Source organism: Anomaloglossus baeobatrachus, chromosome 4, assembly GCF_048569485.1.
Source record: "Anomaloglossus baeobatrachus isolate aAnoBae1 chromosome 4, aAnoBae1.hap1, whole genome shotgun sequence".
Classification (NCBI taxonomy): domain Eukaryota; kingdom Metazoa; phylum Chordata; class Amphibia; order Anura; family Aromobatidae; genus Anomaloglossus; species Anomaloglossus baeobatrachus.
In genome coordinates this window covers 611,970,597-612,258,954 of record NC_134356.1, presented here as the reverse complement: position 1 = coordinate 612,258,954, position 288,358 = coordinate 611,970,597, and the positions used below count along the sequence as shown (strand labels likewise).

General features: G+C 48.5%; 1 long non-coding RNA gene across 2 annotated transcripts; it reads left to right on the top strand.

Annotated features, from left to right (window-relative positions):
- The first annotated feature begins 69,053 nt into the window (after positions 1-69,053).
- LOC142301893 (uncharacterized) lies at positions 69,054-208,190 on the top strand. 2 transcript variants are annotated; one of them, XR_012752907.1, is made up of 3 exons: positions 69,054-69,279; positions 70,955-71,088; positions 206,894-208,190. It is a non-coding gene; the product is annotated as an uncharacterized LOC142301893 (long non-coding RNA). The 2 variants fall into 2 exon arrangements; XR_012752908.1 differs by lacking the exon at positions 206,894-208,190 and adding an exon at positions 71,792-72,208.
- Positions 208,191-288,358: the final 80,168 nt, after the last annotated feature.

Genomic DNA, 288,358 nt, shown 5'->3' with positions numbered 1-288,358 from the left:
GCATATACATTACAGGAGGGGCTGGGGCATATACTTCACAGGAGGCGCTGGTGACATACACATCCTTGGAGAAGGCAAAAAAGATTTTGTATCCGGTATCCGCAAATAAAAATCACACATTTATTGAATTGGTTTAATCATGATAAAATCAAGCAAAGACAGCATGGACAAACCGCTCTACCATTTTGGACAAAGCCCTTGGTAAAGACCAAGGGCTTTGCCCGAAACCTGTAGACCGGTCTGTCCATGCTGTCTATGTTTGATTTTATCATGTTTTAAGCAGATTCAATAAAAGGTGTTATTTTAATTTGCGGATGCCAGATACAAATCTTTTTTGGCTTTATCCATGAATCCAGGAACCAACCTGTAGTTCAGAGCACCCCAGCTGCATTGTACTGAGCAATTAGTCAGAGCTGTCTGATCTTCACTTGTTGAAAATTTACATCACTGTAGAGGCTGGGGCATAGACATCACAGGAGAGGTTGGGGCATAGACATCACAGGAGACATGGGGACAACAGTATATACAGCACTGCAGAGCCTGGAGCATATATATCACAGGAGTGGCTGGGGGCATAAACATCACAGAAAGGGCTGGGGGCATATATTACATGAGTTGCTGGGGGAATATACATCAAATGAGGGGGCTGGGGGCATATACATCACATGTGGTCCTGGGAGTATATGTGATGTGCCAACCGGGGCCTGGGGTGACTTGTTATCGGTACGCGGTTCTGCTGCTGCTGAGATGCCACAGTGGCTAGGCCCGGTTCCGTGACCCCGGTGGTGTCGTTTAATAAAGATATAGGGGATAATGATTGATTCGTGGCGCCACTTGTGGTATGCGGCAAGTTAGGTGCCGCCGCTGCGGGATGGGACCTTTGGGGCAGATGGTGACGCAGCTGAGATGGTATAGCTCTCCACAGGTAGAGCTGGGATTCAACGTGATGGGCTCCAGCCGATCCCGGGTAGTTCAGATGTCTAGTCCGCTGCACCTTTCAAAAGTGTACCCTTTTCTGGCTGACTCTTGCGCTTGCTTCTCCCTCTTGCGTTGCGCCTTCGCTCACTGAACCCTGTATCAGTGCCCGTGAACCCTGTGGGGTGGCGGGAAGCTCTATCCCGTTGGTCCTTGAGCGAATTCGTGTGCGGTGGTAGCTTCGGTGCGTGCAGTCACCTCAGCCGCTGGTTTTGCTAGTTGAGCCCGTAGGTTATACTCGCCTAGCCTAGGGACCAGTCCCCGTATTGCAGCCAAGCCCTTCAACCTGAAGATTATATGTGGAACAAGGCCACGGGATGTTGTTGCACTTCCCGTGGTCTCTAGGACTCGTTCAGTCGGTGCCCGGGGTGAGCGGTACCTGCTCCAGGCCGCGGGTCTTAACTCCTCCACTGCTCCTCTGACTGAACTCAAACACTTCACACTATGTTCCCACTTGTACTGTTGTGTTCCCACACCTAAGACTCCACCCCCCCAGCCTGGCTTCGGGTATAATCACGCACTTGCCATGTCTGATAAGGTGTTTCTGAGCCTGGGTGTCACGCTTCTTCTTTATAAACTGGTGTTGACCTCCTCCTTACCAAGGATGGAATACTACACCTCTGGCTGAGATGCAGTACCTCTGTGGCGACTGAAGCCTCAGGGGCACCACATATGCATCACAGGAGGGGCTGAGACCTCTATACATCACAGGAGGGTCTGGTGCTTGTACATCAATGGAGAAGCTGGGACAAACACATGGCAGGAGTCGCTAGGTCATATACATTGCAGGAGATGCTCGGGCATATACATCACAGGAGACACTGGGGGCATATACATCACAGGAGACGCTGGGGGCATATACATCACAGGAGACGCTGGGGGCATATACATCACAGGAGGGGCTGGGGTATATACATCACAGGAGGGGCTGGGGCATATACATCACAGGAGGGGCTGGGGCATATATATCACAGGAGTCGCTGGGGCATATACATCACAGGAGATGCTGGGGCAAACACATGTTAGTAAACGCTGGGGAATATACATTGCAGGAGATGCTCTGGCATATACATCACAGCAGACGCTAGGGGCATATACATCACAGTAGGGGCTGGAGCACATACATCACAGGAGATGCTGGGGCACAGACATCATTGGGAGGTATACTCATCACTGAGAGGCAAAGACAAGGCTCTGCAGCATAAACAGCACTGGAGGGCATGGACAGCACTGGGGGGCACAGACAGCATCGGGGGGGGCACAAACATCACTAGGGGGCATATACAGCATTTGGGGGCATGGACATCACTGCGGGAGCCCAGACATCACTAGGAGGCACGGACATAACTAGGATGCATAGACATCACTGATAGAGAATGGACAATGCTGAAAGGCATGGACAGTATTGTGGGTGCATTTAGAGTCTTGCGGTGCATGTACAGCGCCTGGGAGGCACGGAGAGCACTGGGGATATAGACAATGCTAGGGGGGTAAAGACAGTGCTAAGGGGGTACAGAGAGCGCTATGGGGGCACACAACACTAGGGGGATACCCAGCACTGGGGAGGTGGCACGCAGCACTGGAGGACATACAGCACCTGTACACACTTACATCACTGGGAATAATGACACTGCTGCTCCTCTTCTTCTGTGGGACGGGAGCGCATCACGTGCTAATGTGTCGCCCTGGGCAAGCCAGGGGTCACAGGTCACAACACCACCACACCCCACACTCCAGGTAGGCACATCACAGCTAACCAGAAATCCTTGTTGCCTTCCTCCAGAGGCTGATGATTCACACCAGGGGGTGGGCCAGGCGGTTGGCTCCGCCCACCAAGGAGATCACAGCTCTGGAGGCAGGAAGTACCAGGCAGATAGCCCCGGGCAGGGCAAGAGTGAAGTCTAGCTGAGGGCTAGAAAGGAGTAAACAACAGAGAAGTGAAAGTGAAGGAAGGAAAAGTGGAAAAGGAGGAGAGCAAGAAGTGGTGACAGAGCAGAGAGTGTGCAAAGCCTGAGGGCCCAGCTTTGTGTAGGACCAGAACAGCAAGGTCAGCGACGGCGGTGACTGTCCGGAGGGGGACCGTTTGGAAGTTCCTGGAAGGACCCCGTTGGCTGTGTGCCCGGTGGTCTGGAGCAGTGTTCCGAAGGACAGTCAGCACCAGGGCAGGGGCCTCTCGGACCCCGGCAAGGCTAGGAGTCGCCAAATTTGCCGAATCCGTCAGTGAAGGGGACGTAGATCCCCCAGCAACCAAGTCCCGATTGAAGGCAACAGCCCAACCTGAAGCAGAGAGACACCGCCACCGCCAAGGCACCAGTTTCTCAGGGCCAGCGCCTGCGGGCAAAGTGTAGAGCTCCTCCGGCCCAGATTGCAGTCGGGGAGCGGGTAACCGGAGGGAATCCACCGCTACCATCAGTCAAACATAGGTGCAAGGAAGAGGGACATCACCGTCACCTACCGGGAGTGCAGGTGCAGCTGTCTGTGGGACCGTCCTACCAGCCGTTTGGTTTACCGTACAAACTGTGTCCGTGTCTCAGGCTGAGTGAGTACCACAGTGCCGCAAGGCACAGCGCTGCCCCCCGCGTCCCTGCGCCCACCAGGCCCCGCACCTCGCAACCCATCACCGGGCCCCGGGATCACCAACCCCTACCCACGGAGGGGCAACACAACACCTGGCTGCTCCCCATCACCATCCCCGGGATCCCCATCCAGAGCAGCGGTGGTGCAATCACCACAACCGTGGGTGGCATCACGAACTATAACAATTCCCACACCCAACAAACCCCTTTCACTCACGGGCGAGGAGTGTCGCTCGAGAAACCCTGGGATCCGGCCCACCGCTCGAGCCACCACTGAGCAGCTGCCGGACCCGAGCAGAAGGGGTGAGCGCGGTGTGCTGACACCCTCCTCCCCGCCCGCGACAACTTGGCGTCACGAACAGGATCTTACCGCTCTGCCGTCTGGTAGAGGTGCGCCTTGTTACCGCCGGAGGTATCCGGCAGAAAAATTGCAGAAGCCGCCATCTTTGGCGCGAAAAGTTCCCGCTCGAGCGTCTTCTCGAGCAGTAGAGGCGCGAAGGCCAAGACCCCGCCCCGAGAGAGGAGGGGCCGGAAAGAGCTAAGGGGGGACGCGATGGCGGCCGGCCGCATGTAGCTGCGGCTATAAAAGCAGGGACGCCAGGACTCTGCAAACATACCGTTCCTGGAAGCAAAAAGAGAAGCCATCATGTGGATGCCGTCCCGCGACACCGTAGCCCCCGCGCCTGGAACCGCGGCGTGGGTGGAGATCCGAACCGCGCAGCTCTACCAAAGGCTGCAGGTCAGGATGCAGCTCCTCATGGAGGAGTGGGAGGCCGACATGGCGGACGTTGTAGCCACCGTGCGGAGACGCGAGGAGGAGGCGGAGAAAGGGAGGGTGAGTGACCCACGTCCCGATGCCCTTGAAGGGCCGGTCATCGCGGCTGTGGGGCCCGGTCCAAGCCCTCTCCCCCCGCTGCCTCCCTCGCCACCCGTCCCGGAGGCTGTGACCCCGCCACTAGGCCTGCTACCACCGCAACCGGTAGCAGTACCCAGCGTCCCCGCCCAAGCGGGCCGACCTGTAACCGGAGCCCGCGGCACACCGGAGGTGTTACCGTGGAAGACGCCGAAAGTAGAACCGGAGGCATCCCGTGAAAAACTCCCCGAGCAGAAGCCGATGACCCGTTCCGAGCCGAAGGCCCGGCAGCGGAAAGCCCCTATGCCCATCCCCCACACCTCGGCTGAGGTAGCGCCGGGTTGTTGCTGCAAGGCAGCGCCCAAGGCCAAGACACCGCGGGACATGCCACCCGTAGTCCTGACAGTGGGTAATGTCCAGGATGTCCCGCGGGGCCCGACCCGTGCGCCGGCGCTGGCAGCAGCGCCATACTGGGATAGGGAGCCGGTACCGCTGGGCCTGGAGATCGCCGAGAGGGAGCGGAAGAAGGCCGAACTGGTGGCCAGAGCGATCCGGGAGAAGGAGCACCTCCGGCAGGCAACCTCCCGTGCCCGAGGACCGTTGTACGTGGGGCAGGTGAGGCGGTTTGATGTCCGCCGGGGCTACGGGTTCATCTACGAGCCGGGCCTGGAGGCTGAAATTTTTGTAGCCCGGCGGGATGTGAATGCCCACCTGCCCGAGGAGCATCCTGGCCGTAATCTGATGCCGGGTGATATCGTCCAGTACACTCGGTTCTTTGGGGAGCGAGGGTGGTTTGCGCTGGACGCTAGACTGAAGGGCAGCCCAGAGGCCCCAGCAAGCACCGCGCCCCCTCCCTTGGAAGGAGCACTGGAGCCTGGAAGTCCGGAGTAGGGCAGCGGATGCCCGCAGCACCGTCCCCGTTGGGACCACCACTTTGTTTGTTGTTTGAAAAGTTGAAAGTTTGAAAGTTCTGCCAATGAAGAAAATGATTACCGAACAGTAACCTGATTTGTTTGTTGATTTGCAACCGGCTGGAGCCGGCACCGTTGTCCCCGTGGGGACCGTTTAAAAATGCATGGGAACTATCCATGGACAAGCCCGTGAACTTGCAGGGCAACCACAAACGTTAGTGGCTTGTAAATATGTTGGTTACCGTTACCGTTTTCCGCAATGCCGCCTCCGGAGAGGCAGGTTGGAGGGAGGGCCCTGAGCAGAGCAGGCCAGGGCCCAGCCACCAAAGGAACCGGTGGCTACCCTCTGGAGGGAAGGACAGATCCCGCTCGGGTACCGTGTGCTGGACTGTGGGTCAAGGGGTGCTGCCTGGGTTTTAGGGGCAGCATCAGGGCCAGGTTACTTGGGTGGGAGAGAGCGGAAACCGTAACCGTAAACCGTTGCAACGTTAGAAGTAAATGTGCCTCCCGTCTTGGGAAGAAGTTATTAAAAATGTTATTTATGTTTGCTTAACCCTGTTACCCCTTTTTCAGAAAAATAAAACCGGTGTAGGACGGCAGCCCGCGGACGGTCTGCATTTTGCTAAGGGGGAATGTGTCGCCCTGGGCAAGCCAGGGGTCACAGGTCACAACACCACCACACCCCACACTCCAGGTAGGCACATCACAGCTAACCAGAAATCCTTGTTGCCTTCCTCCAGAGGCTGATGATTCACACCAGGGGGTGGGCCAGGCGGTTGGCTCCGCCCACCAAGGAGATCACAGCTCTGGAGGCAGGAAGTACCAGGCAGATAGCCCCGGGCAGGGCAAGAGTGAAGTCTAGCTGAGGGCTAGAAAGGAGTAAACAACAGAGAAGTGAAAGTGAAGGAAGGAAAAGTGGAAAAGGAGGAGAGCAAGAAGTGGTGACAGAGCAGAGAGTGTGCAAAGCCTGAGGGCCCAGGTTTGTGTAGGGCCAGAACAGCAAGGTCAGCGACGGCGGTGACTGTCCGGAGGGGGACCGTTTGGAAGTTCCTGGAAGGACCCCGTTGGCTGTGTGCCCGGTGGTCTGGAGCAGTGTTCCGAAGGACAGTCAGCACCAGGGCAGGGGCCTCTCGGACCCCGGCAAGGCTAGGAGTCGCCAAATTTGCCGAATCCGTCAGTGAAGGGGACGTAGATCCCCCAGCAACCAAGTCCCGATTGAAGGCAACAGCCCAACCTGAAGCAGAGAGACACCGCCACCGCCAAGGCACCAGTTTCTCAGGGCCAGCGCCTGCGGGCAAAGTGTAGAGCTCCTCCGGCCCAGATTGCAGTCGGGGAGCGGGTAACCGGAGGGAATCCACCGCTACCATCAGTCAAACATAGGTGCAAGGAAGAGGGACATCACCGTCACCTACCGGGAGTGCAGGTGCAGCCGTCTGTGGGACCGTCCTACCAGCCGTTTGGTTTACCGTACAAACTGTGTCCGTGTCTCAGGCTGAGTGAGTACCACAGTGCCGCAAGGCACAGCGCTGCCCCCCCGCGTCCCTGCGCCCACCAGGCCCCGCACCTCGCAACCCATCACCGGGCCCCGGGATCACCAACCCCTACCCACGGAGGGGCAACACAACACCTGGCTGCTCCCCATCACCATCCCCGGGATCCCCATCCAGAGCAGCGGTGGTGCAATCACCACAACCGTGGGTGGCATCACGAACTATAACAATTCCCACACCCAACAAACCCCTTTCACTCACGGGCGAGGAGTGTCGCTTGAGAAACCCTGGGATCCGGCCCACCGCTCGAGCCACCACTGAGCAGCTGCCGGACCCGAGCAGAAGGGGTGAGCGCGGTGTGCTGACACCCTCCTCCCCGCCCGCGACACTAAGGCTATGTGCGCACGTGTGCGCTCTGCACCGCACCTAAAAGGTGCGCTTCAAAGCGCAGCTGAAAAGCTCCGTTCTGAAGCGCATGGTGCCGGCGGAGAACATGCGCTCTGCATGCTGCCTCTCCCTATAGACAGCATGCAAACCGCACGGAAGAAGTGACATGTCACTTCTTAGAACGCAGCGATTCGGGCAGCAGCCGAATCGCTGCGTTCTAATATGCATCTAATATGACACCCACTGCCCCTGATGAAGCTAACATAGCAACACGCGTTGGGCCAGGTTCTCCACCTCTATTTTCAGATAGGGAATCACCATGATAGGGATTTTCTGCCTATGAGGCATTGCAGTTGCTGCTCTGACTATTTGGTCACAATGCTGCTTGAAAGATAGAATGTCTGTCTCAATGTATACCTATTTATAAGATGGTTATATCTCTGATTCAGTATCTGTATTGTTATACATTTTGAACTATCTATGGTGATTCTGGTACAATATTTATCTTTGAGAGGACTTATTCTGGATTGGGTCTCATTATTATTGTCCTTGGTGTTTTTTAATATGTCCACACTGTGTTGTATTTTGTATGTGTGTTTTTAAACTTTTTGATACACAAATAAAAATCGTATTATAATCTAATTCTGGAGTGAGTGCCTTTTGGTCAAGCGCTTTTCTTGTGATTGATGCGTTCTAATATGCCACGTGCGCACGGCTCCTGCACAATCTCCATAGACTGTGCAGGGGATGCAGGACGCATGCAGTTACGCTGCGCTACAGATCGCAGCGTAACTGCATGTAATACGCACACGTGCGCACATAGCCTTACTCTGCCACAAATTACGTTCTTAGCATGCTGCCACGGGCCAGTGTGAGGGACAATGATATGCGCATGCAATGTTCAGAAATGAATAGTGTGGCTGAGCTAAGAAGTACAGGTCAAACATAACAAAGAACATTTTTGATTTTGTTCAAAATTCTCAAAGCACATATGAAGAATTTGGCGCAAAAAAATGACATTGAAACCACATGACAAAGACTAAAGGCCACTTTACACGCTGCGACATCGCTCAAGCGATCTCGTTGGGGTCACAGAATTTGTGACTCACATCCGGTTGCTTTAGCGATGTCTTTGCGTGTGACACCTATGAGCGATTTTGAATTGTCGCAAAAACGGTCAAAATCGCTCATCGGTGACATGCCCCCCTATTCTCGAATATCGCTGCTGCTCGGTGTACGAAGTAGTTCGTTGCTCCTGCGGCAGCACACATCGCTATGTGTGACACCGCAGGAACGAGGAACCTCACCTTACTGGCAGCCGCCCGCAATGAGGAAGGAAGGAGGTGGGCGGCATGTTACGTACCGCTCATCTCCGCCCCTCCGCTTCTATTGGGTGGCGGTTCGGTGACGCTGCTGTGACATCGCTGTGACGCTGAACGAGCCGCCCCCTTAGAAAGCGGTCACAGCGGCGTCGCTAGGCAGCGTCAGCGCGATGTTGTGCGCCACGGGCAGCGATTTGCCTGTGTCGCACAACCGATTGGGGCGGGTACGCACGATATCGCAGCGTGTAAAGCAGCCTTAATAATTAGAGATGAGCGGAGCTGGGTATACTGGGGTTTGCTTTAATTCAAAGTTTGTTTCGGGAGCCATAGTTGAGCTGAACTTGTTCAATGACCGCAAACCCCATATAAGTCAATTGACCCCCGAGCTAACGAACTATAAGGAAATTCAATGATTGGGAAGTTTGGCTCTCCACCAACATACAGCCAGCCATAAACAGGGAAATACCAGACAAAGCCTGTAGACAACAGAGGAGCTGTTACTGGAAGATAGTGGCATCGTTTTGTAGAGTAATTTTATTTCAAATATTATGATATAGTAGAAGCAGAATTTATCAATTCCTTCTACTTGTGTTTTGTAAAACTGTAGCAGAACAATAGGAGATTATGCGCCATTTATTATTCATACGCCGACTTTCCCTCTGGGTAGCTTCTCCATCATGTCCTTGATTCTGGCCCAGTAAAGTTTTACTACTTGTCTGTTTGTTTTAGGAATAGTTTGTTTATGCAGAGAGAATTTCTAAGAACTCTCTGCAGTTTGACTGGTGACTTCAGGATGGTTTCCGCAGAATATGGCGGCATTAATGTGTGTGAAACACGATAGCATTGAATAAAATATTAAACACAGCTGCCGTGCGGTTTTACCTTGCAGAACCGTTCACTTGTTAATACCAGACACCCTGTCATTCACACATATTAAAGGGCCTAGAAGAAAGCTGTATTTCCTGTAATGTTGGCAAATCAGGTTGTAGGCCTCCATTGTGTTTGTTATCTTACCCAGCTGTCTGCCCTGCCAGTTGCTCCAATATACAAACCAGTGTCTCTGTGGCAGCAGCTGGAACGAGGCCCCACCACAATAAACAAGGGAAGCTAGAAGGAGAAAAGGCCGGCTTTGTAGAAAAAAAACCCTCCTTTTCTGTAACAATCTTCAATCATTGCTTCTAGCTTTCAATGCTGGTTAGAAAAAGTGAAATAACTTGAAATATATTACATTATTTATGTGTACTGATTCGGAGTTACTGCCTCTATCATATTTCAGAGCTGCATTCACAATTCTGCTAAGAAGCAAAACCCTTGAAGGAGTGGTCCGAAATTCATATTCATTTAATTCCTTCAGTAAATTGCGATTTATTTATTGCGATAATGCAATCTTTAGTTAAAATTTCCTACTGCTCCATCGCTACTCTAACTGCTTTTGTTTATTTTTTACTAACTTCCTGTTTAATGACGCTTCATTTGTGAGCCCCCAGTGCATGCTGGGATACTTAAACTATACATCTTCAGGATGTCACTACCGCAGCCTCTGTCCACATCTTGAAACAAAGCGTCATCAGTGATTCAACAATGTCCATTTCAGTGGCCGGGATGGTCCCTGCTCTACTGAACATGTGCCTTTTTACTAACTTCCTGTTTAACACTAGAAGTCCCAGAGAGGGGTCATTTAACATTTTTACCTTTGGAACCCAGAGACAGGTCGAATGACCTGAAGGATTTTAGCTAACATCCTACAATCACCGTCTTTTGTTCTGTAATTAAGGCCATTACTGTCGCACCACGGGAGGTTGTTGTTTTCCATTGAGTTTAGCCATTTAGTTTCTAGTTAGTTCTATTCAGTTTGGACTAAGGGTTATTTGACCCTCTTTCGGGACTTCAGGGGGAGCTCGAAATTTCTGGGACTTCTAGTGTTAATGACGCTTCATTTGTGAACCCCCAGTGCATGCTGGGATACTTAAACGATACATCATTGGGATGTCACTGTGTTCCAGAGGTGTCTTGTCAGAACTATGGTCCCAACTGGTCCTCTCCTGATGTGAGTGTGATGCGCCTATTTCTACCTCCAAGTGAAACTCGCCCCCCAGGTGGCTGGCTTCAGTGACCGGGGAAGTCCCATGCATTGTGATGGCCACCCCCCTGCCTATCCTGAGCCATCCCACCCTGTGTAAAGGCTCCTAAGCTGTATGTAGAGTGTGAATGTGGAACAAACACCGGTGAATAACACCCCCCCCTTACCTAGATGGATACCGTACCTTAATTGAGTTGCAATACCCTGTGGCGACCAGAGACTGAGGGGCGCCACATTATCCGTACTGAACTCATGTCCTATAACCATGAAGCTCTTGCCCATGTACCATTGTAGCTACCTGCACTTATTTAAAGGGGTTTTTCAATAATAAAATTTTTGAGTTCCCAGGCTTTCCAAGGATAAAAATATCAAAATTAACTGAATTCATTAAGTGCTGCTGTGACGCCCTGGACTAGCCAGGTAGTCACAGGTAGGCCCTTGCATAACACCAGTCCCACACAGGTAACACCAGCCAAACACATAAACCCTAGTCACCTCCCTCAGTGCTTAATGGGCACACCAGGGGGGCGGAGCCAGGCAGTTGGCACGCCCACCAAGGAGTTCAGAGGGCCTGAGGCAGGAAACAGTTCAGATGAGTTTGAGAGTGAAATCAATGACAGGAGTGAAGTAGAGAGCAGCAGGCCTGTGGTGACAGGTCTGCAGCGGGAACTGACAGGTGCCAGGGTCAAAGCCATAGGAGGCATACGGTGGCCTAGCCTGCAGGAGCCGGGAAGATGGCCAGGTGGAACCGCGGTGGACCGGGACAGGGTAGTGCGCCGCCGGTACCGACCCGGGGAACCGACTGGAAACCTGAGCACACAGGGGGGTACTCAGACCCTGATACGAGGTCCAGAAGCCACTGGACTGAGTTAATTTACTGATTGAGGTCTGGACTATAGGTCCTTTCTGACCCAAGTCCCGATTGAAGACAACAGCCCACCGAGGGGGATAGAAAGCCACCGCACAGGCAGAGAGATCCCATGGGCCATCGTCTACAGGCAAACGGGCTTTCCCGACACATACCGCTGGGGAGCGGACTCCCGTTGCTGAAGCGAAGGCAGTCTACATACATACTACACGGTGCAGAAGAAAGGCAAAGACCACCAAACCGGGTGTGGGACCAGACGCAGCCGGCTGCGGGCACCGACCACCATCATCTTGGTTTACCAGAGACTCTTGTGCATCAATCATAGTGAGTACAACTGTGCCTTCGGGCCGCGCACCGCCAAGCACCAACATACCATCCCAATCGGGTCCTGGGGCCATCACCCCTACCCACGGAGGGGTTAAAACCTTTGCTGCGCAACATCTCCCCCGGGTGCCTAGTAAACAGCAGCGGTGGTGTCCACATTCACCACAGCCCATGGGTGGCATCATGAACTTAACTAAAAACCACGGCCCCGGCTGTAAACCTAACCCCTTCAAAGTGCCAGCTCCTTTCAGAGCGAAGTGACCCCGGGTCCGGAGGTGCTCGAGCCACCCACCGACGAGCCCGGATCCGAGCGGCTCGGCTGCAGCCGAGCGCGGGGCGGTACACTGCCTCTCCGCCTGTGCCCAAAGTCTTTGTTAATAGACTGTAGTGGTGACATAACAACTATAAGGCTGGGGTCACATTAGCGTATGGCTAGATCAACGGATGAATGATGCTAATGACCCTCGTCTCTCACTCTGCTACGAGCGTGAGTCAAATGCCATGATACTGTGACCCGATCTTGTGATTGGAGCACAGCTGTGGAGGAGAGGGAGGGACTAATCTCCTCCATTGTCACGTGTGCGTATATTGCACTGTAATCCAGTGACATCCGAGTCCATTGTTTCTCTCGCACCCATACACTTGTATGGGTGCGAGTGACACAGCTCTCGCAGAGAATCGCAGTATGCTGCAATTTATTTTCTCAGTCCAAGTAGGGCTCAGGAAAGACTCGCAGATGTGAGCTGCAGTATTGTCTTACATGGGGTCAAGTGTAATACAAGATTTTCTTGCATTGCACTCGTGCGAGTCATACGCCAGTGTGACTCTACCCTAGCATGGGATATCTGCCCCAATTACTGGGATCAGCTGTGATGCAGATATAGACTGCACAATCCCTGAGAGCTAAGTCAGTGATTGTCTGCAGCAGTGATGTAGGGTAGACATGATGTCACCACTGCAGGCGACTAAGGCTATGTCCGCACTTTGCTTTTTACCTGCTTTTTTGCTGCTTTTTCAACTGCAGCATTTTAATGCCAAAATGGATGTGTTCTGCTTTTCAAGCATAGTCTATGGCAGGGGTCTCAAACTCGGCTGGGTGTATGGGCCGCACAGAGGAAAAAAATAATTTGGGGGGCCGCATTCTTTGCAGGACAAAGTGACATTTTTATTGGTACCATATATTTTTTTTTACACACCTTTGGATGACTGATTTTCAACATTTTTCACTTGTTTATTATAACAAATGTGCACATTCTTTGGTTAAATCTAAAAAAAAAAAAAAAAAAAAAAATTATGTTAAAAAAAAGTCATGCCTTATTTTGTTTTTTTTTTTTACGTTTTATCCCTTTCTTGTAACTAATAGTGTTACAATTATCACTATATAGAAATTTTGGCCAACATCTTTTAGTAATGTTCCCTATCCTATGGTAATGTGCCCACCTTGTCCTCATCCTATAGTAATGACCCCAGCCTTGTCCCTATTCTATAGTAATGTCCCCATCCAATAGTATTATGCCCATCTTTGTAATGTCCCCATCTTTTAGTAATGTCCCCATCCTATAGTCATGTGCCCACCTTGTCCCCATCCTATAGTCATGTGCCCACCTTGTCCCTATTCTATAGTCATGTGCCCACCTTGTCCCTATTCTATAGTCATGTGCTCACCTTGTCCCTATCCTATAGACATGTGCCCACCTTGTCCCTATCCTATAGACATGTGCCCACCTTGTCCCTATTCTATAGTAATGTCCCCATCCTGTAGTAATGGGGGGGGCAGTGGAGGCGGGTGAAAGGTGATAATTTACCAATCGCTCTCGGCTTCCACCCACAGATTCCTGAGTGAAGCTGAGGGGGCGGTCTCTGGCCCCAGATCCACAGTGATTGGACAGATCGGTCACAAGGCCGGTCTCTCCAATCAGAGCTGGGGGCGGGTGAAACAGAGGTCACCCAGCTCCAGCCAATGATCGGTGCTACAGCTGCACTGATCAGGGCTGGATTTCAATGTTACAGCCATTTTCAATAGCTGAAACATTACTGTGGCTGTGATTGGCTGACGAACGCCGCACAGCCAATCACAGCCTCCGTAGGTCCGGGGAGGAGACACCACCCCTCCTGAGGTCCCCTCCTCCCCGAATCTAAGGTATTTGCTATTTGCAATGCAAACAGCGATCGCAGCCACCGGGGCTGCGATTTCGCCATGACGTACTGGGTATGTCATGGATCCTTAAGTACCAGGGAGCCATAACATACCCAGTACGTCATTGGTCGCTAAAGGGTTAATGTGCCGTCCTTCACATACACAAAAAATAAAAAAACACCATTCTTCTCACCTGTCCCGCGTTCCCTCGGCTCCTCATCTCTGCTTCTTGCTGTCTGCAGGCCCATGCCCCCGGTGACTATCGTGGCCGGTGCAGGGACCGCAGCCCCTGGCAGCGATTTATGTCAGATCAGATGGTTGTTTTGCCGGCGCTGCGCGCGAACAGTCCTTGCCTCTGCGAGCACAGCGCCGGCAAAACACTCATCTAACAAAGTGCAGACAGTGGATGCGGCCCCTGCACCGGCCTCGATAGTGACTAGGGGCACGACAGCCTGACGGGCTGCATGCGGCCCGCGGGCCGCGTGTTTGAGACCCCTGGTCTATGGGAATTTGGGTTTCTTGTCCGCACTATGCTGTTCAAAATGCTGCCTTTTTGTGGCAGAAATTTGGGCAAAAACTCTGCTTTGCAGTTCAAAACGTAAATGGCAAAAACAATTGACATGTTGCTTCTTTAAAAAGCAGGTAAAGCAGGTAAAAAGCAAAGTGCGGACACAGCCTAAGGCTAGTTTCACACTTGCGTTGAACGGCATCTGTTGCATTGCGTTGTGTGACGGATGCAACGGATGTGTTGCATATAGTGGCACAACGGATGCAACGGATGGTGCAAAACAACGCAATTCGTTTTTGTTTTTTTACAGTTTTACCGTCGGCAGACTATTGTGAACGATCAGCTGATCGCTAACAGTAGTCCGCCGCCGGGTGATCAGCTGATCACTAACAGTAGCCGGCCACCGGGTGATCAGCCGTTCACTCACAGTAGCCGGCCGCCGGGTGATCAGCCGATCACTCACAGTAGCCGGCCGCCGGGTGATCAGCCGATCACTCACAGTAGCCGGCCGCCGGGTGATCAGCCGATCACTCACAGTAGCCGGCCGCCGGGTGATCAGCTGATCGTTCGGTCGCCGACAATGTGTGCGGGGGGCGGGAGCGGGGGGCGGAATGCGGTGGGTGGAGCCGAGCAGGGCCATGGCTGAGGACGTCAGTGCCGCGGGGACTGCATCGCTGGGGGACAGGTGAGTGAGTGTGAGAGTGTGTGTGTGTGTGTGTGCGATTGTGTGTGTGTATACATACGGAGTGCGGGGAGGGGGCGGAGACGAGCAGGGAAGTGTCGGGCTCCTGGCACACGTAACCAGGGTTCCTTGGTTCCCCTATGTGTACCCTGGTTACGGGTGGAGGGAGCCAGAGAGAGCATGCGCAGTGAAATCCAAAGGATTCCGCTGCTCAAAAAAAGTTACATGCTGCGTTCCTTCCGCCCGACGCAGCGTCAAAATAACGACGCTGCGTCGTCCGGCGGATGCAACGCTGACACTTGTGTTACAGTGCATCATCCATCCAAGTCTATGGAGAATAGCACAGTGCGTTAACGGACTGCGCTATTCTCCATAGTGACGGACTCCGCTGAACGCAAGTGTGAAGCTAGCCTTACAAAGATCTTGGGCAGCAGCAGCAGGGATCAACAGTGGGTTTGTTCAGTTTATATTAATATTTTTAACCTTGGCAATCCTGGGAACAAAATAAAGTTATGCATGAAACCCCCATTTAGAGTACGTTCACACAGAGATGTTTTGCATCAAAAAGTGCTTCAAATATATTTGCTACAAGCTTCCTTTTGATTCAAAGTTCCCTTTTTTCTCCTAGTTTTGTGTGTGCGTAAGGAAAAGCTTCATGTCACGTCTTTGATGCTTATTCTGCTTGTAAACATGATTTTGCTTTGGTTTTTAATCTAATTTTTGATGCATTCTATCTTGATATTTTTTTGCAGCAGAAAGAGCGCCCTATTGCTTGCTACATCATGTGAAAATTGTTTTGAGAATTTGGTTCAAAAAACGTCAACAAATACCATAAGACAAAAAAAGAAATTGACTTAAAATGCAAATCATTAATCTGGTCTCTTAGTTCACGTGCAGACATTGAGTATTTGGTGAGTTTTTTTACCTCCGTATTTGGTGAGCTTTTTACCTCAGTATTTAGTGAGTTTTTACCTAATTATTTGATGAGTTTTTACCTAATTATTTGGTGAGATTTTTACCTCAGTATGTCGTGAGGTTTTTACCACAGTAAGGCCCGTTTCATATGTCAGTGAAAAGCACTGACGTTTTTCACTGGCGTGTAAAACACGCACATGTCCCTGCGTGTGCCGTGAATCACGGCACACGTGGGTTGTCTAAGTGCAATCCGGGCTCCGTTCTCCGTGGCCCGTGATTGCACTTAGAGATTCACTCACCTGCGCCTGCTCCCGCTGTCCATGGTCCTGATCGCTCCCGCGACGCAGCATCCGGCCGGCGGTGACCCCCGCAGCAGCTGCTTCCGGGTCGGCTGTGTCGCGCATAATGAATATGCGCGACAGTAATCAGCCGGCTTAGAAGCAGCAGGGAGGACGGGCTGCAGAGGACATCGCTGGACGCCGGGTGAGTTAAAATGTTTATTATTTTAAATGCATGTTTTTTTCTGGCACGTGTTTCACGGACCACACCACTGCGTGGTCCGTGGAACGTCAGTGATGCCAGAAAAAAATGGACATGTCTCCGTGCAGCAATCACGCACACGCGGGTACGCCGCACGGAGACACGTGCAGTGAAAAATCACTGATGTGTGAGCAGACCCATTCATTATAATGGGTCTGCGTATGTCAGTGATTCTGGTACGTTTAAAAAAAAGCACAAACGTACCAGAATCACTGACGTGTGAAAGGGGCCTAAAAGGTAAGTTTTTACTTCAGTATTTGGTGAGGTTTTTACCCCAGTATGTGGTGAGTTTTTTACCCCAGTATTTGGTGAGTTTTTTACCCCAGTATTTGGCGAGTTTTTACCCCAGTATTTGGTGAGTTTTCACCCCAGTATTTGGTGAGTTTTTACCCCAGAATTTGGTGAGTTTTTACCTCAGTATGTGGTGTGGTTTTTACCTCAGTATTTGGGAAGTTTTTTACCTAAGTATTGTTGAGGTTTTGACCTCATTATTTGGGGAGCTTTTCCCTAATTTTTTCGTGAGATTTTTACCTCCAGTATTTGGTGAGTTTTTACCTCAGTTTGTGGTTTTTTTTACCTTAGTATTTGGTGAGTATTTACTTCAGTATTTGGTGAGGTTTTTTGCCTCATTATTTGGTGAGATTTTACCTCAGTATTTGTTAGGCTGGAATCACATTTGCGAGTGTAAAATCGGTCCGATTCTCATGCTAGAAAGTAGGAGGATTTCTTCTCACATTTCATCAGTGTGCTGTCAGTGTGCAATCAGTCAGTTTTTCTCCTCAGCAGCTGCTACTCATGTACTGTTATGAAGAAAAAACAAAAAGCAGCACCAAATGTGCACTACAGCACTAAACATTCCAAACTGTACTTATTTTAAAAATTTTGAGATTTTTGGCAAAAAATTGCAATTTCTTGAGCTGCTTCGCCACGTCACGGCAAATCTCATTTGAAGCAGTCCTACACTAAAATATTTTTATAAAATGTGCCATACGGCCTCACATATGAATAGTAGAACTGCTCTTAGCAGCACTCACCTGGTCTATTTCAATCCCGTACCCATGACTGAGTCATGCTTGCTTTGCACCCCAATTTGGGATGTATTCCATCTGTCTAGATTTTGGCGGTTGGTGACTGTTCACATTAAGTCATCAGGCTTTGTCCACAGGCTATTTACTTCATGCAGCATTTGCTTGGACCTGTCCCGCCCACAGCCATGACTCAGTCATGGGTACGGGATTGAAATAGACCAGGTGAGTGCTGCTAAGAGCAGTTCTACTATTCATATGTGAGGCCATATGGCACATTTTATAAAAATATTTTAGTGTAGGACTGCTTCAAATGAGATTTGCCGTGACGTGGCGAAGCAGCTCAAGAAATTGCAATTTTTTGCCAAAAATCTCAAAATGTTTTAAAATAAGTACAGTTTGGAATGTTTAGTGCTGTAGTGCACATTTGGTGCTGCTTTTTGTTTTTTCTTCATTGAATTGGTCGGTGGTTGACCTCCACCTTGCTTTGCACCCCAATTTGGGATGTATTCCATCTGTCTAGATTTTGGTGGTTGGTGACTGTTCACATTAAGTCATCAGGCTTTGTCCACAGGCTATTTACTTCATGCAGCATTTGCTTGGACCTGTCCCGCCCACAGCCATGACTCAGTCATGGGTACGGGATTGAAATAGACCAGGTGAGTGCTGCTAAGAGCAGTTCTACTATTCATATGTGAGGCCGTATGGCACATTTTATAAAAATATTTTAGTGTAGGACTGCTTCAAATGAGATTTGCCGTGACGTGGCGAAGCAGCTCAAGAAATTGCAATTTTTTGCCAAAAATCTCAAAATTTTTTAAAATAAGTACAGTTTGGAATGTTTAGTTCTGTAGTGCACATTTGGTGCTGCTTTTTGTTTTTTCTTCATGTACTGTTATGTACAGGAGCATTTACAGTGTTCTCTGCTACATGCTTGAAATGTATTGAGAAAAACGGATGTCACTAGGATGGTCCATGTGCCATCCGTTTTTTCCCACGCACCCATAGACTTGCATTGAAGAGACTCGCACGAGAAACTCACCAAATCGCAGCATACTGCGATTTTTTTTTTCTCAGTACGATTTGGACTGAGAAAAAAATAGCAGATCGGAGCTGCCTCATTGATTAACATTGGTCCGAGTGCAATGCAATTTTCTCGTATTGCACTCTTGCGAGTTAATCGCAAGTGTGACTCCAGCCTAAGTCAAAATTAGGAGTGGGTAAAAAAGATGCAGAAGTGGTGCCCGTGTCTCTATTATACTTTTCCTCTGACAAGTCCCCTGATTGTTTACTGAGGTAAAAAAATTACAAAAAACTCAACGTGTGCACATGGCCTAAGGCACTGTGCGCACTAGAAAAATGATTTTTCTCAAGAAATTTCTTGACAGTCTGAAAGATTAGCGTACTTGCTTTCAAAATAACGCACCAATAACTCACCGAAAAACGCATGCATTTTTACCGCGTTTTTTTCCGAGGTTGGTCCCTGCGGTTTTTTTTACCATTATCTAAGACAGCCATGGATCCCCCCTTGGGGAGGAGGGGCGACATGACCAAGGGGGAGTTAGGGAGTGATGGGGTTAATAGGGACAGTTTGCTTGGCAGGCCTAATATGGCATTAAGGGGTGGTTTTAGCTTGGGAGGAAGAGGAGGAGTAGGGAAAGGGTTAGTCTGGGAGAGGAGGGGGTTACCTCCTCTTCTTCTTCCGGACGCCAAGAGATCAGCAGCACGAGTCACCATGGCTGATCTCCAGGAACTTCAGCGCCTGATTACAGCAGCCATTGCAGCGCACGGGCCCCTGGCAGTGCAGACCCACATCAGGGCTGCCGGGGTTAACCCGTCGGCGCTTGCCCCTCGCTCCCCCAGCCGTGGTGTGCGCCAGTCGCGGCCCCCCCGCAGGTATTCCCCGGGTGCGGGGGGGCGAGGAGGAGATGCCAGAGCCCCTCCAGGGACCCTCCGCAGCGGGCCGAGCAGCAGCGCAGTCCGGCTGCTGCTCCCAGCAGCAGCGGGAGGAATCTGCGTTCCAGCCGCGGTGGTCGGGAGGTGGGAGTGGCCAGCGTGGGGCCTACTTCCGGTCCCGGCCTCCGGGCTGGATTTTCAGTGACAGCAGCGGCTCCAGGTCGGGAGCGCGCTCGGCGAGGGATGGAGGCCAGCAGTTCCCCCTGCAGTCGGCGGGGGGGCCGAGGGGCTGCAGGCAGCGGTAGGTCCAGCGCCAGGGGGAGGTCTGTGGTGCCTGACCCTGGCGCGGCAGTGAGCAGGGGTGACGGCGTGAGCCATGCGGCGACCGCCCGGTCACTCAGGACCGCTGTGCAGCCCCCGGATGTGGCGGTGTCCCGTGGGAGCGGGAGGACCCAGCGGCAGGAGGCCTGCAGCGGCCCAGGAGGGCCAGAGGCGGCGACGGCTGGGATCCAGAGCCGGGCGTCCATCAGTCCGCGTCCAGAGTCCCCTGGCAGTCGTCGAGGGGGTGGGCGCGGGCGCAAGAGGTCGAGGCCTGGGGTGCCGGCGCGGGGGACAGGACGGTCTCCTGGGCTGTCGCCCCAGGGCAAGAGACGGAGCGGGGACGGCACTGCCCACGCGGCGGCCCGGTTTGGCGGCCGTGGTGGGGGGGGTGCCGCGGCGGCGCCCCCCGGATGTCGGATGGAAGAAGATGTCAGCGGCGAGGATGAGGAGGTCGTGCTGTCGGAAGAGTCGGATGGTCGGCAGACGGAGGACAGCGAGGCTGCGGTATCGGGGGATGCTGAGCCGCGGTTGGGTGAGACGGCAGCGGGGGCGGCAGGGGCTGCGCTGGCGGGGAGTGTCGAGGGCGGCTGTGGACACGGCAGCGCCCGGCGGTGTAGCAGTGTGGAGCCAGCTGTTGGGACTGTTGCAGGGGTTGGCGGCGGTTGCCGGGGCTGGGGGGGGGGGGGCGGCGCAGGCGCCGGCGGCGGCGTGGGTGGGGACGACAGGTCGGGGGGCGGCGGCGGTGGGAGGGGGGGACGGAGCGGGCGCGGCGGAAGGGGGGGGCGCAGGGGGGAGTGCGGCGGAGGGGGCAAAGGAAAAAGAAAAGGAGAAGGAGGATGAGGTGGTGCACCTAGATGATAGGGCTAAAAGCGAAGTTTATGTTTGTTTTGAGGGCCCGCTGGGGGCTCATTTAAAGAAGGAGGTGCGGGAAAAAATTTGGAAAGGGGAATATGTGGAGATTTTTTCTCTGCTTCCCCTGGAGAAATTTAATTTGGATAGGGTTAAGCCGAGCGACTCCAAAAAGGAGAAGGACGAGGAGGAAAAGCGCCGTTATAGGCTTATTCCTCGGACTTTTGCAAACTGGTTGCAAGCGTTTGCGATTTTGGCGAGCGTGGTCGGGGAAAAGGAGTCAGAGCATTGTTCGGCCTTGTTTGGTTACATGGATGCGATAGGGGAGGTTTATCGGGTTTATGGCGGGCTGGCGTGGCTGCGTTACGACGAGCAATTCCGGCAGCGGAAGGCGTTGCGGCCGGATATGCGATGGGACCATAAGGATATTTCCTTATGGATGCGACTGATGTCGGCACCGACTCAGCCCTTTCGGGGGGGTGCCGGGGGACCGGGGGCCGGGTCCTCGGCAAGTCAGAAAAAAGGTTTCTGTTGGCAATATAATGAGGGGCAGTGCAGGTTTGGAGCGGCATGCCGGTTTAAGCATGAATGCTCAGGTTGTGGGGGAGAACATAGCTTGTCCAAGTGCTTTAAAAAGGGGAAAGGAAAAGCGGGTGACGGGGTTGGAAAAAGGGATGACGCCGGTGAAAGTAGAAGCGATGGTCCCCTTTTTAAATAGGTATCCGGACGGCGAGGCAGCGGCGTTGTTATGGTTTGGTTTTTCTGACGGTTTCCGTATCCCGTCGGCTGTTAGTCCATCGCCCCCCGCCGTACCATAATTTACGTTCTGCTCGGGATCATGCGGATGTGGTGGATGAGAAGCTGAGAAAGGAGGTGGTTTTGGGCAGAATGGGCGGTCCTTATGACGCCCCGCCGTGTTCGAAGTTGGTGGTTTCGCCGTTGGGAGTTGTGCCGAAGAAAGAGCTGAACAAATTTCGGCTTATCAATCATTTGTCTTACCCAGAGGGGTTATCGGGGAATGATGGCATTGCACCGGAGTTAGCGGCGGTATATTATGTGTCGTTCGACAAGGCGTTGGACCTGGTCAGGGCTGCGGGTCGGGGTGCGTTGATGGCAAAGGCTGATGTGGAAGCGGCGTTTCGGTTGTTACCGGTTCATCCAGATAGTCAGCATTTGTTAGGTTGCTGGTGGGATGGCAGTTATTATGTTGATCGCTGTTTGCCAATGGGTTGTTCAATTTCGTGTTCGTATTTTGAGGCGTTTAGTTCGTTTGTAGAGTGGGTGGTTCGGGATGTGTCTGGGCTTACGTCCATTATTCACTATTTGGACGATTTTCTTTGTGTTGGGCCGGCGGGTTCAATGGTTTGTGCGGGGTTGTTATTTGCGTTGCAGAAAGTCGCAGACAGCTTCGGAATTCCCTTGGCCCCCGATAAGACGGAAGGCCCGGCGCCTGTGATGCGTTTTTTGGGGATTGAGATTGATTCTATTGCCATGGAATGTAGGTTGCCGGAGGAGAAGGTTCGTGATTTGAGGGCCGCGGTGGCAGGGGTGAAGGCGGCAAAGAAGGTGCGGCTTAAGGTGGTGCAGTCCTTGCTTGGGAAATTGAATTTCGCTTGCAGGATTATGCCGATGGGGAGAGTTTTTGCGAGACGTTTGGCAACGGCGACGGCAGGTGTGCGGTCGCCGACACATTTCGTGCGAATCACGAAGGCGATCAAGGACGATCTTTTGGTATGGGATCAATTTTTGCAGTGTTTCAATGGCCGGGCCCTGGTGATGGAGAAGGTGGCGTCTAACGGGGCGTTACAGCTGTTCACCGATGCGGCTGGGTCGGCAGGGTTTGGGGCCGTGTTTCGAGGTCACTGGTGTGTGGGTCGGTGGCCACAGGCGTGGCGGGAGAGCGGTTTGGTCAGGAATTTGGCTCTGTTGGAGCTATTTCCTATCGTGGTAGCAGTGGAGCTGTGGGGGTCGCGTTTTGCCGGGAGGAAGGTTTGCTTCCATTGTGATAACCAGGCGGTGGTGTTTGCTATTAACAACTTGTCGGCTAAGTCGGAGCCAGTGGTGGTGTTTTTGCGGCATTTAGTGTTGAGATGTCTGCAGCTGAATGTACAGGTGGTGGCAAAGCACGTTCCGGGAGTTGACAATGAGGTGGCTGACGCTTTGTCTCGTTTTCAGTTCAGCAGGTTTCGGGCGCTACTGCCTTGGGCGGACGAAGTCGGAGTGGAGTGTCCCGTGGATTTATGGAATCTGGTGAGGCGGTGATTTCAGAATTGATTCGGAATTCGGTGACTGAGGTGACTTGGTGCCAATATGCTAAGGTGTGGGCTGAATGGGAGGAGTTGCTGGGTCGGATGTTTGATGGGGTAAGCGTGGATTACTTGGTGGCATTACTGGTGTTAGTGAGTGTGGATTTCTCGGCCGGGCGATCGGCGTCGGCCGTGGCACATTGGGTGGCGGCGGTGGCGTTTTGGTTAAAAATGAGAGGGGAACAAGATGTTTCGCAGGATTTTCGGGTTCGACGGGCCTTGCGGGGGTTCCGCCGCGGTGTGCGGGAGAGGGACAAGAGGCGTCCCGTATCGTTTGGTTTGTTGAGGCGGTTGGTGGGGGGCCTGAGCGGCATTTGTGAGTCGGTTTACGAGACTGTTTTGTTTACAACAGCTTTCGGTCTTGCTTTTTATGTGGCTTTCCGGATCGGTGAGTTGGTAAGCCCGTCCAGGGTGACAGGCGGCGGGTTGCTGCTTGAGGATGTGCGAGTGGGCGGTGATCAGGTGGAGTGCCGGATTAGTCGGTCGAAAACGGATCAGCTGGGTCGGGGTAGGTTGGTGGTGTTATACGCGGTCCCGGGGGAGGAGTTGTGCCCAGTACGTTTGGTGGAGCAATTCATGGCCGTAAGGGGGGGTTTACCGGGCCCATTTTTGCGGCACGTGGATGGGTCCTTTTTATCAAGGTTCCAGTTTGTAGCGGTTCTGCGGCGAAATTTGCGGAATGTGGGGGAGCGCCCGGAGGATTTCGGGTCGCATTCCTTTCGGATAGGGGCAGCTACGGAGGCCGCTCGTTGGAGGCTTGGAGATGAGGTGGTAAAGCGTATTGGTAGATGGGAATCTTCTTGTTTTCGGCGGTACGTGAGGCCGCAGCTGTTGTAGCATTATGGTAACTTTGGTCTAGGTACAGGTGGTTTGGCGGTTTGGGAAGTGGTTTTTATATGTAAAAAAAAAAAAAAAAAAAAGGGGGGGGGTAATGTACAAGTATTAGAGGACGGAGGTAGAATGGGTTTTTTCTGAGAGGCGTTGATGGTGCTGATGTTATTGGTTTTTAATTTCTGTTTTCGTTGTCTTTCTTTGTTGTAGGGATGTGCCTAATCTGGATTCTGGGGCATTCCTTCGTGTTCTGGGGTGCTCGGCGGGCGGCAGTTCGCCTGAATGGTCGGCAGCTAGGGCTGGATCGTGGGCAGGCGACTGTTCGGTGGATCGGCGTTCGGGGCATGGAGTGGGGCAGGGTGGTCCCAGAATTTGGTCGTTATTGTAAGGTTGACCGGCCTCCGGATGTGCTGGTATTACACGTGGGAGGTAATGATCTGGGAGTCCGGGCGTCATGGGATCTGATCCGGGATATAAAGATTGACTTACTGCGGTTGTGGAAGCAGTACCCGGGTTTGATTGTCGTGTGGTCAGACATAGTGACCAGGTTGTCATGGAGGGGAGCTCGGTCGGTGGAAAAGGTCAATAAGGCCAGGGCCCAGGTGAATCGGGTGGTTGCCAGGTTTGTGATCAGGAACGGTGGGATTGTGGTGAGGCACAGGGAGTTGGAGCCGGCAGATTGGCGGTTTCGGAGGGGTGACGGAGTGCACCTCAACGACATTGGAGTGGATTTATGGGCATTGGGCCTGCAGGATGGTGTTGAGCGAGCTTTTGGTGTGTGGCGGGTCCAGGCCACGTAAGGTGTCACGTGCTCTGTCCTGTGGCGGGGGGGGGTAGGTCTGGTCCAGAGGTTGGAAGTGACTGGTAACTGGACCGGGAGTCATTGTCTCGGTATGGTGGCTCTCGGTTCCGGGATGTGGCAGGCACGGGGTTCTGCCAAAGTGTGGGGGTGTCAATCCGTGGGTGATTGGCACCTCGTCTCTGGGTCGGTGTGTTGCGGCCAGGGGCAAGGGGAGTAGTAGTTATGGACTGGGCCTGCCCCCGGGAGGGTCATGTAATTGGCATTGTCTATTGTTATCTGTGTGTTGTTTTGGGTCGCCCGTTGGACGGCGTCCCTAAGGTGTTTAGTTTGTGAACAATACGCAATAAAAGGCTGCTGTGGCCATTTTGAACCAAGTCGCATGCAGTCCGTGTGTTTATTTATAGTATAAGGGGTTTGGTAACACAGACATCACGACCGGAGAATACTCCCTCAGCTGGTCATGGCAAAAAATGCAGGTACCTGCAGAAAAGAAGCGACATGCTCATTCTTTTTCGCAAGAAATTCTGCAGAAAAAATGTTCTTGAGAAAAAAAACGCAGCTATTTTTTTATCCATAGGTTTTGCTGGGGAATGTCTGCAGAAAGGTTACAACCATTTTCCAAAGAAATTTCTGCAGCAAAAACGCAAAAAAAACCGCGGGTAAAAACGTAGTGTGTGAACAGGGCCTAAGAGTTCACTGTGACGGCAGCAGGGACAAATGTAAGAACCATTGTCATAACGGAGGTGGTAAATGGAGCAATTCATCCCATCAGTGTCTACATATTTGATGCAAAGAGCCTGGAATCTGGGGCACAGGCCCTGAATGCCCCATTACTCCCATGGCCCCCACTGCACTCGCAGTCGGATTTCAGTATGACAGACAAAGCCTTGGATGGAAAGAGACTTTTTCTGCTGTGTTTTTCCTTTGTTTTAGTAAAGTTTGTAGCCTTATCGTCATACTCCTCATACATGACCCCCATCCTCTGCGCTCATGAATACTGATGGCACATTAGCTTGTTTTATGCAAGCAATTGTCAATTCAGCAAAAGTTTCAGTAGCTCCTTACCAGCTGCTGATTAAACACAGAGATTAAAGCTCTCTGAGAGTTTCTGTGAGTTCAGCTGGAAAAGATTATTACTGGATTATTACTTGCAGCGCTCGGCCATAGGTGGGAAAGGTTGAGAGGGAAAGGTTATTTTCATACCTTCTTTTCACCAGTGAAAGTAAAAACAGAGCAGTTCTTGTATTTTAGAATTGCTGATTTTAGAAGAGAATTCCTAGGACCTACTGTATGTAATAGGCATACCCAATTTACAAATAACAGGCATTCAGCAAGTATAACGCAAAAAAAACCCAGAGAAAAATATACAACTATATAAATCTTTATCAAAGTTAAAAATATATAAAACTATGCAGTATATAAAAAGTGAGACAAGAGTGGAAGAAGGGAAACAGACATAGAAATTGTATGTATGTAAGAAAAATAGATGAATAGGTTAAATTGAGAAAAATATACAATTAATTTATACAAATGGGTATAATTATAGGTAAAAGACTACATAGCGGCTAGTGGGGGGAATGGAAAAAAAAAATTATATATATATATATAGAACAAAAATATAGATGCCGCACTTTTGTTTTTGCTCCCATTTTTTTAAAATGCACTCAAAAATCGAAGACTTTTTCCATGTACACAAGAGGCATTTTTCTCTGAAATATTGTTCACAAATTTGTCTAAGGGCCGCTTTACACGCGGCGATTTATCGTGCGATCGCATGTGCGATCGCACCCGCCCCCATCGTTTGTGCAACACGGGCAATTTGTTGCCCGTGTCGCACAAAGTCGGTAACCCCCGTCACACGTACTTACTTTCCAAATGATCTCGCTGTGGGCGGCGAACATCCTCTTCCTGAAGGGGGAGGGACGTTCGGCGTCACAGCGACGTCACACAGCGGCCGCCCCATAGAAGCGGAGGGGCGGAGATGAGCGGGACGTAACATCCCGCCCACCTCCTTCCTTCCGCATTGCTGGCAGCCGAAGGTAAGCTGCAGTTCATCATTCCCAGGGTGTCACACGGAGCGATGTGTGCTGCCTCGGGAACGATGAACAACCGGCGCGCAGAATGACAATCGATTTTTTTGAAAATGAGCGACGTGTCAACAAGCAACAATAAGGTGAGTATTTTTGCTCGTTCACAGTCGCTCGTAGCTGTCACACGCTATGACATGTCAAACGATGCCGGATGTGCGTCACTAACGATGTGACCTCGATGACATATCGTTAGATATATTGTAGCGTCTAACGGGCCCTTAATTCTGTGTTTCTTATTGAGCACTTCTAATTTACAGAGAGAATCCATACACATCACAGGTGTGACATATCAAGATGCTGATTAGACAGCATGATTATTGCACAGGTGTGCCTTCTGTGTACATAGAAAAAAACCTTAGATCTTTGTGTTCAGTTCATGAAAAATGGGAGCGAAAAGCCAAAGTTTTGCATTTATATTTTTTTTTCTGTATATGTTTGTGTGTGTGTACATATATATATATATATATATATATATATATATATATATATATATATATATATATATATATATATATAGTATATATAAATATATATATATGTATATATATTTATATATATATATATATGTATATATATATATATATATATATATATATATATATATATACATACACACACACACACACACACACACACACACACACACACACACACAGTTGAAACCAGAAGTTTACATACACTATCTAAAAAAACACATCTGCATGTTTTTCTCACTATCTGACTTGAAATCAGGATAAACATATCCTGTTTTAGGTCAATTAAGAATCTGAATTATTTATATTTGCCAAATGCCAGAATAACAAGAGAGAGAATGTTTTAAAGCATTTTTATTAATTTTTGCAAAGTCAAAAGGTTACATACATTTCATTAGTTTTTGGTGCCATTGCCCTTAAACTGTGTGCCTTGGGTCAAACATGTTGGATATCCTTCCACAAACGTCTCACAATAGTTAGTAGGAATTTGGACCCATTCCTCCTGACAGAACTGGTGTAACTGAGCTATGTTTGTAGGACGCCTTGCTTACAACGGCCTTTTTAGCCTTGCCCAGGATTGAGATCAGGGTTTTGTGATGGCCACTGCAAAACATTGACTTTATCCTTAAGCCACTTTGTAACCAGTTTGGCAGTATGCGAGCCCGCATTCATCCCCGCACATGTCTGCTGATCTGATGTGTGTCTGTTATCCCCTTAGATCGCGCTGTCAAAATCTGACAGCGCGATCTAACGGCTCTGGTGGGGATCGCAATCACAGGTCTTATGATGACCCTTGTCACTGTAATGACTCACTTAATGTGAATGTCAGCAGAGCACTGGCATTCACAGGAACACAGCATTTCTGCCAATCAGAGTTGAAGCATCGCTCTGCTCAGCAGAAGCAATCAGATAGTCCAGGCATAAAGTCCCCTAGGAGGACTAGTAAAATCAATAGAAATGCGAAAAAATGAGTTTTAGTTTTAAAAAATATAAAAACCAAAAAGCTCAAATCACCCCTATTTTCCTCATTGAAAATAAAACAATAAATAAATATACATATTTGGTATTGCTGAGCTCAGAAATGTCAGATGTATCAAAATATAAAATCAATTAATCTGATCGGTAAAGGGCATAGTGAGAAAAAAAATTCCAAATGACATTACTTTTTTTGGCTCCTGCAACTTTGCATTAAAATGCAATAATAGGCGAGTAAAACATCACATCTACACAAAAATTGTGTAATTAAAAATGCCAGCTCAAACCCTCCACTGAGCCCCAGATTCCGAAAAATTATAATGCTACGGGTCTCGTAAAATGGCGACAAAAGTGCGTATAGCTACTGCCCTCCGGAGGCCACACAAAGCACTACACTAAAAAGTGCAAGGCCCCTCCCCTTCTGGCTATACCCCCCCGTGGTATCACGGGTTCTCCAGTTTTCAAGCTTTGTGCGAAGGAGGTCAGACATCCACGCATAGCTCCACAGATTTTAGTCAGCAGTAGCTGCTGACTATTTCGGATGGAAGAAAAGAGGGCCCATATAGGGCCCCCAGCATGCTCCCTTCTCACCCGTTGATGGTGTTGTAAGGTTGAGGTACCTATTGCTGGTACGGAGGCTGGAGCCCACATGCTGTTTTTGACTCGCCCACCCCAGGGCTATGGGACACCCGGTGCCGGGCCGGACTAGTCCGGTGGTAGTCAGTGGTGGCTGGGCCCGGCTCCGTGGCCCTGGTGGGTGTCAGTTGAATATGTGGCTTGCTTGTTAATGGTTGTGTTCGTGACGCCACCTGTGGCATGCGGCTATTAAGCCGCCGCTGCTGTGTGAGGCCTCCGGGATGATGATATAGCAGCTATGGTAGTACTGCTCCCCACAGGTGGAGCGGTGCCCCGGGACACAGTTGGTGCTTGTGAAAGTCTATGGTGCTGTGTGACTAACACGGTGCAGGGCCGACAGGCGAGGAAAGAACCAGGCACAAACAACAGTCTCTTTACCTTTTCCTCTTTTACTCTGGGAACAGTCCAGTCCTGGGAGACCGTTACAGGTGGTGATGGGGATCCGGTCGGCCTGGAAGTACTTGGGGTGATCTTTCTGGCCAGCTGAGTATGAGGCCTACTCCTGTACCTTTCTTGGTGATGATAGGACCCTGCTTCTCTGAATCCAGCAATGGCCCTCTTCGCTGCTGGGACCAATAGCACGTCCCTTCCCTCTGTAGGTGGCTGCGCAGGCCCACTCCCTGGTGCTTCTCCGCTGGGGTCCACACCGGGCCCTGATGCTGCAGCTGTACCTTGGATGTGTCTGGGCCAGGGGCTTACAGCTCCCCTGCCCTTCGGATTCGGCTACCAGGGACGGATTTTATACCCTGGCAACCACAGACTCCGATGTCCGAGTCTCTCTGCTGCCTCTCAGCTACTCCTGCTTCTCTGGGCCAAACTGCTCCAGCTCTAGGCCCCAGATTCACAGGACAGCTCACTCTGCGTCTGTTCACTTCTGCTGCTCCCTACAGACTAACTAACTCCTCCCCCAGGTCAGGCTTAAGGAAGCTCCCTGAAACTTCAGGTTCAGAGCTCCCCCTACTGGCCTGAGGGAGAAACTGCGGTGGATGTTAACTTACTGGCCAGTAGATTTCCCCATTACCTCCAGGCTCAGCATTAACCCTCAGGAGGGCAATGCCGTTGTGGCGACCAGGTCCTAGGGCGCCACACTCCCCCTTAGTTAAATTCAGTACTCCCGGACTGTAGAAACAAAACATAACATGTCATACATTTCATCCCAATATGGGAGGCACATTCTCTTTAACGTTACAATCTTAAACATTTCTATAAGAGTCCAGTGTGGCTCCCTGCCGGGTGTCCATTACACTGCTCCATGGGGGACCCGCCGCGATCAAACCCCCAACGTAGGCTCTGGGCGTGCGTCAGAGCATTGATGACCCCACTCTATGCACGCCGGACGGGTTTTTCTTCAGGGGTGTTTGAGCACACTGGTGCTAACTATGAACAATTTAGGTGTTGGCCACCCATAGTCCAGTGGCCCAATTGTCCATTTTCGCAATCAAAGAAAAAGAAAACATTTTGTACACAACATGACAGACATTTTGCATAACTATTTACACTCTAATAAGTACTCTTTACTTTATACAGTAGACTCCCTATACCTTAGAGGGGGTTGTCCCCGAGTGCTGCGCTGGGACCTACGTAGCTCTGGTGTTTGCCCCTGACTACGTGGTGCGTCTTCTATCTCAGCACTACAGGTGGGCCTAACCCCAATAGGTAAGCGTGATGGTTGCCTTTGTGGTCTAGGAGTCGCCAAGGGTATGACAGGTTCACCACTGACAGGGGGTTGATCCTCCTGTTCCACTGCTGGCGTGTCATCTCGTGCTGGAGCGGACGATTCTTTAGGTGGATCCGGAACCTTTTCTGTTTCTGGCTCGACCAACTGCGGAAACGCCAAAACTGGTACCACTATGGCATTGTTGATTCGGGTCCAAGTTTTGGGGAACTTCCCAAGGATGGTTTGAATCATCTCCCCTTCTTTCTCTTGACTTTGGGGACTTCCTTGTACTCCTTCCATTTCTCTTTGGATTCGGCACCGTTCAGGGCACGCTTTCAGGCGGTCTCGGGAAATTGCTTGACAGGTCTTGCCTTCATCTTTGCTTATGAGGCATACCTTACTATTGTCAAAGTTGGAGGGGATAATGGTGTAGGGCTCGTTTTCCCACTGATCATCCAACTTATGCGTCTTCCGCTTCTTCTTGAGGACTTGTTCTCCAGGTGCTAAGGGAGTTGCTGGGGCTGTTTGATTGTAATGCTGTTCTTGTCTCGTTCTTGCTTGAGACAGGCTCCTTTCCACGCACTCCTGGACCTTACGGTACCGCTGCTGCCGTTCTGCATCCCAATCCTCTATTTCTTGAACCGCCTCAGGCGACACAGTCCCCATCTCAAAGTCTACAGGCAACTTGCCTGGTCTGGCTCTCATCAGGTAAGCGGGGCTGCAGTTGGTCGAATTCACTGGGATGTGGTTGTACAAGTCTACCAGATCTGGCAACTTTTCTGGCCATTGGTTCCTCTCTTCCAGCGGTAGGGTCTTCAGCATATCAATAACCACATGGTTCATTTTCTCGCACAGTCCATTGGTCTGGGGGTGGTACGGTGTGGTTCGAATTTTCTTACAACCGTACATGTTACAGAACTCTTGGAACACTTCAGCCTCGAATGCAGGACCCTGATCCGTCAGTACCCTTTCCGGATAGCCGTGCGGTCGACAAAAGGATGCCTGGAACGCTCTAGCTGCCGTCCTGGCTGTCTGGTCCTTCACAGGCACTACTACCAGGAAACGAGAGTAATGGTCCACAATGGTGAGGGCGTACACATAGCCTGACCGGCTTGGTGTTAACTTCACGTGGTCCAGGGCCACCAACTCCAGGGGCTGCTTCGTGACAATTGGCTGTAGGGGAGACCTTTGGCTGGCATCATCCTTCCGCCTCAAGTTACACGGGCCACAGTCTCGGCACCATTTCTCGATCATCTTTCTCATGTGCACCCAGTAGAACCGATCACGGAGTAAGGCCTCCAACTTCTTCCACCCGAAGTGCCCTGCGTTATCATGATACGCTGCTAGGACCATTGGAGCATCCCTCTGCGGAACCACTATCTGCCAGACAAGTTCATTTGTTCGATAGTTGACATATCTCTTGCAGAGCTTGCCCTGGTAGGTGAACAGTCGTCCCCTCTCCTTCCACAGCTGCTGGGCTTCCTCTGGAGCGTCTGGGCCAAGATGGGTCTCAGCTTGCGCTAGCTTCTCTTTGACCAATCGCACGGCCGGGTCACCATTCTGTGTTTCTTCCCAATTATGGTGGAGTAATGGATTGACCGAGACCTCGTGCTGGTTTAAGCGCTTCACTCCCACAGCATGCTCACACTGTGAAACACCCTGGTGATGGAAAGCCGGTAACTCTATCTCTTCGAGTTCATCCAGGTCTTCTCCAGACTCGGGTAAGTGAGGCATTCTGGACAGCGCATCAGCATTGTTATTCTTCTTGCCAGCCCGATACTTGATGGTAAAGTCAAAGTTAGACAGCCGGGCCATCCATCGCTGTTCCATCGCACCTAACTTGGCTGTTGCCAGGTGTGTCAACGGATTGTTGTCCGTGAAGATGGTAAACTTGGCCGATGCCAGATAGTGCTTGAAGCGTTCAGTCACTGCCCACACAATAGCGAGGAACTCCAGCTTGAAGGAACTGTAGTTTTCTGGATTCCTTTCCGTGGGCCGAAGCTTCCTACTGGCGTACGCTATTACCCTCTCTCGGCATCCCTGTACCTGGGACAGAACTGCTCCCAGTCCCACGTTGCTGGCGTCTGTGTACAGTATAAACGGTTGGCTGTAGTCAGGGTAGGCCAGAATTTCTTCTCCCGTGAGAGCCCCTTTCAGCCGGACAAAGGATGTTTCCAGTTGGCTGCTCCATTCAAATGGAGGGCTCTGCTTCTTAGCCTGCTTCGGCTGGCCCACCAGGAGATCTTGAAGGGGCGCTGCTATCTTGGTGAACCCATCAATGAACCTTCGGTAGTAGCCCACCAGTCCAAGGAACTGCCGCACCTCCTTCACCGTGGTGGGTCTTGGCCAGTCCTTGATTACCGTGACTTTCTCCGGATCAGGTGCCACGCCTTCTGCGCTGACCACATGACCCAGGTACTGTACCTTTGGCTTCAAGAGGTGACATTTGGACGGCTTGATCTTCAGGCCATATTTCGACAAGGACTCAAACACTTCTGCTAAGTGCTTCAGGTGGTCCTCATAAGTCTTGGAGTAGACTATGACGTCATCCAGGTACAGCAGCACGGTTTCGAAGTTGTGGTGGCCCAAGCAGCACTCCATCAACCTTTGGAATGTCCCTGGGGCGTTGCAGAGCCCGAATGGCATACAATTGAACTCACAGAGACCCATTGGTGTCGTGAATGCAGTCTTCTCCTTGTCCGCCTCTGCCACGGGAACCTGCCAATACCCACTGGTGAGATCCAAGGTGGAGAAATAGTTAGCTGACTTTAAGGCTGTTACTGACTCTTCTATTCTGGGCAGTGGATAAGCATCTTTATGTGTAATGCGGTTAATTTGCCTGTAATCTACACACATTCTCATTGTACCATCTTTTTTCTTTACGAGCACTAGTGGAGCTGCCCAGGGGCTACAACTATCTCTGATAACCCCAGCCTCCTTCATTTCCCGTAACATTTCCTTGGCACACTGATACTGTGCGGGGGGTACAGGGCGGTATCTTTCTTTAATGGGATGATGATCACCCGTGGGGATTTGATGTTGAACCCCTTTCACCTGCCCAAAATCTAGGGGGTGTTTGCTGAAGACCCGCTCGTACTCCTGTACCACCCGGTAAACCCCATGCTTTTGGTGTGAGGGGGTGGAGTCGGTGCCCACATGTAATTTTTGGCACCAGTCTTCCGGCTGCCCCTTGGAGCCATTGTCTTCCGCCTGGTCGGACGGGATCAAGGGTTCCACTGCTTTAATGGTATTGTTGCTGACAGTGTACAATTTTGCCACAGTGGCATACCGGGGCAATTTGGCCTCCTCCTCCCCACAATTCAGGACACGGACGGGCACTCTCCCCTTGCGGACGTCCGCTACCCCTCTGGCTATCAGGACTCCAGGCCTACTGTCTGAATACATTGGTTCTACCAAGGCATGGTAATCCTGACCCTTGAGGCCTATTGCTGCCCGACACCATATCAACATTTCACTTCTTGGGGGTATTACAATGGGGAGGGGGTCACTTACCCTCACACTGCCAATTTCTCCTCCGGCCAGCTCTACCTGCTGCCTCCTCATCAGGGCTCTGATCTCCCTCTGTAGGACACGCTGCTGCCCGGAGCTGGCAGTTTCAGACGCCTGTTGTAACAAAATTATCACTTCGGCAATACAATTTTCTATCACATTTGTACCAAGAGTTAGCAGTGGGTCAGATTCTTTGCGATCAATATCTACAATTATCATCCCCTGACATGGCAATTCCACCCGCCCCACTTTAATGGTTACTTCTTTGTACCCAATCTGAGGTAAGGGCTGACCATTACTGGCCACAATTGTTAAATCATCATCTGGGCCATGGTCAATGTCTGAATCGGCCCAATATCTTTTGTACAGTTTGTGGGGGATGGTTGTTACCTGGGACCCCGTATCCAGGAGGGCATTCAAAGGGATCCCATCCAGCACAATGGGAAGGACCGGTCGTCCTCCCACATACTTGCTGCGGCTGGGGGTTGAGCCGGGCTTCCTTACACCTGGGGGTCGGCTCCTGGCCCCAGGCTCGGCCCATTTAAAGGACAGCGTCGTGCAATGTGGCCCGCCTGGTTGCAGTTGCGGCAGATCGGTTGTCCTGTTGAATCGTACCGGTCTGTGTCTCTGCCTCGGGTCGGCGGAATCCTTCTCTGTCGCATCCATGGGACGTCCTCTGGGCTGGAGGCCAACTCGATTTTCGCAGGCGAGGGGGTCATTTGTAGAGACTGCACGGTCTTGGCAAGGGCAGCCACAGTCTTGGTCAGCTCCTGGACCTGTTGTCTGAGCTCCGCAGTGGGATCCTTATCCAGGGACTGCGCCTCAGCCCCTGCAGTGGCTCGTGTTGCAGGCACCACCCTGGGGTACGTGATAGCAGGAGGCCGGAGGGGTACTGGGTCATTCGGCGTAGATTCTCTCAGTACCCTGATGGCCTGGTCCTTAAACTTGGCAAAGTCCAGAGCAGGGTTCTGCAGGACCAGGATACGCAGCTGGGTCCTGTGGGCATCTGACAGGAGCCCCTCTATGAACTGCTCAGTTAGGAGTTTGTCTTCTTCACGTACACCCTCTGGGTCCACCTGTTTAACTGCTTTCAGGGCCTCTTGCAGGTTTAGGGCATAGTCCCTTATGCTGTCTGTGGCCCGCTGCTCGCACCCAAAGAATCTCATCTTTATCTCTGCTGCGGTGCGAGTGTCAAACGTACTCTTTAGCTTGGCCAGTATCTGGGTTACTGTCCCTTTATCTGTATCAGGCCAGGACTTCGCTTCACGCTGGGCTGCGCCGGCTAGCTGTCCCATTAATATGCCCACCTTCTGGCTCTCAGTCAGCGGATACACCCGGAATAAGCTGTGCAGGCTTTCTCTGAAGTCACTCAAGGTATGGGACTCCCCGGAGTATTGCGGCAGCCATTCTGCTCCCGGTATGTATGGCATGGTGATCGGCATTACCGGCGCTACAGTGGGGGCCGGGGCGACGGCGACTGGGATTGCTTCTGCTGGTGCTGCGGCGTCTCGGGCTATGGCAGCCACCTGCCCTCCCTCTGAGTCGGACATCTTCCTCCCCCTTAGTGAACCTTACCAGGCTCCGTTCACTTTTCAAATTTTCTTCCGGGTCGCGCGGGGTTAACAGCGCTCTGCTCTGATGGCGCGCTCCCTTCGCGCTCTTTGTCAGGCACGCCCCCCCTTCTTCCTGTGCTCGGCGAGGCTAATGGCGGCGGTGGTCTGCAGCCAGTACACAGTCTTTTAAGCACAATTCCGGCAGGCGCACAGTACCCGGTGGGACCGGGCACGAAATCCTGTTCGTGACGCCAAAATTGACTCGCCCACCCCAGGGCTATGGGACACCCGGTGCCGGGCCGGACTAGTCCGGTGGTAGTCAGTGGTGGCTGGGCCCGGCTCCGTGGCCCTGGTGGGTGTCAGTTGAATATGTGGCTTGCTTGTTAATGGTTGTGTTCGTGACGCCACCTGTGGCATGCGGCTATTAAGCCGCCGCTGCTGTGTGAGGCCTCCGGGATGATGATATAGCAGCTATGGTAGTACTGCTCCCCACAGGTGGAGCGGTGCCCCGGGACACAGTTGGTGCTTGTGAAAGTCTATGGTGCTGTGTGACTAACACGGTGCAGGGCCGACAGGCGAGGAAAGAACCAGGCACAAACAACAGTCTCTTTACCTTTTCCTCTTTTACTCTGGGAACAGTCCAGTCCTGGGAGACCGTTACAGGTGGTGATGGGGATCCGGTCGGCCTGGAAGTACTTGGGGTGATCTTTCTGGCCAGCTGAGTATGAGGCCTACTCCTGTACCTTTCTTGGTGATGATAGGACCCTGCTTCTCTGAATCCAGCAATGGCCCTCTTCGCTGCTGGGACCAATAGCACGTCCCTTCCCTCTGTAGGTGGCTGCGCAGGCCCACTCCCTGGTGCTTCTCCGCTGGGGTCCACACCGGGCCCTGATGCTGCAGCTGTACCTTGGATGTGTCTGGGCCAGGGGCTTACAGCTCCCCTGCCCTTCGGATTCGGCTACCAGGGACGGATTTTATACCCTGGCAACCACAGACTCCGATGTCCGAGTCTCTCTGCTGCCTCTCAGCTACTCCTGCTTCTCTGGGCCAAACTGCTCCAGCTCTAGGCCCCAGATTCACAGGACAGCTCACTCTGCGTCTGTTCACTTCTGCTGCTCCCTACAGACTAACTAACTCCTCCCCCAGGTCAGGCTTAAGGAAGCTCCCTGAAACTTCAGGTTCAGAGCTCCCCCTACTGGCCTGAGGGAGAAACTGCGGTGGATGTTAACTTACTGGCCAGTAGATTTCCCCATTACCTCCAGGCTCAGCATTAACCCTCAGGAGGGCAATGCCGTTGTGGCGACCAGGTCCTAGGGCGCCACATTTTCCTTCCACATCCCCCTGAGGGGCTCTGAGGAAGTGGGATCCTGCCGGCCTCAAAGCTCTGACGCCGGGCTCCATCCACAGACCCATTTGAACCTGCTGGATACGGAGCTGGAGTACCGTTCAGGGACATGGCCCTGCACCATTACAGGTACTCTGTGTCCCCGTACACACAGGCACAGCACACTCCAGACTTGCTGGGTGTGCTAGTGCGCCGGGGACAGTAAAGGGTTACAGTCACTGCAGCTTTGCTGAGTGACTTTGTGTTTTGGGAACTACCGCGCCGGACGCTCCGGGAGCGGCGGCGCGGCTGGGACTTGTAGTTCGCCGGGGACTGGGCGCCGACCGCGCTTTTACGGCGGCGGCGCTTATAAATCCAGTCCCCGGCTTCTGCGGCCTAGTGCCGCTTCGTTCCCGCCCCCTCCCTGTCACTCAGGGAAGGGGACAGGCGCTGAGCAATCAGCAGCGCCGAGGGCTGGAGCCTTTTTACATGCTCCAGCCCTCTCACTGCACACTGTCGGACGCCGGATTCCCGCTCTGCCTTGGGGGCACGCCCACGGCCCGCCCCTCCTCACATGAGCTGGGGAAGAAGCCGGCAGCCATTACTGCAGTCCGAGCTCGGACTTTCGGCACCAAGGCAGGATGGTAGCGATCATACACCCGCTTATAGGCGGGCGGTAAGCGGCACACATAGTGCTGACCACGATATAACTGCAGTGTGTACATGTGTTGTTTTTAACTGCATAGGTCGCGATATGCCCGCTTGGGGAGCGACACATCAGCAGCAGGAAAGCAGGTGTGCTAAGGCACAGGCTTTCTAGGCTGCTTGTATTGCACGACTGAGGTGTTCATTTGTGTTTATGCTTATATGCTATACATTGCACTGTACAGTCGCTAGTCTTAGCTATATTCTCCTGGAATGGCTAGACTACAGCAGCAGAAAACCAAGGGTGCTGGGGCACAGGTTTTTTTCTATGCTGCTTGTATTGCATGGGCTGCAGTGTGCATTTGTATGTGCTTGTATGCTATACATAGCACTGTATGGTCACTCTTCTGGGCTATATTCCCCTAGATGACTAGTCTACAGCAGCAGAAGAGCTGGGGTGCCAGGGCACAGGCTTCTATGCTGCTTGTATTGCATGTGCTGCAGTGTTCATTTGTACTTGTGCTTGTATGCTATACATTGCACTGTAGGGTCACTCTTCTGGGCTATATTCCCCTAGATGACTAGTATACAGCAGCAGAAGAGCAGGGGTGCCAGGGCACAGGCTTCTATGCTGCTTGTATTGCTTGTGCTGCAGTGGTCTTTTGTACTTTATGCCTGTATGCTATACATTGCAATGTACGGTCACCAATCTTGGCTATATACTTCTAGATAGCTAGTCGGCAGCGGCAAAAAAGCAACACAGATTTCAGTGCTGTTTTTACTACATGGGATGCTGTTCATGACACCGTCCCATTGTGTGCATGCTCCCCTGTAGCACGTCGTCTGCCGGGGTCTCTAGCACTTCGTCTGCCGGGGCTCTACTAGTTGTGGCCAAAGAAACCTCCTGTCAACCCTGTCCATGGACAGGGACGGAGTAGTCATAATATAGAGACTTGCACCCATGGGCAATCTACTTGACCAAAAGGCAGCTCTTCAGGGCTTTGATACTGACATCGCTCTCAATCCGGATACACCGGGTGGTAACGCCATACGGAATGATCCTATACCGTCCATCAATGGAAGGTTGGATCTTTCTCCCTCAGCTCCCCCAGTGGAGATAGGAGACGAACAGGAGAAGTTCCTTTTCAGTATCTCACGCAGATATTGAGTTTTTTTCTGGCCACGCTGACTTCAGAGAAGCAGTCCAGGAACACCACGCTTACCAGATAAGCGTCTTCTCCAAACGTTTTTAGGATACACGTTATCCCTTTTCCCCTGACGTGGTCAGCGCTGGACCCAGGGTCCAAGGGTGGATTCTCCAATCTCCAGGCTTGCATATAGAGCCATAGTTGCACTGGAGATGGGGCTTCACTTAAAGATGCCATTCACAGACAGATGGACTCTGGTTGAAATCTGTCTAGGAGGCTATCGGCGTGTCGGTTGATCCGGCATCCACAGCCGTATTGGCAACCTAACCTTTTCAGCTGTTCTTGCGCAGCTGACCTTGAGCAGGGACATCTGTACCGCAGAGGCGTCCGTAACCCCGCAATGTCTGCACTGCGACTTACCCTGTTAATACTGTCCTAAAAGTACAGTCGAGGTTTCGGTCCTTCCCAAGCTCCGGCAGGTCCCAATTGTCCTCGTGCAAAAGGGCTACAAAACCTCAGACGGGCTCAGATTCCGGCCGGGCTCAATCTCGCCCAAGGAAGGCAGTCGGAGGAACCGCTACCAAGGCGGTCTCCTCAGGACTCTCAGCTCTCTCTCTCTCTCTCTCTCTCCGCATCCGCGGTTGATGGCAGACTCCCCCGCCTTTGGCGACATTTAGCTGCCACAGGTCACAGACCGGTGGGTGACGGACATTGTGCTCACGTGCACAGGACAGTGTTCTGTTCTCGTCCTCCGACTCCATTCTTCAGAACGGCCCCACCTCTCCACCGAGCAGATGCCCTGCTGCAGGCGGTGGACGCGCTAAGAGCAGAAGGAGTGGTGATCCCTGTCCCCCCTCAGGAACGAGGGCGAGGGTTTGTACTCCAATCTCTTTGTGGCTCCAAAAATGGACGGTTCCTCCCGTCCTGTTCTGGTCCTGAAACTGCTCAACGAGCATGCGAACGCCAGGCGGTTCCGGATGGGATCCCTCCGATCCGTCATTGCCTCAATGTCTCGAGGAGACTTCCTTGCCTCAACAGACATCAAAGATGCCTATCTCCACGTGCCAATTGCTACGGAGCACCAACGTTTTCTACGTTTTGTGATAGGAGACGAACATCTTCAGTTCGTAGCTCTGCCATTCAGTCTGGCGACAGCCCCACGGGTGTTCACCAAGGTCATGGCAGCAGTGGTAGCAGTCTTGCACTCTCAGGGACACCCGGTGATCCCGTACTTGGACGATTTACTCGTCAAAGCACCCTCCCTCGAGGCATGCCAACGCAGCCTGAATGTTACGCTGGAGACTCTCCAGACTTTCGGGTGGATCATCAATTGGGCAAGGTCAAATCTGTCTCCGACTCAATCACTAAAGTATCTCGGCATGGAGTTTCATACTCTATCAGCCATAGTGAAGCTTCCGCTGAACCAGCAGCGTTCACTGCAGGCAGAGGTGCAGTCTCTCCTTCAAGGCCAGTCGCACCCCTTAAGGCGCCTCATGCACTTCCTAAGGAAGATGGTGGCAGCCATCGAGGCAGTTCTCTTTGCGCAGTTTCATCTGCGCCAACGGCAATGGGACATTCTCCGCCAATGGGATGGGCAGTCAACCTCCCTGGACGGGAAGTCTCCCTTTCCCTGACGGCCGAGGACTCTCTGCAATAGTGGCTTATTCCCACCTCTTTGTCATAGCCCCCATCCTGGGCAGTGGTCACGACAGATACGAGTCTGTCAGGGTGGGGAGCAGTTTGTCTCCGCCACATGGCTCAGGGGACGTGGACTCAGCAGGAGTCCACCCTTCAGATCGATGTTCTGGAAATCGGGGCAGGGTATCTTACCCTATTAGCTTTCCAGAAGTGGCTAGAAAGAGAGCAGATCCGAATCCAGTCGGACATCTCCACAGCGGTGGCATACATCAACCACCAAGGAGGGACACGCAGTCAGCAGCCTTCCAGGAAGTCCGGCGAATCCTCATGTGGGTGGAGGACACAGCATCCACCATATCCGCAGTTCACATCCCGGGCGTAGAAAACTGGGAAGCAGACTTCCTCAGTCGCCAGGGCATGGACGCGGGGGAATGGTCCCTTCACCCGGACGTGTTTCAGGAAATCTGTTGCCGCTGGGGGGTGCCGGACGTCGACCTAATGGCGTCTCGGCACACCAACAAGGTCCCGGCATTTATGGCACGATCGCGCGATCACAGAGCTCTGGCGGCAGACGCCTTAGTGCAAGATTGGTCGCAGTTCCGGCTCACATATGTGTTTCCACCTCTGGCACTCTTGCCCAGAGTACTGCGCAAAAATCAGATCCGATTGCAGCCGCGTCATACTCGTCGCACCAGACTGGCCGAGGAGATCGTGGTACCCGGATCTGTGGCATCTCACGGTCGGCCGACCGGGGTCACTACCAGACCGACCAGACTTACTGTCTCAAGGGCCGTTTTCTCCATCGGAATTCTGCGGCCCTGAACCTGACTGTGTGGCCTTTGTGTCCTGGATCCTAGCGTCTTCAGGATTATCCCAAGGGGTCGTTGCCACCATGAGACAGGCTAGGAAGCCCACGTCTGCTAAGATCTACCACAGAACGTGGAAGATTTTCTTAATCTGGTGCTCTACTCAGGGAGTGTCTCCCTGGCCATTTGCATTGCCTACTTTTCTTTCCTTCCTACAATAGGAGTTAGAAAAGGGCTTGTCGCTAGACTCCCTCAAAGGGCAAGTCTCAGCACTATCCGTGTTTTTTCAGAAGCGTCTAGCACGTCTTTCTAAGGTGCGCACGTTCCCGCAGGGGGTTTGTCATATCGTACCCCCGTACAAGCGGCCGTTAGATCCATGGGATCTGAACAGGGTTCTAGTTGCTCTCCAGAAGCCGCCTTTCGAGCCTCTGAAGGAAGTTTCCTTTTCTCGCCTGTCACAGAAGGTGGCGTTTCTCGTTGCGATCACATCGCTTCGGCGAGTGTCTGAGCTGGCAGCTCTGTCATCCAAGGCTCCCTTCCTGGTGTTTTCACCAGGACAAGGTAGTGCTGCGCATCATTCCGGAGTTTCTCCCTAAGGTCGTATCCTCGTTTCATCTTAATCAGGATATCTCCTTACCGTCCTTTTGCACTCATCCGGTTCACCGGTATGAGAATGTTTACGTCTGCTAGATCTGGTGAGAGCACTCAGAATCTACATTTCCCGCACGGCGCCCATACGCCGTTCCGATGCCCTTGTCGCTGGTACGCGCAAGAGGTTGCAGGCTTCTAAAGCCACCCTGGCTCGATGGATCAAAGAACCAATTCTGGAAGCCTACCGTTCTGCAGGGCTTCCGGTTCTCTCAGGGCTGAAAGCCCATTCAACCAGAGCCGTGGGTGCGTCCTGGGCGCTACGACACCAGGCTTCGGCTCAACAGGTGTGCCAGGCAGCTACCTGGTCGAGTCTGCACACTTTCACCAAACATTATCGGGTGCATACCTATGCTTCGGCGGATGCCAGCTTAGGTAGAAGAGTCCTGCAGGCGGCAGTGACATCCCCGTAGGGGAGGGCTGTTTTGCAGCTCTAACATGAGGTATCTCTTTACCCACCCAGGGACAGCTTTTGGACGTCCCAATCGTCTGGGTCTCCCAATAGAGCGCTGAAGAAGAAGGGAATTTTGTTACTTACCGTAAATTCCTTTTCTTCTAGCTCTTATTGGGAGACCCAGCACCCGCCCTGTTGTCCTTCGGGATTTCTTGGTTGTTTGCGGGTACACATGTTGTTCATGTTGAACGGTTTTTCAGTTCTCCGACGTTATTCGGAGTTAATTTGTTTAAACCAGTTATTGGCTTCCTCCTTCTTGCTTTGGCACTAAAACTGGAGAACCCGTGATACCACGGGGGGGTATAGCCAGAAGGGGAGGGGCCTTGCACTTTTTAGTGTAGTGCTTTGTGTGGCCTCCGGAGGGCAGTAGCTATACCCCAATCGTCTGGGTCTCCCAATAAGAGCTAGAAGAAAAGGAATTTACGGTAACAAAATTCCCTTCTTTAGTTTTAAAAAATATAAAAACCAAAAAGCTCAAATCACCCCTATTTTCCTCATTGAAAATAAAACAATAAATAAATATACATATTTGGTATTGCTGAGCTCAGAAATGTCAGATGTATCAAAATATAAAATCAATTAATCTGATCGGTAAAGGGCATAGTGAGAAAAAAAATTCCAAATGACATTACTTTTTTTGGCTCCTGCAACTTTGCATTAAAATGCAATAATAGGCGAGTAAAACATCACATCTACACAAAAATTGTGTAATTAAAAATGCCAGCTCAAACCCTCCACTGAGCCCCAGATTCCGAAAAATTATAATGCTACGGGTCTCGTAAAATGGCGACAAAAGTGCGATTCTTTTTTTTTTTTTGTTTTCCAAACTTCTGAATTGTTTTTCACCATTTACATAAAAGTAAAACTATACATGTTTGGTATCTACGAAGGTCAGGTTTACCATATAGTGAACATGGTAAATAAAAAATAAAAATTGCGAAATTGCACTTTTTTTTGCAATTTCACCACATTTGGAATTTTTTGTTTTCCCCCTTTTCTGAGTACTCTATATAGTAATATAAATGGTTCAAAAGACCAACTCCTCCCACAAAAAAATAAGCCCACATATGGCTATATTGACGGAAAATAAAAAAGTTATGGCTCTTGGAAAAACGGGAGAAAAAAATGAAAAACAGAAAATCGCCGGCTGGTGAAGGGCTTAAAAACATGATACATAGTTGAGGCTACGATTAAGTAATCAAAAAATGTTGAACCATGGAAAGGTAATAAAAAATACCTTGCAAATAATAGATTAAAATACCAATTGGAGAAGTGAGAGAATGAAAAAGCTAGCAACCACAAAGTAAAGGCATCTTAATATACCATTAGTGTTTAAAATGCAGAATAAAGGCAATTCCACCATTGTTGCTGGGCGATCAGCAATCACCTTAAATAATTTGTGCAATTACTTTACAGGTTGTTACTTTTATAGTTATACAGTCATGGATGAAAGTATTGAAACCCTTGAAATTGTTCCCGAAAATGAAGTATTTCTCCCAGAAAATTATTGTAATTACACAGGTTTTGTTGTACACATTTATTTCTTTTGTGTATACTGTTTTTCCTAAAAGAAGACACTGACTTTTACTTATTTTTGGCCCCGAAAAAGCGCTAGGGCTTTTTTTTTGGGTAGGTTTACACCACAAAAAAAGCAGACCCCCCTTTCCCAAAAGACTCATATTTACAAGACCCCGGATGTCTGTGTTGCTCCCAGGTCCCCTTGCGATCTCCCAGCAGGTATGCTGCACGCGGTCCTCCCCTGCTTGTGGGCGACACTCACACACATCAGATCACATACACAATCACACATCAGATCACTTGCACAATCACACATCAGATTGCACACACATACTTACCACATCCGCCGATACCAATTGCTTCCGACCGGAAGGGGAAGATGCGTTCCACCGCAGGTCCTCTATGTATGGCGCCCCTGAGCTTAAGGCACCACAGGGTTTTACACCACTTTTTCAGGGGTAATATCTATCCCGGGTTAGGAGGGGGTTAGCCTTCCAGTGCCTTCACAAAACACACACAAAAAACAGCAAGGTGCTTACTCACAGGGGGCTGGACTAGGGTAGACAGGGGAGTTAGCCATCACAAAGCATGGGACTTCCCCAGTTGCTATGACAACCACTGGGGGCGGGCACCACATAGGGTAGAAGTAGGCGTAACCATCACACTTAGACAGAACCTTCCCGGGCACAGCTTGGGATAACATCTAACACTGACAACTGGAGTTAGTGTTTCTCTCTCTGTGGGCCCGTGGCTTGGAGCAGGAGGCTCGGCCCGGGTTCTAGACAGCAACCGAGGGACACTTCACGTAAAGACTTTCACGGGCACCGGCGATAACCGCCGAATATCTGGGATTGGCTGGAGCCCATCGTGGCAGAGATCGGTACTTTGGGGTAGAGCCTGAACTACCTGTGAGTAAAAGACTTGAAACTGCAGCCCCTGCCTCTGCCTCTCCTTTACCAGCGCTGTCGCCCAGCGCTTTGGCACCAACAGGGACTACTACCACCCCCGCCATCCTCCCCGAGTAATCCCACTCCACCTGTGGGGAGCGACACCATCCCGGCTGCACCCAACATCTGCCCCAGTGAGAGACCTGCAGCGGCGGCCCTCATCCCTTGTCGCATACCACAGGTGGTGTCACGATCATCTAATAGACTTTCCTAACCTTCAACTACTACCTTTATCCTCCCTGCCACCCTCCAACCCTCCTTCCGGTATGCCTTGGGGTAACGGAACCAGGCCAGGCCACCCCGTTACAATGCAGAGGATCTGCACCCCTGGCCCGGCGACAAGTAGGTTAAAACACCTGCCGCGTGGGGTGCTACATATACGTTCCACCACACTGGGTCCCACGATTCTCAACCGGTCAGAAGCAATCTGTATCGCTGCATGTGGTGAATATGTGTGTGAGATCTGATGTGTGATTGTGTATGGGATCTAATGTGTGTGTGCGATCTGACGTGTGTGGGTGTGTGTTCCACTGCAGGTCCTCCCGTTTGGCATCTGGTGAGTATGATTGCGGGGTCTTCTCTCTTCTTTCTTCTGTCTTTTGGGGTGTCTGCTTTCTATAATGAAGTGTCCTGCAGTATTCTTTAACTTTTTTGGCTGCAAAGACACTTACATTATACTAAATTGGGCTTTACACTCTACGATATCGTTAATGAATTCTCGACAGGGTCACGGTGTTTGTGACGCACATCCGGCTTTATTAACGAGATCGCAGCGTGTGACAGTTATGAGTGGCCTAAAACGATCGCAAAAGCGGACAAAATCGTCCTGAAACAAAAAAATCATTTAATGCTTATTAGCGATGTTCGTCATTCCTGCGGCAGCACCCATCGCTGTGTGTGACACCGCAGGAGCGACGAATATCTCCTTACCTGCCTCCACCGGCAATGAGGAAGGAAGGAGGTGGGCGGGATGTTACGTCCCGCTCATCTCCGCCCCTCCACTTCTATTGGACACCTGCTGTGTGATGTCGCTGTGACGCCGCACGAACCGCCCCCTTAGAAAGGAGGCGGTTCACCGGCCAGAGCGACGTCGCAGAGCAGGTATGTGCGTGTGACGCTGCCGTAGCGATAATGTTCGCTACGGCAGCGATCACCACATATTGGCCATACGACGGGGGCGGGTGCTATCGCGCTCGACATCGCTAACCGATGCTAGCGATGTCGCAGCGTGTAAAGCTCGCTTAAGGCTTATTTTCGGGTTAGTGACTCGCCCACCCCAGGGCTCTGGGACACCCGGTGGCTGGTCGGACTAGTGCTGGGGAAGTCAGCGGTGGCAGGGCCCGGCTCCGTGACCCTGGCGGGGTCAACTAAAGTGGCGGTAGTGGGGGTGATGATTAATAGTAAAGTTTGTGGAATTATATTCATGACGCCACCTGTGGATTGCGGCTATGGAGCCGCCGCTGCTGGATAGGGCCTCCGAGGCTGATGTAATGGCAGCTGGGATGGTTCTGCTCCCCACAGGTGGAGCGGTACCCCGGGGCAACTGTTGGTGCTTATGAGAGTCTATGCAATGGTGGGGACGGTGCAGGGCCAATCAGGTAGTGTAAAGAGACGACACAAACAACAGTCTCTTTACCTTCTTTTCTTTTACTTGCAACAGATTAGTCCTGGGAGACCATCACAGGTGGTAAGGGTGATCCGGTCAGCCTGGAAGTACCTCGGGTGATCTCTTTGGCCAGTCGAGTAATGAGGCCTACTCCCTGCTCTTCTCTGTTTCTACAGGACCCTGCAATCTTGGTTTAGCAGTGGCCCTCTTGCTGCTGGGACTTGTGGTACATCCCTTTTTCCCGTGTGGTAGGCTGCGTAGGCCCTCTCTGGTGCTTCTCTGCTGGAGTCCGCACCGGAACACCCTGTGATGCTGCTGGACCTTCGGGTTCTTTATGGGGCCAGGAGACCTGCAGCTCTCCTGCCCTTTGGATTTGGCTACCGGGGAAGGGTTTTACACCCTGGCAACCACAGACTCCGACTTCCGTTGTTTGTTGCGTGCTCTTCTGGGACGAACAGGTTCTGACCAGTCCTCCTCTAGCGTCTTCTCTACGTGCCTCGCTACGGCTCCTGCTTTCCTGGGTTGAGCTAACCTAGCTCCAAACCCCAGCTTACAAGACCGTACTACTCAACTCCTCTCCCCTTGAACTTCCCTCACAGACTACCTAACTCCTCCCTCAGGTCAGGGCTTAAGGAAGTGCTCCCTGGAACTCAAGGTTTAGAGCTCCCTCTGCTGGCCTGAGAGAGGAACGGTGTTGGATGTTGGTACTTACTGGCCAATAGACTTCCCCAAGTACCTTCAGGCTCAGCATTAACCCTTTGGAGGGGCAACACTCTTGTGGCAACCAGATGCCGGGGCGCCACATTAGGGCTTACATTTAAGCCAAAAATTCCTGCTAGCGCTTATTTTGAAGAAGGGGGAGCTTATTTTTTTTTTAAAAAAACCATGGTATTGGAACAACACATGAAAAAAAACCTGAGAAAAAAAGGTAAATTGGACATAATTTCACATACAACCCCAAAAATGGGCCTGACAAAATTGTTGGCACCCTCCAACTTAATATTTGGTTGCACACCCTTTGGAATAAATAACTGCAATCAGTCACTTTCCATAACCATCAAAAAGCTTCTATCACCTCTCAACTGGAATTTTGGACTTTTTTTTTTTTTTTGCAAACGGCTCCACCTCTCTCATATTTGAAGGCATCTTCTCCCAACAGCAATTTTAAGATCTCTCCACAGGTGTTCAATGGGGTTTAGACCTGGACTCATTGCTGCCACTTCAGAACTCTCCAGCGCTTTGTTTCCATCCATTTCTGGGTGCACTACATTACGAAATCCTATGGTACTCTTCCAAATTCATTATGGCTTTGTAGAGTGACATTGGGTGGTAGTCAATGGGGGCGTATTGACTCCGTATACCCCATCATGCTACATGAAATGTCTGGTCCTAGCTGGGTGTGTGGACTTCGGCCTTGTGGGCTTGGAACTCATGTAGGCCACATAGTGCCACTGGTCAGGATCGGATGACAAGTTACAAGGAGACCAACTGTTCGCTTTAAATCACAACTCTTTACTTGACAATTCATTGTCGTTCACAACTTTACACTCCAGATAGCGGGTACATATCTTCCAGAACGTTACATTTTCACTTTGTATGAACAGTCACCATTTAACTTTCCTCTGAATTGCGCCCAGTGTAACTGGGCTGGTGAGTCCCAGTGCAAACCAGCCTAGCGTTACTGTGTACACCATGACAGTTACCTTGGCTTCCTGCAGTACCATGTCCAGTCTCCTCAGGGGTACCACAATGAGCAGAGTAAAGCTTTGAACACCTAGACATCTGGAGGAACACCACTAGGTTGGTTGACTATGTCACATGCCAGTAGAGGTTAACCCGGTACCTTAACAGTTAAGAGGCCTTTCCAATAGATTCTGGCACAAGTAGAAGTCACCCGATACCTTGACGGTTAAGGGGCCTGGATGTAAGGATTCCATCATCCGGCTCCTATAGCTTGGTGCCACTCAATCTGGGGATCGGTCTCTAGCTTTACACAATATTTTAGGGGTTGCCAGTCATCATTGATCTTGGTTGTTTGTGCACCTGTGAAACACAACCTCCAGGTCCTGAGATAATTGATTATAAATGGGGTCATTTTTTTGATAGGCTATTATCAGTGTGTGATGTAAGCACTGTGTCTCCTTTTATGCCTTTGAGTACGGCAATATGCAATAAAAGTTTACTAATGATTAATTTATAAATGACTATAGAGATTTTTATAAAAGTTTTCAATTCTGGCTAAGAAATGGATATACGGAAAAGAGGACCTCTCTATTAAAGTGAATCTATCTTGACTCCAGCAATATATTACTTTCTGTAGTTTTGATAAAATAACTGTTTATTAGAAAATTATCATTAGAGGACTAGTAAACCTGCTGCCATGTAGTCCTCCATATTCATGAGCTCTGTATAACCCTGCCCGCACCACTGACGAGCAGTTTTCTGCCTATGCACAGTGTACACAGACAGCTGTCAATCAGGGGTGTGGGCGGGGTTATATGTGGCACCCCTGAGGCTTTAGTCGCCACAGATGTACTGCACCTCAGCCACAAGTGTGGTATCCCATCCTGGGTACGGAAGAGGTCATCCACCGGTATGCAGACAAAACACACAACACTCTAAATTAGCAGCTCTCCACTGGGACAGGGTTAGGGCTTGGTTACATTATTGCTATGTATAGCCACCATGATGATGGTTCCTCCCTCCCCCTAATCTGACAGGGCCTGGGGGTGGAGTCTAGTTAGTGAAGGGACACTGTAGTGTCAGAGAGTCGAGAAGGAGCAGTTGGAGGAGTGAAGATCTGTCTTCTGGAGCTGGTGCAGCTTGACCCAGGCACAAGACAGAAGGGGTCCTAGAGGGGGCCATACTTCCATGGCTTCGTTCCACATACAGCATCAGAGTGGAAGGACTTGGCAGCAGAACGGGGACTGGTCCCTAGACTAGAGGAGAAGAACCAACGTGCTCTGCTAGTAAAACCAGAGGCTGAGGACACATCTAGTACCAAAGCCAACTCCGCACACGAATCCACTGGAAGGTGACCACATAGGGCCAAGGGATAGAGCTTCAAGCCACCCGACAGGGCCCACGGACACCGGCTCAGGGCACTGTGTGCGTAGCCGTGGGACAGGCGGGAGAGAAGTTAGCGCAGGAAGACGACCAGGGAAGGAACATAAGAAAGGTGCACCGGACTTGAACTTCGAACTACCCGGGATTGGCTGGAGCCCTTCACAGTGGAACCCATCACTCCAAAGGCGGTTACTGACTAGTTGTGTTACTTTGGAACTTGCTACAGTGAATATAAACCTTGAGACTTCATCCCTGTGTCACTTCGTTATTCGCCTACGCCTCTGGCCCTGCAACTCCTGCAATCGCCTACTATGACCCTCATCTGCCCTGGGGCCCAGCTCTGCCTGTGGAGAGCTATACCAACCAAGTTGCGTCACCATCTGCCCCAGAGCTCCCCATCCTGCAGCGGCTCACCTAACTTGCCGCATACCACAGGTGACGTCACAAACTATTATTCCCTTTTCTTTAACTGACACCGCCGGGTCACTGAGCCGGACCTTGCCACCGCAGCGTCACAGAAACAGAACCGCGGCCAGGTAACGAGTAACCCCCATGGCCCCAGCACGGGTGTGTCATATACAGAGCTCAGCATGTAGATCTGCAGCTGATAAAAGATGGATTTTTATCAAACTGCAGCACTCAGTAAAGTAAATGACTCGTCTCTTGAATCGGTGTCTCTGCCCGCCTGTCCAGGGGTGGAAGAGGCGGGCCTTTTTCTCCCTTTGTTAATTTGCCTTATTTACATGACATTTTAGAGGAAAGAATGTTTCCTAACATTTTTTTTTACCTTAAAATCCATTTTATCTTCAGTTTTGTATGTTTTATTGTGACTCCATAAAAGTGACATATTACTCTTACAACATTGTTCCTAGCAGCGACCTAAAAGTCAGAGATGTGTCCAGGTGTCTTCCCCATCCTTTTTCCATCCATTTCAGCCATCCTCCTGCCCATAAGGCTACTTTCACACTTGCGTTGGACGGCTTCCGTTGCTATCCGCAGCCTTGAGGAATTACGGTAACTGTTGCAGGAAACCGTTTTATTCCTCATAGACTTCTATTAGCTACGGATAGCAACGGATGGTCTTGCGTGGCATCCGCTGCACGACGCAGCATCGTTATTTTGACGCTGCGTCGGGCGGAAGGAACGCTGCATGTAGCGTTTTTTGTGTCGTTAAAATAGCGCACCTTGACGGATTCCATTGAAATCCGCCAAGGTGTCTAATGATTGTCTATGATGGCGGATTCCGCTGCTATGCGCTAAGCGGCGGAATCCGCTGACGGATTTTGTCACGTTCTACTGTGCATGCTCAGCGTGTCCAGCAGAACGATCAAAATCGTTTAAAATCACTCCTTGTCTCTCTCCCCCCTCTCAACCGCTCTCTCATACTCACTGATCACGGGCGTGACGCTGCACAGTTGTCACAAAGCTCCGCCGGCTTTTCCTCTTTTGAAAAAGCCGGGCGCTCATAATTCCATCTTGTATTCACTGCTTCCCCGCCAACCGCCGCCTATGATTGGTTGCAGGGTTTATATCGTGCAGTACAATAAATAAATCATTTAAAAAAACACTCAATTTTGATACCAGCCAAGGTAAAGCCACACGGCTGAAGGCTGGTATTCTCAGGATGGGGAGCCCCAGGTTATGGGGAGCCCCCCAGCCTAAAAATATCAGCCAGCAGCCGCCCGGAATTGCCGCATCCATTAGATGCAACAGCCCCGGGACTCTACTCGGCTCATCCCGAATTGCCCTGGTGCGGTGGCAATCGAGGTAATAAGGAGTTAATGGCAGCAGCCCATAGCTGCCACTAAGTCCTAGGTTAATCATGGCAGGCGTCTATGAGACACATTCCATGATTAACCTGTAAGTGAAAGTAAATAAACACATACACCTGAAAAAATCCTTTATTTGGAATAAAAGACAAAAAAAACCCCTCTTTCACAACTTTATTAAAATCCCCAAATACCCCTCCAGTTCCGGCATAATCCACACGAGGTCCCGCGACGCATCCAGCTCTGCTACATGAAGCTCTGCTTCCATGAAGTGGAACACCATCGCTCCTGTGAGCTCCACGCAGCAACTGAAGTGAATTGCGCTGTCAGCGGGAACGTCACTGAGGTAATACCTGTGTGTGTGCGGTGATGATGAGTGCGGTAGTGCGTGCGTGTGCGGTGATGATGGGTGAGGTAGTGCCGCTGCTTGCGCGGTGATGATGAGTGCAGTAGTGCGTGCGTGTGTGCGGTGATGTAGGCGGTAGTGCTGGGGTGTGTGCGGTGATGATGTGGGCGGTAGTGCCAGGGTGTGTACGGTGAAGATGAGGGCGGTAGTATCGGGGTGTGTGCGGTGATGATGTGGGCGGTAGTGTCGGGGTGTGTGCGGTGATGAGGTGGGCGGTAGTGTCGGGGTGTGTGCGGTGATGATGAGGGTTGTAGTATCGGGGTGTGTGCGGTGAAGATGAGGGCTGTAGTGTCTGGGTGTGTACGGTGAAGATGAGGGCGGTAATGTCGGGGTGTGTGCGGTGAAGATGAGGGCTGTAGTGTCGGGGTGTGTGCGGTGAAGATGAGGGCTCTCTCTCGGCTAAATAAAACTTAATGCAACGCGTTATTTCACTGGAATCCGTTGCCTTTTATTATCACACTTTTTGCAAGGCATCCGTCACATGCGTTACACAACGCATTGTGACGGATGCCGTTCAACGCAAGTGTGAAAGTAGCCTAAGACCTCCTGGGAGTTTGCTGGAAAAATACTTGCGTTTCCCATTGACTTCCATTATACTCGTTACTCAAGTCGCGCCCATTTAAGCTTTCTGACCTGCTGGATTCAAGTAACGAGCACTTGAGCATTCTATTGCTCACTCATCACTAAATAATACCCCTGTTCTGGATTGTAGAGCTGAGAAGTCTCCTCTGCTTCTTCCTATGCGGCCAGTCCAGTAAATACTATACTATTACCTCGCCCACCGCGTCTTACGGGAAGTTTGTTTCACTGAATATTTGCACATTCTGTATAGATATTCATCTTAGAGAAAGGCGTAAATGCTGTGTGTAATTACATGTGATTTGTGGAAACAATAGCAGCATTTCTTGCTCACATCCCTGGTGGAGGAAGAGACAATATGACAGATTACGCAAGTAATGCTACCTCGAAACATCTGATACCCCTCATTGTGGGGAGAATATAAGCGGCACAGCCAGGTGTAGAGCGAGGCACGGGCTGTATTGCATTATTGGTAATGGTGTATTCTAGAGATTATTAAACAGGCGAGCAATGATCTCATTTCATGTCATTTATTGAGTATCTTACCCTGGAAAGCTAATGGAAATAACTCAGGATGTGGTCACCATTATCTGACACGAGAAAACACAATTTAGCAAAGTATCCTCATATGGACAACCGAATCATAGAATGTGGGGGGTATTTTAGAGATGATTTCAGCCAAGTAGGGCACAAATTCAGACACAGCAGCCCACATCTAAAGCGGGCTTTACACGCTGCGACATCGCTAATGCGGAGTCGTTGGGGTCACGGATTTTGTGACGCACATCCGGCCGCATTAGCGATGCCGTTGCGTGTGACACCGATAAGCGATTTTGCATCGTTGCAAAAACGTGCAAAATCGCTAATCGGCGACATGGGGGTCCATTCTTAAAAATCGTTACTGCAGCAGTAACGAAGTTGTTCCTCGTTCCTGCAGCAGCACACATCGCTGCGTGTGACGCCGCAGGAACGAGGAAGCTCTCCTTACATGCCTCCCGGCCGCTATGAGGAAGGAAGGAGGTGGGCGGGATGTTACGTCCCGCTCATCTCCGCCCCTCCGCTGCTATTGGGCGGCGGTTCAGTGACGCTTCAGTGACGTCGCTGTGACGCCGCACGGACCGCCCCTTAGAAAGGAGGCGGTTTGCCCGTCACAGCGACGTCGCCGGACAGGTAAGTATGTGTGACGGCTGTTGTGCGGCACGGGCAGCGATTTGCCCATGTCGCGCAACAGATGGGGGTGGGTACCCACACTAGCGATATCGGGACCGATATCGCAGTGTGTAAAGTAGCCTTAAGTCTAGATTCACACATCTGTGTGTCATGGTCTAAGCGACGAGAGCAGGTCTCCTGACTCAACCGCAACAGGTTCACAGGCATAAACACTGAAGAGCAAAAGGGTAACAATGTTTTGAACTTTTGTCTTTCAGCTTCTGTGCCGCCCCAGCAGCGGATCGAACCGCTTGGATTCGGGGGTGGTGGTAGTTCGTGGCTCGAGGGTTTCCGGACCCGGGGGCTTAGGGGCCAAACTCAAATGTAAATGGGAGTATTTACTCAACACATATACATACTGTATATACTCAATATATGTTTTACTCCTTGATAACAGCGTTGTCACAGGGTGTCATGGGGTATGTAATGACGGGACAGGTGACTCTAGGCTGGCCCTCAGACTAGAGTCTCTGCGCTGTCCCTTATCTTTGAGGTAGGTTTGATGGTAACCAGGTCCCAGGCCCCAGCATGACCCTAACTCCTGTCCGAGCCCTGATCTTAAGCCCGCTTTACACGCTGCAATGTATCTTACAATGTGTCGGCGGGGTCACGTCGTAAGTGACGCACATCCGGCATTGTAAGGTACATTGCAGTGTGTGACAGGTACGTGCGATTGAACGGTAAAACGTTCATCGCATACACATCGTACCTGTCTCTAGAATTGCACGTAAGATTGTTCATCGTACCTGGGGTAGCACACATTGCAGTGTGTGATACCCCGGGAACGATGAACAGATCTTACCTGCGTCCTGCGGCTCCCGGCCCACAATGCGGAAGGAAGGAGGTGGGTGGGATGTTTACGTCTCGCTCAGCTCCGCCCCTCCACTTCTATTGGCCGGCTGCCGCGTGACGTCGTTATGACGCCGAACGTCCCTCCCACTCCAGGAAGTGGACGTTCGCCGCCCACAGCGAGGTCGTATGGACGGGTAAGTACGTGTGACGGGGGTTACTCGTATGTGCGACACATTCAACAGATTGAACGTGCCGCACATACGATGGGGGCGTTGCAAATCGCATACGCTATCATATGCGAAATTGCAACGTGTAAAGCAGGCTTTACTCCCACACCCTCGGGACGGGCCGGAAAATGCAAAGACAAAACCCCACAAAATTACATGGACAGGAGAGAACAGAAACTTGTACACATGGCACTCAATAACAATGAAAAGGAAAAAAGGGTGGTGTGCTAATGAGGAGATCACCAAAACAATAATGGCAATAAATATTCAAAGGTTTATTGTAGGAAAAACACCAACATAGTTTAAAAACATCTAAAAACATGAAGTACAATAAACTTCAGAGATTTGCTATAATAAAGCATAAGCCTCTGAGAAGTGTCCACCTCAGAGATTTTAGACCATGTACTGCAATCAATAACACCAATGAATCATAATCATATAGCATGCAAAAAAAAAACCAAAAACATAAGTGTCAGTCCTAAAGACAAATGGCTAATACATTAATATGTAAAAATCAATATGCAAAAATGCCCAAATACATATATCAATCCAATCAACCATAGGATAGGGCATGGAAAAGCTTGTAAGATGGAATAAAGCAGGTTTACATATAAGTAAATATATACAACGCCATAATCTTTACCAGAATCACAATGATGGAAAAAGAGGCATGCAAAATAATTCCCATTAAGGCAAACAGAGCAATGGTGAAAAAACAGTCATGGAGGAGGTGGAGACCTAAAGCAAAACCCTCCCAACGCGTATCGCCATATCCAGATGGCTTCCTCAGGGAAAAACGGGGTGACACACAGGAGAGACAATATGTGTTTCGGGGAACAACATACAGGAGAATGAAGTAACGCACAACAATGGAATGCTCACACCACTCAGAAGCGCAGCAATCACCATAAACAGAAAACTCACCAAGACCGGAATCGCCGGAGCTAAAGCTGAAGCTATGAACGGCACATACAGGAAGGATGCTGTGCTTTAAATAGGGAGGAGACAGCTGCACAAACATCGCATGACAAGCATGCTGCAGGACCTCATTTACTTTTAGTTTTATCACAGCTCTTAGGGTGTATTTACACTCAATGTTTATTATACAGAAGCATTTTTAAGAACCCTCTTTTCATGATACTAACCATGGTAAACAGGCTGCCGATCTCCCAATGAGCAAGTAAAATGCTTGCTCATTGGGTGAAAGATCTTTTGTGCAACGTAAAGGAGCATCATGGCCTGAGCAAACAGAACTTGCGCTCCTGAGAACCATGGCAGCACATGTACACTGAGCGATCTATTACAGATCTCTCAGTGCGTATCGTTTACTTTGGTCTGCCTGTGTAAACAGGCTATTAAATGACCGTCAATTTTACAAAGATCACTGATCAACGATTGATTGGTGCCACCTGTCAGTCAGTGTAAAGGAGTTCTTAAGGTTCCTACATTTTTGCTAATTCCTTTGATAAAGGATATTTCAGTTTCCTAATAAATATAGGATAAAGGCTAACTAAAGTCTGCTTTCCTGGTGCATTACCCAAAGACTTAATTATCTCTTAGTATAATGAATATTGCTCACCTTTGGGTGCTGCGTTGTGCGCACAACACTAAACACTTGCATTAAAGAGAAGAACCATTGCATATACCGCCTACTATTCCCAGGATCCGGAAAATCAAACAAAACTTTGCATTGAAATGGCCTGACGAAGACCTCATCTGGAGGTGGAAACAAGTTACTCAGTGTAATTACACAAAATAGAGCATCAATTTTTCATTCCCAATATGTACTGTGCTATTTTGGGATTTGTTCAAGGTTTCTCTTTTTCTTTATGTGTTCAATACTTTTCCCCTGTGTCCCCTGTGTCATTTCCCATTATTACACTTAATTTATGGACATTATAGTTTGATTTCTTTGCCTGTGTGGATTGGATGGGATTTTACCGACATCTGGTGAGAAATCCATGTCAATAGCACCTTTAGAAATATATTTACTTAGAAAATTGGTGACATGTTCAATACTTATGTCACTAGTTGTATATACAGTACATGTAACACAAAATTACAAAAATCTTAAAATAAAATAAATTCACGATTATAAAAAAAATGGTAAACTCCATAGCAATAGTGTTTAGTATTAGCTAATAGTAATACATTCAATTCATTACAGAATTCATTATGGTCGTTGAATCCCATGGAATCTAACACTTTGGTTTGTATGTTTTTTTTACATACATAAAGGATCCCCTCCATGAACTTCTCTGATGTGATTTATCAATCTTGCAACACTTTATTCCTTTTCAGTTTATCTCCTATGTCCTCTAATTCTGACAAAAATAGGTCTAATAGTTTTCCTATAAAAAAAGTCACAAAGTCTACACATATAAAAAAAAGTTTTACTATCCTATCAAATTGAACTTAATTTAATATATTTTGTTGATATTCGTTTATTACAAAATAAACAGGATCCATATCTATATCAGTAATGAATGTTCTAACCATCTATTAACCACGAAACAGCTGTTGTGCTGATGGTGGAGTACTGTCTTTTTACATAGAGTACTGCTTTGGCCCATAGAGTCCTGCTTTGGCCCATGGAGTCCTGCTTTGGCCCATGGAGTACTGCTTTGGCCCATGGAGTACTGCTTTGGCCCATGGAGTACTGCTTTGGCCCATGGATTACTGATTTGGCCCATATAATACTGCTTTTGCCCATGGAGAGCTGTTTTTGCCCATAGAGTATTGCTTTGGCCCATTGAGTACTTCTTTGGCCTATACAGTACTTCTTTGCCCCTTAGTGTACTGCTTTTGCCCATGGAGTACTGCTTTGGCCCATCAAGTACTGTTTTGACACATGGAGTACTGCTTTGTCTATGACGTACTGTTTTGGCCCATGGAGTACTGCTTTGGTGCATCCATGGAGTACAGTTTTTACCTATGGAATACTTCTTTGGCCCATAGAGTACTTCTTTGGCCCATGGAGTAATGCTTTGGTTCATAAAGTACTGCTTTGACCCATGAAGTACCTTTTTGGCCCATGGAGTTCTGCTTTAGCCCATTGAGTACTGTTTTGGCCCATGGAGTACTGCTTTGACCCATGGAGTACTGCTTTTGCATATGAGTACTGCTTTGATCCATGGACTACTTCTTTTTTGCCTATGGAGTTCTGCTTTGGCTCATGGAGTAGTGTTTTGGCCCATTAAGTACTGCTTTGACCAATGGACTACTGCTTTTGCATATGAGCACTGCTTTGAGCCATGGAGCACTGCTTTGAGCCATGGAGTACTTCTTTGGCCTATAGAGTTCTGCTTTGACCCAAAGAGTACTGTTTTGGGTCATAGACTACTGCTTTGGCCCAAGGAGTAGTGCTTTTGCACATGAGTCCTGCTTGGCACATGGAGTACTTCTCTGGTCCATGGAGTGCTTCTTAAGTCCATGGAGTACTGCTTTGGACCATGGAGTACTGCTTTGGCCTATGGATTACTGATTTGGCCCATATAATACTGCTTTTGCCCATGGAGAGATGTTTTTGCCTATAGAGTATTGCTTTGGCCCATGGAGTACTTCTTTGGCCTATACAGTACTTCTTTGCCCCTTAGTGTACTGCTTTTGCCCATGGAGTACTGCTTTGGCCCATCAAGTACTGTTTTGGCACATGGAGTACTGATTTGTCTATGACGTACTGTTTTGGCCCATGGAGTACTGCTTTGGTGCATCCATGGAGTACAGTTTTTACCTATGGAATACTTCTTTGGCCCATAGAGTACTTCTTTGGCCCATGGAGTAATGTTTTGGTTCATAAAGTACTGCTTTGACCCATGAAGTACCTTTTTGGCCCATGGAGTTCTGCTTTAGCCCATTGAGTACTGATTTAGCCCATGGAGTACTGCTTTGACCCATGGAGTACTGCTTTTGCATATGAGTACTGCTTTGATCCATGGAATACTTCTTTTTTGCCTATGGAGTTCTGCTTTGGCTCATGGAGTAGTGTTTTGGCCCATGAAGTACTGCTTTGACCAACGGACTACTGCTTTTGCATATGAGCACTGCTTTGAGCCATGGAGCACTGCTTTGAGCCATGGAGTACTTCTTTGGCCTATAGAGTTCTCCTTTGACCAATAGAGTACTGTTTTGGGTCATAGACTACTGCTTTGGCCCAAGGAGTAGTGCTTTTGCACATGATTCCTGCTTGGCACATGGAGTACTTCTCTGGTCCATGGAGTGCTTCTTAAGCCCATGGAGTACTGCTATGACAATGGACTACTGCTTTTGCATATGAGCACTGCTTTGAGCCATGGAGTACTTCTTTGGCCTATAGAGTGCTTCTTTAGCCCATGGAGTACTGCTTTGGTCCATTGAGTACTGCTTTGGCCCATGGTGTACTTCTTTGGTCCATGGAATGCTGATTTTGCCTGTGCACGTCTATGTATTTATTTATGGAATAAAGTTTGGATTTTAACTTAGGGGAGTGCCATATCTATTTTTACATCTGTAGATATCATATACTCAGAAAATATATATCTCATAAAAACATTAAAACAATAAACCAAATTCTCATTGGTGCAGCCATGACCCATCACATACAGTATCGGAGGTTTTGTCTAGACAGAGTGATGTCAGCATTTATTACAGGCTGCATCATACAGAAAAGTCCATTTACTAATAAGCTCTTAGAATGCATTAGAGTAAAAGCCGGTATCAATCCCGGATGCCCTGTGTGATGCGTGTACATGCCATCCTTCACAATTTATGGATTTAAAAAAAAAAAAAAAGAAAGATTTTGACTACATTAAATAATGGAAAATAGGAAATCAGCACAAACCAATAATCATAGCATTTTCCTAATGCTGGTACATTCTTGTGTTCCATTTGTGAGTTGCGGCGATGAGATCACAATAATTATACCTTTCTAATAGAGTAATGCACAGTAAGCAGAACTGTATACAAAGCCTCTGCCAAATCTCAGATGCCTCGGAGATTAAAGAACGGGAATGAATTGATCATAAATTAATTTACCTAAACATGTGAAACATGTGGACAATAAAAAATTCCACATCATCAAAATTTACTGTGTGATGTAAACTTTCTGGCAGTTCCAGACAGTGTACGCACAACGCATGATCATTTCACATACTGCCATAGCTCAGCTTATAATCAAATATCTGATCCGTTAATAGGGTATTCCCATAATATAATGGCCCCAGCAGGGCGCTGCTTATATCAAGTGAATGATACGGTGTTGTAGTTTCCTCCCCAGTCTGTTATTGGGGGCATAGTTGGCATTTGGATCTCCCCTGATGAATAAAATATGATATTCTAGTAATATACCATTACACTATTGAGAATTGTTTAGCAATTTTTGGAAAGTCCATTGCTTGGTCAGGTGGGGTGGTTAGTTTTGGTAAAAACCTAGAATTCTTGTAAGATATTCTTAAAGAGGTGGTTCAGCCCTTTTCATTATTGGACACCGGTATTATATTGCGAAACAAGGCTTCTCTCAAATACCGAGAGTTGCCGATAGTGCCTGTGAGTGGCGCTATTGCGGTCCAATCATCACCTTTTCATGACCCCCAGCTCCGTGACCTCTGGAATCTGGAGATGTCACGTCAACTTCGACATCACCGCGGCCAACACAAGTCTTCCTGAGTGACTGGGCTATGGACAGAGTTTCACTGGTCATCACAGCCCAACATCACTCCTGGTTGCGGAAGGAGAGAGCAGGGAGATGCTGCACTGTAACATTGAGCTGTGAAGAGCGGTGAAATGCTGCCCACAGCCCAATCACTCCGGAAGACTGGGGCCTGCCTCAGTTGATGTGACATCAACGGACATCAGAGGTCATGGAGCCCAGAGGTCATGCGAAGGGGATGAGCAAACCGTAATAGCACCGCTCACAGGCATTATTGGCAACACAAGGTATTCGAGAGAGATCTTGTTTCTCAACATAATATCAATGTGGCCAATAATGAAAAGGGGTGAACCACCTCTGATTTTTTTTTACCATAAGTGATTTACTGCTTGCATCTTTGCTGTGCCTCAATAACCACAATGGCCTGAACATAGGAAATCTCTTATGACCCCATATACATGACTAATGTCGATAACTGATATTGACCATTTTTGCCGAAAATCTAACGTGTTTAGAGGTGCCGGCCAACTAATGGTCGGAGATGTCTGTCGTGCATTGTTGATTTCAGACTTCTGATCGCACTATTCTCCCAAAGCTGACACATCAGATGGCGGCTTTCTCATAGAAAATGTTTATGAGAAATCCAGACACATGATCAGCCAAAGCATTGTTCACCTCACCGTCATCTAATATGTGTGGCCAGCCTTACTCAGGGGCTCTAGTTCATTACGCATTTAGACATTCTTCTGTTCAAAATGCCGGATTAATACGGAGCAGATACGTTTTTCAATGTCAGGTATGGTTGACCAGAAATTTTAATTCTGGCCATACACATCAGACAGTTTTCGGTCAAACTGGAAGACAGCCATCTATTACTTCTTCCAAATACAAAAAAACTGTTCAGTTTTGACCATGACAGATAATTGTCAGTTATTTTGGTTATATAAAATATTTTTTCAGCTTGGTGTCGCAGAAGTGCCACGGGTGATAGTCATGTGGTTTCTGGCAATCTAAGGTCACAGTGTTTGGCTAAGCAAAAGGCTCCCTGACTTTCTATTGTTCCTGCTGTCAATATTCATTGTAATAGGTAGCTTTCCAGATGGATTTCATCTCTCTCTCTTTAGGACCCAGCAGGAGCACATCTCTCACCCAGCTCCTGATCATCAGTATTTTCTTAGTGCTTAAATACTCCCTTCTTCCCTGGACTTGTCCTGGTGATATTATTCAGTTCATTATAGCTCTGTTTGCAAGCAGGTGGCTTGCTCTCATCTGTAGTATTGTTACTGAAGCTTTGCTGAACTCCTGCCTGTGTCATCTGGGGATAAGTAGTTCATGCATTTTTCCCCCGTGTGTCCTCCTTGTGTCTTCCTTTAGTGTGTAGTGTGGTTGATGAAGAGCCCATCCCACCCGTTGCCTATTTAGGTTCCAGTGTCGCGGGCGGGGAGGGGACGCTGTGCTCACCACGCTCGGGTCCGGCACTGCTGCTGCTTCGCTTGCTGCTCGGTAGGTGGCTCGAGCGGTGGGCCGGATCCCGGGGACTCGAGCGGCGCTCCTCACCCGTGAGTGAAAAGGGGAATGGTTTTGGGGATTTATTGTCCGTGACGCCACCCACGGTTGTGGTGAGGTTGTGACACCACCGCTGCTCTGGACGGGGATCCCGGAAGCGATGACAGGGAGAAGCTTAGATGTTGTTCTTCCCCTCCATGGGAAGGGGGTTGGTTGTCCCGGGGCCCGGTGAGGGAGGAATAGCAGGTGGGTTACGGGGCCTGGTGAGGTGCAGGGTCGCTGGGGCAGCGCGGTGCCGCATGGCACAGTGGTACTCACTCAGCCAATGATGAATGCAAAGTCTCCGGTAAAACAAACGGCTGGATGGACGGGTCCCACAGACGGCTGCGGTGGTTCTTCTCCCGGTAGGTTGGCGGTGACTGCCTTTCCCTGCACCTGTGTTATGTTCTCAGTTCTGGTGGCTTCCCACCAGTAACCCGCTCCCCAGCTTGGATGGATGCTGAGGGAGCCCCTTTTGCCCGCAGACTCTAGCCCTGGGAACTGTAGCCTTGGCGGTGACTGTATTTCCCTTCATGGTTTGAGCGGTTGCCTTCAATCGGGTCTTGATTGCTGGGAAACCCCGGAGGTTCCCTTCGCTAACGGATTTGACCGGTTTTATGGCGACTCCAAGCCTGGTCGGGGTTCGTAGGCCCTGCTGAATGGTGCTGGCTTCTCTTCGCTCCCCGATCCGGTACCGGCGGCCCACCGCCCATCCCCGGTCCTTACGGTTCATGTCAATCAGCCCCTCCTGCAGACGGTGACTACCGTCTGCCAACCTTGCTGTATGTGCCCGGGCCACGCACCCGGACACGGTCAGTCTGCTCCACTACCACCTCACTCTTCCACTCTCCAAACTGAACTCTACTCTCTCTTCTTTTTCCCGCCTCCAGGACTGTGAACTCCTCGGTGGGTGTGGCCAACCACCTGGCTCCACCCCCTGGTGTGGACATCAGCCCCTGGAGGGAGGCAACAAGGATTTTTGTCTGATTTTGATGTGCTTAGCCGGGGTGTGGGGTGTGTTGTTGCAGTACCTGTGACGTCCTGGCTTGTCCAGGGCGCCACATTAGCACTAGGGATACCTAGGATCAGGTATCCGGCTTGGTGCATAGGTGCGGGACCGATCTAGGGTGGTGAGAGACCCCAGGAACTAGTAGTAGGTTTGATCAGGGGTCACCATCTCCCCCTTCCCTAGACACAGGGGTCCCCTTCCCTTACCTATCGCCGCTCGTTTAGTACTTCCCTGTACCTAGCGTGACACTTGACTAAGAGACAAACATTCATTATTGTTCAAAACCAATGTCGGACATGCTAGATTTTTTAAGTCAATGTTAAGTACTGGCTGGATCATTGGCTTAAAAACCCAACTCGACCAATATAGTCATAGATGTTTTTCATCCCGTGGGCAATCATTTGGGGGTTCTGTTTTGTCCAATGTGTATGGGGGCCATAAGTTGCTTCCAAACACTTCTAGTGCTATCTAATTTACCTTGTAAACAAGAAACAGGAATTGTCTGTAAAGGAAGAGTCAGGAATCCCCAATACGCCTTGAATGGGCCTAATTCAGCTGGTTCTACTGTAAACAGCCAGAGAGGTTTTACCCAAGCAAGATATATTTTTAGTAAGTGTCTTTCTAAAGACATCAAGATGAAGCCCTTTTAGAAGTTGGGATTCAAGAGATGATTCATGGAGTGAATGAACGTATTCCCGAAGATACAATACAGACAATAATAAAAGAATTTACATAATATTACGCCTCTGAGACCCTAAAATCTAGATTTGGCACATAGAACTGTTTATGTGCTAGTTGCCAAAAAAATGTAACTTGCTGTTTAGTGCTAGACAGTATCGAAGAATAAATGGAACCTCTAAGTCACCATAATAGGACAGAAGTGAAGAAGAGCCAATTTACATAAATGCAGTTTGCCTTGTAAGAAACAAAGCTTGGGCTGCATGGCGACATTGCATCTAATGAGTTCCTATGGTGTACCACAGAGTCCCAAATGTTTCCAAATGTGTAGTATTTTCTGTCACAGGACATGTGTCTCACGTGCCATAGACTTCAAAACAAATCAGATGCAACTTTTCTGCAGTTTGTCCGTTTTTTTTTACTGAAAAATCACAGCTTTAAAATAGTTGCATAACATTAAGTCGCAGACAAGCTGCGCAGATGTCTTTGGTCATGTTACTTCTCTGAGAATTACTGTCGCTGTACACGTCTCCATGTAGCCCAAACCAAAAGAGTTGCTTAAGGGAAATTAAAACTGGAAATCAGTTTTCTCCTGAAGGCCCCAAACACATTAGATGGTTGTCGGACAATGGCTTACAGCTGTCTCTCCCGACTACAGGAATGGCACATGAGCTGGAGGCCTGTGGCCTCCCTGTGTGCAACCTGCCTAAAGAGGGAGTGACGGACCCTCCGGGATATGCTTGCCCAGGTTATGGTGGGTGGATCTATCAAGGATGTGGAGGTTGCAACCAGCTCATAGATGACCAACAGTCCCAGTTGTGGGAAACCCTCCAGCCCTTCCAGGAGTTCTCAGCTTTCTTGAATTTTCCTGTGCTTTCTATGAGAGATTATTATATCAGATTTAACCTGCTTTTTCAATTTATATTAAAATATATCTTTTTATTTATATCTCTTTAAAAATCTTCACACAAAGACAAACAAGAAGACATACACAGTGAAACCTTAAAAAGGTTGTCTAAATCACTATACTTTAGACTCTTGAGGGATGGAAGGTATAAGAAATATGTACACCTCCTTTTGGAAAATCAATCAAGACTCGAGGGGAATCAATCAATTAGAAATGTCCTTATTAATACCCTCACAAGGACTGTCCCTACCTGTCAATGGAGTACATCCTTATTTATACGATGCCCCCATTCCTCGACGGCTTACCCTTGTATGTCCCTTCTCTCTCCCTCTCAATTAATACAAAAACAAGTCTCTATAGTGATAAGGACCACCTAAATCTCCGACACCTCAATGCATCTAGTACATGTACAATGACATTAGCACCTATTATGGACTATCCCTTCATCTCATTCCTGCCTGGGCAATGGAGCACACCCTTATTTTTTGAGTGCCCCCACTCCTCGGCGGCTCACCCTAAATTTTGCCCTTCCTATCCTAGTTGAGGAAATAGCATACGGTCATGGGAAAGCTCAAAAAAGAAACACTTATTTACTTATGCTCATGTTCTTTCAAAAAGTCTTAAAGGTGCCTAGAGAATATTCAATGTCTTATATCATAATTTTAGAGGCCTGGTCTCTACAAATGAAAAAAGACCACCTCACTTTCTGGCGCCCAATGCATAAAAATACGTACAATTTGTACCCAATCTAAACTTTCCCTCCATCTTTCTCCTTCCTAGCCAATGGAGCACACCCTTAATTTTTCGGTGCCCCCACTCCTCGGCGGCTTGCCCTGAGTTTGGCCCTAATGTCGGATGGTCATGTAAAAATTTCCATTATATTCAGCAATGAGATGAATCACTTATCTGGGGATCTCCACGGTGCCTAGAGAATATTCAATTTCTTATGTCATAATTCCTTTTATGGTCTGATCTCTACGCGTTTCACTCCATACATATCACTGACGGAGCTCATCAGGAGATTTTCTCTTTTTCAAAACGGCCTAATAGCCTAAAAGCCTTGGATGTTGCAGCCTCCAGACATCAAATGGTATGACACCTGTCATACCATTTGATGTCTGGAGGCTGCAACATCCAAGGCTTTTAGGCTATTAGGCCGTTTTGAAAAAGAGAAAATCTCCTGATGAGCTCCGTCAGTGATATGTATGGAGTGAAACGCGTAGAGATCAGACCATAAAAGGAATTATGACATAAGAAATTGAATATTCTCTAGGCACCGTGGAGATCCCCAGATAAGTGATTCATCTCATTGCTGAATATAATGGAAATTTTTACATGACCATCCGACATTAGGGCCAAACTCAGGGCAAGCCGCCGAGGAGTGGGGGCACCGAAAAATTAAGGGTGTGCTCCATTGGCTAGGAAGGAGAAAGACGGAGGGAAAGTTTAGATTGGGTACAAATTGTACGTATTTTTATGCATTGGGCGCCAGAAAGTGAGGTGGTCTTTTTTCATTTGTAGAGACCAGGCCTCTAAAATTATGATATAAGACATTGAATATTCTCTAGGCACCTTTAAGACTTTTTGAAAGAACATGAGCATAAGTAAATAAGTGTTTCTTTTTTGAGCTTTCCCATGACCGTATGCTATTTCCTCAACTAGGATAGGAAGGGCAAAATTTAGGGTGAGCCGCCGAGGAGTGGGGGCACTCAAAAAATAAGGGTGTGCTCCATTGCCCAGGCAGGAATGAGATGAAGGGATAGTCCATAATAGGTGCTAATGTCATTGTACATGTACTAGATGCATTGAGGTGTCGGAGATTTAGGTGGTCCTTATCACTATAGAGACTTGTTTTTGTATTAATTGAGAGGGAGAGAGAAGGGACATACAAGGGTAAGCCGTCGAGGAATGGGGGCATCGTATAAATAAGGATGTACTCCATTGACAGGTAGGGACAGTCCTTGTGAGGGTATTAATAAGGACATTTCTAATTGATTGATTCCCCTCGAGTCTTGATTGATTTTCCAAAAGGAGGTGTACATATTTCTTATACCTTCCATCCCTCAAGAGTCTAAAGTATAGTGATTTAGACAACCTTTTTAAGGTTTCACTGTGTATGTCTTCTTGTTTGTCTTTGTGTGAAGATTTTTAAAGAGATATAAATAAAAAGATATATTTTAATATAAATTGAAAAAGCAGGTTAAATCTGATATAATAAGTGAGTTTGGTACCCGCTAAAGATATTCTTTTCTGAGAATTTCTTTCTATGAGAGAGCCAACACCATATTGCTCTGGCAGTGACTTGTCTACAGGAAGAACAAAATGATCAGCCTTAACATCCTTGACATTGTCTTTCGGGGGAGAGCCCTGAGGTTATGATACACATTAGTCTGTTGGCCAGGGCCGGATTATAGGCGGGGCAGGCGGGGCTTCAGCCCCGGGGCCCCCACCATCAGAGCTTCCAAGGGGGCCCCCACCACCAGGGCCATACTTGCCACCCGTCAGCAATTTTTTTTTTTCTTCTTCACACCCTCTCCCCCTCCGTAAAGACAGTCTAATAAATCAGCTGTGTTTTCGGGGGGGGGTGGGGGGGGTGCGCGCACCTACATTTATTTGTATCTGCGGGCGCAGGACGCTGATTGACCCCGGAAGTAGTTTGTACTTCCGGGGTCATAGGTATGCCTGCTCCCTGCTCTGCTGCGGGGTCCAATGCCGCGGCCGTCACAGCAGGACGCCGCCGCGGCCGCGGATGTCACAGCAGGACGCGGCCGCGGATGTCACAGCAGGACGCCGCCGCGGCCGCGGATGTCACAGCAGGACGCCGCCGCGGATGAGAAGACCGGCGTCGCGGCCGCGGATGAGAAGACCGGCGCCGCGGCCACATATGAGAAGACCGGCACCGTGGCCAGGAGAGGAGACTCACCGGAGCAGGAGGATGGCCGCGGCACCGGAACAGCAGCAGGAGGACGGCGGCCTATACCGGAGCAGCAGGAGGATGGCATCAGAGCAGGTAAGGGCAGAGCTGAAGAAAGATGTGTGGTGTGTGAAGCAGAGCTGTGTGTGTGTGTGAGAAACAGAGCTGTGTGTGTGTGTGTGTGAGAAACAGAAGCTGTGTGTGTGTGTGTGAGAAACAGAGCTGTGTGTGTGTGTGTGTGTGAGAAACAGAAGCTGTGTGTGTGTGTGTGTGAGAAACAGAGCTGTGTGTGTGTGTGTGTGTGTGTGTGTGTGAGAAACAGAAGCTGTGTGTGTGTGTGTGTGTGTGTGAGAAACAGAAGCTCTGTGTGTGTGTGTGTGTGTGAGAAACAGAAGCTGTGTGTGTGTGTGTGAGAAACAGAGCTGTGTGTGTGTGTGTGTGTGTGTGTGTGTGAGAAACAGAAGCTGTGTGTGTGTGTGAGAAACAGAGCTGTGTGTGTGTGTGTGTGTGTGTGTGTGTGTGTGAGAAACAGAAGCTGTGTGTGTGTGTGTGAAGCAGAGCTGTGTGTGTGTGTGTGTGAAGCAGAGCTGTGTGTGTGTGTGTGAAGCAGAGCTGTGTGTGTGTGAAACAGAGCTATGTGTGTGAAACAGAGCTGTGTGTGTGTGAAACAGAGCTGTGTGTGTGTGAAACAGAGCTGTGTGTGAAACAGAGCTGTGTGTGTGTGTGAAACAGAGCTGTGTGTGTGTGTGAAACAGAGCTGTGTGTGTGTGTGAAACAGAGCTGTGTGTGTGTGTGTGAAACAGAGCTGTGTGTGTGTGTGTGTGTGTGTGTGTGTGAAGCAGAGCTGTGTGTGTGTGAAGCAGAGCTGTGTGTGTGTGAAACAGAGCTGTGTGTGTGTGAAACAGAGCTGTGTGTGTGTGTGTGTGTGTGTGAAGCAGAGCTGTGTGTGTGTGTGTGTGTGAAGCAGAGCTGTGTGTGTGTGTGTATATGAATCAGAGCAGTCTGTGCGGCACCCCAGAGCGCTAAGCCACCCATCCCAGTAATGTGTACGCCACCAGAGCTGTTTGCCACTCCAGCAACATCTATGCCCCCTCCTGTAATGTATATATTGTAGGCCCTAGCCCCTCCTGTGATGTATATACAGCAGTGCTGTGTCAGTGTGCATGGTGTGCAGTCATGTCTGTTAGTGATGGCCATCATGCAACACAGCCACATGTCCTGGAGGAGCTGGAAAGAAGCGGGGGAGGTGAGTGATGCTGCTAGTGACTTCTCCATATTAACACCTGTAATGCGTCTGTGTCTGTATGTATGTCAGTGTATATGACTGTGCATATATTTGTCTGTTTAAATGTATTTTTGTGAATTTGTCTTCAAATATGTATATGTACATATGCCTGTATGTGTATGTGCGTGTCTGTGTGTGGATGGGGTCCACTGAGACTCAACCGGGGACCACAAAAACCTGGAGCCGGCCCTGGCTGCCTTAACATTGGGATGAATAAAAAAATATGTGAGTAACTCTACTTTCTGTGTATAAGTGACGGCTGTGAGTGATCCTGGACTGTATCTGTATTGTACTGTGTATAAGTGACGGCTGTGAGTGATCCTGGACTGTGTCTGTATTGTACTGTGTGTATAAGTGACTGCTGTGAGTGATCCTGGACTGTATCTGTATTGTAGTCCTGTAAATCTGAATGTGGCAGAACAGGAGAAGATAAATGTTCATTAAATTTATATCTAAATGCTACAGTTCGCGCTCTACTGTTATGGCTAAAAATGTTAACGTTTATGGGGCCCCCACCAGATTTTCTGCCCAGGGGCCCCCACCAACCTTAATCCGGCCCTGCTGTTGGCCCATCCGTCCAATGTCAACTGGTTAAGGCAACTTTAGTCTAACATGTACGGTAGCTTTTACTTTTCTAACACAGTGAAGAGTAGGGCTGGATGGAAGGTACTTTTCTCCCAGAAAGTGCCTTTCACACTGATAGCAAAAGGTATAGTTTGGCCTGGACCTTCCTTGATGTGCCAGGTTTTGGGGGCAACTTCTGAGTTGCTGTGCTGCAGAAATTAACACTCCATGAAGCCAGAGTGTATCAGTATAGATGTGTTAGGGATGAAGGAAGCTGGACAGTTCATACTTCAGTTGTTATCTGAAGAAAAGACTGTTTTCCTGGCATCAGCCTGCCTGTGCTTGACCTGCTCCGCTCAGCCGTCCCTGCCCTGAGAGTAGCATCTGGTGGCTACCTGCGGCCCGAGTTTATCCACACCTTTAGTGGCTCGAGCGAAGAACTAGTTGGCTGCTTAGTTATAATCCTCCCATGACAGCGTAAGCTCGGGCTCTGTGCCCCAGTGGTACCATTTATGCTTGTAACAGCGAACATACTTAAAGGGAACTTGTCACCAGGTTTTTCCCATATATACTGCAGTCACCACCAGTAAGCTCTTATGTACAGCATTCTAGAATACTGTATATAAGTCCAAAGGCCGCTCTGTATAACATAAAAAAGATCTTTTATTATACTCACCTGTGAGCGGTCCAGTCCGATGGGCGTCATTGATCTTGAGCCGACGCCTCCTCTGTTCTTGCAATCACCGTCCTCTCGCCGTGCTTCATGTGGATGATGCGTCCTATGTCATCCACACAGAGTCCCTCCATTGTGATCCTGCGCATGTGTCGCGGGCGGAGGGGTTCCGGGAATGCCGCTCGCCTGGGAATCGCTGGCGCTCGGGTCCGGTGCTTCTGCTCCTCGGTGGCTCGAGCACGAGGCCGGACCCGGGGGCTCGAGCAGCGCCTCCTTGCCCACGAGTGAAAAGGGGAGGTTTGGTGGTGGGATGTCGGTTGTGACGCCACCCACGGGGTTGTGGTGATGGTGGACACCACCGCTGCTGGTGACAGGGGTTCCCGGGAGTGATGGCAGAGAGCAGCTGAGGTGTTGGCCCCTCCGTGGGTAGGGGCTGTTGGTCCCGGGCCCCGGTTGGGGGTTAGTGAGTATGGGATAGGTGCAGGTGCTGATGCGGGGAGGCAGCGCGGAGGCGGGGCAGCGTTACGGTGCAGCGCTGTGCCAGATGGCACTGGTGTACTCACTCAGGTAGTCAATGACAGAGTCTCTGGTAAACCAAACGGCTGGATGGATGGGGCCGGCAGTCGGCTGCGGTGTCTTCCCTTTCCCCGGACGGGTTGATGGTGGCTGTCTTTCCCTGCACCTGTGTGTAAGTGTTTGACCCCTATGGATTCCCACGGGTGGTCCGCTCCCCGACTTGTACGTGTCGGGAGAGCCCGTTTTGCCCGCAGACGCTGGCCCTTGGATCTCTGGCCGTTGGCGGTGGCTCTTATCCGGACGGGTTGGGCTGTTGCCTTCTGACGGGACTTGGGTGGGAATGAACTCCTGAGGTCCAGACCGCAATCAGAGAATTTGACCGTTACGGCGGCTTCCGAGCCTAGTCGGGGTCTGAGTACCCTGCCTTGGTGCTTAGCTTCAATCCGCTCCCCGGTTCGGTACCGGCGGGCCAACGCCCGACCCCGGTCCTACAGTTCCAAAGACATCCACCTACTCCTGCAGGCAGCCACCACCATCTGCCGACCTTGCTGATGGTGCCTGGGCTCCGACCCAGACACACACAGTCTCCACTTCACTCCTCAACTCCACTACTCAACCTCTCTACACAAAAACTGACTACTTTTTCCGCCTCCAGGCCTGTGAACTCCTCGGTGGGTGGGGCCAACCGCCTGGCTCCGCCCCACCTGGTATGGACATCAGACCCTGGAGGGAGGCAACAAGGGTTTTGTTTGACGGGTGTTCCTGACCAGGGGAGGGGGGTGTGTGTGTATGTGATGTTATTCTGTGACCACTGGGGTCCAGGGCGTCACACATGCACACTTCTCTCTTGCCGGCTGAGGGCAGAGCATAGTACTCTAATGCACAAAAGATGAATGGCAATTTAAAATTTGATTAAGAGAAAAACCAACCCAGTGATTCTTGAATGTAATTTTTTACATCTAGGTGGAATCATCGGACAGAAGCAGATGTTATCAGGGGGTGGCTATTACCAACAGCATGGAGCTGGCCCCCTGACGTGTGATGTAATGTCTTCAAGGAGGAACAGAAACAGCAGCTGCTATCACACTGAATTACAGGTATTGTGAGGATAATAGAACTGCACTGTGCATATCATCTTTATAGTTTATGAGGGCAGGGACAGTAGAATAAGTTTTATCTCTCTGCAGTACCCGTTTAATACTACATCTTCAGAACGGCTGCTGAACAGCTTTTCACTCTTTTACTTCTTTAGAGCTCTGCAGATTAAATTGTTGCTATATAAGACGTTTACATGCAATCTAATTGGGGTTGTAGTTCTGCTCTCCATGCATGAAGCTGTGATGGTCCATTAGTCAGCAGTACAGACTACATAAAAAATAGAAGTGCGTAAACCTTTGTTGCCTTACAGGGATTGTGATAAGCAGCTACCAGGCTCCTCTGGCTATCCTTAGCTCCTGGTTGAACAGTGGATTGCGCATTTAGAAATAGAAAAAGTCCAACCTTTTTTTCCCAGCAGTTAAGCGTAATTAAGCTGGGCATACACATTAGATGGCTGTCAGCCGAACTATGCTTTTGCCGATTGTTCTGAATACCCGGCAGCCATCTCGGCTGAGTATTCCTGTGTTCTCCGTGAGAAAGCCGCTGAGATGTCGGTTGGCGCCTTAGCTCCGATCTTAAGTCCAAAACTGGACATGCGCAATCAACATCAGTTTTTCTGCGCCCCCTCACATATTAGGTTAATATGTATGGGGGTCTTTAGGCAGCATTATATGACACTGTTATCTTTTTGTTTTTGCCCAGGAGCCACCACCAAACATAATCCATCCTTGAATGCCTCATCTGTAACTGCAATCTCTTGAGGCTCCTGGAATCGCTCTTTGAGCATCATAGGGTTTTGCAATCTTCCTCTGTATTTCTTCGGCACAGCTGTTTGCTGCCTTGGCTTTAGATATAGTGAGCGGAGAGAAGAAGGGACTGAATTATATCGATATGACAGAGTTTGACGAGATGGGAATAAGCAGCTGGAGCTTTTCTCAGTCTAGACTGTTGGAAATCAGCATCACTGTCATCACTTGCTTTTGTGCGTAGATTCTGGCAGTGCTGGGAATAAACAGCGTGCACATTATACTGCTCTGTAGCCTTCAGTTTTTCCTTATGCCTGCATTATTATTTTTACACTGCATTAAACCTACAGCTTTTCATATTTATGACTGTAATACCGAGGCACGTTTCTTTTCTCCGTCATCTCTAGGGCAGTTGTCTAGTGTTGTTTTAGTTTACACACCATAAGCATTGGATTGAAAATGTAAAATAAATAAAGCAGTTTCAGGATTAAAAAAAACTAATATGAAACTCCTAAAAAGTCCCATAACATAAAACAATATAAACTTATTTGGGAATAGCTGTAGTACCCGGCGTTGCCCAGGATAGTAACAAAGTGTCACTCTCACTCTCCCTCTCTCTCTTTCTGTCTCCCTCTCTGTCTGTCTGTCTCCCTGCCTCTCTGTCTGTCTGTCTCTCTGTGTGTTTGTGTGCATGTGTGTCTCTGTGTGTGTGTGTGTCTCTCTGTCTCTGTGTGTCTGTCTCTGTCTGTCTCTGTTTGTCTGTCTCTGTGTACCTGTCCCTGTGTGTCTCTGTCTCTATGTGTCTCTATCTTTGTGTGTGTGTGTGTCTCTGTGTGTCTGTCACGCTCCCCGGGTTCCGGCATCGCCTGTCACTCACCGCTCCGGTCTCCGATCCTTCTGCCTGCGGCGGTCCCTCTCACTCCCCCTCCTGTGCGTCCTCCATACCTTTGTCCGCCGGTCCCGGCGTCTCCCTGCGACCCAGGACTCTCTGCCTGGCTCCCCTGCATCTCCTTCAGCTTCCTCCTTGCTTCCTGCACTGGTCCCTGGCACTCTGGCCTCGCGCATGCGCATTAGGGCGCGGGCGCGCTCACTCACCTCTTCTTAAAAGGCCAGCGTCCCAGGAACAGGAAATGGCTGATACAAGTACAGGGTATATAAGATTTCCCTTTCCATGTTGGCGGTGCCTGTTCAACGTGTTTCCATAGCTAGGTGTTCAGGTCCCTCTGTGCCTTGTCTCCAGAATAACACTGGCTCTTCTGCAGAGCCCGTCTGCCATCCTGACCTGGTCCAGGTTGCTGATTCCCCAAGAAGTGTCCTGGTGACTGTCTGCTGTGGATCCCGCCATCATCTGTCAGCCTGATCCCGTCACCGGTCCCCGATTCCACCTGGTAACTTCAGCCTGCACATCTCGTTGGATCCGAACCCCGTCTACTGTTCCTACTCGGCACCTGAACCTGGTTCCAGACATCCGTCCTGCCTACGGTTCCCTTAGGACTAAATTCATAGAAAAAACTCACCAAAAATAAAGCCAAACCATAAACTGGTCAGATAGTAGCAAAAGCACATGCAAGATGCATACAGTCCCCCCATGATAAAGGTTGAAAGATCACAGGTGCAGAATGCCTTTAAAACAACCACCCCCAGCCTATTATAACAGGAGGGGGAGGCTGCTGGCAAAAAACTGCACACAAATAAGATCTAATATAGGGCGTCAGTCACACAGATACGTGCAATGCAATGCAGAGTGTCCAGGCAAAGCCTATTGATCACGCCCTTCTATTAGATCAGGCGGGCTGCCCAGCACCTAGGTGCACTGGCACAGTGGACAGACATCCCAGGAGACCGGCTGCATCCTGCAAAACTGTGCGATAATAAATTATAAAATTGATAATAAATGTGAGGTATTGGTCATATTTTGGCAATAATATATAAGCTCGTAACCCATACGTCAAGGGTCCCCACGCTTACGAGTCCCTAACCACATCAGAAAAAGCTCATCATAGGACATTTAGTATAAATTCCGTTTGGACTAATAGACATTTTCTGTGCAGACCTCTGAAGGACTCAGACTCCGAACCCCTAGTGTTCCGGCTACCTTGCATCTAGGCCCTCTGGTGGGGTGATCGGACAGTCCCTGTATAGGGGTTAGCTCCGGGTTGCCTCTCTGGGGGAGTCCGGTGCACGGTCCCGTGAATCCACCTCCAGGACGTTACAGTGTCTCTGTCTCTGGGTGTCTCTGTATTAGTCTCTGTGTGTCTCTGTATCTGTGTGTCTCTGTATGTGTGTCTCTGTCTTTGTATCAGTCTCTGTATTAGTCTCTGTCTCTATATCAGTCTCTGTCTACACTGTGTGTAGAATTATTAGGCAAATGAGTATTTTGATCACATGATACTTTTTATACATGTTGTCCTACTCCAAGCTGTATAGGCTTGAGAGCCAACTACTAATTAAGTAAATCAGCTGATGTGCCTCTCTGTAATGAGGAGGGGTGTGGTATAATGACATCAACACCCTATATAAGGTGTGCTTAATTATTAGGCAACTTGGTTTCCTTTGGCAAAATGGGTCAGAAGAGAGATTTGACGGGCTATGAAAAGTCCAAAATTGTGAGGTGTCTTGCAGAGGTATGCAGCAGTCTTGAAATTGCCAAACTTTTGAAGCGTGATCACCAAACAATCAAGCGTTTCATGGCAAATAGCCAACAGGGTAGCAAGAAGCGTGTTGGGCAAAAAAGGAGCAAAATAACTTACCATGAATTGAGGGAAATCAAGCGTGAAGCTGCCAAGATGCCATTTTCCACCAGTTTGGCCATATTTCAGAGCTGCAACGTTACTGGAGTATCAAAAAGCACAAGGTGTGCCATACTCAGAGACATGGCCAAGGTAAGGAAGGCTGACAAATGACCACCTTTGAACAAGAAATGTGGCGCCCTGGACAAGCAAGGTCGTCACAGGTACTGCAACAACTCACCCCACACCCCGAGATAGGCACATCAGTCACACACAAATCCTTGTTGCCTCCCTCCAGGGGCTGATGTCCACACCAGGTGGGGTGGAGCCAGGCGGTTAGCCCCACCCACTGAGGAATTCACAGTCCTGGAGGCAGGAAAGGAAGCGGAGAACAGTTAGGGAGAGTGAAGGAGTAGGAGTGAAGTGGCAAGTGAGGAGCAGACTGACCGTGTCCGGGTACGTGGCCCGGGCACCGGGAGCAAGGTTGGCAGACGGTGGTGGCCGTCTGCAGGAGAGGCCGATCGACGCGGAACCGTAGGACCGGGGTCGGGCGGTGGCCCGCCGGTACCGAATCGGGGAGCGAAGAGAAGCCAGCACAAACCGGCAGGGCCTGCGGACCCCGACCAGGCTTGGAGTCGCCGTTAAACAGGTCAAATCCGTTAGCGACCGGAACCTCCGGGGTTTCCTAGCAGCAAAGACCCGACTGAAGGCAACCGTCCAAACCGAGAAAGGGAAATACAATTACCGCCACAGTTAGAATTCCCAGGGCCAGAGCCTGCAGGCAATAGGGGCTCCTCCGGCCCATATCCAAGCTGAGGGAGCGGGTTACTGGTGGGAAGCCATCGGGACCAAGATACACAACAGGTGCAGGGAAAGGCAGCCACCACCAACCTACCGGGAGTAACCACAGCAGCCGGCTGCGGGACCCGTCCATCCAGCCGTTTGTTTTACCAGAGACTCTGTATCCATCATTGGCTGAGTGAGTACCACCGTGCCGTCCGGCACCGCGCTGCCCCCGCGACCCTGCACCTCACCAACCCGGCCTCCCCCGTCACCTCACCGGGCTCCGGGACCACCAATCCCCTTACCAACGGAGGGGAAAGAAACATCTCGGCTGCTCCCTGTAATCGCTCCCAGGATCCCCAGCCAGAGCAGCGGTGGTGCCCCAACCTCACCACAAACCGTGGGTGGCGTCACGGACCAACTCCCCAAACCCCAAAAATCACCCCTTTCACTCACGGGCAAGGAGCACCGCTCGAGTCCCCGGATCCGGCCCACTGCTCGAGCCACCGAGCAGCCAGCAGCAGGCAGCAGCAGCGCCGGACCCGAGCGTTAGCGAGAGCGCAGCGGCGGTGGCCTCCTCCCCGCCCGCGACAGAAACATAAGATAAAACGTCAAGACTGGGCCAAGAAATATCTGAAGACTGATTTTTCAAAGGTTTTATGGACTGATGAAATGAGAGTGACTCTTGATGGGCCAGATGGATGGGCCAGAGGCTGGATCAGTAAAGAGCAGAGCGCTCCGCTCCAACTCAGATGCCAGCAAAGTGGAGGTGGGGTACTGGTATGGGCTGGTATCATCAAAGATGAACTTGTGGGACCTTTTCGGGTTGAGGATGGAGTGAAGTGCAACTCCCAGACCTACTGCCAATTTCTGGAAGACAACTTCTTCAAGCAGAGGTACAGGAAGAAGTCGGTATCGTTCAAGAAAAACATGATTTTCATGCAGGACAATGCTCTATCACAGGGGTGGGGAACCTCCGGCCCGCGGGCCGTATACGGCCCGTCACGACTTTTTATGCGGCCCCCAGGCACATTCCCAGGGACCGCTGTACTCTGGCAGCAGCCGCGCTTTTCCCGCCTGCCGGCCCTTTAAAACTTACTGCCTGATGCCTTGAGGGTAGATGCTAGAATGTACTGGCTCTATCCAGATCCTGACTTCCAGGACCTGACTGCAGCCCATACATTCTAGGCTTAACCCCGGCCTGTGCTAGTGTGCTCTCTGCTCTGGTGGGCGGGGTAAGCAGCACGCTGCGATATGTCACAGAAGAGCTGCAGCAGATTTACCAGCCTCCCGGACCTGCTGTCTGCGTGACTCCTCCTCCCCCTCACTGTGAGTACGCAACCCATCGCTACCCCCCCCGCTAAGTGTACTCTCTCGTGCTGTGTGTGTACCCCCCAGTGCTGTGTACCCCCCAGTGCTGTGTACCCCCTCGTGCTGTGTACCCCTAATGCTGTGTGTATCCCCTAATGCTGTGTACCCCCCAGTGCTGTGTACCCCCCAGTGCGGTATGTACCCCCTAATGCAGTGTGTACCCCCTAATGCAGTGTGTACCCCCTAATGCAGTGTGTACCCCCTACTGCAGTGTGTACCCCCTACTGCAGTGTGTACCCCCTAATGTTGAGTACACCCCTAGTACAGTGTGTACCCCTTAGTACTGTGTGTGCTCCCCTAGTAATGTCTGTACCCCTTGGGTGATGTCTATGCCCCCCCAGTGCTGTCCGCACCACCTAATGCTGTCCATGCTGCCACCAGTGCTGTCCATGCCACGGTCAGTGCTGTCTGTGCCCCCTTATGCTGTCCGTGCTCCCCAGTGCTGTGTGCCACCCCTCAGTACTATGTACCCCCCAGTGGTCTGAACTTGCTACTGCTGTCTGTACCCTCCCACTGCTTTCTATGCCTCCCAGTCTGTGCCCTCCTGTTGATGTCTATGCTCCCCCAGACTTCTCTGTGTCTCCCTAGTGATGCCACCTAGTGCTGTCTGTGCTGCCACCTAGTGCTGTCTGTGCTGCCACCTAGTGCTGTCAGTGCTGCCACCTAGTGCAGTCCGTGCTGCCACCTAGTGCAGTCCGTGCTGCCACCTAGTGCAGTCCGTGCTGCCACCTAGTGCAGTCCGTGCTGCCACCTAGTGCAGTCCGTGCTGCCACCTAGTGTAGTCCGTGCTGCCACCTAGTGTAGTCCGTGCTGCCACCTAGTGCAGTCCGTGCTGCCACCTAGTGCAGTCCGTGCTGCCACCTAGTGCAGTCCGTGCTGCCACCTAGTGCAGTCCGTGCTGCCACCTAGTGCAGTCCATGCTGCCACCTAGTGTATTCCGTGCTGTCACCTAGTGCAGTCCGTGCTGCCACCTAGTGCAGTCCGTGCTGCCACCTAGTGCAGTCCGTGCTGCCACCTAGTGCAGTCCGTGCAGCCACCTAGTGCAGTCCGTGCAGCCACCTAGTGCTGTCTGTGCCACAGCCAAGGCTGTCCATGCCCCCCTACTGATGTATATGCCCCAGCCCCCTCCTGTGATGCATATGCCCCAGCCCCTTCTGTGATGTGTACTCCCAGTGTCTCCTGTAATTTATGCACCCCAGACCCTCCTGTGATGTATATGCCCCAGCCCCTCCTGTGATCTATATGCCCCCAGCATCTCCAGACCGAGACAAACCTGGAAAAGCAGCTGTGAGAAACAAGATGATCAATATCACCGAACACACAGTCACACCAAACAGAAGCAGCTCCTGCCTCCACAGTAAGGGTGAGTTAATTAATCGTTTGACCAAATTTTTCAAGTTGATAATGTTGTGCGGCCCCCAAAGGTTAGTAGGAAATTCCAAATGGCCCCCGGCAGTAAAAAGGTTCCCCACCCCTGCTCTATCACATGCATCCAACTACTCACAGCGTGGCTGGCCAGTAAAGGTCTAAAAGATGAAAAAATAATGACATGGCCCCCTTGTTCACCTGATCTGAACCCCATAGAGAACCTATGGTCCCTCATAAAATGTAAGATCTACAGGGAGGGAAAACAGTACACCTCTCGGAACAGTGTCAGGGAGGCTGTGGTGGCTGCTGCATGCAATGCTGATCGTAAACAGATCAAGCAACTGACAGAATCTATGGATGGTAGGCTGTTGAGTGTCATCATAAAGAAAGGTGGCTATATTGGTCACCAATTTTTTGGGGTTTTGTTTTTGCATGTCAGAAATGTTTATTTCTAAATTTTGTGCAGTTATATTGGTTTACCTGGTGAAAATAAACAAGTGAGATGGGAATATATTTGGTTTTTATTAGGTTGCCTAATAATTCTGCACAGTAATAGTTACCTGCACAAACAGATATCCTCCAAAGATAGCCAAATCTATAAAAAATAACCACTACAACTTCCAAAAATATTAAGCTTTGATACGGTATTTATGAGTCTTTTGGGTTGATTGAGAACATAGTTGTTGATCAATAATAAAAAATCCTCTAAAATACAACTTGCCTAATAATTCTGCACACGGTGTATGTATGTGTCTGTGTGTGTCTCTGTATCAGTCTCTATGTCTCTGTCTCTGTTTATCTCTCTGTCTCTGTGTGTGTCTCTGTCTCTCTGTATTTCTGTGTCTCTGCCTCTTGTCTGTCTCTACCGATATATTACCTCACACATAAGCTTCTTATACTAAGAATATCCTTTGATGCCTATAGCAACCAATCACAGCTCCTGCTAATGACCTGTAGCTCCCAGCTTCATTGATTTTAATGTAAGCAGGCTTTTTAGCGAATAACTGTAAAGCGCGGGGTTAAATTTTCCCCTCAAAACATAGTCTGTGATGTTCCTTGACTCAAATGAGGTGTCTGTGCAAAATTTTGTGATTGTAAATGCAATGGTGCGGATTCCTTTCACGGACATACATAAATACACACACACACACACACACACACACACACACACGACCTTGTTTTTTGATGATTTGTACTTTTCAATGACTCTATCCATTTTAACACACAGTGAACTGGAGAAAAGTGTAGTGAAATTGCAAAAACACCCCAATCCCTACATATTTTTGGGATTTTGCTTTTACGGTGTTCATTGTGCAGTAAAGATCCCCTCACCTGTCATCAAGTGAGGCCGCACTGGGCCCACGCCATTAATGGGAGGCCGACATGATAAGTTTAAGGCGGGAATTACTTAAAATGAGGGATTTGTGGTTAGGAAGGGGTTGAAGTTATAGGGAGGGGATCTATGGGTTTGAATAGGCATTTGGGGTATAGTTTAGAGGAGGGGTGGAGTTAATGAGGGGGTTATAAGGCAATGTCCGTTAGGAAAGGCAGTTATTTTAGGCCCGGTGAGGGAACAATCGCGAACAATCTCCCACCCACCCTCCCTTCCTATTTTTCAGTTTTTTCAGGGGTTTGTTTTGCTTAATATATATAAAAAAAGAGATGTTAAGAAGTTGGTGGTGTTGTATTCTTCTATCATAGCAGTGGGGGAAGGAGGGTCCTCGAAGTTATAATTTTTGTGGCTAATGACGAATCGTGGGGGGAACCCACAAGGTTCTGGACCCTTAAGCGGATATTTTATATACTGCTGGGTGGAGGTATTCCAGTGGTAGGCCCGGATGGGCCGTGGGATGGGGACATGTGGTAAAGTGAAACCAGGTTGCTTAACTGGTGCCTTTTGAGCTGATGCTTGAACATCTAGAGGTAAAGGGTCAACCTGGCTACTTTTTTGTGTGGACTATCTGTTGGCAGGTTAGGGGCTTCGAGGGCCACTCTCCAGTTTCTGTAGTTCATATGTTTATATTTACGTTATTTGTTATAATAAAAGGCTGCTATGGCCATTTAAATCCATGTCGGTGTGCAGTCTGGTCATTTCTCAGGGGAACAAGGGGTTAGGTAAGGTTTTTCGGCCGTAATGACTCGACAATACACATTGTCATGATTCTCCAGGTCAGTGTGATTACGCCGATACCAAACATGTTTTATTTTAATATTTTACAGAAGAAGAAAATTTTAAAGTTTGTAAAAAAAAAATAAAAATTTGGTTTGTGTGGCCAGGTTCCGATACTTGTAACATTTTTATTTTTCGATTGGTATACATGTGTAAGGGCTTATCTTTTTGTGGGTCGAGAAGATGTTTTTATTGATACTTTTTTCAGATAGATAAGTAGATAGATAAGTTTTGATTGCTTCTTATATCATCCATTTCTGGTTTGTGGCAACAAAAAGCCCCTGTAAATTTGGTGCTTTTTTTTTTTTAATGATGTTTAACAATTGTATTGATTAATTTTATATTTTGATCGCTCAGACTTTTATGGATGCAGGGATATCAAATATTTTCTTTTTTCTTTTTTTAATACTTTTATTTTTAATGGGGGAAAGTGTGGGTTAATTGAATATTTATGTTTGTTTTTTTTCACTTTTTCCTGTATTTGTTTGTCCCCTCATGGTACTTAAACCTATGATCGCACAATCACCTATACTGATACTATAGTATTGCTGTATATAGTAAAATTTACAGTCCTCTTTGAGGCCTCTGCCACACTTATGTGACGAAACGTAACGTTTTTGTCACGTTTGTTCCCCGTGTGCCGTGTTTATGGCACGTACGTGTTCTCCGTGTGTTATACGTAATAACACACGGAGAACAGAAAGCTCCTCCTTACTTGTTTCTTCTGGTGCTGTCTGCGGTGCTGAATCCCAGTGTCCGGCACAGGCCATGTCCTGCTGATGCTGCTTCCGGCCCCCAGTGAAGAAGATGCGTTGCTCAAATTCACTGAGTGTCGGATGCAGTTGACAGCCGCGGCAAATACTGCAGGGCTCGTGCAGGTGAGTATGTTTTTTTTATTTTTAACCTGACACGTGTGTTTCTCCGGCCGTGTGACACCTGTCCTGCCGGAGAAAAACTGACATGTCAGCGTATGGAACTCACGGACACACGTAAGTACGGAACGGGCACACGTTCCTTTCCTAAATACTTACGTGTGTCCTGACCATTAGGATTAACTAGGTCCCCGTGTGTACGTGTTTCCGGTACGTGTAAAAAATGGCAAACACGTACCGGCAGCACGGATGTGTGATGGAGGCCTAACACAGAGTCACAGGGTGTGTTTCAACAGAGAACTGTGATGGCAGACAAAGGAGTCTTCCAAAGACCCCTGGCTGCTGGAGCAACCCATCGGCGCCGGGAGCGCTTGGAAAGGCGTGCTGCCATACGGTAAAAACCAATATCACAGATTAACAGTGAAGCAGGTTAACATCCATGGGTGGCGCTCCACTCCACCCGCAGCTGTTACAGGTAGATCCTGGCTGTGCGTCACAGCCATTATCTGCTGGGTATGGGATGAGCTCAGTCTCTGAGTCTGCTTAATATTTGAGCTTTAGATGCTTGACAAATGTTGGGTTGAGGTTCAAGAGTTGAGCTTGCATTTTCAGATTGACTGAATGTGATGCATGTTAATTTCATTTGGGAGAGGAGAACTATACTGAACAAAAATATAAACACAATACTTTTGTTTTGCTCCCATTTTTCATGTTATGAACTCTAAGATCTAAAGGCTGCTTTACACACAACGATATCGCTAGCGATCCCGTTAGCGATGTGACACGCCCAGATCGTTGTTACGATTTGCCGAGATCGCTCATAGGTCGTTTTGTAGTGGTCACGTGTACGCATCTCACAAACGACGCTACATCGTTCAGCGATATATTGTTTGACCAAGGTGGTCGTGTGGAAGTTGTTCGTCGTTGGCAGGGTGTCAAACGTAGCAATATGTCTGCTGCTTTCTAAACAATGAACAATATTTTTTGTAAAAATTTTGAAACTGAACGACGTGTCAACGATCAATGATTTTCACCCTATCTGCGATTGTTCGGAGTCGCACGTAGGGGTCACACGCAACGACGTCACTAACGATGACGGAAGTGCGTCACGAAAACCGTGACACTGACGACATATCGTCAGATAAATCGTAGCGTGTAAAGCGGCCTTTAGTCTTTTTCTATAGACACAAAAGGCCTTTTTGTCTCAAATATTGTTCACAAATTTGTCTAAATCTGTGTTAGTGAGTGCTTCTCCTTTGCCGAAATAATCCATCCACCTCACAGTTGCGGCATATCAAGATGCTGATTAGACAGTATGATTATTGCACAGGTGTGCCTTGGGCTGGCCACAATAAAAGGACACTCTAAAATGTGGAGTTTTATCACTCAGCACAATGTCAAAGATGTCGCATGTTTTGAGGGAGCGTGCAATTGGCGTGCTGACTGCTGGAATGTCCACCAGAGCTGTTGACCATCAGTGAAATGTTAATTTCTCTACCATAAGCCATCTGCAAAGGCATTTGAAAGAAATTGGAAGGACATCCAACCGACTTGACAACCAAGAACGATGTGTAACCATACAAGCCCAGGACCTCCACATCCAGCATCTTCACTACCAAGATCATCTGAGACTGGCCACCCGGAAAGCTGCTGCAACAATGGGTGGATAACCAAATAATTTCTGCACAAACTGTCAGAAACCATCTCCACAAACTGTCAGAAACCATCTCAGGGAAGCTCCTCTGCTGCTCGTCGTCCTCATTGGGATCTCCACCTGACTACAGTTCATCGTCATAACCGAGTGGAAAGGTGCTCACATTCTATGGCGTGTGGCATGTTGTAGAGATGTTCTCTTCACAGATGAAGCCCGGTTCTCAGTATGTAGGGCAGATGGCAGACTGGCAAATGGTGGTCACAGCAGATACTGACCAGTTTTCTGATCTCCTCAGGATCTCCCCAATACGGTAAAATTGCACATTTTAGAGCGGCCTTTTATTGTGGCCAGCTCAAGGCATGCCGACTTCAGAAGAATGAAGACCAAGATGGCCGAAAGAGGAGGCACTGCACCCGGAGAACAGCACCACCCCACCCATCTGACCAGTTTGCACCAGAGCGACCTTCTAGGTGAGTATTATAAAGTGTTTTTTATGTTCTACACAGTGGCCTGGGCTCTTATATACAGCATGTTAGAATGCTGTATATAAGAGCCCACTGGTGGTGGGCGCAGCTTATAGGGCCCAAATCTGGTGACAGGTTCCCTTTAAGGAAGATGGAATCCATCCATGCTCACAGATTACTGTTGGACAATTGTAAGAGATGATTTGATCTAGTAGAAGAGACGAGCAAGAAAAAGTTATCACTGAACGAGGACGGAATTTTGTAGTGAAATTTCTGTACCTGTCTATAATTCACAATAGTGTTTAGACAGGTTTTAGTTATTTAAATAGTTGCTAAGTTTTCTCTAAATATCAGAAATTTGGAATAACAAAATATTTTGCATCTTTATATTTGCAAAACTAATAATGTTTCAAAGTACTGAAACTTTTATGCAGTAACTATATATAGCAGTTATATTGTAGAAACAAGAGACAACTTAAAATTTTCATTGTCAGATTTGAATTCAGGAAGTCAAAATCATTACATTTCATAACGGAAACTGACAACTTTTGAGACTATGTAGAACAGTGATACCAATGGCGTCCAATGTCGGAGCCTCTATGCTCATAAATTCATTACACATAGCAGTATGTGACCGTCTCTGAGTCCTAAGGTTATAACCTCCACTTTTAAGAAGCAGTTACACAACACGTAATGTACTTTTGTCTGCCACATTCATTTTCTGCTGTCATACTTATCTTACGTGTATCTTTGCAGTCTTTGCAGTCAATAATGTAAATGCAGCTTCCTGTGGCTCTCCAAGTCTAGGCTGACATTTTAATCAATGTTTGGAAGTCCTATCCAAAGTGCCCTGCTGTGTAATGGATTACATTGTCATTTATAGCATTACTGACTCATTGTAAGATAAACCTTCTGAAAAGCAAATATCCAACATGTCAGATCTGTGAACGGAATATCTTCCCATGTACTGCGGCATCTTAAGTGTTACTCCCCCCTCCTTTACATCTAGATGATCTCTAATGCTAATTATCCTCCAAATGAAGTGGAAATTTACAGAACTCATCTCTTCTCAGAAGGTTGGACTTCAATAGCGTGTAACTGTCATACAGCATTATAGCGAAAATCATTAGCTAAACGCTGGAGAGTATTTACTACTGTTCGGCTGCAGGCTTCATTAAGAAGAATCGAGGATGTCGTGAAGAAATGAAATTCAGAATATAAATAACCACTTCATTATTTCCTCATCCATGAAGAGCTGTTCCAGAAGACCCTATATATTGCAGGAGCCAACATAGCATTATTTACTGACCACTTACAACAGTATTACTATACTTTTATACATTTTGGAGATAATTTTTTTTGTGTTGTCCCACAATTCTATGCACAGAAGCTAGGTGTCTTGCCTCAGGATTCATTCCAGTGACCCTGTGATGTGTGATTGGCTTCCTTCTGCATTGAGACACAGCAGGCTCAATCTCAGTCCCAGTGCTGATTACCTTTTACCCTTGTTTCATTATTTTCGGTCAGCAGGTGTTTCCATTTATCATGTAAGCTGTCCAATCACATTGCGAGTGTGGCTATTTATGCCTTCCCCTTCCTGGTCTTTTCTGCTGGCTATATTCCAATGTAGATACTGCTTGAAGTTCCATTCATACTGCCTAGGATTTATGCCAATAAGAAAGAGACCAGCTAATTTTATTTTCTGTGCTGTCTTATCCTATTCCTTTCTCCTGCCCAAGGTTAGGTTATAGAAGTCTTTCCTTTCTTACAGTGGTACTTTACTTTCTCCACTCTGCAGTCATGTTTTATGTTGTCTCATCTAGGATCTATACTATCTCTGCACGCCTACCTTCTTCAGGTTTATAGTGCTTTGCACCTCTCTCCAGTTCCTAAGGAAGTACGAGAAACACTCGACGGCCTTTCAGGCAACCAGGTCTTAGCTGTCATCTCCTAGGAGATTTGCCGTGACGTTGGCAGGGGTGGCTCAAAGAATTGATCAATTATTTGCTAAAAATCTCATTTATATTACAGTACAGTTGGAATAAATCTGTGAATTTGCACTTTTTATATGATGCATGCCATTTACAGATCGTGCTGGCTCCCCTCTCTCTCTGTTTGGTTGTAGTTATGCTACAAATGTCTGGTGGCTGGTCACCACCATGCTATGCAAGCCTGATCTTGGTTTGCAATATATTCCTCCTGTTGGTAGCTGTACACATTCAGTTGCCTCACCCTTTCCACAGGCATTGCTAATTAAGCACCATACTTGGATCTGGTCCGCCTTTATCAATGGTTCCTGTCTGGCACTGGGAGGGTCAGTTCTGATATAGTCCTGGTATGTGTAGAGCTTGCTCCACATGCTGGGACCTGGGCTGGCCTCTATCCACAATTGCCTCTTTTGCAACATAGAAGCGGTTATATATACAGGTTACAGGTATGTGTGCTCCATTATGGTTCTGCTTTTAACTTTATCTAGGAGGCCGCATGGCACATGAAATACAGAATATAGAGTAGGACCCCCCTATTGAGATTTGCCGTGACGTTGGCAGGGGTGGCTCAAAGAATTGATCAATTATTTGCTAAAAATCTCATTTATATTACAGTACAGTTGGAATAAATCTGTGAATTTGCACTTTTTATATGATGCATGCCATTTTCAGATCGTGCTGGCTCCCCTCCATCTCCTAGTTTGCAGTCATGGTTGTTCCAGCCTCCGCATGTGATATCAGGAACTGTGCAGCTATGAACCTTAATCTGTACAGGAAGCGGTTGGGCCGGGAACAGACGTTTTGAGATCTACCCTGTTTTCCCGTGTGAATCATCACGAGTGTATAATGGTAAGGTGCACCTACAATAAGATTTAAAGAGGACCTGTCACAAGGTGAAAAGTGGCTATTTTTTCCCTTATTTTAGTCCGACTACTCTTCTAAGTATATTATTTTTTGTTTTTAAAAAATCCGCCATATGGTTCCAGAGATATGAGTCTTTTAGTTCACTGCTAAATTTTATGGTGTTTACCAAGGGGCAGTGCTTACTGGATTCTCAGGGGGCGTGTCTTTAGGCTGATCTGCATTATTACCTTGTGAGCCACGCCTCCTTTGTAAAGACCATTTAAGGTGGCAGTACATAAAAGGTCCATATCTCCGGAATCATATGGCAGTTTTAAAAAAATTAAATAAAAATATTCAGAGTAGCAGCAGGAATAAAATGATAAAAACTCACCACTCTAGAGTCTTTAAAGTAAACTAATTAGGACAATTTAACAAAAAAACCAAATAATTATTTTGTAGTAATCAGATGTACTAGCATTGAGAAATGAAGAAACTTAGCCTGGCAGTGCATTGTGGGTTTGTCAATATAAAAGTGCATCGAAATAACCTTAATGTTTTTCCCTGCTAGTTTGCAAGTAGCTTTGACGATGTCTCCTCGCTAGAACATGAGATTACTACAAGAATTATTTTTATTGTTGTTCTGGGACCTATACAGCTATAACACTTGTTTCAGTCATAAACTCGTTCCAATGGGTTCATTTTAAAGGTCCTTGGAGGGATGAGGCCTAGCGCAGCTTGGTCGTCTGGAGCTATTTGAGCTTTATGGTGAGCACTGACGGACACAGACAGAAGAGGCCCCTGTGCAAGAACATTATATGGGCTCTTTTCAGTCCAATAAGTCATCATAATGCATAATTCTACCTGCTTTAGAGGTAGAAATGGGTCTTCTTACCTCTTGGGTCCCTGTGTGGTTGCACAGGCTCCATCAATGATATGTCCGCCCTTGATAGTGAGAACCTTTGAAGAGATTTCCTCTCTGAAGGCTGCAGAACATAAGCACGTTGTGGATATACCGTGTTTTACCAAAAATAAGACACAGTCTTATACTTTTTTGCCCTGAAAAAAGTGCTAGGGCTTTTATTCAGGTAAGTCATATTTTGGAGGAAACACGGTTGTAAGTTAACCCCCCCAAAAAGCAGACCCCCCTTCCCAGGAGAATCATAACTATCAGACCCTGGACATTTGCGTGGCTCCCAGGTCCTCCTGCGATTTTCAGCAGGCGTTCCCAGCAGGTATGCTCCACAGAGGTCCTGTCCTGCTTCTGGCTGACACACTCACATACATCAGATTGTACACACTCACAGACACACACACATATTGATACACACACACATCAGGTTGCACACATAATCACACATCAGATCAGACACTCATTCATCACATCCGGAGATACAGTTTGCTTTCGGTCAGCAGTGGAAAATGGGATGCAGTGCAGTGGACCGCAAGGACCTGCGGTGGAGCACATGGAGGACTTGACGGTGGAACGAATTGATGCGTTCCACCGCAGGTCTTCTATGCGTTTCACTGCACTGCATCCCAGGTTCCCTTGCCACCAGAAGCAATTGGTATCATCGGAAGTGGTGAGTGTTTGTGTGTGATCTGATGTTTGATTGTGTGTGTGATCTGATGTGTGTGGGTGTGTGTTCCACCTCAGGTCCTTGATGCGTTCCACTGCAGGTCTTCCCGTTCGGCATCTGGTGAGAATGATTACGGGGTCATCTGTCTTCTTTTTCCTTTCTTTTCGGGGTTTCTGCTTTCTTTAATGAAGTGTCCTGCAGTATTCTTTAACTTTTTTAGCTGCATGGACACTATTGAACCGGGACTAGGGCTTATTTTTTGGGGTAGGGCTTATATTTAAGCATTACACAGAAAATGTTGAAAATTCCTGCTAGGGCTTATACTTGAGGGCGGTCTTAATTTTTGGAAAAACACAGTAGTAATCCAGGTATCCTCGAAAGGAGATGGGGGATACAAGAAAGAAATCCTCTAGTACCGGATGGTTAGGGCTGTGGTGGTGTTAAACTTTACCAGAAGCGGTTCTTATTTATATTTTTTTTTTTTGAGAAAGTGGGAAGCTTTTATTTAATTTGTGTATTTGCTACACATTTTATTCCACTTTGATGTCTGCAGATTTTGAAGCAGATAAAGCGTGTGGGCTTATGCTAATGAAAATGTATGTCATGCAAAAATATGATGCATGACATTACCGAGAGGTACATTTTCATTACTAGCGGAACATAACAATTTTGTATGTGACATGTAATCATAGCCTCAATACACAAATTGGCGGAACTTGGCTATTTCATATCATGAATTTTCCCCATTTCAGACATTAAAAGTCTTTAAGGAACTAGAACAATTACCTCTTTGGTAGCTTCTGGAACACGGAGTGCGGAAGGAAGTGTTTATTTCCTGACCCATTGGACATCCCCTGCTAAATTTAGGAAGTCTAGGCTCATTAACACGGCGTAAATTCTGGGTCTAACAATGGGCATATTACTTAACATCCTTAATCGCGGGTAGTGAACGGCCTACCAGTAAATTTCTGTTGTGACACTGGTAACACAGCTGAGAAAATGTGCAGCTAAATCTGATATACAGTGAGCTTTATTTATGTGATTAACATTGGTACAAATAAAAATAACTAAAAAATTATATATATACATATATATATATATCTATCTATATATATCTATCATATACTGTGTATATGTACAGTATGCGTATATATATATATATATATATATATATATATATAAAATATATACTGTATATATATATATTTTTATATTTATTTACAGTATGTATAAACTGTGTGCACAATTATTAATTACTAGGCAAATGAGTATTTTGACCATGTCATCATTTTTATTCAGATTTTCCAACTCAAAGCTGAATAAACTTGGATGCATATTGGATGAAGTAGATCAGGTGATACATAGTGATGAGAGAGCATGCTCGGCCGAGAATCGCGGGTGCTCGGATATTACGTCTGTAAAAAAATGACCACAACGCACAGGCTTGCACCACTGCATGACGTGTGCAGGCTCACAAGGGAGAGACCTTTGAAGTTCCTGAATGGCTATCCCGGGGGATAAAATAATGTTATCGGACGTAGTGCGACCAAAAAAAACCCCTCGCCCTCTCTCCCACTGTAAATGCTCTGTTTATCGCTGGCTGTATGTGAGTGGAGACCCGAACAGGCCAGTCATTGACTTTTCATAATGCTCGTTACTTGCGTTGAGCTCGTCTGAGCATCTGATCAGCTCGAATCGACGAGTAACGAGCATTCAAGCATTTTAGTGCCCGCCCATCTCTAGTGATATGTATTTGTGTAATGATGGAGGCCTAAGAATATTAACACCCTTTAACAAAGTGTACAGAATTATTAAGCAGCTCCTCAGGCAAAATGTGACAAAAAGAGATATAGCTGACACTGAAAAGTAAAAAATTGTTAAAGGGAATCTGTCACCAGCTTTTTGCCACCTAATCTGAGAGCAGCATAATGTAGAGACAGAGACCCTGATTCCAGCGATGTGTCATTTACTGTGCTGCTCAGTGTAGTTTTGATAAAATCCTTGTATAATCAGCAGTTGATTATCATAAGAGGACTACTTCGGCAGCTGCCAGGTAGTCAAACATATTCATCAGCTTTGTTTAACCCCACCCCCACCACTGTTTACAGTGTACTCAGAACCCTGCCAATCAGTGTTGTGGGAGAGGTTATAGAGCTCCACATTCAAATAACTGCTAGATCTACAGCAGCGAAAACAGTAATTTTATCAAAATGACAGAAACAGCTCAGTAGGTGACACATCACTGGAATCAGGGTCTCTGTCTGTACATTTTGCTGCTCTCAGATGGGATGGCAAAAATCAGGTGACAAATTGCCTTTAAAAGTCCTACAGAGATGCAGTACTCATGAAATTGTTAGTGTATTGAAGTGTGACCACAGAATCATCAAAAGTTTTGTTGAGATAGTCAACAGGTCACAAAAAATGTGTTGAGAAAAAGAGCCATGCATTTACTGTCAAATATTTTTGAAGGATCAATTGTGAAGCGACCAGGAGCCCATTATCCTCCAGTGCTGTCATAATCCAGAACTGTGACCTACCTGGAGAGCCCATAAGTATGAGGTGCTCAGTGCTCAGTGACACAGCCGTGGTGAGGAAAGCCGAAACCCTACAGCCACTAAATAAGACACAGAAGGTGAGACGTCAAGACTGGGTCAAGAAATTTCTGAAGACAGATTTTTCAAAGGTTTTATTGCCCGATGAAATGAGCGTGACCTTTCACAATGCAGATGGATGGGCCGAGGTTGGATCAGTAATGTCACAGACCTCCACTTTATGCCAGAAAGGTGGAGGTGGGGTACTGCTATGGGCTGGTGTAATTGAAGATAAGCTAGTGTTTCCCTGAAAATAAGCCATAACAGGATTATCATAGCAGGACATCCACAGACAGCTGTTTCAGGGTATTTGCCCCTCATCAGTGTGGAGTAGGAAACTTGTTCTAGAATCACTGCGTTGAGAAACACGTGATGGTGCTCCACGGTGCTGGATGTTGATCTCCCTAAGGTCAACCATCTTTACCTATGTAGCCTTTTACTAGGCATTGCTCCCACTAGCCAGTTTCCTACTCCACACTGATGAGGGGCAAATACCCCGAAACAGCTGTCTGTGGATGGATACCATGTTTTGGCATAGGCGGTTTCCTTGACTGGAGACTTCCCTTCCCGTGGTTGTTCCTTCCCGGTGAAAGACCTGGCTAGTTTCCTGGCAGCATTGAGAAACATGTGATGGTGTCTCTGCGGCTTCCTTGGTTTTCATATTTCCCAGGGGGCATTGTTCTAGTGTCACTGCATTGAGAAACACGTGATGGTGTCTCCGTGGTGTGGATGTTGATTTCCCTAAGGTCAACCATTCTTACCTTAGTGATTCAGTCAGACTGCCGTATTACTGCCCAAAGTGGCCTTTAGCTTTCCTCACCACTGTGTGACAGCTGCATGGAATTACACGCTGACAAGCTCGGGTCAGAATTGCTGCTGGCCAGTCGGAGCATTTTGATTTGATCCTCGAACAGTAGTATGACTGAATTACTGATGCTGGCACAGAAGGATGTGTGGGATTATGGGCGGAGGAAGGGGTAAATATTCATTTCTAATAACCTGCGTTCCAATCACTGATGCCAGCACAGTGGGGTGGGAGGGATTAAGGGCAGGGGAAGGGGGTGAATACTCATTCTATTAACACAGTCCAAGCACTGACACTGGCACAGAGGGGTGGGTAGATTAGGAGTTGGGAAAGGGGGTGAATATTCATTTGCATTAAAGGCGATCCAATCACTGACGCCAATACAAAATATAAGACAACATGCCTTGGAAAGAAGACATAGTGCATCTTTTGGAGCCAAATATAATACAAGATCCTGTCTTACTTTCATGGATAAAATGGTAGTTGGACCTTTTCGGATTAAAGATGGATTCCAAACTCCCAAACCTACTGCCAGTATTTAGAAGACAATTTCTTCAGCAGTGATACAGGAAAAAGTGCATTTTTCAAGAAAATCCTGATTTTTTTTTTGCAGAACAATGCTCCATCGTAGCATTGAAGTCTCCACTGCTTGGATGCCAGTAAATTCCTTAAATAGGAAAGACTAAAGATCCGGCGTCTTCCTCACCTGACCTAAACCCTATTGAGAACTTGTGGGCTCTTGTTAAACTGTAGATTTACTGTAAAGGAAAAGAGTCACCTGTCTGAGCAGTGTCTGGAGGATAGGGTTGGTGCTGCCCAAAAAGTTGATCATCAGCAGATTAAGGAACAGACAGACTTCATGGATAGAAGACTTAAGACAGTTATCGAAAAGAAGAGCGGCTATATTGGTCACTGATATTTTGCTTGAAATGCCAGAAATGTATTTTCATACATATTGGGTTGTTTGGTTATTATTCTAACTTTAACAGATGAAAAAAGCAATTATTAATTATTAATTCTGCACAGAATAATAAAGTCTCTTATGAAAGAAAACCTCAATTTTACTTTCCTAAATATTCATTCTATTAACCTTTTGGATTGACCAACAGCTCTGTATCTGTTCAATAATAAAATGAATCATCGAAAATATAAATTAATTTTTAATTGTGCACACAGTATATATACACTGTACACGATACTGTCCAATACTATTAGGCAGACGTGGAAAAAATGCTGCAAAGTAAGAATGTTTTTAGAAATAGAAGTGTTAATAGTTTTCTTTTATCAGTTAACAAAATGCAAAGTGATTGAACAAAGGAGAAATCTAAATCAGATCAATATTTGGTGTGAGCAGCCATTTCTTTTAAAACAGCATCCATTCCTCTAGGTACACTTGGTTTTGGAAGGAACTCGGCAGGAAGGTTGTTCCAAACATCTTGGAGACCTAACCACAGATCTTCTGTGTATGAGGCTTGAGCATATTTCTGTCTTTTCATGTAGTTTCATGTAAATGATGTGAGATCAGGGCTCTGTGCGGCCAAATCATCACTTCCAGGACTTCTTGTTCTTATTTTACATTGAAGATATTTCTTCATGACATTGGCTGAATAGTTGGGGTGTTGTCCTGTTGCAAAATAAACTTGGAGCCAATCAGATATATATTTATATCTCTTAATAGGAGTCAATTGTCCATTGGGATGCAGATAAATAACACTACCATACACTGCTCATATAGTACCACCATACAATGTGCAGTTATAACTTACAGATCATAAATAATATCGTCACACAGAACCCAAATAATACAATGCACTAATCGTACCACCATTAGATGTTCAGTATAAGCAACCACAAAAGTGTTGTCACAGTCATGCTCTAAAGAATTGACATTGTTCCAGAAAATTAAATATCTCTTCTTGAAAATTATTGCAATTACACATTTTGTTATACACATATTTATTTCCTTTGTGTGTATTGGAACAACACAAAAAGAAAGAAAAAAAAATGAACATTAGACAAAATTTGACACAAAACTCCAAAAATGGGTCAAACTAAATTGTTGGCGCCCTCAACTTAATATTTGGTTGAACATCCTTTGGAATAAACAACTGCAATCAATTGCTTTATATAACAATCAAACAGCTTCTTACACCTCTCTCCTGGAATTTTGGACTCTTCTTTTGCAAACTGCTGCAAGTCTCTCATGTTGGAAGGCGCCTTCTCCCTACAGCAATATTACGATCTCTCCATAAGAGTTCCATGGGATTTAGATCCGGACTCTTTGCTACCACTTCAGAACTTTACAGCGCTTTTGTTTTCATCCATTTCTGGGGGCTTCTTGAAGTATGTTTGGGGTCAAGTATGTTTGCCCTGCTGGAAGACCCATGACCTAGGATGCAAACCCAGCTTTTGGACACTATTGAAACCCAAAATTCTTTGGAAATCTTCAGATTTCATTATGCCTTGCGCGCAGTCAAGTCACCCAGAGCCAGAGGCAGCAAAAAAGCCCTAAATCATCATTGAGCCTCCAGCATATTTGACTGTAGGTACTTCTTTTCTTTGTAAGCCTCCTTCCATTTTCGTTAAACAGTAGAATGATATACTGTACTGATATACTGTACTTTACCAAAAAGCTGTACCTTGGTCTCATCTGTTCATAGGATGCTTTCCTAAAAGGATTTTGGATTACTCACGAACATTTTAGAGAACTGCACTCAAGCTTTTTTATGTCTCTGTGTCAGCAGCGGGGTCCTAAGGGATCTTTTGCCATAGCATTTTATAATATTAAAATGTCCACAGATAGTTGACACTGATGCACCATGAACCTTAAGGACAGCGTGAATTTTTTGGGAACTTGACTGGGTCTACTTATCCCCCACCCGGACTATCCTGCATTGCAAACTTTCATTAATTTTTCTCTGCCGTCCATGTTCAAGGACTTTAGCTTAGTGCCATGGGTTGTAAACCTCTTGATTATGTTGCACACCATGGACAATGAAACATCAAGATCTCTGGTGATGGACTTGTAACCTTAAAATTGTTGATATTTGTCAACAATTTTGGTTCTCAAGTCCTCAGACAGTTTTCTTTTCCTTCTGTTCAACATGCTTAGTGTGACACAAACAGACACACAATGCACAGATTGAGTCACTTCTCCCCATTTTATTTGGTTTCAGGTGTGATCTTCATATTGCCCCTCACAACTGTTACTAGCCACAGGTGAGTTTGAAGCAGCATCACATGCTTCAAGCAAAGTTGTTTATCCACAATTTTGGAAAGGAGCTAACAATTTTGTCCAGACCATTTTGGGGATTTGGTTAAATTATAACCATTTTTCCTTTTTTTCTGTTTTTTTTTGTGTTATTCCAAGACATACAAATTAAATAAATGTGTATAACAAAACATGTGTAATTGCAATAACTTTCTGTGAAAAATATTTAATTTTCTGAAACAATTTCAGGGGTGCCAACACTCTTGAGCATGACTGTAATTAGATACATTCAATAAAGTATACATAGGGATCTAATAAAATGGACACTAAAGGATATATCAAATTAAAGGGAACCTGTCATCAGAAATTTCGCTATAAAGCTAAAAGTTCCCCCCTCTGCAGCTCCTGGGCTGCATTCTAGGAAGCTTCCTATAGATTTTGTGTCACCTTTTATCCCAAAATAAACACTTTATAAACTGGTACCTTTTCGTATGTAAATTTCTTAATTTTCCATGTGGGCGGGCTGTCTGATGTACGTTGCTGTTCCTCCATCATATTGACGCCTCCCCCGAACGCTGAATTTGAAAGTTCAGGACACCGCCCCTGGGTGCCCGTGGTCCAGCGCATGCGCTGTTCCACTGTAGCGGTGCCGTGCACTGTGTGCACGTGCGACCGCTGTGACGCTTTGCGCGGGCACGAGGTTATGGGCGGCGCTGTTAGTGTCATCAGTAAGTGCCGCCCATAACCTCGTGACCTCGTGCTGAGCATGATGGGAAGGAAGGGACGTCCGGGCATCATTCCTCCAGCGCTTGCGCATAACGCTGGAGGAATAGGTGAAAGTGCGGTCACGAGGTTATGGGCGGCGCTGTTAGTGTCATCAGTAAGTGCCGCCCATAACCTCGTGACCTCGTGCTGAGCATGATGGGAAGGAGGGGACGTCCGGGCATCATTCCTCCAGCGCTTGCGCATAACGCTGGAGGAATAGGTGAAAGTGCGGTCACGAGGTTATGGGCGGCACTTACTGATGACACTAACAGCGCCGCCCATAACCTCGTGCCCGCGCAAAGCGTCACAGCGGTCGCACGTGCACACAGTGCACGGCACCGCTACAGTGGAACAGCGCATGCGCTGGACCACGGGCACCCAGGGGCGGTGTCCTGAACTTTCAAATTCAGCGTTCGGGGGCGGCGTCAATATGATGGAGGAACAGCAACGTACATCAGGCAGCCCGCCCACATGGAAAATTAAGAAATTTACATACGAAAAGGTACCAGTTTATAAAGTGTTTATTTTGGGATAAAAGGTGACACAAAATCTATAGGAAGCTTCCTAGAATGCAGCCCAGGAGCTGCAGAGGGGGGAACTTTTAGCTTTATAGCGAAATTTCTGATGACAGGTTCCCTTTAAGTAGCTGGTTCGGCTGATATCTCCTTTGATTCCCCCATACACAGCCCTGCGATGGCTTCTCTTCTAGAATACATAAGGGTCAGCAGTTGAAATCATATATAGTGGATCCTTAACTCCCCGACAATCATCTCTCGGGGTTCCCTGAACCTGTCAATATTGTTGGGTTTATCTGTTTAATGTATATGGGACCTTATGACAGCTTCTCACAGCACAGATCAGAATATTTAAGTAGAGTTGTATGAATCCAGATCTTTCTATTTACATTTTTTTTAATGACAGCTATTAAATAAGTTTGACAGGTTTATAAAGCAGATGCACTGTTTTTATATATATATATATATATATATATATATATATATATATATATATATATATATATATATATATTAATTATACATAGGCAGCTAAACACTGACACTAACCAGCCCGGAACAGAAAGTGAAGAAAATAAGAGACCATAGAAATAACATATTAATAATTATTGTTCATAACTAATAATAAAAATAATTTGTAATTATAATAGTATTACGTTATAATAATTGAATACTTTACTAATCCCCATTGGTTTTACCTTTGTAACTCTACTGATTGAAGATTCTTTGCTATGAACTGTATAAGCTTACAGTGCCATACATCGCCAATTAATTAGCATTGTGTCCATGGATGTATACATTTTTTACTATATGCCTCATTATAGGTAAGAGCGATAAACTACAATTGTGGCCAAAAGTTTTGAGACTGACACAAGTTTTGAGATTGACACAACTTTTGTTTTTTACAAAGTTTGCTGCTTCAGTGTTATTAGATCTTGTCATAAGCAAGCATCATAGAACATGACTGCCCGCTGTGAGCTCCACGCAGCGACTAAAGCGAGCCGCACAATCAGCGGTGATGTCACTCAGATTAGCCATGGCCACAGCTGGAGTCCTCCACCTGTGATCGCAAAACACCTGAGTAACGTCACCGCTGATTGCGTGGCTCACTTCAGTCGCTGCGTGGAGCTCACAGCGGGCAGTCATGTTCTATGGCGCTCGTTATGAGCTTCAGATGTAGAGTTTTTGCCGCAAGTGCAGTTTTTGGCGGCGAAAGACATGCATCTTTGTTGTCACCACAAAAATGCAGCATGCGCACATAGCCTTAAGAGGGCTTTACACGCTAAGATATCGTTAATGTTTTATCGTCGGGGTCACGTCCTTAGTGATGGACATCCGGCGTCATTAACGATATCACAGCGTGTGACACTTATGTGCGACCTAAAATGATCGCAAAAGCGGCCCAAATCGTTTGCCGCGGAGAGGTCGTCCTAAAATAAAAAATCGTTTACCTCTCATTATGTCACGCTCCCCGGCTCCCCTGCCATGCTCCCCGGCTCCCCTGCCATGCTCCCCGGCTCCCCTGCCTTGCTTACCGGCTCCCCTGCCATGCTTCCCCGCTCTCAGGTCGCGCTCCGCCGCTCCCGTGCCAGGCTTCCCGGTCCCTCGCTCCACATCCTTCGTGCCCCATCGCCTGCGGTCCCCAGGCAGCCCGGTCCCCACTCCCGGCGCCCATCGGCAGCACTGAGCCAGCCCAGCACTCCTGCCTCCTGTGCACCGCTCCCTGCTCTGGCTTCTGGCACACGGGCCTCGCGCATGCGCATTAGGGCGCGCGTGCGGTCATTGACCCTCTCTTAAAGGGCCAGTGTCCTCCAACAGGATATTGAAGAATCAGGTACAGGGTATATAGGGGGATCCTTTCCAAGTGGGCGGGGCCTGTTCTTCGTGTTTGCTAAGCTAGGAGTCAGGTCTCCCTGTGTCTTGTGCCATACTTACCTATCTCTCTTGTAGAGTCGCTCCTGTCACGCCAACCGGTCCTGACGATTCCCGAACCCCGAACGGTGACTGTCTGCAACCCCGTCAGTCCCTACCATCTCCGTTCCCCGGATCCGTGTGGTGACCCTCCTCCTCGCTCCGCTGGTTCTGGACTCTGCCTAACATCATCTCGGCCTCCAAACCTGAGCTCTGTCACCCGGACTACCTTCAGAGACTCCGTAGTCCCAGGGACTTCTTCACTCCACTCCTCTGAACGGACTGTCCTTCTACCCGTAGTGCTCCGGCTACCGGGCACCTTGCCCTCGGTGAGGTGTTCAGCCCAGTGGATCCACCTTCTGGGCCTACCCGTCCACCTGGTCCTAACAGTAAGAACAGGCCATGGATCCCGCCGAAGCACTAGCGGCCCAGCTGGGCAACTTGCAGCAGGAACTCGGACGACAGCGCGAGACCCAGTCCTGCATGCTGGCCTTCATGTCCTCGGTGGATACCCGCCTGAACACGCTGCAAGCAATCGCCACGTCCCTGGCATCTCAGGCTTCTACAACATGGCCTACGGCCACAGTACCCGTGGCGGCTACCTCGGAAGCTTCTAAACGTCCCTTGAACGAGCTTCCCTGCGGATGAAGAGACATGCAGACAAGAGGCGTCTGGACCCTCCGTGTTTCTCTCCTGGAGATCTGGTCTGGCTGGCTTCCAAATACGTCCGATTGAAGCTACCATCATACAAGCTGGGTCCTCGCTACATCGGGCCGTTTAAAGTCATCAGCAAACTAAATGAGGTCTCCTGCAAGCTGCAGCTCCCGGCCACGATGAGAATACCCAACTCCTTCCACGTCTCCCTGCTCAAGCCGGTTGTCCTTGGTCCCTTCTCTGCTGCTGCCAGTTCTGCTCCTCCTCCTATTGCTGATGATGACATCTATGCGGTAAGGGATATCGTGGCCATGAAGACCGTACGGGGCCGATAGTTCTTCCTGGTGGACTGGGCGGGGTATGGTCCTGAGGATAGGTCCTGGGAACCCCGGGATAATGTGGGTACTCCCCTGATACGTGCCTTCCTGTCCCGGTTGCGGGGAGGGGGGCGTGGGGGAGGGGGTACTGTCACGCTCCCCGACTCCCCTGCCATGCTCCCCGGCTCCCCTGCCATGCTCCCCGGCTCCCCTGCCTTGCTTACCGGCTCCCCTGCCACGCTTCCCTGCTCTCAGGTCGCGCTCCGCCGCTCCCGTGCCAGGCTTCTCGGTCCCTCGCTCCACAGCCTTCGTGCCCCATCGCCTGCGGTCCCCAGGCAGCCCGGTCCCCGCTCCCGGCGCCCATTGGCAGCGCTGAGCCAGCCCAGCACTCCTGCCTCCTGTGCACCGTTCCCTGCTCTGGCTTCTGGCACCCGGGCCTCGCGCATGCGCATTAGGGCGCGCGCGCGGTCATTGACCCTCTCTTAAAGGGCCAGTGTCCTCCAACAGGATATTGAAGAATCAGGTACAGGGTATATAGGGGGATCCTTTCCAAGTGGGCGGGGCCTGTTCTTCGTGTTTGCTAAGCTAGGAGTCAGGTCTCCCTGTGTCTTGTGCCATACTTACCTATCTCTCTTGTAGAGTCGCTCCTGTCACGCCAACCGGTCCTGACGATTCCCGAACCCCGAATGGTGACTGTCTGCAACCCCGTCAGTCCCTACCATCTCCGATCCCCGGATCCGTGTGTTGACCCTCCTCCTCGCTCCGCTGGTTCTGGACTCTGCCTAACATCATCTCGGCCTCCGAACCTGAGCGCCGTCACCCGGACTACCTTCAGAGACTCCGTAGTCCCAGGGACTTCTTCACTCCACTCCTCTGGACGGACTGTCCTTCTACCCGTAGTGCTCCGGCTATCGGGCACCTTGCCCTCGGTGAGGTGTTCAGCCCAGTGGATCCACCTTCTGGGCCTACCCGTCCACCTGGTCCTAACACATTAGCGATGTTGTTCCTCGTTCCTACAGCAGCACACATCGCTGTGTGTGTCTCCGCATGAGCGAGGAACTTCTCCTTACCTGCTTCCACCGCCAATGCGGAAGGAAGGAGGTGGGCGGAATGTTACGTCCCGCTCATCTCTGCCCCTCCACTTCTATAGGATGCCTGCCTTGTGATGTCGCTGTGACGCCAAACAACCAGCCCCCTTAGAAAGGAGGCGTATCGCCGGCCAGAGCGACGTTTCAGGGCAGGTAAGCCGTGTGACGGGGGAGCGCGATTTTGTGCGCGACGAGCAGCGATATGCCCGTGTCGCACAAACGATGGGGGCGGGTACGCACGCTAGCGATATCGGTACCAATATCGCTAGCGTGTAAATCCCCCTTTAGGTTCCATGCAAATGCTGCATTTTATGCTGCATTTTTTTCACGATTTTTGGTGCAATTTGTTGCTTGAAACTACATGTCTTTCCTTCTCCCAGCAAGGTCTATGAGATTTTAGATTTGCTGTGGGCACCTTGCTTCTTTTTTGCATGCAGCTTTGGGTTGACAAAAAAACTACAGCATGTCAATTGGTGTGTTTTTGTCCTGTATTTTTCAGCCCTTCCAATCATTTATTTCACCAAAAAAAAACGCATGGAGAAGACGCACAAAATAAACCGCAGCAAAAACACATGCGTTTTTTGTTGCATTTTGTTCTTTGCCAGAAGGTGCAGTTTTGTTGTTAACAAATAAACTGCAGCGTGCGGACAGAGCCTTATTGTAAAATACACCTAGTTTATGTAAAGACTCAATATTTACAGTGTTGAGACTTATATTTCAAGACTTCTGCAGTTTGTACTGGAGGGATATCAGCGTCTTGGCCAAATCCTGACCGAGAGCAACCCAGAGAAAATAACTTTGTAGGAATCTAGAAAACTCCAAAAAATCAAGGAGGAGTGGCCCTCACTATCCAAAAAAACTTATTTTCACAACACTGTAAAAAATGCATTGCTTAAGGGTACAAGTGGGGTGTGCTGACAACGGCCGTTTCGTGTTGCTACTAACACTTCAACAGGTCTGCAGAGGATGGGGCTAAATATTCATGTGTGGGGGTTTCTCATCCATGGAGGGGGCTCGCTCACAATTTTGCTTAAGAACACTGCCATGAATAAAGAATGGTATATAACATTCTTTAAGGCTGGATGTGATATGCTAATGACCCTGTGCTGCCAGTGTGAGCGAGTGTCATGCAACTGTGATCCAATCCTGCGATCGGATCCCAGCTGCAGAGGAAAGGGAAGGAGCTGCGGAGGAGAGGGAGGGACTAATCTCCCTATCTCCACCATTGTCAGCTGATGTGATTATTGCACTGCACTCGGATGTCATCTGAGTGCAGTCTGATGTTTCACTTGCACCCATAGACTTGTATGGGTGTGAGTGACACGTCTCTCGCTGACAATCACAGCATGCTGCGACTTTTTGCTCATCCAGAATCTGGATGAGGAAAAACAGGCAGACATCTGCTCTCCCTCATTGAATAACATTAGTCCGAGTGCAGTGCGAGATTTTCTTGCATTGAACTCATGTGAGTCATGCGCTCGTGTGAGCGTACCCTAATGTAACTTCTCCCAATAATCTAGGAGCAGTTTAGTGATGAACAATACTTTTTCTAGCATGATGGAGACCATGTTACAAGGTAAAAGTGAGAGCTAAAAAAACGTAAAGTCTATGGTGGCCAATTGTGTATCTGTGGTCAATCATCAAAAAGTGGAAGGACAAACAAAAACTCAGAAATGGTGATAAACGCCAGCCCTGATTATTACACAAGAATGGGTGATCAGTCAGGATTTGGCCCAGAAGCTGATATCCCGCTATTAGGTTGAATTGCAGTTGTCTTGAAAAATAAGGGACAACACTGTAAATATTGAGTCTTTGCATAAACCTGATATATTTGTTGTAAAAGCATAAAAACTTATGAAATGATGATAATTGTACTTCAGTAACCATAGAGACATCTGCCTAAAAAGCTAAAAATACCGAAGCCGCCGATTCTGTGAAAACCCAAATTGTGTTGGTCTCAAAACTTTTGTCCATGACTCTACAATTTTCTATACAGTGAAAAAAAAACCCTGAAATGGTATACTGAAAAATACCAGCCTGTCGTATTTCAAAAGGACACTTATTTAGAATACGCTGGCATGCGTGGGCATGTGACGCCCTGGCCTATCAGGTCGTCACAGGGTATTGTGCAATCTGCCCTTCTGCACAGTACCCGCATCCTCCTTGGTTACGGATCCTGCTCCTTTGGTGTTGCTAAGAGCCAGTCAAAACCCTAGGAACACTTTGCACTACACCCACCAAACACACCATTGGGGGGCCTGAAGGGAATAGGGCCGCCCACTTGGGCGGTTGGTAAGGGGAATTGAGAAGTGTGAGTAGTGAAGTGGAGAGTGAAGAGTGAGGAATGGAAAGAGGAAGTCAGGAGCTGGGCTCCTTGTAGAATACTAGGTGGCAGACGTTGGTCTGGACCTGGTGGGAGCTGGAACCCCGGTCGCAGGGGATCGTGTCAAGGGGCACGGATCTGCCGAGATGGGCAGCCGGCGGCCTTGAGCCATCTCCGGGCAGGAGCCAGGGCACAACAGAGTACGTGGACCCTAGGCAGGGAAGTAGCTTCACGCAGCAGTAATTTACCCGACGGGAGTGAAGTCTTCAGGATTCATCCCTCACCCACTCCAAAAATCAGGGTACTAGCACACCAATGGGATAGCACTTTCCCAAACACAGTCCAGAAAATCCCGAGCGTGAACCCTGAGAGCAAGCTCACTCCGTTAGCCATACGGGTGAGCGGGACCTGACTAGTTCCACACTATAGGGTCCAAATAGTGAAGAAAAGGTCACAGGCTAACAATCAACACAAAGGGGCACAGATCCACGCGTGCTCCATCCCTGCTGCAGAGGTGCTCAGAATTCTGGTTTACAAGTTGTCGGTGTCAGTATTCTTGGACTGAGTGAGTAATCAGAAAACCCTTTCCTCCCCAACGGCACCCCTTCAGCACCATCACCGGCAAAACCCCCTACCCACGGAGGGTTTAAACCCCTTCTGTCATACCACCGCCACCGGGCGTCCCCAACAGCAGCGGTGGTACTCTATCTTACCACGCACCGTGGGTGGCGTCACAAACTTCCAATCCCCCTGTACATATAATCCCCCTTTAAAATTTGAGTGTCCGCGCGACCCCCACACCCGGGTCCAGAGACCCCTCGAGCCACCGTGGTTCCGGATCCGAGTAGCTCGGCCACTGACACGGGGGCGGTACACCTCGAAAAACCTGGCGTCACGAACAGGATCCGAGCACGACCCACTTACCTTGAAAGCCGAAAACCGCGAGTCAAGATTCCTTTTCCCGCCAATTCCGCCATCTTTTCACGCCAAAACGGTGTCTTAGTCGAGAAAGTGCGTAAGGCCTAAGCCCTGCCCTTCGTCTTGCGTGTGACGCCGTAACCGGAAGTTCCCAGAGGGCCACAGAGCATGGAAGAGTGCTGAGAAAAGACCAAGGGGGTGCGCAGAGATGTCGGCTCCAGATGATGGAAGTGTGGCGGCGCTGCCTCCGCCCGACCAGGGAAACGATGGTGCGGCAGCACCGAGACCTGAGGCGATTGTCCCCATAATGCCGATCACATTGCCGTATGTACCAGGCGCTGCCTGGCTCCCACAGTATGACGGTAAAATAGATGTGCTGCAAGGATTCAAGAAGAAAATCTGTAACGTTCTCGACATGTATTCCTTGAACGGGCGGCAGCGGGCGTTGGTAGTGCTTGAGCAGCTGACTAGTGCTGCTGAGCTGGAGGTGGAAACATGGACTGAGGCGGATCGGACATCAGTAGCCGCCATTTTCAGGGGACTGGGAGCTGCATTTGAAACCCGCACGGAAGCGGAACTGAGGATGAGATTTTACAGCTGCAAGCAACGGCCCCAAGACAGTATCCGAGATTACGCCTTAAAATTGCAAGCGGCACTGCGGACTCTGAGACTGACCAATGACATAGCAGAGCCGGAAGGGAACAAGATGCTGGTGGAGCAGTTCCTGCAAGGCCTCGGGTCAGTGAAGAACCGCAAGCAGCTCTGGCTGTGGGCCCTAGAACATCCTGCTTTGGACTTTGCTACTCTGAAGGAGCGATCAATCAAAGCCCTGCAGCCCCCAGAGGCTTCTGACTCCCCACTCCCGGCTTGGAAAGCTGATACCTCTCCGGTGCAAGTGAAGCCCTCTGCCTCGGCCCTGCCTGAGCTGGCTCCTTTAACAATGACCGGGAGCAGAGCACCCGACTTATCTACTCAAGTGCAACAGCTAACTAAAGATGTTGCCCAGATTCTGGAAGCTATACAGTTAAAGTCAAAGACCACCTCGTCACGGGAGATCCAGTTGGCCGACTGCCCAGAGGACGTCCCCTGGATGAGAAAGCGGACCTCAGCATACCGAGGATGGAGCAGTGACCGGTATGGCCCACCAGTTTGTTATAAGTGCGACAAGACCGGCGACTATGCAAGAAGCTGTCCTTTAAACGGGCAACTCCTGGGGCCAAGGGCCAATCCCCAGGAATAAATTGCCAAGGCCCAGCAGACCGGAGAGAGTGGTATGTAGGGGGACGGCCCATCGTTTCCATCACCCTGGATAGGATTCCAACTTCTGCACTTCTTGATACCGGCTCCCAGGTAACGACTATCCCCTATGTACTATATAAGAAGTTTCTGGCCTGATGATGATTTGATGCCACCAGACGATAGTTTGACTATCTATGCTGTTAACGGGTTACCTGTGACTCAAATGGGGTTCAAGAAGGTGACAATAAAGGTGGGCCATGTAGAATTAGCCAGACAAGGCCTAATAGTAGTGCAAATTCACCCTAGTGACCGGAACCCGAAGATCATTTTAGGAACAAATGTAATTGAGAATTGCATGGGAGAAGTGTTGTTATTGCTTCGACAGCTGTCTGAGACTACAGGAGCAGGGCGGCAGAGAGTCCTGCAACGCGAGATCCGAGCCCTCCTACAGCGGCAACAGGTAAATCTCTCCGGAGGTGAGATAGGTGGTGTACAGGTAATGGATATGGCCCCCTGGCTGTTAACGGTAAATGCAGATGGCATCCATGCAACAGGGCCTCCCGACAAGCCAAGTTAGCTCCCCAATGCTAATCCCCAGGGCTCGGTAGAAAAGTGGTGTCAGGAGCTACATGTGGGCACCGACTCTACACCTGCACATCATAAACAAGGGGTCTACAGGGTGGTCAAGGAGTATGAGCAGGTCTTTAGCAAGCACCCACTGGATTTTGGGCGGATTAAAGGGGTACAACATCACATATCCACTGGCACTCATCCACCTATCAAGGAGAGGTATAGACCCATACCACCTGCCCATTATCAGTGTGCCAAAGACATGCTCAGAAGCATGAAAGAAGCAGGAGTGATCCGCGATAGCTGCAGTCCCTGGGCCGCCCCGTTGGTATTGGTAAAAAAGAAAGATGGGACTATGAGGATGTGCGTAGATTACCGCCAGATTAACAAGATTACCCATAAGGACGCCTACCCTCTGCCCCGCATTGAGGAATCCTTAGCTGCCCTGAAGTCTGCTACTTATTTTTCTACCCTTGATCTCACCAGCGGATACTGGCAGGTAGCGGTTGCCAAAGAGAATCGGGAGAAGACCGCGTTCGCTACCCGATGGGCCTGTGTGAGTTCAATAGTATGCCATTTGGGCTGTGCAATGCACCCGGGACATTCCAAGGGTTGATGGAGTGCTGCTTGGGCCACTGTAACTCTTTGAAACCATCTTGCTGTATCTGGACAATGTTATTGTTTACTCTAAAACCTATGAAGCTCACTTGGAGCATCTGGCCGAGGTGTTCGACGCCCTGTCCAAGTATGGGATGAAGCTCAAGCCATCCAAGTGCCACTTGTTGAAACCGAAGGTACAGTACTTAGGGCATGTAGTGAGTGCCGAAGGTGTGGCACCGGACCCCGAGGAGATCACAGCCATCCAGAACTGGCCATGGCCCACTACTGTCAGAGAGGTGTGGCAGTTCCTGGGCCTGATGGTGTACTACCGGAGGTTCGTCAAGGGGTACACTCAGATGGCAGCTCCCTTACAGGACCTTCTGGTGGGCCAGACTGTACACAGTAAATCTGCGGGACCTCCATTCAAATGGGGCGCGGAACAAGGAGATTCTTTCAAGCGGATGAAGTCTGTCCTAACCGGGGACGAAATCTTGGCTTATCCCGATTATGACCTCCCCTTCGTGTTGTACACAGATGCCAGCAATGTGGGATTAGGAGCCGTCTTATCTCAGGTGCAGAAGGGCAAGGAAAAGGTAATCGCTTATGCCAGTCGGAAGTTAAGACCAACGGAGCGAAATCCAGAAAATTATAGCTCCTTCATGTTAGAGTTCCTGGCACTTGTCTGGGCTGTAACCGAACGGTTCAAGAACTACCTTGCTGCTGCCAAGTTCACGGTGTATACAGACAATAATCCACTGACTCACTTGGATACAGCGAAGCTGGGAGCCTTGGAGCAACGATGGGTCGCACGGTTAGCCAACTATGATTTTGTTATCAAATACAGGACTGGACGTAAGAATACCAATGCAGACGCCCTATCCAGAATGCCTCACTTGCTCGATGATGGAAGAGACGAAGACGACCTGGAAGAAGTTGAGTTATCAGTGTTCCACCAGCCTCCGCCTGAGGGATGATCCAAATTCAGTACCCCCCAGCAGGAGATGACCTGCAACCCATTGCCTCACCATGGCTGGCAAGAAGCTCAGGATCGGGACCCTGCGATCAAAGTGCTGCTGGCTAAAGCTGATGCCCGTCTTGGACCAGGCACTCCAGAAGAGGCCAAGAAGCTGTGGCAAAATCAGAGTCGGCTTTATCTGCACCAGGGTAAACTGTGCCAGAGCTTGACCAACCCCAAAACCCACGAGAGGATCTGCCGGATCGTGGTCCCCAAGTCGTACGTCCCAGTGGTGCTTGAAGCATAACATGACGGAGCCGGGCACTTTGGGTGGAAGAAGCTGGAGATGTTGCTGAGAAGCCGCTTCTACTGGATAGGAATGAGAGACTCCATAGAAGCCTGGTGTAGAAATTGCGGCCCCTGTGCCCTGAGGAGGCAAGATGGCACCAGTCAACGGGCACCACTCCAGCCGATTGTCACCAAGCAGCCCCTGGAAATTGTGGCTCTGGATCAGGTCAAGTTGGCCCCCAGCAGAAGTGGATACACGTATACGCTCACGATGGTTGACCACTGCTCACGGTTTCTGGTGGTGGTACCTGTTAAGAATTTGACTGCCAGCACTGCAGCAAGGGCATTCCATGCCCACTTCTGTAGGCCGCATGGGTATCCCGACCAAGTCCTGACGGACCAGGTTCCTACGTTTGAAGCTGAAATCTTCCAGGAGTTCTGCGGTCTGTATGGGTGCAAGAAGGTCCGCAGTACACCCTATCATGTGCAGACAAACGGGATGTGCGAGAAGATGAACCACCTGGTGATTAATCTGCTGAAGACCCTTCCCTTAGAAGAGCGGAACCAGTGGCCTGAAAAACTATCAGACCTGGTAGACATTTATAACAACATCCCAGTGGGATCTACCAAGTGTACCCCAGCATACCTGATGAGAGCCCGCCCGGGAAGACTCCAGGTGGACTTGTAGATGGAGGTTGAGTTGCCTGAAATCTACGCACCTGGAGAGGATTGGGACTCTTGTCAACAGGCCCAGTACAAACAGATTCAGAAGTGCGTCAAGGAGAGTTTGGATAAAACCCAGGAGCGGCAAGAGAGAAACTTTAACAAATGAGCTCAAGCAAACCCCTTTGCCCCTGGTGAAATTGTGTTAAAAAGAAGACAACACAAGTTGGACGATCAGTGGGAGAAAGACCCGTATGTGATACAGCCATCCAACTTTGACAACCAGAAGACCTGTTTGATCAGCAAGGATAATGGGAGGACTACGGCTACAGTATCTAGGGATCATCTGAAGAAGTGCCCAGAGCCTTTGAGAAGGGCAGAGTAACCTCAGTCCCAGCCCCCAATAGAAAGAAGAAAGAAGATGATCTATACCATTCTAGGTGATTTCCCGGAAGATTGGCCTATGCAGAATGGAGCAGAAATAGTCCCTGTGTTAACATTCCCACAACCCGTGGAAGAAACAGAGCATGAAAGGCTTACTGACACTGCACCCACTCCATCACCTAGAGTAGCACCAGTTCCCTTGCCACGCACATGTAGGGTCTTGCTAGTTACCCCCAGCACAGAGGGCGAGGGACCTGTAGGGAGCAAAGACACTTCATTAAGAGGGGATGAGGACCCGGAATTGAGGAGATCAACTCGTGTGAACTTTGGTCAACCTCCATGGAGGTACAGGGAGGAATGTTGAAAAATGTTATGCCAGTGGTTACACGATGCCATAGAACTGTTTTGTATCGGTGTTTTTGTTTATTGTTTCTCACAGTTTGTTGTTTTTATATAGATATCAGCAAATGAAAGTTTGAGTAAATAATTGAAAATGAACAAAGAAGTTACCTGATTAACAACCAAATTCCTTTTCAGTGTGTACACCCGGTACATGGACTCCGTTATATTTTATAAGTCTATATAAGTAAATATGGACCATGGTCACAGGACTGGCATGACCAACACGAACTTGTGTATTATAAATAGTTGCACCTCCTGTGCCAACCAGAGTCGTCTAAGGACAACACCCGGGACCTTAATCTGGTCACGGAACCGCGGATAGGTTTCCAGGGGGTCAGGTTGTATGGGTGGTGGGTTGTTGGGTCTGGGACGTTGGGCTTGGACTGTTGCAGGAAGGGGCTGCAACGAAGTAGGTTGAGCCTCCATTACCAATAAAACCGGTAGCGTCCCACTGTTGGACGATGAAGTCTTCTAAGTTAGTAACGTTAAAGAAAAAGTGCCTCTCCTGTGTGGGATGAACCTGTTAATAAATGTTAACAATTTTTACTTTCTCTTTTCCCTGCAGTTTAAACAAAATAAACCTCTGGTGTCCTGTAGCTCGGGGACGAGCTATGTTTAACCAAGGGGGAATGTGACGCCCTGGCCTATCAGATCATCACAGGATATTGTGCAATCTGCCCTTCTGCACAGTATCCACATCCTCCTTGGTTAAGGATCCCTGTTCTTTGGTGTTGCTAAGAGCTAACACAGTCAAAACCCTAGGAACACTTTGCACCACACCCAGACACACCATTGGGAGCCCTGAAGGGAATAGGGCCACCCACTTGGGGGGTTGGTAAGGGGAAGTGAGAAGTGTGAGTAGTGAAGTGGAGAGTGAAGAGTGAAGAGTGGAAGGAGGAGGTCAGGAGCTGGGCTCCTTGTAGAATACTAGGTGGCAGACGTTGGTCTGGACCTGGTGGGAGCTGGAACCCTGGTCTCAGGGGATCGTGTCAAGGGGCACGGATCTGCCGAGATGGGCAGCCGGCGGCCTTGAGCCATCTCCGGGCAGGAGCCAGGGCACGACGGGGTACATGGACCCTAGGCAGGGAAGTAGCTTCACGCAGCCCGGTAATTTACCCGACGGGGGTGAAGTTTTCAGGATTCATCCCTCACTCATTCCAAAATAGGGGTACTAGCGCACCGATGGGATAGGACTTTCCCAAACACAGTCCAGAAAATCCCGAGCGTAAACCCTGAGAGCAAGCTCACTCCGTTAGCCATACGGGTGAGTGGGACCCGAATAGTTCCACACTATAGGGTCCAAATAGTGAAGAAAGTGCCACGGAAAAGGTCACAGGCTAACAAGCTATACCAAGGGGCACGGATCCACGCGTGCTCCCTCCCTGCTGCAGAGGTGCTCAGAAGTCTGGTTTACAAGTTGTCGGTGTCAGTATTCTTGGACTGAGTGAGAATGCAGAAAACCCTTTCCTCCCCAACGGCACCCCTTCACCACCACCACTGGGCTCCCGGGGCAAAAAACCCTACCCACGGAGGGGTTAAACACCTTGCTGCCATACCACCGCCACCGGGCGTCCCCAACAGCGGCGGTGGTACTCTATCTTACCACGCACCGTGGGTGGCGTTACGAACTTCAAGTCCCCCTGTACATATAACCCCCCATTAAAATTCGAGTGTCCGCGCGACCCCCAGACCCGGGTCGAAGACCCCTCGAGCCACCTCGGTTTCGAGTGGCTCGGCCGCTGACATGGGGGCAGTACAGACATACCGCCTGTGCAACCGCACCGAGGCCCGGAGGTTCAAGGGGCCCTTGCTGGCCGGTTAATGAGAGCAATCTGACCTGTTGTCCGGAGCTCAAGGCTCCTGGGGACCCTTGGCCAGATTGCTCTCATCACACGCAGGGTGCCGGGCAGGCAGCAATCCTACATCTCTGCACAGTGTAGATAGCGGAACCCAGGTGTCTGTCCTCTGCTCCCTGCCCGGCACTCTCTCTGTGACACACGTGTGCGCACCCTTATGTCGTCAGCACGGCACATGCGCCTGTGTCATCTGAGAAGTTCCCGGCAGGAGAAGAAGCAGCACAGCGGCCGCCTGTGTGTAAAGAAGAAGCAGCGCTGTGGGGGCCCGTACGGAGAGATGAATGGTGACTATTTTTTTTGTAATAGCCTGCGGAGGGCACAATAATGAGAGGGAGGTGAGTGGTGACTAATATTGGGGGTGTAATGATGTAGTATATTACAGGTGTAATACATGGGGATGTAGTGATATAGTATATTACAGGTGTAGGGTTGTAGTATATTACAGGTGTAGTATATGGGCGTGTAGTGCTTTAGTATATACAGGTGTAGTATATGGGAGATGTAGTATATTACAGGTGTAGTATATGGTGGATGTAGTCATGTAGTATATTTCAGGTATAGTATATAGGGGTGTAGTGATGTAGTATATTGCAGGTGTAGTGTATGGGGGGTGTAGTGATGTAGTATATTACAGGTGTACTGATATAGTTTATTACAGGTGTAGTATATGGGGGTGTAGTGATGTAGTATATTACAGGTGTAGTGATATAGTTTATTACAGGTGTAGTATATGGGGGTGTAGTTATGTAGTATATTACAGGTGTGGTATATGTGGGGTGTAGTTATGTAGTATATTACAGGTGTAGTATATGGGGAGTTGTTGTGATGTAGTATATTACAGGTGTAGTGATATAGTTTATTACAGGTGTAGTATATGGGGGGTGTAGTTATGTAGTATATTACAGGTGTGGTATATGTGGGGTGTAGTTATGTAGTATATTACAGGTGTAGTATATGGGGAGTTGTTGTGATGTAGTATATTACAGGTGTAGTGATATAGTTTATTACAGGTGTAGTATATGGGGGGTGTAGTTATGTAGTATATTACAGGTGTGGTATATGTGGGGTGTAGTTATGTAGTATATTACAGGTGTAGTATATGGGGAGTTGTTGTGATGTGGTATATTACAGGTGTAGTACATAGGGGGTGTAGTGATGTAGTATATTACAGGTGTAGTATATGGGGGGTGTAGTTATGTAGTATATTACAGGTGTGGTATATGGGGAGTTGTTGTGATGTAGTATATTACAGGTGTAGTACATAGGGGGTGTAGTGATGTAGTATATTACAGGTGTAGTATATGGGGGTGTAGTTATGTAGTATATTACAGGTGTAGTACATAGGGGGTGTAGTGATGTAGTATATTACAGGTGTAGTATATGGGGAGTTGTTGTGATGTAGTATATTACAGGTGTAGTACATGGGGGGTGTAGTGATGTAGTATATTACAGGTGTAGTATATGGGGATGTAGTGATATATCTGCAGCTTTGTCGCCATAGAAGAAGGGGGGGACCAGGCACAATTTCTTGCACAGGGGCCCCAAGCTGTCAGTGTCTGGCCCTGGATAACAGAATACTGAATCTTTGCCCCTGGTGATAAGTAACCTAGCTATGAGTGAGGTCTGGACCTTAGCACCAACACATGAGGAGTCTGAGGACCAGCGCATGCCTCACCGTCACCGCCAATTGTCGTGTGGCATCAACCCAAGTAAAGAAATCAATGGTTACAATAGTCCTAATGATGCTTCTCCTAGAGCCTCTTCTAGTGTTATTTTTTGGCATTGTGATGCTCGGTCATTCAGCTTCCAGTACAGAGCTCCACGCTGTGTTTGTTGTGGAAGCTCTTTGTAGACCAAGTGGCAGCACATCGCTCTCATCTCCTGTTTGCTGCTCACAGTAGGGCGCTGATTGAAGACTGGAGCTTCCCTGTCTCCTAAGTGTTCTAGCACAAATATTCTTAAAACTGGTTTTCTTTTCATCAATCCCTCATTTAATTCAAAGCTGAATTCTAAATGGGAGGAATATAATTGCCCTTGGCCTCAGCTTGATACCGGGAGTCCTGAAAGAAGACTGACGGATGAAAAACGAAATAACGTCATAGAGGGAAATGTGGATATAAATGAAGGAGTAGTCCTCCAAATTTACAGGATATGCTGACTAATACCTGGGCGCTCGCCATAGCACATCATTTTGTTAAATATTCCTAAATATATTTCCTTGCTTTTGGGCTGCTCCCTCGATTTAGTAATTTTAGGAGGCACACAGAACATTTAGGCTATGTGCCCATGTTGCTTTCTTATGTGCTTATTTTCTGCCCACAAAAAAGTATGTTTTGGCAAGAAAATTGCAGCAGAAAAAAAATCATTTTTTATTGCGTTTTTTGTCTGTTTCTTTTTGTGCCTTTTTTTTAGTCATGACAATCGTGGGGGTTCCTGCGTTGTACCCCTGCAATCGCCACCAGCTGATGTTACAGCTGAGACCTGGCTCTCACTGCCCGGAGCAGTGCCCGCACCACTCCTGGCAGTTTAACCACCTAAATGCTGCGATCAGTGCAATCGCAGCATTCAGTAGGCAGGGGGAGGAATCGCTTACCTCTCCCTGGCGATCGGGTCCCTGTAATACGATCACAGGGAGCCGATTGCTGCCATAGTAACCCTAAATCATCACCATGATGACCCCGGGTTACTGAGCTACGGAGAGCCTCACACACCATGCTGTATGCACGGTGTCTGAGACGAAGTGCTGCCACATGATCTACTGTAGTGATAAAGCATTGCAGGGGATTATAGAAACGCAGAAAAAAAGTGCAGAAAATATTGACATGCTGCTTCATTTTCAGCAACAAAATCTGCAAAGAAAAAAGAAGCAGTGTGTGCACAGCAAGTCACGATTCTCATAGACTTGGCTGGGAGGCTTTTTCCTTGGTTTTATTGATTAAAATAAGCAAGGAAAAAAGCAAAAAACAAAAATGCGACATTTGCACATAGCCCTAACATTTACTCTTTACAGATTGTACCCCTAATGACCCATTATCGAAAATTACAAAGACCCCAAAGCAAAATCTGTGACTGGACCCCTACAGTGGTGTCACCAGGCATATAAAACACCAGTTGAGCTTTAAAGGGAATCTGTCAGTCTAAAATGACAGTAACAACAAGAACGCACAGTGCTTTGTAGGTAATACAAACTACAGCATTAATGTCCTAATTGCTGCCTGCGTCCTGCAGAAAGTGAAGTTAAATAATATCTGCCAGTTAGGGAGGTCAGTGCACCCTTGGTGAGGCCAAGAGGTTCAATGCACTGTTCCGCCTACTGGTTTTGCATGTTTTTGCCTCCCTTATTGATGATTGACAGCACTGAAGGAGGGTGTGTGATGCCCTGGACCCCAGGGGTCACAGGTAACAACACCTACCACATTACACACACACCCCCATCCCTTGTGAGGACACATCAGTCACCCGAGAGGGAGACCTGATGCCTCCCTCAGGGCCAGTAGGGCACACCAGGTGGGCGGAGTCAGGCAGAAAGGCACGCCTACCGAGGAGACTACTGTCCTGAGGCAGGAAATACAGAGGAGTTAAGTTTTAGTTAGAGAGTTGACAGGAGGTGTCAGGGACCCGGGTTGGAGCCTGGGATCCCCGTAACGTCAGGCAGGCAGATGGTGGTGGCCGCCTGCAGGAGTACCTGTATAGCAACCGGCGGAACCATAGGGACCGGGCCAGGGTTGGAGCCCGCCGGCCCTGAACCAGGGAGTCAACCGTTTACCGGAGCACCAGAAACCGGGTACTCAGACCCCGTCCTAGCTTGGAAGCCACTGAGTTTAGGCAAATTAACTGATTGCAGTCTGGACTTCACGGGTTCATCCTCACCCAAAGTCCCGAAAGAAGGCAAAAGCCCACCGAAACCGGGTGAGAGCCACCGCCAAGGGCCAAACATCCGACGGGCCAGCGCCTGCGGGCAACCGAGGGCTCCTCCGGCAACTCAACGCCGGGGAGCGGGCTACCACTGTCCAGGCAGGGGAGCCGAAAACTACAACAAGAGGTGCAAGGGAAAGGGGCCACCATCAGCCTCACAAGGGACACAAGCAGCCGGCTGCGGGACCCGACCATACCCGAACTTTGGTTTACCAGTGACTCTGAGTGTGAATTAATCGTGAGTACACCCGTGCCATCCGGGCAGGACACTGCACCGCAGCACGGCACCCTGCACCCCGACAACAACATTGTCGCCCAGTCCCCACCGGGCCCCGGGACACACCACCCCTACCCACGGAGGGGCTAACATCTAGGCTGCGGCCGCAACACCGATCCCGGACGAGCCCCCTTCACTCCAGCCGCAACGGTGGTGCATCCCGTCACCACGACCCGTGGGTAGTGTCACGACCTGTAGGACAACGCGGCCTCGTCCCACACCACCACCACCCCACTGCCTCTCCCCTTAACAGAGCGACGTGGCCCCCGGTCCGGAGCTGCTCGTGCCACCGACAACCCGAGCCCGGACCTTGAGCGGCTCGGCCCAAGCAGCGGAGCAGCCGAGCCCCTCTCAGGGCGGTACAGGTGCCAGCCCCAGTCTGCACAGAGACTCTCAGTGCAGGACAGACTTCGGGCAAGGTGCAGAACACTTACTTGCTGCTTCAGACTGCCATCTGTCACCCCTGCTGCCAGTCTTCGATGTGACACCAGAGTTCACTTAGCCAACCAGTTCTGTTTACTTTCATTCTTCACACCGCCAAGACAGACATGGCCTCCTTCCTCTCTATATGGAGTACTACTCTTCATGCTGCCCCTCACTATCTTGGATTGCATACTCAATACTCCGGGGTTTGTGACTCCTTCCCCTAATACCGCACACCTTTGTCCACTTCTGGGACCCAGCAGTTCTCTAGCTGTGCGACTCTTTAAGCCCGCCGGGGTGAGCCGTATTCTCCGGACCTCCAGAGGTTACCTCAGGGTTCCCTGACTGGCCCTTGCACCAAGGCCATGTCTTCTCACTTTGAACCCTACTTCACTGACTTCCTCTGGAACTCCTCTTCCCAACCATTCGCCCTCCATTTCTCACTCCTCCCTCAACTACTTTAACCCTATCTTCTCTAACACCTCTTCTAAACACGCTCTACCACTGGCTAACCTGTTAAACAATCCTAATTTTGCTACATCCTAAGGGTATTCGTTTCTAAAACACTTAAGTATGCACACATGCATTTATAATATACTGCAGTAAATACATAAATCTTAAGATATTTACATCATGGGGCACTACCCACGTATTATAGCACTGCTTTGCCTGAGCTTTATCTGCAGACAGTGCATGCTCCAGATAAATCAGTGCTGTCAATCAATAAAAAAGGAGGAGGGGACATGCAAAACTAGTGGGAGGAACACGCACTAAGCCCCGTTATTACACCCAGGGTGCACCAAGTTCCCTAAAGGCTGCTTTACACCAGACAATCTATCGTGCGATAGATCGTCGGGGTCACGGTGTTTGTGACGCACATCCGGCATCGCTGGCGATGCCGGCCTGTGTGACACTCCTAGCGACGCAGTATCGCTCACAAATCGTGAGTCGTGTACTGCTCGCTAGGTTCCATAATATCGTTTAATTTAGTTGTTCATCGTTTCCGGGGTAGCACACGCCGCTCCGTGTGACACCCCGGGAATGATGAACAGCAGCTCACCTGCGTCACGCGGCCGCCGCCGGCTATGTGAAGGAAGGAGGTGGGCGGGATGTTTATCGTCGTAGTCACGGTTTTTGTGACGCACATCCGGCATCACTGGCGATGCCGGCCTGTGTGACAATCCTAGCGACGCAGTATCGCTCACAAATCGTGAGTCGTGTACTGCTCGCTAGGTTCCATAATATCGTTTAATTTAGTTGTTCATCTCGTTTCCGGGGTAGCACACGCCGCTCCGTGTGACACCCCGGGAATGATGAACAGCAGCTCACCTGCGTCACGCGGCCGCCGCCGGCTATGTGAAGGAAGGAGGTGGGCGGGATGTTTACGTCCCACTCATCTCCGCCCCTCCGCTTCCATTGGCCGGCGGCCGTGTGACGTCGCTGTGACGCCGAACGTCCCTCCGACTCCAGGAAGTGGACGTTCGCCGCCCACAGCGTGGTCGCACGAGAGGTAAGTACGTGTGACGGGGGTTACCGACTTTGTGCGCCACGGGCAGCGATTTGCCCGTGGCGCAAAAAGGACGGGGGAGGGTACGATCGATTGTGAAGTTGCACAATCGGTCGTACCGTGTAAAGCAGCCTTAAGTTTGATTAAACTTAAGGTTCTGTAAACCCTAAGCAGCAATTAGAACAATTTTTAGGGGCTATATCCTGCAGAAGTTTATATGCTGTGTTTATATTATCAGTTGTGGCTGACAGACTCCCTTTAATAGGGTTCCCTATTATTTAAAAGGACTCTGTCAGCAGATTTCTACAATGTAATCTGAAGACAGCATGCTTGAAGTGTTAAAACAGAGAATTCAGCCCTGCATCTGTTATCTCACAGTCTTTTTTTGTTTACCTGCAATGTTAAGGTACCGTCAGCGATCCCACCAGCAACCTGACCTGGCAGGGATCGCTGCAGCGTCGCTACACGGGTTGCTGGTGAGCTGTCAAACAGGCAGATCTCACCAGCAACCAGTGACCAGCCCCCAGCCAGCAGCGACGCGTGTAAGCGATGCTGCGCTTGGTAACTAAGGTAAATATCGGGTAACCAACCCGATATTTACCTTGGTTACCAGCGCACACCACTTAACGATCTCTCCCTGCACTCCTAGCCAGAGTACACATCGGGTTAATTACCCGATTTGTAGTCTGGCTATGTGTGCAGGGAGCAGGGAGCCGGCACTGACAGCGTGAGAGCGGCGGACGCTGGTAACGAAGGTAAATATCGGGTAACCAAGGAAAGGGCTTCTTGGTTACCCGATGTTTACATTGGTTACCAGCGTCCGCAGAAGCCGGCTCCCTGCTCACTGCACATTCAGTTGTTGCTCTGTCGCTGTCACACACAGCGATGTGTGCTTCACAGCGGGAGAGCAACAACTAAAAAATGGTCCAGGACATTCAGCAACAACCAGCGACCTCACAGCAGGGGCCAGGTTGTTGTTGGATGTCACACACAGCAACATCGCTAGCAACATCGCTGTTGCGTCACAAAAGTCGTGCCTCAGCAGTGATGTTGGTTAGTGAGATGTGGTCTTTCGTTTTAGGCTCTTATCTTTATCATTAGTGGGTCTCAGCAGCTCCAGTCTGACTCTGCCCCCTTCTGTTATTAGCAGCTTCTGTCTATGGAAATGCACATTGAAAGCCTGGTATGGGCGGGGGCAGCTCTCCCAGCTCTGCTACATACAAAATCTCAAATTTTTACTGTGTCAGAACGGCTGCACCCAGTAATCTAAGCAATACATGGTTGAACTCAGGACCTCTTAGCCAACATCATGCTTCTCTTAGATAAGGTAGCAAAAATCGGCAGACAGATTCCCTATAACCACATTTTTACAACATGATCAAATAACCATAACTCACATTTCAAATCCTCTTCTGTTCTAGTGCTACAACTCTGGTGGTCTTTATCCTGCACAAAGTCATGTGCATACACCATTCATGTGACTGCTGCAGCCAATCACTGGTCATAGTGATCATGGGCCCTACATTCCAGTGTCATTCCTGAGGTCAGTGATTGGCTGCATTGGTCATGTGATCTATATATGAGATGTCATCAATGGATGACCAGATTGGGACACTGGAGCTGTCAAATTGCAATGTTAAGGTATTTTTAGAACACATTTCCTGCAGTTACAAACATTTTAGAAAACCCCTTCAATACCAGAAGGCCAGGGCCAATATTTTTCTTTTTTACAGGCAATAACAAGTTTTGTAAGTTTTGATAAATAAGACAACACATGCAGAGTCAGATCATTCTTATCTGGATTAGATGCTTCTTCTTTGCTAATTCCAGAACATCCACAGTCTGGGGTGGGTATGAGAGGTCTCAGCACAGCAGTGATAGGCCAGTAATGGGCCGGAGTGCAGAAAGCCCACACATCAGCACACTGCCGCCTGCACAGCTCGGCTACGGAAATAATAATTTAGAGTTGAAGACTTAAAATATTGAAATGAGTGAAAGTATATATATATATATATATACAGTCATATGAAAAAGTTTGGGCACCCCTATTAATGTTAAACTTTTTTCTTTATAACAATTTGGGTTTTTGCAACAGCTATTTCAGTTTCATATATCTAATAACTGATGGACTGAGTAATATTTCTGGATTGAAATGAGGTTTATTGTACTAATAGAAAATGTGCAATCCGCATTTAAACAAAATTTGACCGGTGCAAAAGTATGAGCACCTCAACATAAAAGTGACATTAATATTTTGTAGATCCTCCTTTTGCAAAAATAACAGCCTCTAGTCGCTTCCTGTAGCTTTTAATTACATAGTTACATAGTTACTTAGGTTGAAAAAAGACCTAGGTCCATCTAGTTCAACCTTCCTCCACCAGTTCTACATTTAGTCACTAAGTCATTTATAACCAACAATGTTTTGTGTAGTGAGGAAATCATCCAGCCCTTTTTTAAAAGCTGTTATAGTATCTGCCATTACTACCTCTTGTGGTAGGGCATTCCACAGTCTGACTGCTCTAACTGTAAAGAACCCTTTCCTATTTAGGTGTCGGAATCGCTTTTCTTCCACTCGCAGTGAGTGCCCCCTGGTCCTTAGTACTGTCTTTAAATAAGTCATGTACCAGTCCTTTATATTGACCACACATGTATTTATACATATAATGATATGTATATATGATATATATATAATGATATAATTTATACACATAATGAGTTCCTGGATCCTGGATGAAGGTATATTTGACCATTCCTGTTTACAAAACAATTTCAGTTCAGTTAAGTTTGATGGTCGCCGAGCATGGACAGCACGCTTCAAATCATCCCACAGATTTTCAATGATATTCAGGTCTGGGGACTGGGATGGCCATTCCAGAACATTGTAATTGTTCCTCTGCATGAATGCCTGAGTAGATTTGGAGCGGTGTTTTGGATCATTGTCTTGCTGAAATATCCATCCCCTGCGTAACTTCAACTTCGTCACTGATTCTTGCACATTATTGTCAAGAATCTGCTGATACTGAGTTGAATCCATGTGACCCTCAACTTTAACAAGATTCCCGGTGCCGGCATTGGCCATACAGCCCCAAAGCATGATGAAACCTCCACCAAATTTTACTGTGGGTAGCAAGTGCTTTTCTTGGAATGCCGTGTTTTTTTGCCTCCATGCATAACGCCTTTTTGTATGACCAAACAACTCAATCTTTGTTTCATCAGTCCACAGGACCTTCTTCCAAAATGTAACTGGCTTGTCCAAATGTGCTTTTGCATACCTCAGGCGACTCTGTTTGTGGCGTGTTTGCAGAAACGGCATCTTTCGCATCACTCTCCCATACAGCTTCTCCTTGTGCAAAGTGCGCTGTATTGTTGACTGATGCACATTGACACCATCTGCAGCAAGATGATGCTGCAGGTCTTTGGAGGTGGTCTGTGGATTGTTATTTTTCTTGGCCTGCCACTTCTGGGCTTAACAAGAACTGTACCTGTGTTCTTCCATTTCCTTACTATGTTCCTCACAGTGGAAAGTGACAGTTTAAATCTCTGAGACAACTTTTTGTATCCTTCCCCTGAACAACTATGTTGAATAATCTTTGTTTTCAGATCATTTAAGAGCTGTTTTGAGGAGCCCATGATGCCACTCTTCATAGGAGATTCAAATAGGAGAACAACTTGCAAGTGGCCACCTTAAATATCTTTTCTCATGATTGGATACACCTGCCTATGAAGTTCAAAGCTCAATGAGGTTACAAAAACAATTTAGTGCTTTAGTAAGTCAGTAAAAAGTAGTTAGGAGTGTTCAAATCAAGAAATTGATAAGGGTGCCCATACTTTTGCATCGGTCAAATTTTGTATAAATGCGGATTGCACATTTTCTGTTAGTACAATAAACCTCATTTCAATCCAGAAATATTACTCAGTCCATCAGTTATTAGATATATGAAACTGAAATAGCTGTTGCAAAAACCCAAATTGTTAAAAAGAAAAAAGGTTAACATTAATAGGGGTGCCCAAACTTTTTCATATGACTGTATACAGTGCCTACAAGTAGTATTCAACCCCCTGCAGATTTAGCAGGTTTGATAAGATGCAAATAAGTTAGAGCCTGCAAACTTCAAACAAGAGCAGGATTTATTAACAGATGCATAAATCTTACAAACCAACAAGTTATGTTGCTCAGTTAAATTTTAATAAATTTTCAACATAAAAGTGTGGGTCAATTATTATTGAACCCCTAGGTTTAATATTTTGTAGAATAACCCTTGTTTGCAATTACAGCTAATAATCGTCTTTTATAAGACCTGATCAGGCTGGCACAGGTCTCTGGAGTTATCTTGGCCCACTCCTCCATGCAGATCTTCTCCAAGTTATCTAGGTTCTTTGGGTGTCTCATGTGGACTTTAATCTTGAGCTCCTTCCACAAGTTTTCCATTGGGTTAAGGTCAGGAGACTGACTAGGCCACTGCAACACCTTGATTTTTTTCCCTCTTGAACCAGGCCTTGGTTTTCTTGGCTGTGTGCTTTGGGTCGTTGTCTTGTTGGAAGATGAAATGACGACCCATCTTAAGATCCTTGATGGAGGAGCGGATGTTCTTGGCCAAAATCTCCAGGTAGGCCGTGCTATCCATCTTCCCATGGATGCGGACCAAATGGCCAGGCCACTTGGCTGAGAAACAGCCCCACAGCACGATGCTGCCACCACCATGCTTGACTGTAGGGATGGTATTCTTGGGGTCATATGCAGTGCCATCCAGTCTCCAAACGTCACGTGTGTGGTTGGCACCAAAGATCTCGATCTTGGTCTCATCAGACCAGAGAACCTTGAACCAGTCTGTATCACAGTCCTCCAAGTGATCATGAGCAAACTATAGACAAGCCTTGACATGACGCTTTGAAAGTAAAGGTACCTTACGGGCTCATCTGGAATGGAGACCATTGCAGTAGAGTACATTACTTATGGTATTGACTGAAACCAATGTCCCCACTGCCATGAGATCTTCCCGGAGCTCCTTCCTTGTTGTCCTTGGGTTAGCCTTGACTTTTCGGACAAGCCTGGCCTCGGCACGGGTGGAAACTTTCAAAGGCTGTCCAGGCTGTGGAAAGCTAACAGTAGTTCCATAAGCCTTCCACTTCCGGTTGATGCTCCCAACAGTGAAGACAGGTAGGCCCAACTCCTTGGAAAGGGTTTTGTACCCCTTGCCAGCCTTGTGACCCTCCACGATCTTGTCTCTGATGGCCTTGGAATGCTCCTTTGTCTTTCCCATGTTGACCAAGTATGAGTGCTGTTCACAAGTTTGGGGAGGGTCTTAATTAGTCAGAAAAGGCTGGAAAAATAGATAATTAATCCAAACATGTGAAGCTAATTGTTCTTTGTGCCTGAAATACTTCTTAATACTTTAGGGGAACCAAACAGAATTCTGGTGGTTTGAGGGGTTGAATAATAAATAACCTCTGAATAAACTTTTCACAAATTAAAAAAAAAAAAAAAGAAATAACATTCTTTTTTGCTGCAGTGCATTTCACACTTCCAGGCTGATCTACAGTCCAAATGTCACAATGCCAAGTTAATTCCGAATGTGTAAACCTGCTAAATCTGCAGGGGGTTGAATACTACTTGTAGGCACTGTATATATATATATATATTTAACCTAATTGTTACAACTACATCAAAATAAACAGATTTTCCTCAATGTAAAAAAATCTGTCCCCCCCAAAAAAAAATATTGAAAAAAGTATGTAGAAAACTGTTAGTTAATTAAATAACTAAAAAAAAAATAACCACGTAAATGGCATGAAAGACCCTACAATAAAATCTATTTATAAGTTTGCCTAAGGGTGTCCTTTAAAATGGTAAAATTCTCAATCCATAGTAAGGACATGCATTCTTTATATTGTTTACCTGCCCAGGGCTTATATATGGCTGACTTTCCCTTAGGATAGGTCATCAATATCAGATCGGTGTGGATGCGACACTCGGCACTCTAACAGATCAGCTATCTGCTGCGCTCGCTATTGCTGAGTGTATACATTGTACTAGAGTGCGGCTCCTATTGAAGTGAATGTGAGCTGAGCCAAAGCATATTGACCACTACACCAGTGCAAGGAGCACGCAACTTCACCTTTCTACATTGTGTACATTGTACAGAACTGTGACAGCACAGCTCCATAAGTGTGTAGTGGCTGCTCTCTGGTACTACAGTTAAACCCCTATTGAAGTAAATAGGAGCTCAGCCAAAGCATATTGACCACCCACTACACTAGTGCAAAGAGCCGCGTCAGTCCCACGTCACTACAGCTGTCTACCTTGTATACGGTACATTGTACAGGGCTGTGACAGCACAGCTTCATATACTGTGTACTGGCAGCTCTCAGATACTACAGCGCAGCTCCTATTGAAGTGAATGTCAGCTGAACCAAAGCATATCGACCACTAAATCAGTGCATGGAGTTACGCCGCTTCAACTCTCTACATTGTATACATTGTATATGGCATCTCTACATTGTATACATTGTATATGGCATCACTGCTCCATACAGTGTGTAGTGGCCGCTTTTAGGTACTACAGTGCAGTTCCTCCTGAAGTGAATAAGAGCTGAGCAGAAGCATATCGGCCACTAAACCAGTGCAAGGAGCCACGCCACTCCAAATCTCTACATTGTATACATTGTACAGGGCTGTGACACCACAGCTCTATATACTGTGTAGTGGCCACTTTCAGGTTCTACAGCTCAGCTCCTATTTAGGTGAATGGGACCTGAGCTGAAGAATATCGACCACTACATCAGTGCACGGAGCCACGCCACTCCAGCTCTCTCCATTGTTTACATCCGGCCACAGCAGGAGCTTTAAACATGTGATAATTGTGTTTCCCATGAATCAAAGCCCCTACTGATCTAATATTAATGATTTATCCTAAGGGAACCTCATCCATATACTGTGTAAGTCCTGGAAAACCGCTTTTTTGCTATCATAATTATTGTATTATATTAACTAAAATGTATTTCTCAGTATCAGCCTTATTTGATCTGTTAGAGCCATATACAGTATATTAACTTCACATCACTATCACACGAAAATATATTTATAGATTATATTGGCTAATGCTGAGGACAGTAGTTCTTTTTTGTAAGTATTCCTTAATATTAAGTAATAAAGCATTCCTCGCATAATTTGTGTAAGCCATAAACATAATATAAGCAAATCTTCAAGTTCTGTCATCTTCAATTAGAGGAACAGAATGTAATAATGTCTAATTTAATCCAAAATCGGTATGAATCATGCTTTATGTTCTCCTAAATATAGATTAAAGCAGAAAACTAGTCAAAATCCAGCTATAATTTTTCTAGCAGAGGCATACAATGGGTTCTATGAGGCCCAGGAAAAGTCCTCAGTGCTGTGCCAGTCCGTACCACTGTCCATATGGGTGGCACTAACAGCAGTGTAGGCAGTGGATCTGTGGCGCCCTGGACAAGCCAGGTCGTCACAGAACAACACCAACACACCCCACACTCCCGGTCAGGCACACCGAAGTCAGACAAAAACCCTTGTTGCCTCCCTCCAGGGGCTGATGTTCACACCAGGGGGTGGGCCAGGCGGTTGGCCCCGCCCACCGAGGAGTTCACAGTCCTGGAAGCGGGAAAAGTAAGGAGTTGAGTTTTGGAAGAAAAAGTGGAAGGAGGGAAGTAGCAGTTGAGCAGAGAGAAGTGGTCCGGGTGTGTGGCCCGGACGGATCAGCAAGGTTGGCAGACGGTGGTGACCGTCTGCAGGAGTGGCCTATTGGAGCTTGCCGTAAGGACCGTGGACGGGCGGTGGCCTGGCGGTACCGGACCGGTACGCAAAGAAAAGCCAGCACCATCCGGCAGGGGCTTATGGACCCCGGCAAGGCTAGGAGTCGCCGTGAATTTGCCAAATTCGTTAGCGAAGGGAACCTCCTGGGTTTCCCAGCAGCCAAGTCCCGACAGAAGGCAACAGTCCAACCGAGAGAGGGAAACAAAGTCACCGCCAAGGCTAAAGTTCCCAGGGCCAGAGCCTGCGCGCAAAAAGGGCTCCTTCAGCAACCTTCAAGCTGGGGAGCGGGTTACCGGTGGGAACCCATTGGAACCGTTACATTGCACTGGTGCAGGGAAAGGCAGTCACCATCAACCTGCCTGGAGGAGAAACACCGCAGCCGTCTGTGGGACCCGTCCATCCAGCCGTTTGTTTTACCGGAGACTCTGTGTACATCATTGGCTGAGTGAGTACCACCGTGCCGTGCGGCACAGCGCTGCCCCCGCGACCCTGCACCTCGCCAGGCCCCGTAACCTGCCTGTCATCCATCCTTACCCCATCACCGGGCCCCGGGACAACCAACCCCCTACCCACGGAGGGGAGAACTAACACCCAGGCTGCTCCCTGTCATCGCTCCCGGGATCCCTGTCCAGAGCAGCGGTGGTGTCACAACCTCACCACAACCGTGGGTGGCGTCACGGACAATCTCAAATCCCCATAATCAATCCCCACCCTTTTCACTCACTGACGAGGAACGCCGCTCAAGTCCCCGGGATCCGGCCCACCGCTCGAGCCACCACCGAGCAGCAGCCGCAGCAGCAGCGGCCGGACCCGAGCAGTGGGAGAGCGCAGCGTCACCTCCTCCGCCCGCAACAGATCTCTTTTATGCCGGATGACATGCCCACCAGCCAAAAAATGTACTGTGCAACTCCTCAGATGTAGAAGTCTTCTCCCCGGTGTGTGTGCCACTAAGCCTTTTAACTGTCAGTCCTGCAAATTGACCAAATTGACCAACAGTAGGACCAGTTTGGCAGGCAATGTGGGTGCAGAGTGCCCTATTTAATTTCCCGTGACTCCATTCCCTTGTAAGTTATTGTATTGTGATATTGATTTCTGATGCAGCTGTAATGTGGCATGGATGAGGTACTGGTCGACTGCTCATCGGCACGTTACACGATTGTGGAGGTCCTGGCTGGGTGTGTGGACTTGTGCTACAGGAGTGGTATGCAACTTCCTGACATCATGATGCTGGTGACTCCGGTTTGCCAGTAGTAGATGTTGGAAAGTTCAATGAGAAAGGCCACCAATCTAAAATAAACTCTTTACTGAACTATAACTTTGTGAGTATTATATACAGTAGATATTGGGTGTATACGCTGAAGAGCAAAAGTGTAACAATGTTTTGAACTTTTGCCTTTCAGGATCCTTATCTCACCGTCCACACCAGCTTTGAACGTTTGATCCTGGTCAAATATTCAACGCCTTTGGCTGTGAAGCATCTCCATATCATCAGGCTTCCTACACCAAACTTGACAGTTCCTTCAATTTCTCGATCCGTTGGCCCCCTTTTTCTCTTGTTTCTTCCAGACCTATTTGCCCACATCAGCGCCTAGTCTATTGACTTTCGTCTCATCGCTCCAAATCACCCTTTTTCAATCCTCTACTGTCTACTTTTGTGTAAACTCGAGCCGATGTGTCTTATGTTGATATTGAAGTCAAGGCTTCTTCACCTTTTTTTGGGCCACGATTCCAGATTTCAGTAACATACATTGCATGGTGCTTGCATTGACAGCTGTGATCTCACTATTACGAAGTATATGAGCCACCTCCACTGCCGTGTTTGTTGAGCCAGAATTGATAGACCGTGTGATGAGCCGACTTGTTGACTCTGATATTTTGCCTGGACATCCACCTCTTGGCTTTTGAATGGATGGAAGGAAAGGGGTGCTTTTCATATCCATCCACACAATACCCCAAAGTATAACAGTCGAGATGACAATGCTCCCAAATACTGCCTACGCGTTTCATTCAAAAACTCATCAGGGGAGATATAAGTAAGAATACAGCCAATATGGCTCCGTGAGCACTCGAGGCTTTAGTCATCCAGCAGTTTGGCAATTGACTTGGCTGAGAGACCGCTATTGATGAGCTGGATGATGCTGTTATTCTTTTCTTAGGAAATCTTCTTCATGGCTGTTCCTTGATTTGAACTAGTGAAATTTCGCTTGGGAATCAACATAATAACACTGAGCTATTAGGGAATGTGATAACAGGTTTAAATTTGTCTTATAGAGGAACAGAAATATTTTACCACCATCAGGAGCAAAACTGTAACAATGCAGTGACATGAAAAGAATCTGCATAACTAATCATATGCTAAATAGTGGCAAGTCACATTTATGTGTGAGATAGCCAAGACGATTGTCTATAAAATGATGGTAGTCTCATGTTTGATGCAGTAGTGGATGGTGATATATAGAACCTGAAAGTCAAAGGTTTAAAATATTGTTACCCTTTTGCTCTTCAGTGTAGCTTCACAAACATTTCCTTTAAAACAGGGATCATCTTCATACATAGTCTCTTTACCTCTTCACACATAATCTCTTTACTTCCTTGGTTTCACTTGCCACTGCCTCAACAGACATTAGTTCCTTTACCACAATCTAGCTCGTTACTACAGTCCATTACTGTCCTATTCTCAACCCGCGGTTTTGTCTTCTTCCTCTTAAAAAATGAGTTTGCCAATATGGCTGGTACTCAGCTTCTTTTCTTCTGATGCCTTGGAACTCTCGCCCTGGGCAAATTCTTCGTCTCACTTCTCTGTTCTGTCCTTGTTCAGTACCTATCTGAGTTATAAACTCGGGGCTGTACTGCTAAGCATCCTATTCCAGGATCAATCTCAAGTTGATCACTCTGTCTGTCCTTTGGTCAATTCTCTCTTCCTATCCACTGTCCTGGTCTCCTTTCATGTCAGTTCTCCTCACTAGCCAGACCTTAGGTCTGCACTTACTGCATGCTGGGCCCTACCTATTCTCCTAACAGGAAACTGTCTTTGACCCTTCACTTTAGCCCCTCCTACTCTGAGCTAGACCATAGCATTAACCCTAACTCTCCCGACTGTCAGGAAAAATACAGTATATCACTAATAACGCATGTCACAGTACACCTTACATATCATAATAATGCTTGTGGCTTCAAGGTGGAATGTGGGCATTGTGTCCATGTGCTTACATAACTTTTGTATCATAATTACTTTGCAGGTCAACCAATAAATGCCAGTTTCAATGTGACCCTTGAATTGCTTGACTACTCTTTCTGCCTTACTGCGCCAATGATAAAATTTTAATTCTCTGTTTCTGGCCTGGCTTGTCTACACGTCTTCACTTAATTCACTCCACCGGCCAGCAGCTACTTCTAGGTCACAACCCATGGACGTAAACAACTACATTTGCTGTATAGGGGCAAAAGGGTAAACAAGTGGAAGTTCTTAGAATCCACTATGCTGAGTGTTTAATGCTAAGACTGTCCATGGTGGCCATTTAAACAAGATGTTTTCCTCACATGCAGTCTCACAAAATGGGAATAACATAACTTTTTTTCATTATATTTTATACACATTACAATTGTAATTGCGTATGTGATTAGTTGATTGCTTTTGGTGTTGCTTCTGTAATATGGACCGGCCCTATATTTTTATTCTCTGGACAATGCAAGGAAAATGTAGTATTACATGACAGCCATTTATATAAATAGCCAACGTGGCAAAAAGTGGATTGGGCGGATCGCCCAGATTACAATTATAGCTATAAAGTGTATGATGTTATTAAAAATTGATATGTATATGTATAGAGGGAAGATTAGCACCACCTCAGTCGAACAATATGTACAGGCTGAATGCACATGGGTAAATCATCAAGATACACTGCTGGCAGCTCCCTTTGCAATTGCCAATCAATGACATCCTAGATGTTATTAATGGAATCTTGTATAGGCCATGCAGGCTGCTCACAGTAGCATTAGAAGTATGCTGCCTTGCATCATTGTGTTAAAACGTTTTAGAGAAATGGCTGGTTTCATGATTGATCCATTTTGTAATGCAAGTAAAATTGGACATTGCATAACAAACCGAAGGCATCAAACAGTGTCTTCACAAAACATCATAAGGCGTTTGTACAACATTGGGCTATGAACCAGACGATCAACGACAGGTGTTCCGTTCACCTCATGCCGCCTGTCAGGGGGTATGTAATGACAGGACAGAGGCCTCTAGACTGGCCCTCAAACTTGAGAGCCTGTGCTGTCCCTTATCTCGCAGGTAGGCTTGATGGTAGCCACGTCCGAGCCCCCAGCGTTACCCTAACTCCTGTCCAAGCTCTGATCTTATTCCCTCTCTCCCACATCCTTGTGGCAGGCTGGAAACACAATAAAAAAACCAAAAAAATGACATAGACAAGGGAGAACAGAAACTCGTACACAAAGTACTCAAACACAAAAGAGAGACAATATGTGTACAGGGGAATAAAGAAAAAGGGAAGAAAGTAGCCGCACAACAGGGAAACATTCACACCACTCAATATTGCAACACAGATCACCATTAACAGGATTACTACCAAGACCGGGATCGCTGGAGCTTATGTTGAAGCTATTATCAGCGCGTACTCTAATAAAGTTGGGCTTTAAATAGGGAGGAGACAGCTGCACATGGCAATTAGCAACCTGAGCTCTAGGACCTGCTTACAAGTCTGCAGGAATTAACTCCTGCAGAGCTGAAGACCAGGGAACCTGAATCAGCAGACGCTCGGCTCAGGCTGAACAATAAAAAAGCCTCATGTTGCTTGTCAGACTCTGTGGTGTGAACAGTGTCTGACGACGTTGTGCCAGCAAGTGTATGCAGAGCCAAACATTGCATGACACCACCTCTCTCAGAGGCTATCAAGGTGCAGAGCAAGACAATAATAGAAGCTGAAATGGAGATTTTTCCTCATCAGCGATGAATCTCACTTTTGTCTTGGATGTAATGATAGCTGCAGATTGGTCTGGATATCATGTTGGCAATGCCATCAAGTGGCCTTTCTCAAGGAATCATCACACCAGTCCTACTCTCAGGATTATGGTATGAGGTGCCATAGGGTACGGTGGCCGAACCACTCTAGTTTTCACTTCAGGTTTAGTAACAATTTCACGTTACCTTAAAGCGCACCAATCACAAGGATTTTCCTATATAACTTAAAGCCAGTGCTATATTGGCACTACCATTCTGATTCTATACATACCTTTAGTGGTCAGCTAGGATGTATAGTTTCTGAAACACAAGCAAGTAAAGATTGTAAAAATGAGCAGCTTTTTGATTGACAGCATCTTCAGCTGCTAATAGCTAGGGTGGGACTTGATAGTGATTCCCGCCTCTCTGCCTGTTGTTTCTCCCCCTATCTATTATTTATGTTAATTCCATTATAGAAGTGTTTTACTAATGGTTGTGGCTATAAATCATGGTGGCTAAAAGGACCTATGTTGATGTCATACCCCTGTGATGGGGCCTTAGCCAATATAGCTTATACCAGGAAGCAACATTATTTTTCTGTTGGTTGAGGTCCCGCCCCCTTCTGGTCACATGGGTATGACATCAGCACCGGTCCTTGTAGTCACCATGATTTATAGCCACAAACCTCTAAAATGGAATTAGCATAAATAATAGATAGTGGGAGGATGGACAGGCTGGGGGCAGGAAATACCAAGAGTACCCACCCCAGCTATCAGCTGATCGGCAGCTGCTGCTAATCAAAAAACTGTTCATTTTAAAAACTTTACTTACTTGTGTTTCAAAACCTATACATCCGATCTCGCAACTAAAGTTATGTATAGAATCAGCATGATAGTGCCAGTATAGCACTGGCTTTAGGTTATATAGGAAAATCCTGGTGATTGGTGCGCTTTAAGTTGGTTGTGGAACCAGTGGTGCAGATACACCAAAATATCCCAGAGGCCAATTTTCAACATGACAACTCAAGGCTGCTTGTTGCTCATGCTATTGTGAGCAGCTTGCATAGCCTAATCATACCATGGCCTGCAGCATCTCTAGACTTGTCTTCCATGGAGATGTCACTGGATAGAAATTACAAAGGCAGCTGCCAGCAGCAGATCTTGATAATTTGCTGCCCAAGTCCATTCAGCGTGGCAGAACATTCCTCAGACAACCATTAATAACCTCACTGATAGCAGTTAAGGTATGTATGTGCACGAGACGCTCATACTCAATACTGAATAAATCAAGATGTCTTGAAAATTTAATTTCGATTTTTTTCATCATTTTTCCATGACTATCCATCCTGTGATTTCCATAATTCCACGACTTGTCCTTGGTGCTACAATTTCAATATTGAGGAGTATATTTATACACTGTATTCTTAGAAGAGTTCTCCTGTAATTCCGCATTAAGATAATTCCATTAGTGCGAAAAACTTGCAAAAATTCCAAAACAGCGGGATTCATCCTTGATAATGTTGTGTCAGTATTACAGGCTCCATAAATACGTAACGTCGCATAGCTCCTAATAGGATTGTCAGTCCTTTATATCGAGGCACAAGGTTGCTTTGCTTTGAAGACTGTACTGTCAGCATTTCACGGAAAATAGAGGTTAAATACTGAGCCATTACCTCGGTTCACTGTTTAAAATGAGACACTTATCTTTCAATTCTTGTCTCGGCGCTTGGAAAAAAAAAAAAAGAATCTTTCGTTGTGCCGGCTGTTATTCCCGTATTTGCTTGGGCTGCGGTCCTACTGTGCCGGTAGTTTGATTCATTACAGCTCGGCTCTGATATCATTGCCATCCTGGGGTTCGGAGCAGTGAGCAGAGTGCGAATAAAACAACATTATGCCTCCGCGTCTTCCCTACCGCGCCAGCCATTTTCTGTCCTACTCCAATACCGCAAAGTGTGTTTACGTTTGTCTTCTCTGCATTATTAAATCCCGCTTTTAATAATTAATGCCGCCATTGTACCACATGGGGTTACAAGGAATTGGGAGCAGCAATGCCGCCGAGTCTTAAACTGCCAGAAGAAGAAATGACCTGACTTTGAAATCCAAAGCATCGCAGCAGGACGAATCCGCCTGTCATAAAGCAGACAGCGGTGTGCCGTACTGTAATCTCTACCCTATTAATTCCCCAACACATAATATCTCTATAACATGTTACGGCAGAACCTGGCCTAATTACACTGTGCCGCACCACAGCTACAGGCTCACACATGGAGCCCAGCTCCAGTAATCATGTTTCATCTCCAGCAGATGCTGTGTGACACCAAGGTATTACCGGGATATGATCACCATTTAATGTGCACTGGTGCTGAGTAATTGAGGCTGCTGGGAAATCCTTTCTGATTGCTTCAGTTCACGTAGCAGCCCCAGACTTGTCTCACGAGGGACAGACCCCTAAGAATGTGCAGCCTGAAAATAATTTCACTGGAAGGTAACACTATAATATTCCCATCCCATTATTCATCCCATGGGACGGTCCAGCTTTTTCCTTTCTTATTGTCTGTGGTCAAGATCTAAATACATCTTCTTGGTTATGAAAAAAAAGTCTTTTCCGCTTCTTAAAGACATCTTCCTTCCATGTGTTATTCAAGTTAGTGATATTTACGGGTGTGAACAGAAACATGCAGAATAGATATTCCCGCCTAATGGTGCATCCACTCTTACCAACAATTCACAACTCGTAGCTACATCTAGTATATGAGGGGCTACTGATAAGTCTTTGTGATCTTTTTTTACTTCTATCGTAATGAAGTAAAGATATGAAAGCCTTATGTGTCTAATATATGTTTTCAAAATTTTGTGTTTGTTGCTTACGGCAACAGTGTTCTACGCACGCGGGAAAACAAAATGGCGGAGTCTAATGTGATATTCACAGCAACTGAGAGCAGAGGAGGGATAAAATTCTTGTTTCTGCAAGGAAAGTCCGCGCAGGATATTCATGGTGAGATGTCGCAGACATTGGGGGATCAATGCCCTTCATATTTCTCAGTTAAGAAGTAGGTTGTCAAATTTAAAACTGGCCACTTCATCCCCAATGATGAGGAACATCTTGGACGACGGAGAGTAGTTGTTGTTCTGGAGATCGTCGATGCTGTGCTCAACCTCATACTGGAGAATTGACGAATTTCAGCTAAAGCAATAGCAGACATCTTGGGGATTTCCAGTGAACGTGTTTGTGTCATTATCCATGAACATTTGAATATGAGGAAGCTATCTGCAAAGTGGGCCAAATGTTTGACAACAGAAAAGAGAAGCATGCGAGAGAAAACTTCCCAGTCCATTTGTCAGCGTTTCTAGACTAATAAGAACTTCCTGGATTGACTAGTCACGATGGATGAGACCTGGATTTATTTGTATAACCCTGAAAACAAGGAGCAGTCAAAAGAGTGGAGGCACAGTGGTTCTCCTCGTCCAAAGAAGTTCAGGGTGCAAAAATCAGCCACTAAGGTGATGGTGTCTGTGTTCTGGGATAAGGAGGGCATGCTGCTAGTGGACTACCTTCAATAGGGTTCCACCATCAATGCAAGGTATTATATTGAACTTTTGGACCAATTGAAGGCAGCCCTGAAGGCCAAAATGCACGGCAAGCTGTCCAAAGTAATTTTGTTCCTGCAAGACAACGCCTCCACTCACACTGCACAAGCCACCACGGCAAAACTGGCAGAGCTGGGCATCCACCTGGCTGACCACCCCTATTATTCACCAGATCTAGCTTCCTCCAACTATCATCTGTTTCCAAACCTGAAGAAACCTCAAGGGTACCAAATTTCACACCATTTCTGATGTCATGGCTGCTATGGATGCCTGGTTTGAGGCACAGTCAAAATCCTTCTTTTTTCTAGGCTAAGGCTACTTTCACACATCCGGTTTGAGCGGTGCGGCTCAATCCGGCTGTGAAAACTATGCAACGGATGCGGCGAAAACACCGCATCCTTTGCATAAGTTTTTACATGCGGCCCGTCTGGTTTTTTCCGGTTGCGGCATGCTACTGAGCATGCGCAGTGGAAAAAACCGCATGCGGCGAGCGGATGCGTTTTTTTCCGCATCGCGCCGCATCCGGCCTCCATAGGTATGCATTGAAAAATGCGCCGCAGTGGCCGGATGCGGCGCGATGCGGTGTTTTTTGCCGGAGCAAAAAACGTTGCAGAGAACGTTCGATCCGGCCGCGGCATCGGCTAAATCTGCCACATGCGGCAAAAACCGGACCGAACGCAAGCCCCTGCGGCACAATACGGCACTAATGTAAGTCTATGCAAAAAAAAACCGCAACCGGCGTTACAAAAGCCGGTTGCGGTTTTTCTGCAGAACGCCGTATTGTGCCGCAGAGCAAAAATCCGGATGTGTGAAAGTAGCCTTACAGAACTTGAAATACCGATGTAAGAAGTGTGTTGACATCAGTGGAGAGTAGAGGAATAAATGTAAAGTTTCATCATCCTATCTCGTTTCTTTCTGGGTAAAGCTAAAGCCTTATAAGCAGCCCTTAGAAAAATAAAGAAATTTGTATTTGTGTAATGCAATTTTTGCCAAGAACAAGAAAATAAACAAAGTTAGAGTAATTAAAGAAAGAAGCTGACACAGTGGACGGATGCCACTGGCTCTCTGAGCAGTGGCAAAACTATGATGTAAGACTGTATAATGTATGATGTAAGACACAAAACTATGATGTAAGACTGTGGCCCAGAATGAAGATAAAATATACCGTGTTTCTCCAAAAATAAGCCCTACCCTGAAAACAAGCTCTACGCAGGAATTCTTGGCATTTTTGGAGTAAGGATTAAATATAAGCCCTACCCCGAAAATAAGTGTGGCGCCCTGGACAAGCCAGGACGTCACAGGAACTGCAACAACACACCCTACACCCCGGTTAGGAACATCAAGGTCAGACACAAATCCTTGTTGCCTTCCTCCAGGGGCTGATGTCCACACCAGGTGGGGCGGAGCCAGGTGGTTGGCTCCACCCACCGAGGAGTTCACAGTCCTGGAGGCGGGAAAAGGAAGACAGTTCAGTTGAGTTGAGTGGAGTTGAGTTGTAGCGTGAGGAAGTGGTAATGGAGGAGCTGACTGGCCGTGTCCGGGTACGTGGCCCGGGCACCTGACAGCAAGGTTGGCAGACGGTGATGACCGTCTGCAGGAGAGGCCGATTGACGCGCACCGTAAGGACCGGGGACGGGCGGTGGCCCGCCGGTACCGAACCGGGGAGCGAACAGAAGCCAGCACCATCCGGCAGCACCTACGGACCCCGACCAGGCTAGGACTCGCCGTAAAACCAGTCAAATCCGTCAGCGACGGGAACCTCCGAGGTTTCCCAGCAGTAAAGACCCGACTGAAGGCAACCATCCAAACCGTGAGGGAGATAAAGCTACCACCAGAGCTAGAGCGCCCAGGGCCAGAGCCTGCGGGCAAAGGAAGGGCTCCCCTAGCCAACATACCGCTGGGGAGCGGGCTATCAGTGGGAAGCCATTGGGGCCGAGAACAGAACACCGGTGCAGGGAGAGACAGTTACCGCCAACCTACCGGGAGTGACCGCCGCAGCCGTCTATGGGATTCGTCCATCCAGCCGTTTGTTTTACCAGAGACTCCGTGTGCGTTACTGGCTGAGCAAGTACCACCGTGCCGTCTGGCACTGCGCTGCCCCGCGACCCTGCACCCAGCCAGGCCCCACAACCCACCTTCCAACCTCCATCACCGGGCCCCGGGACCACCAAACCCCCCTACCCACGGAGGGGAGAAAACATCTCAGTTGCTCCCTGTCATCGCTCCCGGGATCCCCGTACAGAGCAGAGGTGGTGTCCCAACCTCACCATGAACCGTGGGTGGCGTCACGGACAATATCCCCAAACCCCCCCTTTCACTCACGGACGAGGAACGCCGCTCGAGTCCCCGGGATCCGGCCCACCACTTGAGTCACTGACCGAGCGAGCAGCAGCAGCAGCCGGACCCGAGCAGTGGGTGAGCGCAGCGTCCCCTCCCCACCCGCGACAACTTGGCGTCACGAACAGGATCTTACCGCTCTACCGGCTGGTAGAGGTGCGCCTTGTGTCCCGCCGGAGGTGTCCAGCCAAAAATTTTCAGAAGCCGCCATCTTGGGCGCGAAGAGTTCCCGCTCGAGCGTCTTCCCGAGCAGTGGAGGCGCGAAAGCCGAAGCTCTGCCCCTGAAGAGGAGGTGCTGAGAAGACACCATGGGGGCACGGATGGCGTCTAGCCGCATGTAGCCCGCGGCTATAAAAGCAGGGACGCCAGGACCCTGCGGCCATTTTTCCGGTTCCTGGAAGAGGCCGCTGCTCAAGATGCTGAGTCCGACCGACAACACCGTAGTCCCCGCGCCCGGCACCGCAGCGTGGGTGGAAGTCCGGACCGTCCAGCTAAGCAGCCGTCTGCAGGTCCGCGTGCAGCTCCTCCTGGAGGAGTGGGAGGCCGACATGGCGGACGTGGTGGTGGCTATAAGGAGACGTGAGGTGGAGGAAGATTTGGAGGAGCGGGTAAGAGACCCACGCCCCTGTATTCTCGAGGGATCGGCCGTTGCAGCTGAGGGGCCCGGCCTGCACCCGCTCACCCTGCTGCCTCCCCGCTACCCGCATTAGTCGCTACCGCCCCGCCACTAGGCCTGCTACCCGTCCAACCGGTAGCGGTACCCTGCCAATCCGCCCAAGCGGACCGACCTGCAGCCGAGGCCCATGAGCGTCCTGAGCCGCTTCCTTGGAAGGTACCGAAAGCCGAGCCCGTCAGTGAAGCTATACTGGAGGCACCGGTGACCGTGCCTGGCCCCATACCGACCCCGGCAGCCCGTCTCGTGCAGGAGGAGACGGAGGGTCAGCGGGAGAAGATCCCTGTACCCATCCCCTATGCCTCGGCTGAGGCTGCGCCGGGTCGTAGCTGTGAAGCAGCGCCCCAGGCCGTGACACCACGGGACCTGCCACCCAGAATGCCTATAACAGGCAGTGTAAAGGAGGTCTCGCGGGGCCCGACCCGTGCGCAGGGGACCGCAGCAGCCCCTTATTGGGACAGGGAACAGACCCCGCTGGGCCAAGAAATCGCGGAGAGAGAAAAAAGAAAGGCGGAGCTGGTAGCCCGCACAATCAGAGAGAAAGAGAACCTACGCAGGGCCACTTTCCGAATGCAGGGCCCAAGGTACGAAGGGCAAGTGCGGAGATTTGTCGTCCGTAGAGGATACGGCTTCATTTATGAACCGGGCCTGGAGGCCGAGGTTTTCGTGGCTCGAAGAGATGTGAATGATCACCTGCCAGAGGACCACCCAGACCGCAACTTGCTTCCCGGTGACCTCGTCAACTACACCCGGCATTGTGGGGAGAGGGGCTGGTACGCCCTGGGTGTCCGGCTGAGAGGAGGCCAGGGGCCTCAAGCACCCACTCAGCCCCCTCCCCCGGTCGGTGGGGTGGACCTAAAGTGATGTCAGCGGTCCCCCGCCAGCAGTTGTCCCCGTTGGGACCATCAGTACCGTTGTTAAATGTTGTTGAATGATAAGATTGAGTCAACTGAACTGTAACCAGATTGACACCGTGACTGAACCGGCCGTTGCCGGCAACTAGTCCCCGTAGGGACTTTCTGCAACCGTTGCGTAAGGAACTTCTTACGGACAAGCCCGAGAACTTGCAGGGCAACCACAAACTTAGTGGAGTGTAAATATATTTGTTGGCTTTTTACCGTGACCGCCTCCGGAGAGGCAGATTGGAGGAAGGGCCCGCAGTGGAGTAGGCTGGGGCCCGGCCACCACCGTAACCGGTGGCGATCCTCCGGGGGTTCAGGGGTCCCCCATGGACGTGGGTCCCCTGAAAGAGACCGTACACGCTCAGGCAATTTGGTTCTGGACTGGGGAAAGGGGTGCTGCCCATTTGCTTAGGGGCAGCATCAGGGCCAGGTTGTTTGGGCGGAGGGAGAGCGGAAGCCGTTACCGGTTAATAAAAATTGACTACCGTTTAGTAACGTTAAAAGAAAGTGCCTCCCGTAAGGGAAGTTTATAAAGAATGCTTATGTTTTATATGTTTTACCGTTTTCTATTTTTCTAGTTGTGAAAATAAAACTGGTGATGGACGAGCAGCCCGCGGATGGTCTGCGTTTAACCAAGGGGGAATGTGGCACCCTGGACAAGCCAGGACGTCACAGGTACTGCAACAACACACCCTACACCCTGGTTAGGAACATCAAGGTCAGACACAAATCCTTGTTGCCTTCCTCCAGGGGCTGATGTCCACACCAGGTGGGGCGGAGCCAGGTGGTTGGCTACACCCACCAAGGAGTTCACAGTCCTGGAGGCGGGAAAAGGAAGACAGTTCAGTTGAGTTGAGTGGAGTTGAGTTGTAGCGTGAGGAAGTGGTAGTGGAGGAGCTGACTGGCCGTGTCCGGGTACGTGGCCCGGGCACCTGACAGCAAGGTTGGCAGACGGTGGTGACCGTCTGCAGGAGAGGCCTATTGACGCGCAACCGTAAGGACCGGGGACGGGCGGTGGCCCGCCGGTACCGAACCGGGGAGCGAACAGAAGCCAGCACCATCCGACAGGGCCTACGGACCCCGACCAGGCTAGGACTCGCCGTAAAACCGGTCAAATCCGTCAGCGACGGGAACCTCCGGGGTTTCCCAGCAGTAAAGACCTGACTGAAGGCAACCATCCAAACCGTGAGGGAGATAAAGCTACCACCAGAGCTAGAGCTCCCAGGGCCAGAGCCTGCGGGCAAAGGAAGGGCTCCCCTAGCCAACATACCGCTGGGGAGCGGGCTATCAGTGGGAAGCCATTGGGGCCGAGAACAGAACACTGGTGTAGGGAGAGACAGTTAACCTACCGGGAGTGACCGCCGCAGCCGTCTGTGGGACTCGTCCATCCAGCCGATTGTTTTACCAGAGACTCCGTGTGCGTTACTGGCTGAGCAAGTACCACCATGCCATCTGGCACTGCGCTGCCCCGCGACCCTGCACCCGGCCAGGCCCCACAACCCACCTTCCAACCTCCATCACCGGGCCCCGGGACCACCAAACCCCCCTAGCCACAGAGGGGAGAAAACATCTCAGCTGCTCCCTGTCATCGCTCCCGGGATCCCCGTACAGAGCAGCGGTGGTGTCCCAACCTCACCACGAACCGTGGGTGGCGTCACGGACAATATCCCCAATCCAAACCATCCCTTTCACTCACAGGCGAGGAACGCCGCTCGAGTCCCCGGGATCCGGCCCACCGCTCGAGCCACCGACCGAGCAGCAGCAGCAGCCGGACCCGAGCTGTGGGTGAGTGCAGCATCCCCTCCCCGCCCGCGACATAAGCCCTAGTCATGGTTCAATAATGAAGTGTCCATGGAGCTAAAAAAGTTAAAGAATACTGAAGGACACGTCATTAAAGAAAGCAGACATCCCAAAAAGAGAGAAAACAAACCCTGCAATTGTACTCACCAGACCCCGAATGAGACGCTGTGGAACGCTGGGTCCTGCATTGGAATGCATCGAGGACATGCGATGGAATGTATCGAGGACCTGGGGTGGAACATATCGAGGACCTGCAGTTGAATGCATCAAGGACCTGAGGTGGAATGCATAGAGGACCTGAGGTGGATTGCATTGATGTGTTCTACTGCAGGTCCTCGCATTCCATAGGGTCCCTGGTCCCCCTGCATACCATGGAGGCAGTATGGTTTCACTGTGAGTGCCAGATCAAAGCAGGAGAGGACCACTGTGGAACACACAAAGACCTGTTGTGAGGGTACGTTGTGGATCGCAGGAGGACCTGGGTGAGATGCAGATGTCCAGGGCTTGGTAAGTATTCTCCTGGGGGGTGTCTGCCTTTTTTGGGGGTAAACATACCCTCCAAGCTGTATTTTTCCAAAAATAAGCACTACCCCAAAAATAAGCCTTATTTTCAGGGAAACATGGTAGTTGTGGTACTTGATGGCCATAATAAATCAAAACAAGTCAGAAAAAGAACATAATACTAGAAATTTCCCTGTGAAAAGGGAAAAAAGACAATGTGGCGCTATCTGAGTGTAGTAGGTAGTTGGTATACTTGTAGTGGTAAGTGAAGAATTTTGCACTAACCTAGGAGTAGTATATACAGGCCTGAAGAGGGCTGGTTCACAGCCGAAATGCTTTGCATTATATTTTATTAATTTTAATATATAATTTTTTAAATCTAGAATAGAATTATATAACAGTGGGCATGAAGGAGATTATTTTTTGGCATGGCTCGCTAGTCGCAGTGCCAGAAGCCGCCCACTATAGAAATATGACAGGCCAGGAAAGGAGGGTAGGAACAGCACTGACAGCCCCGATAGCAGCACTGTATAGGTGCAATCAATGTGTGGATGAACGACCACCACATCAAAACCCTGTCATGGCCAGCCCAATCTCCAAACCTGAACCCCATTGAAAACCTCTGGAATGTTATCAAGAGGAAGATGGATAGTCACAAGACATCAAACAAAGAAGAACCGCTTAAATTTTTGCACCAGGTGGTGGAAAGCATGCCAAGACGCATGAAAGCTGTGATTAAAAATCATGGTTATTCCATAAAATATTTATTTCTGAACTCTCCCTGAGTTAAAAAAATTATTAGTATTGTTTTTTCTAAATGATTATGAACTTGTTTTCTTTGAATTATTTGAGGTCTGAAAGCAATGCATTGTTTTGTTATTTTGACCATTTCTCATTTTCAGAAAATAAATACAAAATTTATTGCTCGGAAATTCGGAGACGTTGTCAGTAGTTTATAGAATAAAAAAACAATTTACATTTTACTCAAAAATATACCTATAAAGAGAAAAGTCAGAACAACTGACAATTTTGCAGTGGTCTCTTAATTTTTGCCAGAGCTGTATATAAAGGGGATATAAACCAAACTCCATATGAGCCAAAATAAGACTGAGAATAATACGGTATATCATACAAGGAATAATTGCATAGTATACCAATCATGAAAAATATATAAATACATGGTAATGAAAAAAATAAGTAAAAAAAAATCAAAATTGACCCCGGTTACCAATGGGTCATAATTACAATAAACCATAAAAGAATAAATAAATACCCAAACCAGAATGGATGTGTGATCTGTATAGCAAAGACTCAAAATAGAAAATAGGGAGAGAGGAATGAGAGCCCCACACGTTACACCAACATGTTGCCTTCCTCAGGGGTTACCTTATATAGTAAACGGGGATAGTTCTTACCAGTGCCCCAGTCTGGTGACCCCTAAGTCCATGGGATGGGGGCCCTGGGTATGTACCATAGAAAGGACACAGTCCGGACAGAACCTGGATGTTCAACCAAGGCATCTCTGTTTGCTGAAGTGTGTTAGACTGGCGTAGCAGCAGATAAAACAACTGGTCCATCTTGTCAAATATACCATAGTCAGTGCTACTGCCTCAGCTACTTGTTCTAGCTCAGAGGTGGAGGAGCATTGGCTCTTTGGGGATCAGAGAAAGGTCTCCTGGTCAGCTGTGGATTTGGCAGACGTCCTCTCAGAACAGCTTATCATTGCGGTCAGAGGTAAGATCATCCTGCTTTGGCTGAGATGAGTGATGTGACATATATTCCATTACACCTTCCATTTCCTCCGGACTAATACTCTTGCCAAGAGCAAATGTGGACAATTGTGACCTGGATATGGTACTACTTTTAATTATTTATCAATTTTACTCACCTATGTAATGCAAATAATTTCCAGAACTTTATCATTACTGTCCCTATCAGTATGTCTTTGAAGTGTGGGAGAAAACCGGAGAACCCAAAGGAATTCTATACAAACATGGGGAGAACATACAAACTCCTTGCAGGTGTTGTCCTTGGGGGGATTTGAATCGAGGACACCAATGCTAACCACTGAGCTACCTGTACCTACAGTGTCGGTGGTGCTAATGCTGCTAATATAGCACCCAGGAGGGCAGGGGTTGTCAGGCATGGGATGTTTCATACTTGAGTTACTCGTCACCGGGCCGGTGTGATGATCTGGGATGTCGCGGTGGCATGCCCAGCTTCGTGCCCTGAGGTGTACACTAATAAGGAGAGAAGATGGTGGGGGTAGTAGTAAGATGAATGTCATGACACCACCTGTGGTATGCGGCCAGGGACTTAGCCGCCGCTGCTGTCGCTGTCCTCCGGGGCAGATGGTAGTAGCAGCCAAAGATGTTATCGCTCCCCACAGGTGGAGTGGGCCCCGGGGGGGATGATGAGAGGACTAGTGATGGCGTCTGAGCGCAGAGGCGCGGGGCGGCGGTGCCAGTAATCAAGAGTCAGAGTCAGTGGCTGCGGTTCCAGGTATCTTTACTCACTCTTTGTGCTATGCCACTCACACAGATAGTACTGGTCACCCGCTTTGATGGGCTCCATTGGCCCCGGATAAGTTAGGAGAAGTCACCGATGTTTGAAAGAAGAAGAAAGTCCTTTTTCAGAGTTGCCCTTCCAGCTGTGAGGCACCTGGGCCAAGCGTTCCGCTCCAAGCCCCAGGCCCCATGAAGAGAAGAGAAGAAAGAGGTTATGGTGTCTTGTCCCAGAACTGGTGTCCCGGGTACACTGACTAGTGATTGTGTGAGTGTGCTCCTACTTCTACACCAAGTGACACCCGCCACCCAGCGGGGGGCTGGCTTCAATGACCAGCGAAATCTATGACTCATGATGGCCACCCCCCTGCCTACCCTGAGCCATTCCCCCCTGGGGGAAGGCTCCTAAGCTTTATGGAAAGTGTGAATGTGGAAAACCGGTGATTAACCCCCTCCATACCTCAAGGCGAATACCGCAGCTTAAATGAGCTGCAATACGCTGTGGCGACTGAAGCCTCAGGGGCGCCACACTAGCGACTCCCACATTTTTTCTTTGTCTTAAACACTATTCCCCGAACCCAACAAAAAGCCGTAAGCAAGAATGCAACTTTGTTAGGTAGGTCCAAACATGGAAAGGAAACTGGGGCAACAGCGTGTAGTATTGTTGTTGTGCATATAGTTGTTAAATTGGGCTACAAAAACAGACATGGAAAACAACTTTTTTCTTTTTCTGTTTAAAATTCTCCCCTACACTTTGACAATAGGCTGAAAAGAAAAACGTAGTCCACGCCTAGAAATGACCATATGGAAATGTATACAGTATTGTTGTGGGGTGCACGGTTGCCAAATTGGACTAGTAAAACAGTTATGCAAAAATAACATTGAATACTATATTTTTGGGGAAAGAAAAACATACAACACCTATTTTCCAAAAAGGACATGACAAGAAATGCTAGGTAATTACAGATCCCTAAATCCAGCCCTTGCAACAGGGCGCTGTTTTGGTATTATGTCGATGGATGTAAAAATGGACTATTAAAATACAGTAATATGAATAAGTTTCGGCACCCCCATTAATGTTAACCTTTTTTCTTTATAACAATTTGGGGTTTTGCAACAGCTATTTCAGTTTCATATATCTAATAACTGATGGACTGAGTAATATTTCTGGATTGAAATGAGGTTTATTGTACTAACAGAAAATGTGCAATCCGCATTTAAACAAAATTTGACCGGTGCAAAAGTATGGGCACCCTTATCAATTTCTTGAGTTGAACACTCCTAACTACTTTTTACTGACTTACTAAAGCACTAAATTGGTTTTGTAACCTCATTGAGCTTTGAACTTCATAGGCAGGTGTATCCAATCATGAGAAAAGGTATTTAAGGTGGCCACTTGCAAGTTGTTCTCCTATTTGAATCTCCTATGAAGAGTGACATCATGGGCTCCTCAAAACAACTCTCAAATGATCTGAAAACAAAGATTATTCAACATAGATGTTCAGGGGAAGAATACAAAAAATTGTCTCAAAGATTTAAACTGTCAGTTTCCACTGTGAGGAACATAGTAAGGAAATGGAAGAACACAGGTACAGTTCTTGTTAAGCCCAAAAGTTGCAGGCCAAGAAAAATATCAGAAAGGCAGAGAAGAAGAATGGTGAGAACAGTCAAGGACAATCCACAGACCACCTCCAAAGACCTGCAGCATCATCTTGCTGCAGATGGTGTCAATGTGCATCAGTGAACAATACAGTGCACATTGCACAAGGAGAAGCTGTATGGGAGAGTGATGCGAAAGAAGCCGTTTCTGCAAGCACGCCACAAACAGAGTCGCCTGAGGTATGCAAAAGCACATTTGGACAAGCCATTTACATTTTGGAAGAAGGTCCTGTGGACTGATGAAACAAAGATTGAGTTGTTTGGTCATACAAAAAGGCGTTATGCATGGAGGCAAAAAAACCACGACATTCCAAGAAAAGCACTTGCTACCCACAGTAAAATTTGGTGGAGGTTCCATCATGCTTTGGGGCTGTGTGGCCAATGCCGGCACCGGGAATCTTGTTAAAGTTGAGGGCCGCATGGATTCAACTCAGTATAAGCAGATTCTTGACAATAATGTGCAAGAATCAGTGATGAAGTTGAAGTTACGCAGGGGATGGATATTTCAGCAAGACAATGATCCAAAACACCGCTCCAAATCTACTCAGGCATTCATGCAGGGGAACAATTACAATGTTCTGGAATGGCCATCCCAGTCCCCAGACCTGAATATCATTAAAATCTGTGGGATGATTTGAAGCAGCTGTCCATGCTCGGCGACCATCAAACTTAACTGAACTGGAATTGTTTTGTAAACAGGAATGGTCAAATATACCTTCATTCAGGATCCAGGAACTCATTAAAAGCTACAAGAAGCGACTAGAGGCTGTGATTTTTCAAAAGGAGGATCTACAAATGTCCCTTTTATGTTGAGGTGCCCATACTTTTGCACCGGTCAAATTTTGTTTAAATGCGGATTGCACATTTTCTGTTAGTACAATAAACCTCATTTCAATCCAGAAATATTACTCAGTCCATCAGTTATTAGATATATGAAACTGAAATAGCTGTTGCAAAAACCCAAATTGTTATAAAGAAAAAAGGTTAACATTAGTAGGGGTGCCCAAACTTTTTCATATGACTGTAAGTGTGCAAAAAAAACCCCTAAAATTTTGTTACACAAATTTTGTGAGGTCTGTTGTATTTAAAAACTGTCAAGAATGTAGGGAATTCTCTTTTGTAAATAAAACAATAATTCATAACTTTTGCAAAAAGAAATGCAAAAAGATGTTTATGGTTTTGTTATCAGTCTCAGTAGCCAGGAAGCACGCTTTCTCAAAAAGACTAGATTTGGTTTCAGTATTTTTGTACAGTAGGAAAAATAGGATTTAGGGGACTAAAACTGGTGTCATAATTTATAGCGTTCAAAAATGATAGAAATATTGATGTAATTAAGGTGCTGCACTGTGGTATATCACAGATAAATCAATTTGCACAGACTCTGCGGGTCCTGCAACTCCCTATCTAGTTATTCCCAGACTGAGACTACCATTTCCTTTTTCTTTTCCTTCAGCACTGCAGTAGTACACCATTGTTTTAGGTGTTTTTTTCTCTATCTCTAAGGCCTCTTTCACACGTCCGTGAAAAACCACGCACGTTTTTCACGGGAGTGTCAGAGGTGCGTTTTGCCCTCCGTGAGCCATGTTTATTGCCTACGTGTGTTCTTCGTGTGTTATCCGTGATAACACACGGAGAATGGGAACTTTCTACTCACCTGTCCCTGGCGTCGCTGTCCTTGGTGCTTATCTTCGGTCTCCGGTCCTGCCGACTCCCCGCTGCTGCTGCTTCCGGCCGCAGTGAAGTGAATATTCAATTAGCATAATGAGCGGCGGTTGGCAGCAAGTGACAGCAGCGGCAGAGACAGCAGGGCTGGAGAAGGTGAGTAAAGTTTTTTTTTTTCTCACAGATACGTGTGTTTTTTCCGGCGTGTGTCACACAGAACACATCCGTGTGGTCCGTTTGTGTTACGTGTGACCCGTTTGCGTTCTGTGTGACACCCGTGATGCCGGAGAAAACGTGGACATGTCTACGTGTGGAGCACACGGGCACACGTATGCTTCACACGTACACACGGTCCATGGTAGAATACGCACGCATTGATTTTAATGGGTCTACGTGTGCCCGTGTCTCCGGTACGTGAGAAAACTGACCATTCACGTACTGGAGGCACGGACGTGTGAAAGAGGCCTAATGATGTATTATGCATTCTAACTTCCTCACAATAGGCTTCAAAACCATAACAAGATATTGTCTTTCCGTATCTCACCTTTTATAGTGGCTATAAAAGTCTCCCCTAACTGCTCTGCTAAACCCTGTGATGGAATAGTTGCAAAGACATTATGAGGAAGCCTGTGTATCCCCATCTGTCATCATGTGAGCCCACTTCTTGGCTGATGCAATCTTTGGCCATGTGTAAAATGGCACCAGGAATTCTCTGGGAGGTCTGCACAAATCGAATTGCAGATTGTTCAAATTTGCTAGGTCTTGCGATATTTAATGAAATTTGCCTCAAAGCCAATTCATAGTGGATTGATTTGATCATATCTAGTAGGAACTCATGCTTCAGTATAGTAATTTAGCCTAAAGGCGTCAAAGGAACCTATCACATGAGAAGACACCAGTATTGTAAATGACACCTAGTCTGTAAAGTCCTTGGCATCGTTTATGCACTTTGTCCCAGGAGCTCCGTAGTATACCTCTGTTTGAAGCGATTAGTTGCTTTATTAACATCAGTATAATCCCTAGAACTCACTGATACTGTGATTTTCAGGGTATTTGACAAGTCATATCTCGTAATAGCTGAAGGGATTTATGACACTGACATCTTAAAATTACGGTATAAACACAATTATCATTAGATCAGAAACATGTTGATAAAACATGCCAGTAGCCACCAGTAGTCATGTATGGTATGTTTTTGTTCACACAGAGATGTCACCAGGTGAAATGGTATTATATATAGAAACTCTTACCATCCATTCATAATTATATTATTAGCTGTAAAACCTCAATTCTCTCTTATTTTTTTGACAGCTCCATGTGTAATCACTTTTTAGAAATCTGTGCCTTCACCTGGAAGAACCTGATCTATGGTCACCACCTTGATATTAGGCTGGCTTCACGCATCCAAGTGTCAGTTTCACGGTCATGGACATACATGCCTGTGAGGCTAGTGGTGAGAAGATAAGTTCAGGAGATATGGGACAGCTCCATGAGTAATTACTTTTTAGCCATCTTTGCCTTGCCCTGGAGGAACCTGATCTATGGTCACCACCTTGATATTAGGCTGGCTTCACGCGCCAAGTGTCAGTTTCACGGTCATGGACATACATGCCTGTGAGGCTAATGGTGAGAAGATAAGTTTAGGAGATCTGGGGCAGCTCCATATTTAATCATTTTCTAGCCATTTGTGCCTTCACCTGCCGGAACTTAATCTATGAATGTCCCCTTCATTTTAAGCAGGTTTCATGATCATGGTCATACATGCCTGTGAGGCTGGTAAGATAAGTTCAGGACACCTGGGGCAGCTCCAGAAGTCATAGTACTGTACAAACATAAACTGTGAACGTCAGACATGTGTAGTCGGGCGTACGTTTTGTGCACTTGAAGTCTCTTTATGGTTTCTACTTGTTTTTGACAACCTCAAAAAACACCGCCTTCACATAGTCTTCGAGGTTTTCTGGTTTTAGTAACACAATTTCACACAGGTTGTAGTTACACAACTATGATTTTCACTAAAAGTGATTTTTTTTTTTCATCTTATGTGACAAAGAATTTTTGTGGAAAAAAGTTCAACGGAGAGAGGAGAAAACTCACTTGTATACGGGAAGATAGGCCTTCAAAATTCCAAGAGCCCAATGCAAATCAGGGGGGCTGCTGTTCCTTCAGAAATTGGTGAGTTTGGATGGCTTTCATGTGTTTGGGAGTCTTTCATTTGAAGACTGAGATCTTCGGTTTCTTCCCCTCTCCAATTATGTTTCTCAAATGGTTTCTTCGTGTAGATGTATTTCTCATGGACTGATTGAGGGTGCCATAAATATCTGATTGTTTAGAGGTCCAGTTTATTTTTGGTGAAAGGGTGAGTTCCCAATACAGTGGAGTGTGACGGCATGGAATGGATCATAACTGATCTGAAACAAGTAGCATGTCTACACTATGTGTCACTAAAGCCACCCATTATTATATTTGGATCATGTGGACTGGATGGTTCTTTGTTTTCCTCTCATTGCACGCAGACCCTATAATCTGTGCACCTGGTGGTGAGTTAGCTGGACTTTTCTTTACTACGGAGTTATGGAGTAATCCGACGTGGAATGGACTGATGTGTACCACTTACTGTCCGAGGTTCACTTTGAGGTCGTGCAGCTCCATTCAGCCTCCAATCCATGCTTTTATTATAAGAGTATTGGGAAGAAGCCAATAAACACACTTCACACTTGGCTCCTACTCCTCTGACAGCGGAGTGAGCGGACACAGCTGGACGGCACGGACAGAACCATGGAGCCCTCTGTGATAACGTTAAGCCGTCCACATTTTATGTTGTTTTAGAAAGGATACAGTAATGTGTGATTGTAGTTTTTCTATTTCTTAGACTGATGCTACGCTTCTCCAGGGATCAGGAACTAAAGCTGGATAATTGAAACCAAGGAAAAAAATTTTGTGAAAACATACCCTGCTGTAACTAAATAAAAGCATAGTGCATATAAACATAGGGTACTTAGTAAACACTGTTTTTGATCAAAAAAAGCATAAAGCTATCCCACCAAACGTCAAGGTGTACCCAGTTGGGATAGTACCTACACTCTCTAATATTAAAACCTTACCATGGGTCTAAAATAGGCCTCAATGTGGCTGGATAATTGTATAATTGACCAGAGCGGTGATATTTTTTGCATTTTGAAAACTGATAGTTTATGGAACAAATACTGTAATTTCTTCAATGGCCGGGATACATTTCCCCATTAAACATTGTTGCGTTTGTGGTTTGTGTGTTTCCCTTGCATTCATATTAACATTTATCATTCTGTTTTGTACACAGAGCTCAGATCTCTGACCCTTTGGTTCAACATCCATACTGTACACACATTTCCTAAACGTACATAGTAGCCACATAGAGGCCACATCGATGTAAAACTCTGACAGAAGGCTTTTTCTATATACCTTCTGTTGTCCATTCTGCCTGTGAGCACCGCTATTGCTGTCCACTCATCCCCCATCACGTGACCCGGGCTGCAGTGACCTCTGATGTCTGGTGATGTCACGTCAACTTCTAGACTTGTAAGATGACTTGGCATCACCGAGGCGGGACCAAGTATCTGTGAGCGTCTGGGCTGTACACCACACTTTCACCGCACATCACAGCCCAGCATCTCTCCTGCTTGCGGCGCTCTGTGGTGAAGGAGGGAGCGTGCGTGAGGATGGGCTGTGATGTGCAATAAATCTCAGCCCATAGCCCAGTCACTCACGGAGACTGAGTCCCACCTCGGTGATGCCGGGTCAATTTCCAATTCTGATAGTTGATGTGACATCACCAGACATCAGAGGTCACTGCAGCCCGGGTCACGTGATGGGGAATGAGTGGACAGCGATAGCGCCATTCACAGGCGGAATTGACAGCAGAAGGTATTTAGAGAAAGTCTTCTGTCTCAGCTTTACATCGATGCGGCCACCATGCTTTTAGTAGACCACCTCTTTAGCTGGGAGGGATGTAACTGCATGGTGCGCAGTGGTCATACTTGGATATGTAACCTAAGGAGGGGCAAATGCTTCATCTGCCCCATATGATGAGATCAGTATTAAAAAAAGGTACATCAAAATTGTTAATTTCATATTGCGCATTTAGCCATTGTCAAATTCTACTAGGCATGGATCTTGGACCATTATAGTCTGTGCCATTAATGGGATTTGTGTTGTTAGTGTTTTTTCTGAAAGGTGAGCTGTCCAATGGGATATGGCCTGAACCACGGGTAACAATAATCCAACAGCAGCAGATGTGTACTGTATGTACTTTCTGTACTTTAGGAGCAATTAAAGATAATTTGAAAAGCCGTCAAGGAACCATGTGACTATGATAACTAGTCCGAATCAGCAGCTTCTTCCTGCTCATCTTCTTTGGAGTGGCAGGTCTTTCTCTATACAGACACATAGGAGAAGCCATTGGGAACCTGCTTCTTCACCGATCATGTAGGTAGAAAACTGTGGACAAGAAAGCGCAATAGGGTCTTACCCAGGTGATGGAAAGGGTGAAAATAAGTATTAGACTCACCTATAATGGTTGTTCCAGTCACAACCACTATGCATGCATGTAGAAATCCAAGTCCGGCAGCAGTCCCAAAATTGGCACATAACAGAGAGTAAACGGGAAACGGGTTGTAAATCCGCGCCAAGGACTCAGAGGATTCAAAGGAGATTTATGCTTCTTTTATTGGCATGCACATGTCGACGCGTTTCAGGAGTCGCAGCTCCCTTCGTCAGGACAGCAGGCAAGGAACATCAAATTAGATTTGATGTTCCTTGCCTGCTGTCCTTACGAAGGGAGCTGCGACTCCTGAAACGCGTCGACATGTGCATGCCAATAAAAGAAGCATAAATCTCCTTTGAATCCTCTGAGTCCTTGGCGCGGATTTACAATCCGTTTCCCGTTTTCTCTCTGTCTTCACCGATCATCTGAGACTCATAGTCACTGACCGGCTTTTAAAAATATGTTTTCTCTACAATGCTGCAGTGTTTCAGTGTAAGTCATACACAACGGCAATAACGCAGCCATGTCTGATTCATGCCTCCCATCATTTGGCACCATGAATCTTCTGTTGAGTTTTTTTAATGGGGTTTTCCAGTTTAGAAAACCTATTCCTATATACCCTAACTGGGAATTCTGATTTATAAGAGGGGGGCCTCTGTTCTTAAAAAGAGCATCTGTTTATCTAGAGGTCCAGTCCTGTTCTGCATTACATGGATTTGCAAAGCCATTGTATAAACCCTTATTATCCATTTGGTGGCACGGCAGGGAAATCAGTCACTTAACGGGAATCTGTCACCAGGTTTTTGCCACCTAACCTGAGAGCAGCATAATGTAGAGGCATAGATCCTAAAGCCCGCTTTACACGCTGCAATGTATCTTACAATGTGTCGGCGGGGTCACGTCGTAAGTGACGCACATCCGGCATCGTAAGGTACATTGCAGTGTGTGACAGGTACGTACGATTGCGATTGAACGGTAAAACGTTCATCGCATACACATCGTACCTTTCTCTAGAATTGCACGTCAGGTTGTTCATCGTACCCGGGGTAGCGCACATCGCAGTGTGTGACACCCTGGGTACGATGAACAGATCTTACCTGCGTCCCGCGGCTCCCGGCCCACAATACGGAAGGAAGGAGGTGGGTGGGATGTTTACGTCCCATTCAGCTCCGCCCCTCCGCTTCTATTGGCCAGCTGCCGTGTGACGTCGATGTGACGCCGAACGTCCCTCCCACTCCAGGAAGTGGATGTTCGCCGCCCACATCGAGGTCGTATGGACGGGTAAGTACGTGTGACGGGGGTTAATCGTTTGTGCGGCACATTCAACAAATTGAACGTGCCACACATACGATGGGGGCGTTGCAAATCGCATACGATATCGTATGCGAAATTGCAACGTGTAAAGCAGGCCTAATTGTAGCGATGTGACACTTATTGAGGTGATTGCTGTAGTTTTCATAAATCATGTTTTAGCAGCACGAGATTATTTATCATTCGAGGACTAGTAAACATGCTGCTAAGTAGTCCTCCATATTCATGAGCTCTGTATAACCCCGCCCTCTCCACTGATCGGATGCTTTCTGTGTACACTGTGAAAAGCTGCCAATCAGTGGTGTGGGCGGAGTTATACCGAGCTCAGCAATGAAGAAAACTGTTAGGCTATGTGCGCACGTTGCGTAAATACATGCAGTTACGCTGCGCTTTGTAGCGCAGCGTAACTGCATGCGCCCTGCGTCCCCTGCACAGTCTATGGAGATTGTGCAGGGGCCGTGCACACGTGGCGTCTTAGAGCGCAGCGCTTCGGCTGCTGCCCGAAGCGCTGCGTTTAAGAAGTGACATGTCACTTCTTCCGTGCGCTTTGCCGGCAGCTCCTGCTCTGTCTATGGCAGGAGCTGCAGGCAGAGCGCATGGAATCGGCTTTTTTTTTTTTGTATGGACATTTTCTGCAGCGATTTGAAGCGCACATGTGCTCTTCAGATCGCTGCAGAAATTTCTGCAGTGAAGTACGCAACGTGCGCACATAGCCTTAGATCTGCTGCAAACTTTTTATCAAATCTGCAGCAAGCAGCCCAGTAAGTGACGCATCGCTGGAATCAGGGTGAGGGACACTTTAAGATTAGTTTATTGCTTACCATAAGTAGGCATTGTCCAAAGATGATAACCCCTACAAAAAAAATGAAGAAATCTTATACTGTTGGTGATATAAAGTAATTGCTACAAGCGTAATATTCCTACTTGCATATTTTATGCCAATCCCATTTTCTATCAGCTGTTAGAGGCCATTATTCTACAATTCAGAGCTGAGAGCGATCTGTTGCTCTGACATACGAGACTGCTCGGCTTTACCAGCTTTCTTTAATACTTGTTATTCAATCTATTGCATTGCCCTACATGCCTTTGCGGGGAGTAACTTGGCTTTCTGTGGGGCCAAGAAAAACCAAACCCTCTTGTCTTAACATGATCTCCACTTGTGGACGTATATTGGGGTCACAGCCTCAGACACACCTCAGGCAAGAGCGCTACTAACATAACATGCGGAATAATGAATTGCTGCTTATTTGCAGGAGATTATTATGTTTTATTAACCCTTCATAATCTTGAGTACCTGTTAAAAGGTATTGCGGTAATGTTTAGATGTCGAGGCGTCTTGCAGAAACATGCTAAATGTATTTACTGAAGCTTTTCATTCCATCTCCAGCATGGCGGGGAGGCTTCCCTGAGTGTTATTTGTTTTCTGCATTGATAATGCTCCTACTTTGTGCCAGAGGCCAGTACTAAGAATAAATGTCAGACTCCTTACCAGCCAGGCAAACTCCCTAGGAGTAAAGACGGCTTACGGATAGATTTTGCTCTCACAGTTGGGAGCTGTAGATGTTGTACACAAGCTTTTCCTCTATCCTTACAGACTCGGAAGAAACAGAATACATTGAGGGAATGGCATAAGGAACGGCAGGCGAGGGTAAATCTCAAAAAGACGAAGGCCACATTCAGATGTCCATTATTTTGTGCCTATTAAAACAAAAAAGGAACAGTTTTAATGGGCATATTTAATCCATTGTTAGTCAATTTGTGGTCCCTATTTTTGGTTTTACCATCATTGCACCCCCTCATTTCTATGGATATGCTGTCATGCGTGTACGTGGCTCTGGGGGAATCTCTGGCGAATCTGGGACCAGAAGGGATAATGCCTTATTATGTACAGGTCTGCAGCTTTTGTGTAAATGTATCTGTTTTCTTTTGGTGCTGTAGGGGTTAAGGCTGTCCTTTGGAGCCTTAATCTCAGGTGCAGCTCTTTGTGATCACTATGAATAGTCACATGTCTTACCCTCTGATGTCGGTTATAGAATCTCATTCTTATACTGACAACTTTGGAAGGAGCCAGTCTCTGGAAGAAGCTGAGGAGTCATAGCAGTTGAAACTGTGGTGTTTAGCTGCATTGGAGGAGCTTGCAGTGTTTTCCTTATTGTGTCTATTTTCCCCCTGTCTGTGCCCTCCCATTGTGTTGTATTATTGTAGTGGAGAGAGTAGTGTTCTCATCGGACTTCTCACTATCCATGGTGAGTTCAGGGCAAGCGAGGGCCTAGGCACGTGATCAGCGATAAGGGTAAGGACATTAGGGAGAGCAGGAATCAGCCTCAGGTGAGTGTAGGAGGTAAACTCATTCCCCTCTCCTTGGTTCCAGGGCCCATCGTTGTATCGTGTTCCCGGTGTACCCTGTGTGTTGGGGAACTCCCCTGGGGTTCTATTATACCTGGTAGAAGCACAGTAGTCACTGCGTGACATATGCTCAATACAACTTTTGGCAATTTGTAGTCCCTATGTTCAGTGTTACCATCAGTGCACCCCTCTTAATGAATTCAGTGCATTGTACGCCAGCGTCCCTTCAGTCTTAATAAATTGTCCTCACTGTTTAATTGATTGTTTGTGATGGTTTCCAAGCTTTTCTTATGCGTTAGACAGAAGAAATGCACAGCACGGATGGCATTTGAGTGTTGTTCTTTATTCTTTTTTTTTTTAAGGACTCATTCACATGAATGGACTAATTTAATCTGCAAATCAGATGAAAATCAAACATGTCTCCAATTTTTGTGTGTGGATAATCGGTCTGCAAAAATTCTGGATATCTGAACATCCCCTTGGACTTTAAAGGCCCCTTTACACACTGAGACTTTCTAGCAATCCCACCAGCGATCCGACCTGGCCGGGATCGCTGGAAAGTCTCTACATGGTAGCTGGTGAGCTGTCAAACAGGCAGATCTCACCAGCGACTAGCACGCAGCGACTCGTGTAACGATGCTGCGCTTGGTAACCAGGGTACATATCGGGTAACCAAGAAAAGCGCTTTGCTTGGTTACCCGATATTTACCCTCGTTACCAGTGTATACCGCTTACAGGCTGCCACCGCTGACTCCCTGTACACGTAGCTAGGGTATATATCGGGTTACTAAGCAAAGCTCTTTGCTTAGTTACCATATATTTACCTTTGCTACGTGTGCAGGGTGCCAGCGCTGGCAGCCTGTAAGCGGCGGACGCTGGTAACCAGGGTAAATATTGGGTTCCAGTTCCAAAATCTGCCCTGGCTGCACTTGTTAACCATAACTCTAGGATTAGACAAACTTGTCAGCTTTTGTGGGATAATTCTGTGTGTAGCACTTGAAGAAAAGTTGTCCCTTTGATCTCATCTCATTACAAGTTGTGCCCCTCTACCCACCATTGGACTCCAGAGCTCCATCTTATCATGATGTCATGCAAAAGAAAACTTCTAGAAGCTCTGGTTCTCTATGTCTTTGAGGCTCCTGGAAACAGCGGGGGCTTTCGGACGCTCCTAGAGCATTGTCAAGTATGAGACTACATTCCCATCAGTCACCCTCTATCAGCTGCCTATGCACTGGAATTGGAACCGGAAATGTTTGAGAGCAGACTCTCCCTTGAAGGCAAGCGCTAACATTAGCTATTCTTGTATCACCATTGGGCCTATTCTGGAGAACAGCCTTTAGAAAAATCAATAGAACGTAATGTCTCCTTTCTTCCAAAAACATAGCTATGCCTGTCTATGGGTTATGTCTTATGTGTGATACTGCAAATCATACCCGTTCATTTAAAAAGATGGAAAACATCCCTTACATGGCTGTGAAAAAAACCTGATGTGTATTGAATACCTTCAATTGATAGCTGTGTCTCCAATGGAGACCCATATTCTGAATATTATACTTTACATTTTTTTCCCCAGAAATGTTAATCAAAATTTATATTAAACAGGTCATTAATTCTTAGATCCTGATATCTATACCTATGGCCATATTATAATTAAGATTAGATTTGTTTGATTTTTTTCCTGTTATCTTTTAACAAGGGCACCTCATTTCATGAACTCTTTATTTCGAGCAACAATCAACAGAGATTTTGTTAAATGAGTTCGGTTACTCATTATTATTAAAACATTTTTTCTTTGCTGATTTTTAATCTGCAATCAGAATTTTCTCATTGTGAACCACTTTTGCATAATTTTGTTTTTTTTTTCCAAGAAATTTAGCCTACATTGCTCCTTCATGAATTAAAAAAACCCTCAATAACTCAGGGTAGTACATAGGTGTGTCATAGGACAATGTTGTCCCTTTAAAAACACTAATACTTTATTAAGATACTATTAAAAAATCCCAATCAGTGTGCAAAACTCAAAAATAGCAATACAGATTAATCTACAAGTGCATCTCAATAGATTAGAATATCCTCAAAAAGTTAATTTATTTAAGTAATTCAATACAAAAAGGGAAACGCATATATTATATAGAGTCCTTACACACAGAGGTATCTATTCCTATATATTATATAGAGTCATTACACACAGAGGGATCTATCCCTATATATTATATAGAGTCATTACACACAGAGGGATCTATTCCTATATATTATATAGAGTCCTTACACACAGAGGGATCTATTCCTATATATTATATAGAGTCCTTACACACAGAGGGATCTATTCCTATATATTATATAGAGTCCTTACACACAGAGGTATCTATTCCTATATATTATATAGAGTCATTACACACAGAGGGATCTATCCCTATATATTATATAGAGTCATTACACACAGAGGGATCTATTCCTATATATTATAGAGTCATTACACACAGAGAGATCTATCCCTATATATTATATAGAGTCATTACACACAGAGGGAGCTATTTCAAGTGTTTTTTTCTGTTAATGTTGATGATTATGGCTTGCAACCAATGAAAGCCCAAAAGTCATTATCTCAGAAAATTAGAATATTATATAAGACCAACTGAAAAAATGATTTTACACTCAGAAATGTTGGCGCCTACTGAAAAGTCTGTACAGTGAATGCCTCAATACTTGGTCGGGGCTCTTTTTGCATGAATTACTGCATCAATGCGGCGTGGCATGGAGGCGATCAGCCTGTGGCACTGCTGAGGTGTTATGGAAGCCCAGGTTGCTTTGATAGCAGCCTTCAGCTCATCTGCATTGTTGGCTCTGGTGTCTCTCATCTTCCTCTTGACAATACCCTATAGATTCTCTATGGGGTTTAGGTCAGGCGAGTTTTCTGGCCAATCAAGCACAGTGATAATGTGGTTAGTAAACCAGGTATTGGTACTTTTGGCGGTATGGACAGGTGCCAAGTCATGCTGGAAAATGAAATTTCCATCTCCAAAAATCTTGTCGGCAGAAGGAAGCATGAATTGCTCTAAAATTTCCTGGTAGACCGCTACGCTGATTTTGGTCTTCATAAAACACATTGGACCTACACTAGCAGATGACATGGCTCCCCAAACCATCACTGATTGTGGAAACTTCACACTAGACCTCAAGCAGCTTGGATTGTGGCCTCTCCACTCTTCCTCCAGACTCTGGGACCGCGATTTCCAAATGAAATGCAAAATTTACTTTCATCTGAGGACAACACCTTGGACCACTGAGAACAGTCCAGCTCTTTTTCTCCTTGGCCCAGGTAAGATGCTTCTGGCATTGTCTATTTGTCATGAGTGGCTTCACACAAGGGATGTGACACTTGTAGCCCATGTCCTGGATATGTCTGTGTGTGGTGGCTCTTGAAGCACTGACTCCAGCAGCAGTCCACTCCTTGTGAGTTTCCCACAAATTTTTGAATTGCCTTTTCTTAACAATCCTATCAAGGCTGCGGTTATCCGGTTGCTTGTGCACCTTTTTCTACCACACGTTTTCCTTCCACTCAACTTTCTATTAATATGCTTGGATACCGCACTCTGTGAGCAGCCAGCTTCTTTAGCAATGACCTTTTGTCGCTTACTCTCCTTGTGGAGTGTGTCAATAACTGCCTTCTGGACATCTGTCAAGTCACCAGTCTTCCCTATGATTGTGCAGCCTACTGAACCAGACTAAGGGAGAGAGGGAGAGGTAGACTGACCCTATAGGAGTCACTTCCTCCTGTGTCCTACCTGGCAGTGGATGTCGGCACCCTAGGTTGCGGCGCCCCCGCTCACCGTAGACGTACCTTACTTAACCCTGTATATTCCTGCCAGATAGACCATGTTATAAACTTTGCAGATCACCAGCTTCTCAAAAAAGCTTCACAAGCCTCAACGCGTTTCCCCTTTTTTTTGGTTCCTCAGGAGGCCGATGAGGGAGCCAGGGTTCAGAAGCTGTCTGCCTACCAGCCTGATGGTCCCAAAGTTCATCAAGTATATCATTTTTTCATCAGCTATGTGGCCCCTGTGCTGGGAGCCAGTCTCATTTCTGATTATTATATTGGAAACTGGCTTTAGGTGTCTAGACCATTAAGCAAGTACTTTTGAGCTTGTACTATGGACCTTGCTTGATGAACTTTGGGACCGCCAAGCTGTGGAACCCTGCAAACAGTGGTCTGCATCCCATTTTGAATGGAGCAGAGGTGTACATGCTCGGCCTTTGCTCCATTCATTCTCTTTGGTACTAGTGAAAATAGTAAGCTGTGAACTCAACAGTCCCATAGACAATGACTGGCGCAAAGGACGAGCATGCACACCCCCACTCCTCTATTCAAGGTAGGACTACAATGCCCTGATTGTGGAATTGTTGAGGATAATTTGTATTTTTGTCAATAACCCTTTAACTTATATGAGAACTGTTTTGCATGTTTTTATATGGCAATACATTACTGTCAGTGGTGGTTGGAAGCAGGGACTAATGTGCACCACCCCTGTTCCTTAAGTTAATAGTCGTAGGCTATCCCTGTCCTCAGGATTATTACCTCTAAAGGTGGAGATGCCTGGGTCACATACCTGGCTATACCCCTGGATACAACTCACCACTATGTCACCCGCAAGGGAGTGAAGAAGCACGAGTGCAAGTGAAACACAGGCAAAACAGGCAAGGAAACAAACATGAAAGGACTCCAAATCTTCTCCAGTAGGCAACTTTGCTTCTGCAATACAGAGACAAGGCTCCGTCAATGTGGTCAGTATAGGGATTAACTATATCCGGCGTGGAGTGAAGCCAGAGGCAGGTAAATATAGAGGAAGGGAAAGATAACAAGCTGCAGCTGAAGGCTAAGAGAATTCTCAGCAATCACACAGGGCATGACAAGGCAATCAGAGCTGTTTCTTTAATTGGTGTATCCCCATCATGGCTCCATGATTCTATCTGCAAGTTTGGTAAGATTGACACATTTTATTGTCTGCCCAGGTTTGCACTTGCACTTTATCATCATTATGATTTTTGTTAGTGTCATATCTTGTTTCATTGGGAGACTACAGCAGCATCTGTTCTAGGTATATCCTTATTTTTATTGACATGTATTAAAATTTATGTTTTACTGGATCTCTTCTGCTGTACACACTAAAAAAACCCTTAGTTTAAAATTTGCATGAGACTGAGGAGAGCTCTGCAGACAGCCTAGAGCAACATCCAGGCTAATGACTGTAACCATGCGCTATTGTAAGGAAACCATTTATACTATGGAATAACAGTAACATTATCCAATAAGACAGAGTTCAACTTAGGAAATATCTAGATATTTTAATAATAAATGTCAAGAACTACCGTTATTATAGCCACCAAGTCAGTTTTGTCTTCTGATGACCATACAAATAGATCTCTCGAATGTTGTGTGTCCCATTTGGGTCTTTCAGTCTTTTGAGTGATGGGTTCATGATCTCCTCGATGGGGCCTTCATCTTCCTCTCTTGGAATGGCTTGAATCTTCTTTTCCAATCGGATATCTGGGTCATCTGTTCTTTAGGTAGAAAATGTTGGCACCAGTTCATCCACTTGCTTCAGAACTTTTCCATGCCGGTTTTCGTCTAGTCTCATATTATCTAACTTATTGCTTTGAACTGTAGCTGCCATTTTGAATTGGAACACGGCTATTCAAAATGAGTCACTGCACAACACTTAAAGGGGTTGTTCCACAAACAATATCATTTTAAATCAATAGATCTTGGAATAAAAATGACACAATTAAATGTGTTTTAAAAAAAAAAAATCTGTGCTGAGATTATCTTATTGTGCCCCTTCTATATACTGTGTAATGGCCGTGTCTGACCGTACAGTAATATGGTCTGAACAGACTACAGTTCCTGGGCAGTGGAAGAAGCAAAAAGAGTATAAAGATTTTACAACATGGTAATGCAGATGCTGCCTTCTGTGAGGTAAAACAGTTCCCTGCCAGTTTAAAAACATATTTTACCTCAGAGAAAGAATCCTCTGTCATGTCTGTATACTCATTTGTTCCCCTATCCCCTGCGCAGATGTGGTATGTTCAGATGATGAACTGGAGCAGCTATACAGTGCCAGACACAGCCATTACACAGTATCACAGTACACAGTAGGGGCACAGTTATAAGATTATTTCAACACAGGAACATTTTTTTTTAAACTGTAATTTTTTATTAAGGTTTATAAAAGATTTACAAACAACAAGCATATAAAGCATTATCAAAATGTTGGTATGGCAGTGTGAGGCAAAGTTATTCCAATATCAAAATGTCATGCATACCTGCAAAGGTCCTACAAAAGGTCCTAAACATTAACTGTGAACAGGTTATAATATCACACATTTAAAGTAGACTGCCATAACCAACGTAAGAGTAGACTGCCATAACCAACGTACCATACTCAGGGACATGGCCAAGGTAAGGAAGGCTAAAAAACGACCACCACAAGAAACATAAGATAAAACGTCAAGACTGGGCCAAGAAATATCTTAAGACTGATTTTTCAAAGGTTTTATGGACTGATTAAATGAGAGTGACTCTTGATGGGCCAGATGGATGGGCCAGAGGCTAGATCAGTAAAGGGCAGAGAGCTCCGCTCCAACTCCGATGCCAGCAAGGTGGAGGTGGGGAACTGGTATGGGCTGGTATCAAAGATGAACTCTTGGTACATTTTTTGGTTGAGGATGGAGTGAAGCTCAACTCCTAGACCTACTGCCAGTTTCTGGAAGACAACTTCTTCAAGCAGTGGTACAGGAAGAAGTCGGTATCGTTCAAGAAAAACATGATTTTCATGCAGGACAATGCTCCATCACATGCATCCAACTATTCCACAGCGTGGCTGGCCAGTAAAGGTCTAAAAAATTAAAAAATAATGACATGGCTCCCTTGTTCATCTGATCTGAACCCCATAGAGAACCTGTGGTCCCTCAAAAAATGTGAGCTCTACAGGGAGGGAAAACAGTACACCTCTCGGAACAGTGTCTGGAGACTGTGGTGGCTGCTGCACACAATGTTGATCGTAAACAGATCAAGCAACTGAGAGAATCTATGGATGGTAGGCTGTTGAGTGTCATCATAAAGAGAGGTGGCTATATAATAATAATAATAATAATTTTCATTTATATAGCGCTATTAATTCCACAGCGCTTTACATACATTTGCAATTGGTCACTAATTTTTTGGGGTTTTTTTTTTGCATGTCAGAAATGTTTATTTCTAAATTTTGTGCAGTTATATTGGTTTACCTGGTGAAAATAAACAAGTGAGATGGGAATATATTTGGTTTTTATTAAGTTGCCTAATAATTCTGCACAGTAATAGTTACCTGCACAAACAGATATCCTCCTAAGATAGCCAAATCTAAAAAAAACCACTCCCACTTCCAAAAATATTAAGCTTTGATATTTATGAGTCTTTTGGGTTGATTGAGAACATAGTTGTAGATCAATAATACAAAAAAATCCTCTACAATACAACTTGCCTAATAATTCTGCACGCGGTGTAGACTATTTCGAATTAAGAGTTGATCAATTTGATCAACTCTTGATCATAAGAGTTGATGAATGATACTAGTAAGGGGATTGACAGCTTAAAGGGATGCTCAGCCCCCAGGAGAAAATTTGGGTGAATAGGGGCCAACTACAGCTTCCTAATCTCTGTGGATTTATTGTAAACCCATAACATAGGAAGATTTTTGTTTAACACATCTAATTGTAAATTATTTTTATTCCAAGTTCTATTGATTAAAATGTTCTTTGTACATGGGAAAACCTCATTAATCAATCAATTAGTCATTTCATTAGCTTAACTAGAAATAAGACATAAGATCATCTCTGCATACAGAATGTCAAATGGAAAAATCCTTTAAAAAATAACAAAAGATAAGCTGCAAAATAATCCTTTCCAATGGAGGATGGCGGTGAGACATATACTGTATGGTGGGGTGAGGAAACAGATGAGTAAATGTTGTAGACAGTGTACACATAATATATAGTTTCCATTTACTAGCCCTGTATATAGCAATTATGTATTTCACAAGAGGAGCGTTATTCATCAGACACATCGTGCTTATCCATCACTTTAGACTTTATTATGGCTCCGCTATATTGAAGGGAGTTCACGTATAATTAATAAACTGCCTTCATCATTTTATCAATTTATTGCAGTATTCCCAGACAGTCCCAGTGAAAAATGGCCAACTAATGAAATAGTGTGATGGCATAGTGGGTAGCCCTGCTGTCTGACAGCACTGAGTCATGGATCCATGTGGGCTGCCGTATGCAATGTAATCTGAAAACATTCTGCTTCCCTGCAATGCCAAAATTGTGCATTCGACTTTGCTACGACCTTGTCACAAAGTAAAATGGATGAATAACACGGACGCTGATCGCATCACAAATGTATGGCCTGGCTGGCGGCTCTCCTGACCTGAGCATGGCAGCATGTACTTCTATGCAGGCCTCCTGCTCTGGTCAGGAGAGCCACCAGCTGGGCCATACATTGTGGTGCGATCGTTGTCCGTGTTATACGGTCGTGTGACTGTGGCCTAATAGTGAGCAACAGGCTCATGACCGATTTATTACCTGCCTTATAAGCTAAAGGGGCTGTCTGGGACTTTAACAGTGATGACCTACACTACAGAATGGGTACAAGATTACTACAGGGGACATGGATAAGAACATTACTGCAGGGGACAAGGATGGGGCACATTAATACAGCAGTCATGATAATGACTGCTGGGGGGGAGGGGGAGAGCAGATAATGACTGATGGGGGAGGGGGAGAGGTGATAATCATTATCTCCTCTCTTCCCAGCAGTCATTATCTCCTCCCCCTCTCCCCCCCAGCAGTCATTATCTCCTCCCCCTCTCCCCCCCAGCAGTCATTATCTCCTCTCCCCCTCCCCACCAGCAGTTATTATCAAATTACTTTTTGTTATTAGAGCTACAAATATAACAAATGTATGGATTTTTCAAGAAGTGACATACCACCCGAGTTATGGTAATTTGTTATGGACTTTGACACACCAAGCGCAAAGGGTTGGCCATCCACTGCTGTAGGATATGTCATCAAAGTCTGATAAGTGAGGGTGTGATACCCAACACCCTTGTTGATCAGCTCTTCCCAGTGCTGCTGCCTGCCAGAATGTCTCAGTAACAGATCTGCACAGCTCTGTAAACCCTATAGTGGCCATAGCTGGGTCCTGCATATCCGACCACTATTCACATCAATAGGGGGCGGATGTGCAGTACCTGGCTGTGGCCACTATTGTGTCGATGGAGCTCTGTAGTTCCAGCCACCAGCGCCACCAGGAACAGCTGATTGGCAGGTGTTGCACCCCCACAAATCAGACATTAATGACCTACCCATGGGTAGGCCATTAATGATAAAGTCCCAGGCAGCCCCTTTAAATGCCATTGTTCTTAGCTATAAGCACGTTCTACAGGTATATGCTGTAAATAACAGACATATTTATTATCCCTGTAATCATAACAACCCGCACAATACAGTGAACACCTAATTTTTGGTGATTAGTAATTGGCGTAAATAAAAATGGCACAATTGTTATTTTTCTCCATTTAACCTATAAAAAAGCTAATAAAAACCTGACCTCCATATTATGATGTTTACTAAAAATTTAAATAAATAGTTATGGCAATAAATAAAGGAAGGTGAAAAAAACATATTCTGGTCGTCACAAGTGCAAGAACAAAATTTCCATCAGTAATAAGATAACATCACAAACTTTACACCACACAGTTGCCTCTCGTTTTTGTGGGGGGTTTTTGGGTTTTTTTGCATTATGTGGAAGAAAATACACAAAATTATATATTTTCCTGTAATTGTGTGTGCGTGCGTGTGTGTGTGTGTGTGCGCACTATGTAAATGCTTGTGTAATGTTTATGCAAGTGCATAATTTATATGAATATGCTTGTGTGTGCATCAAATGTGTGTACATGTAAGTAGACACCAGTGGGTATATGACGGAGGCAGGCCTAGACCAGTGGTGTACTGCCAATGGTGGCACACCATGCATCCATCATGGAGCTCGTGAATCGGAGGCACCGAGCCCCCCACCTTGCATCACAGATTCATCTGTTGAAAGCAATCATAAAAGAGTGAGCGCTAAGACTTGACATTTCAATGCAGCAGGTGCAATGAGACCACTAATGTCCACCCGCTAAGCTGAGCTGTAGAATACATACCACTGTAGAAACTGAAGCAGCAGGGAAAAGAGGAATGGAGAGTATTTTTATTTGTTTTTTAAATCAGCGAGTACACAGGTCACCAATGGCCTCAATACTATATGGAGGAATATGGGGGGTTCATTATAATATAAGGAGGAGTATGGGGATGCATTTTAATATATGGAGGACTATGGGGGTGCATTATAATCTAGGCGGACTATGGGGGTACATTATAATATCTGGAGGACTATGGGATGGGGGTGCATTATAATATATGACAGAGTATGGGTGGTGTGTTATAGTATCTAGAGGACTATTGGGTGTGAATTATATTATATGGAGGATTAAGGATGGTGCATTATAATTTAAGGAGGACTATGGGGGCTGCATTATAATATATGGAGGACTAAGGAAGGTGCATTATAATATATGGAGGACTATGGGGGTACATTATAATATATGGAGGATGATGGAGGTGCAGTATAATATATGGAGGACTATGGGGGTGCATTATAATATATGAGGACTATGGAAGTGTATTGTAATATATGGAGGACTATGGGGATGCATTATAATATATAAAGAATTATGGGGGTGCATTATAGTATATGGAGGACTATGGGATGGTGCATTCTGGTATATGGAAATCTATGGGGGTGTATTATAGTACATGGAGGACTATGGTGCATATATTATTCTATATGGATGACTATGGGGGTGCATTACAATATATGGAGGTCTATGGGGTGTGTATTATAGTATAAGGAGGACTATGTGAGGTGCATTATAATATAATACATCCCCATAGACCTCCATATATTATAATGCACCTCACATAGTCCTCCTTATACTATAATACATCCCCATAGACCTCCATATAGTATATAGAGGACTAAGGAGGTGTATTATAGTATATGGAGGACTATGGTGTGTGCATTATAGTATAAGGAGGACTATTATAGTCTATGGAGGACTATGGGGGTGCATTATAATATATGGATGACTATGGGGGGTGCATTATAGTATATGGAGATCAATGGGGGGTGTATTATAGTATATGGAGGACTAAGGACGGTGTATTATAGTATATGGAGGACTATGGAGGGTGTATTATTGTATATGGAGGACTATGGAGGGTGTATTATAGTACCCGGAGAACTATGGGGATTGTATTATAGTATAAAGAGGACTATGGGGGATGCATTATAATATATGAAGGTGCATTATAGTATATGGAGGACTATGCACTGTGTGCCAAAAAAAAATCACCAAAATTGTAAAACAAATTTATGGCACAAATTAAGACAAGTAATAGGTGGTGTAAATTTTTACCACACAATTTAAGTTGTTCCAGAGTTATTAAATAGCATGAACCACTGATAAATGATAAATATGGTGCATTATAAGACTGTCTAATCTTAGTTTTTACTCTTTAAACATTAAAATAGAATTGATAATTTCTTGCAATTGCTTTGAAAGCAATCTGTAACTCCGATGTCCCTGCACTGCCTCGCTTCTCCCTCCTGGCATTGACGCTAACGAACTAACCACCGCAGCCGTAAACGTATTTCTGTTCCTGGCTCCCAGGCCCTATGCACATCACGTATGTGCTTTGGAAGAGTGCATATGTTCCCCACTTCACTTAAAGGGGCAGTGTGAGCACTTTGAAAGTATCCCCAGCCTATGGCTGTGAGGTACTGGCTATTTATGGCACCCTCCCCTGTAAGGACGTGCCTGAGCAACTTTCGTTTCTAGTTTTTTTCCGAAGGAGCTAGTATCTTGTCAGGTCCCTGTTCTTAAACCCATGCTGCTAGTACCTGAACCCGAACCCGTCCTGCCTATACCTTAGCCTGAATCTATCCTTTCTGCATCTTAGTACCCATCCTGCCTGTAACTCTAAGGCTATTTGCACACTTTGCATTGAGTTACTTGCAGTTCTAAACGCATCCTCTGGCAGAAATTGTCTTTGTCAAATTTGATTTTGACCACAAAAATGCTATCAATACGCTTGCGTTTTTACCGCGTTTTGGCCGCGTTTTTACCGCGTTTTACATGCTTTTTTATTGCTTAAAGTCAGATGCGTTTTGACTACAAATACAATGCTAAATAAAGTTTAAACATTCAAACACTATGAAAAAAAGGGAAAAAAATGATAAATATCATAATTAAAATCATACACAAAATGGCTTATTTTATTAAAATGATAACTGTGTGCTAATATTTATGTATATAATAACGTTAATTTATTAATTTTCAAAAATTTAATTGTCGGACTATGTGTGTGTGTGTAAAGGGACATATCATGCCCTTAATATAATGTCAAAAACACATGCATTTCATTTGTCAAAAAAGCAAGTAAAACGCTAGGAATTTGATTCAGGCTGCGTTTTGAAACTTCTCATTGACTCTAATGTTAGCAAAACGCTGCCAAAATGGCAAAAACAATTGACATGTTGCTTCTTTAACAATGTGTTACCGATGCTGCAGCGATAGTCCCGCCCCCGTCACACGTGCGATATCTAGTGAAAGCTGCCGTAGCGATTATTATTGCTACGGCAGCTTCACACGCACATACCTGCCGTGCGACGTCCCTCTGGTCGGCGACCCGCCTCCTTCCTTAGGGGGGCGGGTCGTGCGGCGTCACAGCGACGTCACACGGCAGGCGGCCAATTGAAGCGGAGGGGCGGAGATGAGCAGGATGTAAACATCCCGCCCACCTCCGTCCTTCTCATTGCAGCCGGCGGCAGGTAAGGTGATGTTCCTCGCTCCTGCGGCTTCACACACAGCGATGTGTGCTGCTGCTGGAGCGAGGAACAACATCGTACCTGTCGCACCATCGGCAATATGGAAATGTTGGAGGCTGCAGCGATGATACGATAACGACGCTTTTGCGCTCGTTCATCGTATCAAAAAGGTTTTACACGTTGCGATATCGACTGCGACGCCGGATGTGCGTCACTTTCGATTTGACCCCACCGACATCGCACGTGCAATGTCGCAACGTGCAAAGCCGCCCTTAGTCTGTTCCTTGGGGTCAGCTGGTGCTGTACCGGGAACTAACCTAAAGTGGTTCTGGTGTCTACCGGCAATCAAGTCCATCCTTCCCATCAGGGGCTGTGGTGAATACCCATAGTCACACAGTCATGCCCCTACAGGGTAAGCCCGGCCCGTGGCGCAGTGGGTCCACACCCACATAAGTGACAATTTCTGCTTATGAATAACTGATGACCAAAACGATTTAAGCCAATCAAAGAGATGAAAATGATTCATAAAGATGGGCATGTTGCGCTCAGTGGTGCATGAATCATTGAGAATGAGGCGCATCTTAAAACTGGAGTGTGCATCCGTGCACCTTGTTAAAAATCTTACTCTTGTCAGACATTGGTGTTAGATCTGTGGCATAAGGCACAAGACAGCTTGTAATGAAGTAGATGAGCTGTGGCGTCACACCCATGCCATTCCCTATCCCTGTCCTGTCCATATTGGCAAAGCTATAAGGGAAAAGTCTGGCTACAACTGCTGTAAATATAGGTGCTGTAGGGTAATCAATCTATAACATGTAGCAAAAACAAAACCCGAGCACTCAATGAGGAAGGAGAGTGTATGCAAGTGTATATTTTATTTACAACCGACAAAGTGCAAAATGTGAACCCTGACACATAGCAACAAACCAACGTTTCGGTTTATCAGACCTTGACGCATCTATAAGGGATAAGCAGGTTACCATACAAAGCACCCAACCATATCTACCTAAAATAAAGACTCGAACCACGACTTTATTGCAGGAATGGCCACAGTTTTATTTACCGTATATATGTATACCAAAACTCGTGGCTCAACATGCCACTCAATTGTTACTTAAACCTTATACATATATACCCGTATAACCATACACACCGATAGATCCGTCCGAGAGGCCAACCATCCTTCATAACCCCCCGGCCGTAACCTCCAAACCGGCCCAGAGGACCACCTCGGCCGTAACCACCCGGCCCAAAGGTGAGGGGTAACAACGTTCCATCGTTAATTACCCCTTCCCAGAACCTGCGGGACCTCCGCCCACAAGTTCCCATCCAATCCGAAGCCACTCCCCTTGAGCGACTTCGTACCAACCAACCAACTGTCGGTACTCCCAACCTCTCAGACGGACCTATCCCCCCGCTGTGACAAAACAACTTGGCAAATCAATCTTATATTCTCCAGTCTTTCCTTTTTTTTTTTTTTTTTTATTTTTTACACAATGTTTTCCTCTTTTTTTTCCTTTTTTCTTTTTTTTTTTTTTTTGTTTGTTTTTATATACATAACATCAGGGCGGGCGGGTGGGACACAACTTTCCAGCGACGAAAGGGGAGGTAATCAGTCCACCCCCCTCCCTTATACCTCCCACAACCCCCCACCCCTTCCCTGCTCCCCTCCAATCCCCCTACATCTTCCTTCCACCAATCCAATAGCCCTAACTATCCCCTATCCCAGTTCAACCAATTAACCCCCTCCTAACCTTGCACCCTCACGATGGTCATGGGGTCCATTCACCCCTATGGGGCTCACTGCCCTTCTTGACGCATCTATAAGGGATAAGCAGGTTACCATACAAAGCACCCAACCATATCTACCTAAAATAAAGACTCGAACCACGACTTTATTGCAGGAATGGCCACAGTTTTATTTACCGTATATATGTATACCAAAACTCGTGGCTCAACATGCCACTCAATTGTTACTTAAACCTTATACATATATACCCGTATAACCATACACACCGATAGATCCGTCCGAGAGGCCAACCATCCTTCATAACCCCCCGGCCGTAACCTCCAAACCGGCCCAGAGGACCACCTCGGCCGTAACCACCCGGCCCAAAGGTGAGGGGTAACAACGTTCCATCGTTAATTACCCCTTCCCAGAACCTGCGGGACCTCCGCCCACAAGTTCCCATCCAATCCGAAGCCACTCCCCTTGAGCGACTTCGTACCAACCAACCAACTGTCGGTACTCCCAACCTCTCAGACGGACCTATCCCCCCGCCACAGACCGGCCAAGTGACCCCCTTACTTGGCCCGGGCCCCCCACACCCCCAGCGCTTGCTCCAGGCCATCCCTCAAACCCAACATCCATAAATCGAGACCCACCTCGGTCAGATGAACCCCATCTCTCCTCAGATACTGTTCCGTGTCCTCCTCCAATTCTCGATGCCGCACCACCAACCCACCATTTCTCGCCACAAACCTTCCAATTGCCCGGTTCAGCTTGCTCCGAGCCCTATTGATACGGTCCACCGACCTGCCAAAACGCCACTGCGTCCGAGCTATAATGTCCGACCAAACAATGACTATGCCCGGGAACGCCCTCCACAAATGTAACAGGTCCAGCTTTATGTCCCTTTTCAATTCCCTCGCCGACCTTACTCCCAGATCGTTCCCACCCACGTGCAAAATTAACACATCAGGGTCACGATCCATACGGCTAAAGTAAGCCACCTCTGGGCGCACTCTACCCCAGGTCATGCCCCGAATTCCGAGCCACTTAACTCGGGCTTCCGACACCGACACTCCGAGCTGCCGACCGTCACGACGCACATCCGCTCGCAACGCTCCCCAATACACGTAGGAGTGCCCGAGGATCCACACAAGGCATGGACCTACAAAATATAAAGAACCACGAATAAAAACAGCAACAGCCAAGTAAATTGTCACATAACCGCATCAACGCAAACCAGGAATCCCCCACTCCTGCAACATCACCTGACCAAGTGAGGCCTAATGTACAAGCGAAACCTGGAAGACTCCCACCTCCCAATCCGCCGGATACAATCCTCATTCAAACCCCACCTGGCGGCTTCCGTTGCCGCCCCAATCCGGAAGGAGTGAGACCCGTACTCACTGGGCTCCTCCCCCACCCGTGCTAAAGCCGTCTTCAGCACCGCAATGAATTGGTAACGCGACAAGGCCAATCCGTCCGCATGCCGCAGGAAAACGCCAGGGTAACCTCCGCGCACCTTTAAGAACTCCGAAACCTGTACCACCGGACACAGTTGGTGCCCCGGTAACGCAAACAACACCACTAAGCGCCCCCGTCCCCTCTGATCCGTCTTCGAAAAACGAAGCCGACATTCCACTCTATCCTCCCCCAGCATTACATCCTCCATCATCAAACCACCCATCGCTTGCTTGGACGGGCTAACCAACTCCCCAATGCGAAAAGCACCAAAAAACGCCAATACAAAAGCTACCGAAAACAACACTCGCTCAAAAGGAGACGAACACAATTCCCCCAAACATCCCACTAAACGCCCCAACAATGGCAATGACACCGGCCGCCTCATGTCACGCGACTGGGCCCCTTTCCGAAAACCCTTCATTGCCTGCCGCACCAGAAAATCCTTAGTCGCGTCCCGAACCCCTTGCATCTGAAATAAGAAGGCCAACGCCGCCAACTTGCCACCAATCACCGAAATGGACCGACCTGCCGAAAAATCCCCACTAATGAACACCAGGACCCCCAACACCCGGCCCTTGTAACCCGACTCCATAAAATCTCCCCTTTCCAACTCCGCCCATTCCTTCCACACCGCCTGATATCGGCACCAAGTAGCCTCAGCCACCGATCTCCTAATCCCCTCAAATGCTACACCGATGCCAGGTCCCACAGCCATTCCGGACAAGGTTCTCCATCCGCGTCCGCTCCCGGCACCAGCTTCCTGAACCTGCAAAACTGAAATCGTGATAGCGCGTCAGCCACCTCATTTCGAATCCCCGGCACGTGCCGGGCCACCACACAAATGTTCAACTCCAAACACCTCAACACCAAGTGCCTCAAATACCCCACAACCGGCGGGGATTTTGCCGACAGCGCATTAATGGAATGCACCACCGCCATGTTGTCACAATGCATGCAAACCCTTCTTCCTGAAAAAACGGGGCCCCATAACTCCACTGCTACAATGATGGGAAACAATTCCAGCAGAGCCAAATTCCTCACCAGACCTGCCTCCACCCAAAGCCGTGGCCACTTTCCAACACACCAGTGCGTCTGAAAAATTGCCCCAAAACCGGTCGCTCCAGCCGCATCCGTGTACAACTCCAACTGGCTATTGGACAAAGCCTCGCTCATCCAAAGGGTCCGACCGTTGTACCGGTCCAAGAACCTCTCCCAAACCAACAAATCCCCTTTCATCACTTTGGTCACTCTGACAAAGTGATTTGGAGCTTTCACCCCCGCGGTTGCACTTGCCAGCCTCCTATTAAAGATCCGCCCCATCGGCATAATGCGACAAGCGAAATTCAATTTTCCAAGCACTGACTGCAAATCCCGCAACCGCACCTTCTTGGCCTGATACAAAACCCGCACCGACGCCTTCAAATCCAGAAGCTTCCCCTCCGGCAATCGGCATTCCATTGCCAGTGTATCGATTTCAATCCCTAAGAAACATAGGGCCGTCGCCGGCCCTTCTGTTTTCTCCTTCGCCAACGGAATACCTAGGCTCCGCGCGATCCGCTCTAACGTGAACAACAACAAGGAGCAGACCGAAGAGCCCGCCGGACCCACGCAAAAGAAGTCATCCAGATAGTGAATCACAGAATGGACTCCTGCCACATCTTTGACTACCCATTCCACAAAAGTACTAAATGCCTCAAAATGAGCACACGAAATGGAACAGCCCATCGGCAGGCAGCGATCAACATAGTATTCACCATCCCACATGCACCCTAAGAGATGAAGGCTCTCTGGATGCACCGGGAGTAAACGAAAAGCTGCTTCCACATCCGCCTTTGCCATCAGGGCCCCCCGCCCGGCAACCCTTACCAGCTCCAAAGCCTTATCAAAAGATACATAAGAAACTGCCGACAACTCCGGCGATATCCCATCATTCACCGACAATCCCGCCGGATAAGATAAATGATGAATGAGCCGAAATTTGTTCGGCTCCTTCTTAGGCACCACCCCAAGGGGGGAAATCCTTAAATTGGAGAATGGCGGGTCCTGGAATGGACCCGCCATCCTCCCCAATTCCACCTCCTTTTGCAGCTTTTCCTTCACCACCGCCGGATGTTCTTTTGCGGACCTCAAATTCCCCGGGCGAAACACCGGCGCCTCAGATTCAAACGGAATCCGAAAACCTTCCGTAAAACCCCTTGCCAACAACTCCGCCGCCCTAACATCCGGATACCTATTTAAATAGGGAAGCATCGCCTCTACTCTCACTGGCGTCCTCCCTCTTTCCAGACCCCTCCCCCGCCTTTCCTTTTCCTTTTTTGAAGCACCTGGCCAAGGGGTGGGACCCTCCACATCCGGAACACTCGTGTTTAAACCGACACGAGGCCCCAAACTTACACTGTCCCTCGTTATACTGCCAACAAGCCCCCTTTTTCTGTCCAGCCGAGGACCCGCCGCTCGCACCCGGGCTCCCGGCACCCCCTCGAAAGGGCTGAGCCGGAGCCGTCATTAACCGCATCCACAAAGAAATATCCTTGTGGCCCCACTGGACACCCTGCCGCAGAGCCTTCCGTTGCCGGAACTGCTCATCATATCTTAGCCACCCTAAACCGCCATACACTCTATACGCCTCTCCAATCGCGTCCATATAACCAAATAGGGCGGAACAATGCTCCGGCTCCTTTTCCCCGATCACGCTGGCTAAGATCGCAAAGGCCTGTAGCCAGTTAGTGAACGTCCTCGGGATCAATCTATACCTTCGTTTTTCCTCATCCTCTTTCTCCTTTTTTGTATCACTGGGTTTCACCTTATCCAAATTAAACTTCTCCAAGGGAAGCAAGGAAAAAATTTCCACATACTCCCCCTTCCAAATCTTTTCCCTCACCTCCTTCTTCAAGTGAACCCCTAACTGCCCTTCAAAACACACGTAAATTTCACTCCGTGCCCTATCATCCAACCGCACAACCTCATCCTCCTTTTCTTTTTCCTTTTCCGCCTCCTTGCTCGCACCCACGTCAGCCGTCCCACTGGCCGCCGTTCCCGCACCCACCGCCGAGGCAGGGTCCCGCACCGACACCCCGCTCACCGCCGCCTCAGTCTGCACCACCTCCGTGGGGCCCACCCATGCCCCCACCGGAGCCCCCCGGCCCGGTCCGACTAACCCGCTCCGCCGACAACCCCTATAACGCCCCCCAAAAGTTGCCCCCAAAACTCCGGGCCCGGGAAACCAGCCTGCCCGACCACACTCGCCCCTTGAGCCACACTGCCCGCGACGGAACCCCCGCCCCCACTACACACAGCATTAAACATGTCAGTCGTCTGCTCACCAGGCTGCCGTGGAACCGACGCCGGCACAGCCGTACCACGATCGTCCTGCCGCCGTTCTGCCCGACCTGCCGCTGCCGCCGCTCCATCGTCACTGCCGGAATCTGACGTGCTGCCGAAGTCTTCAGGGGGGACCAGCGAGGGGACAGCCTGCACCTGGCGGCCGTCAACCCCCACGGTCACCGCACCCTGCTCCTCCGGGCGCCTCCTGCTCGACCTTTTTCGTTTCTCACGCCGTGGCGCCCTGCCGCCGTCCTTCCTCGCTGTCTCCATGGGCGCCTGCTGCGCTGCTGTGGTTGCCGCCGTCCTCAGTGGGCTCCCTCCCTGCCGACTGCAGGAAGGCCGTGCTGCATCTGACCGTCGCTGGGAACCCCCCCCAGCCCGATCCTTGCTGGCGGGGACCGTGACTGTGGACCTCATCCGTGCCTCCGGGCCACCGTACCCCTCCTCCAAGCTCCTCACGTCGCCGCTCCCCACCTCACCCATCCGCCGACCTGTCGCTCTCCCCTGCCGTCTGCAGGGAGTCTCCGTCCGTGATACACCTCGACGAGCGCCACCCCCAGCCGGCACTTCACTGGGGGCTGCTGTGATCGCTGGTCCGATCCTGGACTGTGCTGGCCGCGGACCGGAAGTGGGCCCCGCCGAGGCTCCTCCCACCCCCGACCCGCGGGATCTCCGTCGAGGATTCCTCCCGGCGGCCGGCAGCTCCCCCTGGTCAGATGGAGGGCTCCGCTGTCCCGGAGGGTCCCCGTAGGGGCTCCTAGATCTCTCTCTCCCCCTCCCACTGGGGGAGTAGCGCTCCGGCGGTCGCGCCCGCCGAGCACGTAGCTGCGGTCCGGGCGCAGGAGTAGCAGGCTGTACCGCTCCAGCTCCACAGACCGCCACCAGCTGCTGCCGCAGAACTTCCACGCCGAGGACCTCGGAGGCCCCCCGCACCATCTCTAACAGGGCATGAAGGTCAGTCATAGCAGCAGGCAGCACGTCCTGGGGCCACAACTTTCCAGCGACGAAAGGGGAGGTAATCAGTCCACCCCCCTCCCTTATACCTCCCACAACCCCCCACCCCTTCCCTGCTCCCCTCCAATCCCCCTACATCTTCCTTCCACCAATCCAATAGCCCTAACTATCCCCTATCCCAGTTCAACCAATTAACCCCCTCCTAACCTTGCACCCTCACGATGGTCATGGGGTCCATTCACCCCTATGGGGCTCACTGCCCTTCTTTCTCAAGGCTGTTGCTTTTTTATAAAGATGCTAGGGCATACGGGTCGCAAGGACAGCCGTCAGGGTAGAGAGAAAGTGGAGGGCATCACATTCAGCAGTATGCGGTATCGTGGTGGTGGTGATGTGGTGAATATATACAGAGGCAAGGAAAAGGAGACGACGCCTTCTTATGAAGGACCATGGAGTGCTGAAGCAGCGATGGCAGTGGTAATGGCAGCCTAAAAATGTTGTGACTTTTCAAATTATTATATCTGGTGTAAACTGTTTGATGAATTAGGGCCATATAGTTAATTATGAACACATCACAGAGCAGCCTGAAAAACCAAACAAGAGACTAAGGTGGGCTTTGCACGTTGCAACATCGCAAGCCGATGCTGCGATGTCGCACGCGATAGTCCCCGCCCCCGTCACTGGTACGATATATTGTGATAGCTGGCGTAGCGAAAATTATCGCTACGCCAGCTTCACATGCACTCACCTGACCTACGGCGTCGCTCTGGCCGGCTTCCCGCCTCCTTCCTAAGGAAGCGGGTCGTACAACGGCAGAGTGACGTCACATGGCAGGCGGCCAATAGAAGCGGAGGGGCGGAGATGAGCAGGATGTAAACATCCCGCCCACCTCCTTCCTTCCGCATAGCCGCCGGGGGCAGGTAAGGAGATTTTCCTCGCTCCTGCGGCTTCACACACAGCGATGTGTGCTGCCGCAGGAACGAGGAACTACATCGTACCTGTCGCGGCACCGGCATTATGGAAATGTCGGAGAAAGCACTGAGGATACGATAACGACGCTTTTGCGCTCGTTAATCGTATCATCTAGAATTTACACACTACAATGTCGAAAGTGACGCCGGATGTGCGTCACTTTCGATTTGACCCCACCGACATCGCACGTGCGATGTTGCAACGTGCAAAGCCGCCCTTAGGCTAGGAACGCACTTTGCGTTTTTACCTGCGTTTCAGGTGCTTTTTAGGTCCGTTTTGGGAAGCACCTTTTTCTTGCCATATGGCATGCGTTTTGATTTACCAGCAAAGTCTATGGAAAAATTGGATTTTCCGACCCCACTTTGCATTTCTAAATGCTGCGTTTAATTTGCATATTTTGTGGCAAAAACCATGTGTTCAAAGAAGGAGCATGTCAGTTGTTTTTGCCATTTTGGGTGCGTTTTGCTAACATTGGAGTCAATGAGAAATGGCAAAAACCAAGATTCCTTCAAATTCCTGTGTTTTGCCTGCTTTTTCAGTGCAGAAAACATGCGTTTTGGACTACCAAAACGCATGCTTTTTGATCAATAAAATAATGATTTCATAAGTCCCTTTACACACACACATAGTTCGACAATTTAAATTAAGGAAAATAATACTTTATTGCAATTTTTCCATAAAATATCATATTACTTCAATAATTTAATGAACATAATTTAATTTCATGATTTTTTCTATGATTATAGATTTGATTCTTTTTTTTACCATTTTTTCTAAGATTTTGACTTTTTAAACTTTATTAAGCAGTCAGCATCATTAAGCATCAGAACGCAGGTGAAAACGCAAGTAAAAAGCGCTGAAAACGCATCAAATACGCGACAAAAACGCATGCATTTTCAGCGCAAAATTTCAGAAAAATCCAACTTTGGTCAAATCAATTAAGCCCAAAACGTGCGTTCTAAACTGCAAGTAGGTGAACGCAAAGTGCGTTCCTAGCCTTAGGCTATGTCCGCACTTTACTTTTTCCTGCTTTTTTGCTGCTTTTTCAACTGCAGCGCTTTAATGCCAAAATGGATGTGTTCTGCTTTTCAAGCATAGTCTATGGGAATTTGGGTTTCTTGTCCGCACTATGCTGTTCAAAATGCTGCCTTTTTGTGGCTGAAATTTGGGCAAAAGCTCTACTAGTGCGGACAAGAAACCCAAATTCCCATAGACTTTGCAAAAAAGCAGAACACATCCATTTTGGCATTAAACGCTGCAGTTGAAAAAGCAGCAAAAAAAGCAGGTAAAAAGCAGGTAAAAAGTAAAGTGCGGACATAACCTTAAGATTAGGGCGATCTAGAGGTCCATTCGTATGATCACTAGTGGGCAAAACTGACTTGATGGCATTAATAAGAGCAGATCTTGACATTACAGTATGTGTGTGTGTGTGTGTGTGTGTGTGTGTGTGTGTGTGTGTGTGTGTGTGTGTGTGTGTGTGTGTGTGTGTGTGTGTGTGTGTGTGTGTGTGTGTGATACTGCCAGCTCAATCCATGATTACAATGATCTCTAGATTTTCCTCATTTCTCACATTGGAGGCTGCTGATGTTATTCCGATGAATAACTCATTTAGTTAGAATTGCTCATCCTTACAGACACTAGCCTGGGTGTTGCTTTAGGCTTTCCGCAAGCTCCCTCCTCGGCATGAATGAAATTTCAGGCTGACGTTAAATTAGCAATGCCAAATAAAAAAAAGAGCTGGAACGCATATTGGTGTAAGTGCAATGTGTAGGTGCACATTCACACTGTGGCCATTAACAAGCAAAACCTAGGATAAAAACGAGCAAATACCCTACAGTAAGTAAAAAAAGTACATAGTAATAATGCATTTACAGTAGGTAACATAGGGTACTTAGTTAACGCTATTTTGATGCAAACAGCGTAAAAACCACCAAAGAAAAACAAGAATAAAAGAACACTGCAATCCAACTCCGGTGAGTGCTGCTTTTTCCGTCTATTTTCGGATTTACATGGTCTAGTTTCTGTGGATGTGCACCTGGAAAAAGCAGAATCTTCCAGTTAGTACTACAGCTTCTAAAAGAGATCACCTGTGCCCGGTTATTATCTTTCTGATTATATATATATGAAAGTAAATCGGCAGATAGTGATCCGTGTTCTAAGACCCCCAACAATTACTGAGGCAGGTGCTGTGTGCTCCTGTCTCCTGATTAGCGTACCTTTTAGTTACGGTACATTTTTGAGCATTTGGTGGGGGTATCAGGACCCAAACAACCACTGAATTAAAAAGTATCTGTCTCCAGGTTTTTACCACCTAATCTGAGAGCAGCATAGTGTAGGGGCAGAGACCCTGATTCCAGTGATGTCACTTTAGGGCTGCTTAGTGTAGTTTTGATGAAATCACTGTTTAATTAGCAGTAGATCATCATTAGAGGACTACTTGGCCTGCTGCCAGGTAGCCCAGCACATACATGAGCTCTGTATAACAGTTCGGTAAGTGATACATCGTTGGAATCAGGGTCTGTACATTATGCTGCTCTCAGCCACAGGCTGAGAGGCACTTCTGTGTTAGGGCAAACTGGCCCTTTAAGAAAATGTGCGCGTACGCATGCACACCCTAGGAGAGCCCCCAGGAGGCCTGTGCAGCATGCATAGGCCACGGGAGTTGGCGGCAGGAGCCTTGGTCAAAGCCACTTCTAAGCGGCCGGGAAGGTGGGAGTGCTGGCATTCCAGCCAGAGAATAGGAAGGACAGTGCCACGATGCCAATGCCTGTATTACAGTTGGGGTGAGCAGGGAGACCTTGCGTGGACTGCAGGATTTTAATCCATGAGGGTGTTACTAACTGTAATCTTTGAGACTGTGGTCCCAGATGTCTTCAGGTCATTGACCAGTTCCTCCTGTGTAGTTCTGGGCTAATTCCTGACCTTTCTCAGAACATCCTTACCCCACGAAGCGAGATCTTGCATGGAGCCCCAGACTGAGTAAGATTGACAGTCATCTTGTGTTTCTTCCATTTTCTAATAATTGCTCCAACAGTTGTTGCCTTCTCACCAAGCTGCTTGCCTATTGTCCTGTTGCCCATCCCAGCCTTGTGGAGGTCTACAATTTTGTCCCTTGTGTCCTTAGACAGCTCTTTGGTCTTGGTCATGGTGGAGAGGTTGGAGTGTGATTGATTGAGTGTGTGTACAGATGTATTTTATACAGGTAACGGGTTCAAACAAGTTCAATTAATAGAGGTAATGAGTGCAGAGTAGGAGGGTTTCTTAAAAAAAAAATAACAGGTCTGTGGGAGCCAGAATTTTTGTTGGTTAGTAGGTGTCAAATACGTTATCTCTTGGAATAAAATGCAAATTAATTATTTCAAAATCATGCAATGTGATTTTCTGGATTTTTTTTTTAATTCTGTCTGCCACAGTTGAGGTGTACCTACGATAAATTTACAGATCTCTCCATTCTTCGCAGGTGGGAAAACTTGCAAAATCATCAATATATCTAATACTTATTTTTTCCACTGTAATACACATAGAAGTTCAGTCTAATCAAGTTTTCAGTTTTGGCTATGATCTATCTTTGAAAAAGTACATGAACAAGAAAACTTTACTGTTTGGAAGAAACCTGAAGTATGGTTCATCCTGAGCTCCCTGATGATACATACTGCAATGTAACAACTACATATCTGCCAGAATTAGGGGTACTTTGCACACTGCGACATCGCTACTGCGATATCGTCGGGGTCAAATCGAAAGTGATGCACATCAGTCGCCAGTAATGACGTGGCAACGTGTAAAGCCAAGATGCACCGATAAACTATCACAAAAGCGTCGTAAATCGGTGATCTGTGTAGTGTCGGACATTATCATAATGTCGCACCAATAGGAGATACGATGTTGTTCCTCGTTCCTGCGGCAGCACACATCGCTGCCTCCACCGGCTATGTGGAAGAAAGGAGGTGGGCGGGATGTTTACGTCACGCTCATCTCCGCTTCTATTGGACGCCTGCCGTGTGACGTCGCTGTGACGCCGCACGACCCGCCCCCTTAGGAAGGAAGCGGGTCGCCGGCCAGAGCGACGTCGCAGGGCAGGTAAGTGCGTGTGAAGCTGCCGTAGCGATAATGTTCGCTATGGCAGCTATCACAAGATATCGCATGTGCGACAGGGGCGGGGACTATCGCGCTCGACATCGCAAACATCGGCTAGCGATGTCGCAGCGTGCAAAGTACCCTTTGGACATACAAGAAGGACAGATAGAACAGGAGGATAATTTAACTCAACAATGCAGATTTATAAGCAACTCATGGTCCGTTGCAAAATGTTAACCGTAACACCATTTGGGTCATTGTGATGGCCACCATTAATTTTTGTCTCCTGGGGTCTAAAGCCTGCTTTTCAATTAGTTGAACGTGCCGCACATACGATTAACCCCCGTCACACATACTTACCTTCCATACGACCTCGCTGTGGGCGGTGAACGTCCACTTCCTGGAGTGGGAGGGACGTTCGGCATCACATCGACGTCACGCGGCAGCCGGCCAATCGATGCGGAGGGGTGGAGCTGAGCGGGACGTAAACATCTCGCCCACCTCCTTCCTTCTGCATTGTGGGCCGGGAGCCGCAGGATGCAGGTAAGATCTGTTCATCGTTCCCGGGGTGTCACACACTGCAATGTGTGCTACCCCGGGTACGATGAACAATCTGACGTGCAATTCTAGAGAAAGGTACGATGTGTATGCGATGAACGCTTTACCGTTCAATCACAATCGCACGTACCTGTCACACACTGCAATGTACCTTACAATGCCGGATGTGCGTCACTTACGACGTGACCCCGCCGACACATCGTAAGATATATTGCAGCGTGTAAAGTGGGCTTTTGGGATAACATCTTTCCTTGTGGACAGTGACATGCCTAACATGCCAGTGTAAGGAGACTTAAAGGGAATCTGTCACCACTTTTTTGGCATATAAGCTGCGGCCACTAACATCACTCCAGGGTTCAAACTCTCTTCCTATATGAAGAGGCAAATTTTATTTTTAATATCCCAGAGGAGCAGTGCATGGTCTTTAAAGGGAACCTGTCACCACTTTTTTGGCCTATAAGCTACGGCCACCACCACCGGGCTCTTATATACAGCATTCTAACATGTTTTATATAAAAGCCCAGGCCGCTGTGAGAACATAAAAAACACTTTATAATACTTAGCTAACGGTCGCGCGGTTGGCCATATGGGCGTCTCCATTCTCCGGTGCCGGCGCCTCCTCTTTTGTCCATCTTCGTCCTCTTTCTGAAGCCTGTGTGCAAGACGCGTCTACGTCATACACACTTGCCGGTCCTGCTGAGGATCTGAATGCCGGCGAGTGTGTATGACGTCGGACGCGTTATGCACCGTGGTTAGAGAAGGAGAACAAAGATGGCCAAAAGAGGCGGCACCAGCACTGGACAACGGAGACACCCATATGGCCAACTGCACGACCGTTAGGTAAGTATTATAAAGTGTTTTTTATGTTCTCACAGCGGCCTGGGCTCTTATATACAGCATGTTAGAATGCTGTATAGAAGAGCCCGGTGGTGGTGTCCGAAGCTTATAGGCCAAAAAAGTGGTGACAGGTTCCCCTTAAAGACCATTCAGTGCTCCTCTGGGATATTAAAAATGAAATTTGCCTCTTCATATAGGAAGATAATTTGAACCCTGGAGTGACCTATTGGAAGTGGCAATCCTAACAATCAATATTGACCCAGTAACAAGCCTTGCCACATGACTGTGAGGCAAATCCTGGGATATGAAGAGGAATTATGATTGCCAGTCATAATCGCTCTCATCACTCCCTGGCAGTGCCCCCTCCCTTCTTGTTCTCAATGTCCACCATCTGGGAAGGTGTCACATCCTAGCAACACATCCCATGGCCATCTCCTGTGATATGGAGATTAGATGACCTGGGAACAATGGACACAGGATGACCCCCTGCCGTCACCCTGTAACAAGAGTTGTATCTCATTATAAGGCTATGGAAGTATCCAGACAGAACGACTCCAGTAAAAAATGGTTCATATCTCGCAAGCCATATTTCCGATAAATATGGCAACCATAAAAATGGTGTCTCCGCATGCGGACGATGCTGGCACACCCTTTTTATGGGAGCAGGACCTGGGGAAATACCCCAGGCGTGATATCAGCCAATGGGGAACTAGTAGACAAGTCATGAGTCCTCTCGTTCTGTAGCTAAATTCATACCTGTCACAATGAGAGCGTTGGCGTCTGCCTACGACGCTCCCAGGCCAAGTTATGGCCATATCCCCTGTTGTGGATATTGTCCATAACTCCAGCCAGGGGTGGAGCAGTGCTCCCTCTGAGGTCACTAAGGTAGGAGGGGACCTGGATTTGCCCAGGTTGATAACCCTACTTCGGCCATTTTCCAGTGTTCTTTCGCCGGGGGTCACGTGTAGGAAACATCTGTGGGAAGGATCCTAGAAACCTGGTCTACAGCGCCCCCCTGTGGCCAGACGCACAAGGTAACTGCTGGAACTGTGTATGCCTGTTTGTAAACCATGCTTTATCTGTAACTGTACTCTGACATATGTATATTCTGTAGATTCCCTATTGTATATATTGTAGTTTCTAGTGTGCTTTAGGCTGATTAAATTATATAATTAATCTTGGGCTGTTCTATTATCTCGATCTTGAATCCCACGTCTGTGTGTTCGGCTAATAGTTACCGTGAAGCGGTTGGTGGCAGCGAGTTGTGCCAAGGATTATTGTGGGGAGGCCAGTGAGATTCGGGGAGATTTTATATATTCCGCCCGCGGAGGTCGGGGGAATATATACCCTACTCTCACCGGGGACCCTTCAATAATCGGCATAAGTAGTATAGCGGCCTCCTTGCTTATTGTCGGGCAATTCCATAATTGGCCTGACTATAAGAGGGGCGCTAGAGAGCGCGTCACGTGCTCTGTCTGTCGGTCGGGAGGTATAAAGGAGGGGTGACCCCTACTTGTTACCCCCCGATTGTGACGTACTGGTAGCCAGCGCGGGGGATTTCTGAGTGACCCCCCCGGTGGTTCGTGACATATTGGTGGCATAGCGGTGGGATCGAGATAATAGTGTGTGTGAGTGTGAGACCCATACTCCCAGACACTAAAGACTGCCTGCAGCAGCTGTGGCTGCTGGGGTCTTCAGACTAGCTCAACACTAGAGTGTCAGAGTGCAGATATTGTAAGGTGTGTGGGTGCATCAGGTGTCAGTTCTGTGTCAGTGACCAAAAGTCTGCAAGAATGGCTGATGGCACCAGGAGCAGAGCTATGCAACTGGCCAATGCTAAGGCAGGAGCCGAAGAGAGGGAGGACGGTGCTGTGGACAGTAATGAGGAGGTTGCCCACGAGTCCTCCAGGAGCTCGACGCCAGAAAACCGTTCTGCAGAGGACAGCGCACAACCTGGCAATTATGGACAAGATGAGGAGCAGCTCACCCAAGGGTCCTCAACGAGCCAGATGCCAGCCCTCCGCTCTGCAATGGACAGTGAATCACCAGGCTCCGCAGCGGGCCGCAGATCACCACGTGCCATTCCACCGAGCCTGGGAGGCTCGGATAGCCTTCTTCAAATGGCTATGGCCCTTCTCCAGGCTGGAGACCAGGAGGGCTACAAGGAACTCCTGGCAGAGCGCAGGGCAGAGCGGCAGGCAGCGCGTGAAGAGCGCCAGGCAGAGCGTGAGGCTGCGGAGCGACGGCAACAGGCAGACCGTGACCACCAGCTGCAGCTAGCTCAGCTCCGGCCCTCATCAGCCACACGTGACCTTCAAGACACCAAACTTCCAAAGGTCCGTGTTGAGGACTTCCCAGTGCTGGAGAAGGATGGAGACTTGGACTCTTTCTTGACTGCTTTTGAACGGACTTGCCTGCAGCACCATCTGGACAAGGACCAGTGGGCCAAATACCTGACCCCCCGTTTAAGGGGTAAGGCCCTGGATATCCTTGGGGACTTGCCTGCTGAGGCAGATCAGGGCTACGACACCATCAAGCGGGCCCTGATCCAACAGTACAACCTCACTCCGGAGTCCTACCGCAAGAAGTTCCGGACCCTGCAAAAGGGACCAAAGGACTACTGGGCTGACCACCGGCGGGCACTTGCCCGAGCTGCCGACCACTGGACCCAAGGCCTGCAGCTTTCCACCGGACCGGAGATCCTGGACTTGTTCATCACGGAGCAACTCTTGTGGAACTGCCCTGAGGATCTCCGCCAGTTCATCCGAGACCAGAAGCCAAAGGGGTCCACGGCTACAGCTGCCCTTGCCGATGACTACACCAACAATCGGGCTCCTGAGGCCAGGAGAGCAGCCACCAGCAGCACCTGGAGAGGGGGTAAGATGAATTCTGCGACTGCCCCACCTGCCCCTAGACTGCAGGGGGTGTCCCCCTCAACTCCCCTCTCCAGGCCCGTGCCAGAACCAAGACGGTGCCACCAGTGCAACCTACCTGGACACTTCAAGGCCATGTGCCCTCAGCGTCCCAAGGCCCCGGCTCCATCCCCGTCCCAAGGGCCGCCCAAGGTGTATTGTGTGGGTGGGGGTGGTGGTAGGTCCCTGGACAGCTTCCAACCTGTCACCGTCGGCCGGTCTGTGACCATAGGACTGCGAGACAGCGCCTCGGAGGTGACTCTGGTGCGGCCTGAGATGGTGTCCCCCCAAGACTTGATCCCTGGAAAAACCCTCGCTGTCTCCGGGATTGGAGGCATTGACCCGGCGCTGCCTGTTGCTGACATTTATGTGGACTGGGGCGCAGGGCGAGGGGTGAGAGAGGTGGGGGTAACTGATCGGATCCCTGCAAACGTGCTACTTGGGACAGATTTGGGGCAGATAACCTCCCAGTTTGGGCCCCCCCCAAGGGCTGAACCTTCAGCCAGTACTGACGTGCCTCCGGACAATGTTAATGTGTTATCTATGAATGATGTGAGAGAGGGGGGAGTGAACTCTGATTTTTCTGCTTGCATAGACACCATAGACACACACACAGCTGCAGCTGTGACAGGGGAGGGGGTCAGAGAAAGGTGTGACCATGCCTCTACAAGTAATCAGCCAGTGAGCTGGGATCTGTTGCCCTCTGCAGGGATAAGCAGAGAGCAGGGTGCTGCAGGGGGAGGACCAGTGTGTGGGGTGGGGGCTACCACAGCAAATGTGGGGTCCCCAGAGATTTCACAGCGGGGTTCTGTTGCTGCAGGGGGGGAACAGGCAGGTGAGATTGGGGCCGGTCCCGGAGCGGAAGTGCTCCCAGGTAAGATCTCGGTGCAGGGTTCCCCCACAACCGGGGTGTCAGGAAGCCAGGTAGGTCTGCCTGAACCGGCGACTTGGTCAGGAACGGAGGAGGAGCAGGCACGACCCACGGTCGCAGCGGCTGTGGCCGCTGTCACCCGCAGTGGGAGTGCTGGAAGCCAAGGGGCCTCCCGGAGGTCCGATAGCTCTTCCCCTTCTGACCAAGTGGCAGCCGAGTCAGGTGGAGGCCAGGACACAGGTCCCGGGGTACTGACCGAAGATGTGACAGTCTCGTCGATTCTGGCCACATCTAGTCAGGGGTTTCAGGCAGCGTTAGAAGCTGACGACAGCCTGAAAGCTCTTATGGAGCAGGCGGCACAGCCTCCCTCGGACTCGGACCCGGAGCGAGTGGTCTGGGACCAAGGACGGCTGTACCGGGTCACGGTCCAGCAGGGTTCACCGGAGGCGTGGCCCAGGGACCGACAGTTGGTGGTACCCTATCCGTTCCGGACGGAGTTGTTGCGGATCGCACATGAGATTCCGATGGCCGGACACCTAGGGATCGCTAAGACCAAGGCCAGGTTAAACCAGCATTTCTACTGGCCAAAAATGGGGGCCGATGTGGCTGCCTACTGCCGTTCGTGTGAAACCTGTCAGAGAGTGGGGAAGGCGGGGCCACACCCCAAAGCCCCACTGGTATCTCTGCCAATCATCGATGAGCCTTTCAGGAGGGTGGCTGTGGATCTGGTCGGCCCGCTGGCCATCCCCAGCAGCTCCGGGAAACGCTTCATACTGACGGTAGTGGACTATGCCACCCGGTACCCAGAAGCAGTGGCCTTGTCGTCCATTCGGGCTGACAAGGTGGCCACCGCATTGCTGGAGATTTTCTCCCGAGTGGGTTTTCCCCAGGAAATGCTCACTGACCGGGGGACCCAATTCATGTCCCAGCTGATGGAGGCCCTCTGTAAGCAAGTCCAGGTGCGACATCTGGTGGCCAGCCCGTACCATCCACAGACTAATGGCCTGTGCGAACGGTTTAATGGCACCTTAAAGCAGATGCTTAAGATGTTGGTCGACTCCCATGGGCGTGACTGGGAGCGGTATCTCCCCCACCTGTTATTTGCTTACCGGGAGGTTCCACAGGCCTCAACGGGATTCTCACCGTTTGAGCTCCTGTACGGGCGACGTGTGCGGGGCCCCCTGGCTCTGGTGAAAGAGGCTTGGGAAGGGGATTTAGCCATCCCTGGAGTGTCGGTTATCGAGTATGTCATGCGCTTTCGGGACAAAATGCAGGCCTTGACGCAACTGGTACACGACAATATGGCTCAAGCCCAGGCCGATCAGAAGCGTTGGTACGACCAGAACGCTTGTGAGAGGACCTACCAAGTGGGTCAAAAGGTGTGGGTACTGGTCCCCGTACCACAGGACAAGCTTCAGGCAGCCTGGGAAGGCCCATACCTCGTGTACCAGCAGCTCAACCCTGTAACGTACCTGGTCACCCTGGACCCTGCCCGTGGAAGGCGGAAGCCCTTCCATGTGAACATGATGAAGGCACATCATGAGCGGGAGGCATGTGCACTCCCGGTGTGCAACCTGCCCGAGGAGGGAGAAGCGGAAACCCTCTTGGATATGCTAGCCCAGGTTAGGGCAGGCGGATCCATTGAGGATGTGGAGGTTGGCCACCAGCTCTTGGAGGACCAACGGTCCCAGCTGTGGGCCACCCTACACCCCTTCCGGGGATTGTTTACCAACCAGCCCGGAAGGACTGACTTGGCTGTCCATCACGTGGACACTGGGGATCATCCCCCGATCCGGCGTTCAGCATATCGGGTCTCCCTGGAGGTGCAGCAACACATGCGCCAGGAGATTGACGAGATGCTGAAGCTGGGGGTGATCCAGGCATCCAACAGCGCTTGGGCCTCGCCTGTAGTCCTCGTCCCTAAGAAGGACCGAACCACTCGGTTCTGCGTGGACTACAGGGGGCTCAATGCTGTCACGGTCGCCGATGCGTACCCAATGCCACGCATCGATGACCTGCTCGATCAGTTGGCCGGGGCTCAGTACCTGACCATCATGGATCTGAGCCGGGGATATTGGCAGATCCCCCTGACTCGCAAGGCCAGGGAACGCTCTGCCTTTATTACCCCATTTGGACTGTACGAGTCCACGGTGATGCCATTTGGGATGAGGAATGCCCCTGCCACTTTCCAGCGGATGGTCAACACCCTGCTCACGGGACTTGAAGGGTACGCGGCCGCGTACCTGGATGACATTGCCGACTTCAGTCCCACCTGGGAGGACCACCTAGAGCATCTAGCACAGGTGCTCAGGCGGATCCACCAGGCAGGTTTGACCATCAAGCCGGGAAAGTGTCAGCTGGCCATGAGCGAGGTCCAGTACCTCGGTCACCGGGTAGGCGGGAGAACACTGAAGCCCGAGCCTGAGAAAGTGGAGGCCATTGCGTCCTGGCCCACCCCCAGGACCAAGAAGCAGGTGATGTCCTTCTTGGGGACCGCTGGGTACTATAGGAGGTTTGTTCCATGCTATAGTAGCCTGGCAAAGCCCTTGACGGACCTCACCAAGAAGAAGCTGCCCTCTGCAGTCGATTGGACAATGGACTGCGAGACAGCCTTCCGGGCCCTAAAGGACGCCCTGTCCAGCCCGCCTGTGCTACAGGCAGCCGACTTCACGCGGCCGTTTGTAGTACAGACCGACGCCAGTGACTTCGGCCTCGGTGCGGTGCTCAGCCAGGTGGACTCTGCGAGCCAAGAGCACCCAGTCTTGTACCTGAGCAGGAAGCTGTTACCAAGGGAAGTGGCCTATTCCACGATGGAAAAGGAGTGCCTGGCCATAGTGTGGGCCCTGCAGCGTCTGCAACCCCATCTATACGGGCGCCACTTCATCGTGGAGACGGACCACAATCCCCTCAGCTGGTTGCACACCGTCTCTGGGACGAATGGGCGATTGTTGCGATGGAGCCTTGCGCTCCAGCAATACAACTTCACCATTCGCCACAAAAGGGGCCGGGACCACGGTAACGCAGACGGGCTGTCCCGACAAGGAGAGGTCGCGGACGGGCGCACGGGGGAACACCGGAGTGTGCTGCCCCCTAGCGCCCTCAAAAGGGGGGAGGTGTGAGGCAAATCCTGGGATATGAAGAGGAATTATGATTGCCAGTCATAATCGCTCTCATCACTCCCTGGCAGTGCCCCCTCCCTTCTTGTTCTCAATGTCCACCATCTGGGAAGGTGTCACATCCTAGCAACACATCCCATGGCCATCTCCTGTGATATGGAGATTAGATGACCTGGGAACAATGGACACAGGATGACCCCCTGCCGTCACCCTGTAACAAGAGTTGTATCTCATTATAAGGCTATGGAAGTATCCAGACAGAACGACTCCAGTAAAAAATGGTTCATATCTCGCAAGCCATATTTCCGATAAATATGGCAACCATAAAAATGGTGTCTCCGCATGCGGACGATGCTGGCACACCCTTTTTATGGGAGCAGGACCTGGGGAAATACCCCAGGCGTGATATCAGCCAATGGGGAACTAGTAGACAAGTCATGAGTCCTCTCGTTCTGTAGCTAAATTCATACCTGTCACAATGAGAGCGTTGGCGTCTGCCTACGACGCTCCCAGGCCAAGTTATGGCCATATCCCCTGTTGTGGATATTGTCCATAACTCCAGCCAGGGGTGGAGCAGTGCTCCCTCTGAGGTCACTAAGGTAGGAGGGGACCTGGATTTGCCCAGGTTGATAACCCTACTTCGGCCATTTTCCAGTGTTCTTTCGCCGGGGGTCACGTGTAGGAAACATCTGTGGGAAGGATCCTAGAAACCTGGTCTACAGCGCCCCCCTGTGGCCAGACGCACAAGGTAACTGCTGGAACTGTGTATGCCTGTTTGTAAACCATGCTTTATCTGTAACTGTACTCTGACATATGTATATTCTGTAGATTCCCTATTGTATATATTGTAGTTTCTAGTGTGCTTTAGGCTGATTAAATTATATAATTAATCTTGGGCTGTTCTGTTATCTCGATCTTGAATCCCACGTCTGTGTGTTCGGCTAATAGTTACCGTGAAGCGGTTGGTGGCAGCGAGTTGTGCCAAGGATTATTGTGGGGAGGCCAGTGAGATTCGGGGAGATTTTATATATTCCGCCCGCGGAGGTCGGGGGAATATATACCCTACTCTCACCGGGGACCCTTCAATAATCGGCATAAGTAGTATAGCGGCCTCCTTGCTTATTGTCGGGCAATTCCATAATTGGCCTGACTATAAGAGGGGCGCTAGAGAGCGCGTCACGTGCTCTGTCTGTCGGTCGGGAGGTATAAAGGAGGGGTGACCCCCACTTGTTACCCCCCGATTGTGACGTACTGGTAGCCAGCGCGGGGGATTTCTGAGTGACCCCCCCGGTGGTTCGTGACAATGACTTAGGACATGTGTTTCGGGATTGTTACCCCTCCTCAGTAAAAAGCAAGATATCTGATTTAGCTGTATGAGAGACCTCTGAAAAACTTCACGTAAAAAGTTGGCTCAGAAACTTCTGCCTCTGGATGACTTTTAAGCTTTATACTATCGAGCATGCAAAAAAGCAAGAGCTCATCTACTTCTTATGCGTCTTCCATATCATCTGCATTTAGTGCATGTTCTGAGCCAATAGGTATAGCTGCAAGGAAAGTGGCCCAGTTTATAATTGAGGGTTCTCTTTGATCCCAGATAATCCCTATTTGCCTCATTCTGTCACTCAGGCTTGTACTCGGTGCACAGACATTTTCCTGAAGTCATTTTTTTTCTTTAATGCTGTTTCGCCAGCAATAGCCGACGTGTTTTTCAAAGCTCCCATCTCAGGACCCTCCTGATGCGTTTAGCAGACTCTGAATTCAGACGGGTGCCACAAATCTTCTAAAATAAAAGCCGCTAAATGTAAATGCAGGGCTGCTCTGACAAGTCATTCATGTAGGGAGGGAGAAAAGACTCCAGACGGAGGAGATGGGTTTTTATAGAAATGCATTGGCGGAGAAGACAAGTGGGAGAAAAAGAACTGAGAGAGGAGGAGAGATCCAATGATGGCATGAAACGAGATCTCCTCATGAAACACACTGATGATCTGCTAGCTCTTTAATAGACAAGTTTCTTCAAGGATCTCCACTGGCTTTGGGAAAAAGCTCGGTGATATCATCAGATCTGAGTAAGAGCCGACATGACAACATATACTCGGAGCTTATTACCATAACAGCCCATAGATAATTGAAACAAGATGGGAAAGGTCGTCCTGGTTGTGGTTATTAAAACTGTATTAAGTTCCCATTCCTCATATCTTTTCCAGCAGGCTGCGTCTTGTAGAAATGCCAAAGACGTTCATTGTGCACGGTGTTGGCTAGGAAGCACCACTGTCTTTTTAGTGGTGGTCTAAAAAAATGTTATGCCGAAGTCAAGCTGCTGTCCAAATTTTCTATTCAAATGATTTTTATTAGGTTTTGTAGTTAACAAATCTTGAAAACATGCGTTACAAAATTTAAGGACACATAGATAGTAAAGCAAGGTTAAGAAAATGCACATATTTTGACCCTCCAGTTTGTTAGTGTTGATACATCAAGCAGTATATTTTGTTGGTCAAATCAATTGCTTATGAATTAACTTTTTGCAAAACATAACTAAAAAACAAATAAAATTAACAACTTCCTGACATGGATTCCGTAGACAGTCCAGTAAATTTGCGAGATCAGAAACATATAATTCTAGTGAGTTTTAGATCAGGGAGGTATCAAAGACTAGAGCTTCAGGCCTGGAATTATTAGTGAGCTTGTATTTCTCGAATATAGTTAGTGTTTTCTTAACGTCAGTTGGGCTATATAGTCTGTCGGTGATTGGGCTCTGGCCATGGGTCCCATTTGGTGAGGTACTTGGTTTGAGTATTATTTTTTATGGCATAATAGTACTCTAAAGTTTTATGTAGAGTTAGTTTCTCCTTAGCTTCTTGAATATTAGGAGCTTTCTCACTTTTCCATTTGGATGCAATGAGATTAGTGGACACTAGTAGAATATGTATTACTATGGGCCTAAAATGTTTAGGTATCGCTTCAATGTTTAAGAGAAGAAGAACTAATTCTGGAGTTAGAGCTACATCTAGCTGTGTAATGGACCTTATAAGTGATTGAATGTCTCTCCAGAATTTCTTAATTTTTGGACACGACCAAAATATGTGAGTTATGTTGCCTGAATTTCCACAGTTTCTCCAGCATTTGTTTGAGGTATCTGGGTTAATTAAATGCAATTTATGGGGTGTGTAATACCAGCGGGTTATTATCTTATAATTGGTTTCTATAAGAGCAACGCAAAGTATATTTTTGTAGACTGTGGCCAATGACTTTTGAAATCTTTCTTCAAATTGATTTTCTGGGATTCTTAACTCAAATTTTCCACTTTTCCAAGTGTTTTAAGTTAAGGAGATTTGTGTCTTCGTTATAAATTTGGTAGATATATTTGGTTTTCCAAGTGTTTTGATTATTTGGATTCTTTAAGAGAGCTGTGATGTTACTTGGAAGGTTGGAGGGTGGTGCTAGGTTTCATGAATATTTTTTCTATTATCTTCCAAGTTTTCTTATTTGACTTTGTTAGTTTGAATTCTTTTGCTAAGTCTTGGTAGGGTTTCATCTTATTGTTATCGAGTATGTCTGAGATTAAGCATATTCCCTTGGATTTCCAGTCGATGAGCTTTAATCTTGGTGAGAATGCAGAGAGAGTTTCAATCTTCACCCAACCTATTGATTCGGTGCCGTGTATTTTTCTAGATTGGGCTCCAAATTTCCTCCATGTTATTACTGAGTTCCTGGTGATGACCTCCTTAGGTAGTCGCTTTTTAGAGTCGCATAGGTAGGCCACCACCAGGTCTCCAACTTCTATATTTGGACAGTAAGAATCTTCAAGTCCCACCCATGCAGGTTTATCATCTCTGTTCCAATACTTCTGGCTGCTTTTAATAGTCGTTGCTTGATAGTAGGCCATTATGTTTGGCATCCCCAACCCCCCATTGATTCTGTTTTTGTTTAGGGTAGATTGTGCTACTCAAGGTTTAGTTTTACCCCATACAAAAGATGTTAGTTGAGTTTGGAGTTTTTGTATAAGCTTCTTCTTGATTGGTAATGGGATAGTTCTGAATATATAAAGTAGCTTGGGAAGTTCCAGCTGTCCAAATTTTCAACACTTTAATTTAGATTTTCTACCAGTGGTTGAACTCTTTGTGATCCCGTAAAGGCGACGACAACAGACTTAAAAGTCTCTTTTAGTGGCTCCCGTCTCCTTAATCCCAAGATTCTAGACTAAATTTTAAAGTTCTCATGTGCAGGTGGTCTTTGACCTTTCCTCGTGCCTGCGCATTACAGTACTTCGATTTGCCCTGAGCAGGACCGCAATGTGGACCTGGGATGGATAGAAGGTGGATGGAGATCGCAGCAGAGAGGAGGCGCCAGACTGGAGAGCAGCGACACCCATCGGACCGGACCATCCCCTACGTGAGTATTATAAAAGTGTTGTTTACATTATACAGCGCGGCCTAGGTTCTTATATACAGTATTCTGGAATACTGTATATAAGAGCCCACTGGTGGTGGCAGCAGCTTGTAGTCGCCAAATCTGGTGACAGGTTACCTTTAAAGGTAACCCTTCAGAACAGCTGTATTCCTGAAAATATTTATATGACTGTATAGGTCCTAGCACAACAACAGAAGTGACACTCGTCTTGTAGTAATACGATGTGCCAGTGCGAACAAATCAAGGTTTGAAGTCACAAGCAAAGTTGTCTGGCAATGCATTGGTGTCGTGTCAAAACACTTAGAGGTGGATTTTCCTGAGGAAGAAGAGGAGATATCTTTTCGAAACGCATAGAATAAACCATCCACATTGCTTTTATGTTTTGGAGTGTTTCTTTGTACAGCAGCGCGGAGTATACGACAATTATCCTGGTTTTTGTTTTAAAACACTTAGAGGACATTGGCATGCCCCAAAGAACATCCAGGATATTTTATTTCAGGGTTTTAATAACAAAAGTATTGGGTATGTTGAAACACAACATGGTCAACTCTTCTTTTTCTCATAGGCAGATGCTGGCGGAAAGAAAGATTGGGCTTGTTAGATTTAAACATGCCTGATTCTTGTGTTTTTAAAAAAGAGATAGTTCAACACCATACATGAAACTACACAGAAAAAAAACAATCAAAAACTCCGCAATAAGTCACTACAATATCATGCAAAACCTAATGATCCCTCCACCGAGTATAGGCATATAACCCGTGGAGAGAAGAAGTGACCGGAAGAGACGAAAAAATAAAATATAAAATTATTTTATTGAATTAATGGATTAAAAAACATATAACTACAACACAATAGTAATAAAAGGCAGGGAGATTCCCAGATTGTAGCAGCGGAAACAAATCCAAAGTGACAGCGTGTATACAGAACCTTAAATATTACCAAACAACATACACATATAAAAAAAAGTGCAAAAAGTGCTGTGCAAAAATGCAAAAAATACAAAAAAATGTATGTTGATGGTTGGGGTATGAGAAGATAGTAAGCTACACCAAAATAATATGCAAAGTAGCATACCAGCAAGGTGCGTACATGAGTAGAGGGAATGAGAAGGAGATGTTTGCTAGTAATGGCAGGCAAATCACTGGATAAAATGGAAAGATATATACCTCAATATGTAGGTCTGTATGGTCCAAGTGGTCGGTGTGTCCGCTGCCGACCCCGACACGTGTTTCATGTCTAACTCAGGGGGTGTCGGGTCTCAAAACACGTGTCGGGATCTGCAGCGGACACACCGACCACTTGGACCATACAGACCTACATATTGAGGTATATTTCTTTCCATTTTATCCAGTGATTTGCCTGCCATTACTAGCAGACATCTCCTTCTGCGATTTGCGGCTACTCCATTCCCTCTATTCTTGTACTCACCTTGCGAGTATGCTACTTTGCATATAATTTAGTAGGAACCTGCTATATAGGATAAGATTACCTGTGGCAACTGGGGGAAGGGTGCACGGTCAGAAGGTATGACCCTCTTCATATAGACAAAAAAGACTGACTGCAAAAGACTGACTGCACTCCTCGACCTGATGTGTGAACAGGTGCATAAACAGGTGCATAACTGAACATGACATAAAATACAAAAAGACAGTTTGCACTCTGATATAATGCTAAAGTATGGAAACCATGAATGTGTGAACATGGACCTTATATAGCAGGTTCCTACTTGCCCATACACAGGAGGTTTTTAACCTAGAGAGAGGCTTCAGAATAGCGTTAGGGACCCAGTTACGAGATATGCCGTGAAGGGGCAACTGGGCAGATATACAAATGGCCATTTATATATGCTAAATATCTCATTTTTCTCAGATTTTCCTTAGCAGTAATGCAGGTTCATGTTCACAAATTCATGGTTTCCATACTTTAGCATTATCAGAGTGCAAACTGTCTTTTTGTACATTCTGATATATATGTTCCCATCCTGGTTTTTGTCCCCTTCCGTGCATATACAGTATGTCCTCCTTCTTGTATATACAGTATGTACCCCAAGTGAAATCCTAACAGTGTATATTACACACCGTTGGGATTCGGCCGGTCAAGGTGCAGAATGTCAAACACAGGGGCGACACTGTGTCGCCCAGGGATAGGGGGTACTCAGATCTGGGCCAAGGGGTCGCTTCTGAAGGTATCACGGTGGTGTGACCCGGTCTGTGGTCCCAGGCACCACAACAAAAGGGGCATTATATACAGGGGAGATTTGGTAGTCTATGTTCCATGACGCCACCTGTGGTGTGCGGTGAGGTAATGGAGCACCGCTGCTGCCGGTCACAGGATCCCGGGGATGGTAATGGGCAGCAAGGTGGTGATTTTCCCTCCACGGGTAGGGTGTTGATGTCCCAGGACCCCGGTGTGATGGATTGGGGAGTAATGGGTGCAGTCCATGGCTTGGACCGGGTGGTGCAGGAGTACTCACAGTGTAAGGCAATAACTGACACGAGTCCAAGAATTAACCAAGTTGCTGGTAACTGGTGCCCACGGCTGCTGTGAGGATGGGTCCCACAACCCGTGTGTGTAATTCGGTCTTTTTTCTCCTGCCTGGTGTCTGTGTCTGCTCCGTACACAGGAAGCGGCTGGCCTATTCCTGAGGCCCTCACTGCCACTTCTCCTAGCCCCACACAGGGGCTGCTTCCAATCCTCTCTCCTCCTGCAGACTGACTGAAACTAAACTCTGCTCTCTCTCCAAGCTCCTCTCTCCCCCTCCCGTTTTCCTGGGGAGGGGCCGAGTGGGGCCTGATTGGCTGGTGTGTATTGATGTGGGAAACGCCCCAAGGGACAGTGAGATCTGCGCTAGAAAGATGTATGCAGACCTCTATGACACTCTGGTTTTGCCAGGGCGGCACAACACCTGTCAGTCTAGGACAGGGGTCAGGAACCTTTTTGGCTAAGAGAGCCGTAAACGCCACATATTTTTAAATATAATTCTGCGAGAGCCGTACAATATGTTTTTAAAGGGCCATTGACAGATCAATCGCTCCAATGTTCACTTAGTACAGCAAGGAATGCTCCTCCCTGCTGTATAAAGCCACAACTGGACTGAAACAATGGTACTACACTCTGCTACAAACAGACACACACCACTCTGCTACAAACAGACAAACACACACAACTCTGCTACAAACAGACAAACACACACAACTCTGCTACAAACAGACAAACACACACAACTCTGCTACATACAGACAAACACACACAACTCTGCTACATACAGACAAACACACACACAACTCTGCTACATACAGACAAACACACACAACTCTGCTACATACAAACACACACAACTCTGCTACAAACAGACAAACACACACAACTCTGCTACATACAGACAAACACACACAACTCTGCTACATACAGACAAACACAAACAACTCTGCTACAAACAGACACACACAACTCTGCTACATACAGACAAACACATACAACTCTGCTACATACAGACAAACACACACAACTCTGCTACATACAAACACACACAACTCTGCTACAAACAGACAAACACACACAACTCTGCTACATACAGACAAACACACACAACTCTGCTACATACAGACAAACACACACACAACTCTGCTACATACAGACAAACACACACAACTCTGCTACATACAAACACACACAACTCTGCTACATACAGACAAACACACACAACTCTGCTACATACAGACAAACACACACAACTCTGCTACATACAGACAAACACAAACAACTCTGCTACAAACAGACACACACAACTCTGCTACAATCAGACAAACACACACAACTCTGCTACAAACAGACAAACACACACAACTCTGCTACATACAGACAAACACATACAACTCTGCTACATACAGACAAACACATACAACTCTGCTACATACAGACAAACACATACAACTCTGCTACATACAGACAAACACATACAACTCTGCTACATACAGACAAACACACACAACTCTGCTACATACAGACAAACACATACAACTCTGCTACATACAGACAAACACATACAACTCTGCTACATACAGACAAACACACACAACTCTGCTACATACAGACAAACACACACAACTCTGCTACATACAGACAAACACACACAACTCTGCTACAAACAGACACACACAACTCTGCTACAATCAGACAAACACACACAACTCTGCTACAAACAAACACACACAACTCTGCTACATACAGACAAACACACACAACTCTGCTACATACAAACACACACAACTCTGCTACATACAGACAAACACACACAACTCTGCTACATACAGACAAACACACACAACTCTGCTACATACAGACAAACACATACAACTCTGCTACATACAAACACATACAACTCTGCTACATACAGACAAACACATACAACTCTGCTACATACAGACAAACACATACAACTCTGCTACATACAGACAAATACACACAACTCTGCTACATACAGACAAACACACACAACTCTGCTACATACAGACAAACACACACAACTCTGCTACATACAGACAAACACACACAACTCTGCTACATACAGACAAACACACACAACTCTGCTACATACAGACAAACACACACAACTCTGCTACATACAGACAAACACATACAACTCTGCTACATACAAACACATACAACTCTGCTACATACAGACAAACACACACAACTCTGCTACATACAGACAAACACACACAACTCTGCTACATACAGACAAACACACACAACTCTGCTACATACAGACAAACACACACAACTCTGCTACATACAGACAAACACACACAACTCTGCTACATACAGACAAACACACAGAACTCTGCTACATACAGACAAACACATACAACTCTGCTACATACAGACAAACACATACAACTCTGCTACATACAGACAAACACACACAACTCTGCTACATACAGACAAACACACACAACTCTGCTACATACAGACAAACACACACAACTCTGCTACATACAGACAAACACATACAACTCTGCTACATACAGACAAATACACACAACTCTGCTACATAGACAAACACACACAACTCTGCTACATACAGACAAACACACACAACTCTGCTACATACAGACAAACACATACAACTCTGCTACATACAGACAAATACACACAACTCTGCTACATACAGACAAACACACACAACTCTGCTACATACAGACAAACACACACAACTCTGCTACATACAGACAAACACATACAACTCTGCTACATACAGACAAATACACACAACTCTGCTACATACAGACAAACACACACAACTCTGCTACATACAGACAAACACACACAACTCTGCTACATACAGACAAACACACACAACTCTGCTACATACAGACAAACACATACAACTCTGTTACATACAGACAAACACATACAACTCTGCTACATACAGACAAACACACACAACTCTGCTACATACAGACAAACACACACAACTCTGCTACATACAGACAAACACATACAACTCTGCTACATACAGACAAACACACACAACTCTGCTACATACAGACAAACACATACAACTCTGCTACATACAGACAAACACATACAACTCTGCTACATACAGACAAATACACACAACTCTGCTGCTCTGTGGGGCCTGCACCCGTGGCTCGGCGGGTACAGCACCCGCGGCATCGGCGGGGCCAGCACCCGCGGAATCGGCGGGGAAGGGGGATTGGCAGGGCATACATCTGGGGGGTTAGAAGCAGCTCACCGGGGCCCATAATGGGGAGGCGGGGAGGGCATTTACCCGATTAGGTCACGGTGGAGAGGGGGCCCACACAGCGCCGGACAGAAGCTCGCCTCCTTCATCTGTGGGACTGAGAAGGCGGTAGCTCCGCCCACAGATGAAATTCAAAACAGGATGTCTGCGCGCCTTAAAGTGACGGCGCCGCAGATTGCTGCCGAGGACTGCGGTCCCCGGAACTCGGCCGGGGCCAGCAGAACTATAAAGGCGAGTGGGCCCCGGCCAAGGGACAGGAGAACTGACGAGGCCGAGTGGGCCCCCCCGGCTCTCCAGGGCCCCAGCATTTGCCCATAGACAGGTAGGAGCCCTGTCTGCGAGCCAGATACGGCCATCAAAAGAGCCATATCTGGCTCGCGAGCCATAGGTTCCCGACCCCTGGTCTAGGACAACAAAGCAGGGAGAGGCCGCTGGTCACAAGCCTCCCAGGCTCGTCAACCTGGTGGTATCGTCCCCAGCCAGATATTACATGTATGTTTTATTTGAAACGCGGCAGCAGAGTAAAATATACACAACTGCAATAATGGAGCCGGGTGTCTGATTACTTCCACTCGGGGGTTGTGCAGAAGGAATCGCCTGTCAGGTTCCTAATCATGCGGCAAAATAACATTGGGGTCTCATACTTTACATGGCATCAGAGGTGTATCTAGACTTTCTGGCAGCTGGGGCAAGAATCCTGTTTGGCGCCCCCCCCCGCCTCGCGGTTTGGGTAGCCGTCATGTGGCAGCTCATTCATATGTGATATGCATATTTAGTCATGTGCAGACGAGCTGCTCTTCCTAAAGCCTAGCACACACGGGGAGAAAAAAAACGGAGCGAGTGGCATGCGATAAAAATCGCATTCTACTTGGACCAATATTACTCTATGGGGCAGCTCCCATAAGCAATTGTTTTCTCAGCCCTAATCGGACCGAGAAAACAATTGCAGCATGCTGTGAGTGTAATGCGAGCCTGTTCCACTCACACCCAATCAAGTCTATGGGGCGAGAGAAACATCGCACTGCACTCGCGTTACACCGGTGTAACGCGACTGCTGTGCGATTCTCTCATCAGCCAGCAATGGAGGAGTGAGGGAGAAAAATTTCGGCCCTCCCCACTGCAGCTGTGGTCTGATCGCTCAATCGGACCACAGTCACATGACCCTCGGCTCCTGCTATGCTGCGAGCGTGAGCCGAGTGTCATGCGAGGACTCGCGTAGTAATCCCCGGTGGCTTCAGCCTAACTCTCTCAATCTTCACTGAAAAACAGAAGTAGAAAGAGACGCTAATTGTTACATGACTAAATATGAGACTTGCATATGAGTGTTGCGGCAATGTGATGACTGCTGGAAACAGCGAGTGGAGATGAATCCTGACAGTGAGTATATTATAGGTTGTTAGCATTGGGCTACAAAGCTTGATTTTAATTTTTTATGATGAAAGTCTGGAGTCACTCTAGGTGACTGCAGGCTTCTGAATTCTCACAAAGCATGCTCTGCACACTTTTAGGGTAAGTTCACACAGTGCGTTTTTAGCGGCGTTTTTGCGCAGTTTTCAGGTGCGTTTTTGCTCAGAAAACTGCATGACTTTGCTTCCCCAGCAAAGTCTATGAGTTTTCATTTTTGCTGTCTGCACACAGCGTTTTTTTCAGCTGCGTTTTTGTGGTGCCACAAAAACGCAGCATGTCAATTATTCCCGCGTTTTTCACTGCGCTTTTCATCCATTGAGTGCAATGGGATGTTGAAAGACGCAATGAGAAACGCAAATAGCTGCGTTTTGGTGCGTTTCTAAGACCAAAAACGCAGCTATAAACACAGGAGGTGGGTAGTAAAGTGACATGTACAGGAAGAGGATTCCTTCTGTCAGTAAATACAGAAGCGTGAATCCTCCCGGTACCGTCACCGCCGCTTCCACCTCCCGTCCTGTGCATGTCAGCTGCCGTGCGGCGTCATGTACGGGCAGGAGGTGGAAGCGGCAAAAGTGAACAGTAGAAAAAAAAAAAAGTTATACTCACCTGTCTGCAGACTCCCGGTGCCATGCCCGCTCCCAGATCCTGTCACGGTATCGCCGCTCCGGCAGTGTGCAGTCTCCCCGGGTACGTATGCCTGCAGGATGCAGGACCTGGCGATGGATCACCTGATGCAGTCACCGGCCGGCTTCACCTATCAGCGGATGCGTCAGGAGACTTCATCCCTGATTACCGGCAGCTGCTGCAGCGATCGGACGGGATCAAACTCTGCTGCAGGAGCTGCCGGTAATCAGCACATAAGTGAGTTTTTTTTTTTTTTTTTTTGCACCGATGCATCTGCTGATTGTATAAAAGCCGTTTATACAATCAGCTGATGTGTGATGTGATTCAGGCACTTGCTCCTGACACATCATCTGATCGCTTTGCCTTCCAGCAAACCAATCAGATGATATTGGATCCGGATTGAACGGCGCGGGACCCTTGACCCAGGATTACTGCGGATGGGGGGTTCTTTATTTCAATAAAGATGGAGTCACTAATTGTGTTGTGTTTTATTTCTAATAAAAATATTTTTCTGTGTGTTGTGGTTTTTTTTTATCTTTACTAGAAATTCATGGTGGCCATGTATAATATTGGCATGACACCATAAATTTTGGGCTTAGGGCCAGCTGATAATATAAAGTTAGCCCTAACCCCAATATTACCCAGTGAGCCACCCGGCATCAGGGCAGCTGGAAGAGTTGGATACAGCGCCAGAAGATGGCGCTTCTATGAAAGCGCCATTGTCTGGGGTGGCTGCGGACTGCAATTCGCAGTGGGGGTGCCCAGAAAGCATGGGCACCCTGCACTGTGGATTCCAATCCCCAGCTGCCTAGTTGTACCCGGCTGGAGACAAAAATTAGGCGAAGCTCACGTCATTTTTTTTTTAATTATTTCATGAAATTCATGAAATAATTAAAAAAAAAAGGGCTTCTCTATATTTTTGGTTCCCAGCTGGGTACAAATAGGCAGCTGGGGGTTGGGGGCAGCCCGTACCTGCCTGCTGTACCCGGCTAGCATACAAAAATATGGCGAAGCCCATGTCATTTTTTTTTTTGGGGGGGCAAAGAAATCCTGCATACAGTCCTGGAAGGAGGATGCTGAGCCTTGTAGTTCGACAGCTGCTGTCTGCTCTCCTGCATACACTATTGGATGGAGGATGCTGAGCATTGTAGTTCAACAGCTGCTGTCTGCTCTCCTGCATACACTATTGGATGGAGGATGCTTAGCCTTGTAGGTCTGCTCCCCCTGACTCTCCCTCCAGCATACAGTCCTGGATGGAGCATGCTGAGCCTTGTAGTTCTGCAGCTGCTGTCTGCTCTCCTGCATGCACTATTGGATGGAGTATGCTGAGCCTTGTAGTTCTGCAGCTGTCTGCTCTCCTGCATACACTAGTGGAGAATGAAGAACATATTGAAGAAGGAAATGACATCACACCTTTTTTTTTTTGTTCACTGATAAAAAATGCATAAAGACGCAGTGAGCAAAAACGCTGCGGGTGCGTTTTTGTGCGTTTTTTGCCGCAAAAAACGCACAAAATTGCAGCGTCAAAAAAACGCAGTGTGTGAACCTAGCCTTAGGATTCTCCCATGCCAGTGGCAAGAGTGGAGGGTCACGTGAACACAATTATGCCAAGTACTGCACATCCGTCTCATTGATTAGCATGGGAGCAGATGTGCAGTGCCAGCCGCGGCCACTATCAGAAGACAGGGCAGATCTGGAATTGAGCTCTCTAGCCGTCTGCTGCTGTCGTCAATATTTAAAAGGAACCTGTCAGGTGCAATATGCATCAGAACCACGAGTAGTTCTGGGTGTATATTGCTAATCCCTGCCTAATCATCCCTATATACCCTAGTATAGTAAAGAGATCTATAGAAAAAGTATTTCTAAAGATGTTTTATCGTAAGCGATGCTGCCATCGCCACCTGATGCTGGATTTTGGCTCAGTGCACATGATCCTGGAGATTTAGTCATGTGCACTATGAAGCCGGGTGTACGTGTCCTGGCTTCAAACTGAAGTAGTGCTCATGACCCAAACTCCGGGGTCATGCACACTGAGCCAAAATCCAGCGTCAGGTGGCAACAGCAGCGGAGAGGTGAGTGAGATCATCCTCTGATGCTGCGTATTCATTAGCATGTTAGCACACCCACAGGGGCCCACAGGGGCGTAATAACATGCTAATGGGGCCGACTAGCAAGGGAAGTAACACCCTTGGGACTAGTCCCCTCACTCATTAGCATACGATATAAGATCTTTAGAAATACTTTTTCTATAAATCTCTTTATCTATGCTAGTGTATACAGGGACTGACAGGCAGGGATTAGCAATATACATCCAGAACTGCTCGGGGTCCTGGATGCATATGTGGCGCCCCTGAGGCTTCCGCCGCCACAGGTCATTGCACCCCATCAGCGGTGTGATGCCCCATTCTGGGAGAGGAAGAGAGTGAACTCCGGTCCCCTGGTAAATCCACACTACACCCATTGCTAGGGACACACAGGACCAGGGAAAGTGGCAGGCAACCCTCCCATGCTGCATGCTGAGAGGGGCTGTAAGACCCATCCCTGCTCCCATAGGGTGGTAGCTTAGCAACTGGGGAGGTGGGAGGAGACCAGAGAGCAGATAGAGAAAGGAAGGTCAAGTTAGTTTCAGTTTACCTCAGGGAGTGAGAGAAGCAGCATGTAGTTGGAGGAGAAGAACGAGAGAAAGGAGGGAGGAGGAGGCCTGCTGAGGCAGGCAAGGAGGAGAAAGAAGAGAAGGAAAGAAAGGGTCGCAGGGCCGCGGGTAGTCCTGTAGGTACCACGAGCTGTCCTTGTTGGGTACCGAAGCCGAGGGCCCAGAGGCGCTACGAGTAGCTGCAGGCTGCGGTGGCCTGGTCCACAGTGACATCGGTGGAGTGATTAGCTGCGACAGGGGACGGTCCCTAGAGACTGGAGGAGTGAAAAGACAATCTCCAAACAGTAAAAACCGAGGCCCAGGGACGTTGTAAGCTCCCAGGGCCAGAACCCAGAGCAGCCCTTCAGAAAAGGGGTAATCAGCCGACAGGTGACCCCCCAGCCTGGAGGCTGTAATGGAGGCCAAGCCAAGTCCATCTTAACAAAGGCAAGGCTAGTGAAGACAGCAGAGAAAGAGACACTAAGAGAGAGGGTACCAGATTTCACACTCTGAATCACCCAGAAGACGGAGGTCCCTGACAGCGGTCCCAGCAGTCCAAGGGTTCTGCCTGCCCTGACAAGAACTGTGAGTAAAAGAACTTGAACTGCACCTCTGAAGTTGCCTCAGTTATTTCATCTGCATAGACATTTACAAGCACCAACCGTGCCCCGGGCATTGCTCCACCTGTGGGGAGCAGTACTACCATTGCTGCCATAATATCATCCCGGAGGCCTCACACAGCAGCGGCGGCTTATTAGCCGCATACCACAGGTGGCGTCACGAACACAAACTTTAACTTAAGCCACTTATTCTACTGACACCCACCAGGGCCACGGAGCCGGGCCCAGCCACCACTGACTACCACCGGACTAGTCCGGCCCGGCACCGAGTGTCCCATAGCCCTGGGGTGGGCGAGTCAACTTTTGGCGTCACGAACAGGATTTCGTGCCCGGTCTAACCGGGTACTGTGCGCCTGAAGAACCGTGTGACAGACTGTGTACTTTACTGAGAAACCGCCGCCATTAGCGCTGCTGAGCGCGGGAAGAAGGGGGGCGTGAAAGAAGAAAGGGCGCGAAGAGAAGCCCCGCCCCCTTGTCCAAGAAAAGAGCGCGAAGCAGTGCCCGCCATGGAAGGCGGAGGAAGAAGAAATGGCGACTAGATAAGCTGGCAGGCTGGCAGAGAGAGTCTAAATGCCAGACCAGCAGATAAAGAAAATGTACCTTATCGCAGCAAAGGTGATGCAGCAGATCCGGCAAGCGACGCACGGAGCAGCGACCACCAGAACACCGGAGATGCAACTGAGGGGTGAGTCATTTAATGCCCCTGCCGGCGCGAGAGCCCCAACCCCCGCTGCCATGCCCGCGGTCCCTGGAGAGATGCCCAGCACGGCGACGCCGATCCGGGCCGCAGCCACGCCAGGTGCGGCCCGCCAAGATTTCGCCGCCGGAGCGACGCCCATCCACACCGCAGCAGCGACGCCAAGCCCGGCCCGTCCAGCTCAGGCCCCAGCAGCGATACCCCGCTCGGATCAGCAAGATCCCGCCGCAGCGGCGACGTTAATCCACGCCGCAGATGCGGCCCGCCAAGCCCAGGCCGCAGCCACGCCAGGTGCGGCCCGTCAAGAATCGGTCACAGCAGCAACTTCAATACAGGCCGCCGCCATGCCAGGCGCGGCCCGCCAGACCAGCAGACGCAGACTGTGCTGACCGCTGTCTACCTGCTGCCAGGTGGGGAGCCGGAGAAGAATCCCTACAAGTAAAGATGAAGAGATGCTGAACTGTAGATAGCCCCTGTCTGCCCCTCATTCTTTTCGAAGACGACACCCTTTCCTGCTGTGTTTTGCCCCTGATTCTTTTCGAAGATGACACCCTTTCCTACTGTACTGCCCCTGATTCTTTTTGAAGACGTCACCCCCCATGATGTGCTACCGGGCCACTGAACTGGAATGTGGGCCCCGGTGGAAGTGTATGTGTCATGTCCTACCAGGCCACTGGACTTAGTGGCTGGTATGTTGTTTATGTGTCCTATGTAACCAGGCCATTGGACTTAATGGCTGGTTGATTTGTCCCATTATTGTTTGATTGAAAGAAACGAACTGCCGGGCTACTGGACTTGTTGTAGCCGAAAATGTCTATAGTTGCACCCGTTGTGCCCCCTACCAGAATTATGGGGGAAGTGCCCAAACTGTGCAATGAACTGAAAGTGCACACATAGTTTCTTTATAAGAAGTTCGCAACGTTCACTGATATGTGCCTCCCATAAAGGGAAGAAATGTTTTACTGTTTTATGTTATTGCATACAAAAATGTTTTTGCAGTTTCTCCACATGTTTTTGTTGTTTTTCAGCCCGAGGACGTGCTGGGATTTGCTGTGGGGGAGTGTGGCGCCCCTGAGGCTTCCGCCGCCACAGGTCATTGCACCCCATCAGCGGTGTGATGCCCCATTCTGGGAGAGGAAGAGAGTGAACTCCGGTCCCCTGGTAAATCCACACTACACCCATTGCTAGGGACACACAGGACCAGGGAAAGTGGCAGGCAACCCTCCCATGCTGCATGCTGAGAGGGGCTGTAAGACCCATCCCTGCTCCCATAGGGTGGTAGCTTAGCAACTGGGGAGGTGGGAGGAGACCAGAGAGCAGATAGAGAAAGGAAGGTCAAGTTAGTTTCAGTTTACCTCAGGGAGTGAGAGAAGCAGCATGTAGTTGGAGGAGAAGAACGAGAGAAAGGAGGGAGGAGGAGGCCTGCTGAGGCAGGCAAGGAGGAGAAAGAAGAGAAGGAAAGAAAGGGTCGCAGGGCCACGGGTAGTCCTGTAGGTACCACGAGCTGTCCTTGTTGGGTACCGAAGCCGAGGGCCCAGAGGCGCTACGAGTAGCTGCAGGCTGCGGTGGCCTGGTCCACAGTGACATCGGTGGAGTGATTAGCTGCGACAGGGGACGGTCCCTAGAGACTGGAGGAGTGAAAAGACAATCTCCAAACAGTAAAAACCGAGGCCCAGGGACGTTGTAAGCTCCCAGGGCCAGAACCCAGAGCAGCCCTTCAGAAAAGGGGTAATCAGCCGACAGGTGACCCCCCAGCCTGGAGGCTGTAATGGAGGCCAAGCCAAGTCCATCTTAACAAAGGCAAGGCTAGTGAAGACAGCAGAGAAAGAGACACTAAGAGAGAGGGTACCAGATTTCACACTCTGAATCACCCAGAAGACGGAGGTCCCTGACAGCGGTCCCAGCAGTCCAAGGGTTCTGCCTGCCCTGACAAGAACTGTGAGTAAAAGAACTTGAACTGCACCTCTGAAGTTGCCTCAGTTATTTCATCTGCATAGACATTTACAAGCACCAACCGTGCCCCGGGCATTGCTCCACCTGTGGGGAGCAGTACTACCATTGCTGCCATAATATCATCCCGGAGGCCTCACACAGCAGCGGCGGCTTATTAGCCGCATACCACAGGTGGCGTCACGAACACAAACTTTAACTTAAGCCACTTATTCTACTGACACCCACCAGGGCCACGGAGCCGGGCCCAGCCACCACTGACTACCACCGGACTAGTCCGGCCCGGCACCGAGTGTCCCATAGCCCTGGGGTGGGCGAGTCACATATTGCACCTGACAGGTTCCCTTAAAAACAGCCAATTCGCTAGAGTGCCAGGTGCCGGATCCCGGCCGATCAGACACACTGGCCATATACCGCACACAGCCATGATACACTGACTGTATACCGCACAAAGCCATGACACACTGGCCGTATACTGTACACAGCCATGACACACTGGCCGTATACTGTACACAGCCATGACACACTGGCTGTATACGCACACAACTCTGAGACACTGGCAGTATACAGCACATTGTACTCACACAATGGGCGTATACTGCACACATTCTTGACACACTGGTCATATTGTATTCTGCACACGACACACACTGGCCATATACAGTGCATTGGACATATTGTATTCCGTACACAGCACTCACACCCTGTACACAGCACTCACATGCGTCACGCTGTATACAGCACTCACATATCGTATACAGCACTCACACACGCGACATGCTGTACACAGCACTCACACGTCGTACACAGCACTCACACATGTGACACGCTGTATATAGCACTCACATACTGTATACAGCACTCACACGCCTTACACAGCACTCACACTTGCGACACGCTGTATACAGCACTCACCCTGTATGCAGCACTCACAACCGGTATACAGCATTCATACACGCCGTACACAGCACTCACACCCTGTATACAGCACTGACACCCCAAATACAGCACTCACACCTTTTATACAGCACTGACACCTTCTATACAGCACTCACACCCTGCATACAGCACTCACAACCTGTATACAGCACTCACACACTGGACATATACAGCACACATACACTGAACATTGAAGTCACTAATACATTAGATATATGGTAATATATATTAGACATTAACACACTTAGCTCAGATATAAATACCTGCAGCTTAGTTGCCCCTGTAAGCTCAGGTGCAGCACAATTTCCTGACTAACGCCCTCCTCCTGTAAGATGGAGGCAGCAGCTGGACACTAAGGGGTTAATGTGTGGCCAATCAGCATTGGTTTCATTCTCCTCTTCGGTCTCCTCTGCGGTGCTAGAGCTGAGCACACAGGCCTGAGTGCAGAGGACGGGAGGGTGACAGGCTGAGCACATGGCACTGTGCAGCACTACTGTGGTAGGAGCCAGAGGAGGCAGGGGGAGAACCCCCCCCCCCCTCAGTGATGTCTGCCGACCGGCGCCCTGTGTCACTGCACAGGTCGCACAAAGCTACCGCCGGTCATGCAACTGATCACAGGGAGCCGCACGCCACACTTTCTCTGACTCCGGCTGTCAGCTTGACTGCTGGACTCAGAGATTAGCCGGCTCCCACTATGGAGGGCGGTAAAACACAGCCGCCGGGGAGACTCTCAGAGCGCTGCATCAGGGAGCCTGACAGCGCCCCCCTGACAGCTGCGCCCGGGGCACATGCCCTGCCAGCCCCCCCCCCTAGATACGCCTCTGCATGGCATCACTGCCATCTACACATCACATGCAGTGGTTTATTGTGGGTATAAAAGCCATTCTATCAATGTAATGCATCGTCAGCAGCTGAGGTGTAGTATGAGGTTCTGCAGCAGCTGAGGTATGTATAATAAAGTTCTGGACCTGCTCAGGTGTGTATGATGAGGTTCTCCAGCAGCTAAGGTGTGTATGATGAGGTTCTGCAGCAATTGGGATATGTATGATGACGTTCTGCAGCAGCTGAGGCATGTATGGTGAGGTGATACAAAATATCATATGATTCGGCGAGAATTTGTTTTTTCAAATTTTCCAACAAATTTATTTGCAGCATTGCCAAATGGTGTGAGCCCAAACTGGGTGATAAAGGTTATGTTATATATGCCGTAGTTCTTCCATACACAGCGCCCCCTCTGTCCTCATGGTGTGTATGTGGTCCTGCACCTCAGTCTGCTCAGGTCAGTGGAGCTGAGAGGCAGCACCCAATATAACTCCAGGACAGCTGTAGCTCCAGGACTACAGGCCACTGGCTACATCGTGCATTGTCTGGTCTCATCCTGTACATTTATCCCCAGGATTTGTATAGTAGATGCTGATCTCACCAATGTAGCCACGACATGGAGATGAGAAAAAAAACTGTGGAGAAAAAAGCGCCAATAGGGTCTTATCCGATAAAAACAATCTGCGAGTGCAAATGTATACACTCACCTGGTAGGGTTGTGAAAGTCCCAACTCCTGGAAATAACTTAGTAGAATGGTGAGCAGCTGCAGCCCCAGAGGTAACTGATAAAAACTTAAGGTAGGAGAATCAGATTTTTTGCTGCGGATAAACAATGTTGATATTAAAGCATCTCTTTATTCTATGCACAGGTCAGGTCAACACGTTTCAGAGATCGCAGTCTCCTTCATCAGGACATCAGAAAAACACATCAACATTCCCATTCTCAGCCAAGAGATGATAAAACTCCCATCCAAGAGTACAGGAATTTATACCATCTCTCCATGAAGAGCGGCAGTGCCTCATTCTCCAGATACATGTGGGCCCCATTGGGGAGATCTGCATGGACCATCCATAATGTAATATCCATGGATACAGCATAAATGGACAAGATCAGAAGACCCCCTATCAGGATGTGCTCAGACGTGGTGGAATTAACATGGGTTTGAGGTGCAGATTCTGGAGGAGTTCATTATACAATACATTTGAAGAGATCAATTTTTTTAGAATACAAAAAAAGGCCTCCTGTCCTCGTTTGTTTCCGGGGAAACTGGGTAAAAAAATCAGTAGGGTGGGGGCACCAAAGGGCAGTTTTGCACAGGGCACCGTTCAGGCTTAGGCCGGCCCTGAACCTGTGCCATACAGAGCCTCCATACAATACACAATACCCATGGCTCTTTCTTATAAATGTGCCGCCGTACAGACTGGTTGCATACAGCTGTGTCTTCAACAGGAGGCCTAAGGGGTACTTTGCACACTACAACATCGCAAGCCGATGGCATCGATGCCGAGCACGATAGTCCCCGCCCCCGTTGCAGCTGCGATATCTTGTGATAGCTGCCGTAGTGAAAATTATCGTTACGGCACCTTCACGTGCACTTACCTGCCCTGCGATGTCGATCTGGCCAGCGAACCACCTCCTTCCTAAGGGGGCGGGTCGTGCGGTGTCACAGCGACGTCACACGGCAGGCGGCCAATAGAAGCAGGGGGGCGGAGATGAGCGGGACGTAACCATCCCGCCCACCTCCTTCCTTCCTCATTGCGGCCGGGACGCAGGTAAGGAGATGTTCCTCGCTCCAGCGGCTTCTCACACAGCGATGTGTGCTGCCGCAGGAACGAGGAACAACATCGTAACATCGGTCCTTCCGAAATTATGGAAATGACCGACGCTACACTGATGATACGATTTCGACGCTTTTGCGCTCGTTAACCGTATCAAAATCGATTCACACACTCCGATGTCGACAGCGATGCCGGATGTACGTCACTTTCGATTTGACCCCACCGACATCGCAGCTGTGATGTCGTAGTGTGCAAAGTACCCCATTGTCAAGCACAGATGTGGAATTTGCAGCGCTGATGGATGACAATTTCCAAACTGGAAACCCCACCAAAGCTAATTCCAATGTGTGCTAAATAGGAGGATAGTTTTAAAAACACTACTATCAAATGTAGCATCTCACTTAATAAAAATAATTATATATTGTACCTTATCGTAAGCAAAATGAGTGATTTTTGTTAGCACGCCGGGACAGCAGGTGCCAGCCGTCCACTGGAGACAGTTCTATTAGCCCATAATAACTATTTCTTGGTCACTTTAACAACTATATAAATGGAGGGAAAAGCAGCGTAAGCAGAAACGGTAATAAATAGGTATTAGTCATTCCTGACATTAAACAGCATTTATTCTCCTACAATCCTTACAGCTTTATAGTTAATTTAATCCTGCACCAATTTCAGGATCACATATTACACCCTCTCGCTGGCAGGACAGACCCTATAAAGATGTTATATGGGAAGTAGTACAGAATTATCCAAATTTCAGGCAGGGAACGAGCCACGTGAACGTTTTGGTCTAAGGCTACAAAGTCAAGAAAAATACCCCATGTCCAGCTCATGTGTTCTGCCCAGTTTCTAAGTAGGTCAAGGATAGTGTTAATGGGAATCTTGGATTTGAAAAGTTTCTTGTGTCTCGAATCTCAGGTTTCAGAATTATACACTTCTCCGTGCTGTGCCAGTGCTTTCACTCCTACAGAAACCCGAGTTTAGGTTCATGAAAAGACATTAAGGGCCTAGGAATTTGGCCATATTCTTCTCATTCCATGATTGTTCATTGAGCGCTGAAAGAATATTTCCTTACACAAAAGAAGGTAGAAAAGCGACCTGATGATTCACGCCGCCGCCTTCTGCACTGCGCAGATTGTTTCCAATCCCTGCAAGTGGATATAGGCAGGCAACAAGGAAGCGTCCTAAATAGTGGCAGGCTGCAAATTATTCCGAGACGTCTAAGAACGTATAGATAATAAGACAGGTCGCTAAAAGTCTCATAGCTCCATGTTTTAATTGCCTTATTCTTCAATCTGTTGATGGATATGGACAGGAATGTATTTAGCAATATATTGCAATGGCGGAATGGAGGAAAGGATTATCAACTCTTAATGCATGTGCAGTGGTTTTCCACAGAACCTGAATAACCTGGTATTATTGGTACAGAGGGGCATTACTAAATATGGGGGCTACTCACCGCTTGATCTTGGTATACTTATAAACCACTTGGCTCTGCCTGTCCCACTAAAATTGGAAAGTTTATCATAATGTATATGATGGTGTCATAATGTGATTTGTAGGATAACGAGGGACAGTGGCTCCTATGCTGTCCCTCACGTTAGCGAGATCTATGCTATCTCTAATCTCAGGGATACTGCTAATGGTGGAGACTCCCGAGTCCCGTTCCTGGCCCTGTGTTATGTTCACCGGGAGAGCAGGGATGTTTAGTGAACCCACTGAGGCACAGCAGACAGAAAACCCAGAGGGACTTGACTATGGACCTGCACCTGATCTTCTCCAGAGCCCCTAAAGTGAGGGTGTTACGCTGCAGTATAGGTCCGGGGGCCACTTGGGAAGACTGGCGCTGTATAGGCTGGCCCAAGGGGTACGGGAGCGTCAGTCTCTGGTTATAGGTTGCGGCAGCAGGAGGTGTCGAGACTCCATCCGGAATGGATGGATGGATGGATTACACAGCAAGTAGCGACCGGCATGGATACTTGCAAAGGCGGGTATCATAGTATCATATCATAGTATCATAGTTTTTAAGGTTGAAGGGAGACTCTAAGTCCATCTAGTTCAACCCGTAGCCTAACATGTTGATTCAGAGGAAGGCAAAAAATAACCAATGTGGCAAATAAGCTCCAATAGGGAAAAAATTTCCTTCCTGACTCCACATCCGGCAATCAGACTAGTTCCCTGGATCAATACCCTGTCATAAAATCTAATATACATAACTGGTAATATTAAATTTTTCAAGAAAGGCATCCAGGCTCTGCTTAAATGTTAGTAGTGAATCACTCATTACAGCATCATGCGGCAGAGAGTTCCATAGTCTCACTGCTCGTACAGTAAAGAATCCTCGTCTGTGATTATGATTAAACATTCTTTCCTCAAGACGTAGCGGATGCCCCCGTGTTCCAGTCGCAGGCCTAGGTGTAAAAAGATCTTTGGAAAGGTCTCTGTACTGTCCCCTCATATATTTATACATTGTGATTAGATCCCCCCTAAGCCTTCGTTTTTCCAAACTAAATAACCCCAAGTTTAATACCCTGTCTTGGTATTGCAGCCCACCCATTCCTCTAATAATCTTGGTGGCTCTTCTCTGCACCCTCTCCAGTTCAGCTATGTCCTTCTTATATATCGGTGACCAGAATTGTACACAGTATTCTAAGTGCGGTCGCACTAGTGACTTGTACAGAGGTAGAACTATATTTTTTTCATGAACACTTATACCTCTTTTAATACATCCCATTATTTTATTAGCCCTGGCAGCAGTTGCCTGACACTGTCCACTAAAGTGAAGTTTACCATCCACCCATACACCCAAGTCTTTTTCTGTGCCTGTTTTACCCAGTGTTCTACAATTAAGTACATAATCATAAATGTTATTTCCTCTACCCAAGTGCATGACCTTACATTTATCTACATTAAACTTCAATTGCCACTTCTCAGCCCAATCCTCCAATTTACATAAATCTCCCTGTAATATAAAATTATCCTCCTCTGTATTGATTACCCTGCAGAGTTTAGTATCATCTGCAAATATTGAAATTCTACTCCGCATGCCCCCAACAAGGTCATTTATAAATATGTTGAAAAGAAGCGGGCCCAATACTGACCCCTGTGGTACCCCACTATGAACTGAGACCCAATCCGAGTACGTACCATTAATAACCACCCTTTGTTTCCTATCACTGAGCCAGTTTTTAACCCAGTTACACATATTTTCCCCTATCCCCATTATTCTCATTTTATGTACCAACCTTTTGTGTGGCACCGTATCAAAAGCTTTTGAAAAGTCCATATACACAACATCCACTGCATTTCCCTGGTCCAGGCTTGAACTTACCTCTTCATAGAAGCTGATCAAATTAGTTTGACAGGATCGATCCCTCATAAACCCATGTTGATACTCTGTCATAAGGTTATTTTTCTTGAGATACTCCAGTATAGCATCTCTCAAGAAACCCTCAAGGATTTTACCAACCGTAGAGGTTAAACTTACCGGCCTATAATTTCCCGGCTCAGTTTTTGTCCCCTTTTTGAATATTGGCACCACATTTGCTATGCGCCAGTCCTGCGGTACCGACCCTGTTATTAAGGAATCTGAGAAGATTAAAAATAATGGTCTATCTATCACAGAACTCAATTCCTGTAGTACTCTGGGGTGTATGCCATCCGGGCCCGGAGATTTGTCAACCTTAGTGATTTCGAGGCGGCGGCGTACTTCCTGCTGGGTTAAGCAGGTAATATTCAAGGGTGAATTTATGGTATCACTCGTCATGTCATCTGCCATGGCATTTTCTTGTATAAAAACCGTAGAAAAAAAGTCATTGAGCAGGTTGGCTTTAACCTCATCCCCTTCCACCATTTCACCAAGACTATTTTTAAGGGGGCCAACACTATCGCTTTTCAGTTTTTTACTGTTTATGTAGTTAAAGAATATTTTAGGATTATTTTTACTTTCTCTCGCAATGAGTCTCTCTGTCTCAAACTTAGCTAACTTAATTTGCTTTTTACATATTTTATTTAATTTTCTATAATTATATAATGCCTCATCACTACCTACCCTCTTTAATTCTTTTAAGGCTTTCTGTTTTTCTTTTATTGCTTCCCTTACAGCTCTATTTAGCCATAGGGGTTTCCTCCTATTTCTAGCATGTTTGTTCCCATAGGGTATATTTTCTGCACAAGCTCTATTCAGGATGCTCATAAAAGTCTCCCATTTGCTTTGTGTACTTTTATTACTTAGTACATCATCCCAGTTTATTGCACTAAGATCATCTCTCAACCGTTTAAAATTTGCTTTCCTGAAGTTTAGTATCCTTGTAGCCCCTCTACTATACATCTTACTAAAGAATACATGAAAACTTATTATTTTGTGATCACTATTCCCCAAGTAACCCCCAACTTGTATATTTGATATGCGGTCTGGCCTACCTATTGGTTAGTACAAGGTCTAGTAGTGCTCCCCCTCTTGTGGGGTCCTGTACCATTTGTGAAAGGTAATTATCTTTCATTGTTATCAAAAATCTATTTCCTTTGCTGGAACTGCAAGTTTCTGTTCCCCAATTTATATCAGGATAGTTAAAGTCCCCCATAATAATTACCTCTCCGAGACTCGTTGCTTTATCAATTTGCTTTATGAGGAGATTCTCTACTTCTTCCATAATATTCGGCGTCTTATAACACACCCCTATCAGTATTTTATTATTCATTCTCCCCCCCCCTTATCTCCACCCATAGGGACTCTACATTCTCAGTACCCTCACATATGTTGTCACGCAGGATGGGTTTTAAGGATGATTTTACATATAGACACACACCTCCCCCATGTAAGCCGGCCAGCGTGGATGGTAGCAGTGTCAAGGGAGGAATTTGCATTGAAGACTGCTAATGGAGTCCTCATTTGGGATATCCAGAGACGGTGCCGTATTAGCTGTATATCAGTGCCAATATATATATCAATGTATATAAGACAAAGAACACAGACATGCTCTCTTTTCAGCCAGCGTCACCAACTGAACTGGTTTAATTCGATAGATCCAATTATACAGTAAGTTAGCATGAATAACCTTGAAGCTAACAAAGGAGTGCTTTCAGTCCCCAATTTCTCACATCACACTCCTGCCCTCCCGTACTTTCCTTTTGTGTGAACATTTGTCACGCTCCCCGGGTCCTTGGCTCCCCTCCCCGGGTCCTCCGCTCCGCTCCCCGGGTCCTCAGCCCCGCTCCCCGGCTCACCTGCCACGCTCCCCGGGTCCTTGGCTCCGGTGCCCGTCCTTCCCAGGCCCCCTGGTCTCCGATCGCGGCGCCCGACGGCCTCCCAGGCCCTGGCCGGCTCCCCTGCGTCCTCTTCTCAGCCTCCTTCCCTGGCTTCTGGCACCCGGGCTGCGCGCATGCGCATTAGGGCGCGCGCGCGGTCACTGACCCTTCTTAAAGGGCCAGCGTCCATTAACAGGAAATGAGGCTGAACAGGTACAGGGTATATAGGGGTGTATTGTCCAAGAGGGCGGGGCCTGATCTTCGTGTTTTCTGAGCTAGGAGGCAGGTCTCCTTGTGTTTTCCTGCCATACTTACGTATCTCTCTTCTAGAGCTGATCCCGCCTCGCCATCCAGCCCTGCTGAATCCCGAGCCCCGCACGCTGTCCGTCTGCCATCTGACAGTCCGTACCATCTCGGATCCCTGCGGTGACCCGTCATCTCGCTCCAAAGGTTCCGGACCCCGCCTGACATCATCTTGGCTTCCGAACCTGAGCTACGTCACCCGGACTGCCATCTGTGACTCCGTGGTCCCAGGGACTCCTCCGCTACCTTCACTTGCACGGACTGTTCTGCTGCCCATCAGTGCTTCAGCTACCGGACTCCCTACCACCATCTTAGAGTTCGGCCCAGTGGATCCACCTCCTGGGTCTGCCCGACCGCCCGGCCCTAACAGTAAGATCAGGCCATGGATCCCGCTGCAGCACTATTGGCCCTGCAAGAGGAACTCCAACGCCAGCGTGAAGTCCAGACCCGCATGCTGCAATTTATGACCTCCGTGGACACCCGCCTGTACACGTTACAAGCATCAATGACGCCTGCGGCAACCAGGTCCCCCACTAGGCAATCCACGGCTCCCGCACCAGTGGCAGCCGCGTCGGATGCCTCCCGACTCCGTTTGGCGTCACCACCTCGTTATGCTGGAGATCCCAAGACCTGCAGGGGCTTCATAAACCAATGTTCCCTTCATTTCACGCAGCTGCCACATCTGTTCGCCTCCGACCAAGCCAAGGTCGCCTTTATAATGTCTCACCTGGAGGGCGAGGCACTGGCGTGGATGAACCCCTTGTGGGAGAAGGAGGACCCCATGACCAAGGATCTTCAAGAGTTCCTGCAGGCCTTTCGTAGTACTTTTGACGAGCCGGGACGCGCCTCTGCGTCTGCTTCATCACTTCTCCGCCTACGTCAAGGAACACTGACGGTGGGCCAATACGCCATCCGTTTCCGCACTTTGGCTTCTGAACTCGGGTGGAATAATGAGGCCCTGACAGCCGCCTTCTGGGAAGGACTTTCGAGTCGCATCAAAGATGAGTTGGCGGGTCGTGACGTGCCCTCCACCCTAGATGCCCTGATTGCCCTAGCCACTCGAGTGGACATTCGTTTTCAGGAGCGCTCCAAAGAGCTGGTTCGTGAGCGACGTGCGGTACGGCACTCCTCCCCGCCACAGAAATCCTCTGTGCCACAGTCATCAACAGCTGGGATTCCTGTCCACGAACCCATGCAGGTTGACCGAGTACGACAGTCTGACCAACGTCGAGCAGAGCGGCTCGCCAAGGGCCTCTGCTTTTACTGCGGAGAGGGCACACACCTGCTACGCTCCTGTCCAGAAAGGCCGGGAAACTCCAAAGCCTAGGGTTGGTAGGAGAGGCCACCCTAGGTGCTGGGTCTCTCTCCGATCCGGTTATGTGGACTGTGCAAGTGTCTACGGGAGAGACGCGCTTCACGGCTGAGGCATACCTCGATTCTGGAGCAGCAGGCAATTTCATCCAGCAGGCCACGGTGGACAAGTACCAGCTGCCTGTTACTCTACTCGAGAAGCCCCTAGTGATTGCCTCTGTGGATGGGAGACCCCTCTCTGATACCATCTCCTGGGTCACCAGACCGGTCGAACTGCGTATCGGTGCCCTGCACACCGAGAACATCGCTCTCTACGTCCTACCACACATGTCCCATCAAATCCTGCTGGGACTTCCCTGGTTGCGGACACACGAACCATCAGTCAGCTGGCGTACTGGCGAAATCACCCGATGGGGCCCTGCTTGTCATGAGAAGTGTCTGAAGTCCATACAACCCATCCGACGACCTCCGGTTCCAGAGAACCTACCGGAACTGCCCTCGGCCTATTGGTCCTTCGCAGACGTTTTTGACAAGAAGGAGTCTGAGGTACTTCCGCCACACCGTCCCTACGATTGTGCCATCGACCTGCTTCCAGGAACAACACCACCTCGAGGACGGATATATCCGTTGTCTCCCGCCGAAACCAGGGCCATGTCTACCTACATCACAGAGAGCCTGGCAAAGGGATTCATCCGGAGATCCTCCTCTCCTGCGGGAGCAGGCTTCTTCTTCGTTAAGAAGAAAGAGGGTGACCTACGCCCATGCATCGACTACCGGGGTCTGAATCAGATCACTGTCAAAAACAAGTACCCTCTGCCGCTCATCCCCGAATTGTTCGACCGGCTCAGAGGAGCCCGTGTGTTCACCAAGCTGGATCTGCGGGGTGCATACAACCTAGTTCGTATCCGCTCCGGGGACGAATGGAAGACCGCGTTTAATACTCGCGATGGGCACTATGAATACTGCGTGATGCCCTTCGGCTTGTGTAACGCACCAGCAGTCTTCCAAGAGTTGGTGAACGACATATTCCGGGACCTTCTCTACATCTGTGTAGTAGTTTATCTGGATGACATCCTTATCTACTCTCCGGACCTCCAGACCCACAGAGAGAACGTACAGCTGGTTCTACAAAGACTGAGAGAGAATCGTCTCTACGCCAAATATGAGAAGTGTGTCTTTGAGCAGTCTTCTCTCCCTTTCCTGGGTTACATCATCTCGGGCACTGGACTGCAGATGGATCCAAAGAAGGTCTCCTCCATACTCAACTGGCCTCCCCCTTCTGGACTGAAGGCAATCCAACGGTTCCTGGGATTCGCCAACTACTACCGCCAGTTTATCCCTCACTTCTCTGCCCTGACTGCTCCTCTCTCCGCTTTGACCAAAAAGGAGGCTAATCCAAAGGACTGGTCACCTGCGGCCGACGCCGCGTTTTGCTCACTGAAGCGAGCATTTGCCTCCGCGCCTGTACTCCACCGTCCGGAGTTAAACCGCCAGTTCACCTTGGAGGTAGATGCCTCCTCCTCGGGAGCCGGAGCAGTGCTCATGCAGAAGTCCTCCTCCGGCAAGATGGTGACGTGCGGTTTCTTCTCCAAGAGCTTCTCAGCACCTGAACGCAATTACACCATCGGTGACCGAGAACTATTGGCGGTCAAACTGGCTCTGGAGGAGTGGCGCTACCTCCTGGAAGGAGCAGTGTACCCCGTGATTATCTACACGGACCACAAGAACCTGGAATACCTGCGGTCCGCTCAGCGACTGAACCCACGGCAAGCCAGGTGGTCCCTATTCTTTGCCAGGTTTGACTTCCAGCTCCATTTCCGACCCGCGGACAAGAATGTACGCGCTGATGCCTTGTCTAGGTCTTTCATGCCCATGGAACAGGAGGAAGAGACTACCCAACCCATCATCTCTCCTAGCAAGATCATTTCGGTGGCCCCTGTCACCCTGGCCCAGATACCGCCCGGAAAGACCTATGTCTCTGAGACTGACAGGCAAAAAGTGTTACACTGGGGTCATGCCTCAAAAACAGCCGGTCATGCAGGCCAGAAGAGAACATGGGGTGCGATTGTACGCCATTACTGGTGGCCATCCCTTCGCAAGGACGTCGCTGCTTTTGTCTCTGCCTGCTCCTCTTGTGCCAGAAACAAGACGCCCAAACACCTGCCCTATGGCCGTCTTCTGCCTCTGCCTATACCCTCAGTTCCCTGGCAACACATTGCGATGGACTTTATTACGGACTTGCCATTATCCTCTGGACACACAGTCATATGGGTCGTGGTGGACCGGTTCTCCAAAATGGCCCACTTCATCCCCATGGCTGGACTCCCCTCTGCTCAGGAACTCGCGGAAGCCTATATCCATCACATCTTCCGCTTGCATGGCTTTCCATCCCACATCGTGTCCGACAGAGGAACTCAGTTCACCTCCCGCTTCTGGAGGGCGCTCTGCAAACACCTAGGAGTAACTCTGGACTTTTCTTCCACATACCATCCTCAGTCTAATGGCCAAGTGGAGAGGGTCAATCAAATTTTGACATCCTTCTTACGTCACTATGTCAACACCCATCACGACGACTGGTCCACGCTTCTGCCTTGGGCTGAATTCTCACATAACCACCACATCAGTGAGTCGTCCTCCAAATCTCCCTTCCATGTCGTTTACGGACTTCAGCCCTCCGTTCCATTGCCTGTATCCCCATCTTCGGATGTCCCTGCGGCTGATACTGTAGCCCGTGACTTCGCTACCATTTGGGACTCTGTCAAGGCGTCCCTTGGACGCGCTTCCCAGCGGATGAAGAAACACGCTGACAAGAGGCGTCTGGACCCTCCGTGTTTCTCTCCTGGTGACCTGGTCTGGCTTGCTTCCCAGTACATCCGATTGAAGATACCTTCCTACAAGCTGGGTCCTCGCTACATCGGGCCGTTTAAGGTCCTCGCCAAGATCAATGAGGTCTCCTACAAGCTACAGCTCCCGGCCACGATGAGGATACCCAACTCATTCCACGTCTCCCTGCTCAAGCCGGTTGTCCTTGGTCCCTTCTCCGCTGCTGCCAGTCCGGCTCCTCCACCTATTGCCGATGACGACATCTATGCGGTAAGGGATATCGTGGCCATGAAGACCGTACGAGGTCGACAGTTCTTCCTGGTGGACTGGGAGGGGTATGGTCCTGAGGATAGGTCCTGGGAGCCCAGGGAGAACGTGGGCACTCCTCTGATCCGTGCCTTCATGTCCCGATTGCGGGGAGGGGGGCGTGGGGGGGGGGGTACTGTCACGCTCCCCGGGTCCTTGGCTCCCCTCCCCGGGTCCTCCGCTCCGCTCCCCGGGTCCTCAGCCCCGCTCCCCGGCTCACCTGCCACGCTCCCCGGGTCCTTGGCTCCGGTGCCCGTCCTTCCCAGGCCCCCTGGTCTCCGATCGCGGCGCCCGACGGCCTCCCAGGCCCTGGCCGGCTCCCCTGCGTCCTCTTCTCAGCCTCCTTCCCTGGCTTCTGGCACCCGGGCTGCGCGCATGCGCATTAGGGCGCGCGCGCGGTCACTGACCCTTCTTAAAGGGCCAGCGTCCATTAACAGGAAATGAGGCTGAACAGGTACAGGGTATATAGGGGTGTATTGTCCAAGAGGGCGGGGCCTGATCTTCGTGTTTTCTGAGCTAGGAGTCAGGTCTCCTTGTGTTTTCCTGCCATACTTACGTATCTCTCTTCTAGAGCTGATCCCGCCTCGCCATCCAGCCCTGCTGAATCCCGAGCCCCGCACGCTGTCCGTCTGCCATCTGACAGTCCGTACCATCTCGGATCCCTGCGGTGACCCGTCATCTCGCTCCAAAGGTTCCGGACCCCGCCTGACATCATCTTGGCTTCCGAACCTGAGCTACGTCACCCGGACTGCCATCTGTGACTCCGTGGTCCCAGGGACTCCTCCACTACCTTCACTTGCACGGACTGTTCTGCTGCCCATCAGTGCTTCAGCTACCGGACTCCCTACCACCATCTTAGAGTTCGGCCCAGTGGATCCACCTCCTGGGTCTGCCCGACCGCCCGGCCCTGACAACATTACTGATAAGACTTTGCAGCTTCACATTCTGGCTTCATCATCTTTGGTTAACTCCTTCATGATTATACAGCTTTCAATTATACTATAGGTCTGTGCGATGGCTACATAGACAGACAGATAATTATACAACTACATCTACATTTTGATTATTTATATACACAGATATTCTTATTACGTTTAAACAAACATACTACAGCTCAGATGACCTCCACAGCAGCAGCAGTGGAACAGGAAGGTAGCACAGCACTGAAATATAGAGAAGTGTCAGCAGCAGCAGACATCACAATATCAGCGGTAGCAGCGCTAAGGGACCTGACAACTAGCAATGACACTAACTCATTGCCCAGGCAACTCAAATAGGGCAGCGTTGCCTTAAATACCTGCAGCGTCCCGGGTGACCTGGGAGGCAATTCTGGGTTAGGAGGATGCTGGCCCTTTAAGAAAGAGGTTGTGGCCGTGGGAGCATCCAGAAAGCCTGCAAGGTGTACAGACGCTCTGGGAGGCAGCAGCATGGGACGGAGACAAGACCGCCGCCGGAACAAGCCAGGGGCCACAGAGAATAACACCCACACACCCCACACTCCCGGTCAGGCACACCGAAGTCAGACACAAAACCCTTGTTGCCTTCCTCCAGGGGCTGATGATCACACCAGGGGGTTGGTCCCGCCCACCGAGAAGTTCACAGTCCTGGAGGTGGGAAAAGAGTCAGCTTAGCTCAGGCAGAGCTGGAGATAAGCTAGGGAAGTAAAAGTGAGAGGAAGGAGAAGTGGTAGTGGAGCAACTAACAGACAGCGTCCTGGTGTGTGGCCCGGGTGGGACAGCGAAGTTGGCAGACGGTGGTGACCGTCTGCAGGAGTGGCCTATCAGAGCTTACCGTGAAGACCGTGGACGGGCGGTGGCCCGGCGGTACCGGACCGGTACGCAAAGAGAAGTCAGCACCATCTGGCAGGGGCTTACGGACATCGGCAAGGCTAGGAGTCGCCGTGAATTTGCCGAATTCGTTAGTGAAGGGAACCTCCTGGGTTTCCCAACAGCCAAGTCCCGACAGAAGGCAACAGTCCAACCAACAGAGGGAGACACCGCCACCGCCAAGGCAACCGTTTCTCAGGGCCAGAGCCTGTGGGCAAAAAGGGGCTCCTCCAGCCCATATCCAAGCTGGGGAGCGGGTTACCGGTGGGAACCCATCGGAACCATCTACCGTACATAGGTGCAGGGAAAGGCAGTCACCATCAACCTGCCGGGAGAAACAACACCGCAGCCGTCTGTGGGACCCGTCCATCCAGCCGAGTGTTTTACCGAGAACTGTGTCCTCATCATTGGGCTGAGCGAGTACCACCGTGCCGTGCGGCACAGCGCTGCCCCTGCGACCCTGCACCTCACCAGGACCCGTAACCCGCCTGCCATCCATCCCTACCCCATCACCGGGCCCCGGGACAACCAACCCCCTACCCACGGAGGGGAGAACTAACAACAAAGCTGCTCCCTGTCACCGCTCCCGGGATCCCCGTCCAGAGCAGCGGTGGTGTCACCATTATCACCACAACCGTGGGTGGCGTCACGGACAATAAATCCCCACAATCAATCCCCTTTTCACTCACGGGCGAGGAACGCCGCTCGAGTCCCTGGGTTCCGGCCCACCGCTCGAGCCAATACCGAGCAGCAGCAGCCGCAGCAGCAGCGGCCGGACCCGAGCAGTGGGAAAGCGCAGCGTCCCCTCCTCCGCCCGCGACACAAGCACTAGATAATCTGAGACACCACACCAGACCAACCAAGACAAGCTATGAGGTCATGGGTCATGGGTCTCTTAGAGAGAAGGGATGATCTGGGGGATAACAGGGCAGCGGGCAATAATCAGGGACGGACGGTCCCCAGGAATAGGAGGGTATATAAGTTAGGACTTGCACAGGCAGGGGATGCTGTTGTAGTGTGAAGAATAAGAAAAAAAGGACCAGAAGGGTCAGAAGAGTGGAGTGAAGTGAACAGGGTGGAGGTGGTTGAAGCAGAACAGAGACAGGACAGAAAGGAAAAGAAGAAGGAAGCAGCAAAGATATTTCAAGGGGGCTCATCTGCAGTGGAGTGTAAGTCCAGTGTGTCATGGAGACGTAAAAGGAGTTGCAGCGTCCTTACCTTAGGCTGGTTTCTGACAGTACCTGTGGGAAAGCAGTTGCGGCGGGAGGGCAAGTGGGTCCATCTGTCTGTGAGTCGAGCTGAATGATCCACCACCATGCTGGGAAAGTGGGTCTGAAGCAGGAGGATAAGTCGCCCCATTACAGCCGTTCCTGTAGAGCTGAGCTGGTTACAGAAGCGAATATGTATGAAGGATGATAATGATGAAATCTCTGTCCTAAGAAAATGGAAAGTAAATGTAAAGCATCTGTCGCGGGCGGGGAGGAGGGTGTTAACACTGCGCTCACCCCACTGCTCAGGTCCGGCTGCTGCTGCTCTGTGGTGGCTCGAGCGGTGGGCCGGATCCCGGGGGTCTCTAGCGGCGCTCCCCGCCCGTGAGTGAAAGGGGTGTTTGGGAGTGGGGATTGTTTATTGTCCGTGACGCCACCCACGGTTGTGGTGATTTGTTGACACCACCGCTGCTCTGTATGGGGATCCCGGGAGTGATGGTATGGAGCAGCCAGATGTTAGTCCTCCCCTCCGTGGGTAGGGGGTTGGTTGTCCCGGGGCCCAGTGTTGAGGTGGGAGATGCAGGGCTTGGTGGGCGCTGGGACGCGGGGGGCAGCGCTGTGCCTTGCAGCACTGTGGTACTCACTCAGCCTGAGACGATGACACAGTTCTCGGTAAAACACACGGCTGGGAAGACGGTTCCCACGGACGGCTGCACTTGCTTTTCCCCAGTAGTTGACGGTGACTGTCCCTTTTTCCTGCACCTAAGATGATGATGGTTGCGATGGGTTCCCACCGGTAACCCGCTCCCCGGCTTGGATATGGGCCGGAGGAGCCCTACTTTGCCCGCAGGCGCTGGCCCTGAGAAACTGGTGCCCTGGCGGTGGCGGTGTCTCTCTGTTATGGTTGGACTGTTGCCTTCAATCAGGACTTGGTTGTTGGGAGACAGACGTCCCCTTCACTGACGGATTTGGCAAATTATGGCGACTCCTAGCCTTGCCGGGATCCGAAAGGCCCCTGCCCTGGTGCTGACTGTTCTTCGTATACTGCTCCAGACCACCGGGTCACCACCCATCCGCGGTCCTTCCAGCAACCTCCGAGCAGTCCCCCTGCAGACTATCACCGCCGTCTGCTGACCTTGCTGTCACTGTCCGGGGCACACACCCGGACTAACTTCAGGCTTGCTTAACTGTTCCTTTTCTGTCACCACTCTTACTGTTTACTCCTCACACTTCAAACTCCAAACTTTATCTTAGCTGTTTACTCCTTTACTTCCCTAACTGATCTGCCTGGTTTTCCCGCCTCCACAGCTGTGAACTCCTCGGTGGGTGGAGCCAACCGCCTGTCCCACCCCCTGGTGTGAACACCAGCCCCTGGAGGAAGGCAACAAGGATTTTTGGTTAGCCTTGGTGTTCCTAACTGGGGTGTAGGGTGTGGTGGTGTTATGACCTGTGACCCCTGGCTTGCCCAGGGCGTCACATTCCCCCTTAGCAAAATGCAGACCGTCCGCGGGCTGCCCATCCAACACCGGTTTTATTTTCTGAAAATATATAAAAAGAATAACACACATACAACTTATGACATCATCCCACATCTGGAGGTTCAGTACTTAAACGTTGCAAACGGTTTACGGTTACGGTCTCCGCTCTCTCCCACCCAAGTAACCTGGCCCTGATGCTGCCCCTAAAGCCCAGGCAGCACCCCTTGACCCAAGTCCAGCACAAGTTACCCGAGCGGGATCTGTCCTTCCCCTCCAGAGGGTAGCCACCGGTTCCTGTGGTGGCTGGGCCCCAGCCGGCTCTACTGCGGGCCCTCCCTCCAATCTGCCTCTCCGGAGGCGGCAACTGCGGAAACGGTAACGGTAAAACAACTTATTTACATTCCACTAACGTTTGTGGTTGCCCTGCAAGTTCACGGGCTTGTCCATAAGGAGTCCCTTATGCAACTTTTTAAACGGTCCCCACGGGGACAACGGTGCCGGCAACGGCCGGTTTTCTCAATCACGGTTGAATCAGGTGAAGCTTCGGTAATCATTCTCATTTTTGCAAAACTTTTTCAAACATAAACTCACACAGACTGGTGGTCCCAACGGGGACGGTGCAACGGTGCTCCGCTGCCTTTACTCCGAGTCCTCTACACACCTGAGGGAGGGCGCGCGGCACTTACTCGGGACTCCTGGCTGCCCCTTAGCTTAGCGTCCAGCGCGAACCACCCCCTCTCCCCACAGTGCCGGGTGTATTGCACGATGTCGCCCGGCATTAGGTTACGGCCGGGATGCTCCTCAGGCAGGTGGGCATTCACATCCCGCCGGGCTACAAACACTTCGGCCTCCAGGCCCGGTTCATATATAAACCCATAGCCCCGGCGGACATCAAACCGCCTCACCTGCCCTTCGTACAGCGGGCCCCGGACATGGAACGTTGCTTGACGGAGGTTCTCTTTTTCTCTAATTGCTCGGGCCACCAGCTCCGCTTTCTTCCTTTCCCTCTCACCAATCTCCAGGCCCAGCGGTACCGGCTCCCTGTCCCAATACGGCGCTGCTGCGAGCTCCGGCGCACGGGTCGGGCCCCGCGGGACATTCTGGACGCTGCCCACTGTCAGGGATCTGGGCGGCGGGTCCCGCGGCGTCTTGGCCTTGGACGCCGCCTTGCAGCGGCAACCCGGCGCAACCTCAGCCGAGGTGTGGGGGATGGGCACAGGGGCTTCCCGCGGTTGGGTCTTCGGCACGGAGCGGGTCATCGGCTCCGGCTCGGGGACTTTCTCTGGAGACGCCTCCGGTGCGGTTTTCGGAGCCTTCCAGGGCAACACCTCCGGTCGACTACGGGCTCCGGCTGCAGGTCGGCCCGCCTGGGCGGGGATGCTGGGTATTGCTACCGGTTGCGGTGGTAGCGGGCCTAGTGGCGGGGTTACGGCCTCCGAGACGGGTGGCGAGGGAGGCAGCGGGGGGAGAGGGCTTGGACCGGGTCCCGCAGCCGCGATGACCGGCCCTTCAAGGGCATCGGGGCGTGGGTCACTCACCCTCCCTTCCTCCGCTTCCTCCTCGCGTCTCTGCACGGCTGCTATAACGTCCGCCATGTCGGTCTCCCACTCCTCCATGAGGAGCTGCATCCTGACTTGCAGCCGTTGGTAGAGCTGCGCGGTCCGGATCTCCACCCACGCCGCGGTTCCAGGCGCGGGGGCTACGGTGTCGCGGGACGGCATCCACATGTTGCTGGCGGCTTCTCCCAGGAACAAGATGTCCGCAGAGTCCTGGCGTCCCTGCTTTTATAGCTGCGCTCACATGCAGCCAGCCGCCATCGCGTCCCCCTTAGCTTCTTTCCGGCCCCTACTCTATCGGGGCGGGGTTTTGGCCTTCGCGCCTCTGCTACTCGAGAAGACGCTCGAGCGGGAACTCTTCGCACCAAAGATGGCGGCTTCTGAAATTTTTCGGCCGGACACCTCCGGCGGTAACAAGGCGCACCTCTACCTGACGGCAGAGCGGTAAGATCCTGTTCGTGACGCCAAGTTGTCGCGGGCGGGGAGGAGGGTGTTAACACTGCGCTCACCCCACTGCTCAGGTCCGGCTGCTGCTGCTCTGTGGTGGCTCGAGCGGTGGGCCGGATCCCGGGGGTCTCTAGCGGCGCTCCTCGCCCGTGAGTGAAAGGGGTGTTTGGGAGTGGGGATTGTTTATTGTCCGTGACGCCACCCACGGTTGTGGTGATTTGTTGACACCACCGCTGCTCTGTATGGGGATCCCGGGAGTGATGGTATGGAGAAGCCAGATGTTAGTCCTCCCCTCCGTGGGTAGGGGGTTGGTTGTCCCGGGGCCCAGTGTTGAAGTGGGAGATGCAGGGCTTGGTGGGTGCAGGGACGCGGGGGGCAGCGCTGTGCCTTGCGGCACTGTGGTACTCACTCAGCCTGAGACGATGACACAGTTCTCGGTAAAACACACGGCTGGGAAGACGGTTCCCACGGACGGCTGCACTTGCTTTTCCCCAGTAGTTGACGGTGACGGTCCCTTTTTCCTGCACCTAAGATGATGATGGTTGCGATGGGTTCCCACCGGTAACCCGCTCCCCGGCTTGGATATGGGCCGGAGGAGCCCTACTTTGCCCGCAGGCGCTGGCCCTGAGAAACTGGTGCCCTGGCGGTGGCGGTGTCTCTTTGTTACGGTTGGACTGTTGCCTTCAATCGGGACTTGGTTGTTGGGAGACAGACGTCCCCTTCACTGACGGATTTGGCAAATTATGGCGACTCCTAGCCTTGCCGGGATCCAAAAGGCCCCTGCCGTGGTGCTGACTGTTCTTCGTATACTGCTCCAGACCACCGGGTCACCACCCATCCGCGGTCCTTCCAGCAACCTCCGAGCAGTCCCCCTGCAGACTATCAGCGCCGTCTGCTGACCTTGCTGTCACTGTCTGGGGCACACACCCGGACTAACTTCAGGCTTGCTTAACTGTTCCTTTTCTGTCACCACTCTTACTGTTTACTCCTCACACTTCAAACTCCAAACTCTATCTTAGCTGTTTACTCCTTTACTTCCCTAACTGATCTGCCTGCTTTTCCCGCCTCCAGAGCTGTGAACTCCTCGGTGGGTGGAGCCAACCACCTGTCCCACCCCCTGGTGTGAACACCAGCCCCTGGAGGAAGGCAACAAGGATTTTTGGTTAGCCTTGGTGTTCCTAACTGGGGTGTAGGGTGTGGTGGTGTTATGACCTGTGACCCCTGGCTTGCCCAGGGCGTCACACATCTGTTCAGTAAAATCGTTCAAGTGTTACCTAGTAGTCGTCTGCTTACTGAGCGCAAGGGGCATGAGGCCCATGGAAGTGTACGGGAGCCGGAGAAGCCGGCTGAAGAAATGGAAGCGCAACAGTCAGCAGGTACCACCTCCACACCACCTAACACCCACTCCACTCTGCCCCCCGTTTCTGTAATGTGATGGGGTGGGTTGAGGACCACCATGACCCTTGCCCACTACTGCCCCTGCATGTCACTTTACATAAGCACGTCTTACTCAGGACCCCGATTAAAGGTACAGAACACAATAGTTAAATCACCGGCTGCCGCATCCTGAGCTATAGACAACCTGCGGCCGCTGGTGATTTAACTAGAGCTGCATGTGCGGCCCCTCCCGGGTCGGCTATTTCGGAACAGTTTAGGGCCGCACATGCAGTTCTAGTTAAATCACCGTCGGCCGCGGCTTGTCTTATAGATCGGGATGCAGCCGCCTGTTTCAGCACGTATCAGCAAAAATGGCTCAGCGTGTCACCTCTGACACTCATTCTATCTCCAAGTGACACCTCACCACTTGTGCGCTTGACTCTATTCCATCCAATTTCATCCTCAACCTCACCATCGTGTTTATCCCTGCTCTACACGTAGCAATCAGACTCCGTGATGTCTTTATGGATGTGTAGGAGATGTTTGTGTTGCCCCCACTCCTACTGAGTTTTCTACTGTTTTATGTGTTTTACGTCAAGAGTGTGTTATATGGACTGTGCTGCTGCGGGAGTATGTGGTTCACCGATGTAGCAGAGGCCTGGTAAAGTCAACTGTAAGTGTATTGTGCTGTAATAACTATATGTATATGGTAATGTTAAATGTGACCTGCTATGCGCCATTAATGTGTTAACAGTGAAAGGCTAAGTTCACATTTCCGTTGTTTTGCATTAGTCACATGCGTTGCTTGACGCATGTGACTGATGCGCTGTACAACGGATGACAAAGAACAGAATTTTCTTTGTTGGACTCCGTTGTGTGCGGGGGCGGAGCGCGAGGGGGCAGAGTTCGGGGTGGGTAGAGCCGAGCGGGGCCGTGGCACTGAGGACGTCAGTGCCGCGGGGACTGCAGGGCTGGGACAGGTGAGTGTGTGTGTGTGTATATGTGTGTGTGTGTGAGTGTGTGTGTGCTGAGTGCGGGAGGAGGCGGAGCCGAGTGGGGAAGTGTCAGGCTCCCTGCACAGCCAGGGTAAATATCGGGTAAAAGCAAAGCACTTTTTGCTTGGTTACCCGATATTTATCTTGGTTACCAGCATACACCGCTTAGCGCTGGCTCCCTGCACACGTAACCACTGTAAATATCGGGTAACTAACCAAAGCGCATTGCTTGGTTACCCGATGTGTATCCTGGTTACGGGTGCAGGGAGCCAGAGAGAGCATGCGCAGCAAAATCCTACGGATTGCGCTGCTCAAAAAATGTTACAGGCTGCGTTGCTCCCGCCCGGCGGTCAGTTAAAAAATACTTTGGCGTAGTGTTGGGGCTCTATTGCATTGATCAATTCAGTAGCTAAATTTCTCTTTATTCATATGTTCATGGCAGTAATGCAGGTTCCATTTTTCATTCTTACATATAGCTAGTGGATTTTTCATGTCAGTATTCACACAGCAGTTTCTGCTATTACATGTATTCCCCTTGCATAGTCACTGGTGTGCATACCTTATCTCCATATAGTTAAAAAATGACTGACCGCGACGCAGCGGATGCAACGCAGCATCATCAGTCGCAATCCGTTACTAATAGAAGTCTATGGGGAAAAACAGGATCCCTGCAAAATATTTTGCAGGATACCGTAATTCCTCAAGGCGACGGATTGTGACTGATGCAAAACAACGGAAATGTGAACTTAGCCTTATGCAATGTATAAGAATGTTATGTAGATAGACTTTGACAGTGAATAGATATAGCAGTGAAGCTAGGTTCCCCCTTGGAATGGAGGGAGCTAGGAACAAAGGAGTGACAGATGCCCAGAGGGTTGGTTCGAGAAATGGGTCTCTAGGGAGTCAGTTCTGCAGTGGGGTTCCTGTAGTAAAGACGTGACCTTGTAACTTGGGTCTGTCAGGGAACCAGGATGTATCCTCCAAGGGTCCGGAGCCTACGGCTGACTTTGGGCCGGGCTTAGAATAATCCAGGGACTAGACAGACAGTCAGAGGGAGATTTATTAGAAGGCACCAAATTTACACAGTTATACAAGCTGTACACTGACTACTTTACATTGTATCACAGTGTTATATATTCAGTGTGGTCCCATGAATAGATATAATAAAATATGTGAGGTGTGTACTCACTTTTGTGATATATTGTATGTTATATATATATCTATATATATCTATATATATATATATATATATATATATATATATATGTGTGTGTGTAATATGTATGTGACCCTTCTCAAATGTAGAGAACTGTGGAATTTATGGTGCTTTAAAAATAATAATAATAATAATAATAATAATAATAATAATAATAATAATGTGCATATTAGGAGTGTGAGGATTTATTTCAGGGTTTTCATTTATTTATTTTTTTTTTAGTGCCACGAACACCCCTAAAATATAATAGGGTTCAGTCTGAGCTTTGCTGTGGACCCGTCCGCTCGTACGTATATACCACTGCTAGGTTCCTCGCTGTAATGCAGCCAGACTCCCCTGGGTTAGAGCATTTTATTCAGAACAATATGCCTTCCTCTCAGGCTGGAGTACAATGTGCTAGTGCCATTTTCTCAATGAATATGGTTTTTTCCTGTGTGCTTAATTAGTTCCCACGTACAACTCTATCAATAGCATACTCATTTCATCCCATGCAGGAAAACAGCGGATTGCTGTGTTATTACTAATTAGCAGATAATGATAAGAGAGCCTTTAGTTAAGCTGGATTGTGCTTTCCAAAGACGCTCACCGAGATACGGCTCTTGTAAAATTAAATGTGTCCCATAGGCAGGAATAGCTCTTTAATGACCAGAAACTTCTACTTTGTAAACTTATCTCATTTACAAAGATTTCCATATTTAAAGGGAATCTGTCACCAGGTTTTTGCTCACCCATCTGAAAGCAGAATAATGTAGAGCCAGAGACCCTGATTCCAGCTGTTAGCTGTAATTTTGATAAAATCAATGTTTTCTCTGCTGCAGATCTAGCGGTTATACAGAGCTCATGAATACACTGGAGTACATGGCAGCATGCCATCTTATATATGTGTCCCTGCTATGTACTGTGTAATGGCTGTGTCTGATCATACACAAACCTGGTCTGATCATACCACATCTCCTGGGCAGGGGAGGAGGTAAAAAAGTATACAGACATTACAGGGCAGAATTACAAATGATTCTTTCTTTGAGGTGAAACATTTTTTAAAAACAGGCAGGGAAATGTTTTACCTCACGAGAAGAATCAGCTGTGATCCCATGATGTGCTATCTGTATTTTCTCTTTTGCTGTGATTCCCTGCTATAATATCTGTATACTCTTCTTACTTCCTCCCCTGTTCAGGAGATGTGGTATGATATAACCATGTCCCTGTGCGGTCAGACACGGCCATTACACAGTACACAGCAGGAACACATACAGTACAGACCAAACATTTGGACACACCTCCTCATTCAAAGAGTTTTCTTTATTTTCATGACTCTAAAAATTGTAGATTCACATTGAAGACATCAAAACTATTAATTAAAACATGTGGAATGAAATTCTTAACAAAAAAGTGTGAAACAACTGAAAATATGTCTTATATTCTAGGTTCTTCACAGTAGCCTCCTTTTCCTTTGATTACTGCTTTGCACACTCTTGGCATTTTCTTGATGAGCTTCAAGAGGTAGTCACCGGAAATGGTCTTCCAACAGTCTTAGGCTATGTGCGCACGTTGCGTAAATTCATGCAGTTACGCTGCGCTTTGCAGCGCAGCGTAACTGCATGCGTCCTGCGTCCCCTGCACAGTCTATGGAGATTGTGCAGGGGCCGTGCGCACGTGGCGTCTCAGAGCGCAGCGCTTCGGCTATTGCCGAAGCGCTGCGCAAAAAGAAGTGACATGTCACTTCTTTCCTGCGCTTTGCCGGCAGCTCCTGCTCTGTCTATGGCAGGAGCTGCAGGCAGAGCGCATGGAATCGGCGCTCACTACGGACATTTCTGCAGCGATCTAAAGCGCACATGTGCTCTTCAGATCACTGCAGAAATTTCTGCAGGGCTTGTACGCAACGTGCGCACATAGCCTTAAGGAATTCCCAGAGATGCTTGGCACTTGTTGGCCCTTTTGCCTTCACTCTGCGGTCCAGCTCACCCCAAACCATCTCGATTTGGTTCAGGTCTGGTGACTGTGGAGGCCAGGTCATCTGGCGTAGCAGCCCATCACTCTCCTTCTTAGTCAAATAGCCCTTACACAGCCTGGAGGTGTGTTTGGGGTCAATGTCCTGTTGAAAAACAAAATTATGGTCCAACTAAATGCAAACCGGATGGAATAGCACGCCGCTGCAAGAAAGATGCTGTGGTAGGCATGCTGGTCCTGTATGCCTTCAATTTTGAATAAATCCCCAACAGTGTCACCAGCAAAGCACCCCCACACCATCACACCTCCTCCTCCATGCTTCATGGTGGGAACCAGGCATGTAGAGTCCATCCGTTCACCTTTTCTACTAAGACACGGTGGTTGAATCCAAAGATCTCAAATTTGGACTCATCAGACCAAAGCACAGATTTCCACTGGTCTAATATCCATTCCTTGTGTTCTTTAGCCCAAACAAGTCTCTCCTGCTTGTTGCCTGTCCTTAGCAGTGGTTTCCCAGCAGCTATTTTACCATGAAGGCCTGCTGCACAAAGTCTCCTCTTAACAGTTGTTCTAGAGATGAGAAGGTGTGTCCAAACTTTTGGTCTGTAATGTGTATAAGATTATCTCAGCACAGAAACTTTTTTTTTAAACACATCCAATTGTGGAAATTATTATTATTCCAATATCTATTGATTATAATTAGAGTTGAGCGGACTTGTAATAATCTGGGTCCAGCGGATCCGTCGCGGGTTGGAAAAGAAGTCCGGATCCGATCCGGACCCATAGAGAGAGAGAGAAAAAAAATCCCGGATCGTGCAGCCGGATTCCCGCGTCCGGGTCGGACCCGGATCGGACGCTGAAACCGCGCAGATCCGGATTTTTACAGTTCGGATCCGCTCAACACTAATTATAATCAAATTTAAAATGAAGTTTGTTTGTGGGAAAACCCTTTACGGAACTTGAACTCTCGTTCAGGTTAACACACGATATAGCTTCCAAATGATTATTTCCTAGCAAAAGTGACATACAATCTGGCCAATGCATTTTCTCTGTTTCACTGAAATCCTACATACGGTCATTTTCATAGGGCTTTTATCCCACATTTTACTGCCCATACTAAAAAGTCTCACAAAAGATGAACTTGGGAAGCCCCAAGCTAATCTAAAGCTGGCTATATACATTAGATAGCTGTTGGACAAAAAATAATTAAGCTGACAGCTATATCTACCAAGACACATAACTCATCTGGCAGCAACTTATCTTTATCCTTATGTTACATAAAATAACAGATTATATTGTGAGACAGACTGATAGCCCCATATGGTCTGCTGATCCCACTGGAAACATGTATGGGGGCCATAAAGTGTGGCCGGAACTTCTCAGACTAAGCTGTCCTGTGTTTACATGAGGAATAACAATATATTTGGTCATTATAAAACTTACATCCTGAATTTTCATCATTTTTCTCCTTTGCAGGCACTATCACTTGTTTTGTTAACTGTGAGCTGGTGGGAGAAGGGCAGCTGCTGTGACCTCCCCCCTACACAGCTTAGAATACAGGAATGGATTCCTGCTTTTCATTCTTTAGATATCACATAGAGAGGAGCAGGAGCAGCAGCATGGAGGAGATTATGCAGCAACATTGAGAAGTGTAGATGTAGATCCAGCACTGGGGTGAGGTAAAAGACTTGTTAGGAAGCTCAGTATAATCTTTCAGTGTCGCACTCTGCTCCTCCCTACTCCTTTGTCACGGCTGTCTCTCTGTAGTAGAATACTAGTATTTGAGAGGTATTTCCATTCTTGATTCTCAATATTAAACGTGTTTTCCTTTTCTTTGGCAGTTGTAGGATTAATGTCGGTTTGATTTCCAGCAGCTTCTGAGTCCTTGTCAGGTGTTTCCAGTTTGGGATCACTCCCAGTCCCTTTATATACCCTCTGCTACCAGCAGAGGGTGCCAGTTATTCTCTTTGCCATGTGGATGCTAGGCCAGGAGGTAGAAGGAGCTGTTGAAGTTGCTGTGGTGGCTGCAGTCTTGGTGCTGACTGCAGCAGTCTCTTGTTGTGTTTCCCCCTGTCTGTCTTCCTTTCCTGGTGTGTTTTTTTTAGTGCAGCAGTGGGGCTAGGATCTCTTACCTGCCCACTCCATAACCAGGGACTATTGTAGGGTCTCTCAGGGCTTCAGGTTCCTACTCGGTGACAGGTGAGGAACCTATAAAGACACTGGCTAGGAGTGTAGGGTACAGCAGCAGGTAAGTGGAGGAGGTGTCCATCTTCCCCCTCACTAGTCCTAGGGCCCACCATTGTTAAAATGTCCCCAGTGTACCCCGTGTTTGTCATGGTGAAACCCCTGTGTGTTGTGTGTTTTGGTTCACATCAGACCTTCCCCAAGTCTGTATGTGACATCCTTCCCCTCCTTCCTCTATAAAGTACAATAAGAAATGTAGTCAGTCACCTTATCATGCTTGCAGATCGTGTTTTCCTTACAGACTGATTTTTTTATTTAGAGGAGATGACAAGTTCATTGGGCAGGGAAGAGGAAGAAGTGGTTCATAAGTGGAGAAAAGAGCGGAATTATTTCACCAAATATACTCAAATTTTATTATATTTGTGTGTATTATTATTTTATTGCCTTTTAAGTTTACTGGACAGCAGGGAGTCTATGCACTACACAAATAATATGCAGCCACATTACAGACCTTTTAAGGGATATTCCCATCTCCAAAATCATATCCCAATATGTAGTAGGTGTAATAATAATAATAATATTACCAAATATCTCAAATTAGAAATGTAGTATAGTTCTCACTAAGTTGCATACCTCATCTTCAGGGCATTGCAGGACCTTAGGTATCCATGGTTATGGCCACGCATATAGTGACAGTTAGTTAGTTGCTTGTGGTCATAAGCATGGATACTGAAGGTCCTGCAAGGCCCTGCACATGAGGTAAGCGACATAGTGAATCAGGAGAACTATACTACATTTCTAACTGGAGTTATTTATTATTATTATTATTATTATTCCCTATACTACATATTGGGCTAGGATCTTGGAGATAGGAATATGCCTTTAAGGAAACACCTAAAGCTCTCGCAAGGATTGAATGATAATTCAGGGGAACCTGGATGAGATTTTGGACTTTTATTTTTTTTTTTGTTTGCTCTAAGTTCAACATGTCCATCTGCTCCTCAACTTTCCCTGTTCTATTGGACTAACAATAATATATGGTTAAAGCTATAATATTAACCAATTCACAACCGGCCGATTTTTTGCTTTCCGTTTTTTTTTTTCGTCATTCTTTTTCTGAGAGACGTAACTTTTTTATTTTTCAGTCAATATGGTCATGTGAGGGCTCATTTTTTGCGGACGAGCTGTACTTTTAAATGAAGCCATAAGTTTTACCATATAGTGTACTGGAAAACGGCAAAAAAATTCCAAATGCAGAAAAATTGCAAAAAAAGTGCGATAGCACTATTGTTCTTGAGATATTTTATTCACTGTGTTCACTATATGATAAAACTGATGTGTGGGTGTGATGCCTCAGGTCAGTGCGAGTTCGTAGACACCAAACATGTATAGGTTTACTTTTATATAAGGGGTTAAAAAAAATCGGAAGTTTGACCGAAAAAAGTGGCGCACGTTTTACGCCATATTCCATGACCCGTAGCGTTCTCATTTTTCGGGATTTATGGCTCAGTGATGGCTTATTTTTTGCGTCTCGAGCTGACGTTTTTAACGGTACCATTTTTGCGCAGATGCTACGTTTTGATCTCCTCTTATAGCATTTTGCGCAAAAGTTGTGGCGACGAAAAAACGTCGTTTTGGCGTTTGGAATTTTTTTGCCGCTACGCCGTATACTGATCAGATTAATTGATTTTATATTTTGATAGATCGGGCGTTTCTGAACGCGGCGATACCAAATGTGTGTATATTTTTTATTTTTTTAACCCTTTAATTTTCAATGGGGCGAATGGGGGGTGATTTGAACTTTTAGGGTTTTTTTTAATTTTTTAAAACTTTTTTTTAACTTTTTTTTTATTTTACTAGTCCCCCTAGGGACACAGGTATACAGCTGTAAACAGCAGATACGCTCTCTTTCTCTTTTGCTGTGCCGCTGGCACAGCGAAAGTGAAAGCAATTCATGTGTAGTACAGGAGTCATCACATGACCCTGTGCTACCATGACAACTAATGGAAGTCACGTGGTCGCGTCACGTGACTTCCGGTATCGGGCGGTAAGTAAAAGTTTACCGCGACTGCGCTTATAATGGCGCTGTCACATATTGACAGCGCCATTTAAGGGGTTAAACGGCACGAGCAGATAACTATTCTGCTCGTGCCTAGCAGGCACACATCTCAGCTGTGAAAATCAGCTGAGATGTGTGCCGATCGCGGCATGCTGCCGCCAGCAGACCGCGGGCAGTAACATTATGACCGCTAGGACGTAATGTTACGGCCCGCGGTCGTTAAGGGGTTAATAATAATAATAATTATTATTATTCACTTTTATAGCGCCATTAATTCCACAGCACTTTACATACTTTGGCATCACTGTCCCCATTGCGGCTCACAATCTAAATTCCCTATATGTATGTCTTTGGAGTTTGGGAGGTATCCGGAGGAAACCCACACAAACACGGGGAGAACATACAAACTCCTTGCATTACATGGTCATTGTAATATACCTTTTAGGGAAAATGCATCTCAACTCCATCAGCCAGTTATTCTCCTAGACTTGATTTTTAGACTCATGATTTTCTCACAAAACCAGTAATATATGTCTTGAGGGACACCATGGATTTCCATTTCACTGAGGTATCAGGTTACATTCTGCCCATAGAAGTCTATAGGGAAGGAAAAAGAGGGCGTAGCTGTTGGAGTGAGGCTGAGGCAGGGAGGAAAACATTAGTAAAATAACCTATATAAGGCCTCTCATAGTTCTGAAATAGATTCCAATATATTAGATAGCAACCTATAAAGAATCCAGGAATCGTACTTTATATTTATAATATCAAATTTTATTTATACAAAGTGCTCGTGCAAAAATCATGTAAAAATTTCATCATACACAGGATAACATTTTTGGGATATAGGGAGGGATGTCAAGCCGCACTTATAAGGAGTGGCACAATGTTACAGTAGCTGCATCTGCCCGTATAGTAACGGCCAGTGTAAATGGACATATCATATGTTTACAGGAGTGGACCAATGGGGATATAGTCTACAAATGCATAGTATATAATACCAGTGTTGTAAATTTTATACTAGTATGAAAATATAAACACCCTATATAAAATATGGGTATGTCAACAGACACTGTATATACTGATTAGAGGGTACTATAATTTACATGCCATAATAGTTTAAGGTAGCAAGCATGTGCCTATAGTATTGCCCCCATCTATCTACTTAGCCCCATAATTCAGTCCAGTTACCTGTTGTCATTTATACACAATATGCGTCCACAGCAGCACCGCAACTTGCACCTACTCCAACCTCGACGCGCGTTTCACCGCACTGCCGGTTTCATCCTGATGAAACCGGCAGTGCGGTGAAACGCGCGTCGAGGTTGGAGTAGGTGCAAGTTGCGGTGCTGCTGTGGACGCATATTGTGTATAAATGACAACAGGTAACTGGACTGAATTATGGGGCTAAGTAGATAGATGGGGGCAATACTATAGGCACATGCTTGCTACCTTAAACTATTATGGCATGTAAATTATAGTACCCTCTAATCAGTATATACAGTGTCTGTTGACATACCCATATTTTATATAGGGTGTTTATATTTTCATACTAGTATAAAATTTACAACACTGGTATTATATACTATGCATTTGTAGACTATATCCCCATTGGTCCACTCCTGTAAACATATGATATGTCCATTTACACTGGCCGTTACTATACGGGCAGATGCAGCTACTGTAACATTGTGCCACTCCTTATAAGTGCGGCTTGACATCCCTCCCTATATCCCAAAAATGTTATCCTGTGTATGATGAAATTTTTACATGATTTTTGCACAAGCACTTTGTATAAATAAAATTTGATATTATAAATATAAAGTACGATTCCTGGATTCTTTATAGGTTGCTAGGAAAACATTAGTGTAGCTGCTTTCCCATAAGTGATTTATCTTTCCCCAGTGCTTGATTAATAGTTACACTGCTCAGTACTTCTATATAATGTCCTCCATGCTGCTGCTGCCTCTGAACTTGTGTAATGTAGGAATGGGGTGTCAGTGGTAGTGAGTTTCAGGATAAAGCAGGAACAGGTGTAAATAGTGAAGTGGTAACCATGGAGACCGAGACAAGGAGGGAGGAGTGAGTTGAGAAGTATTAGGAAGATAGGAAAGTTAGTAGTCAATTAAGCTGCAGAAGTTCAAGTGTGTGGACAGGGCCAGAAGTGAGGGCCTGTCCAGGACAGGAAGCATCCTCACATGTGTAAAGACCTAACCCTGCGGACAGGCTGTTGTTATGATCCGGAACCATGGAAGACCACCATAAATCATTGGTAAAAGTTGACAAGAGCATTGGCAACTAATCTGGTCACCATCCCCTTACTAACCATGAACACTAGAAGTAGCCGAGGGGTGAACTAACACCCTGTGCACCGCGAACCCAGTCAGAGAACTAGCTATCCTAAAGGAAGGAAAGATGAATAACTCTCTGCCTCAGAAAATAGATAAAGAATAGCAAGCCCCCCACATTCAAAGACTGCGGTGATATAGGAAAACACAATACACAGATAGATGATAGGATTAGCAAAAGGTGAGGCCCTACTGACTAAATAGAACAGGACAGGAAAGGCACTGATGGTGGCCAGAGAAAAACCCTGCAAAAATCCAAATACCTGATAGTACAAAAAAAACCCTCAGATCACTAGATCTGAACTCCGTCCTATACCAGGCACTCTTGTCATACCAATGAACAGAAAGCAGGAACCATTACAAATTCAAGAAGCAACAAACACATGGACTTATAGGAGCAATACTCTAAACATAGCTGCAGGGAGCTTCCCAGCTAAGCAACTGAGAGGGAGGATCCCTGCATGCAAATAAACTGAAAACAACCACAGCAAATGACAAACTCAGATAAGAGCAAAAAGAACCAAGCAACAAATAAAGAGCAAAGCACTTATCTGAGGTAGATGTGGTCTGGAGCAGGAAGAAGCAGGCTGGTGAGCAAAGAACAACTGACATCCGGCATAGCCTGCTAGCAGACCAGGGTTTAAATAGGCAGAGAGTTAGCAATGGAAACGCCCATAGCTCAACACACTTGGTCTCTGACCAAACCATTCCTGGCCACAAGAGGGAGCCTCACAGCAGCCAAAGCATAACTGACATTCACAATAAGCTGTGGAGCGTCCTGAGATTGGTGGGACGTTAGGACAGAGAGACCGCCGGCGGGACCCTGAACTGCTTGGGAGCTGGTACGTCGTCAGAGGGCCCAAGTGAGACATGGCAGCTGTTAGGAAATGTTACTGGGAAGAACCACATATTGGATTCACCAGCTGGAGGATAGTTACCAAGAGCGAGTGCCAGCAAGGTACAAAACCCCAGAAGAGCATCAGTTTCTGGAGTAAAGGAGAAGTGGTGACCTCTAATAAACTAGTTCCTGAATTGTTTTGAAAAGAGACTTGTTTGCGTGACTTATTATGTAGCCTCCATGCCTACGACGGGGACCAGCAGTGAAGATGGAGGTAGCACCAGATGATGTTGTAAGTGCCGCATGCCCCAACAGGAGCATAACAAGACCAAACATATTGAATGAAGCAGGGGAATGGATGACCCTCGGCCGAGATAGGGCTTCCCTCTTCAGTTACATAAAGGCAGGAGAGCAGGAGCCCCTCATGTTGATGTGTACTTTGTATGGGAGACCTTATAGCTGCAAAGAAACAAAGAAAATCCAGCTCACCACTTGATTCTATCCCTCCTGAGAATGGAGCACAGGATCTAACCTCGCCAACGACCAACCATCCAGTAAATGAAATAAAGGGATTCAGCTCTTCAACATTCAGGAAGAAATTTATTCATCCATGTTGGTGTGTGGCACCCCTGAGGCTCTGGTTGCCACAGGGTACTGCGCCTCAATTAAGGTGCGGTATCTATCTCAGGTAAGGAGGGGGTTAATCACCGGTGTTCCACATTCACGCACTACATACGGCTTAATAGCCTTCACATAGGGTGGGTTGGCTCAGGGTAGGCAGGGGGGTGGTCATAATGGTCATTGGACTTTCCGGTCACTGAAGCCAGCCACGTGGGGGGCGGGTTCCACCTGGGGTAGAAATAGGCGCAAGACACGCACATCTAGAGCAGACTCTTACAGACCCGTCAGGACGATAGTTCTGGCAAGACATCTCTGGACTACCTTGGACTTTACTGGGCCTGTGGCTTGGAGCGGGAGCTCAGCCAGGGAACCTAACTGCGAAGGGGACACTCTAAAATTAGGACTCTCTTTCCTTCTTCCTCAAAATACCGGTGGTGACCCCTTACCGGATGTGGGATTGACCTGAACCCATCATGGCAGTGACCAGTGTGACCGGGCTGGTAGCTGAAGTGAGTAAACTACACCTTGAACCCGCAGAAACTGTGTTGGCTTGTCCTTACTTGCGCTGTCGCCCAGTGCTCAGGTGCCAACAGCCATTACAACTCTCATCATCCACCCGGGGACCGCTCTGCCTGTGGGGAGCAATACCATCCCGGCTGCCATAATACCTGCCCCGGCGTGGAATTCTGCAGCAGCGGCTACTACTGGCCGCATACCATACCAAAGGTGGCGTCACAACAAACTTTCCCAAATACCCCGCTTCCCCCACAATTTACTGTACGCTTCGGAGCAACGGAACCGGGCAAGGCCATCCCGTGAAAAATGCCAGATACAAGGCATATATTGGCCAGAATAGTAGCCTATATAGTTTTACGCCCTTCGCTCACATCTAAGCACAGACGAGCCAAATTAGCCTCCTTGTTGATAGAAGCGGCAATGATGGGGTTACATAAACAAACTGAGATGCCAACATACCTCCCAACTTTTAAAGAAGGAAAAGAGGGACAAAGTTTGCGGCGCGCGTAGCGCGCCGCGGCAAATTTTTAGGCCACGCCCCCTAACCACACCCATTTCACAGTCACGCCCATATCCACTCCCCATCCACACCCATTCAGCACAAACACGCAGGCAGCCGGCGGGCCTCCAGCACGGACACGCAGGCAGCCGGCGGGCCTCCAGCACGGACACGCAGGCAGCCGGCGGGCCTCCAGCACGGACACGCAGGCAGCCGGCGGGCCTCCAGCACGGACACGCAGGCAGCCGGCGGGCCTCCAGCACGGACACGCAGGCAGCCGGCGGGCCTCCAGCACGGACACGCAGGCAGCCGGCGGGCCTCCAGCACAAACACGCAGGCAGCCGGCGGGCCTCCAGCACGGACACGCAGGCAGCCGGCGGGCCTCCAGCACGGACACGCAGGCAGCCGGCGGGCCTCCAGCACGGACACGCAGGCAGCCGGCGGGCCTCCAGCACGGACACGCAGGCAGCCGGCGGGCCTCCAGCACGGACACGCAGGCAGCCGGCGGGCCTCCAGCACGGACACGCAGGCAGCCGGCGGGCCTCCAGCACGGACACGCAGGCAGCCGGCGGGCCTCCAGCACGGACACGCAGGCAGCCACAGTGAGGCGGCCGGTCGCCCGCACAGTGAGGCGGCCGGTCGCCTTCACAGACAGGCGGCCGGCCGCCTTCACAGACAGGCGGCGGGCCGCCCGCACAGAGAGGCGGCCAGCCGCCCGCACAGAGAGGCGGCCGGCTGCCCGCACAATGAGGCGGCGGGCCGCCCGCACAGACAGGCGGCGGGGGGCGCCCGCACAGACAGGCGGCAGGGGGGCGCCCGCACAGACAGGCGGCAGGGGGGCGCCCGCACAGACAGGCGGCAGGGGGGCGCCCGCACAGACAGGCGGCAGGGGGGCGCCCGCACAGACAGGCGGCGGGGGGCGCCCGCACAGACAGGCGGCGGGTGGCGCCCGCACAGACAGGCGGCGGGTGGCGCCCGCACAGACAGGCGGCAGGGGGGCGCCCGCACAGACAGGTGGCGGGCCGACCGCACAGACAGGCGGCCGGCCGACCGCACAGACAGGCGGCCGGCCGACCGCACAGACAGACTCCGGCCGGGGGTGAGGGGGGAGGGAGGGAAATCAGCGCTGGGGAGATTAGTTTACTGTACCAGCAGCAGCACAGGCAGCGCTCCTCTCTATGCCACGTCTACTAGGATGGTAGGAGGGAAAAGCAGGGAGGCGGAGAGAGAGTGGGTGGGCGGAGCCCGGGAGCCGGCCGTCCCGCCCGTGGCAACGGGACAAACAACGTAAAGCGTGAAAGTCCCGCTGTATCCGGGACGGTTGGGAGGTATGCAGCATGTTAGAATGTGTACATAAGATCCCGCTGGTGGTGGCCGCAGCTTATAGGCCCCAAATCTGGTGACAGGTTCCCTTTAAAGTGAACCTGTCAGGTGCAATATGCACTCAGAGCCAGGAGCAGTTCTGGGCACATATTGCTAATCCCTGCCTAACCGTCCCTGTATACACTAGCATAGATAAAGAGATCAAGAACAAATATTTTTAAAGATCTTATATCTTATGCTAATGAGCGCGGGGACTAGTCCGAAGGGCGTTACTTCACTTGGCTAGTCGGCTCGCATAGCATGTTAGCATGTTATTACGCCCCTGTGTGAGTACTAATACGCTATGTGAGCCGACTAGCCAAGTGAAGTAACGCCCTTGGGACTAGTCCCCGCGCTAATTAGCATAAGATATAAGCTCTTTAAAAATACTTTTTCTATAGATGCCTTTATCTATGCTAGTGTATACAGGGACGGTTAGGCAGGGATTAGCAATATACACCCAGAACTGCTCCTGGCTCTGAGTGCAGATTGCACCTGATAGGTTCCCTTTAAAGGGAAACTGTCACCAGAAATTTAGCAAAAAAAATAAAAGATTCCCCTCTGCAGCTCCTGGGCTGCATTCTGGAAAGGTTCCTGTTGTTATTGTGCCCACTTTGAGACCTAAAAAAATACTTTATGAAGTCTTACCTTTTTGTATGCAAATCTGTTTTTATGGTCACGGGGGCGGGCTGCCTGGCGTCCGTTATTCCCCCTCCTGCCGCTGTATGCCGTCCCCCATTGCTCATTTCCATACATGAGGACGCCTTCCTCATGTAACTGTCCTCCTGAAGTTTTGTGCATGCCCAGTGCCACTCTCGCGGGACTGAGCACTGTGCAAAGTGTGAACGCTTTTGAGGTGATTGCGCAGGCGCGAGATTATGGGCGGCGCTGTGATTGTCATCAGCAGCGTCATCCAAGTACCTGCCCATAATCTTGTGCCCGCGCTTCTCACTCTGCCTCCACCGTTATGCGCAAGCACTGGCCATATGAACCACGTTACCTATTACCATGGGCGCGAGATTATGGGCGGCGCTGTGATTGTCATCAGCAGCGTCATCCAAGTACCTGCCCATAATCTCGTGCCCGCGCTTCTCACTCTGCCTCCACCGTTATGCGCAAGCACTGGCCATATGAACCACGTTACCTATTACCATGGGCGCGAGATTATGGGCGGCGCTGTGATTGTCATCAGCAGCGTCATCCAAGTACCTGCCCATAATCTCGTGCCCGCGCTTCTCACTCTGCCTCCACCGTTATGCGCAAGCACTGTCCATATGAACCATGTTACCTATTACCGTGGGCGCGAGATTATGGGCGGCGCTGTGATTGTCATCAGCAAAGTCATCCAAGTACCCGCCCATAATCTCGTGCAAGCGGTAATAGGTAACATGGTTCATATGGCCAGCACTTGCGCATAACGGTGGAGTCAGAGGGAAAAGTGCGGGCACGAGATTATGGGCGGGTACTTGGTTAACGCTGTTGATGACAATCACAGCGCCGCCCATAATCTCGTGCCTGCGCAATCACCTGAAAAAGCGTTCACATGCGCAAATCTTCGGGAGGACAGTTACATGAGGAAGGCGTCCTTGTGTATGTAAATGAGCAATGGGGGACTGCGTAAAGCGGCAGGAGGGGGAATAACGGACGCCAGACAGCCCGCCCCCGTGACCATAAAAACACATTTGCATACAAAAAGGTAAGACTTCATAAAGTATTTTTGTAGGTCTCAAAGGGGGCACAATAACAACAGGAACCTTTCTAGAAGCAGCCCAGGAGCTGGAGAGGGGAATCTATTACTTTTATTGTGAAATTTCTGCTGAAATGTTCCCTTTAACTGGTAGGGCAGCCAGGATAAAGCAGAGCTGAAGTTGTTGGGAAGCTAGGACCCAGCAGCTCTGCTCCACAGGCAGGAGACCACTGATCGGTAAGCTAATAGAAGCCTGCAGATGTCACTCTGCATAGGTTATTACTGGCCAGTGCTATCTGCAGGAGAGAGAAGTGCTGATTGCACGGTCTCCTCAGCTTCCTGACTCCCCGTGTATCTGCAGCAGTGAGAAGCCGCACAGGGGGAGTCAGAGAACAGCTGCAGAGAAACGCAGGCTCCAGGACTGGGGGGGTCGGCTCTGGGGGAGGGGGGATCGCTCTGCTGCAGGGAGGGGTCGCTCTGCTGCAGGGGGTGATTCATACCTCAGCAGCAGTCACAGGAGTAGGTGCGCGGTCGGCTCTGTAATGAATAGAAGGGAGAAACAGCGAGGCGGGGCTACAGTGGGTGGGTGGAGCCCGGGATAAACAGCCTCACGGGCGGGACCCGGGATCAAAGGCTCAGAAGAGGGACTGTCCCGCTGTATCCGGGACGGTTGGGAGGTATGTTTTTTTTCAATAGCCGAGCACCACAAACCTAGGGGTTTTTCTTTTTGTTGTTTTTTTTGTTGTTTTTTTTTTTCAATCTCAGTTGCATTTTGCAATGTGAGTTAAATTTCAGCCGCTCTCCAAACAAACTCGAGAATTCTTTCCCATTTCAGTAAAGGCGGTAATCACGGGGCTCTGTACTTCGCAAATTAATAGTTTGAACATGTAGAAACGCAACATGATACTGCATGGCTTTAGTCTCTGGCAGTAAGGAGTCGGTGTGGAGGAGGGGAGGCAGCAAATTGTCAATCCATCACTTCAAGCTTCAGATTCAAAAGGTTAGCATGAGGCTCCGAGGGTTATCAATAAGGCTGCACCCTTCTCCAGAAATGCTTGTCAATCATGTTTATTCATAAGCACCTCTATATTTTTCATTAGCATCGTGTGCTTCTGCCAAACCTCATTTCTCCTGCTGCTAAAGCTGTTTACCTTGAAAATTAACCCCTAGGCCAACTACGGCTTCTGATAAAATAATCAGTTCTGAGTTTCAAGAGCCAGATGTTAAAGAACCTCCACAAGCACTTGAAACCTATTCCCTTTTAAACATTTATTCAGTTTTAAAGAGGGTCCGTCAATCCCCCTGACTCCCCTAGTTTACTAAGTACCTTGTATTCTTCATGAAATAAAACTGTCACAACAGATCTTCTTTCTCTCCTCTATTGTTCGAATTTGAAATTTGTAAATATTTTGACATTCGGGTATTACCAGTTGGGGGCGTGTCCTACCCAGTCTGACACTGTCCAATCAGTGCAGACGGTTTCAACGTTTGTAGGACACACCCCTTTGACAAGGGTAATGGTAACACCCAGATGTCTATTTATTTATAAATAGGAGAAATAAGAGAACAGCATAATAAAGAGTCATGATAAAGGTTCTGCAGAATTGTTTTGGATACATTCACTAGAAAAGAGATGTCAGGGAAGGTGACAGGTCCCCCCTAAAGGTGGTCATAGAAATTTAGAAAATTCATAGGCTTACCAATAGGGATGATCGAATACTTCGATTATTTGGCTTCGCGAATATTTTCCGGATACCTCGCCACTATTCGCGAATATTCGATGCGCAATGCAAGTCTATGGAAAACCCGAATAACAACTATTCGGAACTATTTGGGTTTCCCATAGACTTACATTGTGCATCGAATAGTCGAATAGTGGCGAGGTATTCGGAAAATATTCGCGAAACTGGATAATCAAAGTATTCCATCATCCCTATTTACCAACTGTTTATGTGGATTTCCCAAAGTTAAAAAGTAGACTGGGGGAAGGGGTGTTGAGAAAAGCTTTATCCAAAATACAACATAGCTGGAAAAAAAAAAGACATGAACCTCACACACAAAAATCATCAGTTGATCTAATGCCACCTAGCAAAAATGTATATACCTGGTTCTTGGTTTAACATTTTGATCAGGCTGTATGAAGCCCACTGCCACGTGACGGTGAACATCTGAGTGGATCCCTAACTTATATGAAGCCTTAAAAGGTGTGGTGCCGTTTGCCAGCCACCCCTGTTTCGACAGTGCACCAGGCAGGCAACCTGATGCCTCACAACACCTATGCTACAAGGCTGAGCCCCCATGATTCCAGACCACACTGCCCCACCGACACCAAATCACCGCAACATTGGCCGTCACAAAGCACCAATACCCTGTGAAAGGAAGCTGGACAACTCACCGTCCACAAGCTCCCAGTATGTGAACTGAGAGCAAAAAAAGGCAAACCTCTCCTTTCAGTCACTTGGGTTTATCCAACTATAACTCTCGATCTTCTCAATTTTCGCAGCTTTCACAGGGCATGTTATGTAGACAACCCCTGTCTGTATGCCCTATTAAGGCTTATGGATATCATAGATAAATTCAAAACAAAGCCCACAGCAGACCCATGGACATAATGACCTAAGACTCAGATTTGTAGGTCAAAAAGGTTTTAGGGAATTAAATCTATCTAAACAGTGGGCTTTTTGCGAAGTCAAAAGTTTAAGGGGATCGAAAAAGGAGGATGGTTGACTATTGAGTGGGGCCTATATATGATCAGGGAGCGGGTGAAGACTATCAAATGGGACACAGGGCTCAATAAGAAAAGGTACCACCCTCCTGCCCTTGTTGGAATTTAGGGGAGGTTAAGTGATGGGTAAGTTTGGAACTAATGCCTGGGGGGGTGGTGGGTTTTTTTGTTCAGGTCGTTTTGACGAGCGGTGATGGATTGGTTCTTGAAGTTGGTGGCAAATTGTGGTGAGGGTTGTACATTGGGTAGATGGTAATCTCCCCTTTGGTTAATTACCTGGTGGATTTGGGACTCTTCAGGTTTCGGGATATGGAAATGGTTTTCCAGTAAAAGATATGCCCCCGAGCCTGTGGTCATAACTGGGGTAACGCTGGATAGCCTACTTATCATTGGACTGGTTCCGACAGATTTTGGAGCTCCAAGAAACTCCTTACTTTCAAGTTATTTATTATTGTTATTTTTGTTTAATAAAGGCTGATTTGGCCAATTAATCCAAAATGAGGGTACTTGTGTTTATTGGGAAGGAATCAGTGGGTGAAGGGTGGAGGTGTTAATGGTTGGATGGTGGTAGGGTCAGTCGGAGGGGAAGCCTCTACAAAACTGCAGCCAAGGCTTCCCATTTGTACTCCCCCTATAAGAGCCAGAAGACAAAGTTGCTCTGTATGAGCTGCTCCTGCTCCAGTAAACTTGAGCCATCCTTGTATTATATTCCTCTAAATGGCGGCCATGCAGGAAAAATGCCCAGCTGACCAAGGCTTTCGGTAGAAACTTCAGATATTTGGCTGGAACAGCTTAAAGGGAAGCAGTCACCAGATTTGGTGACTATAAGCTGCGGCCACCACCAGTGAACCCTTATATAAAGCATTCCAGAATACTGTATATAAGAGCCCAGGCCGCTCTGTAGAACATAAAAAACATTTTCATGATACTCACCTAGGGGGCGGTCCGATGGGTGTCGCTGCACTCCAGTCCAGCGCCTCCTCTCTCCGGTCCGGCGCCTCATGAGGACCTCATTATGAAAGGTTTTACTATAAGATTACCCTTACCTGAGACATTACTGGGAACAAGACATTGAAATTTCTGCAAGTCTGAAGTTAATTGTGGACTTTAGTAATAGATTCAATGTGTCTCCCATGATCTATCCCCATTATATTATATTCACATAAGAGACTCTGTAATGCATTCAGAAGAAAATAGTTCCTTAAGAAGGTGCCTGTATCAGATTTATATGGAAAATGGTAAAAGTTTCTGTATATCTCTGTATGAAATGAGAGCCATATGGCGGTATAGTCAGACCTCATAAAAGTCTGTAGGTGCAACCATCCTCACCCCCAATAACCTTTCTACAGACGAGTCCGAACTGGGATGGAAGTGGATTGAATTACATACTTTGATGGCAAACCCCCATAAATGCCTGCATCTTTCGTCTATTCATGGCATATACTCTCGATATGCTATAAATGTTCCAGATGGGACATCCACTTTAAGGTAGAATGATAAATTGCTGGCAATTCGCCAGCCAATCTGTGCCCGATCTGCTACCCAGGCCGGACTTATACAGATGAAGTCATGATACAAGTCTTCTAAGGGTTCTCTTAGATCCAAGGAATAACATTTCTCCTTGTGGAGAGTGACATGCCTAACATGTCTGGGTAAGGAGACTTATGAGCCATGCAATGCTTCTTTGGGAAACTAAATATACAAATTACATCTTTAGAGGAAAAGAGGACTTAAATTCTAGTGTTATCTATTAGAAGTAGCAATCCTAAAACTCAATATCGACACCTTCAAGAGGTGGTTCACTACTCTTACATTGATGGCCTATCCTAAGGAGTACTTTGCACACTACGACATAGCAACCAATGCTGCGATGCCGAGCGCGATAGTCCCCGCCCCCGTCACAGCTGCGATATCATGGTGATAGCTGCTGTAGCGAACATTATCGCTACGGCAGCTTCACATGCACTCACCTGCCCTGCGACGTCGCTCTGGCCGGCGAACCACCTCCTTATTAAGGGGGCGGGTCGTGTGGCGTCATAGCGAAGTCACACGGCAGGCGGCCAATAGAAGCGGAGGGGCGGAGATGAGCGGGACGTAAACATCCCGCCCACCTCCTTCCTTCCGCATAGCCGGCCGGGACGCAGGTAAGGAGATGTTCCTCGCTCCTGCGGCTTCTCACACAGCGATGTGTGCTGCCGCAGGAACGAGGAACAACATCGTAACATTGGTCTTTCCCAATTCATGGAAATGACCGACGCTACACCGATGATACGATTATGACGCTTTTGCGCTTGTTAATCGTATCAAAAAGGATTTACACACTACGATATCGCCTGCGACGTTGGATGTGCGTCACTTTCGATTTGACTCCACCGACATCACACCTGCGATGTCGTAGTGTGCAAAGTACCCCTTAGGATAGGTCATCAATGTCTGCTGATTGGCTGGGATCTGACACCCCGCACCCCCACCGTTCAGCTGTTCTCAGTCCCAACAGTGGCAGCAGGGAGCCGGAAATGATCACTTCCAGTGCTGCTCTGTCCTCTTATAGTGGCCGCGGCCGGGTAGCGCACATCCGCCACCCATTTAGATCAATAGGATGCGGATGTGCAGTGCCGCTATCAGAAGGCAGAGCAGCTCTGGACAGGCCATCTATGTATAAGCAGAGGACAACCCCTTTAACAAGCCTTGCCATACGAATAAGGATAAAAGACAAATCAGAATCTCAATTTGCATACAGGGTGCTTTGGGGTATTGCCTCTCGTAAATGCAAATTATGAGACCAAGGATGCTAGGTTAAGATCCCAGTCTTAACCTCTCACCTAGCCAAATCAGATCTCATACTTTGCGCTGATGAGAGTCAATACCCCAAAGCACTGTGTTTGAAAATTGAGATTCCAGTTTGGCTTTTATCCTAAGTCATATGGAAAGGATCATTAAAAAGTCGACATTGACTTTTAGGATTGCTATTTCTAATAGGCAGCACAGGAGTTTAAGTCCTCTTCCCTTCTGAAGAGGCAATTTGCATATTTAAGGGTTCTCTTACAAATTTCTGCTTCTTTATGTATTTTATTTGATGTGACATGTCTGTGTTTGAAGTCAGCAGCTGGATAGCTTCTGGTACATGTAATTATTTCTATGAGGGACACTGGAGAAATGTTTACGTGACCTCTTTACTCCTCGCCTCGTTTTCTGCTTTCCTTGTGTATATATCACACCTGCCTTCCATTGTAGCACTGTATTGTCATGTGTATATGATCATTTGCTCCCACACTGCAACATTTTACAGTTTCCATGATGTGACAGTGATGGCTGTGGGCTCAGTTCACATTCACATGTATGATCCCACTGAGAATTGCTGATTGTATTAATCATATTTAATACCAGCCTTATTTCATTGCATCCTTCCTGAGCGCTCCCTGATCAAACTGTTGTGTTCTTCATGTTTAGTATCTCTCATCGGTCATACCAGATGGGACTTATCGTATTCTTTTACATAAAAACGCAAGAAAGATTATATTTAAATCAATTACAATAGACGGAACTCCAGTCAGAAAAAAAATTACAATTTGTTTTTGCACAAAATTGTGTCTATGATCAATTGCGGCTATTATATGATAATACACTTCCACAAAAGCCGTAATAATATCATCATACAGCAAAAGAATGAAGTGCAACACTTATAAGATGAAGTTCAGTTCCAATATTTCGGCCATCTCCAGCAGTTCCTCCCTGTCATGCTCCCCTAACATAAAAAAAAAAGTAGCAAGGAGCGGAGATGTGGCCGGGGACATATATATCTGTCACAGGAGTGTCATGGGTGACAGTCATGTAGTTTCTGGCTATAGAAGGTCACAGCGTTTGGCTGTGTAAAATGCTCCCTCACTTTCTATTGTTCCTGCTGTCAGTATTCATTGTATTAGGTACCTTTCCAGCTGGATTGTAATCTCTCCCCTTTTTGGACCCAGCAGGAGCTCGCCTTCCACCCAGCTGCTGATCATCAGTATTCTCTTGGTGTTTAAATACTCCCTTCTTCCCTGGATGCTAAAGGAAGACACAAAGGGGACACATGGAGAAAAGCATGAACTACTTATCCACAGATGACACAGGCAGCAGTTCAGCGAGCTTCAGCAATGATACTATAGATGAGAGCAAGCCACCTGCTTGCAACCAGTGCTAGAAAGAACTGAATAATATTACGAGCACCAGTCCAGGGAAGAAGGGACTATTTAAGCACCAACAGAATACTGATTATCAGCAGCTGAGTGGAAGGCGAGGTCATGCTGGGTCCAAAAGGGGGAGAGATGAAAATCCAGCAGGAAAGCTACCTATTAAATGAATACTGACAGCAGGAACAATAGAAAGTCGGGGACCATTTTGCGCAGCCAAACACCGTGGCCTTCTATTGCCAGAAACCACATGACTGTCTGTCACCCGTGACACACCCATGACAATATCTTTTGGACAAGTCAGCTAAGCGACTTTTTTCCTGGACGGCTCTTAAATGTAAGTTTTCAACTTTTGACAGTAAAACATGCCTAGCTGAAATTAAAGAGCTGGACTCTGATGCTACCCGGGGTTTTTGACAAATGTCAGATTCCCTGCTAAATGCCCCATGCACTGTTCAATGCACTTATTTAGATTACCGTCCCTCTTTCTATATTTATTGAGAGCTACGGCTTTCCCAGAAACAGTGTTGTCTGAAAATAAAGTTCCAATATGTGATCATTATCTGTGTTCAGGAGAGAACACACAAATCAATGTGTCCTTGCAGCTGACTTTGCTACATCACTATACCCGAATGAGTAAGGAAATTGGTTGAAGGATTTCACCAGCACAAAACTCCAGGCATTTTGTTCTTTAAAATAAAAATTCCTTTATTTTCTTATCATTAAAAAGTCCATGCTATGGTGGTCAAGCCCATGTCAGAGAGGACGCGTTTCGAACATCCAGTTCTTATTCAGTCTCTAAACCATCTAGTCACAGAACTGTTTAAAAAGGGCTGAAGCCAAACATGTGATCAAATGCAAGGAGAGAGCAAGACAATTACAAAAACATTAACCCCTTGAGTTATATCACTCCATATAATGCTTATAACACTTATATATATACAAAGTTTTTTTAGCCAGATTAATATGCAAACATCAATTCATTTCTTTTATTTAAACCTTTCGGAAATCTTGTGCCCATTAAAAACATCCATTTTATTTCTCTCTGAAAAAGGATATCTTTCAAATTTCCACCTCTTCTAGGTAGTTGAATTTTTTCAATGGCATTGACTTTCATGCCTGTTAAATTACCTGCATGTGCGTCGCGAAAATGTTGAGACGCTCCTGATAATTTTCTGGTGGTGGCATTATTAACATCATAAATGTGTTCAGATATCCTCTTTCTGAGAGAACGACAAGTGCTGCCTATATATTGTAACTGGCAAATAGTACACGATATTAAATAAACCACATGGTCTGAACTGCAGTTTATGAGTGACATTATTTTATACGTTTTTTTATCTGTAAATGAAGAAAATTCCTTCACATTTGACATATAACCGCTATGATCACTACATATGATCACTAGGTGATAACAATTTTAATTACATCATAATAATTTTTACTGTATGTTGTTGAAAAGACAACACATCCGTGCTAGGAGATGTTGCAACACCCAAAATGGTTTTGAGGCAGAATGCAGCACTATTGAAAAAAGGTTTTTGGCAAGAGGGTATAAAATAACAAATCTCCAGAAAGCCAAAACCAAGGCAATCAAAGTGAGTAGGTCACAATATTTGGACATGAATAAAACCAGAGGTAATCCCCAGAAAGAATTGTCAGTTGTCTTTTCAACAACATACAGTAAAAATTATTATGATGTAATTAAAATTGTTAAAAAATATTTACCCATTTTATCTACAGATGACACATTACACAAAATCTTAAAAAATGGAGTTAAATTTGTTTCAAAAAGGAACATTACATTGGGATCCATGTTATCACCTAGTGATCATATGAATAGGTGCGGTTCCACTAAAAAAGAAAAAAACACTGGCAATTGGTTACCCAGCACAGGCTCTTTCAAATGTGGCCACAGATCGTGTGGACTATGCGGTTATATGTCAAATGTGAAAGAATTTTCTTCATTTACAGATAAAAAAACGTATAAAATAATGTCACTCATAAACTGCAGTTCAGACCATGTGGTTTATTTAATATCGTGTACTATTTGCCAGTTACAATATATAGGCAGCACTTGTCGTTCTCTCAGAAAGAGGATATCTGAACACATTTATGATGTGAATAATGCCACCACCAGAAAATTATCAGGAGCGTCTCAACATTTTCGCGACGCACATGCAGGTAATTTAACAGGCATGAAAGTCAATGCCATTGAAAAAATTCAACTACCTAGAAGAGGTGGAAATTTGAAAGATATCCTTTTTCAGAGAGAAATAAAATGGATGTTTTTAATGGGCACAAGATTTCCGAAAGGTTTAAATAAAAGAAATGAATTAATGTTTGCATATTAATCTGGCTAAAAAAACTTTGTATATATATAAGTGTTATAAGCATTATATGGAGTGATATAACTCAAGGGGTTAATGTTTTTGTAATTGTCTTGCTCTCTCCTTGCATTTGATCACATGTTTGGCTTCAGCCCTTTTTAAACAGTTCTGTGACTAGATGGTTTAGAGACTGAATAAGAACTGGATGTTCGAAACGCGTCCTCTCTGACATGGGCTTGACCACCATAGCATGGACTTTTTAATGATAAGAAAATAAAGGAATTTTTATTTTAAAGAACAAAATGCCTGGAGTTTTGTGCTGGTGAAATCCTTCAACCAATTTCAATGCACATGGACTGGCTCTCCAAACCTCTTCTCCGTGCACAGCCCAGGATTACTGGCTTCCATCACACAGGTGAGCTGGGCAAAAAACCTCTTTCCGAATGAGTAAGGGTATGTGCGCACTAGGCGTTTTTTTCACGCTGCGTTTTTATGTGCATTTTTGTCTCAAAAAACGCACCCGCGGCTAAAAAACGCGGCAAAAACGCATGCGTTTATGCCACGATTTGGTGCGTTTTTTGCTGCGTTTTTGCTCACTGCGTTTTTAATCAGTGCACAATGCCATTAAAGATTGTTGATGAAAAAAAAAAAAAAAGGTCTGATGTCGTGTCCTTCTTCAAAATGTTCATTGTATGCAGGAGAGCAGACAGCAGCTGCACAGGACTGTATGCAGTTTTTTTGCCCAAAAAGAAAAAAAAAATGACATGGGCTTCGCCATATTTTTGTATGCTAGCCGGATACAGCAGGCAGGTACGGGCTGCCCCCAACCCCCAGCTGCCTATTTGTACCCGGCTGGGAACCAAAAATATAGAGAAGCCCTTTTTTTTTAATTATTTCATGAATTTCATGAAATAATTAAAAAAAAAAAAATGACGTGGGCTTCGCCTAATTTTTGAGTCCAGCCGGGTACAACTAGGCAGCTGGGGATTGGAATCCACAGTGCAGGGTGCCCAAGATTTCTGGGCACCCCCACTGCGAATTGCAGTCCGCAGCCACCCCAGAAAATGGCGCTTTCATAGAAGCGCCATCTTCTGGCGCTGTATCCAACTCTTCCAGCTGCCCTGAAGCCGGGTGGCTAGCTAGGTAATAATGGAGTTAGGGCTAGCTGTATATTATCAGCTGGCCCTAAGCCCAAAATTCATGGTGTCACGCCAATATTAGACATGGCCACCATGAATTTCTAGTAATGATCAAAAGAAAAAAAAAACAACAACACACAGAAAAATATTTTTATTAGAAATAAAACACAACACAATTAGTGACTCCATCTTTATTGAAATAAAGAACCCCCCCTCCGCAGTAATCCTGGGTCAGGGTCCCGCGCCGTCCAATCCGGATCCAATATCATCTGATCGGTTTGCTGGAAGGCAAAGCGATCTGATGATGTGTCAGGATCAAGTGCCTGAATCACATCACACAGCAGCTGATTGTATAAAAGCCGATTATACAATCAGCAGATGCATCGGTGCAAAAAAAAAAAATAATACTCACTTATGTGCTGTGCTGATTACCGGCAGCTCCTGCAGCGATCGATTGGACAGGAGTCTGATCCCGTCCGATCGCTGCAGGAGCTGCCGGTAATCAGCTGATGAAGTCCCCTGACGGCAGGATCAGCTGATAGCCGGCCCCGGGCGCGAAAAAGCCGGCGAGACTACGATCAGCTGATGCGTCAGGTGACTGCATCAGGTGATCCACCGCCAGGTCCTGCAAGCAAGGTCCTGCCCCGGGGAGACTGCACACAGCCAGAGCGGCGGTACCGAGACAGGGGCTGGGAGCGGGCATGGCACCGGGACCCTGCAGACAGGTGAGTATATATGACATTTTTTTTTTCTCTACTGTTCACTTTTGTTTTCGCCGCTGCCTCCACCTCCCGCCCAGACATGGCGCCGCACGGAGCTGACATGCACAGGACGGGAGGTGGACGCGGCGGTGACGGTACCGGGAGGATTCATGCTTCTGTGTTTACCAACAGAAGGAATCCTCTTCCTGTACACGTCACTGTAGTACCCACCCCTTGCGTTTATAGCTGCGTTTTTAGTCATAGAAACGCGGCTATATGCGTTTTTCATTGCGTTTTTAACATCTCATTGAATTCAATGAGTGAAAAACGCAGTGGAAAACGCAGAAATAATTGACATGCTGCGTTTTTGTGGTCACCACAAAAACGCAGCTAAAAAAAACCGCTGTGTGCAGACAGCACTTATGAAATCCCATTGACATTGCTGGGGAAGCAATGTCACTGCGTTTTCAGCACAAAAACGCGGTAAAAAACGCCGCTAAAAACGCTGCAAAAACGCCTAGTGCGCACATACCCTAAGTGTGCTCGCCCCTTCACTGAAGTGACAATAGAAGAGACTGGCATTGTCAGAAGAGAGGAGAGAGTGATTTGTGTGCTATCCCCTGCAATGAAGTGACAACAGAAGAGACCGGCATTGTCAGAGGAGGAGAGAGAGTGATTGGTGTGCTCTCCCCTGTACTGAAGTGACTACAGTAGCATCTGGCACTGTCAGAAGAGAGGAGAAAGTGATGTGTGCTCTCCCCTGTACAGAAGTGACTATAGAATAATCTGGCATTGTCAGAAGATAGGAGAGAGTGATTTGTGTGCGCTCCCCTGTACTGAAGAGACTATAGAATAGTCTGGCATTGTCAGAAGAGAGGAGAGAGTGATGTGTGCTCTGCACTGCACTGAAGTGACAACAAAATAGACCAGCATTGTCAGAGGAGAGGAGAAAGTGATTTGTATGATCTTCCCTGCACTGAAGTGACAACTGAAGAGACCAGCATTGTCAGAAGAGAGGATAGAATGATTTTGTGTGCTCTCCCCTGTACTGAAGTGACTACAGAAGACACTGCCATTGTCAGAAGAGAAATGGAGAAAGGGTTAATTTCCGGCGCCGCCATACAGTCCAAGCGATGTAGATTAAAAAAGATTATTGGTCAATGTGTTGCAAAGCCCTCAAAGGCTTCTTCATCAGGACAAATATATTTGTGGGATTTTTTTACCCCTGTCCCAGCCCTCTCCAGAGATGTTAGAACAGTGTTAGAACAGGTCTGTTCAGGAGTTAAGGCTACGCTGGTGGTCCAGACCTCGCCGCAATCTGGCGTACCTCTGGAAAAAGGGACAATTTAGGACCCCTAGTCCGAGGGCCAATCTAGGTGCCCCTACTCCTGGTTACCATGTCATACCTTTGATAAAAACAAAATGAAGTCCATCCATCCGTTCAGAAGCCAAGAGCTGAGCATCCAGGCAAAATATCTGCAAGTAACAAGTTAGCTCATCACAAGGTCCATCAGTTCTGATGTGACAAACTTGGCAGTGGAGGTGGCTCGTATGCTTCATAACAGTGAGATCAGAGACGTCCATACAAGCACCATGCAACGCACATTACACAAGTTTGGAATGGTGGACTGAAAAAGGTGAAGAAACCTCAACTTCAATACCGTCATAAGAACCGACAACCTGAGTTTGCAAAAAAAGTACGAAAATTGGACAGTAGAAGATTGGAAATGTGTGATTTGGAGCGATGAGATGAAAGTCAATAGACTAAGGGGTACTTTGCACGCTGCGACATCACTAGTCGATGATAGCGATGCCGAGCGCGATAGTCCCCGCCCCCGTCGCACATGCGATATCTTGTGATAGCTGCCGTACCGAACATTATCGCTACGGCAGCTTCACACACACTTACCTGCCCTGCAACGTCGCTCTGGCCGGCGACTCGCCTCCTTCCTAAGGGGGCGGGTCGTGCGGCGTTACAGTGACGTCACACGGCAGGCGGCCAATAGAAGCGGAGGGGCGGAGATGAGCAGGACGTAAACATCCCACCCACCTCCTTCCTACCTCATTGCAGGCGGGACGCAGGTAAGGAGATGATCCTCGCTCTTGCGGCTTCATACACAGCGATGTGTGCTGCCGCAGGAACGAGGAACAACATCGGACCTGTCGCTGAAGCGAAATTATGGAAATGACCGACACTACACAGATCACCGATTTTTGACACTTTTGCGATCGTTTATCGGTGCTTCTAGGCTTTACACGTTGCAACGTCGTTACCAGCGCCGGATGTTCGTCACTTTCGATTTGACCCCGACAAGATCACAGTAGCGATGTCGCAACGTGCAAAGTGCCCCATAGTTCTGATGGGTGTAAATGAGTCTGGAAGAAACAAGGGGAAAAGGGAGTAATGGACCGAGAAATTGAAGGAACTGTCAAGTTCGGTGGAGGAAGCCTGATGATGTGGGCGTCTTTCACAGCCAAAGGCGTTAAATACTTGACTAAAATCGATGGTGGACTCAATGCTGAGCTATACGTGAATATCCCACAAGACGAGTTACTTCATACACTGGAGTACTATTTGCATGCAAAGGACGACACAGTGTTTCCAGCAAGACAATGATCAGAAGCATACGACGTGATTAGAGAAGAAATGGGTGAATGATATGAAGTAAGCCCGCTACACACGCTTCAATATATCTCACAATCCGTCGTTGGGGTCAAGTTGTAAGTGACGCACATCCGGCATCGTTTGTGAGGTATCTGCGTGTGACATCTACGTGCGATCAGGATTGAACGCAAAACCGTTGATCGCAGCACCGCAGCTTAACAAAGGTCCGCTTCAGAGCGCAGCTGAAAAGCTGCGTTCTGAAGCGCCTCACAATGTCTGTCAGTCACTAATCTCTGTCAGTCGGTCACTATCTCTGTCCCTCACTCTCTGTCCATGTCAGTCTATCCCCCTCTCTCATATACTCACCGATCCCCGATCCCCGGCGCTGCACGGCGTTCACACTGCTCCGGCGGCTTTTACTGTTTTGAAAAAGCCGGCCGCCCATTAAACAATCTCGTATTCCCTGCTTTACCCGCCCACCGGCGCCTATGATTGGTTGCAGTGAGACACGCCCCCACGCTGAGTGACAGGTGTCACACTGCACCCAATCACAGCAGCCGGTGGGCGTGTCTATACTGTGTAGTGAAATAAATAATTAAATAATTAAAAAAAACGGCGTGCGGGTCCCCCCCAATTTTAAAACCAGCCAGATAAAGCCATACGGCTGAAGGCTGGTATTCTCAGGATGGGGAGCTCCACGTTATGGGGAGCCCCCCAGCCTAACAATATCAGCCAACAGCCGCCCAGAATTGCCGCATACATTATATGCGACAGTTCTGGGACTGTACCCGGCTCTTCCCGATTTGCCCTGGTGCGTTGGCAAATCGGGGTAATAAGGAGTTATTGGCAGCCCATAGCTGCCAATAAGTCCTAGATTACTCATGTCAGGCGTCTATGAGACACCCTCCATGATTAATCTGTAAATTACAGTAAATAAACACACACCCGAAAAAATCCTTTATTAGAAATAAAAACACAAACATATACCGTGGTTCACCACTTTAATCAGCCCCAAAAAGCCCTCCATGTCCGGCGTACTCCAGGATGCTCCAGCGTCGCTTCCAGCGCTGCGGCATGGAGGTGACCGGAGCTGCAGCAGACACAGCCGCTCCGGTCACCTCCACGCAGGTAATGAAGACAGCCGCGCGATCAGCTGCTGTCACTGAGGTTACCCGCTGTCACTGGATCCAGCGGTGGATGCAGCGGTGGCCGCGGGTAACCTCAGTGACAGCTCAGCTGATCGCGCTACTCACCGCCGCTCCTATCACCTCCACGCAGCAACTGAGGTGAGTAGCGCGATCAGCTGAGCTGTCAGCTGAGCTGTCACTGAGGTTACCCGCGGCCACCGCTGGATCCACATTATTACCCTTTTGCTTGTCAGAGTGTTTCCCCTGACCTCCCTATAGACACGACTGTTCAGACTATTTTCAATAGGGAGAGGGACGACAGCTCAGGCAGTGTCTCATCTTCTCTGAGAACAAAAGGATCTGGTGTTTATATTCAAACTGCCGATCCTTCTCGCCCCTGACATCATGCTTGGGGGGAGAATCGGGAGGCTCAAATACATATTAGAATGGTCGAGAGGTCCTGCTGCAAACACTCCGCTTTGGCAACTATATTCCAGCGTGTACGGCGGCCAAAACATTGGATACAATTCTTAACCAAACTTTACAACCGCCTGAGAAGTGCTGCCCTCTGTTCTCAATAAAGGAATAACCTGACATTGCAAGAAAAGGACTTTAGTTTTTGTGGCCATTCAGTAAGCACTCTTTGGAGGGGAACATTTTTCCTATAACCTTTGAGCCCCCACCTTGGCACCCCAATAGCTTTACTTCTCTTTTCTCTCTATTTGATAACAAGTCATAAGTCAACAGTTTCTAACAGGAGGGAACAGAGCTAGAATGGGGTAATTAAAGGATACTTAAACCCCCCCCCCAAAAAACAAACAAACTATACTTTTCCACACATAATCTAGCATAGTTCGGTAGCTGTGCCATACTCATCACGAGGTGCGAGAAATGTTGATGGATCAGGTATATTGTACTTTATAGATAAATATCAGCGTACCACTTGGCCACGTTGGGTGCTGTGACTGAAAAAGGTGCTGTCACATTAGCACGGTTTTAAAATTGTTTACTAAAGGCTTAACAATTTGCTGCCATTTACAGGCAAATTCTGTGACCCATTATTTCTTTTATGATCTTAACTGGTCAGAAATCTACATATTTATTTAAGAACTGAACTTCATTTTTACAAAATCAGAACTTTATTTTTATGTTAGTGAGAAGTTATAACTAGTGGGGCTTGGCTCTTTTAGCCAATTAGAGTATATTATTATACCATACCCAGGTCAAGTAATCTTACTAGTGTATCTGTGACGCCCTGGACTAACTAGCCAGGTAGTCACAGGTAGACCCCCTGCACAAACACCACCCCCTAATAAGGTGACAGCAGCCAACCTACAAACCCTTGACACCTCTCTCAGTGTTCAATGGTCACACCAGGGGGCGAGCCAGGCGGTTGCCCCCCCCCTACCTTGGAGTCCAGAGGACCTGAGACAGGAAACAAACAGTCTGTTCAGTCAGTACAGTGGAGTGGAGTGGAGTTCTAGTTCAAGTGCAGCAGGCCTGTGGCGTCAGGTCTGCAGCAAAAACACTGACCGGTGCCGGAGTCGTAGCCCAGGTACCGTGGCAAGGAGGCAGACGGTGGTTGCCGCCTGCAGGAGCCGGGAAGACGGATGGTGGAACCATAAGGGGCCGGGACAGGGTAGTGGACCGCCGGTACCGAACCGGGGAGCCAACTGGAAACCGGAGCACCAGGAGGGGTACTCAGTCCCAGAACGAGGTCCAGAAGCCACTGGACCATGTCGAATTCACTGATTGAGGTCTGGACCTTAGGTCCTTTCCCGTCCCAAGACCCGAAAGGTGGCAACAGCCCACCGAGGGGAATAGAAAGCCACCGCACAGGCAGAGAGATCCCACGGGCCAGCGCCTGTGGGCAAACGGGTTCCCCGACACACATCAAGTTGGGGAGCGGACTACCGTTGCTGAAGCATAGGCAGTCAAGTTCTACCACAGAGGAGCAGGAGAAAGGCGGGAACCACCAACCTGAGAAAGGGGCAAAGCGCAGCCGGCTGTGGGCACTGACCACCATCCTTTTTGGTTTACCAGAGACTCCGGTGTATCTGTCATAGTGAGTACAACAGTGCCCTCGGGCCGCGCACCGCACCACACCATCTAGCCCGCACCTCCCAACCACCGGGCCCCAGGACCATCACCCCCTGCCCACGGAGGGGTCAACACCAGGCTGCATAACACCAGCCCCGGGAGCCTAGTTAACGGCAGCGGTGGTGTCCACTTCAACACAACCCGTGGGTGGCGTCACAAACTTACACCCTTAAACCCCACGGGCTCGGCCGTGAACCTTCCCCACCGAAATCCCTACACGTAGCGGCAACTCCCCTTTAGAGCGACGTGACCCCCGGGTCTGGGAGGAGCTCGAGCAACCCACCGACGAGCACGGAACCGAGCAGCTCGGCAGCCGGCCGAGCCCCGGGGCGGTACATATCTATAAAGCTTAAAAGGGTTGTCCCCTACTTTTACATTCATGGCCTATCCTTTAGGCCGCTTTACACGCAACGACATCGCTAACGAGATGTCGTTGGGGTCACGGAATTCGTAACGCACATCCGGCCTCATTAGTGATGTTGTTGCGGGTGACACGTACGAGCGACTGCCAACGATCAAAAATACTCACCTAATCGTTGATCGTTGACACGTCGTTTAAATCCCAAATGTCGTTGCTGCTTTTGGACGCAGGTTGTTCGTCGTTCCTGAGGCAGAACACATCGCTACGTGTGACACCGCAGGAACGACGAACAACACCGTACCTGCGTCCTCCGGCAACGAGGTAGGGGTGTCTTTCATGCGGCTGCTCTCCGCCCCTCCGCTTCTATTGGACGCCTGCCGTGTGACATCGCTGTGACACCGCACGAATCGCCCCCTTAGAAAAGAGGCTGTTCACCGGCCACAGCGACGTCGCTGGGAAGGTAAGTCCGTGTGACGGGTTCTAGCAATATTGTGCGCCACGGGCAGCGATTTGCCCATGACGCACAAACGAAGGGGGCGGGTGTGATCGGCAGCGACATCACTAGCGATGTCGCTGTGTGGAAAGTGGCCTTTAGGATAGGTCATCAATGTCTGATCAGCCGGGGTTAGACACCCCGCACCCCCACCGATCAGCTGTTCTCAGTCCCAGCAGCAGCAGCAGGCAGCAAGAAATGCTCAATTCCGGAGCTGCTCCGTCTTCTTATCCGCCTCCCATTCAGATCAATAGGAGGCGGATCTGCAGTACCCAGCCACGGCCACTATCAGAAGACAGAGCAGCTCCGGAACTGAGCATTTCTGGCTGCCTGTTGCCGCCGGGACTGAGAGCAGCTAATTGGCAGGGGTGTTGGGTGTCGGACCCCGGCCGATGAGACATTGATGACCTAGCCTAAGGGGTACTTTGCACATTACGACATCGCATGCCCATGCTGCGATGTCGAGTGCGATAGTCCCTGCCCCCGTCATACGTGCGATATCTTGTGATAGCTGCTGTAGCGAACATTATCGCTACGGCAGCTTCACATGCACTCACCTGTCCTGCGACGTCGCTCTGGCTGGCGACCCGCCTCCTTCCTAAGGGGGCGGGCCGTGCGGCGTCACAGCGACGTCACACGGCAGGCGGCCAATAGCAACGGAGGGGCGGAGATGAGCAGGATGTAAACATCCCGCCCACCTCCTTCCTTCTCATAGCTGCCGGGACGCAGGTAAGGTGATGTTCCTGGCTCCTGCGGCTTCATACACAGCGATGTGTGCTGCCGCAGGAACAAGGAACAACATCGTACCTGTCGCTGCACCGGCATTATGGAAATGTCGGAGACTACACTGATGATACGATAACGACGCTTTTGCGCTCGTTCATCGTATCAAAAAGGTTTTACACACTACGAAATCGCAAGTGACGCCGGATTTGCGTCACTTTCGATTTGACCCCACCGACATCACACCTGCGATGTCGTAGTGTGCAAAGCCGGCCTAAGGATAGGCCATTAATGTAAAAGTAGGGGACAACCTCTTTAAGTTATGTGACGCACAGTAGATCGAAACTCCCTGCTTTGCTTCATACAGGTACAGTGTGAAATGAAAAAATTCTGCAAATTATTAACTACTGGAGGCCTCCATTATATCGGTAATCAGGCCCATCACCCGGCTTTCCATAGATACTGATTGCACAATATATTTTCATTGTTGTTTAGACTTATAGACTTAAAGAGGTATTCCCAACTCCAAGATCCTATCCCAATATATAGTAGGTGTAGTAATAATAATAATAACAATAATAATCATATTAGCAAATACCGCCAATTAGAAATGTAATATAGTTCTTCTGATATAGCCACATCTCTTACCTCATGTGCAGGGCATTGCAGCTTAGGTATCCATGGTTATGACCACAAGCAACTAACTGTCACTATATGAGTGGACATAACCATGAATACCTGTAATGCTCGCAGACCCGGGCTTACCCTTTAGTGGGAGGGGCCTAACTAAGCGTCTACCACGAGGCAGATGCCAGGTACCACTCCCAGGGCTGTGACCAGCTGACCCCCACGATAGGTGACGGACTCTGGTAAGAGACATGAGGTAAGAGACATGGCTATATTAAGAGAAATATACTAAATTTCTAATTGGAGATATTTGCAAATATTATTATTATTATTATTATTATCATTATTATTTTTTATTATTACTACTACACCTTCTACATATTGAGATAGGATCTTGGAGATGGGAGTAAAAAATAATAAAACTAAAAATCACCCTCCCCGATCCCTCACAGCTCCTGTTCTGATGCTTATTAGGCCCCCGCTGGTCTCATCTTACCAGTCTAGCATGGACATACTGGAAATGGCAGGAAATGCCCTCTCAGCCAATCGCTGAGTGACGCAGGTTACAATCATTGTGCAGCGCTAAGTGATCTTCATGATTGATAAAAGCTGTGTAATAATCTCCGCGGGTCCTTATATGACTGTGCTGTGCTGTACTGGGGATATGCAGTTTATTATTGGATTTTCTGTTTATTTATGTCGCTGCCCTGATTGAATTTCTTTCCAGTCTGTTGCAGCGATAAGGGGTTAATCCATTTTGCATAGTGACAGCTGCTGGTGGATCCAGCTGGAGAGTGAAATATGCCATTTGGATGCCACATCTGCCCCACCCTGCTCCACCACCGCAGGAGTCGGCACAGATTCCTCTTGCTCCTCGACAGAGATGTCATGTATATTGTATCTGGTTCTAATTATTCCTATACCCTTATGCTGATAGTAGCACCTCAAGGCACCACCGCCCTCCAGCATTCTCCTAGGTCAGGTCTCCGCCATACAGTCACATGCACATGGCCATCTGGCTCATCCCCATGGCGCTCCCCGAACACAGCTGAGCAGCAGATGTGCCATATATACTATATTCAGCATCCACTACTCCACCGGCCGTGTTTTGGGTGGGAGTGGATGTTCCGGGCTTGGCTCAGTCTTGGGGCTGTTATGCTGAGTGCTTCTTAAACAATAAGAACATTCATCAAGATTTGTCAACCATAACACAAGTCCAACATTGTGACAATCCTACGCCTAAAAATGAAAAATATCCCTTCTATCATTTCATCTTTGCAGTTTTTTCCTATTAACTCCTACTGAGCTTTCCATACTCCTTGATGATCCTTAGGTCCAACGAGAACGTGATATGGAGAATAGTGTGACACTTAGGAGTCTCGGAAAGCAACAAGGAGTAGTAAATGTGGACATAAGGACATGATCATTAATTTAGAATTTTAGTGTAAATTGCTCTTCAATGTCTTATTATCCTCTCACGGTGATGCCAATGTCCTGTAACCTCCATCTCCCCCAATATTGGGAGTGTGGACCAGCAGCGGGTGGTGGAAGTCTCATTGTGCGGCCAAGCAGGAGGTCTTTGGTAACAGCTGTCCACACAATTGCCCACTCTTCACTTGTAGATTCAAAGTGCAAACTTGGAGCTAAATAAATTCCATGACGGATGTGTAAATTAGTCCCTGGACCCTCTGTTTAGTCCTATACAACAGTTCAGCATATACTAAAGACATTTACACTGGCAGATTTCTGCAGATAGCAAGAGGAGATCAATTACCCAAGTCGATCAGCATTACAGATCTATTTCCCCAGACAGATGAAAACTGAGTGGGAATGAATTATCATTAAAGGGGTTATCTAATCTTTTTTATTCCGGAGCACGCCGCTCTGCTTCCGCCCAGCTTCCTGCATGCCAGGAAGGTGGGGCAGCGCACTCCTGAAGACTGAAAATTCGGATTAGCTTCTGAACCAAGCGCTCTCCCATGCTGCAAACAGAGGCAACTGCAGCATCGGAGCATGGAAGCTGGGATCAAGTGACCCAACCAGCTACAGAGCAGCGCTTACAAGCTCTAACGCTCTAAGGCCTCATTCAGACATCCATGCGTCTGTAATGTTCGCTGCAAAGGAGGATCCACGGGACCGCGCACCGGACTCCCCCAGGGAGACTACCAGGAGTGAGCCCCTATACAGGGACTGTCTGGCGGCCACCCCAGAGGGCCTAGATGCGCAGCTGTCGCAGGCGGAGGAGGGGACGCTGCGCTCACCCACTGCTCGGGTCCGGCTGCTGCTGCTGCTGCTCGGTGGTGGCTCGAGCGGTGGGCCGGATCCCGGGGACTCGAGCGGCGCTCCTCGCCCGTGAGTGAAAAGGGGGAATGATCTTGGGGATTTATTGTCCGTGACGCCACCCACGGTTGTGGTGAAGTTGTGACACCACCGCTGCTCTGGACGGGGATCCCGGGAGCGATGACAGGGAGCAGCTTGGATGTTGGTTCTCCCCTCCGTGGGTAGGGGGGTTGGTTGTCCCGGGGCCCCGGTGGGGTTTTGGGCATGACAGGCGGGTTACGGGGCCTGGTGAGGTGCAGGGTCGCGGGGGCAGCGCTGTGCCGCACGGCACGGTGGTACTCACTCAGCCAGTAATTCACACAGAGTCTCTGGTCAAACAAACGGCTGGATGGACGGGTCCCACAGGCGGCTGCGGTGGTTCTCCTCCCGGCAGGTTGGTGGTGACTGCCTTTCCCTGCACCTGTGTTGTGTTATGGTTCCAATGGATTCCCACCGGTAACCCGCTCCCCAGCTTGGATGAATGCTGAGGGAGCCCCTCTTGCCCGCAGGCTCTGGCCCTGGGAACTTTAGCCTTGGCGGTGACTGTGTTTCCCTCTACGGTGTGAGCTGTTGCCTTCAATCGGGTCTTGGCTGCTGGGAAACCCCGGAGGTTCCCTTCGCTAACGGATTTGACCGGTTTTACGGCGACTCCTAGCCTGGTCAGGGTCCGTAGGCCCTGCCGGATGGTGCTGGCTTCTCTTTACTCTCTGATCCGGTACCGCCGGGCCACCGCCCGTCCACGGTCCATACGGTTTGCTCCAATTAGCCTCTCCTGCAGACGGTCACCACCGTCTGCCAACCTTGCTGAGTGCCCGGGCCACACACCCGGACACGGTCAGTCTCCTCTGCTACCACTTTCCTCTCCAAAACTCAACTGTCTACTTTTCCCGCCTCCAGGACTGTGAACTCCTCGGTGGGCGGGACCAACCGCCTGGCCCACCCCCTGGTGTGGACATCAGCCCCTGGAGGAAGGCAACAAGGATTTGTGTTTGGCTTCGGTGTGCCTAGCCGGGGTGTAGGGTGTGTTGGTGTAGTACCTTTGATGACCTGGCTTGTCCAGGGCACCACACAGCAGTCGGGACACGAGTGAAATACGGGTTAGCGTCCTTAAGATGTCCGTACGGGATATAGTAGCCGGTCCAACGGTAGATGTGAGCTGAAGGGAATCAGGACGGATGAGTGGAACCGGGTACAGGGGCCGACTGGTGTTAACAGATGGACTCCGGGACCAGCGACGGGTGCAGACTGATAATACCGGATGGAGTCCAGAACCGGCGACGGGTACAGGCTGGCGGGAGATGATGGGATCCACAATCCACAGCAGACTGTCACCGGGGAATCTCCTGGGAAACCGGAGGGCTGGACACACTCAAGCTGGCAGTCGGGATCTGAGGGCAGAGACAGGGTTAACCTGGGTACGAGACACAGAGGGACCTGAACACCTAGGGCAAGAGACAAAGCTACAAGAACACGTTGAACAGGCACCGCCCAAATGGAAAAGGAAGTCTTATATACCCTGCACCTGTTAACAGCCATATCCTGTTTCAGAGACGCTGGCCCTTTAAGAAGAGGTGAGAGAGCGCGCCTGCGCCCAAGTGCGCATGCACGAAGCCCGAGAGCCGGAGATCAGCACAGGACGTGTGACGCCCTGGACTATGCAGGTCGTCCCAGGTAGACACAACAATACTACACACACCCCTTCCCAGTTAGGTAACAGCAGTCAAACTAAAAGCCTTGTCACCACCCTCCAGGTTTGATGTCCACACCAGGGGGGGTGGAGCCAGGTGGTTGGCTCCACCCACCGAGGAGTCCACAGGCCTGGAGGCGGGAACCTTGTAGTCGAGTCCAAGTGAGTTGAGAGAGTGGTTTTGACAGTGAAGGAGGGAGGTTGTGTCCAGAAGCAGACCTGTGCTCAGGCCTGCCAAAGACTACTCGGTCGGAGCCCAGTCACCATTGGCAAGGAGGCAGACGGTAGTGGCCACTTGCAGGAGACCGGGAATACGACCGGTGAAACCGTAAGGGACCGGGACAGGGTAGTGGCCCGCCGGAACCGAACTGGGGAGCCAACTGGGTACCGGAGCACCAGGCAGGATACTCAGACCCCGAACTAGGCTAGAAGCCACCACCATAGTCAAATTAACTGATTGCAGTCTGGACCTCAGGGGTTCATTCCCACCTAAGTCCCGATTGAAGGCAACAGCCAACCATTCCAGATAAGTGCCACCGCCAACGGCCAGAGATCCAAAGGGCCAGCGTCTGCGGGAAAACGGGCTCCTATGACAGATACACGCCAGGGAGCGGACTACCAGTGCCTAGGCACAGGAGTCAAGATTCACATACAGAGGTGCAAGAGAAAAGCGGACATTACCAACCTAACCTGGGAAAAGCTGCAGCCGGCTGCGGGCCCCGTTCATCACTCCGTTTGATTTACCAGTGACTCCAGTGTCTTGTGTCAGAGTGAGTACACCAGTGCCCTCAGGCACCGCACCGCGCTTCACCGCAACACTACACCCTGCACCTGGGCCCCGGCCCACCAGACCCCGGGACCAACATCCCCTACCCACGGAGGGGTCAACACCTAGCTGCGCTACTACACCGCTCATGGGGGCCCCTACACCTTCACCGCAGCAGTGGTGTCCACAATCACCACAACCCGTGGGTTGCGTCACAAACTACCATCCCAAAACCAAATACCCCAACCCCCCCGCGTGTAGCGCCAACTCCCTTGCAGAGCGACGTGACCCCCGGGTCCGTGAGAGGCTCGAGCCACCACCCGCAGTGCGAGCACGGATCCGAGCGGCTCGGCGGTCGCAGGCGAGCCCGTGGGGCGGTACAGACGCAGAGGAAGGGACGTAGGAGAGCTGGAGGCAGAATCCCGGACTGGAGCGAGACGGCAGGGGCACGGAGGAGGCTGAGGAGGGAGAGCGGGAGCAGCGGCCGCGGTCAAAGCATACGGGGACCAGGTCGGTGAGTGAGGAGTGGCGCCGTGACCCCTGGAGCGTGACAGCGTCATGTACATGTTCTATCTGTGCCAATCAGTAAAAATCAATCACAAAAGACTGATGATAAAAAGTAAAAACTGACACACTGACCAAACACTGACGAAATTAGGACAAAACACTGATGAACAACAGTCCGTGTATTTAAGTATGATAAAATCACGGATGTCTGAATGATGCCTTAAAGGGGTATCCCCATCTGCAAGATCCTATCCTATTATCTAGTAAGTAATAATAATAATAATAGTATAGTTCTTCTGATTCACTGTCACTTACCTCATGTTCAAGGCATTGCAGGACCTTAGGTATCCATGGTTATAAACACGAGCAACTGACTAACTAACTGTCAGTATACGAGTGGACGTAACTATGAATACCTAAGCTGCAATACCCTGCACATGAGGTGAGAGACATGGCTATATCAGGAGAACTATACTACATTTCTAATTGGAGGTATTTGTTAATATTATTATTGCATCTACTACATACTGGGATATGATCTTGGAGATGGGAATAACCCTTTAAGCTAAGAACATGCAAACATGCGCTCATTGTCTAGGAAACCGGCCTCCACTGATCGACAGCGGAAGTGGCCAGTCAGAGACGAACCGAGACTGAAATTCAACCCTGGCATTTGGAAGCACGCAGTGCCATGCAGTCCCTGCCCTGAGCCCCAGATGGGGGTGTCTGTAACTAACATTACCCTGCCTGGAGGAAAGATTTACTACAAAGCTAATATTTCTAAAAATACCAATATTACCGCTATATGATATTGAATAATAATAATACCGTAATAATAATATTGCAATATAACATACAAATATCAACAAACCATAACCAAACCATATTATCAGCATATACAGTAGTGATAATACCACCATACTGATCATTAAAGTGGTTGAGGTTAAAGTCTGTGACCTCAGACTTTTGAATTATTACAGCGCGCTTTGTCATATGACCGCAAGTATGCAATTTCCACATTGCGATTCAGCGTACTCGGCTTTGCTAATTTCACCTGTATTGAGCGAAGCTGGGCACCTCTATCCAGCACGAGACCGCATGTATGCAAATTGCATGATCCCCTACTGCCAGTAGGCACCGGAGAATCCTTACAGTGCACGAGCATTGTGAAGATTCAGACGTCTGAGGTCCCAGAGTCACTGCAGGTTTTAATTTCGAGCCTGCACACAACTTTAACCAAAACCACTGCACTAAGTGTGTGCTGTGTAGGCTCACACCAGTGACAGTCTCGATAATTGTAGTCATTCACTTTGACTTTTTTTTTCTCCATTCAGCCCAGACCATCATGACCTATTCTTCCATCCACATTCGTACCTGAAAAATGTAGCACAGACATCTTTTCTTTACTTCTTTACATCTGTGACCTAGTCTCCCGGTACCTACCTACTCGCAACCTCACATCCTCACAAGATCTCCTGCTCTACTCCTCTCTTATCTCCTCTTCCCACAATCACGTACAAGATTTCTCCCGTGCCTCCCCCATACTCTGGAACGCTCTACCTCAGCATATCAGACTATCCCCTACCGTGAAAAGCTTCAGGAGGAACCTGAAGACCCATCTCTTCCAACAAGCCTACAACCTACAATAACCCTCAGTCCAGTCACCACTGCGCAACCAGCTCTGTCCTCACCTATTGTACCATCACCCATTCCCTGTAGACTGTGAGCCCTCGCAGGCAGGGTCCTCTTTCCTCCTGTAGACTGTGAGCCCTCGCGGGCAGGGTCCTCTCTCCTCCTATACTGGTCTGTTTTGTATTGTTAATGATTGTTGTACGTATACCCTCTTTCACTTGTAAAGCGCCATTGAATAAATGGCGCTATAACAATAAATAATAATAATAACTGCTGTTCCAGGACTGTCCTGACATTTTACCACCGCTACATAAACCACAACTTGTGCTGTCTGTATTCACCTGTGGCTCCTTTAATAATAATCCCCTTGACCCCTAAAATAGTATAATGTACCCCATAGACCTCCACACAGTACAATATACCAATATACACCCCAACCAACCTACACAGTATGATGGTCCCCCCACAGCTACCCCACATAGTATGATAGATCCTCCACACACTAAGAAGATCCCCCCATAGTACCAATAAAGTATGATGGTCAACCCACAGCCCACCATACAGTATGATGGTCCTCCATACAGCCCCTATATAGTATTAGGGTATGTGCGCACGTTGCTTTTTACCTGCTTTTTACCTGCTTTTTTGCTGCTTTTTCTTCTGCGCTGTTTAATGCCAAAATGGATGTGTTCTTCTATTCAAGCAAAGTCTATGGGAATTTGGGTTTCTTGTTCACACTATGTTGTTCAAAATGCTGCCTTTTTGTGGCAGAACTTTGGTCAAAAACTCAGCTTTTCAAAGAAGCAACATGTCAATTGTTTTTGCCATTTGGGTTTTGCACTGCAAAGCTGAGTTTTTGACCAAAGTTCTGCCACAAAAAGGCAGCATTTTGAACAACATAGTGTGAACAAGAAACCCAAATTCCCATAGACTTTGCTTGAATAGAAGAACACATCCATTTTGGCATTAAACAGCGCAGAAGAAAAAGCAGCAAAAAAGCAGGTAAAAAGCAGGTAAAAAGCAACGTGCGCACATACCCTTATGCTTTGTCCAACAGCCCCATATAGTATAATGGTCCAAATCACAGCCCTTTATATGTTGTTTTACTGCACCTTTATTGTATGGTGGTCCACCTCACTGCCCCTTATATAGTATGATGTCCACCCCACAGTCCTTTATATGGTACAGTGGTACACCTCACTGCACCTATATACTATGGTGGTCCACCTTACAGTGCCTTGTATAGTATAGTGGTCCACCTGACAACCCCTTGTATAGTATGAAGGTCAACCTCATATACCCTTGTATAGTATGATGGTCCACCTCACAGATCCTTGTATAGTATGATGGTCCACCCCACAGCCCCTTGTATAGTATGAAGGTCCACCTCATATACCCTTGTATAGTATGATGGTCCACCTCACAGATCCTTGTATAGTATGATGGTCCACCTCACAGATCCTTGTATAGTATGATGGTCCACTCAACAGCCCTTTGTGTAATATGATGGTCCACCTCACAGCCCCTTGTATGGTATGATGGTCCACACCCAAGCCCCTTGTGTAATATGATAGTCACTACACAGTCTCTGGTGTAATATGACGGTCACCACACAGTCTCTTGTGTAATATGATGGTCACCACACAGTCTCTGGTGTAATATGACGGTCACCACACAGCCCCTTGTGTAATATGATTGTGACGCCCTGGCGCCGCCAGGTGGTCACAGAAGTGTACTACACCCTACATAACACCATTCCACACAAGGTACCAACAGCCACAAAATCCTAGCCACCCCCCTCAGGGTAGGAAGGACACACCAGTGGACAGGACCAGGCGGATTGGGAGCGCCCACCTAGGGGTCTTGAGGATCCGGGGGCGGAAACAAGTGAGATCAAGTTTGGAGGTCAAGTGAAAAGGAGTGACAGTGACAGACTGTCAAAGGAAAGCTGAGCCTAGTGAAGAGTAGACAGGGTAGTGGCCCTGGTCTACTGGCTAGGTGGCAAGCAGTGGACCGTGTCCATAGGCGACGGGAGTCCGGTCGCGGGAGATCCAAAGTGGACCGGGACAGGGTTGGAGCCCGCCGGTACCGACAGCGGAGATCCGGTCCGGAAACCGTGCACAGGCGGGGTACCTGGACCCTAGTTAGAAGACGGTTGCAAGCCCCTTCTCTAATTCACCAGGCCGGGAGCAAGGTTGCAGACCTTGCTCCAGAAGTGTTAGCCCAGATAGAGCGAAACAGCAGCCCACCGCGGGGGATAGGGTATCCACAAACACCCACTGAAATCCCAAGGATCAGTTTTCGCAAGCACATCTCCCAACCAGAACATACCGGGAGCGGACTTCCCCGTTCCATACGGAGTTGTCCAGAAGTGAGAATAATTACAAAGTGCCAGAGGAAGGGATATCGGTACACCAGCCGGGTGTGGGAACCGGGTACACCCGAACGTGGCAGCCGGCCACTGACATCTTGGTTAACCAACAGACTCGTGTGCAATTATTCAACAGTGAGTACACCAACATTCCCCAGTCCGGCCCGACGCGCCCCCTCCGGCCCACATCACTCCCCTTATCGTGGACACTAAACCCCGGGACATCCACCCCTACCCACAAAGGGGTTAACATCCAGCTGCCATCTCATCATCCCTAGGTGCTCTCCAACAGCAGCAATCCCCGTACGTATACGTCCCCTTTTATTTGAGTGTCCGTGCGACCCTCGGGTCTGGAAATCCCTCGGGCCACTGCGGATCCGGTTCCGAGCAGCCCGACTGCTGACGTGGGGGCGGCACATGATGGTCACCCCACAGCCCCTTGGGTAATATGATGGCCCACCTCACAGCCCCTTGTGTAATATGATGGCCTACCTCACAGCCCTCTTTGTAATATGATGGGCCAACTTACAGCCCCTTGTGTAATATGATGGTCACCCCACAGCCCCTTGTGTTAATGATGGTCACCCCAGAGCCCCTTGTGTAATATGATGGCCTACCTCACAGCCCCTTGTGTAATATGATGGCCTACCTCACAGCCCCTTTTGTAATATGATGGCCCAACTCACAGCCCCTTGTGTAATATGATGGTCACCCCACAGCCCCTTGTGTAATATGATGGCCCACCTCACAGCCCCTTGTGTAATATGATGGCCTACCTCACAGCCCCTTGTATAATATGATGGTCCACACCAGTTTGTAATTTATTCCCATTTTTATCCGGTTTCTACAGTTCCCTCCCAACTTCTGGGCTTTAAATTAATTTAAATACCAATGAATTTTGTCCAGCAAGCAATAAAATTAGAGGCCAAATAAAAAATCAAATGTGTGTGTGTGTGTGTGTGTGTGTGTGTGTGTGTGTGTGTGTGTGTGTGTGTGTTCGGGATTGGCATCTGCACCGTCGCAACTACAGCCACAAAATTTTGCACACTCACACGTCTGGACCCCGAGAGCGTCATAGGCTATGTTGTGAGGCGAAATTTTAACACCGCGCTTTCCAATTTACCAATCAATTTTTCCCCTATCTACATAATGGGGAAAAAGTGAAACGAAAAGTGTATTCGCACCGTCGTATTTACAATCACGAAATTTTGCACAGACACCTCATGTGACCCAGGGAACGTCGTAGACTATGTTTTGACAGGAAAATTTAACCCACGCGCTTTACAGTTACTCTCCAAAAAACATGGCTCCATTAAAGTAAATGGAGCCTGGAACTACAGGTTATTAGTAGGAGCTGTGATTGGTTGCTATAGGAACAAAAGACATTCGTAGTATAAGAAGCTTATGTGTGAGGTAATAAGATGCTGGTGGGGAGACGGATAGAGAGAGACAGACAAAGAGACAGAGAGACAGACAGAGAGATAGACAGAGAGACAGACGGTGAAAGAGACAGAGAGATAGAGACAGACGGTGAAAGAGACAGACAGAGATAGACGGTGAAATAGACAGACAGAGACACACCTGGAAAGAGACAGAGACAGACCTGGAAAGAGACAGACGGAAACAGACCTGGAAAGAGACAGGCAGAGATAGACGGTGAAAGAGACAGACAGAGACAGACCTGGAAAGAGACAGACCTGGAAAGAGACAGACCTGGAAAGAGACAGACCTGGAAAGAGACAGACCTGGAAAGAGACAGACCTGGAAAGAGACAGACAGAGACAGACCTGGAAAGAGACAGACAGAGACAGACAGGGAAAGAGACAGACAGAGACAGATGGTGAAAGAGACAGACAGAGACAGACGGTGAAAGAGACAGACAGAGACAGACGGTGAAAGAGACAGACAGAGACAGACGGTGAAAGAGACAGACAGAGATAGACGGTGAAAGAGACAGACCTGGAAAGAGACAGACCTGGAAAGAGACAGACAGAAACAGACCTGGAAAGAGACAGACAGAGACAGACCTGGAAAGAGACAGGCAGAGACAGACCTGGAAAGAGACAGGCAGAGACAGACCTGGAAAGAGACAGGCAGAGACAGACCTGGAAAGAAACAGGCAGAGACAGACAGGGAAAGAGACAGACAGAGACAGACGGTGAAAGAGACAGACAGAGACAGACCTGGAAAGAGACAGACCTGGAAAGAGACAGACCTGGAAAGAGACAGACCTGGAAAGAGACAGAGACAGACAGGGAAAGAGCCAGAAAGAGATAGTCGTGAAAGAGACAGACAGAGATAGACGGTGAAAGAGACAGACAGAGACAGACCTGGAAAGAGACAGACCTGGAAAGAGACAGACAGAGACAGACCTGGAAAGAGACAGACCTGGAAAGAGACAGATGGGGAAAGAGACAGACAGACATGCAGACAGGGACAGAGACAGGCAAACAGGGAAAGAGGAGACAGCCAGAGAGACAGAGAAAGATAGATGGGGAAAGACACAGACCTTGATAGAGACAGACTGGGAAAGAGACAGAGAAATAGAGACAGACAAGGAATGAGACAGACAGAGACAGGCAGACAGGGAAAGAGGCAGACAGGGAAAGAGACAGACAGGAAAAGACACAGACAAAGAGACGGGGAGACAGACGGGGAAAGAGACAGACCTGGAAAGAGGCAGACCTGGAAAGAGACAGATGGGGAAAGAGACAGACGGGGAAAGAGACAGACGGGGAAAGAGACAGACGGGGAAAGAGACAGACGGGGAAAGAGACAGACGGGGAAAGAGACAGACGGGGAAAGAGACAGACGGGGAAAGAGACAGACCGGGAAAGAGACAGACCGGGAAAGAGACAGACCGAGCACATTACTTGGCCAATTTAGTTAAATCTGTGTGGAATATCTGTGGTGTTGAAATATATGTTGTGAAATGCTTCTATAAGCTTATTTTTTGCCTTTTAATAATTCCATTTCTATCTATTAGTTTTGTGGTTTTTGTGTGCAGAATACATTTTTGTTAGTACATTCTATTTTGTTAACAACAGTTATTAACCCGGGCGAAGCCGGGTAGTACAGCTAGTACATTACATAAATATCACAGAAGACGTATATGGAAGGTCACCCATGCTCTTGTTTTGTGTTCCATACACCTTGAAATTTGTCTCTATTTCTCTATTGTATTTGAGAAGCTGTAAACTGAGCGGATGTGTGTGGGGCACCGATGCCTGTCACTGAGATGTCGTTTGTTGTGTGCATCCCTCCCCTCGCCCCAGCACTGACCTACGACCCCACAGATCACTGCTCCTTCACTCCTGTGAGTAATTCATGACATGGATGAAGCAGCAGTGATTTGCATTGTGTGATCTATCCCTTAATTTTGAGCTGTACTGCTACACAGACTTTATCGGACAGAGCATACGGAAGAACCCTTCCATAATAAGAACGTCTGATGTAGTGCAACACATGCATTTTCTGTCGGATTCATGTGTACCGCTCCGGGGCTCGGCCGGCTGCCGAGCCACTCGAATCCGTGCTTGTCGGTGGGGGCTCGAGCTTTTCCACGGGCCCGGGGGTCACGTCGCTCTGAAATGGGGTTGGCGCTACACGTAGGGACTTCGGTGGGGAGGTCCACGGCCTGAGCCGCGGTGGTTTGCAGGGGATTTAAGTTCGTGACGCCACCCACGGATTGTGGTGAATGGATGGACACCACCGCTGCCGTTGACTAGGCTCCCGGGGACGGTGTTGCGCAGCTTGGTGTTGACCCCCTCCGTGGGTAGGGGGATCATGGTCCTGGGGGCCCGAGAGAGGTGCTGAGGCGAGGGGATGGATGCATGCTGGGGTGTCGGTGCGGTGCGCGGCCCAAAGCACTGGTGTACTCACTATGATAAACACGCTGGAGTCTCTGGTAAACCAAACAAGATGGTGAACAGTGCCCGCAGCCGGCTGCAGCTTCCCCTTAACAGGTTGGTGGTTTCCGCCTTTTTCCTGAACCTCTTTAGTGTAAACGTTATGACTCTTATGCCTAAGCAACGGTAGTCCGCTCCCTGGCTTGCTATGTGTCGAGAGAGCCCTGTTTGCCCTCAGACACTGGCCCCTTGGGTCTCTATGCCTTGGCGGTGGCTTTACCCTAATGGTTGGGCTGTTGTCTTCAGTCGGGTCTTGTGTGGGAAAGGTCCTAAAGTCCAGTCTTCAATCAGTTGATTTGACTTAGCCTAGTTGTTCCTGGGCCTCGTACTAGGTCTGAGTACCCCTCCTGGTGCTCCGGTTTCCAATCGGTTCCCCGGTTCGGTACCGGCGGGCCACCGCCCGTCCCTGGTCCCTACAGTTCCACCGGCTGTAATCCCAGCTCCTGCAGGCGGCCACCACCGTCTGCCTCTTTGCCAGAGGTGACTGGGCTCCAACCCAGACACCCGGTGTAGACTTTGGCAGGCCTGAGCACAGGTCTGCCCTTGAACTTGACTTTACTTCCTTCCACTGTCAAAGCTAAAACTCATCTACTGTTTTTCCCGCCTCCGGGCCTGTGAACTCCTCGGTGGGCGGAGCCAACCTCCTGGCTCCGCCCCCCTGGTGTGAACATCAAACCCGGAGGGTGGTGACAAAGGTTTATAGTTTGGCTGATGTCACCTTTCTAAGGGGAGGGGGGTGTGTGTGTGCATGGGACTACCTGGGACGACCTGACTAGTCCAGGGCGTCACACATGCAGCAGCTGAAATAATAGACCCCTGTGTACCTCCACTGTATATGATATTAAAGGGGTTAGGGTAGTAAAGTCATTTTTGGCATAGAATTCATTGGTAGCGTCCACAAGCATAGGCCATCATAAATATTAAGAATTATTGGCCCTCACACTCTGCGGATCATCACTCTCAGCCTAGTAAGAATGGGCACAAGAATGCGAAGGAAATCAATGACCTTTTGCACAGAATATTGTGCCAGAAAATTTCTGTAAGGCCTCATTCAGACATCAGTGTTTTTCCACTTACGCAAAAAAAAATAAATAAAAAGGTATGCATGTAATCAGTGTCTTTCATGTATGGATAAATAAATGACAAAGCTTCTCCTATCCTTTGTAATGTTGATCACTGACAGCACAGAGACTATATACTGACACCATCCGTGTTCTGTACAAGTCATAGACCTATAGGCTTGTACTGGAACTTTTATTCATTCTGCCAGTGAAAAATGGACATTTCCCTGTGAGTTTTGCAAGGACACGGTCAGTGAAAAACACAAACATGTGAACAGCACCAAAGACTATAATGGGTACGTGCTGCATCTGTGAAAATTACTAATAGGACACGTACAAGAAGAAATGAGGAGTGCTATGTGCGCACTAGAAATGTGAAGTTTCTCAAGAAAATTTCTTGAGAAACTTCTGCCAGTGAAAGATTTCCGGACCTGCAGAAAAAATCCGCACCAAATCCGCATGCGTTTTTGCCGCGGATTTGCCGCGGATTTGCCGCGAATTTGCCGCGAATTTGCCGCGGATTTACCGCGGATTTACCGCAGGTTTGTCCCTGCAATAAATAATAAAGATAATCGATAGACAGATAATGGATAGAGGGAAAGATGGATAGATGAATAGATAGATAGATAGAGGGATAGATAGATGAATAGATAGATAGATAGAGGGATAGATAGATAGATGAATAGATAGATAGATAGAGGGATAGATAGATAGATAGATAGAGGGATAGATGGATAGATAGATAGATAGATAGAGGGATAGATAGATAGATAGATAGATAGATAGATAGATAGAGGGATAGATAGATAGATAGATAGAGGGATAGATAGATAGATAGATAGATAGATAGAGGGATAGATAGATAGATAGATAGATAGATAGATGAGAAAAACCTATATAATGTTCCACCTCCCTGCATTTTCTAAGCTGGCACCCTTTAGTGACTTTCATGTGGCACTTAGGCTACTTTCACACCTCCGGTTTTTGCTATGCGGCACAATCCGGCACTTTGCATGAAAATCGCAACCGTTTTTTTTTGCTGCCGGTTGCGATTTTCCTGCATAGACTTTAATTAGTGCCGCATTGTGCCGCATGGCCTTGCGTTCCGTCCGTTTTTTGCCGCATGCGGCAGATGTAGCCGATGCGGCGGCCGGATGGAACGTTGCCTGGCACGTTTTTTCGTGCGGCAAAAAAAACCGCATCGCGCCGCATTCGGCCGATGCGGCACATTTTTCAATACATGCCTATGGCGGCCGGATGCGGCGCGATGCGGCAATAACCGCATCCGGCCGCCGCATGCGGTTTTTGCCACTGCGCATGCTCAGTAGCATGCCGCAAGCGGCAAAAACCGGACTGGCCGCAAAGGAAAAACCTATGCAAAGGATGCGGTGTTTTCACCGCATCCGTTGCATAGCTTGCACAGCCGGATTGAGCCGCAGAGCTCAAGCCGGATGTGTGAAAGTAGCCTAAAGGGTGCTTAGCCTTGTATTTAGCCATAAAATAAATAAATAATTAAAAAAAAATGACGTGAGGTCCCCCCATTTTTTGTAGCCAGCTAGGGTAAAGCAGACGGCTGCAGCCTGCAGACCACCGCTGGCAGCTTCACCTTGGCTGATAATCCAAAACAGTGGGCACCCCACGCTGTTATTTTAAATTATATAAATAATTTAAAACAAAAAACGTGGGGTCCCCCCCATATTGGATCACCAGCCAAGGTAAAGCGGACAGCTGGGGTCTGATATTCTCAGACTAGGGAGGTCCACTGTTATTGGACACTCCCCAGCCTAAAAATAGCAGGCCGCAGCCGCCCCAGAAGTGGCGCATCCATTAGACGTGCCAATCCTGGCGCTTTGCCCCAGCTCATCCCGCGCCCTGGTACGTTGGCAAACGGGGTAATATATGGGGTTGATGCCAGATGTGTAATGTCACCTGGCATCAAGCCCTGGGGTTGGTGAGGTCAGGCGTCTATCAGATACCCGACATCACCAACCCAGTCAGTAATAATTAAAAAATAGACAACAAAAAAAGTTTTATTTGAAAAAACACTCCCCAAAACATTCCCTCTTTAACCAATTTATTGAAAAGAGAACAATCAATTCCACGTCCGGCGTAATCCAATAAGGGGGGGGGGGCACGGCGATCCATACCATAGTCGCTGTCCCAGTCAATGAAAAACAGAATGTTCCCCATTGGCTGGGAGAGCAATGCAGTGACCTGAGCTAACATCAATAGGTCAGCTCAGGTCACTGCAGGGGATGACGAGCGCTGCCATCAGGAGCATAGATGAGATCATTACCTTCTGTGATCATCTCCTGTACTGCTGACGTCAGCGCTGTCACTGACTTATCGCGAGAGCCCGTGACGTCACCGCTAGTGACAGTCTCGGGCCGCTCGCGAGACGGGCATAGACAGCAGTGACAGCGCTGACGTCAGGAGGCAGGAGATCGTCACAGCAGGTAATGATCTCACCTCCTGACAGCAGCGATCGTCATCCCCGCGGCTCCCAGCACTGCAGGATGTCCGTGTCTGCCTGCGCTGCAGCGTGACAGGCTGCTGACACTGCGGGCAGACACTGACACCCTGCAGTGCAGGCAGCCGCGAGGCCGGAGCAGGACACACACTGCACAGACACCTGGAGGTCGCACGGAAGTGCTTCTGTGCGGCGTCCAGGGAGTGTGACGTGTGTTTCCTCTGCTCCTCTTCCTGGCATAATGACATCGCTTCCTGCAAAACCGCAGGCAGCGATGGGCATTACCGCAGGTAAATCGCGGCTATTCCGGTGGTATACCGCACATCATTGCTACCTGCGGAATACCCCCGGAATACCGCAGGTACCTGCGGAAATTAATGGACATGCACATTTTCTCAAGAAAGTTTCTCGAGAAAATTTTCTCAAGAAATTTTCTTGAGAAAAATCCGCACAGTGCGCACAGCTATTTTTTTTTCTCATTGAATTTCATGGGAAATGTCTGCACAAAGATTGCAGACATTTCTCAAGAAATTTCCGGGGCAAATCCGCGGGTAAATCCGCGGGAAAAACGGTCTAGTGCGCACATAGCCTTAAAGGCCGCTTTACACGCAGCAACATCGCTAAAGCGATGTCGTTGGGGTCACGGAATCAGTGACGCACATCCAGCCTCGTTAGCGATGTCGTTGCGTGTGACACCTACGTGCGATCGAAAAAGGTCGCAAAATCGTGCAAAATCGTTAATCATTGACATACTCCCCTATTCCCAAATAGCGTTGTTGCTGCAGGTACGATGTTATTCGTCGTTGCTGCGGCAGCACACATCGCTATGTGTGACACTGCAGGAACGAGGAACCTCACCTTACCGGCAATGAGGAAGGAAGGAGGTGGGCGGGATGTTCTTCCCGCTCATCTCCGCCCCTCCGCTTCTATTGGGCACCCGCTTAGTGACGTCGCAGTGACGCCGAACGAACCGCCCCCTTAGAAAGGAGGCGGTTCGCCGGTCACAGCGACGTCGCTAGGCAGGTAAGTAGTGTGACGGGGACTAGCGATGTGCACCACGGGCAGCGATTTGCCTGTGACGCAGAAACGACAGGGGCGGGTACGCACGCTAGCGATCTCGCTAGCGAGACTGCAGCGTGTAAAGCGGCCTTAACAGAAAACTATCCGTAGAGGTCAAGGGAACCTGTCACATGTAAAAACGCTATTAACCTGCATGGGTTAATCTGAAGTTAATAGCGTTTTTAACCTGCCTGGTGCAGATGGAATTCGCTGCCAGTTGGAAATTAACTTTAATCATCTCAGCAGCATTCAGTTTTCAGTCACCAGTCCGACGCAGGTTCAGTCACTGCTCTGTGTATGGGTTTCAGTCACCAGTCCGGCGCTGGTGCGGGTTCAGTCACCGCTCTGTGTTTGGGTTTCAGTTACAGGGGGCAGTGCCGCCATGGGTTCCGTCACCGCCCTGTGTATGGGTTTCAGTCATGGGGGCAGCAGTGGCGCGGGTTCAGTCACTGCTCTGTGTATTGGTTTCAGTCACGGGGGCAGCACCGGCACGGGTTCAGTCATTGCTCTGTATATGGGTTTCAGTCACAGCGGCAGCACTGGCGCAGGTTTAGTCACCGCTCTGTGTATGGGTTTCAGTCACAGGGTCAGCACCGGCGCGGGTTCAGTTACCACTCTCTGTATAGGTTTCAGTCATGGGGGCAGTGCTGGCGCAGTTTCAGTCACCGCTCTGTATGGATTTCAGTCACCAGTCCGGCGCTGGTGCGGGTTCAGTCACCACGCCGTGTATGGAGAGCGGCAGCTATAACTGCCCCCTGCACTGACTGACAACAACCACCTCTAATCAATAGAAGCGGAGAGAAGTTACAGCTCACCGTGAAGTTTCCGCTGCTGTCGAAGCAAGAAAGATCGGTTCTGCCACAGCTCGGAAGAAAATGGATAAGAGAGGAAGGAAATCCAGCTCCATGGACATGTAAGCTTCTTCATTTAGGTAAGTATAACACACAGGACATAAAGTAAAACTTCACCTTCGCATTCATGAAGGATTTACTTTATGTCCTGTTTCTTTTGCTTACCTAAATAAAGAAGCTTACATGTCCGTAGAGCTGGATTTCCTTAATTTCTCATCCAGCCTCCTCTAATGCTGAGCAGCTGTCAGTTAGTGCTGGGAATGCAGCGACTGAACCTGTGCAGGCGACGCCCCCGTGACTGAAACCAGAACACTACAGGGAGGAATAAAGTTCATCTCCTCCCGGCAGCAGATTTTAATAATGTGCAAGCAACGGGCAGGTTCAAACACTATTAATCTGCAGATTAACCCCATATCTGCAGGTTCTCAATATTTTTACACGTGACAGGTTCCCTTTAAAGGGGTTAGGGTTTTACAAATTGTCATGATCCAACTTTACAGACTTCACCTATGTGACCATCACATATGTGTATATGGCAGTAGACCACATTTTGGTTAAAGTCCACGAAAGTCATTGTAAAGTACAGAAAGTTTTCCTTCCACATTATCAGCGTTTCATAAAATCAGATTTGTCACTATTAGTACATGTGACCCACTGTTCAGATTCTGCACATGCTCCCTGATTTGCCCGATGATTTGTCTGATGGTTTGCCTGATGATTTGTCTGATGATTTGCCTGATGATTTGTTTGATGATTTGCCTGATGATTTGTCTGATTATTCGCCTGATGATTTGACTGATGATTTGTCTGATGAAATTTACCTAACACATCAATCTGCTTAAAGAGTAAACCTCACTTTAATTTTAATTTCATAAAACAATAGGACACAATAAAAGAAGAAATTGTGAAATATATCTCATGAGAGAAATCTGCTTCTTTCTCCTCCTGGACTAATCATTCGTTCTCAAAATCTGTAAAAATCCACATTCATTGAAGACAGATTTTCACATTACTGAGATATAAGAGGACACTTGGTGCTTTTAAAATTATATGGAGGGAGGAGCTTGAGGCCGTCACAGACATTCTGCTGAAAGTTCACCTGAAACTACAGTTACAGTACTCCATAGAACTTTATGAGCACCAACTGTCATCTCCAATCTCAGTAGTCTGTGAATTGATGATATTGAGAGTGATAGATCAGTCCTGGAGGAGAAAGAAGCTGATTTCTCTATTAAGTGATATTACAAAATTTCTTATTTTCACATAAACTATTTATAAAAAAAATTAAAATGACGATTACTCTTTAACTCATCAGTACCAAGAGCCATATTTACCTCTTGGAGGTAATACTTGCTGCCTATTTAGGTTCAATGGCCAGTGTCAGACAAAAATATCATCTTGCAATATAAACCTCACTAGCAATGAGCAAATTGATGGAGGGCTCCATTTGTCAGAGACTCTGATCAGTGGGGCTGACAGGTTTTGATGTTGAAATAAAGGCCCCAAGGCCGGCCCTGAGATAGTGCCTATTAGGCTATACCCGAGATCATTTTAAACCATGTAGGGATGTGCCAATTTGTGATGTCTGCCCACAGACTCAGGATGACTGCCACGGGAAGACAAGAGGCTAACCGCCCACTCAGCAGGATCTCAAGGGCCCCGAAACCCTTTAGCCCCTACAGGGATCTGGAATTACTACAGGGTCACGAAGGTCGCTGCCTAAGGAAGGCTGCAATCAGGAGAAGAGTAGTTATCAGGCAGGGTCAAAACCAGGAGGTAAAACAGGGACAAAATCAGCAGGCAAGAGAGTGATCAGGTAATCAGGCTAAGGTCAAACCGGAGATGGCAGCAAAATACAAAAATGGCAGGCAGGAGAGTGGTCAGAGAACAGGCAGAGGTCAAAACACAGGGATCAATATAAAGAGCATGGGGAGAACTAGAGACAAGCAGGATACACTAGACGGCGACCAGAAGACAGGAGGAGGAATAAGAAGGTTGTGGTGCCTTCCCATTGGCAATGGCTGAAAATAGGTAACTTCAGCTGGAAGGCACACTCCACCACAGTCAGCCAGTGCTACTACAGGTCCTAGTGAAACCCAGCTTAGTGGATGGGCGGAGCCTATACCCACCAGAGCCACTGACTCCTCCCCCATCACCAGCACCGCCCATGGTAGGAATACGGTGGCATCTGGTGCTCGAAGCAGAAGTAGCAGGAGCGGACTCTGGTGGAGACATGACACAATCTCATGAAGTAATAGCATACTGCTAGGCTATGCTATTGTGACACCCTGGCCTATCAGGTCGTCACAAGGGTACTGTGCAGTCTGCCCTTATGCATGGTACCCGCTTGGTTATGGGTCCCCTTGGTGTTGCTAAGAACAGGTATACACAAATCCTGAGGAACACTGCACCACACCCACCAAACACCCATTGGACAGCCTGAGGGAAATAGGGCCGCCCAGATGGAGGGATGGTAGAAGGAGGGCCAGAAGTGTCAGTTGTAGATGGAGAGTGTCAGTGAGCAGTGACAGGAAAAGGTCACGCTGTGGAACTGGGCTCCTGTACCCGTCCCAGGTGCCAGACGTTGGCCTGGCCTGGAAGGAGCTGGAACCCCGGTCGCAGGGGGTAGTGGCAAGGGGCACGGTACTGCCACGGAGGGCAGGCCGGCGGCCTTGTGCTACAGCCGGGCAGGGGTCAGGGCACGACGGGGTACGCGGACCCTAGGCTGGGAAGTAGTTTTATGCAGCCCAGTAATTCACCCGATGAGGACGGAATCTTCATGAACCACTCTCCACCGGCTCCAAAATCGGGGTACTAGCTCAACGAGGGGGATAAGACTTCCCAAAATCATCCAGAAAATCCCAAGCGTGAACCCTGAGAGCAGGCTCACCTTGCTAGCCACGCAGGTGAGCAGGACCCGAGTAGTTTTAGGCGAAAGGGATCCACCAAGTGTAAACACAGTGTCAAGGGACAAGGCTTCAGACCAACCAGCAACACTAAAAGGGCACGGACCCAGCGTGCTTAAACTACAGCTACAGGGCATTCAAGACTTTGGTTTACCCGGTGTCTGTGTCAGCATCTCTGGACTGTGTGAGTATGTTGTGCCCCTTTGCCTCCAACGGGTCCCCAGCCTGCCCATCACCGAGCACCGGGACACCTTCCCCTGTCCACGGAGGGGTTAACATCTCCAGCTGCCATCCCATCGCTCCCGGGTGCTCTCCCTCTCTCCTAAACACAGCAGCTGTGGTATCCCATTTTACCACGACCCGTGGGTGGCGTCACGAACACTATCCAATCCACCCTTTCTTCCCCCTTTTTCATTTTCGAGTGGCCGTGCGACCCCGCCTCGGGTCCGGAGACCCCTCGAGCCACTGCAGATCCAGATCCGAGCAGCCCGTCAGCTGTCGTGGGGGCGGCACACTATCAGTTTATGATCAGCAGGAATCGAAACTGAGGAATCTGTACTGATCCTGATAGTGACGGGTCTGCAGCAAAGGTCTAAATGGGGCATCTCCCCTGATCAACTCATGGCAGGTCCCACCATGCCTGGAAGTAATCCGACTTAGGAGCTGGACCACCACAGTCCGTACACTGACAGTGATCATTCTCGGGTACTGAGCTTCTGCTCCTATATACTTCAATGAACTCTAAATCTTGGACAACTCCTTTAATAGCAGTAAACGTTCAATTCCCCTGCAGCACCAACAAAAGGGAAACGGAGCATTATTTGGGCACATTAAAATAAAGAGTCTTCCAGAAAGGCCTGTAGCATTCTAATTGAGCGTTCAGCATGGGGTTCTGAATTGGGGGTTTCTTAACCTGACAAGCCCCTTAGATTCACGGAGCTGTAATTTGACTTCGTTGAGAATTGCCGGCAGTAGACAATAGCTATAAACAGGAGCTAGGAATGGATTATTGAGTTCATAGCTGACTTAATCTTTAAATGACTCTGGTTGTATGAATCCTTGGATACCACATCCCTAGGTGGAGAGAAAAATCATCCATTCATTTCACCCTCAGTGTGATATCATCGTAATCTCAATTTAATGGCAGCCTCTATGTGTCCTTCAGGACCAGAGTGATTTAGCACCAGGCTCCCTGGGGTGGTGATGTCACCCTTTCTTTTCTACAGTCGCTCCTGGTTTTCTTTCTCTTTTTCCAGTGATGCATGGAGATTTTATCCTAGTGCTGACATGGAAAAAAGAGAAGAGGGCAGGATTAGAAGTGACATAGGATGGGTTCATGGCTGCTCCATTTCTAGTTCTGATATTTTCCTCGGCCTGGCCACTACAGGAAAGACTCATGCTACCTTCTTATGGCTCTGCACAACCTCTAAGAGGACACACCGGAATATATGGTGCTCTACATCTATGTAGTATGGTCCATTAAATCCAGTATTACTAACCTGAAGAATCGCTCTGTAGTACAGCACTATATACATGTTTTGGCGCCCCTGAGGCTTCAGTCGCCACAGAGGTACTCCATCTCAGCCAGAGGTGTAGTATCAAATTCCCAGGTAAGGAGGGGGTCACAAGTATACACAAAACACCAGACACTCTCACCCAACAACACCCCACCAGACCATGGTAAGGGCCTAGTGACAGTCCGAGGCCAGGCTGGGGGGTGGAGTCTTGTTAGTTGGAGCAGCCTGTAGAAAGTGGGGCAGTCGAGTAGGAGCAGTGGAGGAGTCAAGACCCGTGGTCTGGAGCTGCAGCAGCTCGGCCCAGGCACATGACAGAAAGGGTCCTAGAGCCCACAGGAAGTAACATACACCCGTGGCCTCGTTTCACATATGACATACCAGAGTGGAGGGACTTGGCCGTAGCAGGGGACTTGCCCTTCAATTAGTGGAGAACTTCAAAACTCAGCTAGCTAACCGGAAGCTGAGGTGCCGAAGCCAAATCCACACACATCAAGTGAAAAGGTGATCACATAGTGCAAAAGGGATAGAGCTTCAGGGCACCCGATAGGGCCCACAGACACCGGCTCGGGGCTCTGTGTGTGCAGGCGCGGGACCGTCTGGAGAGGTCAGCGCAGGAAGACGACCAGGACAGGGACACAAAAGTGTGTACCAGGTTGTGCCTCCAAACTATCCGGGATTGGCTAGCGCCCATCACAGCAGGACTCAGCACCCCGAGGGCAGCATTTGTCTGGACGTGCTAACCTGGAACTCTTAACTGTAAATAAAGACATTGTGACTGCATCCCTGTGTCATCCGATTATTCCCTGCGCCCCGCCATTACAGACTACTACCCCCAACAGCCCTGGGGCCCAGCTCTACCTGTGGAGAGCTATTCCAACTCTACTGCATCACCACCGACCCCAAGGAACTGAACAGCAGCTGCAGCACCTATCTTGCCGCATACCACAGGTGGCATCACGACATCTCCCCTGTAAATAATCTCCACCACCATCATCAGCCATTTATTTGAACGACACTGCCAGGGGACACGGAACCAGGCCCTGCCACCGTGACATCCACCGAGCAGAACAGAACCGGCCCGGTAACGAGTAACTCCCAAGCCACGGTGCGGGCGTGTCACATGCACTATATGGCTGAGTCGCTTGCAGCGCTGCAGCGGTCGCCTCCGGGACACTGCTGGGACTTCTCTTTAGGGACCCTTCTGTTAACAGGTGTGTCAAGTTATTTACTTCTGAGTCGTGACGCCACTCTCGGTTTGCATTCAGGGTCATGGGTGACCGCCGCTGCAGCTTTAACGAGCATCTGGGGCTGATGGAATCTGCAGTCGGATGGTGTGGCCTCCCGAGAGTGAGGCCGGCCCCAGTGGCTCGGTTGTATGTGCGTAGAACAATAGGTCGCAGAATAATTCAGTCTCAGTCCAAAGTGTCTTAAAGTGGTACCCGGGCGATGCTGAGATACACCAGGAGAGAACCAGGTATCCTGCAGGCTGGCATAAGGGTAACTGCTGGCTGGTCTTCCTAGCACTTCTTGTTTCGGACAACCCCTGACTTAAAGTACCGTGGGATTCATCCAGGGAAGTCGCAACTGCCTTTTCTACCCATTCTGGCCCGTTTGCTGGCAGGGTGGACCAAGGTGGATAGCTTAGGCTCAATCCTCCTTATGGGCCCCCTCGTTGCTGCTGATGCTCGGACTCGGTTTTGGTTGGTGTAGGACTTGTTGTCCACCCCACCGGCAGGTTTAACAGACCACTAAATGGATGTCTGGCTCTAGGGACCTGTTCCCCGTGCGTGCCTAGCCACCAGAAGTCTCCGTACACGACCAGCTGACTTCCTCAACGTCTTTCTGTCCAACCTCTGGCGACCATTCTCCCCCGCCAACAGCCACTATACGTGCAGGGTCTGACTAGTGTGTCCGCTCTCCTGCGATTCCACTTCAGACTTGGCTTGCTCCTCTCTTACTCCTTTTTCTGACTGACTGCCACTGCAACCTAGCTTTCAGCCTCCCTACCGCACCCCTTGATTGGACGTGGAGGCACGCCCCCTCCTGGGTCTGCCCAGGGGTCCCCTCAAAGGTGTGTGAGACCTGGTCACTATGTGTCTGTGCATATGTGACGCCCTGGGCAAGCCAGGGGTCACAGGTCACAACACCACCACACCCTACACCCCAGTTAAGAACACCAAGGCTAACCTAAAATCCTTGTTGCCTTCCTCCAGGGGCTGATGTCCACACCAGGGGGTGGGCCAGGCGGTTGGCTCTGCCCACCGAGTTCACAGCCCTGGAGGCGGGAAAACCAGGCAGTTGAAGTCAGACTAGAGTCTGAGAGGGAGTTCAAGCCAGGGGAGTGAAGTAGAAGGAAGTGGTAAAGGAGGACAGTAAGAGTAGAGACAGTGAAAAGGAACAGTTTGCAAAGCCTGAAGCTGGTCCGGGTGTGTGCCCCGGACAGAGACAGCAAGGTCAGCAGACGGCGGTGACTGTCTGCAGGGGGTGGCTGTTTGGAGGTTGCCGAAAGGACCGCGGACGGGTGGTGGCCCGGCGGTACCGGAGCGGTATACGAAGAACAGTCAGCACCAGTGGCAGGGGCCTTTTGGATTCCGGCAAGGCTAGGAGTTGCCGTGAATTTGCTAAATCCGTTAGTGAAGGGGACCTCTGGGTCTCCCAACAAGCAAGTACCGATTGAAGGCAACAGTCCAACCGTTACAGAGAGACACCGCCACCGCCAGGGCACCAGTTTCTCAGGGCCAGCGCCTGCGGGCAAAGTAGGGCTCCTCCGGCCCATATCCAAGCCGGGGAGCGGGTTACCGGTGGGAACCCATCGAAACTATCATCATCTTAGGTGCAGGAAAAGGGACCGTCACCGTCAACTACTGGGGAAAAGCAAGTGCAGCCGTCCGTGGGAACCGTCTTTCCAGCCGTGTGTTTTACCGAGAACTGTGTCATCGTCTCAGGCTGAGTGAGTACCACAGTGCCACAAGGCACAGCGCTGCCCCCGCGTCCCTGCACCCCACCAAGCCCTGCACCGGCCCTGCCATCCAGCATCCCCCACCTCATCACTGGGCCCCGGGACAACAACCCCCTACCCACGGAGGGGAGAACCAACAACTTTGCTGCTCCCTGTCATCAGTCCCCGGGATCCCCATACAGAGCAGCGGTGGTGTCAACAAATCACCACAACCGTGGGTGGCGTCATGGACAATAAACTATCCCAAAACCTAATCCCCTTTCACTCACGGGCGAGGAGCGCCGCTCAAGTCCCCGGGATCCGGCCCATCGCTCGAGCCACCGAGCAGCAGCAGCAGGCCGCAGCAGCCGCAGCGGCAGCCGGACCCGAGCAGTGGGAGAGCGCGGCGTCCCCTCCTCCGCCCGCGACAACTTGGCGTCACGAACAGGATCTTACCGCTCTGCCGTTGGGTAGAGGTGCGCCTTGTGACCGCCGGAGGTATCCGGCCGGAAAAATTCTGAAGTCGCCATCTTTGGCGCGAAAAGTTCCCGCTCGAGCGTCTTCTCGAGTAGCAGAGGCGCGAAGGCCAAAACCCCGCCCCGATAGAGGAGGGGCCGGATAGAGGCTGAAGGAGACGAAATGGCGACTGGTCACATGTAGCCGCGGCTATAAAAGCAGAGACGCCAGGACTCTGCAGCAATACTGGGTTCCTGGAAGGCACGATTGCCAAGATGTACAACCCAACTCCCAATGAGGAAGCCCCCGCGCCCGGCATGGCGACGTGGTTGAGGGACTGGACCGTCCCGCTGAGTAACCGTCTGCAGGCCCACATGCAGCTCCTCATGGAGGAGTGGGAGACCGACATGGCAGACGTCATAGCGACTGTGCGGAGACGCGAGGAGGAAGTGGAGGAAGGGAGTGTGAGTGACCCACGCCCCGATGCCCTTGAAGGGCCGGTCATCGCGGCTGTGGGACCCGGTCCAAACCCTCTCCCCCTGCTGCCTCCCTCGCCACCCGTCTCGGAAGCCGTGACCCCGTCACTAGGCCCGCTACCACCGCAACCGGTAGCGATACCCAGCATGCCCGCCCAGGCGGGCCGACCTCTAGCCGGAGCCCGTAGTCGACCGGAGGTGCTGCCCTGGAAAGCCCCAAAAGCCGAGCCGGAGGCGTCCCCCGAGAAAGTCCCCGAGCCGGAGACGATGACCCGCTCCGTGCCGAAGGCCCAACCGCGGAAAGCCCCTGTGCCCATCCCCCACACCTCGGCTGAGGTTGCGCCGGGTTGCCGATGCAAAGCAGCGTCTAAGGCCAA